We start from the raw sequence: 288,358 nt of genomic DNA, 5'->3' as shown, positions 1-288,358 counted from the left end.
GATGGGCAGAGCATCGCCCCCTGGTGGGCGTGCCGGGTGGATCCCAGTCAGGCGCATGCGGGAGTCTGTCTGACTGTCTCTCTCTGTTTCCAGCTTCAGAAAAAACGCAAAAAAAAAAAAAAAAGAAAACTGGAGGCAGACAACACCAAGCCTAGATTCAACCAACTCTACAAACAAAACACCCAAACAGACAATGAGAAGACAAAAAAGTGCAATCAAATGAAACCACAAGAGAAACCTTCAGGAGATGAACTGAGTGATATGGAAATAATCAAACTTCCAGATGCAGAGTTCAAAAAAAGGATTGTAAGGATGCTTAGGGATCTTAAAACAACAATGGATGGTCACTATGAACACCTAAATAAATAGCAAGTATAAAAAAGAATCAGTCGGTGATGACAAATACAATATCAGAAATAAAGACCACAATGGAAGGAATTAAAACCAGGATAAATAGAACTGCGGATCGAATCAGCAAATTGGAGGACAACTGGAATGAAGGCAAGAAAGCAGAGAAGAAAAGAGAAAAGAGACTCAAAAAGTCTGAGGAAACCCTCAGAGAGCTCTGTGACAACATGAAGAGAAATAACATCCGCATCATAGGGGTTCCTGAAGAAGAAGAAGAAAAGGAACAAGGAATAGAGATTTTGTTCAATCATACCATAGCTGAAAACTTCCATAAATTAATGCAGGAGAAACTCTCACAAGTTCAAGAAGCACAGAGGACTCCATTAAAAAGAAACCCAAAGAAACCTACACCAAGACAAATCATAATTAAAATACCAAAGCTAAGCAATAAAGAGAAAATATTAAAAGTTACAAAAGAAAAAAAAGATATCACCTAAAAAGGAGCCCCCATAAGGATGACATCTGACTGACTTCTCAACAGAAACACTTGAGGCCAGAAGGGAATGGGGAAAAATATTCAAAGTAATGCAGAACAAGAACCTACAACCAAGACTACTTTATCCAGCAAGGCTATTATTTAAAATCTAAGGAGAAATAAAAAGCTTCCCAGACAAAAAACAACTCAAGGAATTCATTACAACCAAACCAATGCTGCAGGAAATGTTAAGGGGCCTGTTGTAAACAGATCAAAGTGGGAAAAGAATATAGCAAAAAAGGAATACACCTTTAAAGAAGAAAATGGCAATAAACAACTGCATATCAATAATGACCTTAAATGTAAATGGATTAAATGATCCAATCAAAAGACATAGGGTAGCTGTGTGGATAAGAAAACAGGACCCATACATATGCTGTCTACAAGAGACATACCTTAGAACAAAAGATACACATAGATTGAAGGTAAAAGGATGGAAAAAAACATTTCATGCAAACGGAAATGAAAAAAAGCTGGGGTAGCAATACTTATATCAGACAAATTGTACTTTAAAACAAAGGATATAGTAAGAGATAAAGAAGGCCACTACATAATGATAAAAGGAGTAATCCAACAGGAAGATATAACTATTATAAATATCTATGCACCTAATATAGGAGCACCCAAATACATAAAGCAGACTTTGATGGATTTAAAGGGCAAAATCAACAACAATACTATAATAGTAGGGGATTTCAATACCCCACTAACATCACTAGATAGATCCTCAAGAAAGAAAATTAACAAAGAAACAGCAGACTTATTGGAAACACTAGATCAACTCGATTTGATAGATATCTTCAGAACCTTTCACCCTAAAGCAGCAGAATATACATTCTTTTCAAGTGCTCATGGTACATTCTCTAGGATAGACCACATGTTAGGGCACAAAAGTGGTCTCAGCAAATTTAAGAAGATTGAAATCTTGCTTTCTCTGATCACAACGGCATGAAACTAGAAATGAACCACAACAGAAAAGCTCAAAAATTCGCAAACACATGGAAACTAAATAGCAGGTTGTTAAATAATGAATGGATTAAGAATGAGATCAAGGAAGAAATAAATAAATTCCTAGAAACAAATGACAATGAGCATACAACAACTCAAAATTTATGGGACACAGCAAAAGCAGTACTGAGAGGAAAGTTCATAGCACTACAGGCACACTTTAAGAAGCTAGAAAAAGCTCAAATAAACAACTTAACCCGGCATCTAAAAGAACTAGAAAAAGAACAGCAAGTAAAGCCCAAATGTAGTAGAAGGAAGGAAATAATAAAGATCAGAGCAGAAATAAATGACATAGAGACTAAAGAAACAATACAGAGGATCAATGAAAATAGGAGCTGGTTCTTTGAAAAGGCAAACAAGATTGATGAACCTTTAACTAGAATCACCAAAAAAAAGAGAAAGAGGACTCAAATAAATAAAATTCAAAATGAGAGTGGAGAAATAACTGACACAACAGAAATACAAAATATTGTAAGAAAATACTATGAAGAACTGTATGCCAAAAAACTAGACAACCTAGATGAAATGGACAAATTCCTTGAAACATACAATCTTCCAAAAATCAATCTGGAAGAATCAGAAAACCTAAACAGACCGATTACACCAAAACAGGCATATAGATCAATGGAACAGAACAGAGAACCCAGAAATAAACCCACAGCTCTATGGACAACTGATATTTGACAAAGGAGGTAAGGAAATACAATGGAGTAAAGACAGCCTCTTTAACAAATGGTGTTGGGAAAATTGGACAGCTACCTGCAAAAAAATGAAACTAGAGCACCAACTTACACCACTCACAAAAATAAACTCAAAATGGATAAAACACTTAAATGTAGGCCGTGAAACCATAAGCATCTTAGAAGAAAACATAGGCAGTAAGCTCTCCGACATCTCTCGGAGCAATATATTTGATGATTTATCTCCATGGGGAAGTGAAATAAAAGATGGATAAACAAATGGGACTATATCAAACTAAAAAGCTTTTGCACAGCTAAAGACAACAAGAACAGAATAAAAAGACAAACTACACAATGGGAGAACATATTTGACAATACGTCTGATAAGGGGTTAATAACCAAAATTTATAAAGAACTTGTAAATCTCAACACCAGGAAGACAAACAATCCAATCAAAAAATGGGAAAAAGAAATGAATAGACACCTCTCCAAAGAGGACATACAGATGGCCAATAGGCATATAAAAAAATGCTCAACATCACTAATCATTAGAGAAATGCAAATTAAAACGATAATGAGATATCATCTCACACCAGCCAGAATGGCGCTCATCAACAAAACAACACAGAATAAGTGCTGGTGAAGATTTGGAGAAAAGGGAACCCTCCTGCACTGCTGGTGGGAATGCAGACTGGTGCAGCCACTGTGGAAAACAGTATGGAGATTCCTCAAAAAACTGAAAATCGAACTGCCTTTTGACCCAGCTATCCCACTTTTAGGAATATACCCCAAGAACACCATAGAACAGCTCCAAAAGGAGAAATGCACCCCCATGTTTGTGGCAGCATTGTTCACAATAGCAAAGATCTGAAAATAGCCCAAGTGTCCATCAGAGGACGAGTGGATTAAAAAGCTTTGGTACATATATACTATGGAATACTACTCAGCCATAAGAAATGATGACATCGGATCATTTACAATAACATGGATGGACCTTGATAACATTATATGGAGTGAAATAAGTAAATCAGAAAAAACTAAGAACTATATGAATCCATACATAGATGGGACATAAAAATGAGACTCAGAGACATGAACAAGAATGTGATGGCAATGGGGGAGGGGAGATGGGGTGAGGAAGGAGAGAAGGAGTGGGGGAGGGGTGGGGCACAAAGAAAACCAGATAGAAGGTGACAGAAGATAATTTGACTTTGAGGGAGGGGTATATAACACAATGAAATGTCAAAATAATCTGTAGATGTTTTCTCTCAACATATGTACCCTGATTTATCAATGTCACTGCATTAAAATTAATAATAAAAGAAAAGAATAAATGAAAATTTAACATGGCATTATTAGCAAGGGAAACACTTAACAGGGACAATGAGATTAGAGAACATGTGATTTTATGTTACATGCGTTACTTACATTTTGAAACTGAAAAATGCAAAATAAACACATTACACTGAATACTGTATACACAGTAATCACATGTAATTGTAGTATTAGCACTCACAATCAATAAAAAAGCACGAAAACACTGGAAAGTAATGAAATTGTTTGGCTAGACATGAGGGATGGTGCTCACACAACAAGAAACAACGTTACACTGAGCAAGAGAACACGTGGGTCACCCTTTGTTTTAGCAAAATAAGCAGCAAGGTCATAAGGGCACGCTGATAAAATCTGAGGCAACTGATGAAAACCGAGACAAATTTTTCACCGAACAATCTACAAAAATTGAAACCAACGATAACCAATGTCAACAAAAACTGAAGTAGTTTATAGCTTAGGCAAATTGCATTGGATCCCAACTATGTAAGGTTGGAAAATGCAGAATTATATATTTCATACTTGTAAGATCGGTGGATAATGGGGGATGGTCACGTGGGAAACTCAGACCCGCGAACTTTGGCTAGGACTACCCACAACCAAGCGTGCCAAAGGAGGCTTCACAGGAACCATTTGGATAAAGCAACCATCTGCCAGCCAGTGAGATTTCACCACGTCATTTGGATAAAGCAACCATCTGCCAGCCAGTGAGATTTCACCACGTCATGTTAGCTCGACTTCCCTAGAGGGACCCCTTTAAATATCTCCCACGCAGTTTAATCCTTGCAACTTCCCTGACCTCCATCTTTCCTCGGGGCCAGGGAACCTTGCGGGGCGGGATGCGTGCTCTGTACTCAATAAAGCCTTTTGTTATTCCACACTTTGTGGCTCCGAGCCCCATTCCTTCCTTCTCGGCAGGGAAAAATACCTTACAATACTGTCCTTCAAATCTGTGGGAGAACAAGGTGTCCCATAATAGGAGTTTACTGCATTAAGCTTTGTTGCAATCCATAAAGACTAGTCAACTAATACTGGGGGGGTGGGGGGTGGAAATAACTTTAGGGGGAAATGTGTAAAAATGTTGCATGCAGAAGCAATTTGATGTTTCACAAATTCTGTGTGTAATTTATGGCTTGGATGATAAACCTACTAATAATTTTTGCTTGATTTTCTTAACATGTCCTAGGGCCCATGAAAGATTAGAATAAAATTACTATGGAAGCCTGAAATTAAACAAATGTATTCATGGAATTACAGAGCCTTTGGTTTTGTTTTTCTTCTTTTTTTCAAGTATGGAACTGGGTTATAATATTTTTCCGGCACACATGCTTAATTCCACTTCTTTGATGGGTAATTTTCACCTCAAAAACATCAAAGGATGTTCCCAACCCATCTAAAAATAGAAAATTTGTAACCTATGTTTTCAGAGATTTTGAAATATAAGCCACATCCAGCTGTAGGAGCAATGTGGGAATGGATCAATCACAGTTTAAAAATCAACCTAGGCTGACAGTCTCTAGCCAAGAAATATATAGATTGGATTCCATCATCCCACTGGTATCATGAGCTATTAAAAGGAAGTGTTTCTCGCCTGAACTGTGGTGGTGCAGTGGATAAAGCGTCGACCTGGAAATGCTGAGGTCACCGGTTTGAAACCCTGGGCTTGCCTGGTCAAGGTACATATGGGAGTTGATGCTTCCAGCTCCTCCCCCCCTTCTCTCTCTCTCTCTCTCTCTCTCTCTCTCTCTCTCTCTCTCTCTCTCTCTCTCCCTCTCCTCTCTAAAATGAATAAATAAATAAATAATTTTTTTAAAAAAAAGAAAGTGTCTCCCTGGCTGCAGAGTAAGTATATCAGTTCCCCATTTCCTCTCATTTCTGGAAACTTCTCAGAAATGGAAACACACAAAGGGAGAAAATGTAATGAATGTGCCCCCTTGGTGAACGTGAAGGAGAATTTCGGCAGTGGGAAGCTATGTGAGTTCTTTGTAAATTCTTGAAACTTCTCTCCCAGCATCATATTCTTTTAACAAACTCAAAACAAAAAATAAAAAAGGCTTATCTCAGGTTTGTCTTTTATGACAGCAGTGGGAGAGGATTAATAAATGTTATGAGATTTCCTGAAGAATAAAAGTGCTTCTCAGAGTGAATAAAAGTAGTTTTAGTGGATACAAATACCATTTTCATCAACATCAGTTTTGATTTCCTCTAAGATGAGTGCAGAGATAAAGGAGGCCACCAGAGTGACTAGTTGACTGTTTTTGTAGCAGACCTCAACATGAGTGGCAGGCAGTTCAAGGAGCCAGTTTTCAGTAATGGCTAATGTAACTTCTCCAGCTTGATGCTCCCTATTTCTAGTCTTTTCCCTTCTAACCAATTTGATGCTTAACAAGCAAGTCTGGAAAAGCTTGCTGCAAACAGCCACATATATTCTATGCATAGAGTTTGGAGCAGAGAGGTTTTTTGAACCTCGGGTCCACCTAGTGGTTATCTCTGTGCCTCGGGATGCTTGGACCAACATTCCCATCTTTCCTGAGGCTCTGTTGTCAGATAGAATAGGGCTTACTAGTTGATTCTAGCTGATTTGATTTGAGCCTGTGGTCTCCGAAGAAGAACCCTTGGAGTTCTTTTCTTCTTTTCTTTATGATTTATAATAGTATTATTAAAATCTACCTGAGATGCTTTCTGCCTAAATGAGCCTTTTGTTTTCTCATTTCGGTGTGTAGCTGCAGCTGGTTCAAGATTGTCTGTATTCCCTGCTTTATAATATTTACTAGCATGCATCATTCAAACTTCTGCATATACCTTCCCAGGACATTTTCAAGTGCATATTTCATTTACCCAGGGATTATTCCCAGTTATGTACAGCTCAATAGGAAGATCTGCTGGAGTGTGACTGAGGTTGGTCTTAGGGCAGAAAGCCTGTTATGTAATGCATCCTTGAAGCTCCAGCACATGCTATTTTATTGCTTATCTGTCTCTTCCTTAATCATTCTTGATATTGAGATGTCTGGATTCATTAACCTTGTTCCCACTGAGGAACAAGGCATTGAATACACCAGAAATCAGAGGCATTTTTATACACCAACAATGAACAGTCAGAAAGAGAAATTAAGGAAACAATTCCCTTCACAATTACAATCAAAAAAATAAAGTACCTAGGAGTAAACTAAACCAAGGAGACTAAAGACTTGTATTTGGAAAATACAATTTTGGAAATTACAAAGCATTGATAAAAGAAATCAAGGAAGATACAAACAAGTGAAAGCATATACCGTGCTCATGGTTAGGAAGAATAAACATCATTAAAATGTCTATATTACCCAAAGCAATCTATAAATTCAATGCAATACCAATAAAAATACCAATGACATACTTCAAAGATATAGAACACATATTCCAAAAATTTATATGGAACCAAAAAAGAACACAAATAGCCTCAGCAATCTTAAAAAAGAAGAATAAAGTGGGAGGTATCACACTTCCTGATATCAAGTTATATTACAAGGCCATTGTACTCAAAACAGCCTGGTACTGGCATAAGAACAGGCATATAGATCAATGGAACAGAACCGAGAACCCAGAAATAAACCCACAGTTCTATGGACAACTGATATTTGACAAAGGAGGTAAGGAAATACAATGGAGTAAAGACAGCCTCTTTAACAAATGGTGTTGGGAAAATTGGACAGTTACCTGCAAAGAAATGAAACTAGATCACCAACTTACACCACTCACAAAAATAAACTCAAAATGGATAAAAGACTTAAATGTAGGCTGTGAAACCATAAGCATCTTAGAAGAAAACATAGGCAGTAAGCTCTCGAACATCTCTCGGAGCAATATATTTGCTGATTTATCTCCATGGGGAAGTGAAATAAAAGACAGGATAAACAAATGGGACTATATCAAACTAAAAAGCTTTTGCACAGCTAAAGACAACAAGAACAGAATAAAAAGACAAACTACACAATGGGAGAACATATTTGACAATACGTCTGATAAGGGGTTAATAACCAAAATTTATAAAGAACTTGTAAATCTCAACACCAGGAAGACAAACAATCCAATCAAAAAATGGGAAAAAGAGATGAATAGACACTTCTCCAAAGAGGAGATACAGATGGCCAATAGGCATATGAAAAAATGCTCAACATCACTAATCATTAGAGAAATGCAAATTAAAACCACAATGAGATATCACCTCACACCAGCCAGAATGGCGCTCATCAACAAAACAACACAGAATAAGTGCTGGTGAAGATTTGGAGAAAAGGGAACCCTCCTGCACTGCTGGTGGGAATGCAGACTGGTGCAGCCACTGTGGAAAACAGTATGGAGATTCCTCAAAAAACTGAAAATCGAACTGCCTTTTGACCCAGCTATCCCACTTTTAGGAATATACCCCAAGGACACCATAGAACGGCTCCAAAAGGAGAAATGCACCCCCATGTTTGTGGCAGCATTGTTCACAATAGCGAAGATCTGGAAACAGCCCAAGTGTCCGTCAGAGGACGAGTGGATTAAAAAGCTTTGGTATATATATATACTATGGAATACTACTCAGCCATAAGAAATGATGACATCAAATCATTTACAATAACATGGATGGACCTTGATAACATTATATGGAGTGAAATAAGTAAATCAGAAAAAAAAAACTAAGAACTATATGAATCCATACATAGAAGGGACATAAAAATGAGACTCAGAGACATGAACAAGAATGTGATGGCAACAAGGGTGGGGTGTGGGGGGAGGGGGGAAGGAGCAAAGAAGGAGAGAGGGGTTGGGGGAGGGGAGGAGCACAAAGAAAACCAGATAGAAGGTGATAGAAGACAATTTAACTTTGGGGGAGGGGTATACAGCACAATCAAATCAAATGTCAAAATAATCAGGAGATGTTTTCTCTCAACATATGTACCCTGATTTATCAATGTCACCGCATTAAATTTAATAAATAAATTTAAAAAAAAGAAATACCTTAACCATGTACACAGACAACTGATTAGTAATAGAATGAAGTCTTTAGTCAAATTCTTCATTCACTTTTGAACCACAGCACAATAAAACAATCTCAAAGTATAATAAAACCAAATAACTTTGTAATATTTTATCATGCTTACTCCATACAAATGTATAAGCCTATGAGGTGCATATTATTGTCAGTAAAGAGGATACAGAGTGAGTTAATTAGTTTCCCTCTCAGTCCCATTATGCATAGGAAGTTATTAAATAGACCCTTAAATACTGTGTGGACTTGTATGTGTGCTAATCTACACAGATAAACTCTTTGACTTGAATCCTAAGGTAATTCTAATCATCCATGTACTTGGATACTTCTATGGATAGAGCACCCCACAATGAAGCTGACAGCTTTAATGAATATCTAACATAGGTTGGTGGTACTTGTCAAAACTTCTCGACTGAAGGCAGAGGGATGCTTGGTGCCTTCATTGTGGAGGTATTTCCCAGAAGTCTGGAAAGAAGATCAGGGATATTGACTTTGGGTTTTTAATTTATTCTGGACAGGATAAAGGCAAATCTTGAACTCTTATTTCTCTTTGAATTTCCTCCAGTCTTAATGGAATATTCAGACTTGAGATTCAAAAAGACATAGGTCTACTAGTGCCCTCTGGGCACTCCAGCAGAAATTTTCTGACTGATTTCCCAAGTCTATAATTACCTCCAGAAGGACAGATGATATCCTCTTCCTGACTTGAATACAGTCCAGGCAAAGCATTTAGAAAGAACATAATCCCATTCTTGAAGTTTTAAGTGGTCAAAATTACATGCAAGACATGCGTCCAAGTTAGTTTGGCCTATCTTTTCATTCATTCTCCATTTACTAAATCATTCATTCAGTTGGCTGATCAGCAAATATCTATATATACTAGGAGCTGCTTTATCTGCAATAGGAGATATAAAGAATAATGGGCAACCTTCATTTAAGTGGGAGAATTATAAACATACATGCAAGGCCATATATGAGCACAGACACTGCTATTGATTCAGTCAATGGAGAGACCACTGTGTATAGAGCAGTCAAAGAAACTTCAACTGAAAAAAATAAGTGATAGCAAGGCTCAGTTGGACAGTTGATTAATATGTGAATACAGAGAAAAACAGCAGACACACAAGAGTGGAAGAGCACCAAGGCCTGGATGCATGGCCGACTCCACTGCAGGGATCCTCATATGGGCGTACTGGAGGACATCATTGGTGTGTTGGAATGGAACTGGAAATCCTTGAATGCCAGTTAGGCCTTAATCTTTCAAGTAACAAGGAAGTTCTAAATGTTCTTAAGTAATATAATTATAATACCTTTGAACTGAAAATGCCTTTAGATATCTAAGTCATAGTTTTGAAAAAATTAATACAAAAATGATCGCTGGTTACATGGGGGACAGAGAGCCTAAGGAGGTAAGAGACAGGTGACAATTTAGAGCATTGATTTCAGAAGTTGAAAGGAGCAGTCTCGTACAGGAGAAATTAGAAAGAGTTGACAGGCTTTAGTGATTGATCAGTCACAAAATATAAAAAAGAAAGAGTCTAAGATAGCTCAAAGGCTTCAACCATAGGTGAACACACAATGTTGGTACTAATTCTGTGGGGAGAAGGGAGTGTGGATAAAGATGTTAATGTTAAGTTCAGCTGAGGTGAGCAGGATATCCAAGTGCATTTCCACTAAGTGGTTGGAGTTTTATGACCGGAATTCAGAAGTGTTCAAAGCTAGGGATGTGGATTTGGAAGTCATTTGTGTAGAGGATTCTGCCAACATTGAAATTATGGCCTGAGAATAGGCACAATTCTGACAAACCACAGATATTGTGGCTCTTTTATGTGGACACATCAGGAAAACCATTCTCTATTGTTTTTGTTATCCCAAGAGAGAGAGCAGTAGGCAAAGTATATTCCACAATGAGTACAATTCTTTGGAAATCACAATAAATATGATAAACTCAATATGTATAATGTAGGAGAGTAAGGCTGATTCTTATTTGTCTTTGCATTCCCTGTGGCTTGCAAACAGTAAGTGGCCCCCAAAATACTTGATGATTAAATTAAAAATTAAAGCTAGCTTTTAAGATAATTAATATACCTTGAAAGAGCACTGGGAAAGGTTAACAATGTTCAATTTGTATTCTAAGCACCTTTTCTTGAGAATATAGTAAAAAGCCCACAGAAGTTGGAAAGACTGGTTGTTGTTTTTTAACAAAAGGAATGAAAAAGATAAGAATTCTTTCTGGCCTGACCTGTGGTGGCGCAGTGGATAAAGCATTTGACCTGGAATGCTGAGGTTGCCGGTTCGAGACCCTGGGCTTGCCTGGTCAAGGCACATGTGGGAGTTGGTGCTTCCTGCTCCTCCCCCTTCTCTCTCTCTCTGTCTCTCTCCTCTCTAAAATGAATAAATAAAGTCTTAAAATAAATTTAAAAAGACCTGTGGTGGCGCAGTGGATAAAGCGTTGACCTGGAAATGCTGAGGTTGCCGGTTTGAAACCCTGGGCTTGCCTGGTCAAGGCTCATATGGGAGTTGATGCTTCCTGGTCCTCTCTCTCTGTCTCTCTCTCTCTCTCCTCTCTCTCCCTCTCTCTCTCCTTTCTAAAATGAATAAATAAAATAAAAATAAATAAAAAAAATTAAAAAAAATAATAAATTTTTTTAAAAAAAAGAATTCTTTCTGTTGTACCTTAAATAGTCATTAGTTTTTGGAACAAAAAGTCACTTTTTTTTCTTAAGTGAGAAGTGGGGTGGCAGGGAAACAGACTCCCACCTGCTCCCCGATCAGGATCCACCCAGCAAGCCCCCTACAAGATAATGCTCTGCCCATCTAGGGCTGTTGCTCCTTTGCTTGGCTACTGAGCTATTTTAGTGCCTGAGGCAAAGACATGGAGCTATCCTCAGCATCCGGGGCTAACTTGTTCCAACCAAGCCAAGGCTGCAGGAGAAGAGAGAGCTAAAGAAAGAGGAAAGAGGGATAGGGGGAGGAGTGGAGAAGCAAATGGTTGCTTCTCCTATTTGCCCTGACCAGGAATCAAATCTGGGACTTCCACATGCCGAGCTGACACTCTACCACTGAGACAACTGGGTAGGGCCTAAATAGTCACTCCTGAATTATTATTGTCATTGTAAATCTTCCAGGGCAGTTCTTAAAGCTATGCCATAAAATTTAGCATCTGGCTATGTATTTTTTATTTTTGTCCTCTAAATCATAGAGTCAAATTTTTAGAACTGGAAAAACTTTAGTGCTTATTTATTTTCAGTGGTAAACAATTCAGAATAATAAAAGCTATTGACATCTACAGGTCTTATCTCCAATGTCTATCACTCAACTGCAGACTGCACATTCATAAAGTTTATATTCTTTGCTTGTATGAAGTCCTCCATGTTAGTTGTTCAATATATGATATTTAACAAGTACTTGTTGACTTACATGCTAGTCTGCCAAATAAGCCCTAACCATAAAGACACACACATATCATACACTATAAGTTGCTCAAAATAGCGGTTAGAAAGTCTTTTTTTTTTTTTTTTTGGCATTAATTAAATCATAGAAAAACACTGGTGTCAGTGAAGGTTCTGGGCTTTATGGAGAACAAGGTAGTAAAGTAAATAATATCTTTCATGAGAACTCATCTGAAAGTGTTGCCAAGATTAAAAAGTTAATAGTAAGTAATTAGATTTGCACTAAATAGTTGCTGGAATATTTTTCTCACCTATGCTCATTTACTATTTTTATATTTTAATTTACCAGTGTCTATACAGAAACCTACCTATAGATTACTCTAGAAGTCAAGATGTAGGGAAAGCCTCAACAAAATGTCTCAATCCCTGTGCAGCTGTCACACAAGGGCTGTGGAAACCACGAGGAAGCCTTGGATGCACCCTTTAGTAATTTTGCTCCTACCCAGAAGGAGTGCAAAGACCAGCAGGAGTGGCAGGTGAGTGGTTTCTTCCATGGACACTCGGTCAAAACAGCAAAGCCAGTGCTGCTCTCACGCACAAGGCCAGGCTTCTCTTATCTCCCATGAAGGAGAGTATCAGACAAAATGAAAGCCAGCTTCACAGAATAAACCAGGGGTCCCCAAACTTTTTACACAGGGGGCCAGTTCACTGTCCCTCAGACCATTGGAGGGCCAGACTATAAAAAAAACTATGAACAAATCCCTATGCGCAGTCCACATATCTTATTTTAAAGTAAAAAAGCAAAATGGGAACAAATACAATATTTAAAATAAAGAACAAGTAAATTTAAATCAACAAACTGACCAGTATTTCAATGGGAACTATGGGCCTGCTTTTGGCTAATGAGATGGTCAATGTGCTCCTCTCACTGGCCACCACCAATGAAAGAGGTGCCCTTTCTGGAAGTGTGGTGGGGCCGGATAAATAGCCTCAGGGGGCTGCATATGGCCCACGGGCAATAGTTTGGGGACCCCTGGAATAAACATTATGTTGTTGCCCTTTGGATTATATTGAACATACACACATACACACACACACACACACACACAAGGCTCAGAGGGCATGAAAGTTCCTCAGGAATGACATGTAAATTTCATAAGCACAACTTCAAACAAAGCTTCCACAGGGGTTTTATATTAGACTGCAGAATCCTGTAAGGTGACAGCAGTTTGCCCTGCCTGGTGTTCATTCCACAGTGCTGCTCTGCCCTGCTGTGGACACACTGAGAAGTGCAGGGGAAAGTCATGCCCAGAACCTACAATCTGCTGACTCAGATGCCTTCACTCACAGAAAAAGGTGAAGCACAGATAAAAACAGAGGCTTTTCTTTTAATAGGAAATCCATATTAAATATTTATATATTCTGAGTATAATGTTACTAGTTGCAAAAGGATAAGCTAAAAATGACTTAGAGGGCAAGTGATTTGCAAATATCAAATGGTTTTTAACTCATCCACTTGTATAGTTGAACTTAATGTTCCTACATACATATCTTCTAATTTTCCAAGGTGTAATGTTGTTGACTGATGTAGAAAACATAGTGTGGGTTTAAATAGAAAAAGCAAGGATAACAATAATAATTAACATTAATTGAACAATTATTGTATGTCATGCACCAGGCAAATAAATATTAATTCATTTAATCTTCCCAACAAAGCCATGAGAAAAATAGTAGCTCATTATGCTTTTCAAAGTGGTTTTACATAAGCATTTTCTGTTGCTCCTTACAGAGTGCTCCAAGGGAGACAGGAAACCTCACAGCACATAAGACACCTTGAAGACCTTGACGTGAGAAGGAAAGACCCAGACCAACCCTCAAGTAAGAATCACAATCCATGTCCAGGCATCCTAGCTCCCAAGACAGCATATATTTTCCTTATAAAAAGATGTTGATTTACACCCTAAAGAAAAATCCTTTACCAGAGTAATCTTAAGAAATGTTTATCAAAACTGAATAAGCAGAAAGTATGAAAACATCTGACAATAACATTTTCTTCTCTAATATTAACATTGAAATAAAAGGATGCTGACTAAATTACAAAAATAATAATGCATAATTATTTATTGCATTGTATATTAAGCAGGCTTGATTTAAGGTAACTTATTTATTAACATTAAGTCCCTTTTGAAGGAAAGCCCAAAATGAACTTGAACTTTCCCCCCAATTTTACCCCATTAATCTGATCTACTCAATTAAATCCTGGTCCTAAAATCTACACCTCTGCCCTAGCCAGATAACTTGGTTGATTAGAGCATTGTTCTGAAGTGCAGAGGTTGCTGGTTTGATCTCTAGCCAGGGTACATACAGGAACAGGTGTTCCTGTCTCTCTCTCAGCCTCTCCTTTCTTCTCTCTAAAAATTAATAAAAATAAACTTTAAAATCTATACCTCCATATGAGACTTCCCACACGGCTAATATAGATTGGTCTTGCCAAGCTGTTTATCCACTTTCTGCCTGGTTTTTGTTTGTTTTGTTGCAGGAAAATGACCCTAAAGGGAGGAGATGCTCAGACAACTTAACTAATGAAGGAAGGGACATTTATTAGTAGCCAGCAGAGCAGGTGGGGTTAGTAGCACCAAAGCACAAGCTCCCCAAATTAGATTTTCTTACAGGTTATACAGAATCTAAGCAATGGGCATGTGGTTTCTTTGTTTAAGGTTTCCCAGGACTCAAGGAGAGAGGCAGGGGAGTTTCGGTGGGGTCAGCAAGGGGGAAGGGGTTTCGGGATCACTGGTCATAGCTACATACAGAACCTGCTTTTCTTGCTTTGTGCTGCAAGCGGCTCTAAGCAACCATTTAGAGAACTATGGATTGTAGTTAATTTATCACTGGCTGACTCAGTTATCCCTGCTGGATCCTTTCCCTTGTATTCTTCTGGTTTCTCCCCTCGCAAAGCAGGAGGAAGGCTTGCTCCCTCCTCAGTTTTTGTTCTTGTTCTGTTGCTTTGGTTTGGTTTTGCTTTGGGTTGCTTTTGGGCTAACAGTGACCATAAGATTTGTGGCCTTCAGTCTTGTAGTGAATTGTATTTGAAAGCTGCATTCTATGTTTAGCTTGATTTCCCCAGCAAACTCCTCAAAATTAAGACATTTTATGCTTTCAAAATTTAAATTTCCAACTTCAGACTGACTCTGCTCATGGGACAGTTCACAGCCATAACCAAGAACTAACAAATGCAAGAACAAGGATCAGATTAACCTTGGCTTGACAGCACAGGGCTTCAAACTAATAAGTGAATTACAAGGTGTATTTACAAGTTAATTGTATGGAAATTGTGATAGGTTTTTCCATTTTAAAGTTAATACTAATGGCATTTTTAAAAATTTTAAGAGAGCAATTTTTGTTACAAGGTTGTTAATCATTAGACTCCCTGCAAGATGGGCCCCTGTGCTGGCTTTGACCCTTCATGTGGCTCATCCCTCTGCATGGGGCATGGAGCAAGGTGGCCACAGGGCACAGGGGCATGCCCACCCAGAGTCTGCTTCTTTCTACTGGTACTTGGGCTCCCTGAGTCACCAGGACTGGAGATGTCAGTGTTCTTCGCGGGGAGATGGAGGAGTGTGGTTGTGAGAGCCAGAGTATGGGCACCCCATGCACTGCCCCAGGGAGAAAAAGGAAAGAAGATGGTGGCCTATGGACCTGGAGCTAGGTTGGGGGGCAGCTCTCCCTGCAGTGCTACATTCTAGGGAAATCCTCTTAAAGTCTGAAAAATTCAAATCTCGTCTTCCAGGTCATTACGAAGGTATATCAGCCAGAAGGGAAGCCAAAACAGAATATTTTATGCAAATGTTTGTTAGCTAAATTTTTTTTAACTAAAAAAGCATACAAACAAAGCTTGGCAAAACACAGAATCAGACAACATACATTAGAAGCACCAATAATAGCCTGACCAGGTGGTGGCACAGTGTATAGAGCAGTGGTCCCCAACCCCCGGGCTGTGGACTGGTACCGGTCTGTGGGCCATTTGGTACAGGTCCACAGAGAAAGAATAAATAACTTACATTATTTCCATTTTATTTATATTTAAGTTTGAATGATGTTTTATTTTTTTTAATGACCAGATTCCCTCTGTTACATTCGTCTAAGACTCACTCTTAACGCTTGTCTCAGTCACGTGATATATTTATCCGTCCCACCCTAAAGGCCAGTCCATGAAAATATTTTCTGACATTAAACCGGTTCGTGGCCCAAAAAAGGTTGGGGACCACTGGTATAGAGCATTAGCCTTGGATGCTAAGGATCTAGGTTTGAAACCCCAAGGTCACCGGCTTGAGCATGAGACTATAGACATGGCCCCATGGTTCCTGGCTTGAGCCCAAGGTGCTAGCTTGAGCCTAGGTCACTGGCTTGAGCAAGGGATCACTGGCTCAGCTGGAGCCCTCACCCCCATCAAGGAACATATGAGAAAGCAATCAATGAGTAAATAAAGTGCTACAATGAAGAATTGATGGTTCTCATCTCCCTCCCTTCCTCTCTGTCCCCCCATTCTCTCTCTCTCTCTTTTCATATGTACACAAGAAAAAAAAGAAGCACCAATAATAGCTAATAGTATATAGAAATATGTTCAACATGGAGAAAATACAGTACAGATCAGCCAGTAAGATAATCTTCTGCCTATCAGATGCACAGTAATCTTTTTCCTCAGATTACCTCTTTATATTTTTATTGAATTTATTGGGGTGACACTGGTTAACATAATTATACAGGTTTCAGGTGCCCAATTCTACAACACATCTGTGTACACTGTATTGTGTGTTCACCTCCCCAAGTCAAGTCTTCATCCATCACCATTTATTGCCCCTATACCCTTCTCTGCTCCCCACCCCCAGATTATTAAAATATTGACCAAATGCAGTATTAGAGTGAAAATGCCACACACACAATGGGAAATAGTATTTGCAAGTGAGTTTTTGTAGTCAGGGAGAGAGATTGGGCTCAACTATGAATAATACAACAAGGAAAAGTGAGAATTTATAGCCGTGATGGTGGGGATATTTTGGGAGGTGTTGGTGATTAGAAAATTACTTCAAGAGAAAATATCAGGGTTAATGACACTAAGTTAATAAGTTCTGATAACCCACTACCATCAGACCAGCCAACATCAGGGTTAAGAGGGGATTCTGAATACAGGGACCCTTCAGGGTTCTTACTGAAGGCAGGGCAGAATGATCAGACTTCACCTAGGGGATGGTAGAGAATGAGGAGAATGTGCCCAAATATTCAGGGTGAATAGAAACAGATGGAGAGAGACTCTGGCTAAACCCAGACTTAGCGGGATTCGTGCTAAAGTCAGTACCGAGTTGAGAAGAGCGTCCCAATGAGCCTGACCAAGTGTGACCATGGAGGGATTCTTTCTCTTAGTCTGAGAAAAGACTAAGATTCCTAAAAGTCTTGCATTCTAAGATAAGCATTGAATAACAGGAGCATCCTGGGTCTCTTTATCAAAACAGGAGCACTTTTTAAAATCAAAACTGACCAAAATGAAATTGAATTAGGATTGCTGATTGCCATATAGTGAGCTACCAGTAGTTTGTTCTCTCAATTTAGTGAGTCAGTACTTCTGAAAGCTAGGCTCCCTTGCAAACAATGCAAGGGAGAATCAAAAGCAAACAAACAAACAAAAAACCACTTTCCTTCTTGCCAAAATTCATCTCTGAAGTTTTTTCTAATATGCCTGCCTAATATTCTAGAATATACAACTTCCTGCCCAAGAGCTGGTCCATGCTTATTGAACAGGAAGCCATGTCTATTCCCTAAGGAAAAGTAACACATCGGAAGACTAAGTGGTAGGAATCTCAAGATAAATGTATTTGTTAAGTGGTCAGATATCACAGGGTGGTGTGCTTTCTGTAACCAGTGGGAGAAGCACAGGAGCACACACACGTGGCAGTGTTACTACTAAAATGACTGGCAAAGCTACTAAGGCAGAGCAAGCAATACATAGGGGGACAGTGACATTCTCTTGTCCCCAGACTGCTACATATACCCTAAGAAAAGGAGAGAGACCATGAACATGGCCAGCTGGCTAGGTGTGTGACCTCCAGTGAGCCTCAGGGATATGGGCTGGTCCTGCCCTCCTGCCTTCCTGAGGGTTTCCCCCCTAGTTAGTCTCTCACTTATACCTCAGAAGATGCTACATTTCTCAGCTTCTTCCTGCAGAAAAGTAGAGATTAACAACTCCTTATTATATTTGTGAATTTTTAAATGTGTTGCCTAAGTGAAATTTAATGAGTCCCCAAAATGCATGACTAACATTTCAAAATAGTACTCACCAAAAGTATAATTGTACTATGTAACTTGCTGACTAGAACTTCTATTGTATTCTGCTCTTGGAAAAAAAAATACACCTCTGAAAAATTAACACTCCACTACCAACCATGATTAAAATAAGGCCTTCTTTGCGATATCTGAGTAGCATCACTCTTCGTTTCTAAGGGAGGGCCATGCTCCAAATTCCCAATGGAAGCGGACAGTCTCTGACCTGTTTAGGCATTCTGGGAACTGAAGCACTGCAAGGCCTCCAGGGATGACCCCTACCTGCAGTCTGGCAAAGCGTAGAAAGGGAAGATGACTAGACAGTGGGAAGGCAGCCAATCCCCGGAAAGGCCTCTGAGATAACAAGAAAGATGTGTTCTGAAGGCACAGACACACCCCTGCTTCCAAGATTAGGGCTGGAGTAAGCATGGGGCACAGCATTGGCAAATCATACTCCTGTAAGAGGGGACAGGCATTCTGTTTTGCACCTCACTACAGAAAACATCACAACAAAAAGCAAAGATACACAGCAGGATGAGATGCTGGACTATCAGGAGTTCTGGCTCCTTCTCCAAGACTGAGCCCGAGCAGGTAGAGAAAGAAAACTCGGAGATCCTTGATGAAAAATTGCTTGAACTGGTGCGTGTCAGGTATGGTGGCTTTGGCTGGAAAGGAAGCAGTACAGCAGGAGAGGACAAAACAAAGGGGAAATATTAGAATTCCAGTTTTGCTTCTCCTGCCTCTGTCTTTGGACAAATAATGTCCCCTGCCATGCCTGAAGTGACTCACATCCACTGGTGTGCTAGAGCTGTCATAGTAACCAATTATTACATTTTCAGGAATCTTGTCAGCCAGTTTTAAATATAGCTATTATGAAAAATTATAGAAAATTAACAATTAATAAGTCAACACTCATATTTATAGCAGTATTATTCACAACAGCCAAAAGGTTGAAGCAACCCAAGTGTCCATCAACAGACGTATGATGAACAAAATGTGGTATGTACACACAAGGGAATATTATTCAGCCTTTAAAAGTAAGGGAATTTTTCCCTGGCCAGTTGGCTCAGTGGTAGAGCATCAGCCTGGCGTGCAGGAGTCCTGGGCTCAATTCCCAGCCAGGGCACACAGGAGAAGTGCCCATCCGCTTCTCCACCCCTCCCCCTCTCCTTCCTCTCTGTCTCTCTCTTCCCCTCCCACAGCCAATGCTCCATTGGATCAAAGTTGGCCTGGGCGCTGAGGATGGCTCTGTGGCCTCTGCCTCAGGCACTAGAAAGGCTCTGATTGCAACAGAGCAGCGCCCCAGATGGGCAGAGCTTCGCCCCCTGGTGGGCATGCCGGGTGGATCCCGGTCGGGTGCATGCGGGAGTCTGTCTGACTGCCTCCCCGTTTCCAACTTCAGAAAAATACAAAAAAAAAAAAAAAGTAAGGGAATTTTGACACATGCTACAACATGAATAAACCTTGAGGAAATTATGCTAAGTGAAATAAGTCATCCTGACTGGTGGTGGTGCAGTGGATAAAGCGTTGACCTGGAATGCTGAGGTGGCTGGTTTGAAACCCTGGGCTTGCCTGATCAAGGCACATATGGGAGTTTATACTTCCTGCTCCCCTGCCCCCACTTCTCTCTCTCTCTCTCTCTCTCTCTCTCTCTCTCTCTCTCTTTCTCTCTCTCTCTCCTCTAAAGTGAATAAATAAAACCTTTTTTGAAAAATTTTTTTAAAAAGAAATGTCAGACACAAAAGGACAAATACAATATGATTTCACTTACTTGAGGTACCTAGTTAAACTCATAGACACTAAAAGTAGAACGATGTTGCCATGGGTTGGTGGTAGGAGTAATAGGGAGTGGTTCCATAGGTACACAGGGGTCCTCGGGTTATGACACAGTTCCATTCCTACAACAGTGACGTAACCCAAATTTGGTGTAAGTTGAAACAGACCCTAGCGTAAGTCACTTACCTATCCTAACACAGCATAATCTAGAACATAAAAACACAACTAAGCCACAGAAAAAGGAAAAGGACATAAATATACTGTACTGTACAGTGTACTGTAGTAACAGAAAAAATAACAAAAAATGAATGTAAAAAAAATCCTTACCTTTATTCCTGTGGTTGGCTTGCATACTGGAAGGGGCATTGCAAGGTGGGAGAGTGGCCTATTGGGAGAAGGAAGCAGGGGAGACAGGAAAACCTGCAGAAGGTGTTGGAGATATGGGGTCAGGTGAATCAGGATTGCCTAAGGAACATGCAGGAGACGCTGGAGATGATTCTACCTGTACTACAGGTGTTTCATCATGAGAAGCAGCTGATGTAGAGGGTACAGGATCTATTGCAGGCCTCTCTACCTTCTTAAAGAATTGCTGCAGGCTAGTCTGGAAGGTTGATAACTTCTCTTCCAAAACCTGCCTATAGCATTGCAGGGCATCCATAACAGCTCTGTGCCAGGGGTCCCCAAACTTTTTACAGTGAGCCAGTTCACTGTCCCTCAGACCATTGGAGGGCCGCCGCATACAGTGCTCCTCTCACTGACCACCAATGAAAGAGATGCCCCTTCCAGAAGTGCGGCGGGGGGCCGGATAATAGACCTTACTGAATCTGTCTGTCATCACTGGGGTCCTCAGCCTAAAATTTTGCCCACCCATCCTCTACCATAAAAAAATCTTTTGCCAAACCTTTGGTAGTGTTGGGAAAACAGGTGTTTTAGACTTACTAGTTTGCACTTTACCTGATTGGTGCATGAGCACAGGGCAGCACCTCATATGTATAGTTTATGTAAGGCTTCAGGTGCTTGCCCCCAGGGCCGCAGATTGTATATATATTGCAGATTCCCTGCTGCCATTGGGAGGAGCCATTTTTTGCTACTGTTTGCCAGAGAAGGGGTTTCCCCCCGCTGCCCCAGCTTGTTCTGCTTGTGAATCCTGAGAGAGTGAGAAGTTTTCCCTGCCTGGTTGTTCATTCACTGTTACAAGACTCTAATAAATGGAATGGCCCACCATCATCAGGCTCCACAGTTCCCTTACCGTCTGCCCGAATCCAGTGTGAACCTGCATGGCCATGGCCACCAGCCTTACAGGTAGTAAATCCCTTGGGTTCTGGGGTTTCTGTCTCTTCCTCTTCAATCAGTAGCTTCTCCTGCTGAATGAGGTCCTCAGCAGACAACTCCTCTCCATGTGATCCCAGTAGCTCTGTGACATCCATCATGATGGCTTTCCTCTTCTTCAAAGCAATATCATCTAGTGCTTTGAAGACTCTGACTTTGATTTAAGAGCTATGATCAGGGCCAAAAAGTCACCAAACAAAGCAAATGGAACATTTGAGCTTTTAACAATTCAAAATGAGGTAGGTAAGTGTCCTGGCGGACCCCAGCTCCCTCACTCATAGACCGCGTTACTATGGGTTCTTCCACCACACAACTGAACTATATATAAATATTTCTCCCACCTAGTGGGTAAGTATGATGCTAACAGCATCATAGTCATGTCTCCGTCTTTTAAATTTTTTTAAAATTTTTTATTTTTTTTACAGAGACAGAGAGAATCAGAGAGAGGGATAGATAGGGACAGACAGACAGGAATGGAGAGAGATGAGAAGCATCAATTATCAGTTTTTCATTGCGACACCTTAGTTGTTCATTGATTGCTTTCTCATATGTGCCTTGACCGCGGGCCTTCAGCAAACCGAGTAACCCCTTGCTGGAGCCAGCAACCTTGGGTCCAAGGTGGTGAGCTTTTTGGTGAAACCAGATGAGCCTTTGCTCATGCTGGCGACCTCAGGGTCTCGAACCTGGGTCCTCTGCATCCCAGTCTGACGCTCTATCCACTGCGCAATCACCTGGTCAGGCTTTTAAATTTTTTATGGGAGTGAGCATCATAAACTCAGAATGTATGCTGAGATAGTTTTAGCTTTGCAAGGAAAAAATTCTGGGCTTTGGTGACACAACAGTGTGAAGATGTCTAACAATACTAAACTGTAACCACTTAAAAACAATGAAAATGATAAATTGTATGCCATGTGTACTTAATCACAACTAGAAGTAATATATATATATATATGTTTTTTAAAATCAAAGGCAAATACAGTCTCAATTTCCTAGCTTTGACAATATATAATAATTATGTAAGATATTACCTTCACTGGGTGAAGGGTACGCAGAACCTCCCTGTGTTATTTTGCAACTTCTTGTGAATTTATAAATTTTTTTACTTTTTTAAAACAATACTCAAAAGTTATCCCTTCCTAATTATTTTACTACAGTTTAAAATTATCTGTATTCAGAAGCACTTGTACAGTGGAAACACTGTATATTGTGTGCTGCACACCGCCTCTCAAACATCTATCAATACATTCACTGGCAGTCCGACATCAGCCCTGGTGGCAGTATTTATACCACGAAATTCAGCAAATGCTACAAACAAGGGCTCCCCACTAACAGCCCCCAGCAGGTTGCTCAGCCTTTGCCAGCAGCCTGTGGCCCAGGTGTCCTCAGGATTAAAATTAGATGATCTCTAAACCTGTGCTTGTGAGAGGATGACACAAATAAGTGGGGACTAACTGACCAGGAGCAGTAACTTAAAAACTTCAGTTTCTAAGAGTGTACTGCTAGGCTGTTTCCCTCTAAAGGATAGTTAATGTGTGTGTCAACTTGGCTGAGCTAAGGGAGGCCCAGACAGCTGGTAAAACATACTTCTGGGTGCACACGTGAGGCTGTTGTTGGAAGAGATGAACATTGAATTAGTAGACTGAGAAAAGAGGGTCTACCCTCATGGACATGGACGGGTATCACCCAGTCTGTTTTGAAGGCCTGAATAGAATAAAAAGGTGGAAGAAGGGACATTTCTCTCTCTTCCAGAGCTGGGATGTTCACCTTCTCTTGCCTTTCTTTGAATATCAAACATCAGAGCTCCTGGTTCTCCAGCCTTCAAACTAGGACCCTCACCTGTGCCCTGGTTCTCAGGCCTTCACAACTCAGACTGAGTTATACACCAGCTTTCTGGCTCTCTAGCTTACAGATGGCAGATCATGGGACTTCCCGGTATCCATACCATGGTGAGTCAATCCCTATTCTGTATCTATATCTATCTGTCTATACTGTTTTCTATTGGCTTTGTTTCGCTTGAGAACTATGACTAATACAGAGGTAGAAAGAAAAGATCTGACCTGTAGGGTTGCTTTGAGAGGTGAGTGGTAAGTGAATGTGGATTTTCTTGACTGTGGGTTTTCTCATGATTGGAATTCTCTCCCTACAGTCACCCACTCCCCATCTCCTGATCATTGAAGCGGGGTGGGGATCTGGCTTCCCCTCTTTTGCTCTTGAGGTGGAGATATCTCTTTTCTAACTTGTGCCTCTGAGGGCTGGAGAACACCTTACACTTTTTTTTTAATTAATTAATTTATTTTTTTATTTAGAAAGAGAGGGAGGAAGAGAAACAGAGAGAGAGAAGCATCAATTCATTGTCCCTGCAGACCATTTCTTAACCCCTTCTCAGTTAAATATCATTCATTCTAGCTTGCTTATTAGCCAGAACATATAGCTACAGACCTGGGGCCACATTCTACAAACTCCTCTACCAATTTTAAAGACAAATCAAAATATTGACCTCTGTATTTACTCTGTTTTATTTTCTCAATTTGTCCAAAACTCAGGCAAAGAAGAGAGATGCTATTTATTAGGGGTCTTCTTGGAGACTTCAATACAAGGTAATTCAAGTATTCCCAAGAGAAATGCTATTCACTAGGATTTCAAAAGAGTAAATAACAAAAGCTATTGTACAATCCTTATCACAGCAAATAACTGAATCATGAAGACACACAATGTCTTGATCTTTAGTAGGATTCAATCTCCATTAAGCAAACATGAGCATACACTGATATCAATCTTCTTTTCCTAAATTCACCTGTAGACACATTCGGTGGTAATACAAATTACAAAACATATACAGTTGACACTTGAACATGAGTTTGAACTGTGCAATTCTGCTTATAATATGCAGATTTTTTTAATAAACACTGTAAAAGTATTTTTCTTATGATTTTCTTAATATTTTTCTCTAGCTTATTTCATTGTAAAAATACAGTATATAATACATATAATATACAAAATATATGTTAAATGATTGTATACGTTATTGGTAAAGCTTCCAGTCAACAGTAAGCTATTAGTAATTAAGTTTAGGGGAGTCAAAAATTATACACAGATCGTTGACTACAGGGAACCTCCTAACACTTCCACCCTCGCCCTATCTCCCCATTGTTCAATGGTCGACTGTATTGCATGTGGAACTTGCTTGATTATTTCCAACAGGAAGAGAATTCATTCGTCTTCTGCCTAACAGTATTTAATAGCAAACAAATAATTGAATGAGGCATTTCCTAAACTTCAGAAATGAAAATCAAAGCAATTCTTTATTATAGCAGATATAAAATTAAAATTCACAGCATTAACAAAAATCCAGAGAAAGACTTATTAAATGGAATCTAATTTATTTTCTTTAATAACAAAAATATGTTCCATAAAAAGTTTTATTAAATAACAAAATGCTGTCTAGCAAAAGCCTAATGTGCTCCTATGCTTTGTGGCCAAATAAAGTATCTAAAGTGATATGATAAAAACACAATTTAAAAAGGATAAATTGTTGCTCTCAAGAGTAAGATTCTTATCAATCTTATAGCTAGTGACAACCTTTGGGCTGTTCGATTTTAAGGAGACGCCGAAGCTGTTTATAGCGGGACAAATACATCCTGTAAGGGGGAAACAAGAGAAAGCATAGAGATGGGACACATATTGTAATACATCATCACAAAAACTGGGAGGAAGTGGTTATCATTTACCAATTATTTCTGGGGTTTTTTTGTTTTCTTTTGTTCTTAAAGTGGGAGGAGAGGAGATAGACTCCCACATGCACCCTGACCAGGATCCACATGGCAACTCCCATCTGGGGCCAATGCTCAAATCAACCAAGCTATCCTCAGTACCTGAGGCTGACGCTCCAACCAGCCAAGCCACTGGCTGTGAGAGGAGAAGAGGGAGAGGGAGAGGAAGAGAAGCAGATGGTTGTTTCTCTTGTGTGCCCTGACCAGGATTGATCCCAGACATCTGCACATCAGGCCAAGATTCTATCCACTGAGCCAACTGGCCAGGGCCCCAATTATTTCTGTTTTAAAATGGAGACAGTAAGCCTGACCAGGCAGTGGTGCAGTAGATAGAGCATCATCCTGGGACTCTGAAGACACAGGTTCAAAACTCCAAGGTTACCGACTTGAGCATGGGTTCACCAGCTTGAGTGTGAGATCATAGACATGACCCCATGGTCTCAGCCCAAAGGTCAGTGGCTTGAAGCCTAAGGTCGCTGGCTTGAGCAAGGGGTCACTAGCTCAGCTGAAGCCCCCCCAGTCAAGGCACATATGAGGAAACAATCAATGAACAACTAAGGTGCTGCAACTACAAGTTGATGTTTCTCATCTCTCTCCCTTTCTGTCTGTCTGTCTCTCTCTCTCTCAAAATAGATAAATAAATAAATACAGTAAAAAGATAAGTATTTGCCAAGGTTAGTGGGGAGGGATGGGTGGGACAGCAGAGCATAAAGGATTTGTAAAACTATTTTCTATAATATTATAAAGGTAGGTACATGTTATGATACATTTGTCCAATCCCATAGAATGTACAGCACCAACAGTGAACCCAATGGCCCTTAGATGATATATGTCAGTGTAGGTTCACTGACTGTGACAAATGTACTGCTCTAGTTTTGATAGTGGGAGCAGGAGATATATAGAACTCTTACTTTCTATTCAGTTTTGCTGTGAACCTAAAACTGCTCCAAAAAAATTAAGTGTTTAAAATATCAAATAGAAATGTAAGGAACCCAGAATAGCCAAGACAATCTTGTAAAAGAATGTTGGAGGACTCACACTTCCTAGTTTCAAAACTTATTACAAAGCTACAGTAATCAAGACAGTGTGGCACTGGCATAAGGATAGATTCATGGAATAGAATTGAGAGTCTAGAAATAAATCGTCACATTTACAGTCAGTTGATTTTTGATGTGGATGCCAAGACAATTAACTGGGGAGAGAATAGTCTTTTCAACAAATCGTACTGGAACAACTGAATAGATATATATAAGACAAGCTGGACTTCACACCATATACAAAAACTTTAAGTGGGTCAAAGACTACATGTAAGAGCTAAAAATATAAAACTCAGAAGAAAAAACACGTTTAAGACATGACTTTTATTAGGCAATGATTTCTTAAGCATGACACCAAAAATACATATAATCAACAAAGGAAATGTAAATTGGACATGATTAAAATAAATTTTTTTGGCCTTGGCCAGATAGCTCTGTTGGTTGGAGTATCAGTCTGAAGTGCAGAGTTGCCAGTTCGATCCCCAGTCAGGGCACACACAGGAATAGATCAGTATTCCCATCTATCTCTCTCTCTCCCCCTTCCTCTCTAACTAAAATCAATAAATAAAATTTTTAAAATAAATAAAACTTAAATTAATTTTTTATACATCAAAGGGCACCATGCAGAAAGGGAAAGATAACTCAAAGAATGAGAAAATTTATGTAATTAATGTGTAATAAGAGTCTAGTATCCAGAACATATAAAAAACTCTTACAAGTCAATAATTAAAAGACAATTCAATTTTTAAAATGGGCAAATGATCTGAGTACACAGTTATTAAAAGAAGACATATAAATGGTCAATAAGCACATGAAAAGATGCTCAACTTCAGGCAAATACAAATCAAAACCATGAGATGCCACTTCATACCCACTAGAGTGCCTGTAATCAGAAAGGCAGTGTTGGTGAGGATGTAGAGAAGCTGGAGCCCTAACGCACTGCTGACTGGAAAATCACTCAGCCACTTTGGAAAATAATTTAGCAGTTTCTAAAATGGTTACACATAGACTAACCATATGACCAACTGAGTAACCCTATAAGCAATTCTACTTCTAGGTACATACCTAAGAGAAATTAAAACATATAGCTACACAAAAACGTGTCCACAAATGCTCATAGCAGCATTGCTCATAATGTTCAAATGTGGAAATAACCCAAATGTCCATCAACTGATGAATGGGTAAACAAAATATGGCATATCCAAACAATAGAATATTATATAGCAGTGGTCCCCAACCCCTGGGCCACGGACCGGTACCGGTCCCTAGGTCATTTGGTACCAGTCCACAGAGAAAGAATAAATAACTTACATTATTTCTGTTTTATTTATATTTAAGTCTGAACAATGTCTTATTTTTAAAAAAATGACCAGATCCCCTCTGTTACATCCATCTAAGACTCACTCCTAACACTTGTCTCGGTCACGTGATACATTTATCCGTCCCACCCTAAAGACCGGTCCGTGAAAATATTTTCTGACATTAAACCGGTCCGTGGCCCAAAAAAGATTGGGGACCACTGTTATATAGCAATTAAAAGGAGTGAAATACAGCAACAACTTGTATACTAAATTTCTTTCTTTCTTTTTTTTTTTTTTTTTTTTTTGAGAGAGAGAGACAAAGACAGACAGGAAGGAAGAGAAATGAGAAACATCAACTCATAGTTGCAGCACTTGAGTTGTTTACTGATTGCTACTCATACATGCCTTGACTGGGGCAGGGGGAGGCTCCAGCTGAGCCACTGACTCCTTTCTTAAGCCAGCAACTTTGGGGTCATGTCTATGATCCCATGCTCAAGCCAGCAACCCTGCACTCAAGCTGATGATGACCCTGCGCTCAAGCTGGTGAGCACGCACTCAAGCTGGTGACACTACGCTCAAGCTGGTGAGTGCCTGCCCAAGCCTGTGACCTTGGGGTTTAGAACCTGAGTCCTCAGTGTCCCACGTTGATGCTCTACCCACTGTACTACCACCTGGTCAAGCATACAACTTGTATGCTGAATTTAAAAAGGCAGTCAGAAAAACTATGCTGTATGATTTCATTTAGTTGAAAGGTCCACAATAGGTAAATCCATACAGGGAAAATAGATTAATAGTTGTCAGGGCTGAGAGATCTATATGTTTTGGGCAAATAGGGAGTGACTGTTAACAGGAAAATTGCAGACATTCTTACACTTCACTTTATCCTAAGTACTTCAGCATGTATCCCCTAAAAATAAGAATATTCTCCTATAAAATCACAACACAATTACCCACCTAAGGAAATTAACAATTTAATAATATAATCTAATATGTCCCAGAAATGTCTTTTATAGCTGTTTCTAAATCCAAGTGCCAATCATTACAAACACATTGTATTAAGTCTCTTTAGAATCTTTTAATCTAGAAGTTCTCACACCTTTTTGTAGTGGTTGTTTATGATGCTGGTATAGTGTGGTATTGATATTTTTCATGACAATAACATTTTAAAAGAGTACAGCCCAGCTTTTTATAAAATGTTCACATTCTGGATTTGAGGATTTTTTTTATCTGATTGTCTCCTCATTATCAGATTCAGATTAAACATTTCTGGCAAGAATAATACCTAGATGGTGTTTTGTACTTCTTACTATTTTTTGTTCACATATTTAACATGCTGTCAGATTTCTTCATTGTAAATATACATTTCCAGTTTTGTAATTAGTGATATTTTGAGACTGTGTCCCCCAAAACTTTTCACCCAGTGGTGTTAGCATGCATTGATCATCCTTCCCTGAATCAGTTATTTATCGTGAGTTGCAAGATGGTTTTTCATTTGATTATTTCTTCTACACTTACTAGCTGACACTTTTGTTTTAAACAAGAAATGCCTTTTGCTTCTCTTCTTTTCTCCTTCCCTCTCTCTCTCCCCTCCCCCTCATCAATATAGACTCACAGATTTATTTGTCCATGTATTATGACTATTGTTATTCTTATGTTCAAATTATCTCAAATTTGTTCACATGGATCCCCTTCAGTCCAATTCCTGGGTCCTTTTGACATGACTTCATCAGTCTTTGAGCACTCCCACTGCCTGGCTCTTTCCATGCTCACCTTCTGTTTCCCTGCACACACCTGGAATCAGCCATTTCTTCAAGGAAACTTTTAGTTGTGAATGGTATTTAAAAACTAAGACTGAGTGTTCCGTAAGCCTTTACAGTGAACAAAGCTAGAATTTTTTTTTTTTTTATCATCCGAGTATACTACGAATTCTCAACTCCATGGGTTCTTTCTCATCTTTCCCTGTTGCATGTCTTTATCTACATTTTCCCATAGTGAAAATTTAGATTCCCATTCACACCAATATCTTTATTCATTTGCTCTACGCTACAGTAACACAAAAAAAATTAAAGTTTTGAAAATAGAACTACCTTATGACCCAGCAAGTTTTGGGTATATACCCCCAAAACTCAGAAACATTGATACGTAAAGACACATGCAGCCCCATGTTCATTGCAGCATTGTTCACAGTGGCCAGACATGGAAACAACCAAAAAGCCCGTCAATAGATGACTGGATAAAGAAGATGTGGCACATATACACTATGGAATACTACTCAGCCATAAGAAATGATGACATCGGATCATTTACAGCAAAATGGTTGGATCTTGATAACATTATATGAAGTGAAATAAGTAAATCAGAAAAAATCAGGAACTGCATTATTCCATACGTAGGTGGACATAAAAGTGAAACTATGAGACATTGATAAGAGTGTGGTGGTTATGGGGGGGGGAGGGGAGAGAGGGAGAGGGAAAGGGGGAGGGGGAGGGGCACAAAGAAAACTAGATAGAAGGTGACAGAGGACAATCTGACTTTGGGTGATGGGTATGCAACATAATTGAACAAGATAACCTGGACTTGTTATCTTTGAATATATGTATCCTGATTTATTGATGTCGCCCCATTAAAAAAATAAAATTATTTTTAAAAAAATTAAAGTTTTAACACCAATAAACCCATGAAATAGTGTTGAGGATTCCTTTGTAGCTGTCTTTGTTCTTAGAATTTATCCTGTTACAGATGTAGAGTCCATGTGCAGTGTTCTGAAGTAACTTGAATTATGATATCTTTGTGTTTATGTTTTTAATATTTACACATACTGTAGTTGTTTCCATTTGGTTCTCTTTGCATTTGACTTTAGCCTCCACTTTTTAACCTTTTTATTTATTTTTAGCTCATTAACTTGTGGGTGTTTCCCGCCTTTCCCTATCCTGTCAATAGTAGAAAATGCTAGCTTTGCCTGGTAACTTCTCAATAACATCCAAGGGTGGGCCCAATATGTTATTTGGGATCTCTTGGAATATTCTGATATGTTATTGCAGAGAAAGAAATGCAAGAGGCGCATGGAAGGGAGAGGATTGGGCACGAGAGTTCCCATTTCCTTTGAAAGATTGAGGCACAAAAATCACGGCAGTGTGAGGACTGAAGAGAGGGTTTGCCAGCAACCAGAGTCCAGGAGCAGGCAGCTCCACAGGGTGGGAATCGGGGTGGTCTGAGTCAGCCAAATTTCCCAATATAGCTCAATCCAAATAGTGACTACCAGTCTTTCCTCATCAATATCCTAACTTTCTCATAAGAAAATAGACAAACTATGGATTGAACTAATAAAACTTGGCAACATTGACGATCAAATGTGCCAGACTTAAAACTGTTCAAATTCTTCAGCTACAAGAGCTTATGTCTTGAAAAAACCTCATTAACTTTTATAGCATAGTCACAGAGAGCCCTTAAGTTTCTTTTTCTTTCTTTTTTTTTAGTGAGAGGAGGGGAGGCAGAGACAGACACGCATGTCCCTGGACGGAGACGCACCTGGCAAGTCCACTAGGGGGCGATGCTCTGCCCATCTGGGGCCCTTGCTTCTTTGCAACCGGAGCCATTTTTTTTAGCACCTGAGGCAAAGGCCATGGAGCCATCCTCAGCACCCAGGGCCAACTCGCTCTAATCAAGTCATGGCTGCAGGAGGGGAGGAGAAAAGAGAGAGAAGCAAGAGGGGGAGGGGGTTGGCACTTCTCCTATGTGCCCTGACTGGGAATCGAACCCAGGACATCCACATGCTGGGCAACTCTCTACCACTGAGCCAACCAGCCAGGATCCTTAAGTTTCAATTGATAACTTAAACTAATAACTTAGAACTCTTAGCTTGTGGTTCTTTCTTTTAGGTGTTCATGACAACACCTCCACAGTCCTTGAGTTCTGCCTGCCCTTCATACCACCTATGGAGGTGACACTTGGAAGCCCAAAGGCTTGACTGCATTTGGTTTCAGTACATGTGATCTATAGAATGACTTAATTAGCTATTTTGCTACTATTTACCATGGGCTGTGATAACCAGTTCCTCGCTGTTAGCTGGCCTCTCCTTGCCTTTATCCCAAACCAGGCCAAATAACTAAATCTCAACTCTCCAGGATCCTGCCACCACCACCATTCCCTGAGGATCCACTACCTACAGCATTCCTGGTAAAACTTTCTCCAGCAGTAAACTTCTTGAAACAATATTTAATGGGTAGCTCCCAGATTAACTGAGAAAACAGGGAAGAATAAAGAGAAGCTACGCAAATAATACTCAGCCAAATATAGAACCAAAGAGCTGTCTGTTAGGGCACCACTGCCACTGCCACTGCAACTGAACACAGGAACTGCAGCTTGCTGTTGTCACCCCTGGTATTCAATACAGGATCCAACACTTGGCAACACAGATACTGTTGAGCCTGCCAACTGGGTGCTGCTGCCACTGACACCAGAAAGAAATCTCCACTGTCCTTGTTTCTTTGTGTCATTAGTTTCAAATTCAAAATCCCAGATGAGTGCATCTGATCGGCAGAGTCTAGGACAAGGACCTACATCCCAGCTGGCAGAGGAGCTGGAATATCAGGTGTCTGTTCACTTCAACTTTTTTGGGGGAAGCAAGGCATCCCTCAAATACCAACAGGGTTCAGATGCTGAATATCAATAATTACAAGGGTCCTTTACACATATAGTGCTCTGGGCAAACACCACAGGTTGTAGACGATGTACACAGTACTGTTTGGTTTTAGTAATACTATATTTAACACATATAGCACAGTGCCTATCTCATAGCAGGCACTAAATAAATAGCAATTGCTATTTACACTATTATAAAGCTATCATAATTACTATCATAATCATGGTCATTATTATAACAAAATGTCCACCTACAGGGATCAATGAGTAAAGATTAAATGAGATAACAAAAGTCCCAGGTACACTGTAGAAACCAATGACAAAGAGGGCTAGACAGCCCCTCCTGATACCATGATCCTATATAAGACCCTCCAGAAATGAGGACCCCAGGATGGAAGGGGGAAACCCTAAACTGACAAAAATTAAGAATCTTCACCCTGATGGATCAGAGATTCAAAACAGAAAATAAGTTAATAGAATATCCAAAAGAGGTATACTTCTTGCAGACTTAATTATAGGTTGGTATTTACACACATCACAACTTTTTCCAGGTGCACTATACCAGTCAAGCAAGGTGCCTGTACAACGCTTCAGAGGCCCGGCCACAACCACTGTCTGAGTTCTTTACATATTGGCTACTATGGATACCAGATTGCCTCACCAGTGAAAACTGGTCCACCATGCATAGACTGTTCTGCAGTTTGTAAGGTGATCTGACCCCCAATTTATGCCTTAGGGGTCCTTGTCTCCTCTCAGGAAGTAAAAGTCACACAGGAACAGAAGCAACTAGTCTTAAGTGGCAGGGGGAGAGAAAGTAGCTGAGTCAACATAATGGTTGTGGGGTAAACTGTTTAGTAGCTGCACCTTCCTCCCATTCTAGCATCCATGACCCTTTGCAATGTGACCTTTCTGCTTCTCCCATTCATAACTGAGTTCTATTTCCCCAAACTCTTGAGTTTAGACCAGCCTTTTAACTTGCTTTCACCAACAGCATGTGGAGGAAGTGATACTGAGTTCTGAAGCCTAGGCCTACAGGGCCCTTACAATATCTGTCTTAGCCTCTCGATATACTGCCCCGAGAACATCAAACTATGGAGAAGCTTGGGGTTAAAGACAACATGGAAGGAGGCCAAGCCATCCCAGTTGTCCCAGCTGAATCCATTCCATCCAACCTACTCCATCCAGTCCAGGCAAGGTAAGCAAAACTGCCAACCAACACACAAAATCGTAAGAAAGAACACATGGTAATTGTTTAAAGCTAAGTTTGGGATTGTTGATTAGTGTGAGCACCATGTAAGCTGGTCTAGTGTAAAGGAGAATGAAGGTCCACACAGAGGAGAATCAAAGGGCCTCAGGTGACTGCCAATGCCAATTATGAAACTTCTGAGTGGTGTCCTCTCCGACCCTCTGACCTTCAGCAAAAATCAAGCAAAAGCAGCAGACTTCCCACTCAGTCCACAGAATTGAGAAACAATCCTTGACTTGTCTTTCTCTTGCTCCCATGTTTTACCTACTGGCAAACCCTGCAAACTTTACCTTAAAATACATGCAGAATCTGATCTCTTTCATCAATTTTATCACTCATACTGGTCCAGGCTACCATCATCTCTCACATGGGTTATAAATGGCCTCCTAACAAGTCTTTTTGGAATGACTAAAATATTGTGTATCTTGATTGTGATGTTGGATATATGACTATGTAAATTTGTCAAAATTTATTGAGCTGTTCAGTTTTATTTTTTATTATTATTTTTTTTGACAGAGAGAGGACAGATAGGGACAGACAGGAAGAGAGAGAGATGAGAGGCATCAATTCTTCGCTAAAGTACCTTAGTTGTTCATTGATTGCTTTCTCTTATGTGCCTTAACTGGGGGGCTATAACAGAGCGAGTGACCCCTGGTTCAATCCAGCAACCATGGGGCCATGTCTATGATCCCACTCAAGCCAGTAACTCTGTGCTTAAACTGGTGAGATCATGCTCAAGCTGGTGACCTCAGGTTTTGAAACTGGGTCCTCTGTGTCCTAGTCTGAAGTTCTATCCACTGTGCCACCACCTGCTCAGGTGAGCTGTACAATTTTAAAAGGTGGATTTTACTCTAAATTATAAATCAATGACCTTGAACTATTTAAAAAGTAACCACCTAGGTAGCTCAGTTGGTTAGAAATTGTCCCGATATGCCAACGTTTTGGGTTCGATCTCACTCAGGGCACATATAAGAATCAATGAATGCAGAAATAAGTGGAACAAGAAATCGGTTTCTTTCTCTCTCTGAAATAAGAAAATTTTAGAATTAAAATTTAAAAAAAAAAAAGTATCCACGCAAGCTTTCAGGTCATTTTTAAAGTACAATGCATCCATGTTAAACCAACTGCATTTTTTCCTAGGACACGTGCAAAACAATCTTCAGTATGAAACAAAGAGAAGAACCCAGCTGTAGAAATATTGGCATTTACTCTAAACAAATGCATATACAAGTCTATTTCAGAATTTATAGAACCAGCTATACTTGTAATAAATTCCGTCAAGGAGAAAACTTAATGAGCTATTGTAGGAAAAAATCTCTTTATTAAATGATCCTGTATATCACAGAAAGTAATTCAAGAAGCAATTTCTATCATCAGCTGGTGCTCATATTTTTGCTTTACAGATGAATGGACTGATTGATATGCAGAGGACTGGTATCACCTGTTGGCATACTTGCAGTACATATTTGAAAAAGGCTTAATTACTTTTTGTTCTCTTTAACTAAAACCTATGCCATAAAAAAAAGGGTTGTTAAAAATTCAATTGCGCCTGATCAGGTGGTGGCACAGTGGATGGAGCATCGGACTGGGATGCAGAGGACCTGGGTTCGAGACCCTGTGGTCGCCAGCATGAGTGCAGGTTCATCTGGTTTGAGGGGAAAGCCCACCAGCTTGAACCCAAGGTCGCTGGCTCCAGCAAGGGGTTACTTGGTCTACTGAAGGCCCGCGGTCAAGGCACATGTGAGAGAGCAATCGCGGTCAAGGCACATGTGAGAGAGCAATCAATGAACAACTAAGGTGTTGCAACGCGCAATGAAAAACTGATGATTGATGCTTCTCATCTCTCTCCATTCCTGTCTGTCCCTGTCTATCCCTCTCTCTGACTCACTCTCTGTCTCTGTAAAAAATAAAAATAAATAAATAAAAATTAAAAAAAGATATACCTTTAAAAATTCAATTGCTTATTTTGTAAGTCATAATGAGTAGCAAAAAGTATATTAAAGTCAGAATGATGGAGCATCAGCAGAGTGCAGCACAGGAGCTTTAGTTGGAATTAAAGTCGCAGCCACTACTATATATTATTCACAGAAAATAGTGGTCAAGTATCTCCTTGTCTTGAGTCAGTACTGGAAGAGTGAACACAGCCGTACTGTGACTATGGGAGCAGTCTTTATCAGTACTCAGGTCAAGTCTAAGAGTGCCTGGCTGCTTTTCCATACTTGTGAATACCGTCCAGCAATGATGGAGCAGAGGCTGCAACTTGTCTCCCCAAATCTACTCCACTTTCATTCCCTTCTAAGGAGGTAAGGTACTCAGCTTCTCACAGCTTAAGGTGGCAAATGATGTGTTATGGGACCTTTTGAAGAGCCCCTTCAAAAAAGACATAATTCTCAATTCCTGGTCAGGGCACACAGAAGCAGCCATCTGCTTCCCTCCCTCTGCCTCTCCCCCTTCTCTCCCAATGTCAGTGGCTCAATTGGTTCAAGTGTGGCCCCAGGTGCTGAGGACAGCTTGGTTGGTCCAAGCATCAGCCTCAGTGCTAAAAATAGCTCAGTACTAGAGCACTGGCCCTAGGTGGGGTTGCTGGGTAGATCCCAGTCAGGGCGCATGGGGGAGTCTGCCTCACTATATCCCCTCTTCTCACCTTAAAGAAAAAAAGACATTTTCTGGCATTTTTCTTTCCACTTTCTCTTGGGAGGAAATGTGTTGTGTCTCTCAGTTCTGTGAGCAGCTCTAGGAAATACATTGAACCTGAGGAGGGTGGGTCTTAGAAATCTCTGATTTATAGCCAGTTGGTCAAAAGCACTGGTAACAACCTGGACTTGTATCTGGCAAGGGGAGCCAGGAGTCTTGGAGCACTGCACCTTAACCCGTGGAATCGACGCTATGTCTGGGTAGACAGGTCAGAACTAAGCTGAACTGTAAGACATCCCAGCTGGTGTCTGGAGAGGAACTCGGTGCTGTGTGGGAACCCCACCCTTCACTTACTGAAAGTTGTCTCAGAATCATTTTACACAGAAAAGTCACAGATACAACCAGCAAGACAAATTAGCAGTTGTCTTCCTGATTTATTAGCACTGGTTTGACAAAATTAGTGAGAAATATGCCTAAAGAAAGCTGACTCAACCCTGTTAGCACATAATACAAACGCTTCTCTCATTACATTCTTTTTTTTTTTTTTTTTGAGAGCACGAATGCAGTCCCCCACTACCACAAACTATGCAGTCGAGTTTCCCACATTTGGGGAAATCGCAGGGGTCAGCACATCCGAAGTGCAATGGATAAGCCTCGCCCTGGGAAAACCACCTTCGTGATCATGGTATCTCCCCTGCCAAGTAAGTATTCTCATTACATTCTTTACAGTGGAGAAAACCTCTCCAAACTCTTCCTCAGAACTTCCCCCACTTAAAAAAAGTCATAAAAGTAAGTAAAGCCATAAAAGTATTAGGGAGAAAAACTATAATTAAAAAAAAAAATCCTCCCGAGGTAGGAAAGGCCTTTTAAAATATGATATAAGTTGATTAGGAAAAAAAATTTTTTAATAAAATATAAAATAAAAATTGATACATTAATTATACAAATATTTTAAACACTGTAAAAGTAAAAAATAATTTTCAAAATTATTTTTTGGGGGGAAATTATTTATAAGACATAAATGGCCAATTTCCCTAATCTCCTCAAAATATTTTTAAATCACTAACAAAATTAAAAATTAAGAAGAGAAACAATTTTCAATGACAGGTGTCAAACCCTTCAGAAAGGCTAGGGTACTTGGTAACACTGAAAATAGTTCGTTGTCAGTCTACATAAGAACTCAGCCCCTGAGGCTCCCTCCTTGATTCCACGTAGCCAGATTCATGCACAACTTCAATGTGTTTGCTAGCGTGCACATACACATTCAAATCAACGAGTTTTCACTTTGAAGTTAATTCTAATAGGTTTTCAAGTCTCTATAATAAATATTCAGCCAGAGTTTAGATAATGAAATACCAATATATGGCTTCACATGGTCATCAAAATTCTGTGACAAGTCTACTTTCATCCTTTCTAAATTATCCCAACAGTCCTGGGGAAACAAGTGACAAAAATCTGGTTCTAAACCCGAACCGACATTTTCTGAATCAATCAAACCACATATTCCTTGTTCTTAGAAAATAAAAGAATTGGATTTGAAAATTTTCTCCTGGGCAAAAAGGGTATTTCAAAGCTAAAGCTAAATATATGAAATTTTGAAAGTTGTCTTCAAAAACCAGTCACACCATTATAACAGTGAATATAAGTTAAGTCCTCCTTGGAGAGAAATAACCAAAAAACCTCCCAAATTATGATCACCACCTTCATACATCCCAACATATTTATTTTTAAAATAATTCAAATACAGAATTCAGAACATGCAACAATGTCTTTTATTATGCATGGGTTTTAGAAATTATTCCCTTAATCTCTCCATACACAGGCAAAAATAAAGTGTACTGTTTAACATAGTAGAACCTGCAAAACTGATCATTGCCTACAGCAGGGAAAATTATCCCCCAGACCTGCTTAACCAGGAGGCCAGTTCATCTGCCGACCCCCAAGAACATGAAGATGAACGTGATAGACAGACTGCCCGCCGTCGGAGCCCTCGTTGACCACCATCCGGTACCCCCTCTTCAGGCCCAGGTCAGCAGCACATTTCTTGCCAACAATCATTAAATGCCCAAGAAGCTGTCAAAGAGGAATAAAAGTTTCTTAAATTCAAGCAATTTACAACTTTCTATCATTAAATAATGAACTACCAAGCTGAAACAGTAAATTAAAAAACTGCCAGGTGAAAACATACTTCTTTGGGCAAAGATTTGGAAACTCTTTTAATCCTAATACAATATAACTTACAATAAAAAAAACCCAGTAAGATCAAATACATATTTATTACTCTTTCAATAAAAGAATTAGAAACATAAATCTATTGCTCACTTGAAACAATTTTTAAATTAAACTGCAAATGGCATTTAAGTGTTCTTAATAAAGCAAGACATCCTGCTTGCTTGTTATGGGGCAGCGTATCAGTCAGGATAGATTTGGTTATGCTGTGGTAACAAACTACCCCTAAACCTGGTTGAAAACAAAGAAATATTTCTTGTGTTCACTACATGTTCATCACAAGTTGACCAGGCTCTATTTCTATATTTTTTTCATTTTGAAATCCAGGCTGAAGCAGCAGTCGAATAATCGTAGTGATAGAGGAAAAAGAGGACATGGCAAACCAAGTGCTACCGTTTAAAGTTTCCACTCAAAAAACATACATCATTTCTGCTTGCATTCACTGGCCAAATAAAGTCATATTGTTGTAATGTAACCAGCGAGTTCCACAAAGACACCAAGTCCAGATGAATTTTTGAGGAGTTTATTAATTAGCTAACTAGCTACACAGGGCACAATCCCAAATCATGTAGCTCAGAATATAGCTCTGAGGCTGGTTATATAGACATGATCACATACTGGCTGGGGGGAAAAGGAGGGGAGCAAGGTACTAAAGTCATTCACTGATAAGCTTGCAACATTTATCTATAGGATCTATTAAAAGGAAAAACATTCTTACATATTAAGACCACAAGATAACATAGCAGTGCTAGAAGTTTACCATACCAACACAGTAGCAGCAAATGTTTTACATATCAAAGACATTCCCAAATCTTCTAGGGTTTACAACCTATCCCTGTTGCCACAATAGTGGGAAATGAAATGTTTAGCTTAAAATAAAGTGAGAACCTAAATGAAATTACCTTTGCTAAGAGTGTTAGGGCTAGCTTACTAGGAAACCTAATAAACTAGTCCTTCCTTGCTTAGTTCACAAGTTTTTATACATATAAAGGATTTCAAAAGGGATGATTATTACAAAGCATATAAAATGTTACAGAATGCAGGTTTTTCAAGCAAGGGGAGTGATCTCGTGATCCCTTTGTCTAGACCAGCGGTTCTCAACCTGTGGGTTGCGACCCCGGCAGGGGTCAAACGACCAAAACACAGGGGTCGCCTAAAACCATCGGAAAATACATATTTCCGATGGCTTTAGCCGCTGAGAAGCCACGCTACCATCTGCAGCAGCACTATTCAGCTTGAACACCGCGCGTTCCAAACTGAATGCCTGCGGTCATGCGCAGACGTGACTGCATCATCCGTAGGGGGTCTAAGGGGTGGGGGAACGCTCCACAGTCCATAGCAGCGCATTATGTGTGTCCGGCGCTTGCTGACGTCATCAGTGGGTGGGTGCAGCAAGCGCCGGAGGACAGAAGCCTAGGAGGCGGAGAGCCAGGAGAGCCAAGAGAGCCTGCGAGACAGCCTGCTGGTGTAAAAAAGGTTAATAATGTAAAAACAGTACACACACCATACACACAATACTGTGTAAGTGTAAGGTGCTTTGTGTGTAATCATTACACAGTACACAAAGCAGCTTACACTTACACAAAGCACCATACATTTACAGTGTGAACTACATTGGTCTTACACTATAAGAGACCACTATAAGATGTAGTTCACACTGTTCCCCAATGTATAATTATCTCCCATATCTCCCACTATTTTCCCATATTCTGAATGAGGAAACTGCTGAAATCAATGGTTTCCAGCATTGAATCCGCCCATTGATTTCATTGGGAGTGCGGAGAATTTTGTGGAAGAGAGCTCCCGAGAATCTCGGGTTACCACACAATCCGCTGCAGCCTCCTTTTGATTTCAATGAGAGGCAGAGAAATGACAGTTTCCGACACATTTCTTCCTCTCCTATTCAAGTCAATGGGAGGCCGCAGCGGATTCTGCTCAAATATAGAGCATGTTGCTTAATTTTTTTCACGCTAGAACTTTTCCTAGAGCAGAAAAATTCCAAAGGTGGAATCCGCCACCCCCAATAGACTGAAAGAGGCCTCACACCGAGGAATCTGCTGTGCAGATTCTGCAGTTTAAAAGATCTGCCTCCTATAGAAGTTTATTGGGGGCGGCGGATAGGTAAGGAGGTCCATTAGTAACAAATATTTCTCAATATATAATTAAATATTGTTTTTGTGATTAATCACTATGTTTAAATTATGTTTGATTTGTAGCAATGAGAATACATAATGCATATCAGGTATTTACATTCCGAATCATAACTGTAGCAAAATTACAGTTATGAAGTAGCCACCAAAATTATTTTTTGGTTTGAGGTCACCGCAACATGAGGAACTGTATTGCAGGGTCACGGCATTAGAAAGGTTGAGAACCACTGGTCTAGGCTCTAACATACGTCACTCTCAGGACTCCAGGAGGGGAGGAAGAGTTAGGATCAGCGTAAGAATTTTTAATTAAGATATGTAAACATTGTCTCCTAAAGGATCTTAAGGAAGGGGAACAAGAAGTTTCAGATAAGCTTATCTTCTTGATTTTTCTTCTTCAGAAAGGAGGGGTAAGGGGGCCTGACTCTTCCTTTTAAAATACAGTGTGTCCGTAAAGTTATGGTGCACTTTTGATCAGTCACAGGAAAGCAACAAAAGACAATAGAAATGTGAAATCTACACCAAATAAAAGGAAAACTCTCCCAGTTTCATACCTATTCAGTGCAGTTCGATGTGGGCTCACACACAGATTTTTTAGGGCTCCTTAGGTAGCTATCCCGTATAGCCTCTACAGACTCGTCACTGACAGATGGCCTACCAGAACGGGGTTTCTCCACCAAACTGCCGGTTTCCTTCAACTGCTTATCCTACCAAGGAATGTTATTCCTATGTGGTGGCGCTTCCTTATAAATGCGCCGATAGTCACGTTACACTTTGGTCAAGGATTCGAATTTAGCGAGCCACAGAACACACTGAACTTTCCTCTGTACCATCCACATCTCGACTGGCATCGCTGTGGGCTGCTCCGCTGTATACATGATGTTACGTCATCATCTGCGCATGCGCACACGCTGCCACATCATCCTACAGAAACTGGGAGGGTTTTCCTTTTATTTAGTGCAGATTTCACATTTCTATCGTCTTTTGTTGCTTTCCTGTGACCGGTTAAAAGTGCACCTTGACTATACAGACACACTGTACTAATAACGTTAACAAGTTTTGCAATTTCTTGGCACCTTATCACAGTATCACCAGTCCTGACTGACATCAATGAGGCAGCAAGTATAATGCACCTCTAAAGAACAGTGAATATTTAAAAGCAATTATACACTCTACCACAGAGGGTTAGGAAACAATTTTAATTGAGGTCTGTACCTTCTGGCAAAACCAAATAATTATTTTTCTTTCCTTTAACAGTATTAATAAAAGAAGAGTTCATTAACCCCTCCTAGCTGATATGCTATTTCTTTGTTGAAGAAAAATGAGTCTCATCAACTAATCCTTATGAAGAATGCTTTCTGCTTAAGACTGCGATAATGCATGTTAACTAGAATTATTGTGATCATTTCATAATAAATACATCTCTCAAATCATTATGTTGTATACCTTAAACTAATATAATGTCAATTATATCTCATTATTTAAAATTCAAAATATTTATACATTGTATTTAAGCCCTAATGATTTAGTTTTCCTAAGTAATGACCTTAGTAAGATGAAAATATAACATCAGTTTAAGGTTAAAATTTAGTCTCCCAATTTAAAAAGCAAGAAAATAAAAATTGTGCTAGTAAATTTACTTACACTTTCGTCATCATCTTCTGCTACAGAAATCTGGGATATATGCTTCTTGGGTATCACCAGAAAATGTGTTGGTGCTTGAGGGGAAATGTCATGGAAAGCAAGACACTAAGGAGGAGAGGGGAGAAATCAAAGTTTAGTATATCATTTAGTAAACTAAACTTAATTCATTCACAATAACCCCATGGGAGACACTGTATAGTAAAATGCTAGGAAATCAGTACTGTACCCAATACATGTAGTTTCCTGATACTTATCATGAATTTACAGTCTAATGAGAAGACTCACTTTAAACAAAAATATAACCAAAGAACCTACATGGTACAAAGAGAAAGTAAAGGGTGAAATACATGATTATCAGAGGAAAACCTGATTTAGATTGGGTGATCAGGGCCAACCATTTTGAGGCAGCAACATTTAAAGTGAGATCCAAAGCATGAGTACAAATTACATAGGCAAATCCTTTTCTACCTTTCCCGTTTGATCTCATATAACTCTTCCAGCTCAAGTTACACTGTCCATCTCTGTCTAGCCTCTGGGCTTTTTCAAGTGCAGTTTCCTCCACTACAATGATCCTCTCTCCCCTTAACCCCAACTTCGGCCAACCTAAACGGCTCTTCATTCCTCAGCTCCCAGTATAGCTCCCAGAAGATATCCAAGGATATCTTCTCTGATTCCCCTCTCCACCTAGGCCAGGAGCTCTTGGCTGTGTAATTTCCAGGTTTATTCCTTTACTGCAGTGATCAGTTTTTTAATTACATACTTGTAATTACATAAATACCTATTTCTTCCCATTGTACTAAACAATTTAAGAAATATATCTATTCTTTTTTGTAGAAATGAAGAGGATAAGTAGCATGTATACTAAGAAATACAGAATGTTTTTGTATCTCTTGTTCCCTACTGAAGGTGTAAGCTACTTAGAACCTATCTTGCTTACCTATGTCAGTGATTCTGCTGGGTATTCCATACCAAATGCTGATTCATTTAGATTGCCTCATGCTGCTGTACAGTTGGGACTATGGTGGCTCAAAAGTCAGTATTTAACGATCACTTATAAAAACCAACTGAAAATATTTCAAAAGAAATGTGTACTCTCCAAAACAGTTCAAAAAGAACTTCCCCAACTAGTAACAAATATATTTAAAGTTATCCTCGAGGAAGCTAATTATATTTTAGCTTAACATTTTGAATGTAAGAACACTCCTAACAGCATGAAGTGGAATGTCTTCCTTATATTTCATAGTTCTTAATTTCACAAAGGTTACAGAATCATGTAAAATCATCCAACCTTTCTGCCAATCTTTTTATCTGAGATCCAAACCCATAAATACTACGGCCCACTAAATATTTCACCCAAGATGTCTGAAAGTCGCATCAATTCGGCCCTTCTAAACTGAACTTCACTTATGGTGAAGCCATCAAGAACTACGATTCTAGTCTCTTGGCATAAAAGTGCTTTTTGACAAATATAAACGGGACCATTCTCCCCGGGAGGGGCACCCGGAAAGCCAATCCCGGAAGCGGGCCCACTGAGCTTCAAGTCCGCGACAAAGTAGGGGCTGGGGGTGGGGTGGAGTGGGGGCTGGGGCTGGGGGCGGGGAGGAGTGGGGGCTGGGGCTGGGGGCGGGGAGGAGTGGGGCCTGGGGAGGAGAGGGGGCTGGGGGCGGGGAGGAGAGGGCTCAGGGCCGGCCCCACACGCTCCCCAGCCCCAAGACTCCGGGGACCGCCCGTAGGCCGCCTGTGCGCGGGAGATCGCGGAGATTGAGCCGAGTCCGGGCGCGATCGGGTTTCGCCCAGTCAGGCAGAGCGCGGGCGAGATTGTGAGATTCCTGCCACAGCCGAGTTCCGAGGCAGCCGCGGGGCGGGCGGCGCCCACACCGAGGACCCAGCGCGCCCTGCACGCGCGCCCAGACCCCGCGAGGCGGCCCCGCGGGCGCCCGGCGGCCTGGCCCGGCCCGCGCCCGGGCTGATAAAGCGTAACCGGAGCGCCGGCACGCGCCGGCAGGCCGCTGGCTGGGGGCCCGAGGCAGAGGCCGCGCCGGGCGCCCGGTCCCGTCCTCGCGCGGCCCCGCGCCGCCGCCCGACCCTTCTCTTCTCTCCGCGGGACCCCCGGTCCAGGAATGGCCGCCCGCCTCCGCCCACGAACGAGGCAGCGCCCGGTGCCTACCTGGTCATCCTCAAAAATGATTTTGGCCGGGATTTCCTTGCGAATGATCTTCCCGAAGATCGTGTCGCCACCAGGCCGAGCGGCCTGAGCCCTGGCGATCTCCTCAGCCATCGCGGCTCCCCACCCGCACCTCCGCCAGGGGAGAAGCTCGGGAGCAGGGTGGGGCGGGGGAGTGGGCAGGGGGCGGGAAGCGCGCGGCCAAGCCTGCGCGGGACCGCTGCCCCGCTGCCGACCTGGTCCTGCGCCTGCGCACTGGCTACCTCCGCTGTCGGTGCGGCGGCCGCGTGGCAGCCGAAGGCGAGCGGCGGGGCGATACCCGACACGGGAAATGTTTTTGATTCCAGGCTCCTCCAAGGAGCAAGGAGCCGCACTGATGTCATTTTTCTTTATTCCTTTTTTGTCTCTCAGGGGCAGAAGTTACTGTTATAAGCCATTCTTCGCTTGCTTTATGGACCCTTGTAGGAAAAAGTGGATACTGTAACTGAAAAGATTTGTTAATCCAAGCAGTGCTGGCCATGTTTGCTGGGTGAGATACCGTGACACGTTAATTTCTTAGACACAGCTAAGAAATTTCTTGACTCCAGCACGTAAGATCTTGTATCATTTTTCCCCATCCCTCTAACAGTGATTCTCAACCGGGACTGCACATTAAAATCACTTGGGGAGATTTTAAAAAATCTCGCGAACCTGACATCAGTAGTGTATAAATGCCCCTACACTCCTACAAAGAATTTTTCCTGGCAGTAATCAACGATGTCAAATGCCCCACCTTAAAGGACCAGAATTTCCTTTACCCCACATCTTCCTCCATACCTTTGCTCCTATTTTAGAGTTTTCTGTATCTTGTGTCCACATTCTCATCTTTCTGTTTTTGAGCCCATTCCTCTCTTGTGAAAATCACTAAGGACCTCTCCTTACAAAATCCGATAGCTAATTCCAGTTCTCATCATACTAGACCTCTTGGCATCATGGGTCACTGTTGACCATTCTCTCTTAGCAATAGTCCACTCACCAACGTCTGGATCCTATTTCTCTGTCCTTCACAGGGATTCTGTTCTTGGCCCTCTTTTCTAGCTAACAATCTCCAAGTGTCCTTATTAAGAAAAATTAACTATACCTCCCGGACTATCCTATATGATTATATTTTACCACTTTATCTCTGCGAAAATACCTTTAGCAGCCCCCTTTGATATCAAAAGTGTCCCATTTGTTACTTTTGCTATCAAAGACACTACTGGGACAATTGGTGAAATCTAAATAATGCCTATAAATTATATAGTAGTTTTGAAAGGCATGTTAATTTCCTCACGTATCCACAGCAAAACGATCAAAATCAGTTGATCTGTGCTGGGGCTCTATAACTTAGGTTTCTAACATGTTTCTAGGTGGTGCAGTTACTGCTGGCCCTGGAACTATAATTTGAGAAACACTGATGTAAGAGAATGCCTTTTTCATGGGAAACAACTCACTGAAGTATTTAGGAGAATAGGGGTATCATGTTGGCAACTCTCAAACAGTAAAGAGATACAAAACTAAGAACATTTGGGGAATCTGAGTGAAAGGTATATGCAAATTGTATCTATTACTGCAACTTTTCTGTAAGTCTGAAATAGTCAAAAAGTTAAAAAAAATACATATATACTGGTTTAGTTAATAAATAATATGGTCACCTTTTATTAAGTCTGGGACTTTATCATCTACAGAGCAATGACTCCCCAGTGTTTAGCACCTGACCTACCTCCCTTCTTAATTCCAGATTGGTCTATGGTACATATTACTGCCCACTCACCACCTCCATTTGGGTTTCTACTTGGCACTTCAAATTTATTTCTGCTTTCTCTACAACAAACAATGGAGTGAAAAGCCTCTTCCTGTGGCATTTTTATATCTGCTATAACATCATTCACTGCATTGCTCAAGCCAAAAGTCTTGAAATCATCCTTAACTCTTCTGTCTGTACTTTCAGCACATTTCATAAATCTAATCACTTCTCACCTCTACCCAATCACCCTAATCCAAGCTACTATTGTATAGATGACCATGTCCTAATCTCTGGAGCCCATAATTTTGTTACTTTTTACATGGTAAAGGGGACTTGCTGATGTAAATCAGTTAAGGATCTTGAGGTAGAGAGATTCCTGGATTTTCCATGTGGGGCCCATATAATCACAGGGCCCTTTATAAGTTTCAAAGGAACACAGGAGAGTGACAGAGAAGGAGATATGATCATGGAAGCAGGGGCAAGAGTATAAGATTGAAGGTGCTATACTATGGCTTTGAAGATGGAAAAGGCAACAATCAGATGGTATTCTGGAAGTCAAGTCCAAATTGGGTTTCACTGAGCTAAAATTATGGTGTCATTACAGGGGCTACATTCCTTCCAGATGCTCTAGGGGAGAATGGTTCCCTTACCTTGTCCAGCTTCTAGAGGCCGCCTGCATTCTTTGGCTTGGGCCCTCTTCCTCCATCTTCAAAGCCAGAAGTATAGTATCTTCAGACCGCTCCATAATTCTGCCTCCTTCTTCCATTTATAAGGTTCCTTGTGATTTTCTTGGGCCCACCAGACAATCCAGGATAATTATCCCATCTCAAAAACCCTTTTTAAAAAAAAAATTTTTTTAATTGATTTTAGAGGAAAGGAGAGTGAAAGAGAGACAGGAAGCTCTGGCCGGTTGGCTCAGCGGTAGAGCGTCAGCCTAGCGTGCGGAGGACCCGGGTTTGATTCCGGGCACACAGGAGAAGCGCCCATTTGCTTCTCCACCCCTCCGCCGCGCCTTCCTCTCTGTCTCTCTCTTCCCCTCCCGCAGCCAAGGCTCCATTGGAGCAAAGATGGCCCGGGCGCTGGGGATGGCTCTGTGGCCTCTGCCTCAGGCGCTAGAGTGGCTCTGGTCGCAACATGGCGACGCCCAGGATGGGCAGAGCATCGCCCCATGGTGGGCCTGCCAGGTGGATCCCGGTCGGGCGCATGCAGGAGTCTGTCTGACTGTCTCTCCCTGTTTCCAGCTTCAGAAAAATGCAAAAAAAAAAAAAAAAAAAAAAAGAGAGAGAGAGACAGGAACATCAATCTAGTCCTGTATGTTCCCTGAACTTCTGGATTATGCTCTAGCCAACTGAATTATCTGGCCAGGGCTCAAAAATTCTTAACTTAATCACATCTGCAAAGTCCCCTTTGTCATATAAGGTAGCATATTCAGAAGTTCCTAGGATTTTGGAGGTCATTATTCTGCCTCCCACATAGCTCCATGAACTTACATGATGAACATGTTGGAATTTCCTGTTCAGTTCTGGGCTCCCACACTGTCAGATACCAACAAACCAGAACAAATTCCAGAACAACCAGAATAGTCACCCCATTTATGGAAAAGCTGAAGGGACCATAGAGATTTCTCTAAGAGAAGAGAAACTTCAGGACTGAACTGATTTGAGCATGATGGGAACTGTATTTTCAAATATTGGCTGATTAGGGATTTTGGTTAACTGAATACAGGCCTCCAGAAATTATAACAATGAATTATAAACTTTCACAAAATTGGGTAATGATCCTAAACTGTAAATGAAAATAAGCATCTTTTTATCATTCATTAGCAATCAGAAGACTCAGCAATGCAATGCCACAAGATCATCTAATTTATTGTTCCTGGATAAAAGAAAATACCTAGTATATTTGGTTTAATTGCTTGATTGGATTACACACTCTTCTGCAAACCTAATCATTTTAATTTAAAAAAGCAGAGTAGACTCAAAATTGTCACAGGGATATAAAGTACAGCATAGGGAATATAGTCAATAATGTAATAAGTGTGGCGCCATGAGCGGACTAGACTTACCAGGTGATCACATGGTAAATTATGTGTCTAACCACTATGCTGTATACCTGAGATTAATATAAAATAATGTTGAATGTCAACTGTAATTGACAAGTTAATTTTTTTAATTAAAAAAGCAAAGTCGACAAACCTTGCTATTTTCATGATGACTTTCACATGATGTAAATCACAAAGAAGGAAAAGGGTCTTGGAGATCCATCAATTAAAATCTTTTCATTATTAATAAAAAGTCGGGGGGAAAAAAGTCGGTTTTACCTAAAAGTTAATATGAAAGGCTGTGGGGGTACAGAAGGCAACCAATGCTTATGCAATGGGAACAAGGTTGAGATTTTTCTTGATGTTTGAAAGCTCGTAAGTTAAAATGTACTTAAAGCTTTATGATTTTCTTTGATCGTGATGCTGCTTCTAAACTATTTCGGACCTCTTGAGTAGCAAAACCAAGGAGTAAGGCAAGTTGAGCAGGCTGGATGTGTAGAGGGCAAGACTAGGCTTTCAGGTCATGCATAGGGATTTGTATCCCAGACCTCCTTTTACTCGCCCTGTGGTCTTAAGCAAGTAAATCAGAACTTACGCAAAGCACTTTTGGGAGTCAGCGTTCCAATCAATGTCCGCTACAGTTGTTATGGCTTGGCTCTTACTTATTCACTTTTTTTTTTTTTTTTTTAATTTTTATTTTTTTTCATTTTTCTGAAGCTGGAAACGGGGAGAGACAGTCAGACAGACTCCCGCATGCGCCCGACCGGGATCCACCCGGCACGCCCACCAGGGGCGACGCTCTGCCCACCAGGGGGCGATGCTCTGCCCATCCTGGGCGTCGCCATGTTGCGACCAGAGCCACTCTAGCGCCTGAGGTAGAGACCACAGAGCCATCCTCAGCGTGCGTGCGCGGGCCATCTTTGCTCCAATGGAGCCTTGGCTGCGGGAGGGGAAGAGACAGAGAGGAAAGCGCGGCGGAGGGGTGGAGAAGCAAATGGGCGCTTCTCCTGTGTGCCCTGGCCGGGAATCGAACCCGGGTCCTCCGCACGCTAGGCCGACGCCCTACCGCTGAGCCAACCGGCCAGGGCTACTTATTCACTTTTGCAAGAAGACAGTCGCAACTGGAAAATGTTAAAATAAGGGTTCTTTAACAAAAAAGTTCAACCCCGAAACAGGAGGTAGTGAATAATGTATAGATGCGGAAGTCACCCATTAAAGGTCAAACCACTCTCCGCCACCAGAGGTTGCAGCATAAAAACCCGGAAGTGCCTCTGCCCCTAACTAACATAGCGGCCAAATGGTTTCCGTTCTCCTCTCCCCAGTAATTGGCCTCCGTGGCTTCTCGCGGTTTTACAAGAAGGTGCCGGCTTAGCAAAACGCCTTTCTCTCCCCCTCACGCGGAAGGCGGTACTACGAAAGAGATACTGTTTGGTGATTGGTTGGGGCGCGTTAGGAACGCGATTACTGGCGTTGGCCTGCGCACGCCAGGCCGTGATTGGTTGCCTAGAGGCGGGGCGACTTGTCCACTGGAGAGGTAACCGTCATGATGAGAAGAGACATGGGTCAGGCTGCCAAGGTGACAGGGCCTGGGAGGTGTTGGATGCGATGCGGCCTATGGATGGTGTCTGAGTGCCGTAGCTGGGGTTCAGGCACTCCGCAGAGGATGTGGGTGGTAGAGGGTTTGTGCTGGTGTGAGGGAGGGAGGGAGGCCGCAGTGGCTCCTAGTTCTTAGTCTACCGGGGTGCCGAGCGTGTTCGTGTTGCAAGACATGAATTCTGCCCGCGGCTCATCCTCCCTCCGAGCATTTGTGTGAGGGCCCCGTTTCCCGTCCTTGGCACTGTGAACGAGTCCCCAAGGCAGTCCTGTGTTCCAGCCGTCCGGTTAGGGGGGAAGTGGATTCTTGTGACTGAGCAGTACATGGGGCTCTGGGGACTAAGGGAACCGGCTCGCGGCAAATTCACTTACCAAAAATAACCACGACACAGAACAGAGACCCAAGTGCTGCCGAGTCACAACCCTGAGGACCTGGTAGCCGGTTCATTTCTCGTCAACTGACGCACGTTCCTGGCCGGTGCACAATTATTAGCGACGAGTTATCTAACCTTAACTATCAGCATAGCCAGTTGGGACCTGTCCCTGTCACTCTGAAACACAGGCATGGAAAGGAGAAAGTGGCCAGTTACAATATGAGAAAAAGCTATGCTTATGGTCAATGACAGGGACCGCCAAGCAATGCCTTTCTCTGCAGACCGTGGGATTCTCAGTAGCTTTGATATACGTCATAGCATCAATAGAAACAATGGTAAAAGGTTAGTCATTCAAATAATATGATAGTCTATAATAGTTAATAGTACCTGACAGCCAACATGTAGCCATACTATCTAGGCATAGTGGGTGGATGCAACAATAAACAGACCACTTTTGCCTTCATACAGAAGTCTAGCAGGTTGACAGTTACTTAATTAGAATTGTATTAAGTACCTTGAGTTGAAAATATAGTGTGTTTTGTGTTCATATAAGTGGGATTTAGCTATCTGGAAAGAAGCAAAAAGACAAAACAAAAAAACCACCTCTCATAGAAGTTTAAGTTAGGTTTGAGACCTGAAGTTTGGTTGTAAATTAGCTAGGAGAAGAGAGAAAAAGACCATTTCAGAAAAAGGAAGTAGCATAGGGAAAGTGCTTGAAAAAATGGGAAGTTGCTTGGAAAACTTGAATACAGATAAAAGGACTCATTACCAAAAACTACTTTTAGCCAGGCTCACTATGTATATAGCAGGGGTCCCCAAACTAGGGCCCGCAGGCTGCATGCGGCCCCCTGAGGCCATTTATCCTGTCCCCTGCATGCGGCCCCCTGAGGCCATTTATCCTGTCCTTCTGGAAGGGGCACTTCTTTCATTGGTGGTCAGTGTGAGGAGCATAGTTCCCATTGAAATACTGGTCAGTTTGTTGATTTAAATTTACTTGTTCTTTATTTTAAATATTGTATTTGTTCCCGTTTTGTTTTTTTATTTTAAAATAAGGAATGTGCAGTGTGCATAGGGATTGGTTCATAGTTTTTTTTATAGTCCGGCCCTCCAACGGTCTGAGGGACAGTGAACTGGCCCCCTGTGTAAAAAGTTTGGGGACCCCTGATGTATAGAGTACACCTATACTATGTGTGTATTCAATGTACAAAAGTAACCTTTGATGAAGTAAGGCACAGCAAATAAGGAATTATCATACGGTGTAGTAAGTACCCATCGCTGGGAATATACTCAGGAGGGGCATATTACTCAGACTTAGAAGGAATAGGTAAATAATGACTACAGTGAAATCTAATACAGAAATTATACCTTACATCCTTAAAATTAACTCATTATGTGTTATAGAATTGAGTACCTGAAACCTGTATTACTGTGTTAACTAGTGTCACCGTAATACTTCATTTTTCAAAAAAAAATTGAGATAAATATCTGAGTAACTTATCCAAGCTTACAGTAAGTGGCAAAGTCAGATTCAACTTGATCTCACTCTAAAGAATACATTTTGTATATACACTGCCTAAATTTGCCTTATTACTATAAGTAAAGGGGGAAGAAAAGACAATCTATGACTTAGCTTTCTGCTTTTTTTTATTTTTTTAAGTGAGATGAAGGGAGCTAGAGAGACAGACACCCACATGTGTCCCACCTGGCAACCCCCATCTGGGGCCAATGCTTGAATCAACCTAGCTATACTCAGTACCCAGGGCTGACACTCAAACCAGTTGAGCCACTGGCTGCTATAGGGGAAGAGAGAGAGAGAAGGGGGAGAGGGAAGGGAAGAGAAGCAGATGGTCGCTTTTTGTGTATTCCATGCCCGGGGATTGAACCCAAGATGTCTGCATGCCGGGCCAATGCTTTATCCACTGAGCCAGCTGACCAGGGCTGGTTCTTGCTTGTTAATAGAAGTTTATTACAAGTCTTATTAGCTCTGATAGCTCCAAGACAGTAATGATGACCTCATCTTAACTTGATTAAATCTGCAAAGAACCTATTTCCAAAAGATCACATATGCAGGTACTAGGGATTAGGACTTTGGTATTGGTACTGGGGATTAGGACTTTAACATGTCTTGGGGGGGACACAATTCAAGCCATGACAGTATAAATATACCACACATTTTATTTATCCATTCATGAGTTGATGAACATTTGGTTTGTTTCTACTTTTTGACACTATTATGAATAATACTACTATGGACATTCATGTATAAGTTTTTGTGTAAATTCATGTTTTCATTTTCTTGAGTATATACTTAGGAATGTAATTTCTGGGTCATATGATAATTCTACATATAACTTTTGATCAACTGCCAAACTGTTTTCCAAAGCATCTATACCATATTACATTCCTACCAATAATGTGTAAGTTTCAACATTTCCACATCCTTCCCAACATTCATTTTTTACTATCTTTTTGACTATACTCCTCCTACTGGAGTGAAGTAGTATAACTGAAATTTAAATTTGAATTTCTCAAATGGCAGATTGTATTAAGCATTTTATGGCTTTAATAGCCATTTGTCTATCTTTGGAGAAATATCTATTCAAATCCTTAGCCACCTGACTTGTGGTGGCACAGTGAATAAAGCGTTAACCTGGAATGTTGAGGTTGCTGGTTCAAAACCCTAGCCTTGCCTGGTCAAGGCACATACAAGAAACAACTACTACGAGTTGATGCCTCCCACTCATCTACACTCCTTTCTATCTCTCCTTTCCCTAAATCAATAAATAACCCCCCCCCAAAAAAAAAAGCAATCACAAAAAACAAATCCTTTGCCTATTTAAAAAAATTGTTATTGAGTTGTAAAAGTTCTTTGTATGTTCTAGATAACTAGCCCCTTATCAAATATATGATTTGCAAATACTGTATTCCCATTCTGTGGAATGTCTTTTCTCTTTTTTGATACTATCCTTTTCCTTTCTATTTTCATTTATTTTCTTCTTTTTCTAAGTGAGAGGAGGGGAAATAGAGAGACAGACTCCTGCATGTGTCCGGACCAGGATCCACCTGGCAGCCCCCATCTGGGGCCAATGCTCTGCCTATTGGAGTCATGCTCTCAACTTAGCTATTTTTAGCACCTGAGGTGAAGCCTCCACAGAGCCATCCTTAGCGCCCAGCGCCAATGCACTGGAACCATTTGAGAGCCATAGCTGCAAAAGGGGAAGAGAGAGACAAAGAGGGGAGAGAGAGGGGTAGAGAAGCAGATGATTGCTTCTCCTGTGTGTCCTGACTGGAATTGAACCCAGGACAATCATATGCTGGGCCAATGCTCTACCATTGAGCCAACCTGCCAGAGCCCCCTCTCTCTTTTTAAAATAAAAATTTTAATAATAATAAAGGTGATAAATGTGTAAAGATTAAGAAATAGTAGTAAAGAGAGACAAATATACTATTATGGAAAATGATTTGACTTTGGGTGGTGGGTACACAACACAGTCAACAGTTCAAGTGCTATAGAAATGTTTACCTGAAACCTATGCATTCATTGATCAATGTCATCTCATTAAGTTTAATTTTCTCAATAAAATTATTAAGAAAAATAATTTTAAGGGAAAAAAGGAGTTGGCCAGTTATTTCTGCATCCTGATACTATGTTACTGTAGAGCCCATGCAGTCCCTTAGCTTATATGCCTAAGGAAACCCAGACTCATGCCAGCTGATGGAGGAGGAGGAGGAGCAGGAGGTGGTGACATTTGCCTTACAGACATAAATTGCCCAGTTTATGTCACCAATCATTGATACTTTCTACTCAAAGAGTTTTCTGAGAAAGCTTATTTCAAGTTCACAGGAAGCTCTGAACAAGATCAGATGTGAAATCTGATCCTGTAAACTCAACTCTGGGAAAGAGCTACACACTAATCTCATTCCAAATTGATAAGACTAAACCCTCACTATTGTGGATACTGGAATTGGAATGACCAAAGCTGATTTGATCAATAATCTAGGTACTGTTGCCAAGTCTGGGACCAAAGTGTTCATGGAAACACTGCCAGCTGGTGCAGTTATTTCTATGATTGATCAGTTTGGTGTCAGGTTTTCCTTGGCCTATTGGTTGCTGAAAAAGTAACCATGATTACCAAATGTAACAGTGATGAGCCTAGGAGTCTTCTGCTGAAGGATCGATCACAGTTAGGACTGATACAGGGGAACCCATTGATCATGAAATAGAGGTTATCATGTATTTGAAAGAAGACCAGACTGAATAGGGGGAAGAGAGAGAGATATAGGAGATTGTGGCAAAACTCGATTTTTTTGGCTACCCCATTACTTTCTTTGTGGAGAAGGAACATGATAAAGAACTTAGTGATGATGAGGGTGAAGGAAAAGAGAAGAAAAGGAGTCCAATGACAAACCCGCAATCAGAGATGTTGGTTTTGATGAAGAGGAAGAAGAAAAGTATGGTGGCAAGAAGATGATCAAGAAGTACAACAATGAGGAAAAACCACCTGACCAGTGGTGGTGCAGTGAATATACGTCGACCATAGATGCTGAGATCCCAAATTTGAAACCCTGAGGTCACTGGCTTGAGCGCAGGTTCATCCACCTTGAGTGTAGGATCATAGACATGATCCCATGGTCACTGGCTTGAGCAAGGAGTCACTGGCTCAGCTGTAGTCCCCCTGTCAAGGCACATATGAGAAGCAATCAGTGAACAAGTAAAGTGCCGCAACTACATGTTGATACTTCCCATCTCTCTTTCTTCCCCCCTTCCTCACTTCCCCTTTCTCACGTACAAACACAAAAGAACTGGGAAAAAAAAGTCAATTAGGACCAGAAATACTGAATATTATTAATGAAACATGGGAAATTGTACAAGAGCTTGACTAATGACTGGGAGGATCACTTGACAATGGAACATTTTTCAGTTAAAGGACAATTGGAAGTGAGAACCCTTCCTTTTGTCCCAAGATGTGCTCTCTTTGTCCTATTTGAAAATAGTATAAAGAAAAGAACATTAAGTTGTATGTTCACAGTTTATATCATGGATAACTGTAAGGAGCTAATCCCTGAATATCTCGATTGCATTAGAAGTGTGGTGGACTCTGAGAATCTTCCTTTAAATATTTCCTGGGAGGTGTTACAACAAAGCAAAATTTAGAAAGCTATCAGAGGCTCTGGCCAGTTGGCTCAGTGGTAGAACATTGACCTGGCATGTGAAAGTCCTGGTTTTGATTCCTGATCAGGGTACACAGGAGAAGTGACTGTGACCATCTTTTTCTCTACCCCTTCCTCTCCCCGCTTTCTCTCTCTTTCCCTCCTGCAGCCATGACTCCGATTGATTCGAGCACATCAGCCCCTGGTGCTGAAGATGACTCTGTGGAGCCTCCACCTCAGGCGCTAAAAATGGCTCAATTGTGAATATTGGCCCCAGATGGGGTTGCTGGGTTGATCTCGATCTGGGCTCATGTGGGAGTGTGTCTCACTGTCTCCCCTCCTCTCACTTAAAAATAAAATAGTTATCAGAAAGAACTTAAAAACTGCTTAGAACTCTTCATTTAACTGACAGAATATAAAGAGAAGTACAAAAAGTTTTATGAGCAGTTCTTTAAAAATACTAAACTTGGAATACATGGAGACTCTCAAAATTGGAAGAAGCTTTCAGAGCTATTAAAATACTATGCACATCTGCTTATGACAGTGGTTCTCAAAGTGTGTGCCAGGGCACACTGGTGCGCCCTAGAAGATTTCCAGGTGTGCCGTATGGTATTCCAGAGAAATATGTGCCTGTTGAGGACCAAAACACCAACAGGGTTTTTGGAGTTTAGATTTTTGGGGGACAGAGGTGTGGGGAATTGGTTGTAAGCTGACAGTCTGCCCAACCCCTCACCTCACTTGCCTGATTAAGTTGCAAAAGACTGTTAAGCTGTGGTGCTGGATTGTTTACACTACCTTCCATGTTCCCCAGAAAGACTGGAGGCAAGTTTCTTCTATCCTCTGTTTGGTGTAAAGTTAAGATGATATGTATGGTGGGGGTTTTCTGCACTCAACACAAGTAGGAGTAAAAAGAGAGGAATTCTTCAATGTATTGACAAGGAAATGAGAGTTTGCCTTTCAAATATATGCCTAAACATTGAAGAAATCACTAGGACACATCAGGCTCATGTTTCTCATAAACACAAGAATGAAAAAACTTAACACATTTGTGCTGGGACCTGCCGAATTTACTAAATCTTACTAAGAATGTATCTATATATATAAAAAGATAACTTTTTTGTCATTTTTTAATTTTAACCCCTTTTTTATGAATTCTAAAAAGCATAACTCAAAAAATATAACATAAAAATGTTTTTTAATGTCAGAATAAATTGAATTTTGTTGTATTTATTTTGCCTGATTACCATAAAAGCACTCTTGGACTTTATATTTTTTTCTTTAATATTTGACTTATTATATTTCTCAGATATTTGTATCATATATAGTGCGCCTACAATTATTTGTAGAATTTTAAATGCGCCCTGACTTCAAAAAGTTTGAGAAACACTGGCTTATGATGATGAGATGGTTTCCTTCCAGGACTATTGCACAAGAATGAAAGAGAACCAGAAAGACATCTATTACATCACAGGTGAGACTAAGGACCAGTACCTAACTTGGCCTTCCTAGAGCATCTTCAGAAGCACAACCTAGAAGTGAGCTATATCAGTGTTTTCCCCCCAGTGGTATCAACATCATTGTGGTTAACTCCTTCTGGGACTGCAGGAAAATTCTGGCAGACCAGCACTGGTCGGTGGACTGGAGGGGTAGGGGTGAAAAACACTGATATGTGATTGAACCTATTGATGAACATGGAGAGAAAGACTTTTGTGTGAGTCACCAAAGAGGGTTTGGAACTTCTAGAAGTTCAGGTAAAGGAAAAAAACAAGTTTGAAAACTTCTGCAAAAGTATGAAGAACATCTTGGAGAAAAAGGAAAAGATGATAGTGTCAAGCCAATTGGTGGCATCACCAGACTGCATTGTCACAAGCACCTGCTGTTGAAAAGCACACTATGGAAAGAATCATAAAGGCTCAGGCCTGAGAGAAAGCTCAACAATGGGTTACATGGCAGCAAGGAAACACCTGGAGACAAACTCCAACCATTGCAACATCAAGATCTTAAGGCAGAAATCAGGCTGACAACGATGACAAGTCTGTGAAGTCCTGCTTTATGAGACTATGCTGTTGTCTGGCTTCAATCTGGAAGATCCTCAGACACATGATGACAGAATATACAAGATGATCAAACTTCATCTTGGTGTTGATGAAGATGACCGCATTGCTAATGACAGCAGTGTTGTAACTGAGGAGATGCTGCCCTTCAAAGGAGATGATGCTGTGTCACGCATGGAGGACATAGACTAAGCTCACTTGAAGAATTACCTGTACACATGTTCAATACTTTTAAAAAATGTTTTTAATTTAATTTATTGGGGGAAACACTGATTAACATAATTATACAGGTTTCAGAAGCCCAATTCTACAACACATCTCTGCAGGCGTCCCCAAACTACGGCCCGCGGGCCGCATGCGGCCCCCTGAGGCCATTTATCCAGCCTCCCACTGCACTTCCAGAAGGGGTACCTCTTTCATTGGTGGTCAGTGAGAGGAGCACTGTATGTGGTGGCCCTCCAACAGTCTGAGGGACAGTGAACTATAGGTCAAATCTTCATCCGTCACCATTTTTCGCCCTATACCCTCTTCCTCCACCCCCACCCCACAACTGCTGTTGTACATGTCTGGGAGGGGTTTTTTTAGTCCTTTTTTTTTTTTGTCTCTCTCTCTCTCTTTTTTTTTATTTTTTTTTTTACAGGAACAGAGAGAGGGGTAGCTAGGAACAGACAGACAGGAACGGAGAGAGATGAGAAGCATCTATCATCAGTTTTTCGTTGGGACACCTTAGTTGTTCATTGATTGCTTTTTCATATGTGCCTTGACCCAGGGGCTTCAGCAGACCGAGTAACCCCTTGCTCGAGCCAGCGACCTTGGGTCCAAGCTGGTGAGGGTTTTTTTTTTTGTTTTTTTTGGGGGGAGGGGGGTTGCTCAAGCCAGATGAGCCCGAGCTCAAGCTGGCCTCGGGGTCTCAAACCTGGGTCCTCTGCATCCCAGTCCGATGCTCTATCCACTGCGCCACCGCCTGGACAGGCTTTTTGTCTCTTTTATATCCCTCCAACTCCCCCTACACCACCCCAATAGCTGTTAGCCTACTCTCCATCTATGAATCTGTCTCTATTTTGCATGTTAGTTCATTTTGTTCATTAGATTCTACATATGATTGAAATTGTATGGCACTTGTCTTTCTCTGACTGGCTTATTTTCACTTAGCATAATGCTCTCCAGGTCCATCCATTTTGTTGTGAAAGGTAAGATTTTCTTTTTTATGGCCTTGTAGTATTCCATTGTTAAATGTACCACAGCTTTTTTATCTACTCATTGACTGGTAGGCACTTGGGCTATTTCCTTTATTCCCTCTGATAATATATATTCAGGGATTTTTTTTCTTTATTTTTAATAGCATTTTAAAAATCTATATGGCATGACAATAACTACTTACAGGAAAGATAAGGTTTCTTTCTGCTTCTAAGTGTATAATACTGTGATACTTTAGGTACTAAAGCAGAGTTTTTCAAGTTTCATGCTGGTGTATTTCAACCGAAAGAGGTTATGTTTATTGTGAGATGTGTATAACAAACTCTATGTGAGTTTGTTAACTGTGGTCTAAAGTGTTTATTTCTCAAGAGAATTTCTTAGTAGACCAAATCTTTTGTCACTGAAGTGTTCTGAGATACAATGTACATGGTTAAAACAACTTTCATTCCTAGGATCTACTTCTTAAATCTTTTATCCCCTGTAGTTATCAACTACATCTATGGCCTCTAGAAATTAGTATGTTAAGCTGAGCCAACTTGATGAGAGTGACTACCCATATGACTTATTTTTCCAAAGAAAAATATTATTTAGAGTAGCAAAATTATAAGCAGACTTAGCTATGTTGTAAAGCCGTTAGAAAGTAACTTAGAGCAGATTTTGTGAATGGAAATACACTTCTCAGGTCACATTCTGCTTTTAAAAGGTTATGACAGCCTGACCTGTGGTGGCGCAGTGAATGGGGCATCGACCTGGAAATGCTGAGGTCACTGGTTCAAAGCCCTGGGCTTGCCTGGTCAAGGCACATGTGGGAGCTGATGCTTCCAGCTCCTCCCTCCTTCTCTTTCTCTGTCTCTCCTCTCTAAAAATGAATAAATAAAATAAAATAAAATTTATAAAAAGGTTATGACAAATACAGATGAATTAAAGTCTTGAAGAAATAGTGGTGCACAAATACCAGTATGTGTCTACTTCTTGCTACATATGCCTGATTCCTACTCCCAGAAATAATAGCTTTTAGTCATTTTAACTATTTCTTTTGATATTTGTTTACCTTCATGTTTCTAAACAAGCTTAAACTGCTATTTATTTATTTTCTTTTTGGAGATAGTAATTGTTGACTAAACTATGGAGGTTGAGAACTAAACTCCCCCTTACTCTCTGTTCCTCTCAATATAAATTTTTTTTTTTTTTTTGTATTTTTCTGAAGCTGGAAACGGGGAGAGACAGTCAGACAGACTCCCGCATACACCCGACCGGGATCCACCCAGCACGCCCACCAGGGGCTACGCTCTGCCCACCAGGGGGCGATACTCTGCCCCTCCCAGGCGTCGCTCTGCCGCGACCAGAGCCACTCTAGCGCCTGGGGCAGAGGCCAAGGAGCCATCCCCAGCGCCGGGGCCATCTTTGCTCCAATGGAGCCTTGGCTGCGGGAGGGGAAGAGAGAGACAGAGAGGAAGGAGGGGGAGGTGGAGAAGCAAATGGGCGCTTCTCCTGTGTGCCCTGGCCGAGGATCGAACCCGGGTCCCCCGCACGCCAGGCCGACGCTCTACCGCTGAGCTAACCGGCCAGGGCTCAATATAAAATTTTGATGGATCAGTTTTCATTTCTGATATCATTTGACAATAAAACTTACCCACACCTTAGCTCTCTAATATAAATATATAATTACATTACCTTTAATATCTGACACTTAGTTCTTCTTGAAATTATTAACTTCTTTGTTTTATCATTGGTTAGTTTCCTACATATCTATTCCCAAACTGAACAAAACTAAAGTCTACCAGTTTTATTTTTTCCCTAGTAACATCTTTTCTGGGGTAATTCAGGTTTTCTCTGTAGTCCAAACTAGTTGCTTCCTTGGCTGGTGGCACAAATGCTGAGCTGTATTTGTCCTTTACCATCATCTCTGCCTCTCCTGTGTTGGACCACCTTTTTCCTGATTCCTATGCTTTTTTCTTTGTGCTTCATCCCTTGATTTGGTGGAGCACATGTAGTGGAACACATATAGTGTTCCAAGAAAAGATGTATGACATGTAATAAGAGACTGCGTTTCTGAAAAGGTCTATTTGCCATTGTAGTTAGGTGATAATTTTTATGTATGGTGTTCAGAGCTGGACATTTTTTTTCAAAACTTGAAGATATTATATGGCTCTGGTCGGTTTGCCCAGTGGATAGAGTGTTGGCCCGGCATTCATATGTCCCAGGTTGAATTCCCAGTCAGGACACACAAGAGAAGCGACTATTAATTTTTTTTTTTTTTTTGTATTTTTCTGAAGCTGGAAACAGGGAGAGACAGTCAGACAGACTCCCGCATGCGCCCGACCAGGATCCACCGGGCACGCCCACCAGGGGCGACGCTCTGCCCCTCCGGGGCACCGCTCCCCCACGACCAGAGCCACTCCAGCACCTGGGGCAGAGGCCAAGGAGCCATCCCCAGCGCCTGGGCCATCTTTGCTCCAATGGAGCCTTGGCTGCGGGAGGGGAAGAGAGAGACAGAGAGGAAGGAGGGGGGGGGTGGAGAAGCAAATGGGCACCTCTCCCATGTGCCCTGGCCGGGAATCGAACCCGGGTCCCCCTCACGCCAGGCCGACGCTCTACCGCTGAGCCAACCAGCCAGAGCAGAAGCGACTATTTGCTTCTCTTCCCCTCCCTCTCCTCATTCTCTCTCTCTTCCTCTCCTGCAGCCAGTGGCTTGATTGGTTTGAGTGTCCATCCCCAGCGCTGAGGAGAGCTCCGTTGATCCAAGCTCATTAGCCTCAGTTACTAAAAATAGCTCCGTTGATTTGAGCATCAGCCCCAGACAGGAGCTGTTGAGTGGCTTCCCCGTCGGGACGCATGCAGGAGTCTGTCTCACTGTCTCCCTTCCTCTCACTTAAAAAATAAAATAAAATAAAAAATATATAGTATTGTCTTCTCACAGTGATGCTATTTGGAAGTCACATACCATTCTGATTTTCTACCCTTTATATGTGAACTGTTGCTCTCTCAAATTTTTCTTTTTATTCGCCTTGTGCTGAATGTACATCATAATGAGCTGTGGTAAGGGTTTCATGTTGGGCACTTGGTGGAGCACTTTCAATCTAGTAACTCATGCAACTTACTTGGTGAAATTTTCTTTATTTATTCTTTCTTTTAATTTGTTTTCTCTTGTTGGAGCCATCTAGACCAATCCCTTAATTTTCTGATCTCTTCTCTCCTCAGTTTCTTTCTCAGTTTTATTCTACTTTCTGGGTAGTGTTTCTCAATGTAATCTTTGTTCTCATTCATTTGACATCCCAGAGCTCTTGGGAGTTTTCTGAATGTTCCTTTTCTAATTTAACTTCTTTTTGTTGTTATTCTATGTTTGCAGTAACTTAGGAGTTAATTGTAGTTCTTTGGTTTTTGTTTTATTTGTATGTTTTCTGTTACTCATTTCTTGTTTCTGTTTTGCCTTTGAAGTTGTAGTTTTTCTAAAATATTTAAAATAGTGCCTAGCACACAAGATATACTCAATAAATGTTAGATATTATTTTCTAGTGAATGGACTGGAGGAGAAGAGGGGAGGGTGACAGAGTGACAAATCTTTGTAAGTAGTCTAAGAGGGAGATGGGGAACATCTGAACTTAAATAGTTTGGTGGTTTGGAGACTAGACAAAAGATTAGCCATCCTGAGGTTTCCATGTGAAAAGTAAAGTAGATTTAAAGGTGACCTTGAGATTGCTGCCCTGAGAAATTCCATGTCTTCTATAACTGAAATTGAGAAGACAGGAGAAATTTAACATTGGGGAAATAATATTGAGTACTTTTTTGGACTTGAGAAGTGTGAGGTGGCTTTAGCCTGTCACTAAAGCCTCTTCACAGTCTGTCTCCTACCAAAGTACCAGGCTCTTTTCTCTCCATTTGCGGGGGGGGGGGGCACAGTCTTAGAAGATTCAGAAGTCTCAGCATTCTACTTACCTTTTGAGTATTCATAATTGAACTTGCCTAAATTACCTGAAACATTTTTCTGGGCTCTCTTAAGATATAGTAAGTTCATGAGTTTGTGTATATACGCATCTCACTTTAAGAACAGACAAAGGCCTCAACATGTTAAGAAAAATGGTAATAATACTTACTAGACTGGTAAAGTTGCTTACTTTAGCAGACTGGTTTTGGCAGGGGGGTTATTGGTTTTTTAACTATCCTTGTATTGTTTTGTTTCAAATAACTTTGTGTTATTTTTGTAAATAAAGTTATTTTTTTAATTTAAAGATAATAATCAGTGTAAAGGTATTTTGGGAAACCCCAGTTTTCATCAATGACTTTGAAAACTAGTCTAAGAGACAAACAAAAATAATAATTGTTTAAATCTTGTAATTACGTAAAATGTAACTTTTTTTGACATCTGAGTTCTGATTTTCTTGATAGGTTTTACAGCTCTTTAAAACATTGCACAGAACCAGACAACAAGTTTTTAAAAATGATACCAGAGCATTAGAAGGTAAGTTTATTTTTTTTTCACTTTGGAACAAGTCCATTCTTCAGGTGGCTGCTAATATATCCAAGAGACCCTGAATAGTCAAGACTTGTCATAGGGAATGACCTTCACTATTTCTTCCCTAATGTTATATGTTATAATTTTTTGAAGAGTATATACTTAAAGTCATTTCTCTATTTTATAATCAAATTTTCACACTCTTTAGGACCAAGTGCTACCATATTGTTAATGCCTTGTGTCATTTTAGAAGTGACAGCAACTATGAAGGAGAATCTATCCCAAAGAGTTCCAAATTCAGTATTTCACTGTTTTAGGTGGTTCCTATCTTATCTGGAAGTCAAGAGCTTTAAAGCTTAGTTCTGTGTTGGTCATGTTCAGTTCCAATCCTCATTCATACATTTCTAAACTTCTTTAACCTAGGTAAAGTGTCTCCACTATCCCTAGGAATTCAAGTGTTTGTTATTCACCAAAAATAACTTCTTGAATATTAAAGTATATTATATTGTACTTTACACAAATTTCTCATTTAATTCATATAACAGCCCTGTGATGTAGTTGCTATTATAATTTTTATTTTTTCAGATAAGAAACTAACAAAATATAAAAGGATTTGCCCCACATTATATTTAGTAAGAAGTAGAGTTAGGATTCAGCCTAAACAGTCTAGCTCTAAAATGCAAAGTCTTAACCACCTTACATATTGAAATTATAAGCATAGAAGGAAGATTTTATGATTATTCTCAATCAGAATAGCATACTTTTGTTGCTCTAATTGTTTTTTTTAAGATTTTATTTATTGATTTTATAGAGGAGGGGGTGGACAAGAAGTAGTTGCTTCACTCACTCTAGCTGTTCCTTGGTTGCTTGTCATATGTACCCTGACTGGGCAAACCCAGGGTTTCGAATTGGCAACCTCATCATTCCAGTTCAGCGCTCTAGCCACTGTACCACCGCCGGCCAGGCACTGTAAATGTTTTTAAGTGCGATAATTATAAGAACAGCTTATATTGTATATTTACTAAGCACTTACATGGATCATTCCATTAAATGCTCACAGCAACACAATAAGGCAGTTTGTCAGATTAAACTGAATTATGCTGTTATAATGATGCCAAAGATTTAGTGGTGTGTGTGAAGAAAAGTTTTATTTATCACTCACTTTACATATCAGCCAAGGCACTTAATTAAGGCTGTGTATCTTTAATTTATGTATGTATGTGTGGTTTAATGTGTTTGTATGTATTACTACTAAGTTTACCATCTTAAAAACATTTTTATTTAAATTTTTATATTTTTAGGAACAAAGCATTGCATTGGATTTATTAGAATCTAATAGGTAAAGGTACACAAATGAAATTGGATAAAAGGCAGGAAACAGCCTGACCAAGATGGAGGCACAGTGGATAGAGCATTGGCCTGGGATGCTGAGGACCCAGGTTCAAAACCCCAAGGTTGCTGAGTTGAACGTGGGCTCACCAGCTTAAGCATGGGATCGCCGCCTTCATCAACTTGAGCGTGGGATTATAGACATGACCCCATGGTCACTGGCTTGAGCCCAAAGGTCATTGGCTTGAAACCCAAGGTTACTGGCTTGAGCAAGGGATCACTGGCTCAGCTGGAACTCCCCAGTCAAGGCACGTATGAGAAAGCAATCAATGAACAACTAAAGTGCCACAACTCTGAGTTGATGCTTCTCATTTCTCTCCCTTCCTATCTGTCTGTTCCTATCTGTCCCTCCCCCTAAAATAAATAAAAGGCAGGAAACAAAAATATAGTGCTAAAGGTTTATACTGTATTAGGTTTAATTACAAATTTGCCAGCCTGTCAAAAGCTCCCCAAGAGACTTCTTTAATAAGTTCCTTATTTTTATACTTTGTTTTACATGGGACAAAACTATTTTCTCTACTAGAGAAGTAGTCGTTCATAATGAATAATATGTAAATTATTGGGACAGGAATTTTAAATTAGAAAAGCAAATAACTGTGTACTTTTCTTTCTGTAGCAGCCAGAATAAAGATAAATGAAGAATTCAAAAGTAATAAAAGTGAAGCTTCTCCTAAGAAAATAGAAGAGGTACAGTAATTGAATTTTTCAAATATAATAACGCTCTTCTTTTGTTTTTTTGGGTTTCTTTTAATTGAGTTTATTGGTGTGACACTGGGTAAATAGTAAAACTCCTGTAAATTTTCATAGCAACTAGAGGAAATGATGAAAATAGAGGTGTTATATGAAATAAAAACCTTGATCATTAAAGCGCTATAGATAACCCTTACTTATTTGGTATGGCTCACCTCATCCGGGTCATGTGCCTACACCCATAAGGCAGCAGGTTGCCTGGTGAAATGAACATGGATATAGTCATGGTTAAAACAAGAGCAGTTGAATCAATAGCAACACCCACAGCAATGCTGTCTTCACTTTAGGCAAATGACTGAAGCTAAAGAGAATGAGTGCTATAATAAGTTAGAACTACAGAGGAAATGTCTACTCATTTAGGTCAACTAGACAGATTTTTTTTTCTAATTCATATGTTGGCAGTGTTAGTTAACCAGCCACAATTATAAACTACTTTTAGTTTGCTTCTATATTTGCATTTTAGTCACTTATTCTAATTGAAGACAGTCTACTGACATTAGTTTGTGAGCTCCCTAGTACTTCCAGTGAATGTTTATTAAAAAATACACAATGATTTGTTCCCTGTATAAAATCATGCTGTGTATATACCCTATCGCAGTTCTGAGCTTCCTAAATTTTCCTGAATCTGACCTTGTATAAATATAGGGAAAGGACCCATAGGAAGAAAATGAAGAAGGGAAAATTATTTGCAGAGGTATTTATGATTCCAAGAGTCAGTTTGGTAAAATGGAAGGTATAAATTAGAGAAATTCTTCCATGTTTAATAGAATTTCTACATGATAAAGAAATTGGGGGGCCCTGGCTTGGTAGCTCAGTTGGTTAGAAGGCCATCCTACATGCCAAGGTTGCAGGTTCAGTCCCTCATCAGAGCACATACAACAATCAACTGCTGATGGCATGAATAAGTAGAACGAAAAAATCAATTTACCTCTCCCTCCCCATCTCTCCCTCTCCTTCACTACCCCTTCCTCTCTCTTTCTCTAAAATCAATAACTTAACATTTTTAATAAGATAATGCTTTGTTATAAATGCTTTTCTATATATCAAAAAATGCTATTTTTGAAATAGTAACTACACTGCTCACAAAAATTAGGGTATATTTTATTGCTTCACATTCATTTTGAAATATCCCCTAATTTTTGTGAGCAGTATATTTGTAATAATCAAGCTATTGAGACAATGAAATAGGTTAAATATTTCTATCCCATAAAATAAAGAAAAAGGGAAAGTTTTCTTTTTTTTTTTTTTTGAGGCTAAATAGCATGTTATTAAACAATGAATAGGTTAACAATGAGATCAAGGAAGAAATAAAAAATTACCTGGACAAATGAAAATGAACACACAACAACCCAAAATCTATGAGACACTGAAAGCAGTCCTGGGAGCAAAGTTCATAGCATTACAGGCCTACCTCAGAAAGCAATAAAAAGCTCAAATAAATAATCTCACCCTACACCTAAAAGAACTAGAAAAAGAACAACAAATTAAGCCCAGAGTAAGTAGAAGGAAGGAAATCATAACAATCAGAATAGAAGTAAATGGCATAGAGACTAAAAGCAATACAGAATATCAATGAAACTAAGAGCTGGTTCTTAGAAAAGGTAAACAAGATTGATAAACCTTTAACCAGACTCATCAAGAAAAAAAGAGAGGACCCAAATAAACAAAATCAGCAGTGACAGAGAGGAAGTAACAACCAGTATCACAGAAATACAAAGGATTGTAAGAAAATACTATAAACAACTATTTTCCAACAAGTTGGACAACCTGGGCAAAATTGATATAGTTGTAGAAACATACAATCTTCCGAAACTGAATCAGGAAGAATAAGAAAACCTGAGGAGACCTATTACAACTAATGAAGTCAAAGCAGTAATAAAACTTGTGTTTAAAACCTGAGGACAAACCCTACTATTGATGACTTTCAATTATCACAAGCAGTCAGGGAAGCCATCAAAAGACTTCCAGTACAAAAGCTACAAGTGTGTAGCCTTGGCTGACAGACACTGTAAGTAGACACTTTTATAATACCTGTAGGCATTATAGATAAGAACATTTAAAGAATTTTCTTAAAATAAAAACAAAAGATGAAGATTTAGTGAAACTGCAATAATTATTTTTATCCACGTGTTAATAACTTATTTTCCTTAAACATTCTTAAACAGAGATAGTAACTAGAAACTAATTTAATATTTAAATCCTTGTTTTATAAGGTTTTAGCTTACAGAAAAAACTAGATACCAAAATAGCATCTGTATCCATGTTATAATAAGTCCACAATGTTTAGTAGGGAAACAATGGTGGAAATTTAAAACACCCCATTAAGTTGATGTGTTCATATAAGCAAAGACAGTTATTGATATCTAAGATGTGATTTAGTTACAAAGTTTAAGAAAAGAGTAGGTAAAACCTCAGTTTTCACACTAGTTATAGATATATCTTACTTAATACTCAGTTTCACAGGCTCGGATGATCCACTGATGTTGACAGGGAACTGTTCTTCAAAGTGCCCCAGGATGGAAGAGCTGAAGGAAATCTGGATAGCCTGCACTCCGCTGGGTTCGATGAGGCCTTCCATGGGACTAAAAACAAAGCAGGCACCCATAGCCGAAGTGGGAGGGCTCACGTTGAAGAGGGTATCAATGCTGCCTTTGTTGGATAGTATTGTCTCGTAACAATGTACAGATCCGATAAAAACTTTTCCAATATCCAGTAATTCAAAGTTGAAGTGAATCTTTGGTCCCATTCCTTCCCCTTTGACTCGGAGGGGCAGACGAATTTCTCGGCCTCTGTACCCCATCTCCTTCTCTCTGCACAAACTGTCTTCTCCTTCAGCACTCTGCCATCTTGACTGCTTCTCCTCTCCTCCATGTGGACTTTCTCTCCCCTCCTCCAGCATGGGCTCCTCTGCCCCATTTTATAGTGTAGAAATCAAAAACCGGGAAAGTTTTCCCTTAAGCATATGACGGGAAACAGGAACTATACAGAAATTAAGATGATGTTATAATTAAGTCATGACTTGAATAGGAGTTAAAAGATGTACTGTAGGCCCTGGCCGGTTGGCTCAATGGTAGAGCGTCGGCCTGGCGTGCAGAAGTCCCGGGTTCAATTCCCGGCCAGGGCACACAGGAGAAGCGCCCATCTGCTTCTCCACCCCTGCCCCTCTCCTTCCTCTCTGTCTCTCTCTTCCCCTCCTGCAGCTGAGGCTCCATTGGAGCAAAGATGGCCCTGGCGCCGGGCGCTGGGCCTCTGCCCCAGGCGCTAGAGTGGCTCTGGTCGCAACAGAGCGACGCCCCCTGGTGGGCGTGCTGGGTGGATCCCGGTCGGGCGCATGCGGGAGTCTGTTTGACTGTCTCTCCCCGTTTCTAGCTTCAGAAAAATACAAAAAAAAAAAAAAAAAAAAAAAGCTGTACTGTATGGGAATTTATATTGTATGCTATTCAGTAGACTGATAACAATTCGGCAATTTTTAATTTTTGAAATCATGATTTAAAATCTTAAATTCTTTTTATATCAACTACACGAACAAAATGAACTACAGTCTCCCAAATTCATTTTACTTACTTTTAGAGTACTAATTTAACATTAAGCAATCTAGGAATTATATATTTGTTATATACAAATATATATTTTATACTTTCTATAACTGCATATATTAACTATTTAGTAGCTTTTGGATAATTACATTGTCCAATTATATATTAGAGAGTTCATTAGTCTTGGCACCAAAAGGAAACTTAAGCATCCTCTAGACCCACAGTTCTCAAACATTTTGGTCTCAAGACCCCTTTACATTCTTAAAAATTAGGACCCTGAAAAGTACTATTTATGTATTGTACCTAACAATATTTACCATATTAGATTGTAAAACTGAGAAATTTTAAATATGTATTGATTAAATCATTTAAAGATAATAAACCCATTACATCAGGGGTCCCCAAACTATGGCCCAAGGGCTGCATGCGGCCCCAAGGCCATTTATCCAGCCCCAACTGCACTTCCAGAAGGGGCACCTCTTTCATTGATTGTCAGTGAGAGGAGCATAGTTCCCATTGAAATACTGGTCAGTTTGTTGATTTAAATTTACATGTTCTTTATTTTAAATATTGTATTTGTTCCCATTTTGTTTTTTTACTTTAAAATAAGATATGTGCAGTGTGCACAGGGATTTGTTTATAGTTTTTTTTATAGTCCGGCCCTCCAATGGTCTGAGGAACAGTGAACTGGCCCCCTGTGTAAAAAGTTTGGGGACCCCTGCATTACATGTTAACAAATACATTACTTAAGAAAAATAACTGGATTTTCAAAATAATTTAGTGAGAAGAGTGACATTCTTTACTTTTTTTGCAAATCTCTCTCATGTCTGGCTTAATAGAAGTCAGCTAAATTCTATCTGCTTCCTCATTCAATATGATGTTTTTTAGGCTGAAGTATATGAGAAAATTCAGCCTCACACAAATAAGTAGTTGGATATATTATAAACTTTTCAAATAATTGAATACTCTTTGATATAGCAACAAGTGATAAATTTTCTTAAAGATTAGTTGCAATGTGGAATTCTGTTTCTGTTAGACCAATGGAGATATATATATATATATACTTTTTTTTTGCTCCAGGATTTATACTCGCCACCTGTTCATTCCCTCTGGTTTCCCAGAGAACAGGGAGAGGGAGGGAGAGAAAAGCAGATGGTCACTTCCCTTGTGTGCCCTGACTGGAATCGAACCCTGGGATGTCCATATGCCAGGCTAATGCTCTTATCCACTGAGCAAATGGGTCAGGGTGTAAAGGGTGTATTCTATTACTCTTCTGCTCAAAACCCCATGACTCCTTGACTCATTCAGTGCAAAATCTAAAGTTCTTACCTTCCATGACCTATAAGACTATATCATCTGACCCCTCTTAACTTCCCACCACACTTCACTCATTTTCCAAAAAGAAATCTATCAAATGCCCAAGTCTGAGTAATCACAGTTTGCCTGCCTGTCATTGGTTTATTGAAGTATAAATGCTATTTCATAGAGAAAGCTCTACTTCTGTTCACAACTCAAACAGTGCAGAGAGCTCTAGTATTAATGAAAATAATTTTGATGTCTTGGGTTGCCTGAAAACATCTCAGGATCCCCCAGGGGTCCACTGTGTTAAAAGTTGCTGTTCTAGTCCAGTTCTTCATTTTGTAAATAATGATGTCTGAAATTGAGAGTAGATTATTAACCCAAGGCCATACACTTCATGACAGAGCCAGAGTTGGTATCCAAGAATTCTGACTTCTAATCCAAGACTAATGTTTAGAACATCCAGCTCTATAAAAGAAAGATTAGCCCCCACAAAAACTGTACTTTAAATAAATTATAAAATATATATACAAAACAATACTCTAAATCTATTTTGGAATAAAATATAGAACAGATGGATAAAGTTAAAGGTGTGTGCCTGTCTGAGCCCTCTGTACACTTGGGATGGTTATAGAAAGTTAAAGGCAGCACTACATTTTCAAAAATAGTGCCTTCAGCCTTGGCCAGGTGGCTCAGTAAATAAAGCATTGCCCCAGCGCACGAGACGTTGTGGTTCAACCCCCACCAGTGCACATACAAGAAGCAATCAGTGAGTGCACAGCTAGGTGGAACAACTCAGTGGAACACGGAGTTGCTGCTTCTTTCTCCCTGCCCCCGCTTCTCTCCCTCCCTCTCTGTCTTTCAAATCAATGGGGAAAAAAAGTGCATTCATATGAACCCTTGAAAAAACACCTAAGAGGTTTATTCTATGTGTTTGGCTTTCTTAACAGCTAATAAAAATAGGTTCCGATGTGGAATTATTACTCAGAACTTCTGTTATACAAGGTATTCACACAGACCATAATACACTGAGTAAGTAAAAATATTTTCTTATTGCAATGTGTTTTAAAAATATTGAATAATTACAATGCTTTAATTGCTGACTACTAAAACAGCTTGATTTTGCCAGAAATTATAGTATATATTTTATACATTTGTAAAGCTAACATTTAAAAATGCTGAATTCTGAAACTTTGTTTTACCAGATATTTTCCTTTTTTTTTTTTTTTTTTTTTTTTTTAGCGAGAGAGACAGATGGGGACAGACAGGCCAGAAGGGAGAGAGATGAGAAGTATCAATTCTTCATTGCCGCTCCTTAGCTGTGGCTCCATAGTTGTTCATTGATTGCTTTCTCATATGTGCCTTGAGGGGGGGGGGGGCTATAGCAGAGCTAGTGACCCCTTGCTCAAGCCAACAACTTTGGGCTCAAGCCGGCGACCCTAAGGTCATGTCTGTGATCCTATGTTCAAGCCAGCAATCGCACACTCAAGCCAGATGAGCCTGCACTCGAGCCGGCAACCTCTGGAATTCTAGCCTGGGTTGTCTGCATCCCAATCCTATGCTCTATCCACTGTGCCACCGCCTGATCAGGCTTCCTTTTCTTTTTTAATTAAAAAAAAAAATCGTAATGGCTGCTTATGTTACAAAACTACACTTATAAAAACAGTGTGACTATTTTTATCATATTTATTTGGGGTTCTTAGTATTTCTAGTATCATTTGTCACCTACTTAGACTAAGTCTGTTTCTTTATCTTTTATTCTTTGCTTAGTTATTTTAATGCAGAAAAATTGGGATTATAGGAAATAAAAACAGAGAAGAAGATCCTTTATTATACCCCAAGTGTCCTGGCAGAATCTCATTTCACCTTATATTTTGTTTTATTTGTGTTTATTTGAGGACAACAATAACAACAACAACGAAAGAAAAATTAAACCATTTTTGAAAGGCTTTTTTATCTTTAAAGAATTGAAATATAACATGCAAACAGAAAAGTACCCGATTTATAACTGTACAGCCCAATGAATTTTCACAAAGTAAAATACTCATGTAACCAACATCCACATCAAGTTATATAATACGACCAGTATCCTCATGGCCTTATATACTCCCAGTCACCTCTTCCCCCAAGCATAACCACTGCCCTTTTTTTTTTTTGCCCTAACTTTTTAACACTATCAATTTTTAACTTAATAAAGTGTTTTAACTTTATATAAATGGAATCATATAGGATTACTATTTTGTCCAGCTTTCTTCTCTCTATATTTGTGAGAATCATCTATATTGTTGTGTATAGCAACATTTCTATGAATAGTGTTTGAATATACTATAGTTAATTCATTCTCTTGTTTGGTTAGGTTGTTCCTAATTTTGGACTATAATAAATAATGAGTCTGTGAACATTCTTCTATGTGCCTTTGGTTTAAAAAATGTGAACACACATACATATATAGTTCATTTTCTTGGGTATATGTATATCTAGCAGTGAATTATCCAGGTAAAAGGGATTATGTATTTAATTTAGCTTTAAGTAAATACTTCTAACCAGTTTTCCAAAGACACTTCCAACGGCAGTGTCTAAGAGTTTCAGTTGCTTTATAATCTCCCAACGCTTGGTTTGGTACTGGATGTCTCTTTAATTTTAGTCTTTCTGGTGGTTGTATAATGGAATCACATTGTGATTTTGATTTGCATTTCTCTGTTAACTAATGAAGTATTAGCATGTTTTCAGTTGTTTAATGGCCAGTTATTTTATGAAATGGCTGCTCAAGTTTTTTGCGCATTTTCTTAGCAATTATCTGCCTTTTTACTATTGATTTGAAAGAATTCTTTATATGTTCTGAATATAAATCATTTGTTGGATATATGTATGAAAGAAATCTACTTTGTGTCTTGCTTTTTCTTCTTGGTAATGTTATCTTTTGATGAGAAGCTCTTAATTTTAATGTAGTTCAATTTATCCATTTTTTCCCTCTGTGGTTAGTATAGTAAGTCCACAATGGCACCAATAGTTTCTGCAACTTTATGTGAAGCGACATATGATGAAACCAGTTTTTCTACAGTCTAATTGATACAAATAAGAGTTAAGATCCTAAGGCTTCTCATTAATGTTATACTGATATGAGATTGGAAAAAATGGCATTATTTCAGGACCTGTTGTACTTTTTGAGTCCTGTTTAAGTGTTATTAAAGCAAGGTCATAAAGAGATTTTCATATGCTTTCTTCCAAAAGTTTTATTGTTTGATATTTCCATTGGGTTGTTTGTATCAACTAGAGTTGATTTTTGTATGTGGTGTGAGATAGGGGTCAAGATTTACTTCTTTTACATGTGAAGAGTCAACTGATCTAGCATTTATTGAAAACACCATTCTTTCCCTACTGTACTGTAGCGTAACCGCGGTCCATCTACACCTATCCCCTGCCTCGGCATCCACCAATCTGTTCTCTTTGTCTATGGGTTCAGTTTTTGTTTTGTTTTTAGATTCCATATGTAAGTGAGATTATATAATATTTGTCTTTCTCTGTCTGACTTATTTCACTTAGCATAATATCCTCAAGGTTCATTCACACAGATTTCTTTATTTTGTACGGCTGAGTAATATTTCATTGTATGGGTGTGATATGCATACATGTGCACATAAAATACACACATTTTCTTCATTCATTTGATGGTGAGCACTTAAGTTGTTTCCATGTGTTGGCTGTTGTAAAAAATGATGCTGCAGTGACCATGGGGGTATAGATATCTTTTTGAGGTAGTGATTTCATTTTTTTTGGATAAATACTCACAAATGAAATTACTGGATCGTGTGGTAGTTCTGGATGAAATACCAATTTACATTCCCACCAGTGCTCCCCAGGATTTCCCTTTCTGCATCCTTGCAAACGGTTTTTATTCCTTGTCTTTTTTATAATAGCCACTCTAACAGGTTTGAGGTGCTATCTCATGGTTTTGATTCTCATTTCCGTGATTATTAGTTATGTTAAGCACCTATTGGCCTTTTGTATGTCTTCCTTGGAAAATGTCTATTCAGATCCTCTGCACATTTTTAATAGGATTGCTTGTTTTGTTTTGCTATTGAGTTTATGTAAATTCTTTATATATTCTGGATATTAGCCCCTTATCAAATATATGATTTGCAAATGTTTCTTTCTATCCTTTAGGTTGCTTTTTTTATTTTGTTGATTTCCTTTGCTCTACAGAAGCTTTTTAGTTTAATGTGGCATCACTTGTTATTTTTGCTTTTCTTGCATTTGTTTTTATTGTTAAATCCAAAAAAATATTGCCAAAACTGATTTTAAGGAGTTTACTGCTTATGTTTCCTTCTAGGAGTTTTGTTTTCAGGTCTTATGTTCAAGTCTTTAATTCATTTTGAGTTAATTATTTGTATGGTGTAAGATAGAGATCCATTTTCATTCTTTTGCATGTGATTCAATTTTCTCAACTATTTATTGAAGAAACTATCTTTTCCCAATTGCATATTCTTGGCTCCTTTATCATAAATTAATTGACTATATATACATGGATTTATTGTAAGACCTTCTATTCTGTTCCATTGATTGGTGTGTCTGTTTTTATGTTTCTGTTTTATACTGTTTTGATTGATACAGCTTTGTAATATACTTTCAAATGAGGAAATGTGATGTCTCTGGCTTTTTATTTTCCTCAAGGTTGTTTTGGTTATTTGGGGCCTTTTGGGGTTTCATACAAATTTTTATTTTTATTTTATTTTTATTTTTTTTATTTTTTTTGTATTTTTCTGAAGCTGGAAACGGGGAGAGACAGTCAGACAGACTCCCACATGCGCCCGACCGGGATCCACCCGGCACGCCCACCAGGGGCGACGCTCTGCCCCTCCGGGGCGTCGCTCTGTCGTGACCAGAGCCACTCTAGCACCTGGGGCAGAGGCCAAGGAGCCATCCCCAGCGCCCAGGTCATCTTTGCTCCAATGGAGCCTTGGCTGCCGGAGGGGAAGAGAGAGACAGAGAGGAAGGAGGGGGGGTGGAGAAGCAAATGGGCGCTTCTCCTATGTGCCCTGGCCGAGAATCGAACCCGGGTCCCCCGCACGCCAGGCCTACGCTCTACCGCTGAGCCAACCGGCCAGGGCCTGATACAAATTTTTAGATTGTTCTATTTCTGTGAAAAATGTTACTGGGATTTTGATAGGGATTGCACTGAATCTATAACTTGCTTTGTGTAGTGTAGAACTTTTAACAATATTAATTTTTCCAGTCCATGAGCACTGAATATCTTTTCATTTGTTTGTGTCTTCTTCAATTTCTTTCATTAATGTCTTATAGTTTTCTGTGTATTGATCTTTCAACTCCCTACTTAAAATTGTTCCTAGGTTTTTGCTCTTGATGAAGTTGTAAATAGGATTGTTGTCTTAATTTCTCTGATTGGTTATAAGTGTATAGAAACTCAAAGAAATTCTATATATTGATTTTTTTATCCTGCAACTGTACAGAATTCATTTAGTAGTTCTAACAGTGTCTTTAGAGCTTTCTATGTGTAATGTTATGTCATCTATAAATACAGTTCTACTTTTTCTGATTTGGATGCCTTTTCTTTTTCCTGTCTAATTGCTCTGGCTAGGACTTCAAATACTATGTTGAATAGAAATGGTGAGAGTGGGCATATTGTCTTGTTTCTTAAAAGAAAAGCTTTCAATTTCTCACCATTAAGTATGATATTAGCTGTGGGCTTGTTATAAAGCTATGGGTTTTAGTATGTTGAGATACGTTCCTTCCCCACGCTTTGTTGAGAGTTTTTATCATGAAAGAATTTGAATTTTGTCAAATACTTTTTCAGCATATATTGAGTTGATCCTATGATTTTTTTAATTTTTATTTTATTTTACTTTACTTAATAATTTTTTAGAGAGAGACAGGAACATCAAGCTGTTCCTGTATGTGCCCTGACCGAGAATCTAACCAAATCTGTGCTTCTAACCAAGCTACCTGGCCAGGGCATAATTTTTTCTTTTGATTGATTGATTGGTTGGTTGATTGATTTTGTTTTCTTAGAGAGAAAGAGGATGAGAGAGAGGGGGGAGGGAGAATGGAAGAATCCATTTGTTGTTTCACTGAGTCATGCATTCATTGGTTGCTTCCTGTCTGTGCCCTGTCCAGAGTCAAACCTTGTTGTTTCAGTAAAATGCTCTAACCTACTGAACAAACCAGCCAGGGCCTGATCTTATGATTTTTATCCTTCATTTTGTTAATGAGGTATATATATCACATTGATTGATATGTGGATGTTGAACCATTCTAGCATCTCTACTAAATAAATTAATTTCTTTAAAATTGTTGAATTTGATTTATTATTTTGTTGAGAATTTTTTGCATCTAAGTTCATCATGGATATTGGCCTATAACTTTTTTTTTTTTTTTTTTTAGTGTAGGGTATTTGTCTGATTTTGGAACTAATATAATGCTGGCTTCATAAAATGAGTTTGGAAGTATTTCCTCATGTTCTATTTTATTTATTTAAGATCTTGACCCAAATTTTGATTTGGGGCTATAGTTGAGGTTAAGCCTTTTTTTTTTTTAAGAAAATTATTTTTTTTACTTTAGTTTTTAATAATAGTTTACATTCAGTATTTTTCTTATTAGTTTTATGTGTACAGCATTGTGGTTAAACAGTCTTATACTTTACAAAGTGATCCCCCCTATCTTTCAAGTAACCATATGTCACCATACACAGTACACAGTTATTACAATATTATTGACTATATTCCCTATGCTGCACTTTACATCCCTGTGACTTTTTTGTAACTACCAATTTGTACTTAATCCCTTCACCTTTTCACCCAGTCCCTCAGCCCCCTCTGCTCTGGCAGCCATCAAGCTATTCTCTGTATCTTTGAGTCTATTTCTATTTTGTCTGTTTATTTCGTTCTGTAGATTCCACAATAAGTAAAATCATGCGGTATTTGTCTTTCTTTGATTTATTTCACTTAGTATAACAACCTTTAGGTCCATCCATGCTGTTGCAAATGGTAAGATTTTTTATTTTTATGATCAAGTAAGAAATTACTTCTTAATGATACATTTAACATGGCCATAGTAGATAAAAAGTTTCTTAGGGGCTTAAAGTATAAGAAAAAAACTAATGTTGTGGTACTTGATTATAATATATAGAGCCAGGGTTTATATTTATATTATATTATAATATAAAGTCAGGGTTTTATACCTAGAAAACAAAACTACAGTGAAAAATTGTATACTGCATGCAAATTGCCTGTGATATATTTGGCCTAATTAAAATGTTAGCAATTAATAAATATAGAAAATATTCATTGTAGGATATCATTTGATTCCAAAGATTATCTAATAAAGTGCATTGTACAATGGATGGAGTAGTGAAATTTGACAGGTTTTCTGGTTATTTACCACTCTTTAAATGTCCTTGTTTTGTTTCCAGAGTGAGTTCTAAATCCCCAGGATAGAATCTAGAAAATTCAGTTCTTCAGTTTCCTGTGCAATCAAGCACAAACATCTGACATGGGTGCAGCACATGTACCTGTATTCAAAATGAAATTGAGAAAAGAGGCTTGGCACAGAATCTCTTTTGCTGGCAGGAGTAGCATCAGTGGTTGCAGAATCGAATGACTGATCCAGAGTGACATTGGGGTGGTGGCAGGAGCAGATGTAGTAAGGAGCATCTGAAGTTTAGCAACTTGTGCTCCATGGGGGAAGAAATAGTCACAGTTTCTTCTAGTGCCTCATAGTAGCAGCAGTTTTGTATCAACAGGCCAGTTCTGTGGCATGGTGTTGGACACTGTTCCTAGAAGCTGAGCTGCAAGCCTGCCTAACTCTTGAGCCCTTACAACAATTCCATGTGTTAGACCAAATGAATGTCTTTTCAGCATAATGTGCCAGAGTCAGCTTGTTACTTTTAACTAAGAACAACTGAACTTGTTAGCAGAAGTAAAGTACTGGAAATTGCACAACCTAAAATGTGAATTTAGTTGAATTGGAGGCAGGGCAGGCAGGAGGGGACATGATTAGCATGGACCTGACCACTGTTACATAGTGATAAATGTAAGGGTAATGCCTCCCACTGCTTCTCGGAACATAGACCCCTACAGAAATAGGGGAAATACTCAGAATGTCAATGTGTGCTGATTATGTCTTTCTTTCTGCTTTCTGCAAAATATTGAAAAAGATGGTGAATGCAGATTAAGCTAGTTTGTCTGCAAAGCAAAGATGGAAGGAAGTACTGCTTTGCTAATAAGCATCACTATTCTGTCCACATCTGAAGTCTACTTGATTGAGAGTCCTATAATTTACAGTAGCAATTTTCAACCAGTTGCTGCAAGAATTTCTAAAATGTGCATTCCCTGACTATTAGGGGCACTACCTTCTTTTCCCTTAGACTGTCAGATAAGAAAATGACAGAAGCCAACACAACATAGCTGTTCTGTATGAATGAGTCAAAATTATACCTCTTTTTTTTCAGATCAGTAAAAAATATAGTATATTTTGTGCTGTGCCACAGAATTTTAGTCATTAGTTTATGTGTGCCATAAGATAAAAAAGCTTGAAAATTGCTGATTTAGATGTTTGCAGGGTTGAAATGCCAGTTGCTCCTATCTACTAAAACTAAAGCCAAAACAAGAAGGGGACTTCTGAGCTCTAACATGAAATAAAAATCAATGTCCCAAACCTTCTCTTTTGCCCAGAAAAGATCAGATATAGGATGCCTTTACTCACTGGAGCCTGTAGTTTTTCATTACCTTTAGAAGTGTCCAGTCGCTACGGTTAGGAGATGGACAGAACACAAAAGCGATTACCAAAGGGTGAAAATCTTCATGCTTTGAAACTGCGTTAAGATGTTTGCCTCTGGCTACTTGTACATAGCAATGACTGAGGAAAAAACAAATAGGAAGCTTAGAAAGTTTTGGAACGAATTATATTGGCAAGACACTCCCAGCCTGGCTATCACTCTTCAATTCTCAAGGCTATCCTTGTGCCCCTGAACTCATATCAACCAGAAGTGGACTGTGAAAACTTCAGAGCCTCAAAGAAGGGCGTCTTCCCCAATATCCCTACCTCTAGATAAGGAGGATCTTCCAGAGGACAGGACGAGGGGCTGTGAAGGACAGTGGACAAGAGAGGGTTTTTGGGTCTCCCAGAACATAGGATTTGGTGCTGCCAGATCGGCTGACTAGGGAATTAATTGCTTTGCCAAAAGCAAGACTTTGCTTTTCCTGTCCAGCAAATTTGTCCAGCAAATCCTAAATTTCCTAGAATTTAGGATTTGCTGTGGAATAGACTGCCATGTGTTTCCCATTTTCATTACTATATCCTGTTTATTCTTTACTGTAATCTGGTGGGTATCTACCATGTGAGCCACAGCTGTACCTAATGGAAAGGCTGGCACATCAGCCAGAGATCCTTGATTTGAATCTGGTTGAGAACATAGGGGTCAGGTAGTAAATGGATATACTCTATAATGGGAAGAAGGGCAAATGTTTGTGTATGTAGCTAAAAGGGTAGACTACTTGTACCTCTCCAGTATTCATTCTTTCTTACTAACTGAAAAATTACATTCAGGGTGCGATGTGCCAGGCAAACAACAAAAAAAAAGATTTCTCAGATCACCTGACATCTTTTTGGCCATTGGAAGCTGCTGTCTATTGTATGTTGCTTCCAAGAAGGCTGTTGTTTTCCTGTTAAAAAGGCATAGACCAAGCTTGCACTCTCTTTTTGCCCTTTTTCCTTGTCTCTTCCTGCTGGGAATGCATATGTGATGGCACAGAAATAGTGAAGACCACCACACATGATGGGGGGCAGGGCAGAACAGAAAGAAGAGAGGCTGGGTCCTTAATATATAGTACTGAAGGTCTTCAGTAGCCCAGAACCATCTTTATCTATATTTCTTGATATGGGAAAAATGAAATCTCTTACTCATTTAAACTATTATTTGTTGGACTTCTTGTTAATCTATCTGTCTTCTTATAGATTGTGAACTCTCTGAAGCTGAAGAGGTTTTTTTTTTTGAGCAAAATTGACATGTAACACTATATTAATTTCAGGTATACAATATACTGATTTGATACTTGTATGTATTATGAAATGATCACAATAAATCTAGTTTTAGTCCCTATACATGGCTACATTTTTTCTTATGATAACAACTTTTAAGACCTATTCTCTTAGCATCTTTTAATGTGCAACACAGTATTAAAAACTATAGTTACCATGTTCTACTGAAGAAACTGTTCTGTTCACTTCTGTATCTTCATTTCTTGATGTAATGTTCACTATAAGGTAGGCACATATATGTTTAATAAGTGGAAAAATGTACTGCCTTTGTTAATAACTTAATACCTAAACTATAATCTGGTAAAACCTCTAAAGGTTTGGTGAAGTGAGATATAAACAGTGGTTAAATATTACATATTTAACTGGTTTTTAGTTCAGTAAACAAGGTTTACCATCTGGCTAATAAGAACATTATTTTTAGTCACATGAGTTATTTTGTGTGTGTGTGTGTGTATTTTTCTGAAGCTGGAAACGGGGAGGCAGTCAGACTCCCGCATGCGCCCGACCGGGATCCACCTGCCATGCTCACCAGGGGGCGATGCTCTGCCCATCCGGGATGTCGCTCTGTTCGACCAGAGCCACTCTAGCGCCTGAGGCAGAGGCCACGGAGCCATCCCCAGCGTCCAGGCTATCTTTGCTCCAATAGAGCCTTGGCTGCGGGAGGGGAAGAGAGAGACAGAGAGGAAGGAGAGGGGGAGGGGTGGAGAAGCAGATGGGCGCTTCTCCTGTGTGCCCTGGCCGGGAATCGAACCCGGGACTACCACACGGTAGGCCAACGCTCTACCACTGAGCCAACCGGCCAGGGCCGAGTTATTTTTTTTATTAAGTGAGAATTTCTGTTTTCCTTCTAAATTGAATTACAAGTGATATCTTTTAAAAAAAACTTTGAAATGATTCAAGTTTACAGAAAAGATGCAAGAAAAGTTAAAGGTTATAGGAATTTCCTTTACCCAAATTCCACAAAGGGTAACATTTGCATTACCACCCTTCCTTGTTATTTTTTTCTGAACTTTCTTGAGAATAATTCTTCTTTTTCCCCTAATGAGCTTTTTCTTTTTTTTTCTTTAAATTATGACAGCCCACTTGGGTTTAGATCTGGAGAAATACTTTAGGGTATATTTTTAAAAAATACTTCAGTGTGTATTTCCTAAATTTACAAGGACATTTTCTTCTATAACCATAGTATAATTATTAGGATATTAATATTGTACAGTTTTGTTATTCAGATTTTTCCATTTGTCTTAACTGTAATTTATAACAGCAGAAAACAAATTTTCTCTCTGGTCTGCTATCCAATTGAAGATCACACAAGTGGCATTTATTTTATTTATTTACTTCTTTTAAGTCTTTCTTAATCTGGAGCAGTTCCTCGATCTTTCATCTTCATGACCATGATGTTTTTGAAAAGTATAGGCAAGTTATTTCATAGACCATGGTGTGAACATTTTTTATCTTGACAATTCACCTGACTTCAGATTTTCTGGAGTTAAAAACAGAGAAATCATGTATCTCCTCAAAATTTTATATCTTTAAAAATATTTTTTTTAATTTATTTTTAGAGAGAAAGAGGGGGGAAAAGTGAGAGGCATCAACTCATAGTAGTTGCTTCCTATATGTGCCTTGACCGGGCAAGGCTGGAATTTTGAACCAGCAACCTCAGCATTCCAAGTTGACACTGACACTTTATCAACCACGCCATCACAAGTCATGCAAAATTTTATATCTTAAGAGCTTTACCTCAGTTGACTCCAGCATATCTTACTTAGAAATCTACATTTATGCCTGACCAAATGGTGTTGCAGTGGGTAGAGCTTTGATCTGGAACTCTGAGGACACAGGTTCAAAAGCCCAAGGTCACCTGCTTAAGCGCAGGCTAACCAGCTTAAGTGTGGGATCATAGATAGAACGCCATGGTCACTGGCTTGAACCCAAGATCACTGGCTCGAGCAAGGGGTCCCTGGCTCAGCTGGAGCCTCTCCCTCCCCCCATCAAGGCACATATGAGAAAGCAATCAATAAACAATTAAGGTGCCTCAACTATGAGTTGATGCTTCTCATCTCTCTTCCTTTCTGCCTGTCTGTCCCTGTCTGTCTCTCTCTCTCAGTAAAAAAAGAAGAAAAAATCTACATTTATTATTGTTGTTTAACTATGTTTCTCAATAGGGCACAAATGGCATTTTGACTAGGATGGTTCTTCATTGCACCCAACTGACCCACACATCTCTGACTCCTGCCACTAAATTACTGTAGCATTCTTCAGTTGATATGACCACCTAAAACACCCCTACTGGAGAACCACTGTTGTGTAAAATTTAGAATTTTTAAATTAAGAAAGTCCTGCTTTTTACATAGTAAGTAGTATAAAAACACTTCCCAATTGATGATTTTATTTATCAATTACCTATAATCAGATGGCTGATAATGTGCATTAGCTGAATTCTGGTCAGTTATTTAATTAGTTATATATAATAAATAAATGATAGAGGATTAAGTTGGTCATACATGTTTTTTATATAATGTGAAATGAGAATCCTACTGTCTCCTTTAAAATCAAGGACTCCAGTCTGACCAGTGATAGCACAGTAGATAGAGCACTGGCCTGGGACACTGAGTTCCCAGGTTTGAAACACTGAGGTCACCAGCTTGCGCAAGGGCTCATCAGGCTCTAGCGCAGGCAGGGTCACCAGTGTGAGCACAGAGTCTCTGGCTTTAGTGTAGAATCATTGACATGATCCCTGGTCGCTACCTTGAGCCCAAAGGTCATTGGCTTGAAGCCCAAGGTTGCTGGCTTGAGCCCAAGGTCACACTGGCTTAAACAAGGGGTCACTGGCTCATCTTAGGCTTTCCCCGCCCCCCCCCCAGTCAAGGCACACATGAGAAGCAATCAATGAACAACCAAAGTGGCACAACTATGAATTGATGTTTCTCATCTCTCTCCTTTCCCCTCTCTCTATCTCTCTCTAAAAAAATGAAATAAAATCCAGGACCCCACCTTAGGAGTTAGCTGAAATAAAATACCCCTGAAAGATTTGCCTTAAAACTCCATGTTTTATTGTTATAAATTTTAAGGTGAATGAGTGTATGTATTTACATTTAATTTTAATGATGTTAATTATTACATTTATGGTTTTCTTTCAGAATTGGTCCCTAGGAAAGACCTTCTTATAGAAAATGTGCCATATTGTGATGCACCAACTCAGAAGCAATGAATTTTCTAGGACAAAAATCAAATCATTGTAATTTTTCATTTTAAAATATATAACTGTGACAAAAGTCCTGAAAATGCTGATATTTTTCTCTGAACTGGCATACTGAAAATGAGTGAATTAAAATGTAGTTTCATAGTTAAATTTCTTATTAAAAGAACATTGCTAAAAATGGCAGGCCATAGCTGAGTATTTCTAAAGAATAGTAGATAAGAAGACATTTCATTTACATTGAAAATTAAACTTTATAAAGTAAAATAAATGCTTTGGGAGTTATATTTACTTCTCTTTGACCTTGATGAGTATTTTGATCTTACCATAACTATTTGAAAATGCAGTATTTTGACAAGTTGATGGGTTTTCCACCCATGTGAAATGAAACTGTTAGATTAAAATTATTAGATTAAATTGATGTTTAGTCCGAAACACATTAAATTAATCAAAATATCACAGTGTGTGCCAACTTTCCACAGAAGGTGGCCTTTGTTTCCTAAAACACTGAAATGATTTCTGTAACTAACAAAAATATAGTTTCTTTTTAGAGGTAGAGAGTATCTCTGTGTACCTATAAAGACATTTTTTTAATCAGTTTTCTGAAGGTAGATGATAAAATATCAAAATCACCTTGAATCTCTGTGGAATAAAAAAAAAATCCTTATTTTTAAAAGAAATAGTTGCCCTCAGTCAAACTATATAATATAGCTTTAGTAGAATTTACAGTAGCCAAGGTATGGGAACAACCTAAGTGTCCATCATAAATGTGTGGATAATAAAGTAGTGGTACACACGCACAATGGATTATTGCTTGGCCATCAAAAAAAAAGAAGAAGAAGAAGCTTAACCATTCAATAACATGGATGGATCTAGAGGGTATTATGCTAAGTGAAATAAATCAGTCAGAGAAAGACAAGTACCATGTGATTTCACTTATGTGTGGAATCTAATGAACAAAATAAACAAAACTAATACAGATTTTTAGATACAGAGAACAAACTGGTAGTTACCAGAGGAGAGAAGGTTTTAGGGGACTGGATGAAAATGGTGAATGGATTAAGAAATGCAGATTGGTAGTTATTAAATAGTCATGGGGATATAAAGTACAGCATAGAGAATATAGTGAATAATATTGTAATAACTGTGTGCCAGGAGGGTGCTGGAAATATAGGGGAGTACTTTGTGATGTGTATATTTGTCTGACCACTGTGCTGTATACCTGAAACTAGTAGAAAACAATAGTTAATATAAACTCTAATAAAAAAAATAAAGATATGTATTCTTTTTCTTTTTTTTTAATTTTATTTATTCATTTTTAGAGAGGAGAGAGAGAGGGAGAGAGAGAAACAGAGAGAGAGAAGGGGGGAGGAGCTGGAAGCATCAACTCCCATATGTGCCTTGACCAGGCAAGCCCAGGGTTTCGAACCGGCAACCTCAGCATTTCCAGGTCGACGCTTTATCCACTGCGCCACCACAGGTCAGGCAAGATATGTATTCTTTAAAAAAAAAAAGAATCTGAATCCACACTATTAGAATCTTCCTTTTTCTTAATATATGAAGCCCTTTTGGAAGTCATATAACTCTTTTCCATTCTGTAGGAGAAAATACTGAAGTGTTTGCCTCAAACATATCCAGCTTTGAGTTCTATTCCCATCACTGTAAACTTGACACATTACTTAACACCTCTGAGTCTGTTTCCTCACTGAGACAATACAGATAATACTAAGTATTGGAATTGGTATAGTAAATCACAGCACCAAATATAAATACATCCTGGGTATTTAAAAATAGTGCTATTATGATAATGGCTTATTCGTTCAAAATAGTAGAGTCTTTTAAGAACCAAGCACTCTTTAGGACACAGAGAACACAGTCAACTTCATGGAATTCTAGTCTTTGGGGAGACTATAGCCTTCAGTGTTCAGGTTTAGTGGAGCTGGCAGGTATAGGCAGGTGTTTATTTCAAGGTCATGGGTTGTCCCCTTAGTTTCCCTAAGTTTCCTGACAAAGTGTTTAATAAGATCATGTAGTCCCAACCTCTCTTACCTTGTAACATCAAAATTAAATGATGGTGGTGTCATTCTCCTCAATAGAGAAATCTTCAGTAGGGAGAGGAACATGCAGCTGTCAGTGGAACAGCGGGTTAGTATTTTGGTATGCAGTGGTTCTCACTATTGCTTGTTTATGTTTAATGTTATAATGTTATAACGTTGAGGTTCTGCTTTGGAAAAAAACAGATTTTTAACATCTATACCATTTTCATAAATATAAAATATAAAAAAATAGATATTTTAACATCTGTACCATTTTCATAAATATAAAATGGGTTAATTATCTCCCTGAACCCGTTGGCTTAGTAGGATAATTGAGCCAAAGCTGTTTCCTCTCACTGAACATTAGAACACAGCTCAATCTGCTCTGCTTTTATTCTTCCAGAGTAGAAAGGTGTGCAAAGGGCTAGAACAGGGGTCCCCAAACTACAGCCCACGGGCCACATGCAGCCCCCTGAGGCCATTTATCCGCCCCCCCCCCCCCCGCACTTCTGGAAGGGGCTCTGAGAGGAGCATAGTTCCCATTGAAATACTGGTCAGTTTGTTGATTTAAATTTACTTGTTCTTTATTTTAAATATTATATTTGTTCCCGCTTTGTTTTTTTACTTTAAAATAAGATATATGCAGTGTGCATAAGGATTTGTTCATAGTTTTTTTTATAGTCCGGCCCTCCAACAGTCTGAGGGACAGTGAACTGATGCCCTGTGTAAAAAGTTTGGGGACCCTTGGGCTAGAAAGTGTACACCTCTGACAAGTAAGAAAAGCAGGAGTTTAAATGCACACTTTCCAGAAGGAGGCTTCACTCAAAAGCTGTGTATCACCTTTATCATATCTATCTTAAATCTAATCTTTTTTACATCAAAAGATTAATTAAAAATGAAATTCTATATCCCAGTCCTATCTGGACAATCATAATTTACCATATAGAAAAGGAAAATATAAATAAAATTAACATAATATTAAATTTTAAACAAACCATTTTTTATTCAAAGGTTCTGATCCTGAGGTTTGCTCACTTTTCATTAAAAAGGAAGATTAGTAGGATTTTGAGGGGGTTAAAGATAATCTAGCATCAACTGAGAGTTTCTCTTTATAATAATCAGAAATGCTAAAGTAGAATTCAAAAGGAATTTACATAGAGTATGTATCTCTACTACTTAAACTTGATGCCCTTGCTGCTTACAAACATTTCCCTATGCTATTATGTCTCCTTACTTTGGGGACCATTGGTCCAAACCAGCCTAAGAAAATAGAGTGAGTACTATTGCCTTTTAAAAGATCTGCAGAATTGGAGAGTTCACAATTTTATTCATAATTCTTTGCAGTGATTACTGAGGTGACCATATATCACAGTAAAACTCGAGTCCAACTTTATACTATTTTCCCAGCACAATCACTAATCATATTCCATTTCACACTCCAATGTGTCCAGATTTGGGATAATCTCACTATACTGTCACCAGGTTGATCACTCACCTGTCCATCATTTTCCGAGCACCTGCCCTGGACCTGGCTCTGAGAATGACTGGAAATACAAAGGTAAGTAAGGTATCTTCCAGCCCCCAGAGAACTCAGGAATGGAAGATGCGGGCAAGGAGGAGAAGGGAACCACTTAATGACAATACAAAATGATGAGTGTCACACGTGGGTCTGTGCCATATGCTGTTGGGATCACAGAGAAGAACAGATGAATCAAAGAACACCACAGGCTCCTCAGTGAAAAGAAGACCAGAATCAGATGTGAGAACAATGACCCAGCTCCACAGAGGCAGGTAGGTCTTCTCCCATTTAAAACAATGTATTAGTTTCTACCTGTTTAGGGAACTGGTGTGTTAAGGATGGAAGTAGGAAAAACAGTTTCTGATTCGTATTTCTTCAGTATCCTAAGAAAACCTTCCCTGCCACTGAATCTTGTAATATGTAGAGAACGATTAAAATGTTTGGAGGAAGGATATTCTCCACAATTTAATAGTTTTAAAACAAATAAGATCATATCACTTCTTGCTTAAAGCCCTTCATGAGTTGACCATTGCTCTCAGAATAAGCCCCTTCCCACAGCCCACAGCTCTGCCCCTTGTCTGCAGCCACAGCTCCTGCAGTTCCCACTCCAGCTCACTATGCTGTGGTCACCATGAGAAATGCCACGTTCTTTCCCACTGGAGCTCTTCTAGAACTTTGCTGTTCCCTCTGCCTGGAGCCTCTTCCTCCAGCACTTTAAAAGTCTGACTTATATAGAGGGAAAGTCCACGGAGAACAGCACCAGCACAGAGAGAAGTGATCAAAGCCAAGAGGCAGGAGAGATGATTCCTGCTGATGTCACAGAGTACCCGGGCTATCAGCTGCAGGGGCTATCAGCTGCAGGAGAATGGAGACCCTGCCTGCCTCACCCACTGCTGTGCCCTGGTGTCTGGAACTGGCCGGCATGCTGGGCGCTGGCCTTTTCCCTTCGGAACCACAACATTACTGTGGGGAGTTCCCGTAATAAAGTCCACGTACTACATCACTACGCACTTCACAAACTACAGGAGTCACACCCCAATTCTATGAAGGGGATGAAAAACAGTAAGTACCCAACACATCTTTCTGGAGCATCAAGTTTATTACAGATTTGAAGAGAAAAAATAATAAGAACCCCTACAAACATGGGAGCAAAGGAGAGCAGGGGAGGGGAGAAAGGCCCCAGGAAAACAGTCAAGTTTCATTCAGACAGGGCCGAAGAATGGACCTACAGTGAGGATGAACTTCTTGACCCCAGGGGACCTCCAGGTAATTGTCCAGACATAGCAGGTATTCTGGATAAAATGCCTCTGAAGGCCACAGAAATGCTGGATACTCTCCCACTGTGAACCCATGCAGAGAACTCTACAGCAGGTGCACTCTGCTTTCCACTGGACCAAGTCCTCACACCTTGCACACATGGCGAGTATTTCTGGCACTGCTCTCACCTGCAGCTGTGGGCATCCAGCCTCTGGCTCACCTCCTGCACCACATGGTGGTTCTCCTTGGAGTTCAGCATCTTCAAGTTCAGCATTTAAAATGCAGGGGGTGTTGCTTGACCTCACCAGCATCTTACACCATGGCCCTGCCTTGGCCATCCACATTTTTAACCATCACAGTGGCTTGGCTGTTCTCCTTTTGACATGTGAGCTCATAGTGGATGGCCCACAGCAAAGGCATCTTAAAAACAGCCTGAAGACCCTCCAAACCACCTGCTGCCAGGGCCACATTGGAGGACTGGGCTACGAGTGCCGGTCCTGGACTCCGGGCCCAGTCGGGGACCAGTGGACCCTCCTGGGGTACTAGAAGACTTTTGTATCTCCTTCCCTCATATGTGAACCTCTTTGGTTGAGGAAAGACTGATGGTGTCAGAGGAGGGGCAGGGCTTTACCCAGATAGTGAGGCCTTTCAACTTGCTTTTCCTTGTTTCCAGGAGAAGGAACATTCCTTTGACATTGTTATAAGTTTTTTCTGTTACAGCCTCTTGCATGTCCTGCTGCTGAAATCCCATGTTCATTTCTTCTGTTACCTGGGAATCTGTGTCCCCTGAGGCAGTGCACAGTAGGCCTCAGCTCCTCCTCCTGCCCGATGTTGCCCCCTGGGTCTTTCATGATGTCTTTAAGGGGTGCTCTTTGGCTGATGTTGAAAGTCATTAATATTTTTAGAAGTTCTTCACATTCTGGAGCTATAAGTCTGGTAGAAGAAAATACCCATTCAAAATCTGATTCTTCATTTCCCCAAAGTCCTGCCCCCAAACAGCAGGGTCCTCGTCACCATATTATAGAGAATTACCCCCAGGCTCCACACATCCGCCTTTGGACCCTCCATAGTCTTGAAGCTGCAAGATCTCTGGGGCCATGTAGAAGATGGGCCCACAGAAGGTGCTCAGTTTTTCGTCTGTAACTTCTGTACTGATACCAAAGTCTGTCACCTGGATGTTGTGCTCCCCGTCCATCAGTATGTTTTCTGGCTTCACGTCGGGTGTGCTGTGCCCCTGGTAGCAGTACTGCACCACTGACAGCAGTTACCAGAAGATGGGTAGGGCTTCCTCCTCGGTCCTGGGGCCATAGTCATACAGATAGTCAAATAAGTTCCCACCGCTGACATACTCCATGATGATGAATAACTTGTTCTGGATGGCAATCATCTCAATCAGTTTTGTGGTGTTGGGGTAATTTAAGCCTTTAAGAAGTGAACCACTAAAAGCCTCAGGGCAGACTCACCAACTATGACTTTCACAGCCACGTCTGTGCCCACCAGAATGTGCAGGCCAGCTTCCCCTTGGCAAAGCCCCCCTTGCTGTGGGTGCACAAGAAGACGTAGTTAGTTGCCAATAGGGCACTCCTTCCTGCCAGAGGTGGCTCCAAAGTCATTAGACATGGTGACTTCAAAATGAAAACAAGCCAACCAGTCCAAGTCTAAGAGTCAGAAACCAAGGCAATTAGTCCAAATGCAAAATCCAAAAGTAAAAAATCAAGCCTATGAGTCCAAATGCACAGGTCTCCACAAAGCTTCCTAGGCTATAAAAGACAAAATCGTCAGCCTAGCCAGGGCCTTATATACAGTGGTCTATAATCCATCACAGGGGTGCCTCATGAGGTCAGGGCAATCATGGACCATCAAGCAAGGCTGGGGATAACCCACAGTGGTTTTCTCATTGTTGGTCTCCTGACCTTTTTACTCTGGAAAAAAACATAAGTACCCCCAAAGAGCTTTCTGTTTATGTGGGATATTAAAGATTGATATTGACTTTACTAAAAATGAAAATCTAAGTTGCAATGATTTTAAATAAAATAAAAATGAAATGCCTGAACCTTGCCAGTGGTGCAATGGATAGATGGATCTTGCCAGTGGCGCATTGTACTGGAGTGCCAAGGTCACCTGTTTGAACACAGGGTCACTACTTCCAGCTCATTGTCGCCAGTTTGAGCTTGAGGTTGCTCATCCCAAAGTCACTGGCTCCATCCCAGACTCACTAGCTCGATCCCTGTGGCACTCTGGCTCCAGCCCCGCTCAGGGCACATATGAGAAGCAGTCAATGGCACAACTCAGTGGAACAATGAGTTGAAGCTATAGTGTTCCCTGTGACTAGCACAGTGCATACTGAGTAAATATTTGTTCGTGGGATTAATAGAACAGTTTGGAGGAACAAAAGAAAATATGGCCAATTACTTTTTTAATCAAAGTAATTCATAAAAAATCTTAACAAACATTCACATTCTTTGCTCACTCAACTTTTGGGGCAGATAAGCTAGGAGAGAGCAAGGCTGAAGTCTGGTCTCACTGTATGTGGGCATTTGTGAGGCGGAGGGAAGGCCAGCTGATGGGGGCCTTTCTGTGAACATTGAAGATGGCTCTTCCCTCCAGGACTTGTCAAAGGATGCAGTGGGTTTGGATCTGTAGTGAGGCTACAAGGTGTTTTTACACTTTGAATACCCATTTCCAGATTACACAAAGGACTTCTCGGTGACCGTGAGTTGGCCATGTAGGTTAATTTCTGTGTTATTTAAGTGAACCATCTCTGTGGAGAAAAGTGATGATGAGGTTTGTTCATTTACATTTGTGCAAACACTGAATTTCTGGATGAAAGGGTTTCTGCAGAGGTACAGAGGGTGAAGGCATAAGTAGGGTCAAATTCTACCCTTTTACGGAGGCAGAGAGGGAGCAGGCAGGCCCGAGGATGCTGAGGGGGGGGGCCTCTGGCTCATTTTATTTCAAACTTGTCTTTGAAGAAAGCTCCCTATTGTCAATACATTGAGAGTTTTAATCACATGTATGTTATTATTCTAGTAATTATTTTCATTTAACATTTCTCCCCAAAGTCTTATCCTAAGCATGACAGTCTCTGTTGCTGAGCTGATTGGGACCTAAATGGGATCATTTCACCCATTCTAGAGATATGTTGGCAAATTACACTGAGAGATTAGAACAAGGTCAGGAAACAGACCAGGTCCTTTATGACCAGGTAGTGGCACAGTGAATAGCACATAGGACTGGGCCATAGAGGACCCAGGTTCGAAACTCCAAGGTCACTGGCTTGAGCACAGGGTCACTGGCTTGAGCCTGGGATCATAAACATGACCCTATGGTCGCTGGCTTGAACCCAACGTCTATGGCTTGAGAAAGGGGTCACTTGCTCTGTTGTAGTCCCCCCCCATCAAGGCACTTATGAGAAAGCAATCAATGAACATCTAAGGTGCCGCAACAAAGAATTGATGCTTTTCATCTCTCTTTCTTCCTGTTTGTCTATTCCTCTCTCTGACTTTCTCTTTCTCAAAGAGAGAGAGAGAGAGAGAGAGAGAGAGAGAGCCTGACCAGGCAGTGGAACAGTGGATAGAGCATCGAACTGGGACGCAGAGGACCCAAGTTTGAAACCCCAAGGTCACCAGCTTGAGCACAGGGTCACTGCCTTGAGCCAAAGTCACTGGCTTGAGCAAGGGGTCACTCACTTGGCTGTAGTTCCCCAGTCAAGGCACATATGAGAAAGTGATCAATGAACGACTAAAGAGCCACAACAAAGAGCCCACAACAAAGATTTGACGCTTCTCATCTCTCTCCCTTCCTGTCTATCTGTCCCTCTCTCTGTCTCTCTTTCTGTCTCTCTTTCTCTCTCTGTTTTAAAAAAAAAAGACAGAGAAAGAAGAATTTCAACAAAAGCTGCCAGTCCATAAGTCAATTATATCCTTGTATAAAAAGTGTATTAATACCTTAAGAATAATACCAATAAAACAGAACATTTTTCTAGCATAGTGATATCTCTCAACAAGGTAAATATACAGGCTCAAAGACAGGACATTTAATGAAAAACTGTCAAGGCAAAAACCAAGCTAAAGAAAAAGGCAATCTTTTTTTTTTTCAATATGCTATATCAATTACTATACTTGTGATTGTGCTCAAATGAACATATAGCTTTTTTTAAAATTAAATTTATTGGGGTGACATTGGATAACAAAATTACATAGGTTTCCAGTGACAATGCCATCTGTATAGTGCATTGTGTGCCCACCACTCAAAGTCATGTCTTTTTCTGTCGCCACACATTTGGCCCTCTTTACCCTTTACTACATCCCCACCCCTCCCTCTGGTGACCACCACACTGTTGCCTGTGTCTATGCCTCTTTGTTGTTTTGTTTGTTCATTTGTTGCTTTCAGCTTTACATACCATATGTGAGTGAAACCCATATAGTTATCTTTTTATGTCTGACTCTTTTTGCTTAGCACGATACTCTCTAGATAGATCATGTTGTCGCAAGTGGCATTTCATCTCTCCTGTGGCTGAGTAGTATCCCATTGTGTATGTACCACATCTTCTTTATCCAGTCATTCCATGAAGGACACTCCAGTTCCTTCCTTCTTGGCCACTGTGCAGAATGCTGCAATTAACATAGCGGTGCATATACCTTTGAGAATAAATGCTTTCAAATTTGGGGGGCAGATACCCAGAAGAAAGGTTGCTGGGTCTTATGGTGACTCTATTTTTAAATTTCTGAGGAACCTCTATACTATTTCCCATAATGGCTCTACCAGTTTATGTTTCCACCATCAGAGAAAGAAGGTTTCTTTTTGTCTACAGCCTCTCCAACACTTGTTACTCCTTGTCTTGTTGACAATAGCCAATCTAACAGATGAGATGGTATCTCATTGCAGTTTTGATTTGCTTTTCCCTAGTACCTAGTGAAGTTGAGCATCTTGTCATACATCTGTTGGCCATTTGTATGTCTTCTTGAAATATGCCTGTTCAGTTCCCTGCTCATTTTTAAATGGGTTGTTTGTTTGGTGTTGAGTTTTGCAAGTTCTTTTTATATTTTTTTATATTAACCCCTTGTTGGAGCTGTTGTTTGCAAATATCTCCTTCCATTCAATTGGTTGCCTGTTTGTTTTGTTGGTTGTTTCTTTTGCTGTGCAGAGCTTATTAGTTTGGTATAGTATATAACTTATTAAAATGTTTCTCTTGACCCTGTATTTTGCTACTTTGGGCGCGAGGTAGGCAATAAATAATTTTATTACTTGTTCTCAGGTACAGGAAGGATTTGTTTGCTTTACTGTGCCTGGCTCTTCCTGAGAGGGGACTGAGCTCCCTGACCCTTTCAGGCATCCAGACAAATCCTGGGGAACTGCTCCTTCAGGTCTTGATGTCCTTTCTCTGTTCCTCATATCTCTTTGGTGTATGTTTAACTGCTTTACCTCTGAAATTTGTTCTTCCTCAGAAGATAGCAGGCCCCTTGCTGTTTGGAAGACATGCATAGTTCTTTTCAGGTCAAGCAGTATGGAGGTTCCTCAAAAAATTAAAAATAGAACCACCTCATAACCCACTTCTTCCACCTCTGGGTATCAAGCTGAGGAAACCCAAAACACTAATTTGAAAAGGTATATGCACTCCTATGTTCACTGCAACATTATTTATAATAGCCAAGATGTGGAATCAGTCCAAGTGTCTATCAGTAGATGAGTGGATAAAAATCTGTAGTACATATATGCAATGAAATATTACTTGCCATAAAAAAGAACCAAATCTTACCTCTTGCAGCAGTATGGATGGACCCAGAGGGTGTTCTGCTTAGTGAAATAAGCCAGCCAGACAAAGACAAATATCATATGATTTCACTTATACATAGACTCTAAAGAACAGAATAAACAAACAAACAAACAGAACAGAAACAAGCTCATAGATACAGAGAACCGACTGATGGTTGCCAGATGGCTTGGAGTTGTGGTCCTGGATGAAAAAGGTGAAGGGATTAAGAAGTATAAATTGGCATTCAGAAAGTAGTCACAGGGATGTAAAGTACAGCATAAGGGCCTGACCTGTGGTGGTGCAGTGGATAAAGCGTCGACCTGGAAATGCTGAGGTCGCCAGTTTGAAACCCTGGGCTTGCCTGGTCAAGGCACATATGGGAGTTGATGCTTCCAGCTCCTCCCCCCTTCTCTCTCTCTCTCTCTCTCTCCTTCTCCTCTCTAAAATGAATAAATAAAAAATAAATAAATAAATAAATAAAATAAAGTACAGCATAGGGAATATAGTCAATAACTATGTCTAGTACCAGAATTATTAGGGGATCCCTTCATAAATTATGTAAATGGTTAACCACAATGCTATACACCTGACACTGATATAAAATAATATTTGATGTCTGAGGGGCACACACACCATACAGTGTCCAGAGATGTGTTGTGGAATTGGGCTCCTGAAACCTGTATACCGTGTTTCACCATGTATAAGACGCACCCTTTTCCAAAAAATGTTGGGGTCTAAAAATTGAGTGTGTCTTATACAATAGTTGGAGATATTTTAAGAAGTGTAGCATTTCAAATGCCATAGATGGAACTGAGGACGAGGCAATATATAAAGACAGTGATTCGTCATCAGACACAGATGAGGACAAGCTAATGGATGCGAGTTTTAACAGTGATGAGGAGTTGTAGGAATTTTATGATGAATAAAACTTGAGTTCAATAACTTTATGTAGTACATTTATTTTCAAATTTCAGGCCACAAAATTAAGATACGTCTTACACATGGGATCTTCTTATACATGGGGAAATACGGTAATTTTGTAGTGTCACCCAAATAAATTCAATTAAAAAATAATATTGAATGTCGATTATAATTGAAAAACTAAAAAATAAAGTAAATATTGATAAGCCTGACCAGGCAGTGGCACAGTGGATAGAGCATCAGACTGGGACTCAGAGGACCCAGGTTCAAAACCCCGAGATCACCAGCTTAAGCGTGGGCTCATCTGGTTTGAGCAAGGCTCACCAGCTTGAGCACAAGGTCACTGGCTCGAGCAAGAGGTCACTCAATCTGCTGTAGCCCCACAGTCAAGGCACATATGAGAAATCAATCAATGAACAACTAAGGTGCCACAATGAAGAATTGATGCTTCTCATCACTCTTCCTTCCTGTCTGTCTGTCCCTCTCTGTCCCTCTCTCTGTCTCTTTGTCTCTGTCAAAATAAAAAATAGGGTCTACCATTAGATAAGTTGTGACACCACTACAGCAATCAAGATAATGACTATCATTCTTAAAAGTTTTGTTCTCCTGCTTTACAATCTTTCTCTTTTATCCCTTTCCTCATCCCCTGGCAACCAATGATTTGCCTTCTGTGTCTGTACAATAAATAAACACTCCCTAGGATTTATATAAATTCCATAATACACTGTATTCTCTTTTCTTGGTCTGATCTCTTTCACTCAGCCTGATATTCTGAAATATATCTAAGTTTTATGCAACCTGTATTCACAGTTTGTTTTTAGTGCTAAACAGTATCTATCCCTGTGCAGCAGTTTATTATCCATTCACATGTTGATGGACACCTGGATGTTTTTCAGTTTTTCTTATTACAAATAATGTTACTGTGAACATCTGTGCACATGCCTTTTTATGGTCTTGCTTTCATTTCTCTTGGATAACTTCCAAATTGTTTTCAAAGGAAGATGCAATTTGACAATCCTGCTAGCAGTGTAGAGAGTTTCAGTTGTTCACATCCTCACCAACACTTGGTATGCTCAATCCTTTTCATTTTAAATATTTATATGGTTGTGTATAAGTATTGCATTGTGGGTTTTATTTGCATTTCTCTAATCAGTAAGACTATTGAGAATCTTTGCACAGTTTTTTTTTTTAATAATTATTTTTTTAAAGGCTAAGTTGTTTTTGTTTGGTTTTTTTAATTTTTATTTATTCATTTTAGAGAGGAGAGAGAGAGAAGAGAGAGAGACAGGGGGGAGGAGCTGGAAGCATCAACTCTCATATGTGCCTTGACCAGGCAAGCCCAGGGTTTCAAACCGGCGACCTCAGCATTTCCAGGTCGACGCTTTATCCACTGCGCCACCACAGGTCAGGCCTCTTTGCACAGTTTTATAAACAGTCCCTTTTTAAATAAATCTCTCAAACTACTATGCCTTATGTGCATCATACATTTCCTGTTGTGACTCTCACTAAATCACTGCCCTAAGGGAACTTACTTTCCAGGAAGGAGAGACAAACAATAAACATAACTAAAATGTAAATTAGAAGATGATAGGTAATATGGAGAAATATATGGCAGAAGAGGGAGATAAAGACAGTAGGAAGAACAGAGTGTTGTAATTTTAAATACTGTGATCAGGGAAGATTTCACTCAGAAAGTGATTGTTGAGCATATATCTAAGGGAAAAGCTTTTGAAGTAGAGCAGCAAACTATAGTGGTGTCCTGAGACAGGTCATGCCTGCTGTGTTTGAGAAGAGCCACTGAGAGGAGCAAAGTGATTTTAAGATGAGTAGTAGAAGATGAAATCATAAAAATATATGGTAGAGGGAGGTGGAGAGTGGATGGAGTGGATGTCAGGTTATGTAAGCCAGTGTTTTTCAATTGCTGGTCTGTGGACTGGTCTGCCAGAAATTTAGTGCTAGTCTGCAAAAGAGTTAACCACCTTGACATTGTATGAAGCTTACAGACCCAATGATCTAAGTCAAATTTGTTTATTCTCAGGGTGATTTCTGCCTTGGTGGTCCCCGAAATAACTCTCTTATTTTCACTGGTCCCTAAGTGTAAAAAAGGATGAAAGCTCCTGATATAGGCTATTACAAGGACTGTAGTTTTTACGGTTAATGAAATGCAGAGCCATTAGATGGTTTGGAGAAGAGGAATGACATGATCTGATTTTCAAATTTTCAGTTTTAAAGATCACTCTGGCTACTGTGCTGAGAACATACTATGTGAACAAGGGTGAATGCACAATACCAATTAGAGGTCTCTTGCATTATTCTTTCTTTTTTTCTCTTGTAAGTGAGAGAGACAGTGAAAGAGATGAGAAGCATCAATTCCTAGTTGTGCACTTTTAGTTGTTCATTGATTGCTTACATTGCATACATGGCCTTGACCAGGGGGTGTGGGTGGGGGGCTCCAGCCAAGCCAGTGACCCCTTGCTCAAGCCAGCAACCTTGGACTCATGTCAGTGATCTTAGTCTTCAAGCCAGTGACTATAGTGTCAATGTTTATGATTCCACACTAAAGCCGGCAATCTGAGCTGGTTAGTTTACACTCCAGCCAGATGAGCCCACAGTCAAGCTGGCGACCTTGGGGTTTTGAACTTGGGTCCTCAGTGTCCCAGGTCAATGCTCTATCCCAGGGGTCAGGAGCCTATGGCTTGCGAGCCAGATGTGGCTCTTTTGATGGCTGCATCTGGCTCTCAGACAGATCTTTAATTAAAAAAATAATAACGTTTAAAATATACAACATTCTCATGTATTACAATCCATTCATTTTCTACTGTTCATGCTCATGCTCATAGTTGTGAGTGGCTGGAGCCAATCACAGCTGTCCTCCGGGACAACACCAAATTTTTATTGGATAATGCGTAATGTACACGGGTCATTGTGAAGTCAGGAAGTAAACTTCCCTCCTTTTAATCAAGTAGTCAGCTAGCTAATTGCAGAAACCCTTTTGACAAAGAAGATGGCTAAAAGAAAAAAAGATGAGGAGTATTGTACTTTTCAGCAGAAATGGACAGAGGAATTCACTTTTGTGGAGAGAGGAGGTTCCGCAGTGTGTCTAATATGCAATGATAAAATGGCATCGATGAAACGGTCAAATATAAAGCAGCACTTCGGCATACACCATACTACATTTGCATCGAAATATCCAGCGGGGCACAGCAGGAAGAAAGCATGTCAAGAGCTACTGTGCAAGCTAGTCAGCAGCAACTCCATATTTGGACCCAACAAGGTGACTGGAATTCAGCTAGCTTTGCTGGTGCTTTAGCAATTGTGAGAAACCAAAAGCCATTCACAGATGGGGAGTATGCCAAAACATTCAAGTTTAATGTTGCCAATGAACTTTTTGACGACTTTTCGGATAAAGACAAGATAATCAAACGAATAAAAGACATGCCTCTGTCAGCAAGAACTGTTCACGATTGTACCATCATGATAGCAAATCAAATTGAGGCAACACAAGTGAAAGACATAAATGCAGCACCATTCTTTTCCCTCGCTTTGGATGAGTCAACAGATGTAAGCCATTTATCCCAGTTCAGCGTGATTGCAAGGTATGCTGTTGGTGACACACTACATGAGGAAAGTCTTGCTGTTTTGCCTATGAAAGAGACAACAAGAGGGGAGGATTTATTCAAGTCTTTCATTGAGTTCACTAAAGAAAAAAATCTACTGATGGATAAACTTATTTCAGTGTGTACTGATGGTTCTCTGTGCATGGTGGGGAAAACAGAGTATTCGCAGCGCTTCTTCATGAACATAAAAAGAGACCCATCCTAAGTTTTCACTTCATCCTACCTCAGGAGGCACTTTGTGCTCAGATGAGTGGTGAGCAGCTTGGTGAGGTGATGTCACTGGTCATTCCGGTGGTCAACCTTATTGTTGCCCGAGTTTTAATGATCGCCAGTTTAAAACACTGCTGGAAGAAGTTGGGAATAATTGTCCTGTTCTGCTTCTGCACAGCAATGTGCGTTGGTTGTCAAGAGGAAAGGTACTCAGCCGTTTCGCGGCTTGTCTGAGTGAAATCCAAACTTTTCTTGAAATGAAAAACGTCGAGCATCCTGAGTTAGCTAACACTGAGTGGCTCCTGAAGTTCTACTATCTCGTGGACATGACTGAACATCTGAACCAGCTCAATGTGAAAATGCAAGGCATTGGAAATACAGTCTTATCCCTTCAACAAGCAATGTTTGCATTTGAAGACAAGTTGGAACTCTTCATTGCCAACATTGAAACAGGTCGTTTACTACACTTTGGAAAACTGGGAGAGTTTGAAGATGCATGCACAGCAAGTGACCCTGCTCAACATCTTGATCTCCAGCAGCTAGCGGGCTTCACATCTAATCTCCTGCAGTCATTCAAAGCGTGCTTTGGAGAATTTCGTGAGCGCACTCATCTTTTTAAGTTCATCACCCATCCACACAGTGTGCAGTGGACAGTACCAACCTGAGTTACATCCCCAGTATCTCTGTCAGAGATTTTGAGCTACAAGCTGCTGACCTGAAGGCCTCAGACATGTGGGTGAATAAGTTCAAGTCACTGAATGAAGATTTTGAAAGACTTGCATGACAGCAAGCAGAGTTGGTGAGCAAACACAAGTGGGGAGAAATGAAAAAACTTCAACCCACGGACCAGCTGATTGTCAAAACTTGGAACATGCTTCCGGTCACATACCACACACTGCAGCGTGTGAGTATTGCTGTACTGACAATGTTTGGCTCTACATATGCATGTGAGCAATCTTTCTCACATCTAAAGAGTGTTAAGACCAACTTATGATCATGTTTAACAGATGGAAGTCTTAACGCCTGCATGAAGCTTAACCTCACCATATATCAACCAGACTACAAAGCCATCAGCAAAACCATGAAGTCGCATTAATGGTAAGAAGTACTTTATTCATCATTAGTTAGCAACAGCATAACAACGTTATTAAAAAGAATTCAGAGACTTATTGTACTTTAAAAGTGTTAGTCTTACATAAAATGCACACATTTACTTGTAGTTAGTGTTGAACATATTGTATGGCTCTCACAGAATTACATTTTAAAATATGTAGTGTTCGTGGCTCTCTCAGCCAAAAAGGTTCCCGACCCCTGCTCTATCCACTGCATCACTACATGTTCAGGCACTTGAATTATTCTTGGTAAGAGATGGTAGTAGCTTAGACCAGAGTGGCAGCAGTGACAGTGTTGGGAAGTGGCAAGATTCTGGATATATTCTGATAGAGTTCATGGATTTATTGAATGATTCGATATGAAGTGAGACAAAAAGAAAGGACTCATATGATTCCCAAGTATTTGGGCCCCAGCAACTGGAAGGATATCATTGCTATCAATTGTGATGGTGAAAACAGAGTAGGTTTGTGAAGAAGATCAAGAGTTTAGCCTGAGGCCCATGTTGATTGAAAGGCCTAAAAGATGTCCAAGTGGAGATGTCTATTCAGATCTTCTGCCAATTTTTAAAGTAGATTTATTTTTGCCATTGAGTCATATGAATTCTTTATATATTTTTGTTATTAACCCCTTATCAGATATATGATTTGCAAATATTTTCTCCCATTCTGTAGGTTGCCTTTTCATTTTGTTGACAGTTTCCTTTGCTGTGCAATATTAATGAGTCTTTGTGTAGATAAATGCTTTCATTTCTCTTAGGTAATCACCTAGGAGTAGAAAGTCTGGTATATGGGGAGTATATGTTTAAGTTCTTAAGAAACTGCTGAGCAGTTTTCCAAAGTAGTTCTGCCATTTTACATCTTTGCTGACACTTGGTGTGGTCAGTCACTCTAATTTTAGGTATGTAGTAGCATCTCATACCAGTTTATTTCCAGTTTGAGTGCTTATTTATTAATGATGTTTGAGTGCTTATTTTCCATTTGTATTTCTTTTCTGATAAGGTAGAAAGAGATCTGAAAGCCAAAGCAATGTGTAACTACAGGCTAAACCTGAGATAACCCTGGAGGCAGTGAGGAACCTGAATGTAGAGCACTAATATCTGGGGACCCAGAGTTTTCTTCTCACATATCACAGGTATTGTAGGTATTTTTCCCCACCAAGGAAGAAGGAATGGCATAGCCACGAAGCGTGGAATAATAACAGCTTTATTCAGAGCGCTCCCTGGACGACGATGTTCTCTGGTCTGTGAGATGGGGGCCAGAGAAGTCGCATGGGGGGATCCGCGTGGGAGTAATTTATAGTGTCTTTAGGGTGGTCAGGTTAATATGACGTGGCAAAATGTCATTGGCTGACTGACAGTAGCTCTTTTACAAAGGATTCCTGGGAAGTTTCTTTTGGCACGCATGGGTGTGGGTGGTTCCAGCCAAAGTTCCCCAGTCTGGTTCCTCACGTGACCTTCCCCCATTGCCAACCGACCTCACAGGTATGTTGAAAGGACACAGGAGCCAGACTGAAGGGACTCTTACTGGTCAAGTTTGGGACAACATATGCATCAAAAATAAGAACTGCAATGGGCTAATACATTAAATAAAAAATAAAATATGCCATGTGTTTGTGCAGATACTCAGAGAAAGGGATAAAGGGGGAAGTTGTTAGCTTTTTTTTTTTTTTAGTAAAGACTTTCAACTTCTCCTTAGCTTTGAAATTTTTCAAGTAAAAGTTGGAGTAAATTGTAATGAAATCTCAGTCAACAATTATCTTAGTCCACATGTTGCCAGACTGAGAATTCTAGAAACTGATTCTTTTAGGAAAAAGGAAGAAGATTCTAAAATGTATCTGGTGATCTACTGTTACTACCTCAAGACACCAAGTATAAGAAATCTTACTCAATGAAATCTTAATCAATTTAGGATTCTTTTTCCCACCTGTCATCTTTTTCCTAATGTCAGCTGAATGCATCTTATTTAAATGATGTGAACTGAATTGCCCAAGGGTCAATCTCAAAGAGAGGTGACAAGATTCAGAGACAAGACAATCTAGCAGGAAAGACTAGCGAGGAAGTAGACAATTATGGTGTAATTAGTACTACATAGGGATTAAACAGAGTTTTAAGGATCTAAAAGTAATGTATTAGAATGTGGTTTGTAAACTATAATATATAAAGATGATGTGCTTTTATCTATTACAGATGTGTAACACATCTAACATCACTGTAAAAATATAAATTGGAAAGAAAGACACAGGACTCTGTGAGGCAGGAGAACTGAGGGAATGAAGTTTTCTGCCACCACCTGCTCTGTGTAGCTTTTCTTCCTCCTCTTATCTTTCACTCAGATGGAAGAGCTGCTATTTTAAGTCAGGTTTCCAGAACGCAGACTGTGGGATAGAGATTTGCGTGCAGGAGTTGAACTTAGGGTGTGTGTTCCAGAATGAAACCTGTGAGGGGAGCGAGACTGAGCAGAGGGAGTGCGGGCCTGCAGCACAGCCAGAGGGGCTTGGAGCTGCACGGCCTTCAGAACTGGGCCTCACTGAGGCAACGGGTGGCCTTTGTTCCCCGGCATCAGCAGTCATTGAGGGCAGGCTGAGCCCACAGAAGGGGCATAACTTCAGTGAGGCAACTGTATCCAGTGGATGACTCCTGGAAGGGGCAGTAGCAGTGGGCCTTCAGCAGCTGGCACTCCGGGGCTGGGAAGAGAACAAATATCTCCTTCCAAAGGGATAGCTGGGTAGTGCACAAAATCCACTTCATCAAGTAAGCTTTTCCTGGTCAGCTCAAACTACTCGAGCAGGAAAAGTGTAACTACGATACAATTGTGTTTCTCTTCTGGTAAGTATCCCAAGGACAGTTTATTACCTAGTCAGACCAAAAGAAGAGAGCAAACCCATTAGAAAAGAGCTAACTATGAGTTGAGATTCAAAGTGGGTTAATGAATCTGGTCATTCATTCATTTAATAAATGTCTATCTAGCATTAGCAGGTGGAAAGTCCACCAAAGAGGGAGCAGGAGACTGGAGCCTAATCACAGCTCTGTCCCTGAAAATGGGGTCTTGGAGCAAAGCATTTATCATCCCTGGACTTCTGTATAATGAAAAGATGATATATTGGAAATATTTTACTTATGCAAAATAGAAATTCCCATTAGCTAGCTTGAGAGAAAGGGAATTGGTTTGAAGAATAAGTCTGTGTGTCACAGACCCAGCTGATTGGAGCTGGGCTGCAGGGACAGACAGGATGCTGTCAGCAGCGGACTGCCCTCCCCCAAGCTCTGAACTAGCTTTACTACTACTGCAGTCACTCACTCTGTTTCTCAGTTCATGTGAGGAAAGGAACTGCAAACAGTAGCTCCTAAATTTTCATCTCTACTCAAGAGAGCACCACTCTCAGGCTAAAATCCCATGGTCCAAATTCCAAATTTTCTGACATTGATTTGAATGAAGGGAATAATCTCTGATTCAAACAACTGTGTGTAGGTGAGGAAGTCACTGGGGCAGGAGGAACAGTCCCAGAAAAGATTTAGAGGGATGCTCACAGGTAGCTGTTATTTGATTAAGCAACTACATAAGTAAAATTTGATTCACTTTTCAATAAATAAAAATAAAAATTATGATAGTTAATTAAAATACATACATGACAAATGGAAATTTGACAATTATGTGAGGGAGGCTAAAGTCTAAACCCTCAGGAAAATGCAGTGACAACTTCACTTTTCTGTGTAGATCTACAACAAACTGACAGTGTTTCCCAGAGGTGACATGTCAAGGAGTGCACAAAGGACATTTTCACAAGAGGAGGATGCTGAGGTTTAACCACTTGTCCTACAAATGGTTTTTCCTTATTTGTCATTGTTATATGGCTTAGACAAATTTCTGGTGTTCACTTACAATGAAGGTCATAATCTATAACCGGAGCGTTGCTGTTGTACGGATTTGTGAAGTGATGGGCAGAAACAGGCCTTTGACAGAGAGTGAGGATACGGTCGTTTTTACTTTAAGTGGAGGGCACAGCTCATCTGCACAAGAGCAGGGAACACAGCCGGGTTTCCAGTCCTATGGGCACATTTTCCTGATCTTCAGGTACCCCCAAAGGTGTCACGCTGCCAGAGTAATGGCCTGACTGGCACAGTGATCCGGCCAGGCCCTTCAGGAAGTCCGTTTCCTCTCATCTCAGGGAACTTGATCATGAATCCTTCCAAACCTTTCTGGAGGCTCTTAACACATGACTGCCTGGGCCAAATCACTGGAGAAGTCATGAGCGGTCCCCAAGCAGACAGACCACGGGTCTGCCTCCAGCCGAGTCCTGTGCCAGCCGAGTCCTGTGATGTGAGGAAATAGAGACATGCATACTCACTCAGTAATTTGGTGACAACCTAAAGCAGGACTTGGCAAACTATGGCCATCAGGCCAAATCCAGCCTTCCACCTGTTTTTACAACCATGTTCATTTATTTCAGTGTCGTCTGTGGTTACTTTCTTCTTATTTTTTAAGTTTTACCTTTGCTTTAAAAAATTTTTTTATTGATAGATTTTTAGAGAGAGAAAGGAGGAGAGAAAGAGAAACACTGATTTGTTGTTCTACTTATTTATGCATTCATTAGTTGATTCTTATAGGTGCCCTGACTGGGGATCAAACCTGCAAACTTCATGGATTGGGCCGCTGCTCCAACCTGCTGAGACTCTGGCTGATACAGCAACATACTGTAGCATACTGTAGCAAAAGTGAGTAATTGTGATAGAAACTGTATGAGCCTAAAATATTTACCATCTCATTTTTTACATTCAAGTTTACCAGCCCCTAGTCTAGAGACAAATTAATTTTCTTTTACTATCTAATTGGCAATCTGGAGCATTCCAAATTAGCCACATAATTATATATAATTCTACTTTTAAAGACTTATGTTTTCTGGCCTGACCAGGCAGTGGTGCAGTGAATAGAGAGTCAGACTGGGATGTGGAGGACCCAGGTTCAAGACCCTGAGGTTGCCAGCTCGAGCGTGGGCTCATTGGTTTGAGCAAGGTTCACCAGCTTGAGCCCAAGGTTGCTGGCTCAAGCAAGGAGTCACTCAGTCTGCTGTAGCCCCCCGGTCAAGGCACATATGATAAATCAATCAATGAACAACTAAGGAACTGCAACAAAGAATTGATGTCTCTCGTCTCTCTCCCTTCCTGTCTGTCTGTCCCTATCTGTCCCTCTCTCTGACTCTCTGTCTCTGCCACACACAAAAAAAGACTTATGTTTTCTGAATGTGCCTTCTCATCTAGGCTTATATTTAGAAAAGATGTTCTTTTCAATAAATGGAGTGGGTGAATAGGATATCAATACAAAAAATAATCTTGGCCCATATCGCACATCATACTAAGAAAATCCATTTTGAATGTCATGTAGATCTAAACATAAAAAACAACAAAGCTTTTAGAGGAAAATATGAAAAAGTATGTTCATGACTCTAGGGTAGGCAAATATTTCTTAACTAGGACACAAAATATCACTAACCATAAAGGAAAAAAATGATTACTGGGCTACAGTAAACTTAAGACCACATTGTCAAAAACACATTAAGAAGAGGGTTGGAAACTACAGTAGAAGAAGGTATTTGCAATACATGTATCTAATTTATATCCAGAATATGTAAAGAGTTACTCCAAATCAATACAAGGACTTACATTAGAAAAAATGGGCATAAGACTTGAATGGATATTTCTAAAAGGGGATATCTAATTAGCCAATAAACCTGTGAAAAAGGTGCTCAACTACATTATTTATCATGGGAATGGAAAATAAAAGCACAAGGCAATATGACTACATGCCCAATAAAATGACTGAAATGTAAATGACAGATAATACCAAGAGTTGGCAAGGGGCCTGACCTGTGGTGGCGCAGTGGATAAAGCGTTAACCTGGAAATGCTGAGGTCGCCGGTTTGAAACCCTGGGCTTGCCTGGTCAAGGCACATATGGGAGTTGATGCTTCCAGCTCCTCCCCCCTTATCTCTCTCCTCTCTCTCCCTCTCTGTCTCTCTCTCTCTCCCTCTCCTCTCTAAAAATGAATAAAATAAAAAGAGTTGGCAAGGGTATGTAGTGTCAGGAATGCAAATTGGTACAACTCTGGAAATCTGTTTGGCAGTCTACTGCAGCTGGACATATGCATAGCCAATGACCCAGAAGTTGAATTCTGAAGCTATGTTTATCAAAAGACATGTGCAAAATGGTGACAGCATTACTATTTGTATTAGCTCAAACTGGAAAAAAGCGATGAGGGACTAGTAATGTTCTATATTTTGAGCCAAGTGAATTTTGCACAATGTTTGTTTTGTGAAAGTTTATTGAGCTTACATACTTGCAATTTGTATGCCTTCGTGTGTGTATGTATATTGTGCTATAATACAAATTTTTATTTAAAAAGAATGCAATTTATATTATATTAATCTCCTGCAATCTTGGCATAGTGACTTGAACACAACATTACATCATTAAGTAGTAAGCCCACAATTCTGTTATACTGTAAAATTTAAAAATCATCAATTACCATTTAATTAAGTTTGGTACTAGGAAGCTCCTTGATAGCAGCTTATATTTAAATCCACTTTTGTTGCTTATTCTGAACATATCACAGTATCCCTTTCAGATGAAGATAATTCTGACCCTTTACGCTAAAAATAAAGTCTGATCATTCTTCCAGGAAATGTAGCCCTTTATTATTTTCCTCCACAATAGTGAACAAATAAGACTGAAAGTGCAATTCAGTGATATAGGCTATTAACTATTGTACTCAGAACTGGAGTGGCTGTAACATCGTTCACAAAAACATCATTTTGTGGCTTCAATACATACACAACGCAAGAAAAGGGAAGTTGTAGGTTTTAGGTTTGGGTCCAGGGCTCTTTTAAATCTGGAGCTCCTTTAAAACTCAAATTCCGCTCACCCAACTTCCCACTAGGGCAGCTTCTTTAGTAAGCATCTCCCTCACCCAACGTTCCCCTCCCCTTAAGCAACTCCCCCACCCTGGGAAGATTCTGAGAAATGCCCTTGGGACAAGGCCATGATGAGGGGCCTGAGGGTTGAGAAAGTCTGTAACCACAGCCACAAACAAGGGAATGCTAATCTAGGCATAACCCCATGCCAGCAAATGCCTGCACTAATCCCTATATCTGATGCTTTCTCCTACAGCTTGAGGCCAGCACCCTTTGCTGGTCTCAGCCCACCTACATCCAGAGGATTGTAAAATAAACTTTCCTTTTGGCACATACTAGCCTCATGTTTTTGGTTCGGCTTGTGGTTTCTGCCTTTTATTCTGGTGCTGAAACCCCAGAGATCTGTGTTGCTGGAAACAAGTCAAGGGTCTAACCGTGACCCTGGGAAAGGTGAGGTTTTGTTACCTGGGGAACGGTGAGCAGCAGTAGCTCATCTCAGGTTCACCATCCCCCCCATCCTGCCTTCCTTACCCATGGATTTGAGGGACTAGTTCCCCCAACCCTATGGCCATGCCTCCTGAACCCAGCAAGAGGGAAGCTCCCTTCCCCTGCATGGAGACGAACTGAAAACCAGACACCAGGATTTTCTACCACCCTCTCATTTAGCCTGGCCACATCCACACTGGACAACAATCACATTCAGGTGAATCTAGCGGCTCTATAATTGGGAACTTTCCAATCCCTCCTGCAGCTCTCATTCCATTGTCCAGGACAGTCCATTCCAAAAATCCAACGTTGGTCAGAAGGGTATCCCAGGCATTTGCCTCTGGCTGGACTGCCCTATGGGGACGCCTGGAAAACAGCCAGCCTCCAGTTCTGGTGAGCCTAAGACAATGAGGACGCCTACCTAATGCTCATCACACCATCCAGGACAGTCTGTCCCCTCCGTGGAGACCACTATGATCCCCCATTATACAGATGGGGAACTCTCAATCAGCCATCCCCAAGACAACACCTCTAGGCTGTGTCCTGAAGAACCTCTAAACCCTTGGTTTAGCTCAAGACTTCAGGCCAAAGTGCCTTATTTTTTACTGCAACACCACTTGGCCTCAGTATGAACTGGACAGTTTGTCCAAATGGCCTGAAAATGGCACTTTCTATTTTAATATCCTGACTGACCTTAGTAAGTTCCGCTGGCGAAACAAAGTGGTCCGAAGTCTCCTGTGTCCTGACCTTTTTTGCACTCAGATCACGACCCTGTCTCTGTGACTTCTGCTCTCCTTCCCAAATTTCTCTAGTACTTAACATAAATTTCATCTCCCAATCAGCACTCTACATCAGGCGCAAGCTGCAAAAGCTGGAAAACAGCCCTCAAACTCCCCAATAAGAGGTCCTGGCCTTCAAGGTCTTTAACAATAGGAGCAAAGAAGCCCCAAAACAAAAACTAGCTCAATATCAAATGCTAGCTTCTGCCATCAAAGGCCCACATCCCAGAGCACTAAGGATGGTCCAAAAAGCAAAACTCATCCTATTAATACCTCACCAGATGCTTGCTTTAAGTGCAGCAATGATGGCCACTGGGCCAGCAAGTGTCCTAATCCAGGCCAGCCCCCAAAGCCTTGCCCCCTTTGCAATGGGCCCCATTGAAAATTAGACTGTAATCAGACCTCTCTAGGTAAAACCCAATCCCTTCCTAGGCTGGCTGACCCTTCCTTTCTGGAGCTGATAGGCCTGGCCGCTGAGGACTGATGGCGCCTGAGGGTGGACACCCCGATGATCACATCTTCTGAGTCTCAGGAAAACTTGATAGTGGCAGGTAGGCCACTTTCTTTCCTTATAAACACCAGAGCAGCCTACACTGCCGTACCGCAGGACAAAGGGCCCCTTGACAGGCCGGGGTCTCTGTTGTGGGGATTGATGGCCAAGTTTCCCAACCCATGTCGACCACACTCCTACAATGCACACTGGGATCCCTCCCTTTCACACATGCCTTTTTTACTTCTCCCTGCCTGTCCTACCCTATTACTGGGGGGTGGAGAGCACTTTTAGAGTCCAAGCGGTGGCTCAGCAGCCCATCCCTTCCTCCTTTCTTCAGTCATCCTGGAAGGCTGCCAAGGACAAATAAAACATCTCCCTAAAATATGACTACCCACATATGCATTATCCAATAAAAATTTGTTGTTGTCCCGGAGGACAGCTGTGATTGGCTTCAGCCACCCGCACCATGAACATGAGCGGGTAGGAAATGAATGGATTATAATACATGAGAATGTTTTATATTTTTAACTTTACTATTTTTTTTTATTAAAGATGTGTCTGCGAGCCAGATGCAGCCATCAAAAGAGCCACATCTGGCTCGTGAGCCATAGGTTCCCGACCTCTGATTTAAACCATCCTGAATGTTTACTTTGGGTCTCTAAGTTTGGAAGGCCATTGTGCAGGGCTCACCTGAGCTTGTCAGGTTTAGTTCTTGGCCTGGCCTCGCCACAGGCTTCCACCTCCATCATCTGAGTGGCACAGCCTCGGGTAGCTCCTCAGGTCACCAGGAAGGCCTTTTATTTCCTATTAGATAAGAGGGCCACTTATTTGACACTCTAAATTTTCAAAACTATTGTTTCCTTCCTCCATTTCAATTATTGAGGTCCACAGTATTCCCTCCAACCCACTGATTACCCACTCTCTCCTTTGTTGTCTAAGAAATCACCCCATTACCCACCCCTTCCTCAGTATTCCCAGCTGACCAACCCCCATCCTAGGATGAGATAAGAGATCAAAAAACCTCACTCTTAGACAATCAACAATTCTTTCCTCCCACAGCCTTTCTGACTTAATATCTCACAAAACTACACAAACTCTCCGTCCCTCCTGAATTCAAGCCTTTCCCTTCACCAAACTATCAAAGCCAAATCCCTCCCCCTAGAAGTCACATCCAACAAGATGAATTAGTAGCTCTCACCAGAGCACACATCCTAGCCCAGAGATATGAAATTAACATATGCACAGACTCCAAATGCACCTTTAACATCTTACACTCACATGACAGTTTAAAAATGCTCACTCCTAACTCTCCCCCCAATAAAAGACTTCATTGCTCTATGTACTCTCCTACTACCTCAAGTCCCCTTATGCTTCACCAGAGCCTCAAGAAACACTATTGTTGGCCATCTGCCAAAAACAGCATGCAACTTTACTATTACTCTGCAATTTCTGACCACGCATTGGTCTCAACGAATAGACTACCAGGTCTCTCCTGAGGCAAATGGCCACTTCCTTTAACCAGTCCAGTTTTCCTCCTTTCCTACATTACAAGCCTCTTCTTTTAATTGCTCTTATCCCTCCCTCTCCCTTTTCCCCTGGATCACCTCCCACGCCAGTGTTCCCTCTCATTTTCACTGCACCTGATGAGCAACTATGCATCTCTCTCCACTTATCAGGGCTGCAATAGTGTCTGCATTATCAGTCTGGACAGCAGAACCCCAAGAAAAGAGCACACCTCCCTATCCTCTTTCTCACCTCTTCTCAATTCATCTCTCTCCCTGCCAAGCACAACGGAATATTCTTCCTCTGTGGTGAAGATGCCTACTTTTGCCCTCCTCCTAACTGGACAGGAACCTGTACTTTAACATACCTCTCTCCCAATGTTGATGTAGCCCCCAACAACTAGCCCTACCCATTCCAGTGATCCAGTAACTCTGGCATAGGAGGGCTGTGTAGCCCATCCCTCTCTTAGGAACTTCAGAGCTTGGGACAGATATAGGAGGACTAGCCACAGCTCTACAATACTTCAAAACCCTGTCAGAAGATCTACAAGAAAGCCTAGATAACATTGCAAAATAAACTCTCTCACAGCTTTGGCCTTACAAAACAGGCAAAGATTGGATCTCCTCATAGCCACAAAAAGGGGACTTTGCCTCTTCCTAGAAGAGGAATGCTACTTCTATGTCAATCAGTCATGCCTAGTTAGAGATACAGCTCATAAGCTAACTGAAAAGGCATTAAGATAAGAGAACATCAATCCAACATCTAGACACTTGGTTAAACAAGATCAGTTGATATACATAGCTACTTCCTCTCATAGGTACTATACTATATTCTTCCTCATATTTGCTCTAATTTTCGAACCATGTCTTGTACTCCTCCTTTCTTCTTTCCTCCAAGACCACCTAAGGGCATTTGCAAACCTCTGTTGGAGAGATTGTTACTTCAAGCCACCACTCCATACCAGGCTCTAACCCAAACCTCAGAAGATTGCTATCAACAACCAGCCAACTCCCATTCTTCCCCTTGCCCATAAATACTTCACTGACCCTAACCAGCAGGAAGTAGCTATGGAAGAAAAGACCTTCACCCCTTTTTCTTAAACAATAAAAGGCTGGCATGTTAGGTTTAGGTTCAGGGCTCCTTCAAATCCAGAGCCCCTTTAAAACTCAAATTCTCCTCACTCAACTTCCCACTAGGGCAACTTCTTCAGTAAGCATCTCCTTCGCCCAATCTCTGTCCTCAAGCAATTCCCCCCACCCTGGCAAGATTCTGAGAAATGTTCTTGGGACAAGGCCATGATGAGGGACCTGAGGGTTGAGAAAGGAAGACAATTTGTAAACAAGACCACAAACCATGATATGCAAATCTAGGTGTGTCCAGATGCAGGCAACCTTATGCCAGCAAATGCCTGTAGTAACTCCTAAATCTAACGCCTCTCCTGCAGCTCTGGGCTGACACCCTTTGCTGGTCTCAGCCTGCTTACATCCAGGCACTTTTAAAATAAACTTTCCTTTTGGAACACAGTGGCCTCAGTTCAACCCACGGTTTCTGCCTTTCAGTGGGTTGCCACAGCAACTGAAATGTTGTTATCTACTGGAATAAGTTTTGATTATTTCTGCTTATGATAACTCTAATTCCTGTATATTTTATTTCTATATAGCTGAGTAATGGTTGATACAGGAATTACTTAGAAGTATTGAATTTCTATAAATGTGAGCTGTCATACACTTGTATTTAATTATGTCATTCATTTTAGGAATAATCCCATTTTAAAAGTACTTTTGACATTATTCTCAGAAAATACATTTCCAAGCAAACAACACATATTTCCATCTGTAACAGCATATTTAGCTAATGTAACTCTATGTCACCTTCATAGAATACCATTATTTTAAATATGGAAAATGAGGTAGAATGACAGAAGGTGATATATTATTTAAGATGACAAAGCAAATCAAGGCAGAACTACTACTGGAATTTCACTTAGGATGAGCCATTCACAAAGTAGTATTTTTGTGAAATGTTTGCTATGGCCTCATCACTACAGCACAGTTCTCCACTAACTGTGCTTTGTGTATTTGACTCTAATCTCCCAATTTACACACACTTGTTTGTGTATCTCCAAAGTCAGAATTTTCTCAGGAGTACCTCACCTGAGATGAACTGTTCTGCTTGTCCATTCTGTCACTCAGTATGTTAGTTAGGGTTCTCCAGGGAAACGGGACAAAAACATATGAATATTTACATTTGTTATAGGAACTAGCTCATGCTGTTCATGGAGGCCAGGGAAGTCCACAATCTGCTGTGTCAACGCTGGAGAACCAGGAAGCCCCGTGGTGTAATTCAGCCCTAGTCTGAAGGCTGGGAGTGTGGGTGGAGGATATGACAGTGTCAGTTCTGGTCTAGATGCCCAAGAACTGAAAGCACCAATGTCTAGGGGCAAAAGATGGACGTGCCAGCTCACACAGAAAGCTGATTCTTCTTTCTCCCACCTTTCTGTTGTATTCAGGCCCTCGGTGGATTAGGTCAGTGTTTTTCAACTGCCAGTCTAAGGACTGGTACTGGTCCAATGAAATTTCCAGTGGACTGGGGGTTGAAAAATCACTGGCTTAGATGATGCCTATTAGTAAGGGAGATGAACACAAATAGTTCATCTACAATAATAACCCATTTTAGGGGAGCTTTTGTTTTATATAGAAAACTGCATTTCTTAATTTGATTTATATTGATCATAAGGAAGCTGAGTGTTTGTCAGATCGATGGAAAGTCAGCTTTCCAAGTTGACCTCTGTGCCCTTGAGATATCCACCCCCAGCATTCACCCTGCAGACACGCACCCGATTCTAGGAGGAGAAGTCCATGCCACAGGTATAATAAGGAAAGCAAAGAAGGAAGCAGTCCTGATGGTCATTGACACTCAATTCTGGCTTGAAGATGCTCCAGACTAGATGGAAATAGAGGAAAGAAAGAATCATGTTTTACAGTCAATTGAGTTCCATTTAGAACTAGAAAGGAAGAAGAAATAATGTCCTATTTTAAGTAAATGAATAGGATGACAATGAGTCAATTAAATTAGCTAAAAATAAAGTGCTGGGAAGGAGAGAAAATAATTTATTTTAAGAAAATGGATGGAGGACAAGATTTTATTCCCCTAGCTAGGAAACCAGTCAGTGCATAGTGTACCTTTTGGGGGAAAGGCCTGAAGACTTGAATCTAGGATGAATCTGGAAGCCTGGCAGCAAGCAAAGTGAGAACAAAGGCTGGGTGAGTGACGGGACGAAGGTAGAAAATGATGTCATCGTCTTGTCTCTGTGTGAGGAGATCACTGGAAACAGTACTAAGAGGTTGAGGTGCCATACTCATGCCAGTACACTTCACTCTGCTAGAGAAGCCTGCTGAGGTAGAACAGCTAGGCAAGCGGGGACAGTGAGTTAGCTGAGGCCAGACCAGGTTGCAGGACACTCGTCTGCAATGCGCACACACTGGAAATGTGCAGTGATGTGCAAGTCCTCCATTCATTTCATTCATTTTACATTTCATTTATCAATAGCTCTGGTTCCTTTGGTTCAGTGTCATTATCAAATAGTGCAAATAATAACTAACCTATTAAGAACTTAAAATGTACCAGTTACTGTTGTTAAGTAGTTAAAATGTGTCCATTTCAAGTAGGGACAATTATTCCTCCTTTACAGATGAAGAAACTGCAGCACAGAGAGGTTAGATAACCTGATGCTGCACACAAAGCTGACGGACAACCAGGCCATCTAAAGGGTTCTCATCTACTGGGCATCCTCTGTCTCGGGCCTCAGGGACTTTTGGACTGCTAAGAACTGAACTCCTTACTAATTTTATTTGTGTGTTCGTGAAAAATTTGTTTTATTTTTTCATTATAAGATTCTATCTCTATACTGAAATTAGATTAAGTGGGAACTTTTTTGTCTACACAGAAATCTCTTTTTTTTTTTTTAGGTGAGAGCAGGAGAGATAATAAGGCAGACTCCATCCAGTATGCACCCCAACCAGGATCAATCCAGCAACCCCATCTGGGGCCAGTGCTTGTGTACAAGCTATTTTTAGCACCTGAGTGCTGATGCACTTCAGCAAAGCTATCCTCAGTGCCCAGGGCCACACTCAAACAAATCAAGCCACTGGCTATGGGAGGAGAAGAGGGAAAGAAGGAGGAGAGGGAAGAAGGGAGAAGCAGATGGTCCCTTCTCCTGTGTGCTCTGACCGGGAATTGAACCCAGGATGTCCATATGCTGGGTAGATGTCTATCCACTGAGCCACCGGCCAGGGCCTACACAGAGATATTAAAGTAGAAAAAACATTGCTACTGTTCCTTATGAGTTTAAACAATTTCTAGGAGAACTCATGCATGTGAGCATTATGTAACGATGAGTCAGAGCTGTTTGAAAGGTTTAGGGGGTGATATACTATAAATATTGCTAATTGTCTTATCACTAAAATGATAACTTTACACAATATTTACTGTAAATATTCTTCTGGTAGAGTTTAGTTATTTAAATTGTTTCTGACTTTATGTATACATTCAAATCAACAGTAACTTGCCATGTTCATTTCAATACACATACTAACACTTAACAGTAAAATGTTAAATTTACACAATTCACCTATGGAAAACAACTTATGGGAAATAGGAAAAAAGAGGGGTGCAAATAGAAGAAAAACAAGAGAAAATAATTCATTTTTGCAAGTAAGCAGAAACAATTTCCTTTCTACTTTAGAAACTGTAGAAGTCAGAGGATATTCTGTTAGGTATGAAGCTTCTCTATCCTGGAATAGAAGTAGTCCATGAAAGCTTCATTCTCTGAAAAAAGAGAGTAGCTATTCTAGGATTGTTTGCAGTTAGCTGGTTGTGTTTTTGTTTCCATTGTTAGTGTGCTCACACAAGAGAATATTACACTGTGGGGTCCCATTTCTCACCTCTTTTTTTTTTTTTTTTTTTGTACTTTGTGTATCTATCCAGTGCGGTGCTTTGCATAATGAGGGGTGTAAATGCATGTCAGTTTGGCTGGGTGTGATGGTTAATTTTTATGTGTCAACTTGACTAGGCTAAAGGATGCCCAGATAACTGGTTAAACATTATTTCTGGGTGTGACTGTGAGGGCATCACCAGAAGAGATTAGCGTTTGAATCAGTAGACAGTAATGTTGTTCTAATCATTCTTTAGCCTGTGGTATAGAATTTTCATCCTCCATCAGCCTTACAAGCATGCTATTCTTTCTACTGTCTTTAATAAAAATTTAAAAAAAACTCCTTTTGACATGCTTTCCCCTCCATATACTGTACAATGTCTTTGCGGTTAAACTCCTTAAAAGCCATAAGTTAATTCTGTCTCCAGTTTTCCCCTTAACTCTCTCCTGAACCTACTCCAGTATGACTTTTGCCCATACCACTCCACCAAAATAGTGCTTGTTGAGGCCATCAAGTGACCTCGTATTGATTATTCCAGTCCTCAGATCTCCTGTCACCTGACCAGCAACATTTTATGATATTGATCAGTGTCTCATCCTCAATGTGCTTTTTCCACTTGGCTTCCCATATGCTACACTCTTGATTTTCCTGCCTCCTCCCAGTCTCTGACTGACATGGCCTCCTCTCTCTAGCCTCTTAGTGTTGGGGGCCCCAGGCTTAGTCCTGGGCCCTCCCTGCTTTTCTATCCACATTTACTGCCTTAACGATCTCTTCTGTTCTCGGGGCTGTAAATGTAACTTCCAATTTGACAATTCCCAAAGGCAATTTCTTCTTCTCAGATCTCCCTTTTGAGTTCCTGGTACATATCCACCTGCACATTCAACATCGCCACTTGTATATCTAATAGGAATCTCAAAACCTACACATCTAACTGAGTTTCCTAGCTTACTTTTGAACCTGCAGCCTTCCCCCTCTTGGCATCTGGGACGTTCCTGACAACTCCATCCTTCTATCTTCAGGTCAAAATCCTAGTGTTAGCTTTGAGTACTCTCTGTCACATCCAGTTTATTGGGAAATCTTTTTTGGCTCTCCTTTCAAATATTACCAGAATCTAATTACTCACCACCTCCTCAGTTACTCCCCTGGTCTGAGTCAGTGTCCTCTCTCACCTGCACCAACCCAGTACCTTCCTCACTATCTTTCTCCCTGTAACCTAAACCCCATAGTTAGTGGCCAGAGTAAACTTTAAAATGTCATTTGTGTATTCAAAATCCTCCAGTAATTTCTTATTCTGCTCAGAGTAAAAGCCAAAACTCTTACAGTAGGCCGAGGGTCCTACTTGACTTAGCATGCATTATCTATTTGACTGTAATGTCTACTCTCTTCATTCTTTGGCCTCCTTGCTGTTACTCTGTCACCCCAGGCACACTCTGGGGTAAGACTTTGCTCTGGCCCTGTGCTCTCTGCCTGAAATGTTCTTTTCCTTAGCTATCTTCTCTTCCCTAGTGATGGAAGCTTCTCAATGAGACTTGAGCTAGCCACCCATTTACTACAACAGCTGCGCCCACGCCTGCATGTGCACACGCACACACATGCAGGCACACACCACCAGCACTTCTGATTATCCTTAACCTGCTCTATGGCTCCTTTCTTCTGCAGTCATCACCTGTTAATACATATTCTATGTATTTATTATATGTCATTTATTGTCTGTCTCCCCATTGAAATGTAAGCTCCTAAGGGCAAAGATCTTTGTTTTGTTCACTGATGTGTATGTGTGTGTTTTTTCTCTGATAAAACCAAATGAGAGTTTTAAGTCTTGCAATGGGTGACTGTCCTCCACTTTCTGGTGTGGAACGAGGCCCATGGCCACCACTGGATCTGTTTGTATTCACTAATTGAGCCGCCAGTTAGGCATCTCTTAGGACAAGTGTTTGAACTATGTTCATGAATTCATACTGAGTGGGAAACTGGTTAAAAGAAAAGTGGTATATGCAGCTCCTGGAAGAAGTCTGGCATGATCTCAAGGAATGAAGCCTGAAACGAGCTATACACTCAGCAATGAGGCCTGCGATTTCCAGGGTTTGGGGTATGGCACACTGCCTCTGACCCAGCCTCCCTACCAGCTCTATCACCAGTGGGAACGTGTCAGGGCAGGATAATACTAAAAGACCCCTCAAATTATGTAACACCTCTGGCCCCACACAGCCCCCCAAGTGGGATTTGTCAAGACAACAAAACACAAGGAAGGAGAAATGATTTCTCTACCGATTTTATAAGACAAAGGTGAGTGCTAGAAGCCTGGGCACAGTGGTGGTGGTGACAGTGAAGTGCACTGACTAGCCGCAGAGAATAGGGTGACCACAGCAGGAGCCAAAGCAGAAGGTCTTGCAATGGGTCATGCCGAAGCAGCAGGGCACACCAAATTAGCCCCTGTGTAGAGTGACAGTATCTGGGGGGAGGCAGCCCCAGCACAGGCAGCAGCCTGGGGGCAAGGAAAAGTGGTCCCAGTGAAGCAGCAGTGGGGGTGTGGTGGGATGGTGTGTGGAGCAGCGGCCAGGTGGAGCATGAGGCAGCAGTTCACCATGCTGTAATGCCAGTGTTGGGCAGCAGCCCCCTTGGAGTCTGGAGGGTGTCCCTGAGCCAGACAGAACCCAGATGACATGACAACCTCCAAAATCCCCAGAGCTATGTCTGTAAGAAAGAACCACAGAAGAGGTCTAAGGTTTTAGTTGTTATGTGCGTGAGAGCTTTAAAACTAGTAGAATTTGGGCAATGGCCAGTTGGCTCAGCAGTAGAGTGTCAGCCCAGCGTGTGGAAGTCCCAAGTTCGATTCCTGGGCACACAGTAGAAGCGCCCATCTGCTTCTCCATCCTTCCCTCTCCTTCCTCTCTGTCTCTCTCTTCCCCTCCCACAGCCAAGGCTCCATTGGAGCAAAGTTGGCCCGGGCGCTAAGGACGGCTCCATGGCCTGTGCCTTAGGCTCTGGAATGGCTCCCGCAGCAACAGAGCAACATCCCAGATGGGCAGAGCATCGCCTCCTGGTGGGCATGCCAGGTGGATCCTGGATGGGCGCATGTGGGAATCTGTCTGACTGCCTCCCCGCTTCTAACTAAGGAAAAAAAAATTAGTGGAATTTGGTTCTCAATATTAATGTGACTTTTTTGTAACTCAGAAGCCAGTGAATTCTAGTGATATTCAGAATTACACACTTCTATATAACTGTCCTAAAAGAAATTCTATCACATGCAGAAGCAAAGCTTCTGAAATTTTTCTGAGAAACAAAAAGCTAATTCTGAAGGTGATTGAATTACAAGGTAAATTGAATATATAATTCCACAGGGTGTCTTTTGTTCAAATTAGGGCATTGATTGTGAAGAAGAGAGGCTTTGAAAAATCAATATGGAGCCCTGGCTGGAGAGCTTGGTTGGTTAGAGCATCATCCCAAAGTAGAAAGGTTGTGGGTTCAATCCCTGGTTGGAGAACATACAGGAATGTTCCTGTCTCTCCCTCTCTCCCTCCCTTCTTCTTTCTCTAAAATCAATGAATTAAAAAATTTAAAAAGAAATTGGTATGGGGACTCTATGGGAAGATTTAAATGAAGCATGTCCTTGACCTTCACATTCCACAAGCCTTCTTTGCCATCAGAAGCAGCCGTTCCTTCCTGTTTGAAGTCAGTCTCCCCTTGCCAGATGAACCTGAGAGGATACAGTTCAGGGCCTATCCTCCCACCTCTTCTTGTTTCTTGACCTAAAATCACACTTAAATCTGGCAGGCCTCACAAGGTCAGTTATAAAATGACCTATGAGAGCCTGACTGGTGATGGCACAGTGAATAAAGCATCGACCTGGAATGCGGAGGTCACCAGTTTGAAACCCCGGGCTTGCCCAGTAAAGACACAAACGAGAAGCAACTGCTACAAGTTTATGCCTCCCGCTCCTCCCTCTGTCTTTCTCTCTCTCTCTAAAATCAATAAATAAAATCTTTAAAAAATTTTTTTTTTAATTTTATATATTGATTTTACAGAGAGAGGAGGGGAAAGAATGAGAAGTATCAAGTCATTGTTGCTTTACTTTAGTTGTTCATTGACTGCTCATTGTATGTGCCTTAACTGGGCAAGCCCAGAGTTTTGAACCGGCAACCTCAGCATTCCAAGTCAGTGCTTTATTCACTGTGCCACCACAGGTCAGGCTAAATAAAATCTTTTAAAAAAATAAAGTGACCTATGAGGAGGAACCAAATGCACTAAAAGAACAGCAAGGTTTTGCTAGTTTCAGTTGATAAAAACACCTGGGGTGTTTGGGATCCTGAGAGTGTCAGCGCAGAGTAGGAAGAGTGGAAAGTAAGATCAGGTTAAATTTATTGATATGGGCACAAAGCAGAAATTCTGGTTCCCGTATGTTAGGTCAAGAAACCAAGAGTGGCTTTACCGGTTATCCTGGTTATTCACTGAAACCTGGAACCAAAAGATGGTAAGATCCTGAGGTGCCAAGGACCATGTGGCAGTACTTAACTGCCAAAGACAAGGTGGGTATGGTTAATGCAACGGACATCAGAGCCAAAGTAATACTCAGAACAAGTAGATCCATAGAAGTCTTTGGTGTTGGCTAATTGCACCTGGGGTCCCTAGGTCTGAATTAGATAGACAATCTACTAAAGTTTCAATTTAATATAGTAATTTAGTGTCATTTATATTTAGTATAATTTAAATAAGCTGGAAAATTTAGTTCTGATGAGCAGAAATCTGACTTGAATCACACCATGGCGAGTCTTGGCCCTGGAACAATTCCTAGCCTGAGTCAATTCAAGACCCACAGCCACTTTAATAAAGGGAGATCAAGTTCCCCAGAGAAACAACTTTGATACACAGCCAAAAATATAGTCTGTATATCTTCCTCATAACCACTCAAAGAGACCTATAGTCATTTTATCAGGGTGCTGTGCATAGGGGAAGATGAAATAACCGACCTTTGTGGAGATTATGGGACACTGAACTAATTCCTAGAGGACAGAAACATCACCATAGTCCACCAGCCAGAGCAGGGGCTTATGAAGGTCACATTCTTCAGTTCACACACTGTGGTGATTTCTGCAGTTCTGACATGAATGGTTGGAATAGACACACTCTGTGGCTGGCAATATCCCTAAACTGGTCTCCTGACTCTTGGAATAAAGATTATTATAGAATAAAAGGCCAAATGGAAGTCACCACAAGCTCATCTCTGCTTACCAAATCAACACTCTTAATTGGTTTGCTTCGCTGATCAAATCCTGACTGATGCAGTTCCTCAGCCCATTTTAAAGCTCACCTGGGGGTGATACTATGATTCTGGCTACATACAGTTAGAGAGAAATATGAAATAAAGAAGAAGGGTGACTTGGTCATTTCAACAGCTGACCAATCAAGAAGGGTACTATTGCCATCAGTAATATTCATGGTAATTTCAAAGACGATCCCTTTATAAGATGTGGTCTTGTAAAGAAGTAGGACTTTATAGTTATGAAATCCAGCTCTTATATTTGCTAGCTCATGACTCAATGTGAGGTTAATACATTTGTTTTATAAAACTAAAATTGAACATTACTTTAGAGAATTTAATTTTATTTTGGATTGTTATATTTTAGTCTCCATTGGTAACTTTCTTTACCAAGTACACAAGTGAAAAGTTCTGTTTATTTGGGAGATTGAAATGTGGTGGCTTTCAAATACACTATTGTTCACCAATTTCTGGAATTATAGAATTGAAGTTGGTACACAGAAATTTGGAAAAGAAAATTTTAGGATTAACAATGGCAGCTACTATTTTACTGATATTATATCAAATGAATGGATGAGTGGGATATTTGTTAGGGGTACATAAACAACTTCATGGTTAATAAACATATTAGTCATGGCTTTCCTTATCTGTCCAACCTATAGCACCATGTAAGGAATCTTCTCATAGGCTATAAACATATAACAGCCTTGGATCCTGGTGGTTTTCTAGTTTCCATGAAATTTTGGCTTCAGTCTTTGGTTTCTGTGAGATTTAAGTCCTTTATTTGAGTTCCCTCTGCCCTCTGCCCTTGACCCTCTGGCCTCCTCCTCCTTGACCCTCCCCTCCACCTCCTCCTCTCGCTTTCTTTTCCCTTCTCCCTCTCTGTCCCTCTTCCCTCTCCACCTGTGTGCATGCCCTGAGGAAACAAGTTCATTAAATAATGTTGGGAACAAGGGGATACATATATTATCAAATAATTGTGATTTGTCTCAAAAATCTTTTTTCTTTCATTTAATATTTACTAAGCAGTGGCCCTGGCCATATAGCTCAGTTAGTTGGAGTAACCTCCCAATGCGCCAAGGTTGTGTATTCCATACCTTATCGGGTCACATAGAGGAGTCAACCAGTGAACGCATGGAGGGAGGTGGAATGATGGGTCTTTCTTTCTCTCTCTCTCTTTCTCTCTCTCTCTCTCTCTCATTCCCATTTCCTCTTTCTCTCTCTCTCTAAAATCAAAAATTAAAAAATACTTACTAAACATTAATACCCTATAAAATTTCCTACTGTATCCTATAATTTAATTTATTGTATAGTTGGTTTTTAGTAATGTAAGAAAACTTTGAGCTCTGGCTGAAAGTTTTCTTTCTTAAAGGAAAGAGAGAAAACTATAACAGACATTGATATACACAGACCTAGATTTAACACATTTTCATTTTACCATATTTCCTTTGACTATGCCTTCTCTTCTTTTAAAAAATAACCCCCTCCCTCTGGCGTGTGGAAGTCCTGGGTTCGATTCCCGGTCAGGGCGCACAGGAGAAGCGCCCATCTGCTTCTCCACCCTTTCCCCTCTCCTTTCTATCTCTCTCTTCCCCTCCTGCAGCCAAGGCTCCAAGGTTGGCCCAGGTGCTGAGAATGGCTCCATGGCCTCCACCTCAGGAGCTAGAATGGTTCTGGTTACAATGGGGCGATGCCCCAGATGGGCAGAGCATCGCCCCCTAGTAGGCATGCCAGGTGGATCCTAGTCAGGCGCATGCGGGAGTCTCTCTGACTGCCTCCCCGCTTCTAACTTCGGGGGGGGGGAGAAATAAAACCTTTCAGATAGCATTTATAAGCATGCAATTGATTTTTGTGTAATGATATAGTCCCCAGGGATACTGCCAAATATCTGATTTGTCCTAATGACTATGCTTTTGCCTTCTTTTAATTCCTTAACATTTATTTTCTTTGCTTATTGCCCCGATTAAGGCTTCCTATACAATATTCATTGGCAAGCAGTCAGGGTAGGCCTCTTGCCTTATTCTTGCCTTCATAGGAAAATCTGCTAATGTCTCACTTCTAATAATGATGTTTGTTGGATTCCTGTATCAGTTATTAACCAGTTCAAAAACAGTAACCAGCCTGACCTGTGGTGGCGCAGTGGATACAGTGTCGACCTGGAACACTGAGATCTTCGGTTCAAAACCCTGGCTTGCCTGGTCAAGGCACATGTGGGAGTTGATGCTTCCTGCTCCTCCCCCTTCTCTCTCTCTCTCTCTCTCTCTCTCTCTCTCTCTCTCTCTTTCCCCCTCTAAAATAAATGAATAAAATCTTTTTAAAAAATGCTCTGGCAATTAAAAAAAAACAAAAACAAAAAAACCAGTGACCACGTTAGGTATATCAGAGGGAAGTTAACACAGGGAACTATAGTAATTACAAAATTTTTGAAAAGACCAAGAAGCAAAAGGGTAAAAATAATTACTTCTGCTCACTTGGCCAGGAAATCCAGCATACCCTTGTTAAGTGTGTTAGAAACTCTTCTGTTGTTTACAAATCAGATAAGGAATTCAACTTACTGGACTTTTGAGTTGCATTTCTTTTATTACGATTCAAGCCAAGTCTTTTTATACGTCTGTTTGTTTGTTTGTTTGTTTGTTTGTTTGTTTGTTTTTTAAGAGAGACAGAAACATCGAGCTGCTCCTGTATGCGCCCTGGCTGGGGAATCAAACCAGTAACCACCACGCCAGGACAACGCTCCAGCCAACCGAGCTATTGGCCAGGATTTTATTTATTGATTGAATTTTAGAGAGACAGAGAGAGGAAAGGAGAGAGGGGAGGGGGAAGGGAAGCGTTCATCTGTTGTTCCATTCAGTCGTGCTGCTTCCTGTTTGTGCCCTGACCAGGATCAAACCTACACAACCTTGTTGTTTCCAGACGGCGCTCTTAACCTACCAAGGCCTAATCTTTTCAGATGTTTTTATATATTAAAAACCATTGGTATTTTTCTCTCTGCAAACTGTCAGTTCACATCCTGTGGCCATTTTCCCATAGAATTGGCCATTTTCCCATAGAATTGTTGGGGGTTTTTCTTTTGTTTATGATTGCAAGATTTTCCCCAGATTACCATGTGCCTTTTTACTTTTTATGGGTTTTTTGGGGAGGAAAGAGGGCTTCAGGAATTTTCGGTTTTATATGTAATAAATTTATCAATTTTTTTTTACAGTGTCTGGGATTGTTGGTCACGCTTAGAAAAGTCTTCCCTGCTTCAAGATTTTAAATAAATATTCTTCCATGCTTTCTTATGGTATTTTTATAGTTTACTTTTTTTTTTAATATAGTTTACTTTTTTTACATTCAAGATTTTCATACACTTAGATTTTATTTTGGTGTGGGGTTTTAGGTAGATAGAGATTAAATGTATTCCCCCTCTGCCCATCTGATAGCTGCCAGTTATTGTAATTCACTAATTGCTTAATCCACAAGACTTGTGCTGTCTTTGTCATAATACTAAATTCCATCATATGTTGCAACAATGTCTGCACTTTCTATTCTGTTCCACTGACTTTCTGTATGTTCAGATGGCAATATCACATTATTCTAATTCTTTATAAAAATGTTTGTCTTGTAGAGAAAGGTCACACTCATTACTCCTTTATTTTGTAATTTCCCCAACTATTCTTATTTTTCCATGTAAACCTTAAAATAAACTTATCTAGTTCCCCAATGAAACCTGTTTGGGGGGTGTAGGGGGATCACCTTATTTCAAGCCAACAACTTTGATCATCATTATTTCTTGTATCTCATTCTTTTTCACTTCAATTTTCTTTTCATTAAAAAGTTCCAGGAAGGTCTGTGGGAGGCAGACTCCCTTCACCCCCTTCCTTGAGAGGTCTTTATTCCTTTTACTTGTGAACAGTAGTTTCACTTGCTATAGAATTCTATTCTGTCAGTTTCTTTTCTTCAGCACTTTGAAAGTACCGTTTTTTTGCCTTTTTTTTTTTTTTTTCAGGGACGGGGAGAGAGTCAGAGATAGGGACAGAAAGACAGGAACGGAGAGAGATGAGAAGTATCAGTTTTTCGTTGCGACACCTTAGTTGTTCATTGATTGCTTTCTCATATGTGCCTTGACCGTGGGCCTTCAGCAGACCGAGTAACCCCTTGCTCGAGCCAGCGACCTTGGGTCCAAGCTGGTGAGCTTTTTTTTTTTTTTTTTGCTCAAGCCAGATGAACCCACGCTCAAGCTGGCGACCTCGGGGTCTCAAACCTGGGTCCTCCGCATCCCAGTCCGACGCTCTATTCACTGTGCCACCGCCTGGTCAGGCATTCTTTTGCTTTCTGTTGTCAGTGGAATTGTACTTCCAAGTTACATTTCAGCTTTTTCTTTTTATCTGAGGTATCAACTTTTCTCAAAGTTGCCATAAGCATTTTCCTTTAATATAATAGTTTATATGTAGTATCACTCTGGTGTGTCTGGATGTGGATTTATTTTTACTTATCTGATCTCCCTCAGGTCTTCTCTGAATTGGGAGTTTATTTTACTCATCATTTCTGGAAAATTCTCAGCCATTATATTTTTATACATAGCCTGTTCTGTATGTCCTCTATTCTCTCTAAAACTCCTTTAGACTCTGTTAAGCTTTTCAGTCTGCCTTTCATGTCTCTTAACCTCCCAATATGATTTGTCCATCCTTCATGATCTATTCTGAATATTTTTCTCTGCTCCATCATCCACTTCACTATTTTTGTCTTTATATTTGTGTATAATCAGTATTTTAATAACTTTAATAATTTCATTGAAGTTTTCAAACCAAATGATTGTTTCATTTCTAGAAGTTATGTATTTCCTTTATAGCAGTGGTCCCCAACCTTTTTTGGGCCACAGACCGGTTTAATGTTAGAAAATATTTTCACAGACCGGCCTTTAGGGTGGGACGAATAAATGCATAAAATAAAATTATGCGACTGGCATAAAAACTGTGGTATTTTTAAATATAATTGTCAAACTTACGAGACAAGCGTTAAGAGTGAGTCTTAGACGAATGTAACAGAGGGAATCTGCTCATTTTCTAAAACATCGTTCAGACTTAAATATAAATAAAACAAAAATAATGTAAGTTATTTATTCTTTCTCTGCGGACCGGTACCAAATGGCCCATGGATCGGAACCGGTCCGCGGCCCTGGGGGGTTGGGTACCACTGCTTTATAGTGCATGTGTGGACAAAGAGAGAGAGAAACAGACAGACAGACAGGAAGGGAGAGAGATGAGCAGCATCAACTTGTAGTTGCATCACTTTACTTGTTCATTGACTGCTTTCTCATATGTGCTTTGACCAGGGGAGAGTGTCTCCAGCCAAACCAATGATCCCTTGCTCAAGCCAGCAACCTTGAGCTCAACAAGCCAGTGACCATGGGATCATATCTATGATGCTACAGTCAAGCCAGATGTGGCAACCTCGAGTTTTGAACCTGGGTCTTCAGTGTCCCAGAGCAATGATCTATCCACTGTGCCACCATGGTTAGGCCAAGTTATGTATAGTTTTAAATCAAAATTGCCTGTTCTATTTCATATGTATTATCCTGTAGTTTTGGTTCCTGTTTTATCTAATTTTTTTTCTTTAAAATTTCTTTATTATTATTATTATTAATTTTTTCAAAATTAATTTTCTTTTTATTTTAATCTTCAAAATAACTTGAAAGATAATTATTTTGCAAAAAAAAGTTTTTATAACTAAGTCTGAGGTTGCTTATCCTCCTTTTTATTGGGTTTTGTATTCTAATCTCATATTTTGACATGTTTATTTGTGTCTTGAGTGAGTTTGTCATTTTTTATTGTGAACCTTGAGGGTATAATTCATTGTTGAAGCAGCGTCCCTTTAGAGCAGTTTTGGGTTAGCTACTGCCAGGCACCCTGGGTGTTTTTCATTGGGATCCAGCACCAGTTTTAATATTAATGTCTCAGCTGGGAGCTCCCTCACCATAGGGGTAGAACAAATTCAGATTCCACATCTGAGAGAGGCTTAGCATCAGGTTTTGTTTTTCAGTGGGAGTGTAGGGATCTATCTCTATGCCAGAGTCCTGCTCAGTGCAAGCTTCCAGAACTCTTCTGTGATTTGATGGCGTTTTTCTATCCAGAGGAGAAATTCTTTCACAGGTCATTGCTTTTTATCAGAAGTATTAGTTCCATATCTCTGCTTTGAAAGGTCCTAGGCTGTATGCTATGCTCTCCTGTGATTATTAAATCCCAGTCCCCAGCTTATTGGGTCAGCATTTGTATTTAGTAGCCTGCCTTGGTATCAGTTGAGATCACAAAGCAAGTGACCTAGACTCTTATTTACTATGTCCTCTTTAGAATAAATTTACCTTTTATTTCTGGCATCCATAAATTTTTTTTCTTACAAGCTTTGTCACAGATTTTATATATTTTTAGATGCTTTCAGCAACGTTTTTCTGAATTTTAAGAATTCATGTTATAAATTTTTATTATGTTTTGTCTTAGGTCAGAATCTAAACTACTTTTCCATTCTACTCCTTTATTCATAAACATGGCAGTATCAGGTTTCTCTTCCCAACATTCCTTTGTATGTTTATTTTGCCTGTTCACCTCTCAAACTGTACATCTAATTTCTACTGACCATTTCATTTTGGGACTTTGTAAAAGATATCAAGAAAGTGCATTTATATATTGAGTTGTAATTGAGCATAACTCTTAACTTTCTGCAAATAACTCTTTTTTATAGATTATTTTCTCTCTCTCTCTATTTATTGATTTTTAGAGAGAGGAGAGAGAGAGCGAAAGAGGGGGAAGAAGTGGGAAGCATTAACTTGTAGTAGTTACTTCCTGTATGTGCCTTGAACAGGCAAGCCCAGGGTTTTGAATTGGTGACCTTAGCGTTCCAAGTTGACGCTTTATCCACTGCGCCACCACAGGTCAGTCTTTGCAGGTCTTACTCAGAATTTAAGTGAGATTCTTTAAAAGTAAACATCCCATATCATAAGATCATCACAAAACAAGTGACCTAGACCTGTAATCTCATTTTATACCTTCTAGTTTATAAAATTTTGAATTGCAAGTCCCTGGTTTTAATAGAATCATGGTAACAATATTATCTATTATATTATCTGACTTTCCTTAAATATCAAAGGGCTTATGGTAAATTTATCCTAAAGTTAGTTCTATAAAAGTGGATGCCCATGTCGACAATTTTGTACACATTCTTATGTCATAAATGGATAATATATACCATAATGTGATTCATTTTTGCCTTTATTGTCAGGAACATAAAATCTAAACCAGTGTTATTGACAATGAAAAAAAGTTCTGGTGCACGCTACATAATTTCTACCCCACGAATGTCCTTCATTTATTTTACGTTTCTCCCAAGATTATAAAATTATGGTCTAAACCCTGGCCATTTGGCTCAGTGGTAGAACGTCAACCCTGCATGTGAATGTCCCAGGTTCAATTCCTAGTGAGGAAACACAGGAGAAGTGACCATTTGACTTTCCATTCTCCTCATCCCCCTTCTCTCTCTCTTTCTCTCTTCTCCTCCTACAGCCATGGCTCAATTGGTACCAGCATATTGGTCCCAAGTGCTGAAGATGGCTCTGTGGAGCCTTCTGTCTCCGGCACTAAAAATAGCTCAGTTGTGAGCATCAGCCCCAGATGGGCAGAGCATCACTGGTAGAGGGCTTGCCAGGTGGATCCTGGTTGGGGTGTATGTCAGAGTCTGGCTCTCTGTCTCCCTCCTCTCACTTAAAAAAAGAAAGAAAAAGAAAAAGAAAGAAAGAGAAAAAAGGAAAGAAGAAAGAAAGAGAGAGGAAGAAAGAAAGAAAGAAAGAAAGAAAGAAAGAAAGAAAGAAAGAAAGAAAGAAAGAAAGAAAATTATTGTCTATTTTTGCATGGTGCTTTGTTTATCACCTGTGATAATAATTCATTAAACACTGTCTTCTTATGTATTTTCTTAAATTTCTTTATTCCATACTTTAGCTCTCAATTTATATATTTTTTCTTTCTATCCTGTGTGCTTTCTTTTCTCTACTAATATCACCAGTATTTTTTTAGATTTTGTCATATGCTGCACATGATCTAACGTTGCTAATATCACCATCACTTTGCATAGAAATCAACAATTTATAGCACCCTTTTACTCTTGATTTTTTTCTTTTAAATTTAGAGAGAGTCACGAAGAGAGAGAGAGAGAGGAACATTAAGATGTTCCTGTGTGTGCCCTGACTGGGGATCAAACTGGGAACCTCTGCACTCCTGGTTGATCCTCCAACCCAACTGAGCTATCTGGCCCAGGCTTAGTTTTTTATTTACTGGTTGATTTTTAGAGAGACAGAAGAAAGGACAGCAAGGACAGGGGGAAGGAAAGCACTCATTCGCCATTCATTGTTTGCTTCCCGTGTGTGCCCTGAGCAGGGATAGAACCTGCAACCTTTCCGCTTTGGGATGATGCTCTAACTGACTGAGCTAATCAGCCAGGTCTGAATTCCTCTTCAAAATATTTTCTCTAATCTCAGAAAATGAACTGTCTTTTCCCTTAACAGCCTCAGCCCCATTGCCTGTGCACCCCTGATCACCTCGGGCCACCTTTCATCATTCACCTCTTCTCCTTTACCTGCAGTCTCTTCATATCCACAACACACTGAACACCATTACAATACCTGCATCTTCTTCAAGAATCTCCTCAAATGTCCCCTTCTCAGTGAAATCAACCTTGACCACCACCCCTTTAAAATTTTGACCCCTCTCTGCTTCCTAATCCTATCCCTCACTTTTCTCTTTAGCATTAATCTTCAATACATATACATATATAAAGAATCATATACCACTTATCTCCCTACTTAACATACAGTATAGGTACTCCATAAACTTTTTTTTTTTTAAGTTGGAAACGGGGAGGCAGTCAGACAGACTCCCACATGCGCCCGACCGGGATCCACCTGGCACGCCCGCCAGGGGGCGATGCTCTTCCCATCTGGGGCATCACTCTGTTGCAACCAGAGCCATTCTAGCGCCTAAGGCACAGGCCACAGAGCCATCCTCCGTGCCCAGGCCAACTTTGCTCCAATGGAGCCTTGGCTGCGGGAGGGGAAGAGAGAGACAGAGAGGAAGGAGAGGGGGAGGGGTGGAGAAGCAGACGGGCGCTTCTCCTGTGTGCCCTGGACGGGAATTGAACCCGGGACTCCTGCACACCAGGCTGACGCTCTACCACTGAGCCAACCAGCCAGGGCTTGCTTTTTTTTTTCATAAACTTTAGTTGAATGAATAAATAATATTATTGCTTTGCATTTATCCTATGTAAGGAAAGCATGATATTTTATTAGATATTTAATTTGGTTTGATAACTTCCCATTTATACATCACACAACTATTATTACTTCTTAACATGCATTCATTTCATTTAAGTTATTATCTCCGCAGTGGAATGTAAAGGATAAGCGGTGGCTGTGGGAAAATGTTCAGAAACAGAGTTGAATTCTGGATTTTTTTTCTTCTGCTTTAATACTACCTTCTTCTAAGTGGTAATAGTTGTGGTAAATGAGCAAAAATGAGTCCCTTTATACTTCTTCCTTATTATACTTAGGGTAAGTTGTCTTCTGAAACTAAAAGTTGAGGCCCTGGCCAGTTTGTTCAGCAGATAGAGCATTGGCCCAGTGCACGGACGGCCAGGGTTCAATCCCCAGAGTGGCACACATGAGAAATGACAATCTGCTTCTCTCCCCCTCTCTCTCCCTTCCCTTCTAGCAGCCGGTGGCTCAACTGGTCGACCATTAGCCTCAGGCACTGAGGATAGCTCAGTTAATTTGAGCATCGGCCCCAGACGGGGGTTGCCAGATGGATCCCAGTCGGGGTGCATGCAGGAGTCTATCTCCCCTCCTCTCACTTAAGAAAAAGAAAATAATTAATAGTTGAGAATTGAGAATTCATTGTTTATATATTCTTTTTAGAAAAATCTATATATATTTGCAAAAAAGTTATTAATTTCTAAAATTTTGTGACTCATTTCTTGCTATTAGCTTTCTTCTCTTTTGAGTTTTCACTGAAGCCCTAATGGAACAAATGGCTCCATTTGTGCAGCAAACTGATACAGATCAGATGAGCAAGCAGAGTCTATCTCATACAGGGTCCGTTTCACGGATGTGCGACCTCTGTCATCATGCAGGGTCCTACGCGCAGAAGGAACTAAACTTGGCTTAATGTTCTGCTGTTACTGTCTTGATAGTCTGAATAATTTTTTTAACAAGATGCTCCACATTTTAATTTTTCACAAGGCAGCACAAATTATACAGCCAATCCTAACCTCAGACCTCGATCATATTAGAGCAAAGATTGTTGGTGAAATGGAGAGGTTCTGATGCCAATAAAAAGGTAAAGTTCCTTAGAAATTGTTTGTGTTTGGGGTCTAGCCTAGGAGGCTTATAATCTCCATCCATGAGAAAGAAGACTTTTATCTGGGGCCAGTTATTCTGAAGTGTCTAAGCTGGAGTTCTTGCTACCCAGGCTCATATCTGCAGTGTGTACTTTTAAACAATGAAAGCCAGAAAACAATGGAGCTATTCAATATGCTGACTAAAATGGCTTTCACTTTAGAATCCAAAAAACTCCCACTGTTTTGAGTGGAAGTCTTGAAATTGAAAGCACAAGAATGAAAAAGGTTATACCATACAAATACTAACAAAAGGAAGCTGATGTAGCTTTAATAATATCAAACTTTAGTACTGCTAGATATAGAGAAACACTTCATAATGATTAAAGGTCCCATTCCAATTCACCAGGGAGATATAAAAATTTAAATTTGTATGGATTTAGCATGACCCCTACATTTAAAAGGCTAAAATTGTGCCTTGGCCGGTTGGCTTAGTGGATAGAGTGTTGCATGGTGTGCAGACATCAGTTTGATCCTGGTCAGGGCACACAGAAAAAGCGACCATCAGCTTCTCTTCCCCTCCCTTACCCCCTTTTCTCTCTCTCCCCCTCCTGCAGCCAGTAGCTTCGTTGTATCAACCCAGATGGGGGTTGCCAGGTGGATCCCGATCAGGGCGCATGCAAGAATCTGCCTCTCTATCTTGCCTCCTCTCACTTAAATAAAAAGAAAGATAAATAATTTTAAAATGGCTAAAATTGACATAACCACAAGTAGAATTAGACAAAATCACAGTCATAGTGAGTGATACGAAGTCACTTCAATTTCAATATTGCTATAATGAACAAACTTAAAAACAACAGAAAAAAAGTAAAGAAAATCTAAATAATATGATTAGTAGGCTTGACTTAATGAACATATGGAGAACACTAGGCTCACACCTGCAGAAAACACATTTATTTCAAGCACACAAAAACATCTTAAAAAATTGGCCTGACCAGGAAGTGGCACATTGGATAGAGAGCATCAGACTGGGATGCAGAGAACCCAGGTTTGAAATCCTGAGGTCATGAGCTTGAGGGTGAACTCACTAGCTTGAGCACAGGGTTACTGGCTTGAGTGTGGGATTATAGTAGACATGACCCCATGGTCGCTGGCTGGAGCCTTAAGATCGCTGGCCTGAAGCCCAAGGTTGCTGGCTTGAGCAAGAGATCACTTGCTTTGCTGTAGCCCCCTGGTCAAGGCACATATGAGAAAGCAATCAATGAACAAATAAGGAACCACAACAAAGAATTGATGCTTCTCATCTCTGTCACTCTTCATGTCTGTCTGTCCCTATCTGTCCCTCTCTCTTTCTCTGTCTCTGTCACACACAAAAAAAATCTTCAAAAATGGAAAAAGGAGTGATTCTGGTGTCTAAAGCCCCAGAGGAGTAAGGCCAAGATGTCTGTTAACCAGAAGTGAATGCGGTGGCCACAGATTACCATGATCCCAAAAGCTAGAGAGGCTACTGAGGAGTTGACTCCCAGCCTGGAGAGGTTAGGTCACAGCGGCAAGACTAACTGTCCCCAAAACCTGAAAATAAGCAAATCACTCTGATTAGTGGTTTGGATTCCTTAAGAAAAAGGAAACTCTGGATAGTTTTTCTACCAAAAAAACTAACAAAAGTAAATGTCTCTTTTTTTTTTAATTTAGAGATTAAAATGGGGGGGGGGGTAGAGGGAGGAGCAGGAAGCATCAACTTATAGTAGTTGCTTCTAGTATGTACCTTGATTGGGCAAGCCCAGGGTTTCAAACTGGCGACCTCAGCACTCCAGGTCGACATCTTATCCACTGTGCCACCACAGGTCAGGTATGAATGTCTATTCTTTATGGCTAAAGGTAGGGACTAAAAATTATGGGAACAGGAGCCATAATAAGGATAGCAGGAGCTATTCCTATAGTATACAGAGAAAGTGTAAAAGAAAAGCCAAGATATTACAGCCAGCCTGTCTAGAACGTATTTTGCTGTTTCTGTGGACCAAACCTACAGGCAAACAAATAGGCTAATGCGAAACCAATGGTGGAATGAGAAAATTATGGAACAGGAAAGAAAGGACAAGGATTATGCCAGTTCTCAACCCCAAACAGTCTTGAACTTGCTGGATACCAGAGCTTGCAGTAGTTATTTCTGAGGATTTTGTATGTTTGTTTGTTTTCTAGTTTGTTTATTTCTGCTCTGTACTGTGCTTACTGTTCTTTAGTCAGTCTCCAGGATTGATATGGCTGTTCCAGGGACTGGGCATCCTAATTGGGTTTATTCCCTGTAACCATTGTGGCTGACTTCTGTAACAATTAGCCAGATTCGTGGTCAAGAACACCTGCTCTTGCCAAGATAGTATGTTAAAACAATATGTTATACCAAGAAGGAAAATAATATTAGTTTTCTTTTACAAGATTAATATTCTTGCACATCGCTATCTCCTTGTCCAACAGTCCTGAAACTGGTAAAAGTCCACTGTGTTTTGGTTACTATGGACAACTGAGGCTTAAACAGGGGAGTAACTATCATTATTCTCATAGTGCACCGGTTCCTAATTTTGCTGCATATTCGAATCACCTTGAGGGATTTTTTAAACTTTTTAATTTAATTAATTAATTTATTTATTTTTCTGTGACAGAGACAGAGAGAGAGACAGATAGAAACAAACAGGAAGGGAGAGAGATGAGAAGCATCAATTCTTTGTTGTACTACCTTAGTTGTTCATTGATTGCTTTCTCATCTGTACCTTGACCTGGGGGGGGGGGCTGTAGCAGAGAGAGTGACCCCTTGCTCAAGCCAGAGACGTTGGGCTCAAGCTAGTGACTTTAGGCTTCAAGCCAGTGACCTTGGGCTCAAACCAGTGACCATGGGATCATGTCTATGATCCCATGCTCAAGCCAGCAACCCCGAGCTCAAGCTGGTGAACCCACGCTCAAGCCGATGAACCCACACTGAAGTCACATATCTCGGGGTTTCGAACCCTGGTCTTCTGAGCTTCCCAGTCTGATGCTCTATCTACTGCGCCACCACCTAGTCACGCTGGAAAGATTTTTTTTAATTCCAAAACTAGATGAACTTTTATTTTTATCTAAGCTGTCTCTTTCCTTCCTGTTCCAATTTTTGTTAAAAGTAACTTCTCTTTAACATCAGAACATTTACATGTTACATCAGACAGGCATGTAACATGTCAGAACAGTTACATGTAACATGTCAGAACAGACATTTACATGTAATATCAGAACAGACATTTACATGTTAACCACAAACCTGACTTTTATTTTGCTCTATTCTACCAGCTAAATAAATTCAATATTGCATACTTTGTCCTTTTGCGATAGTTTCCCCATTTACCTCTCAGTTGACAGAAAGTGAATCCACAGTTAGTTCAAGAAGAACTAATGGGTATTTTATTCCCTGAATTCTCCCATATTCAGATTTGTACTTATATTACTTTTATTCCTGAAAAACAATTTAATGGGAATAAAATTCTTGAATCACATTTTCTATCCTTAAGGATTTTGAGTTCTTTGAGGACATTATTTTACTGACCTCCAATCAGGACTATGGAGAAATATGAAACCTAAACTGTGACAAAATTTTGCCTGACAAATCAAAGTTTTCTTTATCTTTGATGCTCATTAATTTTCTTGCTATGATATGTTTCATATTGGTTGGTTCATACTAGAGTCAAATTACATTTTATCTGGAGAAAAAGTTTTATTAATTTATGTCTTTAAATACTTAAAATGATCCTTTGTGGAGGGAATGGTTTATATCTTTGAGGACACTAATTATATAAATGTTGGATCAACTTTCTCATACCCTTAATGTGATTAAGAGTTATCTGTAGATAACCTAAAGCAAGCATCATTTTAAGTGGAAAATATTAGAAACATTCCATTTAAAAACAAAAATGAGACAAAGATTCCTCTGTCACATTTTTCCTTTTCTTTTTTTTTTACCTAGTAAGAGGAGGGAAGGCAGAGAGACAGATGCCTGCATGCACCCCAACCAGGATCCACCCAGCAAGCCCACTAGGGGGTAGTGCACTGCCCATTGGGGGTGTTGCTCATTGCTCAACAACTAAGCTCTTCTTAGTGCCTGAGGCAGAGGCCATGGAGTCATCCTCAACACCCCGGGGGCCGACTCACTCCAGTGGAGCCATAACTGCAGGAAGGGGAGAGAGAGAGGGAGAGAGAGGTGAGAGCGTGAGGGGTGGAGAAGCAGGTGGGGGCTTCTCCTCTGTGCCCCAGCCAGTAATCGAACCTGGGACATCTGCACGCCAGGTCGACGCTTTACCACTGAGCCAACTGGCCAGGGCAGCATCTTTTTTTTTATTGAATCTTACATTGGAGGTCTTAACCAGTGATAGGCATAAGGTTTGGTAAAAAGGGAATTAAACAGTCATTATTTGTAGTTGATACTGCTTAAAAGAAAAACTAACATAATCTACAAACTAACAAAATGTCCAATGTAAGACAAAAGTCAGTTGCATTCCTATATACCAGCACCAAATAGCTAGAAAACATAATTAGAGAAAAGAAACTGACCCTGGCAGTGGCTCAGTGGTTAGAACATCAACCCAGCATATGCATGTCCCAGGTTCAATTCCCTATCAGGGCACACAGAAGAAGTGACTATCTGCTTCTCACCCTGTCCCTCCCCCCGCCCCTCTCCCCATTCTCTCCCTCTTGCCCTCCCGCAGCCAGTGGCTCGATTCAAGCATGGCCCTTGTTAGATTCAGGGAGTACTGGGGCTGCCAAAGAGTGTAACTATTGAAGGAACAGTAAGTGCTGATATGGCTCCTGTGAGGCTGAGAACAAAGAAGGTCAGAGACCCTTATCAGAAGTTTATGTTTGAAATTCGCCACTAAGCTAAAATCGGCCCCTGTTGCTATGCCGGCCCCTGTTGCTATGCTGCGTGTGACCTCCCTAGCCAATAGCTAAACTGTCACATCTGCTTCTGTCCTATGCTTGCTCACTTAGGATATATAAGGGCCTGACTGTAAGCTCCAGGCGCAGCTCCCATTTGCAGCTCCTTGTGGGCACGGTGTCTCCGGACATCTCGGGAGTTCGCCCCTGCGCAGGTTAAACTGGCCAATAAAGTAACATCTTAACTCCTGAAAGTCTCCGACATTTGTTCTCATACCCGGTGGATGCTACAGCCCTGGGCTCTGAAAATAGCTTGGTTGGCCCAAATGCATCAGCCTTAGGTGCTAGAAATAGCTCAGTATTTGAGCATCGATTGGCCCAAGATGAGATTGCTGGGTGGATCCCAGTGGTGGTGCATGTGGAAGTCTGTCTATCTCCCCTCCTCTCATTTAAAAAAAAAAGAAAAAATATTAAAAATAATATTAGAGAATATCAAGCTTCTAGGAATAAATTACACAGGAGACATTCAAATCTTTATTTATTTTTTAAGACTTCTTTAAAATAAAGTTTCAAACTTTGTTAAAATATTAATTATACTGGCCTTGGCCAGTTGGCTCATTGGTAGACCGTCGGCTTGGTGTGCGGAAGTCCCGGGTTCGATTCCTGGCCAGGGCACACAGGAGAAGCGCCCATCTGCTTCTCCACCCCTCCTCCTCTCCTTCCTCTCTGTCTCTCTCTTCCCCTCCCGCAGCTGAGGCTCCATTGGAGCAAAAGATGCCCGGGCACTGGGGATGGCTCCTTGGCCTCTGCCCCAGGCGCTAGAGTGGCTCTGGTCGCGACAGAGCGATGCCCTGGATGGGCAGAGCATCGCCCCCTGGTGGGTGTGCCGGGTAGATCCCGATGTGGGAGTCTGTCTGACTGCCTCCCCATTTCCAGCTTTAGAAAAATACAAAAAAGAAAAAAGAAAAAAAGAAAATAAAAAAAAAGCAAAAAATTTATATATATTAATTATAACAACTATGCCACCCTGATGTAAGATGTTAATAACAAGGGAAGCTCGGAGTAGGAGATGAAGGTGTATATATATATATATGTGTGTGTGTGTGTGTGTGTGTGTGTGTGTGTGTGTGTGTATATGGTGTCTGGTAACTCTCTGTACTTTGCACTCAATCTCTTTGTAAACCTAAAACTATTTTTAAAAGTCCATTAATTAAAAAATATATATACTTAGTGGTAGAGGGTCAGCCCAACATGTGGATGTCCTGGGTTCAATTCCCAGTCAGGGCACACAGGAGAAGCAACCATCTGCTTTTCCACCCTTCTCCTATCCCTTCCTTATCTCTCTCTTCTCCTCCCACAGCTATGGCTCAGTTGGAACAAATTGACTCCTGGTGCTGAGGATGGCTCTATGACCTTGCCTCAGGCACTAAAATAGCTCGGTTGCTGAGCAACAGAGCAACAGCCTCAGATGGACAGAGTGGGGTTGCCTGGTGATCCTGGTCGGAATGCATGTGGGAGTCTGTCTCTCTGCCTCCCTGCTTCTCATTTAAGAAAAAAAATGTACTTAAAAATGTATAAAAATATAATAAAACTATAATTATATAAAAACAAAGTAAAGATATAGGGAACAATTCTTTGGCTATTTATCATTATTAACAAATACATGATTTATTTTAATATTTTGTATATCTGTCTTATTGTTTTACAATTTATCAGTTTAAGGAATATGAAATTAGAGTTGAAATTATTTCTTGGTGGGCAAAAGAATATGTTGGGAAAGCCTTGTTGGAGCAAAAAACTGTAATTAACTCCTTTAGTCCTTTTTACTTTTTGAAACCAATAAATTGCTATAGAGATCATTCTTTTTACTAAGGTAATTATTTTCAATAAAATTTAGATCTTTCCTCATTTAAGAGATTCTTTGACCAGTCGAATGGTCAAAATGTTAAGTTTCTCCTCCCCAAATTAGTTCATTTCTTTCTCTTTTAAGACATCAGCCTCTTCTAAGAGTGTCTTATAATTTTTCTCTTTACATTTAACCTAGAGTAGAATATGCAGCTCTATATTTGAGAACAGGAGAAAAATAAAAAAATAAAAAAATAATCTAAAACAATACATGAATAGCAGAATAAGTCTTGAAATTGACATTGCTCATTGAATCTCATGTGTGTGCAATTATTATTCATAAGAAGATAACCCTAGTTAATAAAAAAGAACTGTTCAGGTTAATGAAAAAATTAACCAGAAAGAAGTAAACCTCTATAATACTGATGATGTATTAAAAGCAAACAGATGAGCATGAAATAATCATGTGGGTACTATAATTTCATTTCAAGTTGCACATACTGCCTGTCCTTTATGAATGAATGTTACATGGAGCTTCTCAAAAAAGTAATTGAAGCAAGAATATTGAAGTTCAAAGGTTATGTATGATACATTAATGGTATGCCCATATATATAAACTTTATTCTTATTATTTTTTTTCATTTTATAGAGAAGACAGAGAGTGAGAGGAGAGAGAGAGAGAGAGAGAGAGAAAGAGAAGGGGAAAGGAGCAGGAAACATTAACTCCCATATGTGCCTTGACCAGGCAAGCCTAGGGTTTTGAACCAGCAACCTCAGCTTTCCAGGTCAATGCTTGATCCACTGCGCCAACACAGGTCAGGCAAGCTTTATTCTTAAGTCAACATCATCACTGCATTTTGTCTTTCTGCCTATTTATTGTCATCTTCTAAATAAAGCCAAACCCCTTAGCATGACTGAGGCTCTTTCTGCAGGTCTGCATCATTTCCTCTTCATGCTCATGCGTGCCCTTCTCCAACCCTGCACTCACTCTCTAGTTCCCTAAGGGCACCAATCACACTCTCATATCTCTCTGATTCTTACATCTTGTTCAATGTCCCAAAATCTCATTTTTTCATATATTTTTGGATAATTCCTCTTAAGCACCTGCTCTTTTAGGAATCTTTTCTGGATCCCTGCAGGCTGAGTTTGAATATCCTCCACTAGAACTATCTCTGTGATAATACTTAGCAAACTGTGCCCAACTTCCCCTTCACACTAGAGTAACGCTGGAGCCGGAAGCTGAGGAGGCAGCTCCTTAATTCAGCAGTTTCTTGACTACAGCTATGCAGTCTTGTGGCCGCAGGGTAGAGGCCAAAGAATAAAACACTCATCCCAAGGCCAGGCTGCCCTGAGAACAAGGTAAGACCAGATTTGTATTCAAAATGGGGGTCAGAGCAAAGAAAAAGCAAGAAGTTGTGGGCACAAGAGGCAGAGCCTGGGAAGACTTAGAGGCATGTCAGAAATGCACAGAGTGTTGGAATCCGGAACAGTCCTGTGCTCGTTTTCCTTGTCTTGTACCATTCTCCATCCCATTCCAGCAGCCTAAGCGCCTACTTCATCAGTAAATCCCCACTGCCTGCCATATAGTAGGTAGATAGTAGATATCTGTTGAACTGAATTGAGGCTCAATAACCATACTTTAAGACCATTCTTTAAAACCACTTGCAAAAAACATTTTTTTTAGAAAACCTTCCATCATTCCCACTAAAAAGGATTCTGTTCTTAGAGATATTCGTTGTATAGTTTTTCTTTTCCTTTTTTTTTTTTTTTTTTTTTTGGTATCTTTCAATTTCTTTCAATATTCCACCATTTTTATACATGTTTGGATGTGTCTTATTTATTCTGAGTGTATTCACCTAGGGCAAGATCCCTGTCTGAACCATCTTTAAAGATCCCAGGAGGCCTGACCTGTGGTGGCACAGTAGATAAAGCGTCAACCTGGAAACACTGAGGTTGCAGGTTCAAAACCCTGGCTTGCCTAGTCAAGGCACATATGGGAGTTGATGCTTCCTGCTCCTCCCCCTTCTCTCTCTCATTCTCTCTCTCTCCCCCCCCTAAAATGAATAAATAAATAAATTTTTAAAAAATTTAAAAAAAAAAAGATCCCAGGAGGGGTGTCACAGATTTTGTGTGTCTTTCTGGGGCCGCTGTGCATCGCTCCTGTCTCCCACCAGTTCTGGTTTGCTTTAGTCCCACTTGCATAAGGGAGACATCGACTTAGAAAGAAAAAACAAGCTTTTGTAGAGTCCAAAAACCTAATCTAATGTCTTCAAAGGAAAAGCAAAGGAAATAAATATATAACGCTCTACTAAAGTTACTAAAAACTAATGTGTATTCTTTTGTGCAAGATAAGTTTTTGTTTTAATTTAGCTATCATGGTTCCTAGTATTACTTTACTTTGGCTATGTCGCTCTGATTTGTGGTATGTTGTGGAATTTGAAATTGGAAACACATGTACTACTTGTATCCTGGTTCTCTGACTGAAGTGTGACTCACTATAACTAAATGATGGTAAACAAAACAAAAGAGAACCCTCTGGTTTGTAAGTGCCAGTGATGTGTGCACATGTATGTTCTCATACATCTATAATTATCTATTTATCACCTACTTATATTTATTTTGTAATTAACAAAGAGTAAAGGAGAATTTATTGAAATATTTATTTAGAAGTCTAGTATTGATCTGTCCAATACCATAGCTACTATGTACCATAGCCACTGATAGCTACATGTCACTATTGAGCTCTTGAAACATGGCTATCTTAAATTCAGACATGTGCTATAAGGAGAAAAAATATATAAACAAATTTGAGACTTAGTAAAAAATATATATCAATATATTTTGATATTGATTGCATGTTGAAATGACAATATTTTGATAATTGAGTCAAGTGAAATATATCATTAAAATTAGTTTTGTATATTTATTTTTACTTTTTCACATGTGGCTAGTAGAAAATTTTAAATTACATATGTGGCATGCATTATATTGCTGTAGGATAGGAGTGGTCTAGTATATGCTATACTTAAGTTACTTTTGCTTTAAAAATATTGCAAAAAAGTTGTGAAAAACATTCTGCACTAATAATGGAGATGAACTAATGATACTCTACTGTGCTGCAGGCACTGAGATTTTACATTTTATTTCATTCTCCCCAAATCTAATTATATATGTACTGATACTATTTTAAGATAAGTAGACTGGGGCTCAAGGAGGTTAAGAAATTTCCTACAAATCCATGATGAGACAGCTCGCAATCTGCAAACAAACTCATATCAACCTGGCTCTAGAGATCATTCTAATTTTATTGGAGAACACTGCCTTTCCTTTTCGGAGACTGGCACCGTTTGTGACCATACATTCTACCACCCACAATTGTGAGGTCTCACTAGTCTGTTACTTCAAATTAAGGTCTTGTTTTCCTCTTTACTCAAAAGAAAATATAGGTTCCTTACATATCAGAAATTTCAATCTTTTCCCCTGGTACTCCACCCATGTAATCATAAATGGCCCAGGATTGTTTATTAATGTCTGAGAATGGAGTCTTTGTCTTTGTGGATTGACAAGAATGGAAACTCAAATACACTCTTGAGGCTGGAGGGCCACTCACAGCCTGTCTAGAGAAGGGTTAACTCAGTGACAGTGGTTGTGTTAATTTTCTATTGCCGTGAAACAAATAACCATTAGTGGCTTAAAACAACACCCACTTATTAGCTTCCATTATCTGTAGGTCAGAAGTCCAGGACGGTGTGGCTGACTTCTCTGCTCACAGTGCCACATGGCTGACATCGAGGTGCCTGGAAGTCTAAGCTGTCATCTGGAGACTGGGAGAAAAATCTACCTCCAAGTGCATTTTTGTTGTTGGCAGAATTCAGTTTCGTGTGGGTCCATTTCCTTGCTGGCTGTCAGCCAAGGGGCCACTCTCTGCTTGTAGAGACCAGCTGTATTCCTTGTCATGTGTCCCATCCCCCATCTTCAAGCCAGCAATGGCACAGCAAACCCTTTCCATGCTTTGAATTTCTCTGACTTCTTTTTTTTTTTTTTTTTGCCAGAGCCATAGAAAATTCTGCTTTCAAGGGCTCATATAACGAGATCAGGCCCACTCAGATAACTTATTGTTAAGGTCAACTATGACATATAACGTAACAACCAATGGGATGAGATCTCATCCTATTCACAGGTTCCAGGGATTAGGGCATGGGATATTGGGGGGAGGAGGGGACATTTCAGCAATCTGTTCACAACAGTCCCGAGGATTAGGGCATGCACACCACCACAATGACAGTGACAGAAAGCAAGGTATCAAAATCTTTCCGGAAAATTAACTGAGCCGGTCATGGGGACAAAAGCAGAAGCCGACTCACTGTTGAGCAGTGACACTAACTAGAGGAGGAATGGAGGATGGGATGTGAAGAATTCTATTTTCCCATCTTCCCTCTCTTTCCACTTTGCCTCTGATTTTTACTCATCAAGAGCTTTCTTTGTGAAAGTGATGTGTAGATCTCGATGCTGGGAGTGAGGGTAGCATTTCTGTCTCACCTGCTTCAATGGCATTGATCTCCAGGCACTCTTGAGGTACATGGTAGCCTCCGTCTTTTCTCTTGCTGGAGTCCTGGTAACCATGGCAATGGAAGTCCTGCTGATGCCTGCAGATGATTTCCTAACACGACACTCAGGTCATTTCTGCTGGTTTCTCTGGGCCTAGAGGTTTCCTTAAGGTGCAGGGAGGAGCACCTTCCCCTTGCCTGCGGCCCAGTGCAGACTCCGCTCCTCTTTCTTACCTGCCTTTTGGACTCTTCCTTTACCCCCTCTGTGTGCCACTGTTGGGCAGATAAAATATACTATGCTCACCTTGTTAAAGATGGCACTGCCCACGTGGAAGCCCGTCGCCCAGGTGATAATATTAGTTGCCCTTCTTGCTTGGGATGGGTGTGATTATGTTAATGTGTGTTGGGAGAGGGCTGTGGGCAGGCAGGATTCTTGTAGCCTGGAGCTTGGTTTTAGGACTAAGCCTTTCCCACCCTTTTTGATGTGGGGTGGACTTTGTATCAGAGACTTCCCTATTTTGTATATTGGATTAAAGGTTTGAATCTATACTATAAAGTGGGGCAGACCAGGAGCTTGCTCTCTGGGTTCCTGAGACTAGCATTAGAGAAGAGAACAGAGAGGAGAGCAGAAAAAGGCCATGTGGAGGAAGCCAGAAGAAGCAGCCAAGATGGTAAAGTGCTGAGTGAGAAGCCAATTTGTGCAGAGTTTGTACAGGTAGAAGGAAGGAGATGGGGAACAGAGGTGAATAAGTCTGGTGAGCTAGAAACCTTTGATTCTAGGAAACTCGAATAAGTCAGTAGCTTTGTGAGCACTGAATGAGTGGGTTTTAGAGCCCAGTGTGTGTTTTTATTTGCCCGCCAGGTGCAAGCTAGGATTAAAGCTAATGGCCCACCAGTTCTTGGCTTCGTTGTTTCATTACCATCTGTCCGAATCCAATGGGAACCTGCATGGGCCAGGCAGCTGTGATGGTGGCTGTGGATATGGCTTTACAGCCACTCTCCAATACTCAGCTCAAAATCCATTGTGGCTTTTGGTCTCCCTGGGAACTCACCTTTAATGGGTCAGTTACTGAACCTTTGCTCACCAAACTTGTAGACCCTACAGTGCCACTTCCCTTCTCTCTTTATTGCCATTTATATGGCCAGTAGTCACTGCTATCATAGCCATTCACATGCAGGTTCCCATTAGATTCAGACAGATGGTAAAGAAACAGTGGAGCCAAAAAATGGTGGGCCATTCCTTTATTCAAGACTCTACCAGCCAACAAGCAACACGTGTAGGAAAAGCTCTTCCCTTTCACTCAGAGCTCACAAAGCTACTGACACATTCTCTGGTTCCACAACCAGGAGAATCTTCTCCAATTTTTCCTAGAATCAAATGCCCCACCAGTCTCAGCAGAGCTTGTAAAAGCTTCTCATTGCTGGTTGCCCATATGCCAACATGGCTTCTTACTCTGCAAAACTGGCTTCTCTCTCTTTCCTTGCCATCTTGGCTTCTCCCTCAGCACTCTGCATCCTTTTTGCTCTCACTCTTCAAAAATGGCTTCCTTCCTCTTCTCTCCTTTCAAAACTTTTCTGGCATCAAAACCTCTCCTCTAGGAACATTAGTATAACAATGGCCCTTCCCAAGCAGGAAGGTAATTAGCAATTTCACAGATCACATACCTGGCGCTGCCCAGCGCCATTTTTAACAATAAAAGTGAGCAAACTCAAATAACACAAATTTTACAAACTCATTTGCTCAACACCACTGTTGTTTACTTGGGAGGTTTCTTATGGCTGACTCATATTTTTTAATTTAAACAAATGTTGAAAGGAAACTTTCATCACTATCACATGTGGAAAATATAAATTACCTGCCACAAAAAGTGTTAAACGTTTTAAAAAATGAAATTCTTAGTAGCTAGTAGTGGTCTCTAACCTGACATAGCAGAGTGATTCTCAAAGGTTCTGGTTGTCCCCAGAGCATTTTTATTACGATTCCTAACTCTTTTTCTGTTTGTTGTTTGTTAGTTTTATCGCTGAGGGCTACAATTCCATCGCATCACAGGCTGTGTGTGGAAGCTAGGCAAGCTGCATGCACCTCCTGTCACACCTCTCCCCATCCTTGCCCCACCTCAGCTCTTTGTCAGTGTGGCACCTAAAGCCGCATCTCACACCACCTGAGGTGCAATCCACAGTTGAGAAAACACTGATCAACTCCCTTCTTCCCAGAGAACCACTTCAAATTCCTCTCCAAGACATTTCTTCTGACAGGTACAAATCCCCTCCACTGCATTCATCAGGCTGCGGTGTCTAATTACTCAAATGTTTCTGTGTGACAAAGCTCGTGCTTCACATGACGTTTTCCCACAGCACTTGGTATGCTACTTGGCAAACAGCAGGCATTCAATGAATACTTGTGATTTGATAAGCAGTAGGGTCAGTTCTGGGTAAAGGTGTAAAGCAAGGTTTGACTTAGGCTCCTCCTCCTCCCTTTGGCTGCTTCAGCTACAGAAAGGGCTATGGACTATAATTCTCCTCTGAGTTGGTCATTTTCTCCTTTGTAGATACGTCCCATGTGTTTCCTGATTTTTCTTAAGCTTTCCAGATCATTCTGCATGTGCTATATGTTTCATTATCTTGTTGAGTAATTAGCTAGGATAGTTGCTTTTTGCCACTAGATTTTACAGTTGTTTCACATGCCTTGTAAATTATTTTTTTGTATTTCCTGTCACACTGAAGATAGCCTATGTATACATAGTAGATGATAAATAGATATTTGTTGTAGAAATAGATGAATACATGTTGTATTTTTTGTATCTTGGAGTTGTCCCTATAATATTCTTCAGGAAAAAATACGAAATCTCCAAACTGTAAGGTCAGTGGATAATAGGGGATGGTCATGTGGGGAACTCAGGCCCTCCCAGAAACTTAGGCTAGGACCGCCCACAACCAAGTGTGCCAAAAGAAACTTCCCAGGAGCCCTTTGGAAAAGAGTGACACCTCCGTCAGCCAGTGAGGTTTCACTACATCATATTAGCTCGCCCACACTAGGGACCCTTTAAATATCCCTCATGCAGTTTAATCCTTGCGACTTCCTTGGCCTCCATATTTTTTCGGGGCCAGGGAACCTCGTGGGGCGGAATGCATGCTCTGTACTCAATAAAGCCTTTTATTATTCCACACTTCGTGGCTCCAGCCCCTCCCTTCCTTCGCGGAGGGGAAAATACCTTACACAAACTATTCATATAACATTTGTATTTTTTGTGTCTTGGAGTTGTCCCTGTAATATCTTCAGGAAAAAATATGAAATCTCCAAACTATTCATATAACATTAGTCAAGGGGAGTTGCTGAGTTTTTTGAGTATAGAAATACTTTGGTATTAACTCAGAATAATAAAAATGAAACCTTCTGCCTTTCTTCTTTCTTTTGGCCCACTTGGCCAATTTATTTATTTATTTGTTTGTTTATTCACCTATTTATTTATTTGTATTTTAAAATAATTTTATATTTTTCAATTATAGTTGACATACAATATTTTATTAGTTTCAGGTGTTCAACATAGTGATTAGACATTTATGTAACTTATAAAGAGGTCACCCACCTGACATCATACATTATTTCAATAGTATTTCCTATATCCCTTATGCTATACTTTTACAGCCCTGTGACTGTTTTTATAACTGGCAATTTGCATATATTACTCCCTTCCCCTTTTTCACCCATCTGCCAATACCCTGCCATTTGGCAACCGTCAGTTTGTTCTCTGTATGTATGAGATTGTTTTGTTTATTCATTTACTTTTTTAGATTTTACAAATAAGTTAAATCATACAACATTTATCTTTCTCTGTCTGACTTATTTCGTTAGCATAATAACTTAAGGTTCATCCATGTTGTCCCAGATGGCAGGATTTCACTCTTTTTACAGCTAAATAATATTCCATTGTACCACATCTTCTTTATCCAATCATCCATCGATGGATACTTAGCTTGCATCCATATCTTAACTATTATAAATAATGTTGTATTGTTGGCCCTGCCTGGTTGGCTCATTGGTAAAGCATTGGCCCAGCGTGTGGAAGTCCAGAGTTCGATTCCTGGGCAGGGCACAGAGAAGTGCCTATCTGCTTTTAAACCTTCCCCTTCTCCTTTCTCTCTTTCTCTCTCTCTTCCCCTCCTGCAGCCAGGCTCCATTGGAGCAAAGTTGGCCCCCGGCGCTGAGGATGGCTCCATGGCTTCCACCTCAGGTGCTAGAATGTTTCCAGTTGCAATGGAGCAACACCCCAAATGGGCAGAGCATCAGCCCCTAGAAGGCATGCCAGGTGGATCCCAGTCAGGTGCATGTGGGAGTCTATCTCTCTGCCTCCCTTCTTCTCACTTCAGAAGAATACAATAAACAAACAAACAAACAAATAATATTGCATTGAACATAGGGATGCCTATGTTTTTTTTATTATTATTATATTATTATTTTTATCAAAGGAGAGGCAGGGAGGCTGAGAGACAGACTCCCTCATGCGCCCCAACTAGGATCCACCTGGCAACCCCTATCTGGGGCCTAATGGGTCTGCCCATTTTAGGTCATTGCTCTGTTGCTTGGGCCAACTTGCTCTAACCAATCAAGCCATGGATGCAGGAGAGGAAGAGAAAAAAAGAGAAGAAAGAGGGGTAAGGTGTTGAGAAGTATATGGTCACTTCTCCTGTGTGCCCTGACCTGGAACCAAGGACATCCATACCCTGGGCTGATGCTCTACCACTGAACCAACTGGCCAGGGCCTAGCCTTTGTTTTGAAGTCTATTCTGTCTGATATAAATATTACCAACCCAGCTTTTTTACATTTTTATTTTAATAAATATCTTATTCTATCCCTTTACTTTAATTTGTGTGTGTCTTTTGATTTAAAGTGGGTCTCTTGTAGGCAGCATAGGTAAGAGTCTCGTTCATTCTTATTCATACAGCCATGCTATGTCTTTTGATTGGAACATTTAAGTTATTTACATTTATATTTAAAGTAATTATTGATAGGTATACAGTTACTGCCATCTTTTTTTTTCTTTTTTTTTTTGTATTTTTTTTTAAGTTGGAAACAGGGAGGCAATCAGACAGACTCCCGCATGCGCCTGACCAGGATCCACCCAGCATGCCCACCAGGGGGCGATGCTCTGCCCATCTGGGGTGTCGCTCTGCCGCAATCAGAGCCATTCTAGCGCCTGAGGCAGAGGCCACAGAGCCATCCTAAGTGCCCAGGCCAACTTTGCTCCAATGGAGCCTTGGCTGCTGGAGGGGAAGAGAGAGACAGAGAGGAAGGAGAGGGGGAGGGGGGAGAAGCAGATGGGCGCTTCTCCTGTGTGCCCTGGCCGGGAATCGAACCCAGGACTTCCGCACGCCAGGCCAACGCTCTACCACTGAGCCAACCGGCCAGGGCCACTGCCATCTTATTCATATTTTTGGTCTCTTCCTCTTTCTTGTCCTTTTAACATTTCTGGTAGTACTGGTTTGGTGGTGATGGACTTCTTTAGCTTTCTCTTATCTAGGAAGCAATTTATCTGTCCTTTGATTCTAAATGATAGCCTTGCTGGGCAGAGCCTTGCTTGTAGGTCCTTGCTTATCATCACTTTGAACATTTCATGCCAATCCCTTCTGGCCTGCAAAGTTTCTGTTGAGAAATCAGCTGATAGCCTTACGGGAGCTTTCTTGAAGGTAACTAATTACTTTTCTCTTGCTTCTTTTAAGATTCTCTTTGTTTTTATTGTTTGACATTTTAATTATGACGTGTCTTAGTGTGGGTGAGTTCATCTTATTTGGGATTCTCTATGCTTTCTGGGCTTGTGTATCTATTTCCTTCAGGTTAGAGAAGTTTTCCATTGTTATTTCTTCAAAGAGTTTTTCAATTCCTGGCTTTCTTCCTTCTGGTACCCCTATAATGCAAATGTTGGTGTGCTTGATGTTGTTCCAGATGTCCCCTACATTATCCTCACTTCTAAAATATTCTTTCTTCTTTTTGCTCTTCTGATTGGTACCTTGTCTTCCAAATCACTGTTTCAGTTCTCTCCATCATCTATTCTACTATTAATTCCCTCTAAGATATTCTTCATTTCAGTTATTGTATTCTTTTTTTCTGACCAGTCCTTTTTTTATATTTTCTATCTCCATTTTTATGTTGCCTATCCCTTTGTTAAAGTTCTCACTAAGTTCATCTACTTTGCCCTTAAGTTCATTGAGCATCTGTATAACCAGTGTTTTGAACTTTGATCTGGTAAATTGTCTCCATTTTGTCTGTCCTTTTTTCTAAAGGTTTGTTCTATTCTTTCATTTAGGATGTGTTTGTCTCCTCATTTTGGCTGTCTCCCTGTTTTTGTTGCTGTATTTCCTGGTCTTGGTAGAGTGGCACTTGGCAAATTTAGATGTTCCTTTCAAGGTGCAATTTAAATCTCTATAGCATTATGCAGAACTAATGGTTCTTTCTCCATACCCTAAGCACTTTATATATTTCTAGTTAGTGTGACCATATAATTTACCATCCAAACCTGGACATATTGAGAATGAGAGGGGCCACAAATAACCATTAAGCCAGGACAAGAGGTGTTCCTGATAGAACCGGGAAGTATGGTCATACTACTTTGAATGTAATTATTTATTAACAATATGTTTCTTGTCATTCAACTGTAAAGCTATTCTATATTTGGGCCTTATTTCTCTTAGTTTCCTTCGTTGCATAGAATTGTGCCTAGTACATAGTGGTGGTAGAAGAAATGTTAGTGCCACTTTAAAAATATTCAGTTAATTGCATATCATACTATCTTTTTTTATATATATACATTTTTTTTTATTATAGAGAGGAGAGAGAGAGAGAGAGAGAGAGAGAAGGGGGGAGGAGCAGGAAGCATCAACTCCCATATGTGCCTTGACTAGGCAAGCCCAGGGCTTTGAACTGGCAACCTCAGCGTTTCCAGGTTGACGCTTTATCCACTGCGCCACCACAGGTCAGGCTATCATACTATCTTGATGTAGAACTGAAATCATCCCATTTGTGGCCTATTATGAGCCATTTTCTCAGTATTACAAATACGGGCAATGAGCATAATTATATGCTTATGTAATGATAATAGCTAGTATTTGCCAGCACTTACCATGTGCCAGGCCCAGAAATAAGAACTTTGCTTGAGTTGTCTCATTGATTTCTCCTAACAATTCTTGGAGAAAAGTACTATTATGGTCTCATTAAATTAGAAGAAAAGACAGGTTTAGAAACATTAAAACTTTGCTCAGGATCACTCAGCTAATTATCCAGTAGAGTTTGAACTCCAGACTCTGACTCCATATACCATCTCTCCTATATGTGACAAATAGCTGATAACAAATTTTATAAAGTAGTTTTAAAAAGTTTAATAGCATACACTTAGGAAAAAATTCATTTGCTTTAAAATTTCTGAAGGAAAATTTTTTTAAGTAAAAGATGGGAAAATCAGACTATGTGGCAGCTACATGAACTCAAGAGTAGTGACAGCAGTTGGTTAGATCCACACACTGCTTATTGTTGTCCTTGGTGTTAATGTTTCATTATTTGTTACAATACAAATATGCCATGATATTTTTGTTGAGATAATTTTGTTTTTGGACTGGTAAGTATGCAAAACAGTTTCTATTGTACTGTAACAGTTGCCATTTAGTTTTAGTAGTATTTTCAGTATATATTTTATGAAGTGTCTCTTCTTTTTTTAAAAATTTTATTTATTAATTTTTTTAGAGAGAGGAGAGAGAAAGAGAGAGAAGGGAGGAGAGGAGCAGGAAGTACTAAGTCATAGTTGCTTCTCATACGTGCCTTGACCAGGAAAGCCTGGGGTTTTTTTTTTTGTTGGTTTTTTTTTTGTATTTTTCTGAAGCTGGAAACGGGGAGGCAGTCAGACAGACTCCCGCATGCGCCCGACCGGGATCCACCCGGCATGCCCACCAGGGGGCAATGCTCTGCCCATCTGGGGCATTGCTCTGTTGCAACCAGGGCCATTCTAGCGCCTGAGGCAGAGGCCATGGAGCCATCCTCAGCTTCCGGGCCAACCTTGCTCTGATGGAGCCCTGGCTGCAGGAGGGGAAGAGAGAGACAGAGAGGAAGGAGAGGGGGAGGGGTGGAGAAGCAGATGGGTGCTTCTCCTGTGTGCCCTGGCCGGGAATCGAACCCAGGACTCCTGCATGCCAGGCCGATGCTCTACCACTGAGCCAACCGGCCAGGGAAGCCTGAGGTTTTGAACAGGCGACCTCATTATTCCTGGTTGATGCTTTATCCACTGTGCCACCACAGGTCAGACAAAGTGTCCACTTTCTGTGTAGGTATTCAATCACATATATGTTATAAAAAATATGAAAAATCTGAAAATAAATGTTTACATAATGAATATTAATGTTTATGAATAAATGATAGGAAATATTACTACTTTAGGCATTCACATAAGATGACTGCATTTGTAATTTAAAGGAAGGATTACAAACACATATATCAGGTTCAGAATTTTCTGTTTTGTTTGTCCTAGGAAATTTTTACAATATGCCTTTGAGTTTTACACCAGAAGGTTTCCTCTAGTTCATCACATTATTTCTATTCAGTGAAATAGAATACCAGGATATCATTGATTAGAAAAACTGCATTAAAAATCAAGTTATCACTGTACTCAGGATAACTAGAAATCAAAATGCTTATGTTATGATGTAGATAAGGCTGTTATGGTAAACTGATAGAAATTGAAACCAAGAGAAAATTTAAAATAAAAAAAAATTGGTCATTTTTTTGTGTGTCACAGAGACAGAAGAGACAGAGAGAGGGAAAGACAGACTGGAAAGGAGAAATATGCGAAGCATCAGTTCTTCACTGTGGTTCTTTAGTTGTTCATTGATTGCTTTCTCATATGTGCCTTGATGGGGTGGGGGGCTACTGCAGAGTGAGTGACTCCTTGCTCAAGCCAGCAACCTTGGGCTTCAAGCCAGCGACCTTTGGGCTCAAGCCAGCAACCACGGGGTCATGTCTATGACCCCACGCTCAAGACAGCGACATTGTGCTCAAGCTGATGAGCCCGTGCTCAAGCCAGCAACCTTGGGTTTTCAAACCTGGGTCCTCTGTGTCCCAGTCTGATGCTCTATCCACTGCGCCACTGACTGGTCAGACTGGTCATTTTATTTGTTGCTTTGAACTTTTTATTATCTTGAGGGACTTAAATTTTTTTTTCATTTACTCTAGGCCAGTGGTTGGAAAACTGCAGATCGCGAGCCACATGCGGCTCTTTAGCCCCTTGAATGTGGCTCTTCCACAAAATACTACATGTGGGCCCGTAGGTATGCGCGGGGGTGTTGGTCTGTCGGGGCCACGGGAGAAGCAGGAGGGGGGGCGGGAGGCACTCACGATTCACCTACCAGTTGAGTGAGCCAGTCAGTCAGCAGTCTCATTGTGTGTGGAGTGAAAGAAGATGTAGTGTCGAGGATTGAGAAAGCTATGTTGAGATGGTTTGGACATATAGAGAGGATGAACGAAAGGAGATAGACGAAACAAATATACGAGTGTGGATGGGAGAGTTGGAAGGGGTCGACCTCAGCAAACGTACCTCAATCAGATTGAGGACGTTTTTAGCAAAGGCCAGTTTAGGAGTACCCTAATTAAGTTAATAACAATGTACCTACCTATATAGTTTAAGTTTAAAAAATTTGGCTCTCAAAAGAAATTTCAACCGTTGTACTGTTGATATTTGGCTCTGTTGACTAGTGAGTTTGCCAACCACTACTCTAGGCACTTGGCATATATTAGCTGAACAAAACCAAAAAAAATCTCTCTCTTGGGGAAGACAGACATTAAATGATAAACATACAAAATTTTTAACAGAAGACTTGCAAGGTTAGAAGAGTCATAGGACGAAAAGAAAAGGCAAGGATTGAGAGTTGGGGTTTGGACACTTGCAATTTTCTACAGGGTGGTCAGGCTGAGCATTGCTGTTAAGGTGAGGTATGTGCAGAGTTAAAAGAGGTGAAGGTGGACATTAAAGAAGAAGGTTTTGGCAGAGGAATGGTTCTGGCAAAGGCCCTAAGTAGCAGTCTGTCTGCAGTATTCCAGCAACAATAAGTGGTTGGAGCTGAAGTCAGAAAGAAAGGGAAAAGGCAAAGCCAAGGGCTTAGTAAGTCACTGTAAAGACCCTAGCTTTTTCAAGGAATGAAATAGCCATTGGAGGATTTTGAATAGATGAGGCAGGAGCTGACTTTTCTTGTACAAGGATATTCTCCTTGTTGTTTTTACAACAGACTGATTTAATGATGGGCAGGGAGACCATTTAGTAGGCTATTGAAAGCCAGAGAAGATGGAAGTAATACAAGGTGAAAAGCGGTTTCACCTGATTCTCATTTATAGTATTTTTAAGGTGCAACCAACAACAAGTTTGCTTGACAGACTGGAGGTGAAAATGAGAGAACTAGAGGAGCCAGGAATGATTGCAGCTTTTTCCACCTGAGCAACTAGCCAAGACTCTAGCATGGTCTTAAGTTGCTTTTTGTGCAAGGGAGAACTCTAAACTTAGAGGAAAGAGAAACTACCTGACCTGTGGCGGTGCAGTGGATAAAGCGTCCACCTGGAACGCTGAGGTCACTGGTTCAAATTTCCGGGCTTGCCAGGTTAAGGCATGGAAACGAAGCAAGTACTATGAGTGGAGGTTTCCTGCTTCTCCCCCCTTTCTCACTCCCACTCTCTTTCTCTCTCTCCAAAACTCAATAAAGTCTTGAGAGAGAGAGAGAAAGAACACTAACGTTGCACTAACATAACCAATCAAGATGGGGAAGATGTACATTACTACATTACAAGTATTGTCAAGTGCTGGATGCTAAAGAGGGGCCCACCTGTGTGTTTCCGATTTCGGGGGTATATGAAATGCACAGGTAAAGGAGTCTCAGAGATCCAGAAAACAACTAGTTTCACATATTTCAAACGCCAGGTGGATGGATGGTCTTGGCTGAAGGCCAGTTAATGACGGAGTCAACGACTCTGCTGTTACATGAAAAAAAAAAAAAAAAGCAGTTGTCTGATCATATCAGGCATCTCTCAATCGCCACCAAGTGACAGACAACCAGCCATAAAGCTCAGCACCAGCCTCGATCGCCAGGGAGCCTGCGGCTCCTCTTCAAGGGTAGTGACGGACCCTCCGCGCGGTTCGAAGAGGGGCGCGAGCCGCCGCCGCCGCCCGCCGGAGGGTGGGGAGGGCACTCCCGCGCGCTCCCAGCCAGCCGCGGTCACTATCTTCTGGTACTTTCCCGTGAGCGCTCCAACCCGCGGGGTCACACTCCGCTGGCCTAGAAGGGGGTTTCCTAGCCTGCGCTGTTCGGACCTGCGGCGAGTGCCGGCAGAGTCCAAGCCCCGGGCCCGCAGGGGTCGGGACCGGCGGGTAGGGAGCGGGGCTAGTGCGGCGGCGCTGCGCGGCTCCCGGAGCGCGCCCGCCTCTCGCCCCGCCCTCGCCCCGCCCGTGCGCGAGCCTGAGCGGGGTGGGCTGGGCCAGGAAGCGGCGAGCGCGACGGGGAGCGCAGCTGCGGGCGTGGGGGCGGTAGGAGCCGCGGAGCCGGCGGGGATAGCGGCTGCGGCTGGAGCGGGCAGCCGAGACAAAGAAGACGGTGAGTGCGGCGCCTTCTCCGGTTGCCCTCCGACCCCTACTCCTCGCGGTCGCGGCCCGCTGGGCTGGGACCCGAAGCCCCGAATCCCTGCCGCCGAGGGCCCCGGGGGGAGCGCGGCCCGGCCCTGCCTCCCGCGCGCTGCGGGCTGCGAGCTGAGCCTGCGGCTCCGTTTTCGGGTCTGGGTGAGACCCTGGGCGCGGACCTGCCTCTGCGTTTCTTCCGTTGCCTGTGAGGAATGGTTCTGTGCCCAGTTCAGAATCCACGGCCGGCAGGCGGCTGAGGGAGCCAGCGCCGCCGCTGCGAGAGGCAGAGGGAGACTCCCTCCCCCAACTTCGTGGGTCTGGAAGTGGGAGGGCGGCGTGGGCCTGGGTCCTCCAGGTGAGGGCTGGGCGCGGCGGGGCGAGGCGGGCACCTCTCGCCCGGTCCCCGACGCTCGCCACGGCGTCTGGCGCGTTCCGCCCGCGGTCTCGCGGCGGTTCTGCTGGCCCGGGGCGCCGCGACCCCTCCCCAGAAGAGCTTGGGCTACTCGTACAGGTTGTTTTACCCGCATTTGCTGCCGTAGTTGTGATTTCTGGTAACGGGTGTGGTAGGTAGCGGTTCGCTAATGCCGCTGTAGTAACTGAAAAGGGGTCTCAGTGGGCTGACTCACCGTGTGCACGAAACATCGTTGGGATTCCTCCTTAGCTATTATTTTAAATGATAAGCTTTTGTAGGGGAATTTGATGCTAATGGTCGTTTTCCAGAATTTACGCGTTTTGTTAAAGTGCTTGGCAAAGAGTAGATGCCGAATAAAATATGTAAATGGATGAATCTTGAAAAATCAGACAAAGCTGATCTTAGATAAAGTTTAGGTACATACTCTTTTGATTCTAAGGGGAAAAAAAATCTCAAGTAAAACGTAGTTTCTTTGCTTGTTTTTTATTTTTACCCAACATATACATACTGTTGATGAGTAATCAGTTATTATTGACCAATATATTACGGACGTAGAAAATATTTAAAACGTGGAATTTTTCATCTTGAGGAAAGTTGGTAGACATTTTAAGTTTCCTAAAAATAAGCCTTATTTTTAATTTTCTTTAAAGAGAATGGAGAAGATCAAAGGTGCTTGCATTTTTTTTTTTTTTTGAGAACCAACTTTCAATTTCATTATGAATAAAGAATTTCATGTGCTCTTAAGGGACCGTGGTATGATCTCGTATTGCTTTTTGAACAATGGAGAACTCTAAATTTAGTGTAGGGGGAACTAATGTTGCAATAATATAATTAAACCTCACCATTTACTCAACAGATACTCATTAAGCGCTTATTATATACTCACACCAATGTTGGAGGCTGAGTTTTAGGGGCAAACAAAGCCCACAATTGTTTTTTTGAACTTGAGTGTATAGTTTTTTCCTTGTTATCGATGTTGCAAGTGAGCACTGTCTTGTATCCCAGTGCCTACTTGAAGTTGGAAAGATGGCAAGGAAAGCTGCAGGAAGTGTAAACAGACTGTTAAAAGGTAACTATGGGGCTGAGGTAATTGGGTTACATTTTCATATTGTCAGTTTAGTAATCTCTTGACAATTTAAAATAAAAGGTGAAAAAGTTTTAACAAACTAATATTTTTGTTCTCTCTCCCATTTTAGATGATTTTGGTATAGTGTGTTTGTTGCAGGTCTGGTTCTGTTTTCTGTAAATAATCTTTGCTGTGGAACATTTTCTATTTTTAAAAATATCCAAGGAGAAACAGTAGATTTTTTTAAAATAAGAAGTGTTTTTGTTTTTAATTTAATTTTTTTTTTTTTTTGTATTTTTCTGAAGCTGGAAACGGGGAGAGACAGTCAGACAGACTCCCGCATGCGCCCGACTGGGATCCACCCAGCACGCCCACCAGGGGGCTATGCTCTGCTCACCAGGGGTCGATGCTCTGCCCCTCTGGGGCTTCGCTCTGTTGCGACCAGAGCCACTCCAGCGCCTGGGGCAGAGGCCAAGGAGCCATCCCCAGCGCCCGGGCCATCTTTGCTCCAATGGAACTTTGGCTGCAGGAGGGAAGAGAGAGACAGAGAGGAAGGAGAGGGGGAGGGGTGGAGAAGCAGATGGGCGCTTCTCTTGTGTGCCCTGGCCGGAATTGAACCCGGGACTTCTGCACGCCGGGCCGACGCTCTACCACTGAGCAAACCGGCCAGGGCCAAATAAGAAATGTTTTTAAATAAAGCACCTTTTCAGAAATTTTATTTTGACTTTATTCACCATGTACAAGTAATATAGCATTGACTTGATAGTGCTAAACAGGGAAGGATTTAGTAATTTGTGGTTCCATATTTGAAGTCTCCCTAGTATTACAAGTGTGATAAAAAGAAGATGGGACTTGCAGTATTGTGTTTATTAATTCTGAACATACATGATTTAAAAAAAAATAATTATTTGGCCTCTTCAGAAGTCCAAATTAATGTGCTCCAAAGTTAGTCCTAATCATGACAAAATAATGTAGATTAATAATTTTTTTACAGATAGCTTTTGAATTTAAAATGTATCCTTTTGACTTACCAATGTTTATAAGGTAGTGTGTACATTCAAGTAGAACTTTCAGATCTTTAGACTTTTAGCTTTTTATAGTTCCTAGGAATAATAATAATAATAATAAGGGAAGAAATACCTCAATTTTTAGTAGTAGAGAGTTGTGATAGCTTTTCTTTAAACGTACATTTTTTATAGAGTTATTTGACAATATACTTCTGATAGTCTGGTGTTGATGAGAGATCTCACAATAAGTGATAATTGTGATGATGAAGAACAGTATCTCTCTTTAAAAAATCATGAAAATTAGGCCCTGGCCGGTTGGCTCAGCAGTAGAGCGTCGGCCTGGCGTGTGGGGGATCCGGATTCGATTCTAGGCCAGGGCACATAGGAGAAGAGCCCATTTGATTCTCCACCCCCACCCCCTCCTCCCCCTCCTTCCTCTCTGTCTCTCTCTTCCCCTCCTGCAGCCAAGGCTCCATTGGAGCAAAGATGGCCTGGGCGCTGGGGATGGCTCCTTGGCCTCTGCCCCAGGCGCTAGAGTGGCTCTGGTCACGGCAGAGTGACGCCCCGGAGGGGCAGAGCATCGCTCCTGGTGGGCGTGCCAGGTGGATCCCGGTCGGGCGCATGCGGGAGTCTGTCTGACTGTCTCTCCCCGTTTCCAGCTTCAGAAAAATCAAAAAAAAAAAAAAAAAAAAAAAAAAAAAATCATGAAAATTAAGCCCTGGCCGGTTACCTCGGCTGGTTGGAGCATTGTCCCTGTGCATGGAGGTTGTTGGTTTAATTCCCCATTATGGCACATACAGGAGCAGCTCGGTCTTCCTGTCTCTCTCTCTCTCTATCCTTGCCGCTCCGAAATATGTATACATAAAATAAAAAGAACAATATAAGCAAGCTGTGATACAGTGAATAAAAAATACTTGACATATTTTATTTGGATAAGAACTTCATTAGAGTTCTTGACAGTCAACAGCATTGGCACATGCTAAAATAGTTTTTCCAAGATGCTAGAACCCATGATGACTAATTTTTTGTATCTTGAAAAAAATACTGAAAGTGTTTTCACAGTATTCCTACCTTGGAATAGTTCATAATGTTTTGAAGCTAAATAAATTTTAGGACCCTCCTATTTTTTAATTGTTTGAATATTTGAAATGTTGGTTCTTCATCAGGGTGTGTGTATATTTGGGGGAGAGGGGCTCCTTTTTGTAAGGCCCTTTAGAACAATGTAGAAAGTGTTTCTTTTATCAGGTGTGATCAATAAAGTGGTTAAGTGATGCTGATGGGGCACATTGCAGCTGTGCCCTTATTTGCCTGTATAGATTGTGAGAGAGCATCAGTTAGCATTTATAGAAAACATTTCCAAGTGCTCTATAACTCACTTCTCACATTTATTCTCTAATATAGATAGCTATTGCCTTTTTTTTTTTTTTTTATCCAGAAAGTGTATAGGTTTCTCATCTGTTTTCGGATGAGTCAGTAACTTTGTTAAGGCTTTGTAGGATTTTTCTCACAATTACAAATGCATATTGATTTTGATCTGTTACAATGTTCTTTATATATATATATACATACATATATATAGTTGAGATTTTATTCATTTTAGAGAGAGGAGAGAGAGAGAGAGAGAAGGGGGGGGAAGAGCAGGAAGCATCAACTCCTGTATATGCCTTGACCAGGCAAGCCCAGGGTTTCCAACAGTGACCTCAGTGTTGTAGGTCGGTGCTTTTATTGTTCCAATGTTCTTAATGTCAGTTCTCATGAAAGAAATATTTTAACATTTTTTTGAATGTTGAGTTTCAGTAATGTTTTAGATCTCTCTCAGAGGGGGCATTATGGGTTATGTGCATTCTTGAGAGAAACTGCATGAAACGTGCTTATCTTTAATACTTACTAGTGAGCTGAGGACATTTATTCTGATTTTTCCATATTACTTGGGACAACTTGGAATTTGACTTATTAATAATTAACTTTATGTGTCCTGCTTCCTCAGTTCAAAGCTTAAGTATACTTGAACCGTTCTTTAATACTGTACTAGCAAATAATGAGCAGGGTAGGATTTAGCTGAAACTGCCATGGGGTCCTATCCAAAGGGACCTGGAAGCCAAAGACTTGGTAATAAATTGTCTTTATCCTGACTCTAAAATATTTGTAAGTGTATTTTAGTCAAAATGGATTATGGTAAAACAAACTCCCTGTTTTTCCTAGAAAACATTAGATAGCTCCATGTTAAACTTAGGTGACTTTGAAAATGACCAAATGATGAGACTATTTCTGTTTTGTGGTTTACCCTCTTAGAAATTCATGTTAAGGTTTCTTATGTCTTTATGATTGAATATTTGTAAGCATCTGTACTAAAACAAAACCCACTTTTATTTAATTTAATCTATTATCACATTTTGTTTAATAAAGCAAAAATGAATTTATTATATATTCAGCATTGTATATATTTTGTACCTGGTATGTAGTGGGAACGCCTGGATATTTGAGGAAGTGGTGTGTTGTTCAATTGACTGGACTTGATACAAGTTTAGGCAGTTAATGACTTTCTCTCACCATATTTTGGAACCCTCCCTGTAGATTAAATCTTTCCTCAAGCTCTTAGCAAGATTAGATAGCCTTTCTAGTTATTTTTATTTTATTTATTTATTTAATTAATTTTTACAGAGACAGAGAGAGAGTCAAAGAGAGGGATAGATAGGGACAGACAGACAGGAACAGGGAGAGATGAGAAGCATCAGTCATCAGGAGTCGGGAACCTATGGCTTGGGAGCCAGATGTGGCTCTTTTGATGGCTGCATCTGGCTCACAGACAAATCTTTAATTAAAAAAATAACGTTAAAAATATAAAACATTCTCATGTATTACAATCCATTCATTTCCTACTGCTCATGTTCATGGTTGTGGATGGCTGGAGCTAATCACAGCTGTCCTCCGGGACAACATGAAATTTTTATTGGATAAAGCCTAATGTACATGGGTCGTTGTATGGCTCTCACGGAATTACATTTAAAAATATGTGGCATTTATGGCTCTCTCAGCCAAAAAGGTTCCCGACCCCTGCCTTAGTTGTTCATTGATTGCTTTCTCATATGTGCCAGTGACCTTGGGTCCAAGCTGGTGAGCTTTGATCAAACCAGATAAGCCCGCGTTCAAGCTGGCGACCTCAGGGTCTCGAACCTGGGTTCTCTGCATCCCAGTCTGATGCTCTATCCACTGCACCACCGCCTGGTCAGGCTCTAATTACTTTTAGGTAATAAAAAGTGTTCTGATTGCTTGTCAATATTAGCCTTATTTTAGTCCTTAGAAGATACAGTTCAGTATAATAATAAGTGTTCAAATTCTTACACAATTTAGAACTTTTCTTTCCTAGCTCAGAACTGATTCAGGCCTAGGAAGTCTGCTTTGGAGGAAGATTCTTAGGCTTCTCTTTTTTTGTTGTTCTTTGCTCCTCCACTTCAGTATGCCATCCTTACCTGTCTAGGGTCCAGCTCAGTGGGGAAAGGTATGGTTTTAACATGGCTCATGCTGTTGTAATCTGGCATGGGTGCCTTCAGTTGGTCAGGTGTTCAAAGCTGACTCTTTTCCCAGGAGTACTGGAAATGGTTTTCTTGGGGACTCAATGTCTAGAAACCTCTAGCACCAATTCCTGTGAAATCATTGTTCTGTTCCAGTCCAGCCTTCTAGTTTTCCTCCTCTGCAGGCTTACTCAGGGAGGGGTTTTGCTTTAGTCCTTAAGGTAGTTCTTGAGCATTTTAACCAGACCTGGCTGTACTTCATTAAGGTTGTTTAATACTACGTGGTTCAAATGTTTTACCAGGGCCTCATCTCTCATCTCATCTGATTTTCTAGCTCATTCTGTCCAGTACCCTCACTGGAATAGTACTTCTGTGTCTGGGGCTATGATTCATTGCTGCTACCACCTTTTTGTTGTCCCATAGTCCACTGTTATGATTTCTCCATGCACACACCCTCAGTTCCCTGGCTGTGCTTCTCCTTCCATTGTAGTCTTCTGGAAACCTTCAGTTCACCGTCTAGTCTGGCCTGCACCTGGCACAGTGTGCCTTGAGACCATGCTGACCTGGTCTCCTTTTAAATTCATGACACTGACTTCAGGAGGGCCTTTTCTGCTGCCCATGGTCACTCTCCCACTCCCCTGAATGACTGCTTTACACCTCTCTCCTCAGCACTACTTTTCTCTTCTTCATTTTTAGCTGGTGTCCATGTTTCCTGTGTATTAAAAATGAAAGCAATCAGAAGAAAACCTTTGCATGTCTCCTTGCACCTGCACACATACTCTGCATTTCCTTTTGTGCTGTGACCATTGCCTTCGCTCTTACCCTTGATTCTTAAGTTTCCTTTTCTTGGCAGGGACTTTGCATTGCTTTAGTGTTTCCCACCTCACCTGCCTGCTAGCCAGCCAGTGTGTGACATCATCAGTGTTTCCCATTTCTACTGAAATATTTTATATGCTGAACTATTGCCCATCTTTAAAAACAACAACGAAAATCTCCCTAACACCACATCTTTCTTCAGCCTCCTCTCTCTAAAAGAATGATTTTAATCCCCAGTACTCCCAGTCTCTTTTGGATCCCCTACAGTCAAGTTTATTCTTTTCTACTCCACTAGACCTGCTCCTACTGAGATTACTAATGACTTCCTTGGTAATAAATTCCCTAGTCCCCAGTCCTAATCTCACTGAAAGTAGCAGCAACAGCAGAATTTGATGTGGTCGATAATTTCTCTTCTTCAAAACCTTTCTTCTTTGCTTCTGAGGTATTTCGATTATCAGTTTCTTTTGCTGATTCCTTTTTGTTGCCCCAACTTTTAAAACACAAGGCTGTGTCCCAGAGCTCCACCTTTAGACTGCTTCTCTATTTATATGTATTCTGTGAACTCACCCTGTCTATTCTCGAGCTGGAATTATTATATATTTCAAACTAAAAATGTTATTTTTAGTCTGGTTCTCTTTCCCACTTCCAGACTTATATATGTAACTGCCTAGTCAACATTTCCAATTAGCCATCCTGTCAAAACTGAACTACTCATCCTCCTCTCTCCCTCTCCCATCCCAGCATTCCTTCTCCAGTCTTTGTTGTAACGTTAAATGTGGGCTGCATCTTTCACTTGCTCTGGCTGAAATTTCATAGACATTCTCTTCCTATACTCCATATCTAGTTCAGAATAATAAAGCATGAAAGTATGATCTTTATCTACCTTCCACTCTACCTTGAGAATAAATGTAACCACAACTTGCTGTCTTCAGCTGCTGCTGCCCTCCCTTGTCTGTGTTATTTTAGGCATCTCCTTTCTAGTTTCTCTGCTGCTTTTGCTTTTTCCTGTTCTCACACAGAAACCAGGATTATCCTTTTGAAATGAAAGCCCGATTATTTTACTCCTATGTTCAGAACACTTCAGTGGCTTTCCATGTCATTTAGAATAAAAGCCAGACTATAAGAGTGTGGACATGCCTTCTGTCATCTGTCTCTCCTGCCTCTTGCACTACATGTCTTCCTGGTTCCTTCTTCACCTGCTCCTCTCCAGGTACATAGGTTTCTGAAGTTTCTTAAACCTGCCAAACACAGCCTTGTTCTCACATCCTTAGTGGAAGTACTTTGTTTAATACACTGCACAATCTCCAGTATTCATAACAGTGGCTGGCACATGGAGGGTCTCACATCTGCTGACTAAATGGCTCTCCTCTTGTTATTCATGTCTTTGATAACAGCTTATATGTATGTATGTTTCTGTAACTAAAAGTGTTTCACCAAACCATAAATTCTCATAAGAATTAGATAAAGACAAATCTTTATTATATGCGGCTTAAGTGTCTGTTTGTCGCCGATAGCTTATTGGTTGCTTGTGTAACTGTACTATCCAATGGGGTGAAGTTGCCACGGCTGAATGCAAATTGAGCGGGTCAGGGGGAAGGTGAACATTTGTTTGCATTGGCAATCATCTGTTTTACATAAAAACTACGTTTTAACATAATTTCTTTTAAGAATGCCTCCTAGAAAATACAGCACTGAAGAGGCGAGAAAAGGAGCTAAAGCTGCACAAAAACGGCTTTCTCGACAAAAAGAAACCACTGAGCAGAGATAAGACAAGGCTTGCTTCAGTCGCAGAGCAAACGCGTCTTTCTCGGCAAAATGAGACTGATGAGCATAGAGAAACAAGGCTTGCCTCAGTTGCAAGACAAAAAACCTGTCTCGACAAAATGAGTCCCTTGAACAAAAGCAGGAGAGAAATGCAAAAAAAACGACAGAGTAATGCTGACTGAAACGCAAAAAGGATTAAAACATATTTAAATCACCTTTATTTATTGAGCTAGCGGTGGCTCTTAAGAAATGTACCGCCAGTGGTTTCCTTCATTGCACTCTACTTTAAGCAATTAAGCAAGTAGAAGGGGGAAACCCCGTGGGGCACTAAGCAAAGGGGCGTCCTCACCGCCTGCCCTGGGTAATTCAGTTTGAATTAGCAGACACCTTTGCACAAATCATTTTAATTACAATTTATAATATCTAGAACAGCGGTCATTTCGTATGACTGCCGGGCTATCTAGTGTAGATGTAAGAGGATAAGTTTCACATCCATTTTTGTATATGGAAAGTAAAAATACACAAGAAAACTAAGGGTCAGAGGAGGTAGGAAAGGGACAGAGAGAGGCAAGCAAGGTAAACAGAATAAAGAAAACCAAAGTCTGATTTGGAAGTAGGGTGATAACATTCAAAAATAAAATCAGTTCTTGGCTTGTCCCATGTTTTAGGCTGTTTCTGAGTTCTGAGTGCTGCTGATTTACATGGACTTAGTGAGTTGGACTATATTATTTGTATATTTCTTTTATAAGGAATATGGGCTCCATTGAGATTGGGAGCCAAAGCTTAGTTCCTGTTCTATTTCCTTCCCTTCCCTTTTTTTTTTTTTTTGCAAGAGAGAGACAGACAGACAGATGGGAAGGGGGAGAGATGAGAAGCATCAGCTCATTCTTGCGACACTCTAGTTCATTGATTGCTTTTCATGTGTGCCTTGACCAGAGAGGTCAAACTGAGCTAGTGACCCCATGCTCAAGCCAGCGACCTTTGGGCTATGATCCCACACTCAGGCTGGCGACCTGTGCTCAAGCTGGTGACTCAGGGTCTCAAACGTGGAACCTCAATGTCTCAGGTCCAGGCTCTATCCACTGTGCCACTGCCAGTCAGGTGCTGTTCTAGTTCTTAACTAGAAATAGAAAAGCCGTTACTATTACTAAGAAAGTAATTTACCTGACTATATTCTAGCATTTCTTATTTTTTTGGTGAAAAGCTCAAATGGAAGTTTCATTGTTTTTAGGGAGGAATTTTCGGTGTACAAAAATTTGTTAATATGCCTTGTCCTCTCAGTACTGTACTGTTTAACTGTACTGTTTACTCCCCTCCTCAAAAATTGCAGGGGCATTCTTTGTATTTCTCTGGTAAGCGAGCATCTAGCTACATCATTGTATACAATTCTGTGGAGTATAATATTATATGCCTATAAATATTTGTGCTCTTAAGTGAAAAATGCTTGAATATATTTAAGTGTTTTTTTTTAAACTGCAGTTAACTGATACTTAGGTGGGAAATGAGAGTGCAAGGGAAATTAATTAAATGTAAACTCAGCATTTTATTCTGCTGAGACAAGATTTTTTTAAACTTTTTTTTCTAAGCTATAGGTTTCATTTCCTGTTGGTTGATTTTAAAAAAAACCTTTAAATAAATTGTTGAAATAGGTGGTTTAGTAGTTCCTGAATGAATAGATAATTATTTATGTGTAAGCATAAATTTTTCTCTATGAACCAGTATAAACATTTCCCTATTTTTGTTCATTATACAGTAATTTATGACTTGGTTGACTTGTGTTATAGACTTTTCATGTAGCCTTAATGTGGACTTAATTTTCGTGGCCATAGAGGTGTGGATATGTATGTGTTTATATACACATATATAACTTTATATGTTTGTTTATGTATATGTAACTTTTAAGAGATATGTGTATCTTTATCGTTTTTTGGATGCAAATATAATTTAAAGTTGCATATGCTTTCTGTTTTACTTTAGCTCCTAAGCAATATTGATGTTAGATTTATTATTTATTTTTCTTTCACATTAAAATATAAAATTAAAATATAAAAAATTTGCATTAAAAACATCAATTATAATTTTTTAAAAGTTTATACACAGTGTTTAGTCATTTTGGATGAGACACTACTAATGTTTGCCTGTGGTTTTGAATTAATCTATTTTGTAGATTAATTAGGTCATCTTCATTAGAATTTGACATTGACCTACCTGAATTCATGTTAGCATTTCATATTTGAAATACCATTCTTGGATTAATAAAATTTTTATTTCTGAGCTGACGTACAGTCCTACTATTAAGTTTATTTTAGCTATATCCATAATTTGAGACCTACCATACCTACCATGTTTTAACTTTGTAATGTTCTGGATAGATTGTGAAGCAACCAAAATTATCCTTTTGAGGGAAAAGGGAATACAATTAATTGGCTGTGACCTAAGTCTCATAAGGGGTCATTAAAATAATGCATTAAAGTATGTGCATTTATCAAACTACTCTTCCCAATTCACTGAGAATAAAAAAAAACAACCTAGAATCACCCAGAAAATACAAATTCACAGTCTTTCTGATGTGGCCTTGACAACTCTGTGGACTGCCTCTACCTTTGTGCATTACTCCTAGCCACAAGCACCTCAGTTTCTCACACATGCCATGCTTGCTCTTGCCTTATGGTTTTTAGAGACAAGTTGTTTCTGTTCCCTCAGGTCTTTGCAAGTTTGGTCCCTTATCTTTAAGATCTCAGCTTAAATATTACCTCATTTCTTAACCACTCAGTTTAAGATAGCCACTATCACTGTTTTACTTTCTTCGTAGCATTTGTCGGTCCTTGAAATTATGTATTTTTTATTTCTTTGTTGTGTCCCCAAATACGTAGATTATAATAGATCTCCTGTCTTGTTCCCTGCTTTCCACATGACCTGAACAATACTTGGCACCAAATAAGTGTGAAAAAAGTGATGAGTGAATGAAACAAGGTACCAGTCTCATCTAGTATTTCTTGTGAATGAATTTTAGTGTGCTTATTTTATATATATATTTTAAGATACTGATTTTAGAGAGAGGATAGAAAGAAAGACGAGAGCAGAGGTAGCAGGAAGCATCAGCTCTTAATAGTACAGTAGTTGCTTCTTGTTTGTGCCTTGACTGGGCAGCCTGGGGTTTTGAACTGGCGACTGCAGTCCAGGTCGGTGCTTGATCCACTGCACCACAGGCCAGGTGTGTACTGATACATTTAAGTGTAAAAGTGTATTCCTTCTAACCCACGAAAATAGGAAACTGGATCATTCGGACAAAAGCCCGTCAAAGCCTGTTTTGAAAAAATAGAGACAATTGGGGAACTGCTGTGAATCTTAGATCAGAGTATTGAGTGGAACAGGTGGTGTTGGAGCTCATGAGCTGGCTCTGGATCTCCCTGCAACTCTGTGTTCAGTGATATCATATTGGCATCTTGCAGCTGGCCATAGTGGGACTGTTGACAACATGGGAATCAGCAGAAGATATAAATCAGGGCCTTTGTTCCAGAGAGGTGGTTGTTAAATACACTATTAATTAGCAGACCCCTGGGAGGAACCATATGAAATTGTTTCTATAGGCAGAAAATCTTGAATATGGGCAATTTCTTATGGTTTAACGTAGTCGACTTACTTATTTTGGGTTAATGATCATTTCTTCATGGGAGTTGATGAATTATCTCAGTGTTTTCTTTACCTTGTTTTTTCAAAGTTGCAGTCACTTCACATCTGATAATTCTAAAGTCATTTAATGTGTAAAAATCGGCTATTTATATATGTTTGTGTGTTCACTGCTTAACTGTACACTTAATTGTTTAACTAGTTCTTTCCAAAGAAGGCACAGAGGACTTTAAGATGCCTCTGAGGATGTTCTTGACGTTGTTACTGATTGTTAAGTCTATTGAAAGGTGTTCCTTTTCTGGTGAAGAAAGAACTAATTCAATTTGAGTCATATATTATTAGATATATAGATATATCTATATGTACATTTTTTTTTCCTTTTTAAGTGAGAGGAGGGAAGGTAGAGAGATGGATTTCTGCATGTGCTCTGACCAGTACACCCAGCCAAACCCCCACCTGGGGCCGATGCTCAAATCAACTGAGCTATTTTTAGTACCTGAGGTTGACATGCTCAGACCAACCAACCTATCCTCAGTGCCCGGGGCTAACATTCAAACCAGTGGAGCCATTGGATGCTATAGGGAAGAGAGAGAAAAGGGAAAAGGGAGAGGGAGAGAAGCTGATGGTCACTTCTCTGTGTGCCTTGACCAGGAATTAAACCTGAGATGTCTGCATGGCCACGGCGATGCTCTATCCACTGAGCCAACTGGCCAGGGCCAGATAGTTTTTTTCATTTTCAGAGATTTCTTTACATAAATACACCTGAGTTCAGTTCTTTGGTTTTTCCTGGCATTTTTATTTTCTTTTTTTACACATTAATATCCTCTAAGTCAGTGTTTCCCAACCTTTTTTGTGCCATGCCCCACCTTAACCTTTCTAAAATTTTTATGTCCCCCCCTATGTAACATACATAATTTTTAACATTAAAAAATTGATTTGTTCACTTAATAAACATAAATGATAGGTTCTAGGAAGAAATCACTATGAAATTGTTAACAAAACACAGTAAGTAAAATTTCAAAACATATAATGAAAAACAGAAATTTAAATTCCAAATAATTTTAATACAGATTTTTCTATATTAATTTATTATTTTAATTTAGTGTGAGTGATCCTTGCGCTTGATGCTTGCTGCACAGAGATTTTATATTAGGTTCCAATTTGGTTAGCTTTAGTCTCAAGTCTCCACGTTGTGTTATATCCAGCCGATTCTTTTTTTTACCAGTAAATCATTTACAGCACTAAATCCACATTCAGCTAAAAATGAAGATGGAAATGGTAGCAATAGTTTTCTTGCACATTTGATTGAATTTGGGTATTTGATTTCTGTTTCCTCACAAAGCCATGCCATCGCTCCTTTGATATTAAATAAAGCTTTAACTGACTCATCATTTTGCAATTCTGCGAGTTATTCTTGATACTGCATATTTGATATATCAGACAAATCCACTAACATTGGCTGCATCATCCATGTTGGGAAATCAATCTGTTTTAAATCAGAAAATCTTTCTTTTAAATCAGCCGATAGAATATTCAAATGATTGACAATAACAAGTAAAGCGGTATCAGTTACTTCACATTTTTGGAGCCAATGAAACTGTTTAAAGTTTTTGTTGTTAATATGTTTCTGACATAACTCAATATTGGTAATGAAACCAAATATCTTTGCTTTTGCATCGACAAGAGTTTTATTTGTTCCTTGAAGTTGCTTATTTAATATATTTAGTTTTTCAAAGATATCGGCTAAATAACTCACAAATGCTTTACCATCTATTGTTAACAGATACTTCATTTCAGGTTTGTCGCTTAAAAAATCACTAAGAGATTCAAACAGTTCCATAAATCTTTTCAAACAGTTTCCTTTAGATAGCCATCTTACTTCAGTATGAAGTAAAAGTCTCACATGGTCTTCATTTTGTTCTTCACAAAATAGCTTGAAAAGACGCTCACATTTGGCACTAGCTTTAATAGCATTAACACACTTTATTACTGTATGTAATACTTCATTCAGAACAGGCGAGATGTTTTTAGCTACCAAGTTTTCCCTATGAATAACACAATGCACAAGAATCATTTCTGGATTCGCATCTTTCATCAATTTTAAGCAGCCATTTTTCTTGCCCATCATATTGGGAGCACCATCTGCAGCACAAAATGTTCTATTTTTCATTGGTATATCATTGACATCTAAGTAGTTTTTTAGCTTATTATATATATCTTTGGAGGTAGTGGTGCTTTCTAATCTTTTACAGAACAACATTTCTTCAGCAAAATGTCCTTTATCAATATATCTTACGTAAGTTATCAATACTGCCTCACTGTCTCTCAAAGTTGATTCATCCATTTGCAAGGAGAATTTTCTTGTTTTCAGCTTTTCAATAAGTTGTTTTTCAATATCCTCACTCATTTCTTCTATTCTTCTGCTAACAGTATTGTCACTGAGTGGCATAGCTTTTACATCTTTGTCATCTTTTTCAAGAACCGTTTTAAGAAATGCTGATATTGACGGTTTTATTAAATTCTCTCCTATAGTGTGATTTTCTCCAGTTTTAGTAATGAATAAAGAAATTTGATAACTAGCCTCAAGAACATGATTATTAGTTGAAGTATGAGCAGTAAATAGACTTTAATGTTGTTCTTTTTTCAAAATTTTTCTTTAAAGTTTTAAAGTAACTCAAATCTGAATTAATATGAGCACTATGTTTCGCCTTCAAATGCGCCTCAAGACGACCTCGTTTCATTGATTTGTTGGTCAAGCATTGCTGGCATAAAAGACAAAAAGGAATCCGCTCATCGTGAACAGCGGGTATGAACCCAAATTTTAAATATTCCTCAGAATATTGAGGAGTTTTTTTCTTGCTTGCCCCACTCATTTTACTATGGGCTATAAGAAATAAAAATAAGATCAATTAAAAACTAATATTAAAATATATTCAATGTGACATAAACGTATACTAAAAATTCATATTTATTTAAATGTATATAACACATTTACTACACTACCACCGCAAATCAAAAGGTATCTATATTTTTTCCACTTGACAAAATTTTCTGGAAAGTTATGCTTCTAAAATTAAAATTGTCGTGCATGCACTATTATAGCCCCAATAATATTTATAAAATATTAGTGCTTTCTAGCCCCGATGCAAGTACTTAATAAAGAGTTTAATATAGATAAAAATAAAATCAAATACCAATTATATCTATACAATATATATGTATATTTATTAAATCAACGAGATTTAACAACAGTTTTGACTGACACTTATTTCAAATTAACACCAACTGAATGATGTGAAACACTACAGAAGTTGCAATGGGCCAGTTAGGTGAGAATAACTGCATCGTTTAGCGAGTTTTTAAAACATCCGGGGTTCCCCGTGGCAGACAGCACACTCCGCGGTGAACCCAGGACGAAGTTTACTTGATGACGCCAATCACCCAGTTGATATTTTGGTCTCGTCAAACGAAATTATACTTAATAATTATTTACCGCAACTATTTAAGAATTGCATTTTTTGTTAAATTTGACACCGATATCTAGCATTGCATTTAAATGGCCTGGGGCAAAAGAGTTAAAGTCGTGTCGAGTCCATTTTCAAATTGCCCCCCTTAACTATCGAATTGCCCCCCTGTGGGGCGTGGGCCCCACGTTGGGAAACACCGCTCTAAGTAGTTTACTCTTTCTGATCATTTACTCTGTGCTCTGTGAAGTCTTCTATTAATCATTGTCTCTAAGTCTGAAATGATTTTGACTCTTGAAATTTCAGTAGTTTTCCCTACTGTATTTTCTATGATTGCCTAGACATCCCAGGGTATTGCCCACTTCTACCTCCTCCCGGTTCTATAAAGATATGTACCATTCTCCTATCTGAGGAAATTAATTGTTCAAAAATTGAACTTGATTGGTTCAGGTGATTTCTTTTACTTTTTTTTTTTTTTTTTTGTATTTTTCTGAAGCTGGAAATGGGGAGGCAGTCAGACAGACTCCCGCATGCGCCAGACCGGGATCCACCCGGCACGCCCACCAGGGGGCGATGCTCTGCCCATCCGGGGCATCGCTCTGTCGCGATCAGAGCCACTCTAGCGCCTGGGGCAGAGGCCAAGGAGCCATCCCCAGCGCCCGGGCCATCTTTTGCTCCAATGGAGCCTCAGCTGCGGGAGGGGAAGAGAGAGACAGAGAGGAAGGAGAGGGGGAGGGGTGGAGTAGCAGATGGGTGCCTCTCCTGTGTGCCCTGGCTGGGAATCAAACCCGGGACTTCCGCACACCAGGCCGACGCTCTACCACTGAGCCAACCGGACAGGGCCTCCCTTACATTTTTTAAGCAATATTTGCATTTGTTAACTGAATAAGTATATTTGAACTGATATTGAATTAAAATATAGTACCTAGATTTCTTATGCTTTAACTCCTCTAGTTCTGTCTCTAATGCACAAGGATTGGGTAAAAAATAGCTTGTGTTAAATGCAGAAAATCAGAAAATCACATATGCTAAAGAAAAAAGCATCCATAATCCTACTACCCTAAGATAACCACTGCTAATGTTTTGATGAATGTCCTTCCAGAAAAATCAATAAATAAGTGTTTTTTCACAAAAGATCTTAGCACACATACTACTGTGTAATATCTCATTTTAGCAAATATTGTGATCTTAAGAGCATTGCTTTTTATTACTTTACTTTGAAAGGATCTTACTAGAAAGTGAAAATTTTGTTGGACAGAGGGTAAAGCTGTCAGTAAAGTTGTGATTAAAAACAATGATGTTTATGGAGGGTAGAATGTGGCAAGTCACCTCGAGACAAGAAGTACTTCAGCAGTAATTTTTTCTTAAGAGCGCTTTTACCATTGCACAATAGCCTGATTGTAGTATACCAGCTAAGGAGAACAGTGCATGACTCTGTGTACAGTAGAAATATTTTAATAATAGCTCCAGGGTAAGATAAGGGGTTGTAGACAAGTTTGTATTTTTTGGTCTGCCTCAAGTCATACTGATGCCTTAATATTAAAATAATTTTGTAAGAAAAATGTGTTTTATTGAAGACCTTCATCTATCCAAATTATGACACTTTTATTAGATATTGCCATCCTTTTTCTATGTCAAATGAGTGGAGGTGCTCTTGAAAAAAGAAAATTTTAGTATAAGAGTTCTCATATTTATTTTTATTTCATGAATGTGTAAATTCTTGTGAAAGAGTCCAGACTGCATCCTTTGGAAATCAGTCCCAATCTTGTCAAGTAGTTGTTTGGGTCTTAGAGTTTTTAAAGTTAATCAAGGGTCCTTTAAGGGTTGTATAATTGAAATGACTTTCCTGTTACCACAGTGGAATCCATTAGTAGGGTAGAGTAGATGGCTCATTTCTTGCCTTATTTTGATTGTTCTTGACCTTGTCTTGTGCTGCGTTAATTTACTGTTTGCTCGCAGCCTCTGCAGTCTTTATCTCTTCTGAGTATCTAAAGTTGCCATTTCTCTACCCTGCATTGGTACTTCCTAGATGGTGCAGATATTGCTGAACACATTTCCCATGTGGTAAAGAAGAATAAAAAGCAATGTAGTTGATGTGGCCTTTCTAAGAGATATAGGCAGTTATTGTCCAGAGTGGAGACTGGCAGTCAGTTCCTAAATAAATGTCTCACCTAGTGATTCCTCATGTGATTTTTAGGCAGAGAGGCAGACTCCCCATATGCACCCCGCCCGGATCCACCTTGCAAGCCCCCTACTGAGTGATGCTTTGCCCATCTGGGGCCATTACTCAGCACACCTCACCCAAGGTGAGGCCATTGAGCCATTCTCAGCACCCCAGGCCCCGTTGCTCTAATCAATCAAGCCATGGCTGCTGGTGGGGTAAGAGACAGAGACAAGAGATGGGGGCGGGAGGAGGGGAAGGGGGACTGGGAGAAGCAGATGATCGCTTCTCCTATGTGCCCTGACCAGGAATCAAATCTGGGACTTCCACACACCAGACCAATACTCTACCACAGAGCCAGCTGGCCAGAGCTCCTCATGTGTTGGTAAATGGATATGCATGTGTCTTGTGCCTCTGCTTTTTGGAAGGTAAAGTGAATCTTGATGTAAATTCAAGGAAAGTATTTCGAATTATTTCATATATTTTGCTGTTTTAAAAAATTGATATTAGGCCTGACCTGTGGTGGCGCAGTGGATAAAGCGTTGACCTGGAAATGCTAAGGTCGCCGGTTCGAAACCCTGGGCTTGCCTGGTCAAGGCACATATGGGAGTTGATGCTTCCAGCTCCTCCCCCCTTCTCTCTCTCCTCTTTCTCCCTTTCTGTCTGTCTCTCTCTCTCCTCTCTAAAAATGAATAAATAAAATAAAAAATAAAAAAAGAAAATAGTTATAAAAAATTGATATTAAAAATTTCATTTCAGAGGGAATTTTTAGCCTCCCATTTTTGTATTTATTTTGTGAATAATGGTATTTTCTTTGCAAATGGTACATACACACAAAGGAAGCTTAGAACTTAGTCACACAGTAAGTGGAAGAACTGGTAATCTTTGAATATTTTAGTGAGCTTGGGAAGTAGCAGGAAAAATAGGATCTTTGAAATCAGGCAAACCGCAGTTTGATCTCTCACTTGGCCACATATCTGCTGTACAGCAAGCCCTGACTTTTGGTGATTTTTATTTTCTTTTGAGGTAAGAGGCTTGTTAGGAATAAATGAGGCACACATGAAGCTCTTGGTTTGTAGCAAGTGTTAATAAATGTCTCGTTTTCTTTCTACTCCATATTGTAGGACATTTCACTTGAAAATGAATTTCAGTCAGGAAACTGGAAATATATAAATATATAAGCAGGTGAACTCATATTTGTAATGTCCTTTACTCTGCTTGTCTGATGAGGAGAGTGGCTCTTGAGACTGTTTAATGTATTTTGATGCCAAGACAAGTTTTAAAGCTGAAGTAGAACTAAGGATGAGTTAATTACTACTGACCAGAATGATAAAAAAGTAACTAATTTTTGTGTTTTCTAAGAAATTGAAGCACTTGTGTATAATAAAACAATTGGATATATAAATATGTCTGTTTTAAAGGCTAAGAATTACAAAAGAAAAATATGACTAAAATATGAGGAAAGTGTTCAACTCAAATAAGGCTTCTCTTATCAGATTTAACATTTACTAAGTGGTGCTAATTCACCTGAGTACTCTGAGTCAGGTACTAAATAAATTGCTGGACAGAGTATAAATCCATAGAACCCGTTTGAAAAGCCGTTTGGCATATATCAAAGCGTAGTGAGTAGTATTTCTGCCTTGAGAATACCTATCCATACCCTAAGCCCGATTTCCACCCTCCACCTTTTTTGAGAGATTATTATTATTATTTATTTATTTTTGCATTTTTCTGAAGCTGGAAACAGGGAGAGACAGTCAGACTGATTTCTGCATGCGCCAGACCGGGATCCACCCAGCACGCCCACCATGGGGCGATGCTCTGCCCACCAGGGGGCAATGCTCTGCCCATCCTGGGCGTCGCCATGTTGCAACCAGAGCCACTCAAGCGCCTGAGGCAGAGGCCACAGAGCCATCCCCAGCGTCCGGGCCATCTTTGCTCCAATGGAGCCTTGGCTGCGGGAGGGGAAGAGAGAGAGAGGAAGGCGTGGCGGAGGGGTGGAGAAGTAAATGTGCGCTTCTCCTGTGTGCCCTGGCCGGGAATCGAAGATTATTATTTTTTTTAATGACAGCTTTTAGGTAATTCATGTGATGTTGTGATTTATCATAAGAAATTACATATATTGTCTTTATCCCTGTTTCTGATACAGAGCTCCTTAAAACCATTGGAATTTCCTAAGTGGTTAGAGTAAAAAATTGTTGTTTGTTAATATATTGTTTTTTTGTTTTGTTTTGTATTTTTCTGAAGCTGGAAATGGGGAGAGACAGTCAGACAGACTCCCGCATGCGCCCGACCGGGATCTACCTGGCACACCCACCAGGGGCGATGCTCTGCCCACCAGGGGGCGGTGCTCTGTCCCGACCAGAGCCACTCTAGCGCCTGGGGCAGAGGCCAAGGAGCCATCCCCAGTGCCCGGGCCATCTTTGCTTCAATGGAGCCTTGGCTGCCGGAGGGGAAGAGAGAGACAGAGAGGAAGGGGGAGTGGAGAAGCAAATGGGCGCTTCTCCTATGTGCCCTGGCCTGAACCGAGCCCTGGTCCCCCGCACGCCAGGCCGACACTCTACCACTGAGCCAACCGGCCAGGGCCAATATATTGGTTTTTGAAAAGCACCAGTGGATGGGAGCTGGTTGCGCGTTGAATCAACCTTGTGATTAGGAGGCTGAAGGTTGACTTACTTGCCAGTTGTCAATGCTTTGATGGACTCACAGCTTTGTAATGAAGCCTTCATAAAAACCTGAAGGACAGGGTTTGGAGAGCTGGCTTGGGTGATTTCCTGGAGGTACTGGGAAAGCATGGAAGAACTGTCTCTTTCTCCATTCTTGCTCTGTGCACCTCTTTTACCTAGCTGTGCCTGAGTTACATCATTTTATAATAAACTAATAATTGAGTTAAGTAAGATGTTTCTTAGAGTTTTCTTATGTGCTTTAGCAAATTAATCCAGCCAGAGGGGAGGACATCGTGGGAACTCAGGAATCAGAGATAACCTGGATTTATGATTGGCCTTTGAAAGGGAAGTGAGGTAGTCTTGTAAATCCCCCTTAACCTGTGGGATCTGGCACTATCTAAATAGATAGTGTCAGAATTAAGATGAATTATAGGACACCCAGAGAATCCCCCATATTGGAATTATTGTCAAAATCGTAATTCACATATCTAAAACATGTCAGTTGTGCAACAGTTACCATTATCTAGTTTTAGAATATTTTCATTACCCCCAAAATAGATCAGCAGTCATTCCACATTTCTCTCTCCTCCCACCCTCCGCCCTGGCAACCACTAATCTATTTTCTGTCTTTCTGGTTTGCCTCTTGCGCATTTTATATAAATGGGGTCATATATTATGTGGCCTTTTGTGAGTGGCTTTTTTCACTTAGCATAATGTTTTGAGGTTCATCTTTGTTGTAGTAGGGTAGGTATCAGCACTTCATTCTCTGTTGTGGCTGAATATTGTTCAGTTGTATGAATATAACACATTTTACTTACCCATTCATCAGTTTATGGATATTTGGTTTGTTTCCACATTTTGGCTATTAAGAATAGTGCTGCTGCCCTGGCTGGATAGCTCAGTTGGTTAGAGCATCGTCCGGAAGCACAGAGATTGCAGGTTAGATCTCTGGTCAGGCACATACAGGAACAGATTGATGTTCCGGTCTCTTCCTTCTCTCTCCTTCTCTTTCTAAAATCAATAAATAATAATAATGAAAAAAATAGTGCTGCTGTAAATTCATGTACAACTTTGTTTGGATGCATGTTTTAATTTATCTTAGGTATATATATCTGTAAGTGGATCTGCTATACTGTCTTACAAAGTGGCTGGACCATTTTACATTTCAACCCGCAGTACAGGGAGTACGTGGCCTTTTGTAATCAGCATTTTTCACTTAGCATGTTTTCAGGGTTTATCCATATCGTAGCATGTATTAATACTCATTCTATTTTTTTTTTTTTTTGTATTTTTCCGAAGTTGGAAACGGGGAGGCAGTCAGACTCCTGCATGCGCCCGACCAGGATCCACCCGGCATGCCCACCAGGGGGCGATGCTCTGCCGCAATCAGAGCCATTCTAGCGCCTGAGGCAGAGGCCACAGAGCCTTCCTCAGTGCTTGGGCAAACTTTGCTCCATTGGAGCCTTGGCTGCGGGAGGGGAAGAGAGAGACAGAGAGGAAGGAGAAGGGGAGGGATGGAGAAGCAGATGGGCGCTTCTCCTGTGTGCCCTGGCTGGGAATTGAACCCTGGACTCCTGCACGCCAGGCTGACGCTCTACCACTGAGCCAACCAGCCAGGGCCTTCATTCTTTTTAATAACTGAATAATATTTGGTTATATGAATATACCATGCTATGTTTATCCTTAAAAAAAGCTTTCTGTCCAAAAACAGTGAAGCATTATTTGTATTAAAGAACAATTTAAATTTTTAAATTTTTCAGTAAAGAGGAATTATTAGATTAGGTGTTTCAGTATGTAATATCTATTAGTAATTTGTTATGGAGTGTTTTCAGGAGAAAGTTGGTCTCAGTGCTAAAGTAGGGTACAAAATAGTATATGTATAATTGTTACTCCAGTATATGTGGTTTTGGGGGGGGGTGAGTGTCAACTTTTAAAAACATCCTTTTTTTCATACTTTTCACAACAAATATTTTATAATTAGAGCCGGAGTCAGAGGACCATCACTGGACTAATATATAGAAAACATTAAGACCACAGCTGAGAGGACAGGAAACTGAAGTGGGGAACAAGTCATTGGATACTGAATCTGGTGCCCTGACTTGTTTGTAACGACCCTTCCAACACAAAGCCAAAATCCTATTTTGATTGGGTAATGGATTATAGTGATCATGATTATAACATTTAGCTTCATATGACTTTTTTCACTTTCCTAATTAAATGGAAGCTGTATTAATTTTCTAGGGCTGCCACAATGAAATGCCATAAGCAGGAACTTATTCTCACAGTTTTGTAGGCTAGAAATCCAAGTCAGGGCATGCTCCCCTTGAAACCGGTAAGGGAATAAATTATTCTTTGCCTCTTCCTAGCTGCTGGTGGTTTGTTGGCAATCTTAGGTGTTCTCATTTCTAGTTGTGCAGCTGGTTAACTCCAGTCTCTGCCTTCATTGTCACTTGGAGTTCTGTTTGTCTTTTTTTTTTTTTTTAATTGATTTTAGTGAGGAAGTGAGAGAGGTAGAGAGACAGAAAAATTGATCTACTCTTGTATGTGCCCTGACTGGGGTCGAACTGGCAACCTCTGTGTTTCGAGTCGATGCTCTAACCAATTGAGCTAATTGTCTAGGATGAGTTCTGTTTGTCTTTATGTCTTCACATGGCTGACTTTTTACAAGGACGCCAATTATATTGGATTAGAGGCCCACTCCACTCCATTTTAACCTCTTTTTAACTGATTATATTTGTAACAATTCTTATTTCCAATAAGGTCACATTCAGAGGTTCTAAGGTTCAGACTTCAACATATCTTTTTAGTGGGTTATGAAGACAAAAGGGACACAATTCAAACCATAACAGGCTTTCTAGTTTTAAGTTGCTTCCCTGTTCTAGCCTTCTGTATGTGTAGTAGTATTTTGGAAATTTGTGTGGAAAGATGAATAATGCTTTAAAAGTTTATTTTTAAAGACTTATAAAAGTTTTTTCTAAAAAAGCTATCCTCTTAAGATTAGGAAAAGACACCATAAAAAAAATTTTCTCTATGGGGTGTAAAGATTATCCCATCTCTGGGACATAAAAGTGAAACTAAGAGACATTGATAAGAATGTGGTGGTGGGGGGGAGGGGGAGGGAAAGGGGGAGGGGGAGGGGCACAAAGAAAACTAGATAGAAGGTGACAGAGGACAATCTGACTTTGGGTGATGAGTATGCAACATAAGTGAACGATAAGAGAACCTGGAGTTGTTATCTTTGAATATATGTATCCTGATTTATTGATGTCGCCCCATTAAAAATAAAATTATTAAAAAAAAACTATCTCATCTCCCTGAATAAAATCAAATTTAAAAGTGTAGCATATTTATTAAAACTGTTTTAATGAAAATAAAATATAGTTTAAGTGTTGTAAAAGTATAGAGGTTTGTAAAGCCAGGAGCTACGGCCAGGGCCACCATCAGAGCAGCCTGGTCCATGCAGGTTCGCATTGGATTCGGACAGTCGGCAAAGAAACAGCGGAGCCAAAAACTGGTGGGCCATAGTCTTTAATTCTAGCTTTGCACCCGGCGGGCAAGTAAAAATACACACTGGGCTCCAAAACCCAGTCACATTCAGTGCTCACAAAGCTACTGACTTATCCGAGTTTCCTAGAATCAAAGGTTTCTAGCTCACCAGACTTATTCACCTCTGTTCCCCATCTCCTTTCCTTATCCCAGATACAAACTCTACACAAACTGGCATCTCACTCAGCACTCCGCCATCTTGGCTGCTTCTCCTGGCCTCCTCCACGTGGCCTTACTCTGCTCTCCTCTGCTCTCTCTTCTAATCTCAGGAACCAAGAGCCCAAACTCCGGTTTTGCCCCCACTTTATACTGTAGCTTCACAACCTCTAATCCAATATACAAAGTAGGGAAGTCTCTAATACAAAGTCACTTCTCTGAGGCATGATTGGATTGTACCACCCCTCATCAAAAAGGGTGGGAAAGGCTTAATCCCAAAACCAAGCCTCATGCTACAACAATTCTCAACACACATTAATATCACCTGGGCAACGGCCTCTTTAACAAAGTGAGCATAATACATTTTATCTGCCCAACAAGGTTATAAATAGTGAGTTAAAGATGACAGAGACTAAGTTTTAGACATTTTTATGTGCTTTTTACAAGAATCACACTATGAGGATAGATACCTTACTTTTTTTTTTTGCATTTTTGTTTTCACTCGTGCAAAGTAGCTTCCTTCCAGAGCAGTTTAACCTCAACATAAAATCGAATATGATAGCAGAGAAGACAGAGTTTTTATTTAGTCCCATTGTTCTCAGTGATTTATCTTTCTGTACCCATGGCCACTGTAATTCTGTAAATCATTGGGAAACCTTTTTAAATTCCTTGTTTTTTCTTTTTCCTCCTGGTGAAATCAGAAACCAAATGTTTGTTAGTTTACTTAGTCTTTTAAAAAATACTACATCCTCAATAAGCCTTATTGATACCACTTTCCCCTTTGAGAAATCAGCATTCTATCTGAATGGAACACAAATTGGCATCTGGGTTTCTTTCTGGCTTTCGTACAGGGTCAAATGAGGAAATTCTTTGCTTTCAATCTGATTGAAAATAATTTTTTTTTCTTTAGAAAATTTATTAATATAAAAAATGTAGGCTTTGGCTGGGTTGCTTAGTTGGTTAGAATGTTGTCCTGACTTGCCGAGGTTGGGGGTTTGATCTCTAGTCAGCTCAAGTACAAGAGTCAATCAACGACAGCATGAATAAGTGGCACAACAAATTGATCTCTCTCTCCCTTCTCTCATTTGCTTCCCTTCTCTTCCCCCATCCTCTTTTTCTAAAAATCAGTAAATTACCATATTTTTCACTCCATAAAATGAATCCCCCCCTCTTCCCAAAGTGGAGGGTAAATGCCCGTGCATCTTATGGAGTGAATGTTCTTTTTTTTTTCTTTTTTCTTTTTTTTAGCTACTGCAGGTTCCTGGACAACTAGAAGAGTATTTGAACATTAAAGTCTCTTCTCATGTGTTAATAACAGTGCTAATGGTTGTTAATGCTGCTATTGAGTTTACATTGCTGAAATATTACTGTGGTATATTTTATTAAATATTTTAACACACCATTTGGTTCAGAATATTTTTTTTCATATTTTTCTCCTGAAAACCCTAGGTGCATCTAATGGTCAGGTGCATCTTACGGATCTAAAAATACAGAAAAAAAAAAGAAAAATATAATGTATTTATCTTAAATTGAGTAATTCCTCTGATTTCTTTGTAAAACAGGCAGTTAAATCTTGCATTTTAGGAAGTTGCACTTATTTTTAGGGTGGCCTAGGGTAATGTGCTATAATATCTGAAGAATTAAGTATTGTAGTGGTTCAAAGTTTGTGTGTCTGGTGCTTTGTAAGACAAAACTAAAAAATATCAGAGTTTGGAGTAGGAAAGGCTTATTGATCTGAAGATGCTAACTGATAAGATGGCGGACCTAATCCTCAAATCCATTTTAAGAAAGTACAGAGTTCAGGCTTCTATTGGATCAGGAAGGGGGAACTGGGATGGACTCTTTTTGCAAAACTCAAGCGACAAGCAGAATTCCTTTAATGATTAGCATGTATATATGCAAGACAAAGCAAGAGCTACTCTCCTGAAGACCATGGGAAGGAAGCAGGCTTGAACAAGATGGAGCCAGAGAGACTGAGCATTTCTTATGTTATAATAGAACCTTAGAATTCATTTGGATTGTAGATATTGTCTAGTCCCATGTTCTATCAAATGTAGGAATTTTTTAGTGTTCCTGGTCTTTAAAATCTCTAGTAACTACGAATTCACCGCTTTCTCTAGACAACTCACTGTCTTTAGGGGGAGCATTTATACATTTTAGATGGTTTTTCTTTTCTTTTTTTTTTTTTTTTAAAGAAGAAGAAGGAAGAGAGATGGGAAAGATATGGGAAGCTTGAACTTGTAGTTGCAGCACTTTAGTTGTTCATTGATTGCTTCTCATAAGTGCCTTGACCAGGGGGCTCCAGCTGAGCCAACAACCTTTGGACTCAAGCCAGAGACCTTGGGGTCATGTTGATGATCCCGTGTTCAAGCCAGCCACCTCCAGGTTTCAAACTTGGGTCCTCAGCATCCTAGGTTGACGCGCTCTCCACTGCACCACCACCGGTCAGGCTGGTGTTTCTTTTTTTAAACTAAAAATTGCCTTTCTGGAACTTTTACCTAGTGATTTTGGTCTCACCCTCTATGACAGTCTGCAGTAAGCCTGCTTCGCATTCACATTCTTGTATTCTAAGTCCTGCGCCTGTTTGAATTCTGTCATACCTTTCCCTCTGCTTTTTGCTAGGCTAGATCTCTCCAGTTTCCTTAACTTTTGCTTATGTGACAATTTTCAGGCATGATTTTTCTGCTTTCCCTTCTCTGGATGAATCCTAGTTTATTAATGTCTCAAGATATAGTACTCAAAATGGGATACCATTTTCCTGAATTTTTGAATCTGAAACTCAGGGCCTAAGATTGCCCCATGATTCAGAGGTGCAGCCAGGAGTAAGGATAGCTGGAGACTGTGTGTGTGTGTGTGTGTGTGTGTCTGTGTGTGTGTGTGTAAGGGGGATGGTGAGTTGGAAAGCAAAGAGGTAATGCCACTAAAAGGGGAATAAGATACCATTTAAAAGGATGAAGAACTAAATAGAGGGATGAAACCATGTCAACACAATAAATTAAGATTAAAAATTAAAAAAATATAAAAAAACCTATTTATTGGTCATTTTAATAAAAGAACCAAGTAGAGGGAAAATCTTGGAAATGTTTCAGTTATAAATTAGGATGACTTATCTACACTGGGGCATATTGACATAGAAGGAGAAATGGCTATAATATGTTATTGCATTGTGAAAACATGCATAATCTGGAACTCTCACGAAGACAAGTGGTCACTCTAGTCATAATGTACTTTTTTCACTAATAATGTAATAAAATAGTATTAGTTTTTAGACCATGTGCCAAGTATTGTACTAAGTAAATGCTTTATATATCTTACTACATTCTTACAATATTCTGTGAGATAGATAGCATTGTGTTCATTTATCTTTGATGAAAGAAACCAAATCTCAGGGAGGTAAAATATCTTGCCTGCAATTCTCCATGGCAGTCAGAATCAGAAAGAATAAAATAGGCTAATCTTAGTGCCACAGTCACATAACTTTGACCATAAACAAATTCAAGTAAATTCTTAAACACTACATTGTACTGCAGTTACTATGAGAATATGTATTTAAGAATGTTCTCTTAATATATATTAAGAAAATTATTATCACAGTGTTACATCATATATTAAACTCTATTCCCCTTTAGATAGCCATACTTCTGAAGGCTACTTTGTGCCATACCATGTTCTAGGGCTTTTACATGTATTAACCTAATTTAAATTTACAATGACCTTATGAATTATTTCCATTTTACAATTTAGGAAAGTGAGGTGTAATGAATAATGTCTAACGTCAACACATCTAATGAGTGTTTTCTTGACTCCTATCCCTATCCTGTGCTGCCTCCTCTAGCCCATTTTCTTTGTGTGGACATGTGTTTTCATTACTCTTGGGACTGGGTTTGTTTGGGTTCCTGATAATGATTTAAAGTTTATGTGCCTCACTTTTGAAAGACCAAAACTCAAAACATCACGGTTTGGAGCAAGGAAAGGTTTATTGATCGAGAAGTTGCCACCCGAGACTGGGAGCCCTAGTAATTTCTCAAATCTGTTTTAGGAAAGCAGAGTTCAGGCTCCTTTTGGGTAAGGGGCAGGGGAAATGGGGGGCAGTCAGCAGAACAGCTTTCTATCACTAGAGATTGTAGAACTTTATTTTATTTTTTAAAGATTTTACTTAATGATTTTAGGGAGAGGATAGGAGAGAGAAAGGCAGGGGGAGGAGCTGGAAGCATCAACTGGTGGAAGTTGCTTCTCATATGTTCCTTGACTGGCAAACCTGCAGTTTTGAACTAGCAACCTCAGCATTCCAGGTCAGTCAATGCCTTATCCATCACACCCATCAGGTGAGATTGTAGAATTTTACATAAATGGATTCTACATTATATACAGTGTGTCCATAAAGTCATGGTGCACTTTTGACCGGTCACAGGAAAGCAACAAAAGACGATAGCAATGTGAAATCTGCACCAAATAAAAGGAAAACCCTCCCAGTTTCTGTAGGATGATGTGGCAGCATGTGCGCATGCACAGATGATGATGTAACACCATGTATACAGCGGAGCAGCCCACAGCCATGCCAGTCGAGATGTGGACGGTACAGAGGAAAGTTAAGTGTGTTCTGTGGCTCGCTAAATTCAAATCCTTGACCAAAGTGCAACGTGAATATTGGTGCATTTATAACGAAGCGCCACCACATAGGAATAACATTCCTCGGTGGGATAAGCAGTTGAAGGAAACTGGCAGTTTGGTGGAGAAACCCTGTTCTGGTAGGCCATCAGTCAGTGACGAGTCTATAGAGGCTATACGGGGTAGCTACCTAAGGAGCCCTAAAAAATCTGTGTGTGAGCCCCCATCGAACTGCACTGAATAGGTATGAAACTGGGAGAGTTTTCCTTTTATTTGGTGCAGATTTCACATTTCTATCATCTTTTGTTGCTTTCCTATGACTGGTCAAAAGTGCACCATGACTTTATGGACACATTGTACTTGGTGTGGCTTCTTAGAAAAATTATTTTGAGATTCAACCATGTTGATAAACATATAGTAGTTCATTATTTTTTTATTGCAAGTTGCAATACACCAAGTGACTATACAATAATCCCCTGACTGTGTTTTCACTATCTGCAGGGTTTTTTTTGTTGGTTTTTTTTTTGCATTTTTCTGAAGCTGGAAACAGGGAGAGACAGTCAGACAGACGCCCGCATGCGCCCGACCGGGATCCACCCGGCACGCCCACCATGGGGCGAAGCTCTGCCCACCAGGGGGCGATGCTCTGCCCATCCTGGGCATCACCATGTTGCGACCAGAGCCACTCTAGCGCCTGAGGCAGAGGCCACAGAGCCATCCCCAGCGCCCGGGCCATCTTTGCTCCAATGGAGCCTTGGCTGCGGGAGGGGAAGAGAGAGAGAGGAAGGCGCGGCGGAGGGGTGGAGAAGCAAATCTGCGCTTCTCCTATGTGCCCTAGCCAGGAATCGAACCCGGGTCCTCCGCACGCTAGGCCGACGCTCTACCGCTGAGCCAACTGGCCAGGGCCTATCTGCAGTTTTTTAGTCACGTTTGGTCATGGTCCGAAAATATTAAGTGAACAATTCCAGCAATAAGCAAATCATACGTCTAAAATTGAGCTCCACTGGTCTGTGGTGGCTCAGTGGATAGAATGTTGACCTGGAACGCTGAGATTGCTGGTTCAAAACCCTGGGCTTGCCCAGTCAAGGCACATATGGCAAGCAGTGATCAACTAAAGTGAAGCAGCTATGAGTTGATAGTTCTTGCTCCCCCCTCTCTCTGTAAAATCAAGAAATAAAATAAAGTTAAAATAATATTTAACTCCATTTTAAGTATGATGAAACTTGTGCTGTCCCACTTTGTCCTGGGGACGTGAATCATCCCTTTGTCCACAGTATCCACACTATGTGTGCTACCCATCACTTTAGTAGCACATTGACTGTTACAGTATTGCAGTGCTTGTGTTCAGGTCACTGTTATTTTACTTAGTGCCACAGTTACATAACTTTTATTACAGTATATTGATATAATTGTTCTATTTTAATATGTATTATCCCCCATAGATAATGACTACTGAACCAATCTTTACTGATTTACTTGTTGATGGACAGTGAGTTGTTTTATTGTTAGTTACTATTGTTAATTGCTTACTGTGCCTATTTTATGTTAAACCTTGTCATAGGTATGTATGTATAGGAAAAGGCATGGATTATATAGGGTTCACTACTGTCTGGTTTCAAGCATCCACTGAGGGTCTTGGAAGGTGTCCCCCATGGATAAGGGAAGGTTAGTGTACTATCTTTTATTGATTCACCTGTTGATAGTTGGGTTGTATCCAGTTTTTGGTAACTACAGATAAAGCTGCTATAAACAGTTTCATTTCTCTTCCGTAAATACCTAGGAATGGATTGGCTGGGTTGTATGGTAAGTATATGTTTAAATTTGTTTTTTTAAACTGCCAACCTGTATTCTAAAGTGGTTTTACTATTTCACATTCTCACCAGCAACATAAGAAAGAGAACTCCAATTGCTCCATATCCTTGCTAACACTTGTATTTCCCTAGTGGGCATATTTTCATATGCTTATTTGCTGCTGTGTATCATTGGTGAGGAGTATATTCAGATCACTTGTCCCTGTTTTAAATTGGGTTTTCCATTACTGAGTTTTGAGAATTCTTTGTATATTTGGATATCAGTTCATTTTCAGATCATGTGATTTGCATATATTTTCTTCTAGTATGTGGCTTTCATTCTGTTAACACAGTAGATGTTAGTTAGCAATTTTGATGAAATCCTATTTATCACTTTGGTCTTTTATGTATCATGCTTTTGTGTTGTATCTAAGAAACCTTTGTCTAAGCCAAGGCTAAAAATATCTTCCCCTGTGTTTTCTTCATGAATTTTTATGGTTTTAGGTTTTACTTTTAGGTTTGTGGTCCATTTGGGGTTAATTTTTGTGTTCGTTACAAGGTAGAAGCTATCTACTCATTTCAGCTGCATTTGTTCAAAGACTGTCCTTTGCCCACTGACTTGTCTTTGCACCTTTGTGGAGAATCATTTGACCAAATACAGCCAGGAATATTGAATCCGCTGCTGTTTGAACCTAATGCATCTCTCCATTTATTTGCCGCCTTTGTACATTAAGTGACAATTTATTTCTAATTATGTCATTTTCTGATGACACCGTAAGTAACTTTTAAATTTTAGTTTAATTGTTCTTTGAACAATCGTTTTACACAGTTTTTGAGCATTGGTCTTATAAATCCTGTAAACTTCCTAAACTCACTTATTAGTTGTAGTCTTCCTGCTTTTCTAACTTCATTTTTAGATTAAGCATAGTGCCCTGGTTCATTTTGAGATTAAATTTGAAGAAATATGTAAGTTTATAAAACATAGTGCATCAGCACCTTGCCAGGAGTAATGTGTGGCATCACCATTTTGTCTTTTTTTTTGATGAAATACACTCCTCATAAAATGGAACCTTGACATGTCAAGCTATTTTATCAACTTTATTTAAATAGTTGAATTTATAGGCAGTTTTAGGAAAGTAATTAATTCTGAGATTGCTGTGCTTATCTTTTATTTTTATGGTTCTAAGAATCCATTTGAATGATGTGTTTTAGAAAACAAGCCGCCTTGGAGATGATGGGAGGATGTGGGCAGTGTCTGATAGGTCCTCTAGGATGAGAGACTGGGCACTGGTTACTTAGCTCATTGTGTGTACTGAGAGTTCTAGGAAGCAGTGGATTAAGGATTATTAATTCAACTTGGACATAACAGATTTTGGACCTCTTTGTTGATTGTGTTAAATGCTTATATGTTTATTTGAGGCTTGTAAATGAAATACATCTTAGGTTAAAAACAGGTGAAGTCACACAGCTAGTCATGTGTAAAATTAGAGCTCAAACCCAGGGCCTGCTGTTATCTCCATGCTGTGTTGTATCCTCAAGGCAAAAAACATGCTTGACTTTGATAGTAAGAAACGTTACCTGTGAGCCGTTATGAATAAATAGCAGAGTTTGTAAGCTCAAATGCCAAGAGGGCCAGGCAGATAACAGAACCAGGTCATGTAGGAGAGAGTGATGACATCTGTGGAGCACTGCAGAGCCATATCCCATCGGAAGGGTTAGCTGCTCATCAGCTCCAGTAGATCATTACCATGTGTGAGTGTGAGCCCCGTGTTGCCCAATCTCCTGATTTTTTCCCTAGAGATGTCAGAAATCATGACTTTTTTGTTGTTTTTTGATACATAAATGTAGGCAGCTTTTTTTTTTTTTAACACACTGCGTAGGCCAGCTTTGTGTGGGTCCACTAAACAAGCATGTGTTGGATTCTGCCCAGTGGGCAATCTTTGGTACATGTTGAACCTGGTATACTGTGGACACTATAATAAATTTATATGATGAGAACAGGGTGGTAACTGTAGTAAGAACTGTACATTATGACCTTTGAAATACGGATTGCTTAGTTTGAAAGTGGTGCTTAGTGAACCTGGTGTTTAAGTTCAGTTTTCATATGAATCAGTTAATTATAGATGGGGGAGGGGGAAATTTCTCCCTGCAATTTTTGGCCTTCTAATTGTGCGCTTTTTTTTTTTGCAGATAGGGCCAGTTGTGTGTGGATTTTTGAGTGACACTTCAACCCAAGTGAGAAGAAACCTTCAAGGAACAACTGCTGACAGTGAGTCTGCAGTCATCTCTAGGTATAATATGGACTGTTTCAACCCAGAGAGAGCTGAGTGGGTGAGTATTGACAAGGAGTGGTGAGTCTGAATATCCTCACTGATTCTTAGATTCTCTCCTTAAAAAGAGACTATTCCTCCTCCATTCTTAGCATTTACTGTTTAGTAAATCGACTTTTATATGAGAATGGCAGCAATCCGTTTTAAGAGAATTCTTTGTCCCTAACAGCATGTTTCCTGTATAATTGCAGTTTCACTTTCTTCTTCAGTTAGAAACACCCCTTCCTTTGCCTCTGTGTTTCACTTCCTTATTTCTTTTACCCATCAAATCATATGATCCTCCAGGGCCTGTCTTCCTTGAACATTCAGACAATACTGAAGTTACCAGTTATCCACTCTGATCTTCATTATGGTAGTTCTCATTGCCTTTGGAAGTGATGGTTTTAGGAATGGGCATGAGACCCAGGTTTAGTCAATGGAAAATAAAAGAGAAGTCTGAAGGAGGCTTCTGGGAAAGGATTTTTCACTTTTGAGAAAGAAGAGATGGTTCCTCTTCTCCCTAGAGATTGATTTTTCTGATTTTAACATCTGTAACTGCTGTATTTATCTTGGTTAGTAGCCTGAAGGTGATGCCTTTCCATAAAGAGGGCAGAGGCAAGAGAATTGCAGAGACTAGAACTGGAATGCCATTTAGTAAAACTTCCCTAATTGTGCATTTCTTGTTATGTGAGAAAATGTCCTTATTGTTTAAGCAGTTTTGTCCTTCGATGCTCTGTTCCTTGTGTGGAAAATATCCTGATTCATCTGTTTCTCCCCTTTCTGATTACCCACTGTCTTTTCGTGTCTCTTGCATTTCTACTTATGTTCTGTGCTGTATGGTAATGTATGTTTGTGTATGTTGCCTTTGTAGCACATTATACAGTTTGTGAAGTAATGGGCTATGTTTATATCCTTATTGTTCTTTTTTTTTTTTTCATTATACAGAGGGGAGAGAGAGTGAGAGAGAGAGAGAGAGAGAGAGAGAGAGAGAAGGGGAGAGGAACAGGAAGCATCAACTCCCATATGTACCTTGACCAGGCAAGCCCAGGGTTTCGAACCGGCAACCTCAGCGTTTCCAGGTTGACACTTTATCCACTGCGCCACCACAGGTCAGGCTTTTTTTTTTTATTATTTATTCATTATAGAGAGGGGAGAGAGAGTGAGAGATTTTTTTTTTTATTATTCATTTTTAGAGAGGGGAGAGAGAGAGACAGAGAAGGAGAGAGAGAGAGAGAAGGGGGGAGGAGCTGGAAGCATCAACTCCCATATGTGCCTTGACCAGGCAAGCCCAGGGTTTCGAACCGGCAACCTCAGCATTTCCAGGTCAACACTTTATCTACTGCGCCACCACAGGTCAGGCCTTATTGTTCTAACACTAGTACTTTCTTAATAAACCCACCAGTGTACATATACTGAATTGAATTATTTGAACAGTATTTGAAAACCGTTCATATACTTGAATAATTACGATTTTTTCTTCAATTCACATTCTTTTCTTTAACTGCATTGGTTCCCTCTAGGTTAATGAATGTAGTTTGGCTTTTGGTTTAAGATGACTAGTGTGTAACCCATTTTCAAGTGGTTAGTTCTACTTTGAAAATGTTGCTTGAATTTAAGCTTTTGTGTTTGTTCAACTTTACAGTGAAAATCAGCTCCTGTCCTTTGTATCTTGAGTATTGGCTTTCAATCTAATAAATTTACATTCTTCCCTATTGTAAAAACAATAGTTTACCTTCTATTTTCTGTGTTAATTATAGGAACGAGGGACATGAATAGGAAGAAGCATGATCAGGATTAATTTGTATGTTTGGCTTTGGAATGTTTGCTTACAGAAACCTCCCTAAAGTGTGCATCTCTGCTTTGTTCTTCAGACCTGTGTGTGTGGCGTGGTTGGGACGAGAGACTCGGACAGGACTTTTGCTGGTGTCTGGCGAGAGGGGTATTGAGTTACAGGATGGATGATATATAGTTGCTTGTATTTCAAACCTCTGTGAAACAAAACCTTTTTTTTAAATTTAAGACATCCATGTTCTGTCCTATCTTTTCTTTAAGTTGTGCTATTATAATTTTGAAAAAGTAGGATACGAGCCTCTTTTTCTTCCTGAAAAATCTATGGTGTCTTTTTTTCCTGTTAATCATAATCTGTGAATCATAAACCTGCATTGTAATCTGGTAGCATATTTTGAATCCTTCAAAAAGTGATTCATGTTCGAGGGAGGATTTAGTTTAGATTTGGTTTATTTTGAGAGAGAGAAAAAAGCATCAACTCATTGTGTCGTTTATTTGTGCCATTGACTGTTTTTCATATGTGCCCTGACTGGAGCTCAAACCAATGACCTCAGGGTCGAGTCCTGACCAGGGATCAAGCTGGTGATCCCGGGGTCGATCTGGTGACCCCAGGATCAGCAGCTCTGTAGTAGAGTTGGTGAGTCTGGGCTGAAACTGGTGACCTTTGTGTTCTGGGGTGACACACTATCCACTGTGCCACCAACCAGGGCTCTTCTTTTTTTTTTTTTTCCTTTATGGGTTGTGCTTAAAATCTGGTGGAAGAACTTTAAGAAGATGGAGAGTTGTATGATTGTTTGATTCATCAGTTTTAATTCTGTAATACCATTAGTTAGTCATATGAAAGGTTAAAATCACTAAGATCAGCTTTAATGAGTTTTTTTTAATAAAAATTATGAAGAGAGTGTAGAATGGAGCACTGTCTTAACCCAAGGCCATCGTGGCAAGAATGTGATCTAAGCCAGATTAATTAGAATGATCTTAGGACATTTGCTAGAAATGCTGGGATAAAGGCACTAATTTTTTTCCGCCTAATTTTAGCCTGAAAATGTACACTCATTAAATTCTGGCAGCCATCTTCTGGCTCAAAAGGAAAGCTATTGAATAAGAAGCCAACACAGGAGGAGTAGTGCAGAGGAAAACCACCTCCCTAGTTCTCTCAGTCAAGCTGCTGGATCAAGTCTTCCCCCAAGATAGTATATACCTCTAGACTTTTCAGTTACATGAGCAAATAAATTCATTATTTAATCCAGAGTTGGGAAGGTGGGAGGTAGGGGAGGTGGCAGAGGGTATGGAGGGGATAAATGTGATGGATGAAGACTTGATTTGGGGGGATGAACTCACAGTGCCGTTTATAGAGATGTGTTATACAATTGGGCACCTGATGCCTGTATAATTGTATTGACTAGTGTCACCCCAATAAATTCAATAAAGAAAAAAAAATATAAGCTTTCTAGACAAAAAAAAATAAAGGAGTTTGTCACCACCAAACCAGTATTACAATGAATGTTAATAGGTCTTTTTTAAGAAGAAGAAAAAAGATCAAAAGTATGAATAATAAAATTTCAAAAACTGTATATCAGTAGTTACTATAAATGCAAATGAATTAAATGCTCCAATCAAAAGACATAGGGTAACTGAGTAGAATAACAAGACAAGACCCATACATATGCTGCCTACAAGAGACTCACTTCAGATTCAAAGACACACACAGACTGAAATAAAGGAATGGAAAAAGATATTCCATGCAGATGGAAACGAAACATAAAAGAGCTGGGGTAGCAGTACTTATACCAGACAAAACAGGCTTTAAAACAAAGTCTATACAACAAAATAAAAAGGAGGACCCGGCAATTTCACTTTTGGGTATTTTTCCAAAGAAACCAAAAACAGTAAATTTAAAAGACAAATATATCCATATGTTTATTGCAGCATTATTTATAATAGCCAAAATATGGAAACCTTAGATGGTTGGATAAAGATGTGGTACAACGGAATATTACTGAGCTGTAAAAAGAGTGAAAATTTGCTATTTGCAACAACATGGATGAACCTAAAGCTGTTATGCTAATGAAATAAGACAGAGAAAGCTAACTACCATATAATTTCATTTACACCTGGACTCTAAAAAACAGAATAAACCAATAAATAAATTCATAAATACAGAGAACTAATGGTAGCCAGATGGGAGGATGGGAGGATGGATGGGTTGTGGAATGGGTGAAAAATGGGAAGAGATTAAGATGTGCAAATTGCTGGTTATGAAAGGTCACAGAGCTGTAAAGTACAGCACAGGGGACATGTATTATTTTATTAATAATAACTATGTATGGTGTCAGATGGGTGCTAGACTTATTGGGTGATCACTTTGTAAGTTACATAAATGTCTAATCACTGTTGTACACCTGAAACTAATATAATACTTTATGTCAAGTGTAATTAAAAAATAAATTATTTTTAAAAACAAAAATAAAATGCAGAGGTAGAATGGGATTCTATTCAAACATTGCCTGTGAGAGGCTTTGAGTGTGTCCTATCCTTACTTGTAATAGCTATAAGGTAGGAGCTTGGGAAATTTTCAGGAAATATAATTGGCATTAGTTCTTCAATTTAGCAGTATGATTCCAAATATCTGTTTTTATCTATAGCTAGGAACTATTTTATAAGTCCAGTAATTTCATAGTATAAGGGAATGGAAACAAATTTGGTTAATAGTCCTGATTGGAAGTATCTGGAAATAATTGCCACATTGAGGGGCTATGCTGTGCTTATGTAAATAGAATTGGTGGCCTTAATGTTGGTCCCAGTCAGCAGCCAGTCACAGTACAGATGATAATCCTCACCACAACAGCATTGTGGCAATTGCTGTACATCCTCACTGGAAAGACCATGTTTTCCGTGAAGAAATCATGAAAATAGCCCTTCTATAGTTTTGACTTGGGACTATTTTCTGTGCAGCTGAGAACATGCTCTGCTTGTTGAGCTATGTGGTCAGATGATGTGCTTTTATAAAGGAACCCATTTCTTTTTTGAGAAATAGTAATACTTAAGATATCTATTTTTATTTATTACCATTAAATAATGGTTTTGAAAACCTTTAATATAGGATGACCTCACTTAACGTCATAGATAGGTTATTGGAAAATGTGGCTAAACGAACCAGTGTATAATGAAACCAGTTTTACCACAGAATTGATACAAACAAGAGTTGTCAGATGTATTATCACAAAAACATCAGCAGACTTCTAAATAAAGACCCAAAACACTTCAAATAGTAAGCATTGAAATAAATGTAAGCTATACATACATTTAAGAAGGACTAATAAAAACAAGTAACATCATTATTTTTCAACCTGCTTTTAGTTCAGGATCATGGGTGGCCAGAGTCTCCTGGAAGCTCAGGGTGCACGGTGGGAACCCACCCTGGGCGGGCTGCCTTTCCATGGTAGGGTGCGTCACTCCCTCACGCAGACTGGGACAGTGTAACATGCACGTTCCCCTCACAAGCACATCTTCCACGTGGAGGAAACCTGCAGGCGCACAGGGGAATGTGCCAACTCCACTTAGACCTAGAGACAGTGGCTTTGGCCAGAAATCTGTTTTTTGGGGTTTGTTTTTTTTTAAACTCATTCATGATACGAAATGATGTTGAATGAAACTACGTTATTCGAGGACCTACTGCACATGTTCACCGAAAACTGCTATATTACAGGGAACAATATTAAATGAAATGTCTTGATCTTAGGTGGATATGGAAAATTTCCACCCAAGACCATATTCCCGTGGTTACCTCGCTTTTTCTGTAGTTCTCTTTAAAAATGATTGACCCATAAAACTCACTAAAAATTCAGTGTTGTCTGTATCTTTTGGGGTTTTAATTCTACACAAGAAAGAGTAGATACTGTTATATATTGACCACTACTTGTATGCCTAATTACTTACATTCTTAGAAATTCTAAGTTATAGTTATATTTCTCTGATTTCCTCAGATATTTCAAGCAGTTACTAAAGCAGATTTACCAGTAAAGCAAACAAATCTCCCTTAAAACTTAAGTAATTCTTAAAAATAATAAATTAAACTTACAAATTTAGCATATCAAATTTTTTTGCCTTTCACATATCTTAAGTAGAGCCTAAAATACCATTATAATAAGTTTAATAGCATGAAAGAATTAATACTTTAAGTTTTGGTTCACTTCATCATTTCTATATTGATTCTGTGTTTTCTGAGAATTAGAGTTTTATCTACACAAAAGGAAACAATTACTGTTTTAGGCCAGCTGAGGTAATTTGGTTAAATCATGACTGTGATGCTGATGTGAGCAAAGCAATTTGAGTCAAAACTATAGAATAAGAATGGATTTGGGGCAGAGAAACTTAAGACTTAGAGAGGGGTAGGAGCAAGATGTGCCTGCCAACACAGAGCTGGCCATTGATTCTTTTTTTAGGTTCAGGTTTTAGCTTGTCATTTAACAGGAGTTTGAGCTCTTTCCTCTCGGTTGGTGCATTATCTTAGGAGATTTAGAAAACCCCTGTCAAAATTTTAAATGCCTGTTCAAACTTAAATGTACAAACCCTTTGATCCATCGGTTTTACTTTTTGGAATTTATCCTACAGATAAAGTCAGTAGGTTTGGGTTTACTTCTTCATATTCCGCATGTGTGAATATTCAAGATTATTCTTTGTAGTATGTTTGTACAATAGTAAAAAAATTAGGAACAAGTCAGCTTTACATCTATTTGAAACTATATACCGCATTTTTCACTCCATAAGACGTACTTTTTTTCACCCCAAAAGTGGAGTGGAAAATGCCCGTGCATCTCATGGAGCAAAAGGTATGGTATTTTATTAAATATTTTAACCCACCATTTGGTTCAGAATATTTTTTTTCTTATTTTTCTCCTTAAAATCCTAACTGTCTTATGGAGCGAAAAATACGGTGGTTATATGATAAAAAATAGCCTTTAAAGATTGAGGGGAGGCAGTTTTTATTTTATTTTAGTTTTAATTCAGTGAGAGGAGGGGAGGCAGAGATAGACTCCCGCATGCACCCCGACCAAGATTCACCTGGCAAGCCCAGTAGGGGGAGATCCTCTGCCCATCTGGGGCATTGCTCTTTGCTTAACAACGGAGTTCTTCATAGCGCCTGAGGCAGAGGCCAAAGAACCATCCTCAGTGCCTGGGGCCAACTTGCTTCAATTGAGCCATGGCTGCAGGAAGGGGGGGTGGGGAGAAGTGAGAGCGGAAGGGGTGGAGAAACAGATGGATGCCTCTCCTGTGTGCCCTGATCAGAAAGCGAACCTGGGACATCTACACGCTGGGCTGATGCTCTACCACAGAGCCAACCAGCCAGGACCAGGAGTCAGTTTTTAAAAGTTAGAGGATATTAACCTGATTCCCAAGATATAAAGTTATGTGAAAAAGGGTTCTGCAAGTGTTGGTGTTTGGGAAGGGTGAGGGTTTGATACTCACTGAGTTTTGAGAAAAGATAATGAAATCCTTTATGTCCTTTTCCATAGACCTTCATTTCAAAGACTCATTTTAGTAAGAATTGGTTGAGCAGCTGCTGCCATGGCAACAGGCCTGGGAGAAAAGAATTAGCATTATTTCAGAAGTCAGGGTGGGGCCCTGCTCTCATGTGAGATGAGAATGAAACTGATAAAAATATAAAGCCATCAGTAGAAATAAGACCAGTACTTGGCAGAGTGAGTGTTGAAATTTTTCACACCATATTTTATTTAAAAAGTCCAAAAGCTTTAATAAGGTGTTTACTCAATAAGAGTAGTTACATTATATTCTTCTTCAGTGTAAAAAGTCTAAGCACTCTTGGATAATATCTAAAATGTAATTGTTGGCCTGTTCTTGGTGAAGTCTAGACATTTTCAAAACACATACTACTAACTTTGTCAGGTTTTTAAGAGAAGTTTTTAAGTTTTAATTATTTTAAAAAATAAGTGCTGATCATAGTTTTCATGTAAATTTCTCATGATTATTGGACTCTTTAGATGCCCTCAAATAATCAAATATGTTTAACAAACTTTTTCAACACCAACATGACTGTGTAATCCATCATTAAAACAATTTAATACCCTTATTGTTAGATATTTGGATTGTGTGTGGAATTTTCCTTCCTATGTGGCAATAAAACATTTTTGTGCATATAAGTATTTTGCTTTCTTTTTTTACCTTTTAAAATTATTTTTTTATTTAGTGAAAGAGACAAAGAGGGGGGCAAACTAGAAGAGAGATGAGAAACACCAACTCATTGTTGAGGCACTTTAGTTGTTCATTGATTGCTTCCTCATATGTGCCTTGACGAATGTGTGGGGTCCTTCAGCTGAGCCAGTGACACCTTGCTCAAGCCAGCGACCTTGGGCTTCAAGCCAGCAATGTATGGGGTCATGTCTATGATTCCACGCTCAAGACGTCAACCCTGCGCTCAAGCTGATGGGCCCACGCTCAATCTGGAGACCTCAGATTTTTTTTTTTTTTTTTTGTACCTTTCCAAAGCTGGAAACGGGAAGAGACAGTCAGACAGACTCCCGCATGCACCCAACCGGGATCCACCCAGCACGCCCACCAGGGGGCGACGCTCTGCCCCTCCGGGGCGTCGCTCTGTTGCGACCAGAGCCACTCTAGCGCCTGGGGCAGAGGCCAAGGAGCCATCCCCAGCGCCCGGGCCATCTTTGCTCCAATGGAGCCTCAGCTGCGGGAGGGGAAGAGAGAGACAGAGAGGAAGGAGAGGGGGAGGGGTGGAGAAGCAGATGGGCGCTTCTCCTGTGTGCCCTGGCCAGGAATCGAACCCGGGACTTCTGCAAGCCAGGCCGACGCTCTACCACTGAGCCAACCGGCCAGGGCCTGGAGACCTCAGATTTTGAACCTGGGTCTTAAGCATCCCAGGTTGATGCTCTATCCTCTGCGTCACTGCCTTGTCAGGCTAGGTATTCTGCTTTCTTCTGGGTTACCCAGCATTACTTCTGGGTACTTTCAAATATGTTCTAAAAGTGCTACCAATTTACACAGTATTCTTAATTTTTCTAGAATAAGTTTTAGTCTTACATCTTATTTGACTCTTTGAGCCCTTAAATCTTGACCCCTTTTGTCATTAATTCTGGAGAAATTCTGTTTCTTGAAATGTTTATTTTTCTCTTGAAATATTTTATTTATTCCCTCCTTTTGGACCTCCTATTACCTGATGTTTCTGTTTATTTTTCATACTTACTGTTCTCACATGATTCATTCTCGTGGATTCTTGTGTGACTTCATAGCACTTAATCTCTCCGGTTGGTTCCTTGGTGTACATTCTTTTTTAGACCAGTTCAGTAATTCTGCTTCAAAAGATGTGAGAGGGTCAGTGTGTTGTCTTTGTTTTACAATAGTTTTATGTTCCAGATGTCTCTGTTTTGGTTACTATGCTAATGATCCCTTGGGAAGGGGATATTAGCCACTTAATCAAATACTGTAATGTGTATTAGGGAGTGGCCAACAGCCAGATCTTGGTTTGTGTCAGTCCAGGTGAGTTTAAAGAGGGAGGGCCTGATTCAGTCTCAAATTAGCCACCTGGCACTGCTGAGTTGCTGTTGAAGTTCTTCTCTTGGCTGCTGCTGCCTCAGGCAACTTCTGATCAGGGTTTGGTTTTTAAACTCTTAGAAATAAGTAATACTTATTCGAAGAGGTAGTTTCCTTAGATTGTAATTCACTACTAGCTCTTGGTGTTTTTGCAGGGTGAAGGGCTGGGAAGAGTGAATGTCAACTGGGTAGCTAGGCAGTTTGTACCTGTTTTTCTGAGCTTCTTCCTAAGGTCTTTTGTGCTGTCCTGATTTTGTCCTGCCGACTACATCCAGGCTGAAGGGAGAGGAAAGGACAGAATCTGTGCATGATCACAGCTATCTGCCTTTTAGCTCCTTCCTCTGCTGCCCTTTTCTCCGGGCCTGCAGGTTCCAGTCTCTCCTCAGTTCCTGTTTTATTATTTTATTCCTGGAATCCAGATTTACTTACCCCCTCCCCCTGCCCTAATCATCTTGATAGGAATTGGATGACCTCAATTGAGCCAATATAGTTATACAAAGATTCCCTTAGAGTACATCAAATTTTTAATCAAAATGTATAGCCATACAAAATATATGCAAACTATGAAAACAAACTACCTCAAACCTTAGTGGCTTAAAACAACTATTATCCTGTTATCTCGATTTTGAAGGTCAGGATTTCAGCAAGTCTTGGCAGTTCTCTCCTGCATGTGGCATCAGCAGATGCCATTGATCGTATTCAGAGAGCAGGTAGGCTAGAATAGAGGCTACTCGTGTGCCTGTACATGTAGTCTTTCCAACATGGTAGTCTTAGGGTAGTTGGACTTCTGAGCAGGAAGTTCAGGGCTTGTTATGCTCACTTCAGTTCCAAAACATACCGTCAGCCTCATTCTGTTGGGCAAGGAAGTCACTAAAGCTACCTGAATTCAGTGTAGGAATTCGTCTCTCTTTTGGAGGAATAACCAAGAATTTGTGGCCATTTTTAATGTATTGGAATTTTGTGTTGCTGATTTTAGGAGAATGTTATTAGAGGCTTGGCTCAGGAAATTTTTTCCTTATTTTCTCCCATTTAAAGGGAATTCTCTGGAATAGAGGGAACTTACGTATTTCTTTTTCAGCTTATCTTAAGGATACTTTTTCCTTCAGCAGTGGTTCTCAGCCAGGGGCAGTGGGTACACTCCTCCCAGGGGGCATTTGCAAGTTGCCTGGAGACAGTTTTAGTTGTCAATAACTAACTGGTGAGTGGGGTGCTATTTGCATTTACCAGGTAGGGACCAGGGATGCTGCTAAATATTCTACAATGAACAGGATGGTCTCCCCATAAGAATTTCTTGGCCCAGAAAGTTGATAGCGCAGAGCTAGAGAAACGACTCTGCTTTACAGTAATCCTGGATAGTTGGCATAATCCTCCTAAGAGAGAACTTCATTCCTTCGAGGTTACATAGACTAATGTCGCCTAATAAGTGGTAGCATATAGTTTTGAACAGAGGTCTTTCAGTGCTAAGTTTCATGTATTCCATAGTACTTATTTTTAATTCATTAAACTTCATTTTTTGCAAATACTGGCATATCAGGTGTTATCAGGATCTGTCTCATGGAGCTTACAGAAATCATCATGCCATAAATAATTATAATTTAAGGTAGCATTGAACTAGATGTTAAAAAAGAATATAGAGAAAATGGTCTGTCTCCAAGTTTCTTAATGTATCTGAGCTGTGGTTTCCTCATTTCCAAAATAAGGATTGTGAAAATTAAATGAGACAGTGTTTGTGAGAGTACGTGGTATAATGTGTGACTAGCAGGTAAATTCCCCCTCCCCTCCTCGTATAGGAGTTTACAGTTTAGTTGGACCTTTTTAAAATAATCTAGAGAAATTTTTATCACACACACACATCACACAAAAATAGAGTAGAGAATATTGAATTTCTCATTTCACCCACTATAATTTTTTATGGATCAGAAACAGTTCTTGTTCTTTGGTAACTGATTAGTATTTTCTGTTTCTGAAATCATTATAACATTGTTATCAAAGCTTTTTATTACTTCACGCTTTCCTTTGAGTATGACAATGAAGATCCTGTTTTAAACTGCATCAGACCCCACCCCAGACCTTTTGTAAAAAGCATATATAATCACTGAGGGTTGAAATGGTAGCCAGATTAATTGCTTTCAGTTCCTCAAGAGCTAAGTGGTCTCAGCTAGTTCTGTTTTCACATATCCTGCCTCCATAGACACAGTGCGATGTGACTGCTGGAAGTCTGGGTGACTGTTGTTTCAGTGGCACTTCAAGTTTTCCAGTAGAATGCCCTGTCTAGCACCATGAATATTCATAAGAACATCTGGACTGTGTAATAGAAGGGAGGCAGAGCCCCCATCCTGTTGGACGATGTAGTTGTGGAGAGACTTCATAGTTATAGGAAAAATCATTCCATCAGCATGTCTGAATAGGAAATTCTTGTCTTCTTTGCAAAAAAAAAAAAAAAAAAAAAGAGAATGATTGAAAACTCAGTATATGATATAGCATAAAAACATTAACTGGTGTTGATTTTTTTTTTATATATGTTCAGTTGGAGAATGGTAGCCTTTGTTGTGACAAATGCAAACATTCAGGACTCATTTTCCACCTTTTCATTGAGCCTTATACAACTTAACAGCTATTGTTTAAATAATGGACACTGTCTTATCTGCCTTAGGGGCTGAAGCAGGTGTAAATATATAGTAATATTTCCTCTTCAGCAGCTTAATGAATATGCCTGGAACTGTGGACTGCATACATTCCTAGCTCTCCTTGTCAGTCCTGGAACCCAAAATGAATGACCTCTTTAGAAAAATGAAATAGGTCACCCCACAGAAGGTGCATACTGTGTAGTTATATTAACTTAGTGAGTAGTAACTTTTAAAAATATTCTATTCTATTTGAGCAACTCTATAAGGCCAGTAGTCACCGCCATCATGGCCATACTCATGCAGGTTCTCATTAGATTCAGACAGATGGTAAAGAAACAATGGAGCCAAAAAATGGTGGGCCATTCCTTTATTCAAATCTCATACCGGTTGTTGAGCAAACACAGAGGGAAAAGCACTTCACTTTCACTCAGAGCTCACAAAGCTACTGACACATTCTCCAGTTCCAGAGCCAGGACTATCTTCTCCAGGTTTTCCTAGAATCAAAGGCCGGACCAGTCTCAGCAGAGCTTTCAAGAGCCCTCACCTCTGTTCCCCATCTCCTTTTCTCTGCTCTCACTTTGCAGAAAATGACTTCTCTCTCCCTGCCATCTTGGCTTCTTTTTCTTTTTCTCCTCTGTAAAGCCAGGGGCCAAAGCCACTGTCACTACAGCAGCCTGGCCCATGCAGGTTCGCATTGGATTCAGACAGTCGGTAAAGAAACAATGGAGCCAAAAACTGATGGGCTGTCATCTTTAATTCTAGCTTGCACCCGGCAGGCAAGTAAAAACACACACTGGGCTCCAAAACCACTCACATTCAGTGCTCACAAAGCTACTGACTTATCCAAGTTTTCTAGAATCAAAGGTTTCTAGCTCACCAGACTTATTCACCTCTGTTCCCCATCTCCTTCCTTATCCCAGATACAAACTCTGCACAAACTCTCTTCTCACTCAACACTCCGCCATCTTGGTTGCTTCTCCTGGCCACATGGCTTATTTCTGCTCTCCTCTCTGCTCTGCTCCTCTAAAGATAATCTCAGGAACCAAGAGCACAAGCTCCTATTCTGCCCCTATTTTATAGTGTAGAAATCCAAACCTTTAATCCAATATACAAAATAGGGAAGTCTCTAATACAAAGTCACTTATCTGAGGCATGATTGGATTGTACCACCCCACATCAAAAAGGGTGGGAAAGGCTTAATCCCAAAACCAAGCCCCAGGCTACAAGGATTCTCAACACACATTAATATCACCTGGACAACGGCCTCACGTGGGCAGCACCATCTTTAACAAAGTGAGCATAATACATTTTATCTGCCCAACATCCTCCTTCCTCTCCTTTTTAAAACTTTTCTGGAGTGAAAACCTCTCCTCCAGCATTATTAGCATAACAGTGGCCCTTCCCAATGCAGGAAGGTGATTAGCAATTTCACAGATCACATACCTGGCGCTGCCCAGCACCATTTTTAACAATAAAAGTGAGCAAACTCAGCCCTGGCTGGTTGGCTCAGTGGTAGAACGTCGGCCTGGCGTGTGGAAGTCCCGGGTTTGATTCCCAGCCAGGGCACACAGGAGAGGCGCCCATCTGCTTCTCCACCCCTCCCCCTCTCCTTCCTCTCTGTCTCTCTCTTCCCCTCCCCCAGCCAAGGTTCCATTGGAGCAAAAGATGGCCTGGGCGCTGGGGATGGCTCCAGGGCCTCTGCCCCAGGCGCTAGAGTGGCTCTGGTTGTAACAGAACGATGCCCTGGATGGGCGGAGCATCGCCCTCTGCTGGGCGTGCCAGGTGAATCCCGGTGGGGCGCATGCGGGAGTCTGTCTGACTGTCTCTCCCCCTTTCCAGCTTCAGAAAAATACAAAAAAAAAAAAGAAAAGTGAGCAAACTCAAAAACCACAAATTTTACAGATTCATTTGCCTACAAATTCCCTGTTGATCATTGTATTCCCAGAGCCAAGTCCATAGTAACTTCTCAGCCATATCTCAAATATATATGTATATACATACATACATCTATGGTAAAATCTTGCATTTAAAATATATTCTGAAGTTTGTTTTTGTTATCCAGTTAAAAGGTAGTATTAGAGAGGGTTATTGATTATAGTGCCTGATATAATTTTCAAAAAGAAATACAAAAAAGGAAGCTACATGTGTATGTACTTATTAATTTTCTCACTGATACACTACATTTAAGTTTAATGTAGGCCTGACCTGTGGTGGCACAGTGGATAAAGCTTCGACCTAGAACCATTGAGGTCGCCAGTTCAAAACCCTGCACTTGTCTGGTCAAGGTACATATAGGAGTTGATGCTTCCTGCTCCTCCCCCCCTTTCTCTCTCTCCCCCCCCTCCTCTCTGAAATGAATAAATAAATAAAAATGAAAAGAAATAAGTTTAATGTAGCAGTCCTTGCCCATTGGCTCAGGGGATAGAGCATCGGCCTTGCATCCAGACCCCTCTATCTCTCCCCTTGCCCCTCGCCCCTCACCTTCTCCCCCTTTCTCTTCTTTTTCTCCCACAGCCAGTGGCTCAGTTAGTTCAAGTGTCAGCCTCAGGCGCTGAGTATAACTTTGTTGATTCAAGCATCAGCCCCAGATAGGGGCTGCCGGGTGGATCTGGATCTGAGTCGGGGTGCATGCAGGAGTCTGTCTCTCCCTTCATCCCCCTTAAAAGAAAAGTTTAATATAGCAATGGAGAACTCTCTTTTCAGTTGATAGTATGATATTTCATGTATTTATATTTTCTTTGTGTTTTTGTTCTATGTTGTTCTCAACTTATTTGACTATTGTGTTTGAGATTATCATACTATATTATAACCTATTTTAAAACATTTTTATGTTTACATATAAACAGCCAACACTATTTATAGAAATATACTAAATTTTATTCTGGGGCTGGAAGATAAATGGTAATGGTGAAGTATTTTTCCCCTGCTATTTTCTCTAAATAACTAAAAAGGGCAATAGCTTTTAACTACGAACTGGAATTTCACATATTCTTTTACCTTTTTCATTAACAGTTGTCACAGCCCTGACTGGTTCATAGTCAAGTCTGTTAATACTTTCAAAGCCTTTTAACTGCCTCACAGGCGGTGGTGCAGTGGATAGAATGTCAGACTGGGACGTGGACCCAGGTTCGAAACCCCGAGGTCACAGGCTTGAGTGCAGGCTCACCAGCTTGAGCGAGGCGTCGCTGGCTTGCAAGGGGTCACTCACTCTGCTGTATCTCTCCCCCCTCGCCCCCAGTATCGCCCCCCCCCCAGTCAGTGCTCATGTGAGAAAGCAGTCAGTGAATAACTAAGGTGCCGCAACAAAGAATTGATGTTTCTCATCTCTGTCACATTGATGCTTCCTGTCACACACACATACAAAAAGCCTTTTAACTCTTCCATATTGTCTACTCTGTTGGTCTGCTATGCAGATCATAACTTTATCTTTTCCTATAAATTCCAAATTAACTTTTCTTTTAAAATTTTTTTCTTTTTCTTTTATTTAGAAATTTAATTTAATGGGGTGATATTGATCAGTGTGGTCCAGTTAATTTGTCACAGGTATTATTATTGTTTAATTTACTAATGATGAGAAATATATAAGTAAAATGCAAGATTTTTTGTTTGTGCTCATCATTTCCATTTGGAACTTAAGATATTGTTTGCATATGTAATTGTTAGAGCCAGAGTTTTTTCTCTAGGTATTAATAGTCTCACAAGAAAATCTTTGAACCATTTTAAACTTAAAGGACATTTTGTGTCAGGTAGTAGAGCCTGTCAGTATTGTTTAATGTTTGACTTGAGAGAAAGACTTGATAACCTAAAGACAGAAGTCATCTCTTACCTTCTGCCAGATATGATATTTGGTGCTTTGATAATACAGTTTGGTGGTAATTTTTGTGGCACTGTTGGGGAGGAGAAATTTCGAACAACTAAAACTCTTTAAATAATATGGCATATGTTAGTCAAATAAGTTTGTAAATATGATATATAGGTTTGCTCGCTTATAGTTTGCATTGGGTGTGGGGGACAGGCTGTAAGCAGGCAGGGTCGTTATACCCTAAGGTGACTTTGTATCAGAGACTTCCTTGTTTGTATATTGGATTAAAGGTTTTGATTTCTACACTATAAAATGGGGCAGACCAGGAGCTTGTGCTCTCTTGGTTCCTGAGATTTAGCATTAGAGAGGATAGAGAAAGGCCACGTGGAGGAGAGGAGAAGCAGCCAAGATGGCTGACTGCTGAAGGAGAAGCCAGTTTGTGCAGAGAGAAGGAGTTGGGGAACAGAGGTGAATAAGGCTGGTGAGGTACAAACCTTTGATTCTAGGAAACTCGGATAAGTCAGTGGCTTTGGGAGCCCTGAATGGAAAGGAAAGTGTTTTCCCACTGTGTGTATTTCTTGCCCGCGTGGTGTAAGCTAGGATTAAAACTAATGGCCCACCAGTTCTTGACTCTGTTATTTCATTATAGTCTGTCCAAATCAAATGCAAACCTGCACGGGCCAGGCAGCTGTGATGGAGGCCGCGGCCTCCATCCTTACAGCATACTTCTGTTATAGCAAATTAATCTTGTAAAAGTTTCTCCCAGCCAAAAAATTAGTGACAGCTAAAGGTACCTGTAAAGCCAGAAGCCACGGCCAGGGCCACCATCACAGCCGCCCGGCCCATGCAGGTTCACATTGGATTCGGACAGTCGGTAAAGAAACAACGGAGCCAAAAACTGATGGGCTGTCATCTTTAATCCTAGCTTGCACCCGGCGGGCAAGTAAAAACACACACTGGGCTCCAAGGCCCACTCACATTCAGTGCTCACAAAGCCATTGACTTATCCGAGTTTCCTAGAATCAAAGGTTTCTAGCTCACCAGCTTTATTCTCCTCAGTTCCCCATCTCCTTCCTTATCCCAGATACAAACTCTGCAAAAACTGGCATCTCACTCAGCACTCCGCCATCTTTGCTGCTTTTCCTGGCCTCCTCCACGTGGCCTCCTTCCACTGCTGGCTCTACTCTCTGTTCTCTCATGCTAATCTCAGGAACCAAGAGCCCAAGCTCTCGTTCGCCCCCATTTTATAGTGTAGCTTCACAACCTCTAATCCAATATACAAAACAGGGAATTCTCTAATACAGACACTTCTCTGAGGCATGATTGGATTGTACCGCCCCACATCAAAAAAGGGTGGGAAAGGCTTAATCCCAAAACCAAGCCCCAGGCTACAAGGATTCTGCCTGCCCAGAGACACACATTAATATCACCTGGACAACGGCCTCCACGTGGGCAGTGCCACTTTAACAAAGTGAGCATAATACATATTATCTGCCCAACAGTACCTCATTTGTTTGGGGAAAATATCAAGTTGACAAAAAGTCCTGGAGCAGTTGTCACTAAGCAGGTAGTAATCAAATGTAAATCACAGTGATCATTTTCCTCTCTGGGGATGCATCTGAAACACAGTATCAAAGCCAGTGTCCGCTCTGCCTGGCTCCACACCCAGCTCAATGGTTGCAGTTTGTATTTAGTTGACTTTCACATCCCCAAGAGATTGATAGGGGAGATCCAGCCCTGACTGAGAAGCATGAATTACACATGCTTCTCATTCTTTAAGCCTTTAATTACTTCTCCTCATCTTTTCTTTTGCAAAACAGACTTGGCAGCCAATTCAGTCAGTAACTAGGTATTGAGCAAGCATTCCCTTCTAAAAGTTTAATCCTTTGATACCCAGGGCCTTCCAAACTAAGAAGAGAAAACCTGACTAAATGCAATTTATTGTATGAATGCTTTATTATTATTTTTTATAATTACATCTGATAGCTGAACTAAATTAGAATTATTTTCAGCTATCCATTTAAAGTCATCTATAATATATTCTATATTTTAGAATATAGATTCTCCCAGCCAAAAAATTATATTCTCCCAGCCAAAAAATTAGTGACAGCTAAAGGTACCTCATTTGTTTGGGGAAAATATCAAGTTAACAAAAAGTTCTGGAGAATATATAATAGATTCTATATTTTTAATCTTACTATATGGATAGATATAAATTTATACATATATACATTTATATTTGCTTTTGAGGAAAATATGCCATTACTGTCAAAGTGTTGGTCAAGTAAGTTTGTAAATATGATATATAGGTTTGCTCGCTTATAGTTTGCATTGGTTGTGGGGTACTGCTGTAAGCAGGCAGGGTCCTTATAGCCTAAGGCTTAGTTTTAAGACTAAGCTTTTCCCTACACTCTTAACTGTTTGCATGGTGGGGGTGGTGCACTCTCATGAAGAATCCCATTATGCCTCAGATAAGTGACTTTGTATCAGAGACTTCCTTGTTTGTATATTGGATTAAAGGTTTGGATTTCTACACTATAATGGAGAACAAAGAAAGGCAGAGGAGAGGAGAAGCAGCCAAAATGGCTGAGTGCTGAAGGAGAAGCCAGTTTGTGCAGAGAAGGAGATGGGGAACAGAGGTGAATAAGGCTGGTGAGGTAGAAATCTTTGATTCCAGGAAACTCGTGGTAAGTCAGTGGCTTTAGGAGCCCTGAATGAAAAGGGAAGTATTTTCCCACTTTGTGTATTTGTTGCCCGCCAGGTTCAAGCTAGGATTAAAAGTAATGGCCCACCAGTTCTTGGCTCCATTGTGTCATTACCGTCTGTCCGAATCAAATTCGAACCTGCCTGGGCCCGGCAGCTGTGATGATGGCCATGGCTACTGGCCTTACACAAAGGGATTAATTTAATTGGCTTGAATAAGTTTTATTTTTACTGTACCTTACACTTTTCCTATTTCACTTTCCCTTTTAACATAAATTATAAACAGATTTATGTATTTTTGTATGTGTGCTACTCCCATCTAAGAAAGGGAGACTGACTATAATAATAATTTTTGTCCATTTGCACAAATGAGCATCAAGGAAGCTTGTTTTTGCTCACTTCTCTGGGTGGAGAGAAAAAATACCCTATAATAATGATGATGATCATAGTAACAAAGTATTAATGTTTATTTAAACTTGGGTGCCAAGCACTATTCTAAGCAATTTAAGATTGCTTATTTAATCCTCATGTAAACCTTTGAAGTAGATACAGTTATAAACTTCATTTTATAGAACAGCAAAGTGTGACACCCAGAGGTGAAGTAGTCTGCTCAAGATCTTATAGCTAGTGAGTGGGAATACCAGGATTCAAGCTTAGGCTGACTAGTGCAGTCTGTGTTCTAAACTGCTACTCATACTGTCTCTGCAAGCTTGCACCTACATAGCAATGTACAGTATAAATGTGTACTCTCCATGTGGTATGAGAATCTAAGACAAGGAATTAAATTAAAACTTAGCTTGAATTTGTGAACTTTACTTTGTGGGTGTCTGAGCATTAGTAAATGCAAATTGCTTATTGGGGATTCTTCCTCAACAAGGGAGCACTGGACTTTTACAGGAGAAACAACCTCTCAATCAAGGTGAAATTATCATAAGAAACTTACAAAGAAACAGTTTAGCATGAGTGAGAGCAGACAATCCAGTAAAGCTAATTAGAAGACTAAGAATTGATTTAGCAGAGTAATCAGAAAAACACTAGAAATTAAGTCTATTTAAAGTGGTTACCCTGACCAGGCAGTGGCGCAGTGGATAGAGTGTCAACCTGGGACACAGAGGACCCAGGTTTGAAACCCCGAGGTCGCTGGCTTGAGCCTAAAGGTCGCTGACTTGAGGAGGCTCAAGCTGTAGCTCCCCCAGCCAAAGCACATATGAGAAAGCAATCAATGAACAACTGAGGAGCCACAACAAAGAATTGATGCTTCTCATCTTTCTCCCTTCCTATCTGTCCCTCTCTCTTTTTCTCTCTGAGACACACACACACACACACCCAAGCAATGAACAACTAAGGTGTTCCAACGAATAACTGATGCTTTTCATCTCTTTCCCTTCCTGCCTGTCTGTGTCTCTCTCTCTCCTCTTGCTAATAAATGAATGAAGTGTCTAAATGAAAACGACTTAAGACACCAAAGTAAGTAAATTTGTAAAAGAACCAAACAGAATTTATTAAGGTGAAAATTATGATTATTGAAATAAAAGTCAATAGTTAGGGGAAAATGTTGATAGCGAAAGTTAAATAGAGTAGAAACTAGTGAAAGAATCCTAAATAAATAGAAATGAATCTGAAACTAGAGAGTCAGTGAAACCGGAGTCAAATTTAAAGACAACCTTCCAAGCGTCCATATATAAAGAAGTTTACAGTTAAGAACAAAAATTAGATTGATAGTTAGCTTCTCAGCAGACGAAGTAGAGGTCAGAATAACATCTGCAAAGGACTGGAAATAAAGTACTGTCAACAGGAATTCTATACTTAGTTGAACTGTCATGCAAGAATAAGGCCAAAATCTAGGCATGTGCTAATAGTGTATCTAAATGAAGGATACATGGGAGATTTCCATTCTATTTTAGCAACTCTTCTGTAAGTAAATTATTTTAAAATTAATATAAAACCCCCACAGTTTTAAGAGAAACAAACAGAAACTACTTGCAAGTGACTACTAAAAAGTGTATACTATTGGAAAAACTCTTAAAGTATATACTTTATAATGAAGGAAGTTGAACTTTAAAGGGAGATTTGAGAAGTAGGAAACAATGGTGATCAAAGAAGTTGTTAAATGTGGATAAATATTAATCATCAACATCACTGTACACTTACATCTACTGAGCAGAAATATTTTATTACAGCAACATAGTGATATATAGGTACTAATATTTTTCTGGCCATCATTCTCCAGTTTGAAAGAACTCATCTATAGTCTTCGCACAATGAATGAAAAAAGCCCAAACCAAGTTACATTTCATGAAATTTGAAAATTTTAAGAGTAAAGAGAAAACCTTTAAACCTTTCAGAGAAGAGAGAAACACATCACCTACAAAGTAGAGAACTTTAGAATGTCACCAGGCTTGTCAGGAGCAACTATGGAAGGTAGTAGACTAACAATACCTTTCAAATCCTGAAGAAAAGATCTTTAACTTGTATTCTGTATTCAACCAAATGATCAGATGGCAAATGCAAGGATTTAATTTTTTTCCTTCCAGGTATCCTTTCTAAGACACTACTGGAGTATATCATTTTAGAAAATAAACTGAAGATGATGAAAAAAGAAATGACAGTTCTAAGAAACAGGGCATCAGTGTAGGGAAGGAACCGAGGGCACATGTCTAGAGAGCAGTGAGTCAGGATTGAAGCAAGAGGCCAGATGATTCTGTGAAGAAACTAAAAAGATTTGAAGAAGTACACCTATGGATATGTTCAAGTATTTGGAAATTGTAAGTCTTTAATAGATCTAATTAAAGTGTTTTACAGTTCTGATATAGGTTGATAGGAAAACTGAGGTAATACAAATCTCTTTTTTTTTTTCCCCAGAGAGAGAGCAAGAAAGAGACAGAAAGGGAGAGAAAGGGAGTGATACAGTTGCTTTCACTTTAGTTGTACATTGATTGCGTCTTTATATGCCTTGACCAGAGCTGAGACAATGACTTTTGGGCTCAAGCTGGCGAGCTTTGGGATCATGTGGACGATCCTTTGATCAAGCCAGTAACCTTTAGGTTTCAAACTGACAACCTCAGCGTTTCGGGTCCATGCTTTATCCACTGTGTCACCACCAGTTAGTCTCAGCAATTATTAACCTCAAGGAAAACATAAGATATTTAAGAAAGGATAATTAATTCTAGTATGTTACTTGTATCAGCAATGACAATAAACATTGAATATTGATTCAACCAAAAATTATACTTATCTAGTAGCGATGATGATGATGATGAGGGTAGGAGGTTATGTTGACATGGAGATATAGTCTCATCTATTTTAATAAGTCAGTTTATCTAAAAATTGATAACTTCAGAAATAGCAATAAGCATTATTTATAGTAGCCAAGATATGGAAACAACCCAACTCTCCTTTGATCGATGATTGGATAAAGAAGCTGTGGTACATGTATATAGTGGAATACTAAGCCATAAAAAGATGAAATATTGCCATTTGCAATAATGTGAGTAGACTGGAAGAATATTATGCTAAATGAAATAACTCAGATGGAAAAGGACAAGAACTACACTGCTCACAAAAATTAGGGGATACAGCTGATGCTCCAGTACTTTCAGCCTTTTGTATAGTGCATTTTCACCAATGAAATAAAAGTTGGGTTTGCATCTCATTTGCATAATCAAACAACTGTCTTTGTCTTGTCGTTTCCTTTTCTTTTCTTTTTTTTTTTTTTGTATTTTTCTGAAGCTGGAAACGGGGAGAGACAGTCAGACAGACTCCCGCATGCGCCCGACCGGGATCCACCCGGCATGCCCACCAGGGGCGACGCTCTGCCCACCAGGGGGTGATGCTCTGCCGTGACCCGAGCCACTCCAGCCATCCCCAGCGCCCGGGCCATCTTTGCTCCAATGGAGCCTTGGCTGCGGGAGGGGAAGAGAGAGACAGAGAGGAAGGAGGGGGGGTGGAGAAGCAAATGGGCGCTTCTCCTATGTGCCCTGGCCAGGAATCGAACCCGGGTCCCCCGCACGCCAGGCCGACGCTCTACCGCTGAGCCAACTGGCCAGGGACTCATTTGCTTTTCTGATGTCCTTGTTTAATAAAAAAAATCAAATCCTTTTTTTAATAGTTTCATATTAATTTTTAAATATCCCCTAATTTTTGTGAGCAGTATATGATTTTACTCATATTTGGAATACAGAAGAAAAAGCAACAAACCATCAAAGAAAACACAAAAGAAGCCAACTCATAGGTACAGACAGCAGATTTGTGGTTACCAGAAGGGTAAAGGGGTGGGAGGGGAGGATAAAGAGGGTAAAGGGGTCAAGTACAGGGTGACAGAAAGACTAGACTTTGGTGGTGAGCACACAATAGAGTATACAGATGTCATATTATGAAGTTGTATACCTAAAGTTTTTATGTTATTAACCAGTGTTATCCTAATACATTTAATTAAAAAAAAAAAGAAAAGAAAAGCCCTGGCCGGTTGGTTCAGTGGTAGAGCATCAGCCTGGCATGTGAAAGTCCTGGGTTTGATTTCCAGTCAAGGCGTACACAGGAGAATCTTTTCCACCTCTCCCCCTCTCCACTTCTCTTTCTCTCTCTCTTCCTCTCTCATAGCCATGGCTCAAATGGTTTGAGCAAGTTGGCCCTGGGTGCTGAGGATGGCGCCATGTCCTCCCCTCAGGCACTAAAATAGCTCAGTTGCCCACACAATGGAGCATGTCCCCAGATGGGCAGAGCATCACCCTGTAGGGGGCTTGCCTGGTGGATCCCGGTCCGGGCGCATGCAGGCAACTGTCTACCTCCCTGCCTCTCATTTAATTAAAAAAAAAAAAAAGTTGAAACTGGGTTATAAAAGGAGAATAAAAGAAATAATAGCAGGCACATTACTTAAAATATCAAAAGAAACATCTTGGCAAGTTAATTACCAACTTAACAGATGAAGAGGGCTATTTTTGCTGTTTTTTTTTTTACAGTGACAGAGAGTCAGAGAGAGGGATAGACAAGGACAGACAGACAGGAACGGAGAGAGATGAGAAGCATCAATCATCAGTTTTTCGTCGCGACACCTTAGTTGTTCATTGATCGTTTTCTCATATATGCCTTGACCACAGGCCTTCAGCAGGTGGAGTAACCCCTTGCTTGAGCCAGCAACCTTGGGTCCAAGCTGGTGAGCTTTGCTCAAACCAGATGAGCCCACGCTCAAGCTGGCGACCTTGAGGTCTCGAACCTGGGTCCTCCGCATCCCAGTCCGACGCTTTATCCACTGCACCACCGCCTGGTCAGGCGAGATTTGCCATTTTTAATAGCTTTCTATTACTTATTGTATATGTGCTTGTATAATTTTAAATAAGAGAGGAGTTGTTTAAAAGGACTTGTAAGAAAGTATTTGGCAGGATGGTTTTGTTCAGAGAACTGCAAATAGTAGGATTTAATTTGTATATGTATTAGTAAACAGTGTATGGTGGTGCCACCAAGACAGCTGACATAGAAACTTAGGGAAGAGACAGTGAATTCAGTTCTGCAAATACTGTGTGTAAGATTACTGGGAGAGCATGTGAGATGTTCATTAGCAGGTGGATATAAAGGTCTACCTAGACTCAGGAGAAAAGTTCAGAGTGGTGATATAGATTTCAGTTCATCAAGTAGTATATCAAGAACCTACTGTGTTGGACCTGTGGTGGCGCAGTGGATAAAGTGTCGACCTAGAATGCTGAGGTCGCCCGTTCAAAACCCTGCACTTGTCTGGTCAAGGCACATATGGGAGTTGATGCTTCCTGCTCCTCCCCCCTTTCTCTCTCTCTCTCTCTCTCCCTCTCACTCACTCTCTCTCCTCTCTAAAATGAATAAATAAAATAAATTTTTTTTAAAAAAAACCTACTGTATGTCACGTATCACATCATTATTTATAACTAGGCAGATAAAAAAGGGTTTAAGGAGAGTGGATAAAGAGATTGAAAAGGGAGAAACTGCAAGAAAGGAAGAAAGAAAGTAGCAGGAAAGGAAAAGGAGGAAGATTATTAAAGAAAGGGAAAGATAAAGCATGGCAGTCATACTTATACAAGGAGTAGTCAAGAATGGGAGAGTAGTTTTCTTGTTATTTTCCTTGTGTGCTTATACTGAAAACTCAAGTATGAGCAAATATAAAATATTCTCTCTAATATCCCCACCATAATGATATGTGCATGTTTTATTTATTTATTTATTTATTTATTTATTTATTTATTTATTTAAGTGAGAGGAGGGGAGATAGACTCCCCCATGCACCCTGACCAGTATCACCTGACAACCCATCTGGGGCCGATGCTCAAGTACCAAGCTATCTTTAGCTCCTGAGGCCGACACACTCAGACCAGCTGAGCTATCAGCACCTGAGGCCTGCTCTCGAACCTGTTGAGCTGTGGGAGGGGAAGAGGGAGAGAACGGGGAGAGGGAGAGGGAGAGAAGATGATGGTTGCCTCTTCTGTGTGCCCTGACCAAGAATCGAACCTGGGACATCCATATGCTGGACCAATGCTCTTGTCCACTGAGCCACCGGCCAGGGCCTCTTTTGTTTTTAAATACTTGAGATTTAATAAAAAAGGAAGAGGAAGATATCAAAAAGAAAAAGCCTGAGTAGACTATAAACATTTCCTACCTGTACCTATAAACTGTTAATGTCCCAGTTAGTTTATAAAAGTAAATCTAAATGAAACTGCGTGGGATGATAGGTTTATGATCTTTTTTTTTTTTGTATTTTTCTGAAGCTGGAAACGGGGAGGCAGTCAGACAGATTCCCACATGAGCCTGACTGGGATCCACCCAGCACGCCCACCAGAGGGCGATGCTCTGCCCATCCGGGGCATCGCTCTGTTGCGACCAGAGCGACTCTAGCGCCTGAGGCAGAGGCCATCTTTGCTCCAATGGAGCCTTGGCTGCGGGAGGGGAAGAGAAAGACAGAGGAAGGAGAGGGGGAGGGGTGGAGAAGCAAATGGGCGCTTCTCCTGTGTGCCCTGGCCGGGAATCAAACCCGGGACTTTTGCACGCCAGGCCGACGCTCTACCACTGAGCCAACTGGCCAGGGCCAGGTTTATAATCTTGAGATAGAGAAAGAAAACCTTAAGTAAGATAAATCCCTAATCTGTGATGAAAGTTGACATTTGATTACCATACATAGGACTTTAGCTTCTATATGAAAGTTATGAACAGAGTTAAAAAACAAAAGTGATGCAACAAATTACATGTAAAACTGTACACTGAAAAATGACAAAATACTGGATGTGACATGCATGTTGATGGATTAGAGCAGTCTCCAAATAATTGTTAGAATAAATGCTAAATGCAATCCTATCCTAATCACAGGAGACCTTTTTATTTTGGGGGGGCAGAAATTGGCAAAATGATTTCAGAATGTATATGAAAATGCAAAGGACCCAAACAATCCAAACCAGTCTTGAATAATCTGGAAGACTTATCATGCCAACTTCAAGTCTTAGTGTGAAACTACAGTAGTCAAGACAGTGTGATACTGGCATAGGCACAGGACAGACCAAATACACAGCCCAGGAATGGACCCAGACTTACACAGCCATTTGATTATTTATTTACTTTTGATTTGGTTATTTATTTACTTTTAAGAGAGGAGGCAGAGAAGGGAGGTAGTGTGTGGCGGGGAAAGCATCAACACGTAGTTGCTTCTCACATGTGCCTTTACCAGGCAAGCCGGGGACTTTGAACCAGCGACCTCAGTATTTCAGGGTGACGCTTTACCCACTGTGCCACCACAGGTCAGGCCATTTGATTTTCTTTTTTCTTTTTGCGAGAGAGAGGGAGGGACAGACGTGGACAGACATGAAGGGAGAGAGATGAGAAGCTTCGTTGCAGCACCTTAGTTGTTCATTGATTGCTTTCTTAAGACCATTTGATTTTTAATAATAAAAGTACCAAATCAGTTCAGTAGATAAAAGATAGCCTTCAACACAGTAACTGGAACTACTGGATATACATGTCAATAAAGTAACCTTTGACCTTTACATCACCAAAAATATTCAAATACTAAAAAATGGATTGTAGCCCTAAAAGTAAAAGCTAGAAGTTCTTGAGAAAGAAATAGGAGATCTTTATATTTTGTAGATAGGCAAAATTTTCTTAAAATACAAAAAGCACAAATATAAAAGATAAAATTGATAAACTAGACTTCATCACATTAGAAAACCAAAACTCTTTAAAAGATACTATTAAAAAAAGGAAAAACAAATACCAGGGGAAAAAACTACAATGCATATAATGGACAAAAAGGGCTGTATCTAGAATATATAAAGAACACAGCTGAATAAAACAGCTAAATTAAAAATAAGCAAAAGATGGGAATATACTTAACCGAAAAGTATATATGGTCAACAAGCATATGAACCGACTAAATAGCATTAGTTATCAGGAAAGAGAAAATTAAAACCACAGCGAAATAATACTTCATAATTGCTAGGAAAACTAAAATTGAAAAGACTGGTGATACCAAGTTTTGGTAGGATGTGGAACAACTGTTGGCACAACATCAAAATGGCATACAACTGCTCTGGAAACTGGTGCAGTTTCTTATAAAGTTAAAATTATAGCTATAGTATGACCTAGCAATTCTCCTAAATATTTACTTAGGAGAAATGAAAATTTCTGTTCATACAAACACTCGTGCATGGAAGTTTATACCAGCTTTATTTGTAAGAGCCACTAAGTTGGGAAGACAGTAAATACCCATCAGCAGATGAATGGTTAAACAAATTGTATTGTATCTATACAGTGGAAATCTACTTAACAACAAAAGAATGAACTAATACAGGCAGGACAGATCTCCAAAACATATTGAATGAAAGAAGCCAGATTTTTTTAAAAGTACATGATATACAATCACATTTACGTGAAATTATAGGAAAGACAAAACTATTATCAGTTATTTTACACAGAAGAAAACAATTACCCCATTTATTTTAATAGTACATGTACCCCTATATGTACATTCTGTAAATGAATTCAGGGAGAAATGTTGCATTTGAACTTGGATTAGCCACAGAAAAATAGATCTATGATAAGTATATAGTTTGAAAGCTGTTCATAAAATGGTTTTTTTTCCCCCTCCAATAGGATTTTGTGCAAATCAATATCAAAGAACCATTTTAACTAGATTGGAATAGACTGAATGCTAATGGAGCTATGAATAAGCTTTATTGATAATTCAAACTTGGTTGTTGATGAGTAATTTTTGTATTTCTGGCAGAAACCTCTTCCCTCATCCCCAACTGCAGTAATTTTACGAAGTCTTGCACAGTCTCTAGCAAGAATGTTTGTTTTTACTTGGTTCTGTATTTTACACTTCTAGCTCTGATCTTCATTACTTTACTATTATTGACTGGAAACTGTTAGTATTTGCTTCTTTTACTTGTATTGTTTCATTTAAATTGATATTAACAAATATATAGAAAATTGCATAGAATGGTGATTTTCAACTGGTGTCCTACAAGAATTCTAAAAACATGCAATACCTAACTATTGTATTTAGTTGATAACAGCCTATACAACAATAACCATCCAGTGTGAATGAATTAAAATTGTACCTATATTTTTTTCAGATTGGCAAAATATATATTTTTTGGTATACTGCAGGATTTTAGTAATTAGTTTGTATGCCATGAGACGAAAAGGGTTGAAAATTGCTGGCATAAACCATAAGTATACTATTTAATAAATAATTGCAAAGTAAGTAGCTGTGTAACTACCACCAGGTCCAGAGGTGGAATATTGTCAGCATTCCAGGAGCCCTGACATATCCCTTCCTCTGCTTAGTCCCTGTCTGCAACGCCAGAGGTAGCCACTCTTTTTACTTTTATTATAATAATTTTCTTGGTTTACCTATGTGTGCACTTCTAAACAAAATTGTTTAGTTTAACTTGTTTTTGAGATTCATACAAGTGAAACCATTTCATGTATATTATTTTGTGCTTTGCTTCTTACCCTCAGTAACTTATCAGTGAAAGTTACCCAAAATGTTTCATGAAGCTACAGTTCAGTTCCATTCTTGTAGTATTCATTTGTATATTTTTGTAATATACCACAATTTATTTTTTTCATAATATTTTTTCTAGGTTTCTTAAAACTTTGCAGCTACTACAAATTATTTATTCTTGCTACTTCATTCTTTTCTTTGCTATTTTAATTTTTTTAAAAAGGCATATCATAATAAAAGCATATCACTATAACTCTTTATAATATATACAGTGCCTTCATGTAGTATGTCATCTAAGTTGGTTCTCATTTCAAGACCTGTGACATTGGCAGTGTAGCATTGCATTTTATAACTGGTGATAGAGCTTGTCATATGCCCAAGCTAAGTTTCTAAAAATTAATGAAGTCTAATAATTGCCACATCTTTTATTTCATAGTATAAATTCTAAGCTTTGATTCTGCTTTAAACAAACTGAGCATGCTTAATATCTCACCCGAATTCTTTTATGGTCAGCAACACAACTATCTGCACAGGTAAACAGCTGATATCTGCAGCATTTGATTTAGGTGCAGAAAGTGAGGAAGTAGCTGATGATGACTAGTATTTTTGACACAAGATACTACTACACTTTTTTACTCATGGTATTTAAAAATCAAGAGGGTGAGCTTTTAGTTCAAGGAAGCTCTGCCAGTCACTAAGTGGATTAATAACTCACTTCAAGCTTTTCTAGCTTTAACCAGGCAGTGGCACAGTGGATAGAGCATCAGAATGGAATGTGGAGGACCCAGGTTTGAAGCCCCAAGGCTCATCAGGCTTGAGTGTGGGCTCACCAGCTTGAGCGTGGGGTCGCTGGCTTGAGTGTGGGATCATAGACATGACCCCATGGTTGCTGGCTTGAGCCCAGGGTCACTGGCTTGAGCAAGGGGTCACTTGCTCTAGCTGCCTCACCCCAAGGCACATAAGCGAAAGCAATCAATGAACAACTAAGGAGACTAAGGATTCGTAACAAAGAATTGATGCGTCTCATCTCTCTCCCTTTCTATCTGTCTCTCTCTCTCTCTCTCTCTGTCACACACACCACACACAAAAAAGCTTTTCTAAAATCTGTGAGTTGGTGAAATACTCTCTGGTGCAGTAGATCAGTCTGCACTGCTGTTATTATGTGCGGAATGTGCTGAGCTGTGTGTAAAGCCAAGTTCACATGTTAATGTTGCAAAGTAACACTCCTTTTGTTATCTTAAGATTTAAAACAGTATAAAGTTTTCAGAATAGACATATTTTAAGTAGCTTTCAGCTGAAGTGAAAGTAACAGTATATTATTAGTGGCAGTGTTGAAATTTTTTGTGACAAATTCAATACTTCTCTAAAGGCATTTATATATAAATGTTTTAAGTATATACAGTTTTGAAAGAAAAATTCTGAAAAGGAAGTTTGTTTAGAAAAGCAAGAGTGGCCCTGGCTGGTTGGCTCAGCGGTAGAGTGTTGCCCAGCACGTGGAAGTCTGGAGTTTGATTTCCGGTCAGGACACACAAGAGAAGTAACCATCTACTTCTCCACTCCTCCTCCTCCTCTCTCTTTGTCTCTTCTCCTCCAGCAGCCATGACTCAAATGGTTTTAGCATGTTGGCTGAGACACTGAGGATGGCTCCATGGCCTCGCCTCAGGCACCAAAAATAGCTTGGTTGCCAAGCAACAGCAGTGACCCCAGATGGGCAGAGAATCACTGGGTAGGAGGCTTGATGGGTGGATTCCAGTCAGGTTGTGTGCAGGAGTCTGTCTCTGCCTCCCTACCTCTCATTTAAGAAAAAAAAGAAAAGCAAGAAGATGGAAAATGTATTGGTATGACATTCTAAGGCACGTCTAAAACATTTTAAGATTTGTATATTTACTTAATAAAAACCCATGGTTTTTATTGCAAGCATCCCCTTGGTTTGAATATATGCTGTGGCAGATCTATTTTCTAGGTGGAAATACTTAAGTAAAGCTGTATATCCTTTCTGCCTCATCTATGAAAATAGAAGCACAAATTATTGTACTTCAAACAGTTATTTTTACACTGAACATTATGAAAGGAAATAAGGCCCTGGCCGGGTAGCTCGGTTGGAGCATTGTCTCGATATACCAAGGTTGTGGGTTCCCTCCCTGGTCAGGGCACATACAAGATGCAACCAATGAATGCAGAAATAAGTGAAACAACAAATTGTGTTTTTATTATTATTTATTTATTTTTTTTACAGAGGCAGAGATAGACAGGGACAGACAGACAGGAACGGAGAGAGAGATGAGAAGCATCAATCATTAGTTTTTCGTTGTGCGTTGCGACTTCTTAGTTGTTCATTGATTGCTTTCTCACATGTGCCTTGACCGTGAGCCTTCAGCAGACCGAGCAACCCCTTGCTGGAGCCAGTGACCTTGGGTCCAAGCTGGTGAGCTCTTTGCTCAAGCCAGATGAGCCTGTGCTCAAGCTGGCGACCTCGGGGTCTCGAACCTGGGTCCTTCTGCATCCCAGTCCGACGCTCTATCCACTGCGCCACCACCTGGTCAGGCTGTGTTTTTCTCTTTCTCTTTCTCCCCTCTTTCTACCCTGCTTCTCCCCTCCCCCCCTCCTTCCCCTTTCTTTCTCTCTCTAAAATTAATACCTTAAAAAGAAAGGGGAAATACTATGAATGTCATTTTCATATAGTACATGGGTTGGGAAAATATATATATTTTAATTCTCAAAATAAAGAATGGCTTTAATTGGGATGGAAATTTGAATTTGGAGAAATGTGATATGGTAAAGTATTATGGATTATAAATTAGGGATCCATTTATTAATTTTAAGCATCAAACAAGGAATATATATATTTTGAAAAATATGTATCTTTCAATATAAAAATTAATATTTGAAGGTGGTTTCTGGCAAAGAAAAATTATAAATTAAAAGGAAATTGCCTATATCTACATGTAGATGAGAAAATATGATGGAATAAATTAAACAATATACTTTAAAACATCAGACTTCAAATAAATAGACTTTAAAACATGAGAATAACTCTATATCTGTATGTGTTACGGCAGTAATGAATATAAAGTAATTTCAGTTTCAGACAAAATTCTTATAGAATTGGTTAAAGGAGATTTCATTTCACAGTGAATTCTTAATGACCAAGGTCTTTGATTCAGGGTGGAATTAAACTTGTTAAATAGCAACAGTGAAATAATGTTCATGACATTGTCAGTTGAGCCCTTTGCTCTTATATTCTTGCAAGGAAGGAATACATAAAACATACTGCACTTTTAAGCTTACAAACTTTCACAGTATTTACCCAATAAAGTGGATAAAGCCAATTCCTTGTTTTGGAGTTTGGGTGAGATGAAGAATGTTCATTCCTGCTTGAAAATAAGTATCCCAGGTTCTGAATTTTAACTGGCAAGAATGTAAGTTTTCTTCCTTCTGATTTTACTCCTTGAACATATGTCATTGTCATTTAGTTAGAGAACTGGTCTGTTGGACTTTGTGGAATCAGAATCCCAGATTCATGTTTTATTACTACCTACGTTTGTGATATTGAGCATATATGTGCTTATCTTCACTGAAGATCTTCCTCTATACAAACAACTGTCATTCCTGTCTGACCAAGTTTAGTCATGGCTTTGGGGAAAGCAAAAATGAGGAATTGCATTTCACTTAGTGCTCAGGGTTCTCTGATCCTATAATATTATACATGTTATTGATTATAGTTGGTGTAGCTATAAATGAATGAGATCTCTTTCAAAAGTTGACAAATATATGAGCAAAAATATTAACTTTGAATAATTAAATTAATACATCTTTGGTCTTTTCAAGGATGGCTTCTTTATTTCCTGTATTTACTACCTTATTTTATTATTATTACTGTTATTATTTTACCTTTTTAAGTGAGAGCGAGGAGCTAGACATTCTCCCAAATGCACCCCTACCGGGAGCCACCCAACAACCCCTGTCTGGGGCCAGTGCTCAAATAAACTGAGCTATCCTCACAGCCTTGGGCAGAGACTCAAACCAGTCGAGCCTCTGGTTGCGAGAGGGGAAGCAGGAGAGGAGAGGGAAGCAGACAGTTGCTTCTTTCTCTTTCTTTCTCTCTCTCTCTCTCTCTCTCTCTCTCTCTCATTCTCTCTCTCTCTTTGATTTTATTTGTTAATTTTAGAGAGGAGAGAGAAAAAAGGGGGGAGAGCAGGAAGCATCAACTCCCATATGTGCCTTGGCCAGGCAAGCCTAGGGTTTCAAACTGGTGACCTCAGCACTCCAGGTTGGTGATTTATCCACTGTGACACCACAGGTCAGGCCATAGTCACTTCTCATGTGAGCCCTGATCAGGGATCAAACTCGGGATGTCCGCATGCTGGGCTGATACTCTTCACTGAGAGCCATCCAGGGCCCTGCCATATCTTTAAAAATTTAACATCTGGAATTCTTGCAGATACTTTCTGCACATGTGAACTCTGTTTCTCTCCTGTCACTCGGTTCTCAACTTATGGTAATCTGATTTCTATTCAGGCTACTTCACTAAAACTGCTGTAGCCAGGCCACCAAGTGTCATTTGGATGGATAGTTCTCAGTCTCCGCTGTCTCAGTGGCACTTAATGCTGTTACCAACGTCCTCCTTATACAGACTCCAGTGACTCTGCACTAGCTACTACTGTTCCTTCTCTTTCTGATAACACCCCATCCTCCTTTGCAGACTTCTCTTTTTTTCTACCCATCTTTTAAATGCTGCTGCTTCTTTTTGTCTTTTTGCTTCTCATGATACTGTTTTCCCTAGAATTTGGCATTCATTGGTTCAGTTATAATCTGCTGATGATTTCAGGAATTCTTGGCTTCATAGCATATATCCAGCTGTGTCCTGGACATTTTCACTTGAGGGTTGTAGTAGCCTGCAGATGATATAAGCCTGCGTCAGGCTGAAGAAGGACAACTGCTGCTTCACAAAACCAATCATCAGATGTACGGGTCAAACTGGTCTTAGGGATGACTGGAACTAGACTTCCTCCCTCTCTCTTGTTGCTGCTTATCAGCATTATAATCTCAGAACCTTCTTCTGCATGGAATTTGGAACATGGCTAAGGTCAGTGTTCAAGTCTAGAACTTGTCAGTCAAGAAGAAAAGATAGGTGTATCCTGTTCGCCTCCAGATAGGAGAGTGCCTCACATGGATTCTGATTGATGCAGCTTGGTTGTCCACCTCAGGATGTAAAGTGTTTTCACTGATGCTCATTCTGGTGGGGCGGGGGGGGGGGGGGGGCAGGGACCTAATGTTTCGATTCAGAGTGAAGCCTGACCTAATACCCCTTCATCTTTCATGCACAATTTTAATTTTAATGGAGAATATGATAATTTTGTCTGGAATTATTGAGTGTATTGTTATGCCAGTACTATATAGGTTGTTTTTGAGAACAAAGGACTCAGTTGAAGAAACTGATATAAAAATGATTGTTCTTTCTTTTTGGTATTAGAGACTATTGTATGGTATTCATGGTGTTCGAATTAGTGATTTAAAATAATTTATACTCTTTTTTTTTTTTTTTTTCTGAAGCTGGAAACGGGGAGAGACAGTCAGACAGACTCCCGCATGCGCCCGACCGGGATCCACCCGGCATGCCCACCAGGGGCGATGCTCTGCCCCTCCGGGGCTTCGCTCTGCCGCGACCAGAGCCACTCTAGCGCCTGGGGCAGAGGCCAAGGAGCCATCCCCAGCACCGGGGCCATCTTTGCTCCAATGGAGCCTTGGCTGCGGGAGGGGAAGAGAGAGACAGAGAAGAAGGAGAGGTGGGGGTGGAGAAGCAAATGGGCACTTCTCCTATGTGCTCTGGCCGGGAATCGAACCTGGGTCTCCCGCACACCAGGCCGACGCTCTACCGCTGAGCCAACCGGCCAGGGCAATATAATTTATACTCTTAATAGTCATCAAAGAGAATGCTTTGAGAAGCAGAGGTTCCCATATTTCACTGCCACTCATAACACCTGATTCTGCAAAAAGACATGAAAAAATTTAAATTTCAAGTTTTGTTCAAGTGTTTACTTTTGGGGGGAAATTTATTCTTAATTTTATCACAGATTTAAGAAGTAAAAGCTTCTAGGGATACATAAAGTAACTTCCTTTCTTTTACTTTTTTTTTCTAGACTACCTGAGTCAAGATAACGTACATATACCTTCCTGGTGGTTCAGAAACGAATCTCTGTAACAAGCAAAGAAAGGAAATATTCTGTCTTTTTCTTTATTACATTGCCAGTATAAGATACTTCCAGGAACAAAAACGGAGAAGTAGTAGAATTATTTTTACATCATCGGACATCCATTGTACCGAGGAGTGTGCTTTGTGAAGCTTCCCGAGTGGAGATTTGGAAACTTCCTTGGTGCTCTTTCACACTTTGGACTGTAAGCATGAGTGAATTCTGGTTATGTTTCAACTGCTGCATTGCAGAGCAGCCACAGCCCGTAAGTATGGGGTCAGTGCGGATGGCCTGGGTGTGCTCTGGGCATGCCCCTGGTGCCATGCTGAGCCCCTGTCTGGGCACCCAACCCACCGCAGGGCGGCTCTACGGAGTGTCACAGAGTAGTTCAGTGGAACTCTGGACATCTGGTTTAAAAAAGGGGGGGGATTTTTTTTTTTTTCCAGTAAATACTATCTGTCAAGAACTGTACTAGACCACTGTGCATGACTGAGAAGGTTGTGGTCTTTTACCACGTAGGTGGCTTCTGAGAAGGAGCAGGGAGACCACACCTGAGGTGAAACAGCCCAGTCGGCTTTGGAAAGGGTGGGAAGGTGACAGCCAGGCCAGAGGGCACTCACATTCTTGCAGTTTACCCTCTCATTTTTTTCACAGCAACCCTAGGAGGAAGATACCGTGATCATTTTTTTCAGTTAAAATAGATTTAGATTTTTTCCCAAAGTCACATTTAGATAGTAAGTGGTCTTGGCTGTCTTCTTGGTCCACACCCCACTTCTCTGTGCTTCCTGAACTCTGCACATATTGTTACTTCTGCCGCCTCAGCCTCTGGCCCTCTAACCTCCTATTTTCTGTGGGTTTAGATCAAAAGTCACCTCTACGGTCTTCCCCAGCTCTCTCCTGACTTACCTAGTACTCATCTGTGTTCCCAGCAGCCCTTTAGTTCACGTCTCTGTTATAGCATGGAACTTCCTGCATAGTGAATAATTGTTCTCCTGTCTCTTCCCACAACATTTTTAATTCTTCATTGGCCCTTACCATATTTACTTTATATCTAAAGGATCAAATCTAATACCTTGGAGAATCTATTATGTGCTGGCTGGCTGAATAAGTGATATTGTTTGTTTAGTTTGTTTGTAACACTGTAAAAGGCAGCATGAGATATAATCTTAAGGTCTTCTCAGGTCTTTTCCCAACTTTTCCTGGGTATGTACGGTCACTTTCCAGTTTTCCTTACATATGCAGTTGTTTTTGAATGTCCTCATCTGTTATGTCTAGTTACCAAAAGGAGGGGGAAAATGAAAAATGAAAGGTAGGGGATGGAGAAGAATAGATGCTGGCTTTTAAAATCCCCTGGAAGTCACTGCAGCCAAATGAAGAGTGGCTTGCAACAGTGTTGAGATGTGTACAGACAGTGCCTGCCTGCCTCTGTCTGCTCTTCTGTGATCAGAAGCAGATATTTTTGGAGGACCAGGTCCTTGTGCCCACTCTGGATACCATAAACTGTGTGCAAGGTGTGCGAGGAACACAGCAAGTGTCAGCTGATGGGTGACTGCTACTGTGCTAAGAACTGACACCGACTGAAATGAGCTAGTTTCCCTTCTGAGCCTTCCCTGGAAGTTGGCCTTGAACAGACTCCAGAGTTCTAAACTAGTTGCTGATTCTGCCCCTGTAGTGCTTGGGGTGGGATGCAGATCCTGGTACCACTTTTCTACCATCTTGTCGCTCACTGCTTTTATAATTTTGTTTATACATTTAGCTCCTTGATTGAAGTATGGAAGATTGGTTGATTTGTGTGGTATGAAGTAGGAGGGTTAACTATTCTTTTATGCTAATCAGCTATTTAAAGACAGTTCATTGACTAGCCAATATTTTTATTAGTGATTTGAAATGTCATCTTTGTTATGTACTGCCCTCTCATATATTTGAGTCCATTTCTGACATGAATTTTATTTTTTTTGGTCCATGTGTTTCCACTTGTACCATAGCCATACTGTTTGAATTGCTGCTTTTACTTAGTGTATTTTGCTGTTTCATAGACAAAATCTCTTTCATAGATGTTTTTCAGCTGTATTGATAATGTCTTATTTTTTAAGCTGGTCTGTTATACAGGCCCTTAATCTTTTCATGTTGTTCTTCACATGAGAGATTTCATAATGCATATTTTTATAGGTATTTCCTTTAGGATTGCATTAAATTTAAAGTTTAATTGGATGAGAATTGACATCTTTAAAATATCTCATTGAGAAACATGTCATGGCTTCATCTATATCAGGGGTCCCCAAACTGCGGCCCACGGGCCGCATGCGGCCCCCTGAGGCCATTTATCCAACCCCCGCCGCACTTCTGGAAGGGGCACCTCTTTCATTGGTGGTCAGTGAGAGGAGCATAGTTCCCATTGAAATACTGGTCAGTTTGTTGATTTAAATTTACTTGTTCTTTATTTTAAATATTGTATTTGTTCCCGTTTTGTTTTTTTTACTTTAAAATAAGATATGTGCAGTGTGCATAGGGATTTGTTCATAGTTTTTTTAATAGTCCGGCTCTCCAACGGTCTGAGGGACAGTGAACTGGCCCCCTGTGTAAAAAGTTTGGGGACCCCTGATCTATATAGACCTTTTCACATTCTTTTAGTGAAGCTTAAAATTTTTATTAACTTTTTCATAACTTTTAGATGTGCTGTAGATATTTTATGGATTTATATTACTATTCTGCATGAAATTTTGTCTTATTATATTTCCTAATTGGATTTAATATAAAGACACTAATAATTTTATACACTAATTTTTTATCTATACACCTTACTGAACACTTTATATTTTCTAAATATGTTCATATAGGGACATTATTTTCCTGATATATAAACCTTTTATTTTGTTTGGTATCTTACAGCACTAAGACCACCCGTATAATGTTGAATAATGTCAGTGAGGGTTGAGCATCCTTGCTGCTCCTGACTTTAAAGGGATAGGTTATAATTTACTGAAGCATAAAATGAATGTATATTTTAGTGATTGTGTGCTTACCTATACATTGTTATTGCGTATAACTTGCTACACCTATGATATTACCAAGGATTACATTTTCAACATTTTTTTCTTTTTATTTATTTATTTTTGTATTTTTCCTAAGTTAGAAGTGGGGAGCCTGTCAGACTCCCGCATGCGCCTGACTAGGATCCACCTGGCATGTCCACCAGGGGGTGGTGCTCTGCCCATCTGGGGCATTGCTCCGTAACTGCGGGAGCCTTTCTAGCACCTGAGGCAGAGGCCACGGAGCCATCCTCAGCGCCTGGGCCAACTTTGCTTCAATGGAGCCTTGGCTGCAGGAGGGGAAAAGAGAGACAGAGAGGAAAGAGGGGGGAAGGGTGGAGAAACAGATGGGCTCTTCTCCTGTTGCCCTGGCCAGGAATTAAACCCGAGACTTCCAGATGCCGGGCTGATGCTCTACTGCTGAGCCAACTGGCCAGGGCCCATTTTCAACCTTGTTTAAAGATGATGGAATACTTGAGTTCTGTTACCGTATTACTTTTAGTATACCTTGTAATTTTTTGTTGAAAGTCAGACATAATAATACTGGGCAAAGGAACTGAGGTAGACTGGCCTTTGTTATGAAGTTTTGTTTATCAGGATAGGGGTTAGGCCATGCTGTTTGCTGTAGCTATAGATGTCAGAATATAAAATTTCCTTCAGTGTCCTTGTTTTTGTCCTTGGGTTTCCCCAGCAACTTCTTAAATATTCCCCTGTTATATAGCAGCCCTGTATGGATGTGGTGGTAAGGTGGGGGGCAGCGGCAGCTTTATACACTGCTATGGTTAGGGTTCAGTCTCAGTGGGCCTCTGCCCCTGGGCTGTGATGTACACAAGTACGTCTTAGTTCTGTTTTGGTTTTTACTAGTAGTTCAAGTAAAAAGGCTAGAGGGGGCTGGAGTTGGGTTTTTCTCTTTCCCTATTTGGAAGGCTAGTGGGTGCTAGGGTTGGATAATTCTCTTCCCAAAGCTGATTGGTTTCTGGTAAAATCCCAGTTGATTAGGCTCTGGTAAAATAGTTTCTGTTGATGATAGGCTTTATTAAGAACAGAATGCTCGCCCTGGCCGGTTGGCTCAGCGGTAGAGCGTCGGCCTAGCATGCGGAGGACCCGGGTTCGATTCCCGGCCAGGGCACACAGGAGAAGCGCCCATTTGCTTCTCCACCCCTCCGCCGCGCTTTCCTCTCTGTCTCTCTCGTCCCCTCCCGCAGCCAAGGCTCCATTGGAGCAAAGATGGCCCGGGCGCTGGGGATGGCTCTGTGGCCTCTGCCCCAGGCGCTAGAGTGGCTCTGGTCGCAACATGGCGACGCCCAGGATGGGCAGAGCATCGCCCCCTGGTGGGCAGAGCGTCGCCCCTGGTGGGCGTGCCGGGTGGATCCCGGTCGGGCGCATGCGGGAGTCTGTCTGACTGTCTCTCCCTGTTTCCAGCTTCAGAAAAATGGAAAAAAAAAAAAAAAAAAAAGGAACAGAATGCTCTGGCTTATGTAAAAATGGCTGCTATTCTGCACTCTTTGCTGAAAAACACAAGGAGATTTTTCTCTGATCTGCCCTTTGAAAATAGTGGTAAGAGTTCCTGGAGTCAAACTCGCAGAAGTGTGTCAGTCCTCCAAGACTGGGCCCCCAGAGTTTTTAACTCTCAGACTTGTCTACACTAATCCTCCAGCAACTCATCAGTTACAGGTGAGGTTTTCCTTCTCTGGTCCTGGATACTCTGGAGATTTCTTCTCTGGTTAACTTGGGATTTTCTGTATCTGGCTGTCTCCAGTTTGGGGGGCCATGGTTCTTTCTGTGATCTCAGTTCTCGAATGGATCTAAGAAGAGTTGTTGGTTTTCGCTTTGTTCAAATTTTTCTTGTTGTGTGGATGGGAGTGACACTTTCCAGGCTCTTACATGCCAGACTACAAACCAGAAATCATATTGCCATGGGTTTTTTTTTAAGATTGAGTCTTTATTTCTGCTATTCATAATGTATATAACAAATTGAGTCCTATTCCAGAGTGTGATATATATATTGCTAAAATAGACCTAGATTAGAAATTTAAATATCAGGAGCATACAGCCATGGAATTATGAGATGTTGGAAATACATTTTCTCCTGCACAGAGGATATGCAACTTGAGTTTTTTGCACACATATAACATGTCAGTATTGTGTGACTGTTTAATAATACATATTTGAGTGAACTTGTCCACAGGAATTCCATGGGCATCTGATTTCTTAAGTCTTTCAGACCTGTTGAGAAATGTGACACAACACTTAACATTAGGGCCGTATGGTTACTGCAGTGGAAGAATAGCTTGTTTGCTAGCATGTGCTGGCTGCACTAATAGTTATATGTAGTTTACAGTCTACAAAAACATACCCTTGCCGTTCTGTTAGGGCGTATCAAAAGTGCCTTATCTGAAAGTTGCTTGGTCATCTCTAAAGCTGTCTGAAGTGTTTACTGAAGTAAGTGCCACATGCCACCTCTCCCACACAACCCTTCCTACCCCTGCTCTTGTACATTCTGTGTGTGAGAAAGGAACAGTCTGATATGGGGAAGAACATAGACTGCATTTTTCTGTGCAGTAGCATCAGAATCATACTTTTTCTTCCTACTCCTTCATTTTAGCACAGTACAATCAGAATATAATACAGTTCCCATTTTTTCTTCCTTTTTTATAAGGTGAGAGGCGGGTAGATAGAAAGACTTCTGCATGTGCCCCAAATGGTCCACCTGGCAACCCCTGTCTGGGGCTGACCCTCGAATCAACTGAGCCACTGGCTGTTGTAGGGGAAAAAGGAAAGAAAAATGAAAGGGAAAGGAGGAGAAGGGAGAAGCAGATGGTTGTCTCTCATGTGTGCCCCAACTGGGATCTAACTTGGAACGCTTGCATGCCAGGCCAGTGCTGACTTCTGGGAACCAACAGACCAGGGCCAGTTCTCGTTTTTTTGAGCCATGGTAATTCAAACCTTTTAAATTGATGGTAGTATAAATGCTATAGTTGCTGTTGCTAGATATAGCTAAGGTTGTAAATTTAAAATTAAGTAGTGCTTTGCAACTTAATTTTTAAAAATTTCAGAGACTTATGCATATATACTGGTGGGCTTCTTTTTCCCCCCAGCTCTATTGAGTAGTTGGTATACAAAAAATTGCACATACTTAACCCTTTAAGTAGTATGAACATTCGTGTATGTCCTTGTGCGTCCTGACCATCCAGAGTACAACTGTACAAAAAAATTTAATTTTTATTATTTTAATTTGTGTTTACATAGATTCAAGTGTCCCACCGAATATATCTCCCCCACCACCTTATTCCCCCTCGGCCTCCCATACCCCCTCCCCCCTAGTGCCTTCCCACCTTCCCTCCAGGATTTACTGTCCTGTTTTCTATAATGCTGTTATGTATATATAATTTCATTAATCTCTTTACCTTCTCTGATCCCATCTTCTCTTCTACTTTCCCTCTGGTCTCTTTGATCCCGCCTCTGCCTCTGTTCCGTTGCTCAGTTCACATTGTTCCTTGGATTCCTCAAATGAGTGAGGTCATATGGTATTTTTTTTTTCCTCTGGCGGCTTTCACTTAACTAATAGTTTCCAGGTCCATCCATGTTGTTGCAAAAGGTAAGATTTCCTTCTTCCTCACGGCCGCGTAGTATTTCATTGTGTATATGTACCACTGCTTTTTAATCCACTTGTCCACTGACGGACACTTGGGCTGTTTCCAGATTTTGGCTGTTGTAAATAATGCTGCCATAAACATGGGGGTGCATTTCTCCTTTTGAATCCGTGATTTGGTATTCATAGGATATATCCCTAAAAGTGGGATAGCTGGGTCGAAGGGCAGTTCGATTTTTAATTTTTTGAGGAATCTCCATACTGTTTTCCACAGTGGCTGTACCAGCCTGCATTCCAACCAGCAGTGCAGGAGGGTTCCCTTTTCTCCACATCCTCGCCAGCACTTATGTTATTTTGTTAAGAAGCGCCATTCTGACTGGTGTGATGTGGTATCTCATTGTGGTTTTAATTTGCATTTCTCTAATGATTAGTGATGTTGAACATTTTTTCATATGCCTATTGGCCATCTGTATGTCCTCTTTGGAGAAGTGTCTATTCATTTCTTTTGCCCATTTCTTGATTGGATTGTTTATCTTCCTGGTGTTGAGTTTTACAAGTTCTTTATAAATTTTGATTATTAACCCCTTATCAGACATATTAGCGAATATATTCTCCCATTGTGTGGGTTATCTTTTTATTTTGTTAATGGTGTCTTTTGTTGTACAAAAGCTTTTTAGTTTCATATAATTCCATTTGTTCATCCTGTTCTTTATTTCACTTGCTCGTGGAGATAAATCAGCAAAAATATTGCTATGAGAGATATCAGAGAGTTTACTGCCTATGTTTTCTTCCAAGATGTTTATGGTTTCACAACTTACATTTAAGTCTTTTATCCATTTTGAGTTTATCTTTGCGAATGGTGTAAGCTGGTGGTCTCATTTCACTTTTTTGCATGTACCTGTCCAATTTTCCCAACACCATTTGTTAAAGAGACTGTTTTTACTCCATTGTATGCTCTTATCTCCTTTGTCAAACATCAATTGTCCATAAAGGTATGGGTTTATTTCTGGGTTCTCTGTTCTGTTCCATTGATCTATACGCCTGTTCTTATGCCAGTACCAGGCTGTTTTGAGTACCATAGCCTTGTAGTATAGCTTGATATCAGGAAGTGAGATACCCTCCACTTTATTATTCTTTTTCAGGATTGCTGAGGCTATACAGGTTTTTTTTTTGGTTCCATGTAAATTTTTGGATATTTGGATATTTGTTCTATATCTTGAAGTATGTCATTGGTATTTTAGTAGGAACTGCATTGAATTTATAGATTGCTTTGGATAATATAGACATTTTAATGATGTTTATTCTTCCTATCCTTAAACATGGTATATGCTTCCATTAGTTTGTACCTTCTTTGATTTCCTTTATCAATGTTTTAGAATTTTCCAAGTACAAATCTTTAACCTCTTTGGTTGAATTTACTCCTAGGTATTTTATTTTTGTTGTTGCAATAGTGAAGGGGATTGTTTTCTTAATTTCCCTTTCAGAAAGTTCATTGTTGGTGTATAAAAATGCCACTGATTTTTAAATATTGATTATATATCCTGCCACCTTGCTGAATTCATTTATCAGGTCCAGTAGTTTTTTGACTGAGACTTTAGGGTTTTCTATGTACAATAGCATATCATCAGCAAATAATGATAATTTTACTTCTTTTCCAATTAGAGTGGTGAAAGGGGCACCCCTGCCTTGTTCCTGATCTTAGGGGATTTTTAAAAAAAAATTTTCCCATTGAGTATGATGTTGGCCATGAGTTTGTCATACATGGCCTTTATCATGTTGAAGTATGATCCCTGTATCCCCACCTTGTTGAGAGTTTTGATCATAAATGGATGTTGGATTTTATCAAATGCTTTTTCTGCATCTATTGATATCATCATATGATTTTTATCCTTTCTTTTATTTATGTGTTGAATCACATTGATTGATTTGCATATATTGTTTTTTTTTTTTTGTTTTTTTTTTCCATTTTTTTTCCATTTTTCTGAAGCTGGAAACAGGGAGAGACAGTCAGACAGACTCCCGCATGCACCCGACCAGGATCCACCCGGCACGCCCACCAGGGGGCGATGCTCTGCCCATCCTGGGCGTCGCCATGTTGCGACCAGAACCACTCTAGCGCCTGAGGCAGAGGCCACAGAGCCATCCTCAGCGTGCGCGCGCGGGCCATCTTTGCTCCAATGGAGCCTTGGCTGCGGGAGGGGAAGAGAGAGACAGAGAGGAAAGCTCGGCGGAGGGCTGGAGAAGCAAATGGGCGCTTCTCCTGTGTGCCCTGGCCGGGAATCAAACCCGGGTCCTCCGCACGCTAGGCCGACGCTCTACCGCTGAGCCAACCGGCCAGGGCCTGATTTGCAGATATTGTACCAGCCTTGTCTCCCTAGAATAAATCCCACCTTATCATGATGTATGATTTTTTTTCATGTATTGCTGGATCCGGCTTGCTAATATTTTGTTGAGAATTTTAGCATCTAAGTACATCAGGGATATTGGTCTATAGTGTTTTTTCTTTGTGTAGTATCTTTGCCTGGTTTAGGAATCAGTGTTATGCTTGCCTCATAAAAGGAGTTTGGAAGTCTTTCCTCCTCTTGAATTTTTTGAAATAGCTTGAGAAGGATAGGAGTTAGTGCTTCTTTGAATATTTGGTAAAATTCGCTGGTGAAGTCATCTGGCTTGCCCAGGACTTTTGTTTGTTGGGAGTTTTTTGATAACTGTTTCAGTCTTATTTGATGAAATCGGTCTGTTTAGGTTTTCTGATTTTTTATATTGATTTCTAAAATATATGTTTTGAGGAATTTGTCCATTTGCCTAGGTTGTCTAATTTTATGGCATACAGTTCTTCATAGTATTTTCTTACAGTCCTTTGTATTTCTGCTGTGTCAGCTGTTACGTCTCCTCTCTCATTTCTAATTTTATTTATTTGAGTCTTCTCTCTTTTTTTCCTTTGGTGAGTCTGGTTAAAGGTTCATCAATGTTGTTTACCTTTTCATAGAACCAGCTCTTGGTTTCATTGATCCTCTGTATTGTTTCTTTAGCCTCAATGTCATTTATTTCCGCTCTGATCTTTATTATTTCCTTCCTTCTATTTCCTCTGGGTTTTATTTGCTGTTCTTTTTCTAGTTCTTTTAGATGCAGAGTTAAATTGTTTATTTGAGCTTTTTCTAGCTTCTTAAGGTTTGCCTGTAGTGCTATGAACTTCCCTCTCAGGACTGCTTTTGCTGCGTCCCATAAATTTTGAGTTGTTGTATGTTCATTTTCATTTGTTTCAAGGAAATTTTTTATTTTTTTCTTGATTTCATTGTTAACTCATTTGTTATTTAATAACATGCTATTTAGTTTCCAAGTGTTTGATTGTTTTTTATTTTTTGTATTGCAGTTGATATCTAGTTTTATGCCATTGTGATCCAAGAAGATGCTTGATATGATTTCAATCTTCTTAAATTTGTTGAGACTCATTTTGTGTGTGGTCTATCCTAGCATAGCATGTGGTCTATCCTAGAGAATGTACCATGAGCACTTGAAAAGAATGTATATTCTGCTTTAGGATGAAAGGTTTTGAAGATATCTATTAAATCCAGTTGATCTAGTGTATCCTTTAAATCTGCTGTTTCTTTGTTAATTTTCTTTCTTGAGGATCTATCCACTGATGTTAGTGGAATATTAAAATCCTCTACTATTATAGTATTGCTGTTGATCTCGCCCTTTATGCCCATCAAAATCTGCTGTATGTATTTTGGTGCTCCTATATTAGGTGCATAGATATTTACAATGGTTATATCTTTCTGTTGGATTGCTCACTTTATCATTATGTAGTGACCTTCTTTATTCCTTACTATAGTCTTTGTTTTAAAGTCTATTTTTTCTAAGTATTGCTACCCCAGCTTTTTTTTCATTTCCATTTGCATGAAATATTTTTTCCATCCTTTTACTTTCATTCTGTGTGTATCTTTTATTTTGAGGTGGTTCTCTTGTAGACAGCATATGTATGGGTCCTATTTTCTTATCCATGCAGCTACCCTATGCCTTTTGATTGCAGCATTTAATCCATTTACATTTAAGGTTATTATTGATATGTAGTTGTTTATTGCCTTTTTATTCTTTAAATCTACCTTCCTTTTTTACTAGATTTTTCCTCCCTTGTTTTCTGTTTACAGCAGGCCTCTTAACATTTCTTGTAGCATTGGTTTGGTTGTAATGAATTCCTTTACTTTTTTTGTCTGGGAAGCTTTTTATTTTTCCTTCAATTTTAAATGATAGCCTTGCTGGATAGAGAAGTCTTGGTTGTAGGCTCTTGTTTTGCAGTACTTTGAATATTTCTTGCCATTCCCTTCTTGCCTCTGTTTCTGTTGAGAAGTCAGATGTCGTCCTTATAGGGGCTCCTCTCTAGGTAATAGACTGCTTTTCTCTTACAGCTTTTAGTATTCTTTCTTTATCTCTTAATTTTTGTATTTTAGTTATGATGTGCGTTGTGTTGGCCTTTTTGGGTTCATCTTTAATGGAACTCTGTGCTTTTTGAACTTGTGTGACTTTTTCCTTCATCAGTTTAGGGAAGTTTTCAGTTATGATTTCTTCAATCAGATTTTCTATTCCTTGTTCTTTCTTTTCTCTTTTAGGAACCCCTATGATGCAGGTGTTATTTCTCTTCATGTTGTCATAGAGCTCTCTTAGAGTTTCCTCAGACTTTTTGAGTCTCTTTTCTTTTTGCTGCTCTGCTTCCGTGCTTTTGTTTATCTTGTCCTCTAACTCTCTGATTTGATCCTCAGCTTCATCCATCCAGCTTTTAATTTCTTCCAGTGTTGTTTCAGTTCTGATATTGTACTTGTCGTTTCTGACTGACCCTTTTTTATTATTTCAATGTCCTGTTTTACTTGCTATCTCTTTATTTGGGTGCTCGTTATGTCCATCCATTGTTGCTCTAAGAGCTTTAAGCATACTAACAATCATTTTAAACTCTGCATCCAGTAATTTGGTTATTTCCAACTCATTTAAGCCCTTTTCTGGGGATTTCTCCTGATTCATTTGGGTTGCATTTCTCTGCCTTTCCATTTTGTCTGTGTATAAGAAGGGAGTGGCTACAGGAGTTCGATTGGTGTGGCCTCTGTGTTCCCTAGGTGTGGTCTTTCTGTAGGCTCGCCACCCCTTCTGCTGCCACCTTGAGCATTCGGGTATGGGCATTGCTGGCGCCAGCCCACTACCACTGTCACTGCAGTTTCCGCCTCGCCTCTGTGGGTGGGACTGTGTTCGCGTACCTAGGCTACAAGCCTTGGCCGGCCTCAGTCTTTGCCCCACCCCTGTGGGCTGGCCTGCGCACCTGCGCTCAGGTGTAGGTCTCAGCCGGTTCCCGGCTTTCGCCTTGCTCCTGCGGGTGGGTCTGCAGGTGGGGCCACTTTTGCTCACCCAGCCCACAGCCATGGTTGGACCACTTTCATGCGCCCCTTCCGCTACTGTGGCCGCCCTTGGCCTCTGCCCCTTCCGGGCAACTATGCTTGCACCCAGCCTCAGTCACGCTGGCCTTGGTTTTCGCTCCATGGGCAAGACTTTGCTCGTGCCCAGGCTGCAGCTGCGGGTCAGACTGCTTTCCTGCGCCCCTTTCGCCGCTGAGGCCGCCCTCAGCCTCCGCCCCCGCTGTGCGGGACTCCGCTCGCTCAGGCCTCAGCCGTGGCCAGCCTTGGCTTTTGCCCCCATGGGCAGGACTTCACTCATGCCTGGGCTGCAGCCGCGGCCAGGCCCCGGCTTCTGCCCCTGCTGACGGGACCACGCTTCCGCGTCCCACCGCCACTCGCCCTCTGGCGAACATTCAGCAGTGTGTTTGTGGGGGGGGGCGATGCAGCTCAGAATTTAGCATTCGATACTGTATCCCTGAAGGCTCCCTCCTGCTAAGCTACTCTGCTCTGAGTGCAGCAGGAGAGCTGCTTTTTGGCTGGTGACCTGCTTCCTTTTGCTGATATTATTGGTTCTAGGAAAAGTACTCACTTTAGATTTGGGGAGTGACTCAGCCCAGAGGTTAGGGTGGCTGTCCCTCAAAGTGTTTCTCCCTGTGGCTCCTAGATTATACTCTGTTCCTGCTACACCAGTCCTTTAATCTCTCTCCATCCCCTGGGGCCCTGGGTGAGTGGTTGTGAGAGAGGTTTTCTGTGCAGTCTCTTTAAGAAGAATCCTTGGTCTGAGAAATTCTCTCTTTCTCGCAAACAGTATCCTGCCTTGTTTTGTAGCTAAATACTGTCCGTATGTGTCTTCTAGGCTCTGGGACTATAGGCTGTGGCTTTGTTCCTGGGGCCCAGGACCCACCTCTCTCCGCTAAAGTCACTTCCCGCCATGTGAGTTTCTCCGGGCTGCCTTTGCTCCGGGGAGCTGGGCAGCCCTCTTCATGTCTCTGCTTTCCTACCAGTCTCAGTGTGGCTTCTTCAGTGTTCCTTGGTTAAAGAGGCCTCTTAGTTTAGTCCAAAGTTGGTTTTTCCAGATGATGGTTCTTAAAATTAAGTTGTAATCCACTTTGGTTCTGGTAGGTGGAAGTTGGTACATCTGCCTACTCCATCGCCATCTAGCCGCGCCCCAAATTTTTTATTTTAAAAATGTGTAAGGCAACATTAAAAAAAAGCAAATGTGAGGCCCTGGCCAGTTGGCTCAGTGGTAGAGCGTCAGCCTGGCGTGCAGAAGTCCCGGGTTTGACTCCCGGCCAGGGCACACAGGAGAAGCGCCCATTTGCTTCTCCACCCCTCCCCCTCTCCTTCCTCTCTGTCTCTCTCTTCCCCTCCCGCAGCCGAGGCTCCATTGGAGCAAAGATGGCCCGGGCGCTGGGGATGGCTCCTTGGCCTCTGCCCCAGGCGCTAGAGTGGCTCTGGTCGCGCTAGAGTGGCTCTGGTCGCGGCAGAGCGATGCCCCGGAGGGGCAGAGCATCGCCCCCTGGTGGGCAGAGCGTTGCCCCCTGGTGGGCGTGCCGGGTGGATCCCGGTTGGGTGCATGCTGGGGGGAGTCTTCTGATTGTCTCTCCCGGTTTCTAGCTTCAGAAAAATACAAAAAAAAAAAAAAAAAAAAAAGCAAATGTGTGTTCTTCTTATTCCATAAATTGGTTATCAAACATGATTTTAAGTTAATAAAACTGGAACTAATTTAATTTTTTGAAAAAAGCCTACTCCTGGGGTCAGTGAGCATGAAAAGAACTGCTCAAAGGGTTAATGTATAAAATTTGGTGAGTAGGGCATATATACACAGTCACGTTACCAACTACCACAATCAAGGGTAATAAACTTCTAAGGTATCCCCAAGAACAGTGAATGTTGGTTTGCACCACCCCTTTTCTATTCCTATTAAATACCTTCCCCATTTAGTATTTTGCCACATGGTACTGATAATTTGTAATGTTATTTGGCTCTGAAATGTATTACTTTAATTAGATGTATATGTACAGTCACCATAATTAATGCATACAGTAACACTGATATTTCTATAGTGGACCCCGGGTACTGATGAAATAACAGTGTGCAAAAGACATTGTTTCTGCCATCACGGTTTCACTCCAGTGACAGGGACACATAGTGAATAATTAAACGTGTGTGATGTCAGGTAATGATAGCTGCTCTGTGGAAGAGGAAAGCAGGAAAAGAAAACAGAGGGGAGATGCTGGGATTAAGGGTGTACAGTGATGGCCTCTCTAATTAAGGGAATGAGGCACAGATAGCTGTGGAAGGAGCCTTGTAGTCAGGAGTTGAGTGCTCAGTGGCCCTGGATGTACTGAGTTGTGTGTGTGAGAGGAGCCTGGCTAAGCCAAGGGAACAGTGACAAGGAAAGATGCAAAGATGTAGCTAAGAGCAAGATTGTGTATTGCTTTCCACGTGGTGAACACTTTTGATTTTATTCTTTGTGAAATGGGAGAGTATTGGTTGGTTTTGAGCAAAAACCCACCTGGAAAACATATCTTTTCCCCAATGGTTTGCAGGTTACTGAGTGCCCAGACAGAGGTCACAGTGGCTGACCATACTCGCCACTCTCCCTTCCTGCACTCAGTCAGTGAGTCCTGGTCAGCCTGGCGTGTGGTCAGGAGACAGGGATGCTAGAAGGCATAAGACATTCTTAAAAGCATCAAAGCCACTACTGCAGGCCTAGAGGACCAAGCAGCAATTCTCTGGCTTGCGGCTAGAGAGAACTTTAGCTGAGGATATTCCGTGATTTTAGGGAATTTAAATAAAATAGCTCGCTCAAGTGTGGTGCAGTTCCATAGGTACTATGTTGTGGTGACTTCAGATGGCAAAGATTTTATTTAGAACTTCAGTTTTCAGGAATCATATTCTCTACCAGGCATCCCCAAACTATGGCCTGCGGGCCGCAATTTGGCTCCCTAAGGCCATTTATCCAGCTCCCGCCGCACTTCCAGAAGGGGCAACTCTCTCATTGGTGGTCAGTGAGAGGAGCACTGTATATGGGAGCCCTCCAATGGTCTGAGGGACAGTGAACTGGCCCCCTGTGTAAAAAGTTTGGGGACCCCTGCTCTACACCCTAATGAGGTGTGTGAATATTGTAGAACTATGTCATCTTTCCCCCCTTTTCTAGGAATATAAATATGCATGTTCTTGATTTGTTGAATTTCACACAAAATCACATTATATAACCATAGTCATCTCAAAACACATACCAGATGAATTTATTTATTAGCGAGATAGAGGGACAGACAGGATGTGAGAGAGATGAGATGAGAAGCATTAATTTGCTGTTGCGGCACCTTAGTTGTTCATTGATTGCTTCTCATGTGTGCCATGACTGGGGGCCTCCAGGCAAGCTAGTGGCCCCTTGCTCAAGCCGGTGAACTCGCGGTTTCAAACCTGAGTCCTCAGCATCCCAGGCCGATGTTCCATTCACTGCACTACCGCCTGGTCAGGCCAGATGAATTTACTTAGTAAAATCAGAAATTATTTTTATCTGTTAAGAAATTAAAAATACCTCTACTTTTTTAGAAAGGCTTTATAGAGGACTGATTCAAATGTTTTAACTGTGTTGCCACACCTAGACATTTCTGAGACTATTTATACTCTGGGCCTGCCTGCCCTGCCCCAGGGGAGGCCACCGACTTTCTTCACAGATAGCTGCTTTGGGGCATGGTGCACAGTGTGCCCCGCATACTTAATATTTTGTGGAGAAAGTTGGAATTTGTCTATATTTGCTTGAAAACAAACCAGAAAGGCTCTCGGCATAAGGGTGCAGTGGAGGAGGGCTGGTGTTCCTGTCCCTCATTTTGTGCCCTGCCCCATCAGGAAGGGTTAGTAAGTTGGTGTCCATTGCATTTTGAATGAGTTCAAGTTGAGGAATGGGGAGAAAGAAGTAGAAAGCCATTTATTTTCAGAAACTAGAATGTTTTTATTATAAGTTTATAAATTTTAGAGAGGAAATATTTGCTTTAATGCTTTTCTTACATTGATTAACATTTGGATTGGTATATTACTGTATACCTCAAGATGAAGCCAGCCATTTCTTAGCAAGCCATGTGGTTGCTGCCATTTTAGTTACTTAAAATGTGACCTCAGCAAAAAGAATAATTCAGATGCTATACACCCACCTGTTAGTTCTAGTAGTGTCATTTTATCTGATCTTGTTCATCTTATTCCATTCCTTTTCACCTTTCCTGTATTATTTTGAAGCAAAATCTCAAACATTGTTTAATTTTATCAATAAATATGTCAATATTTATTCCTAAAAGATGATTCTTATTTATCATAACCAAAATACCATCATATACCAAAAATGTTAATTTATGTTTGCTTTACATATGAAGCAAATATTACTCAGATCAAGAAATGGGGCATGGCCAACCCCACAAAGCTTCATAGTGAGCCCTGCAGTTACACCGCAGCTTTAACTCCTGGAGCTACTGCCACCCTGGTTCTGTGTAATCACTTCCTTGTTGTATTTCATGACTTTATCATCTATATTCCTAAACAGTACAGTTTTATTTACCTGTTTTAACTTTAAATAAAAGGAGTTCTACTGGATTCCTTTTGTGTTTTCTTCTTTAATCCAATATTAAATTTATAAGGTTGAATTTTATTTTAATTTTTCTTGAGTATTTTGCATGACTACACCATGATGTATTTATCCATTATAGTTTTGAAAATCTGGGTTATTAGAGTACCATATTAACAGTATGGTACTGTTATGAGCAGTGCTCTTTGGTGCCTTTGTGTGTGTGCATTGCCTGGAGAACACAGCTTGAGTTCCTAGGGCATATACTGATGATGAGGTGGAATTACTGGCCCTAAAGTCTAAGGACAGTCACTTACAGAGCACATTGTTTTAAATTTGCTGTTACCAATTTACATTTCCACCAGCCATTTTAGTGTCCCAGCCATTGTTCCATATTTTCATCAATGTGTGTTATTTTCAGACTCTTAGATTTTTATCTGTCTGGGAGAAAAGTATGGCTTTTTTTTTTTTAATTTTTATTATAATGAGGTGACATCAATAAATCAGGGTACATATATTCAAAGAAAACATGTCCAGGTTATCTTGTCATTCAATTATGTTGCATACCCATCACCCAAAGTCATATTGTCCTTCGTCACCTTCTATCTAGTTTTCTTTGTGTCCCTCCCCCCCTTCTCTCCCTCCTTCAGGGGAAGGGGAGGGGACCCCCCCTCCCGTAACCACCACACTCTTGTCCATGTCTCTTAGTCCCATTTTTATGTCCCACCAATGTATGGAATCATGCAGTTCTTGTTTTTTTCTGATTTACTTTAGTTCACTCCGTATAATGTTATCCAGATCCACCATTTCATTGTAAATGATCCAATGTCATCATTTCTTATGGCTGAGTAGTATACCATAGTGCCACATCTTCTTTATCCAGTCTTCTATTTTTTTTTACAGTGATTAAAGCCTTTAAGCAAACTTTTGCCTATGCAGCAAGAATCCATAAAAGAGTAGTGTCCTTAACATGTTCACCAAGTCCAGGTTGGCACCAACACCATGCCAAATCCCTGCAAGTGCAACCCAACCCCAGTTCAGTCCGTTAGGAGCTGTCACAAGGAGCAGGAATCCAGGAAAAGTCTGCATGGCACTGGAATTATTGTCACAATTCTATACTTTGCAGCTCACGTCCAAGTCCCAATGACCACTGCTTCTAGCTGGTAATGATTCAGGTAGACTGGAAAAGCCATCTGCAGCATGTGTGAAGATGGAGCTTCTGTTCTCCTCTAAGTATGGCATCTTTTTGAGGTTTGACCTTGCATTACCCTGCATTTTAATATTGTTAAGAGTGAAAAGTAAACTGACTTTTTGGACTTTTGGGTTGGGAGTGTCAGGCAAATCAGAGATTTCTTGAAATAAAATTTTCTAGTTTAACTCTGCTACTCTTGTTCATTTCTTGATATACTAGCATGAGATAATTTCTTTCAGAGCACAGAAAAAGACATTTAGAAAAATTGAGACAGATTAAGTTAGGACATGATACTGTAGCAGCTTTCAGTTTTGTAGTTAGTTTCAAGTGTGGTTAAGCATTAATCTACTATTTACTGTTTCTAGTAACTATTGTAGAAATAAATGCAGTCATTAGCCACCAGGCATTCATGTCAGCCTGTATACTAAATATGGTAGAGCTTAATTGAAAAAAAAGAAGATGAAAAATGAAAACAGAAGTCTTATTATTTCCTTTCACATTGCAGCAGGTCATTTTGAGCACCCTTGGGTGAGCATATCCCACAGTACAGACCAGTGAACACAGAGCAAGTTAGAGCATGGAGCTCTGGAGTTACTGTGACACAAAGAATTACCACTAACGGAAAAGAAAAGAAACCCAGGGGAAAATTTTTTTTCTTTTTGGATAAATAGGGAAAAAACTGTATTTTGGTCAAATAACTAAAAAATATATAGGTGGCAAATAAACTCCAATTAAGTTCTTTTCTTTATGATCATTAAAAAATACTGTCTTATGTTCATAAAGACAATTTTTCACATCTAGGAGGTCATGAGTGAGCTTCTATTAACTGGCCGTTTAATGTGAAAAATGAAACATTTCTTAAAAGGTCTATTGGTTTGCAAGTCATCTGACCCCATCTGGGAGATTGTTATGTTTATTTAGAAAACAGTCTCTAATTACAAATTCTATCATTTGTGTAAGTGGTATGAAAGTATGCATCTTTTAATTAGGTGGTGAATCCTTCAAATGGATAAAAGAAAGGTGCTTCTAATATACCAGTAGCATCAAGTTTTGTTTTGTTTTGTTTTGTGGACACTTGGGTTTTATCAACCGAGGAACAGCAAGAATGAAGGGGAGTAAGACTTTATTTGTTTAGAGTTAGTGTCAGTTGGGTCCTGGTCTCACATGGCCTAGTATTACAAATAGGAAAGAAAGTAGTACTGTTAAGGAACTCAAACTGTATTTTAAAAATAAAAAAATCAGTACTAGGTAGGTAAAGTTTAGGTAATAAACTATTCATTGTTGTAGAAGAATAAAATGTTTATGTAAATTTTATGTATTCTGTGACTAAAGAGAAATTATAATTTAAATAACTTCAGGGACCTAATGGGATAGTGGTATTTTAATAATTATCTGGGACTGATTTTTATGGTATCTATGGTATAGTAAACATTTTCAGAAATACTTCTTAAGAATCTGGTCATCTGTGATATAAACACATGGTAAAAGCCATTCTGTTTTCATCTTTCTCTGCCTTAAACTTGTATAGAATGGGTAGATAATATTACGGATGACTTTTATTAGGTGGCCAAGATCTAATATCTCAGCTATATCTGATTCTAAGATCTCAGCTATATCTCCATAAGGACCATGTACTCTTAACGGTTGGCCTGGTTTCTTGTCACCTTTGTATAAGGTCTGCTGGAAAGTTCTGTCCATTTTTGTAATAAAACAAAATACAAATTTTTCTTACCGTCAATAAACTTTATTAAATAATATATTTCCACACCAATCCTATCTTCCGAATATAGTCCAAAATGGTTTGCTGAGCTGAATTAAGCCTTTCTGCGATCTCTGATGTTGTCAGAAAAGGATCTTGCTCCAACATGGTCTCAACAACATCGTCATCCATCAAAGATGGTCGCCCAGAACGTGGCTTACCAGAAAGGTCGAAATCACCTGTTTCGAATTTCTCGAACCATCTTCTGCATGTCCTATCAGAAACTGTACCTTCACCAAACACTTTCAATAAATTTCTACATGCTTCTGTAGCATTTCTTCCTTGTTGAAATTCGTATACAATGCAGTGGTGTAAATGAACTTTATCAGTAGCCATGGGTACACTATCGCTTCACACATAAGACTAACATGAATCAACTTTGTTTTAGTTAATTTGCTACGTCAGTATGTATACATTAAGTGATAAAAATAGAGAAGCACACATGTGCCAAATAAACATGTGCTTACGTGTCGAAACTTATGATAGAAACGGACAGAACTTTCCGGTAGACCTTATACATAATATAAATTCTTTTATTTTTTTTTTTAATTATTTCTGTTGCTTATGTTTCATTTGCTTTTGTAAATTGAGCTCTTAGTTCCTTGTAAAGCTGTTTCTTATGCTTATTTTATATTCCATTTTAGCAGTTGGGAAATTATTTGTTTTGTTTTTATTTGTGGTTTGTTTTCTATTTTCACTGTGAACTGAAAATTTTTATACAATCATAAAATGTAAGCTCTTAAAGGCATCTAAGCAAAATCTGTGTAGTCAAATGCATGTGTATACACACACACATGCAAATTTGGAAACTACATTAGAAAGTTACCTAATAACCTAAATTCAATACTAACCCTTTGAGTAGTACAAACATTTATGTACATCCTCACACAAAGGGATAACAAAAAACTCACTACTCAATGGACAAATGAACCAGTGGCAGAACCTTGGCATTTTAAGACTAGTTTTTTTCTACTTTGTGTTTCGGTACATTTACTCAAATGGAAATGACACCTATTGGATATAAAAGTGAAGTATAAGACAAAGTGTACAACACTAGTTTTGATGAGTTATGGTGAAACCGTTTTAACATTTTAAAAGGCTCTCCCTGCCACCAAATGTTAATTATTATCTCTCATTTTTAAAGACTTTAGTTCAAGTCTTCCATATATATAGACTTAATGATATGCATACCTATCATTTTAATTCTGCCCCCTCCCCCCGTTAACTCTGTTTTGGATGGTTTGGATTTTGGTTTATTCTTGGTCTTGGGTAACAGTTGTGTAATGTCCTCAATGAGATATTAACACACACAAACATGACTGTATGTCTCCGTTATGTACATATGGATATGTTAAACCTTCATTAAGATAGTGGAAAGTGTTAACTATGACTCTGGCTCACAGAATAAGTAAACAGAGCGTCCTCTAAGAAAAGCAGTTACTAGATGCTGTTTTCTTGCCTATCTTAAGAACAGGTAAAATTATAAAAAATGTAAGACAAATGTGCTTTCAGTAGTGATTAGCTATGAGAAATTGATCTCATATTGAGGATCCCAAAGTTAAGGGTGGTTATGAAAAACCACACAAGTTTTTACCTCTTATCTCTCTTCATGTGAGACCTCGTTTTCTGTGGGCTTTAGTGTTAATTCAGGTAAGGGTTTGCATTTCTGTGCCAATACTTACTGTTTGACTTTGAGTAGGTTAATGAAACCTTTGCAAATAAGAACAATGATAAGAAACATAGAAATAATAATCCTGTTTCATAGAATTCAGTATATTAAAGTTGATAATAGGTTAAGTATATCAAATAAGATAATTTGTGTAAAGTGCTTAGCTAGTACTGGACATATAGGAAATGCTCTTACTATGATGTTGAGTTGATAAATTACCATTTTATCTCTTTTTAAATAATGGTTTTGGGGCTGTATTTTGTTTTTATCTCCAGTTTTTTTTAAGTACCTTTATTTAAAATGAACAGGACCTTCATTCAGAACTTGAAGAGTAGACCTCTCGCCAGAGGTGTTTTGTTTTTGTTTTGTTTTGTTCTCAGTTACCAGGAAGAGAGACCCACTTGTCTAATTTAGGAGAGGATGTTGGACTGAGCACATATACAACCCTCTCCCTCCTAAAACCCTACTTTACATGACATTGAAGGAATTTTAAAAAAAAAGTGTAAGAAAAGATAAAACCCACAAAGAAAAAGAGAAGGAGGGGATAACCCTGGATGAGAGATTTTTTTTTTAATTGCCTGAAGAGGAGACCCTGACGAGAAGCAAGTATGTCCTCCCTCTTAGAATACCCGCAGTAAAGACTCCAGCCCTGGGCCAGCCTCACAGATCCTGCTCCAGAGAAGGGACTGGAGTGACCTGGTAATATCTGCAGTTGTGGGCTCCCCAAGGAACAAGTCAGCTTACATCTTAGCACCTTCCATCAAACCCACTATTCAGCATGCCTGATGCACATATGTAAGCCTCATTTGAGCAGTCCATGATCACTGTGTTACCAGTTCGAAGTCTGTGTGCCTGATGTTTTCCAAGGCCAAAATGCAAAACGTCAGAGTTTGGAGTAAGGAAAAGTTTATTGTCCAGGAAGACCCTAACTGAGAAGATGAGCCCTAGTGGTACCTCAGCTCCATCTTAAGGCAGTACAGAGTTCAGGCTTCTTTTATGACAAGGAAAGGGAATGTGGGAGGGGCTGTTTTTGGAAAACACAAGCCACAAGTGGAATTCCTCTAATAATTGGCGTGCCTATATTAAGGCAAAGCAGGAGCCTGAAGGCCATGGGAACACAAGCTTGAACAAGAAGGAGTCTGAGAGACTGAGCGGTTCACTGTTACAACCAGATATGAAGAAAACTAAAAGAAATTAACTGAATATAAGAACTTGGAGGAAACAGATAATAGGGATTGTAAAAGGACTAAAACAACATGAATATTCCTCAGATGATTAAGATATTGGAACACTGCCTGACTAGTGGTGGCTCAGTGGAGAGAGCAGTACTTGGGACATTGAGGCCCCAGGTTCAAAACCCTGAGTTCACTAGCTTGAGCATGGGATCATAGACATGATCCATGGTTTCTGGTTTGAGCCCAAAGATCACTGGCTTGAAGCCCAAGGTCTCTGGTTTAAGCAAGGGGTCACTGGTTCGGCTGGAGCCCCTCTGGTCAAGGCACGTATGAGAAGCAATCAATAAACAACTAAAATGCCACAACCACAAGCTGATGCTTCTCATCTCTCTCCCTTCCTGTGTCTTTGTCTCTTGCTAAAAGAAAAAAAAGATATTGGAATCATTAAACAAGAACAATGTGCATATAAAGGAGTAAGAGACAGAACTAATCAAGAAGACAGTGTTTGGCCTGACTGGTAGTGGTTCAGTTGATTGAGCATTGAGCTGGGACACTGAGGTCCCAGGTTTGAAACCCCAAAGTTGCCGGCTTGAGCACAGGCTCACCAGCTTGAGTTGGGGTCACCGGTTTGAGTGTGGGATCATCCACAGGACCCCATAGTCACTTTGTGTGAGTGTATGAGAGAGAGAGGGACAGATAGGAACAGACAGCCAGCAAGGGAGAGAGATGAGCAGCATCAATTCTTTGTTGAGGCACTTTAGTTGTTCATTGATTGCTTTCTCATATGTGTCTTGACGGGGGGCTACAGCAGACCAAGTGACCCCTTGCTCAAGCCAGTGACCCTGCACTCAGGCTGGTGAGTCCATGCTCAAGCTGGATGAGCCCACATTCAAGCCAGAGACCTCGGGACTTATAACCTGGGTCCTCTGCATCTCAGTCCGACACTCTATCCACTGTGCTGCCACCTGGTCAGGCCATAGTCACTGGCTTGATGCCCAAGGTCGTTGGCTCGGCTTGAGCCCCCTGGTCAAAGCAGCTATGAGAAGCAATCAATGAACAACTAAAGTGCCTCAACTACCAGTTGATGCTTCTCATCTCTCTCCCTTTCTTTCTCTCAAAAAAAAAAAAAAAAGAAGAAGAAGAAAGTGTTTGGAAATAATACAAGAGCTGAAGTTAAGAAGTCCAGTAGAGGTGCTGGAAGATAACAAGCCTAACCCGTGATGGGACAGTGGATCAAGTGTCGACCTGGAATGCTGAGGTCGCCAGTTCAAAACCCTGGGCTTGCCTGGTCAAGGTACACACAGAAAGCAACTACTGTATTTTCCATATATAAGAAGCTCCCATGTATAATAAGATGCACCTTAATTTTGGGGCCTGAAATTTAAAAAAGGAAATGTATTACATAAAGTTGTTGAACTCAAGTTTTATTCATCATAAAATTCATACTACTACTCATCACTGTCAAAACTCCCATCCATTAGCTTGTCCTCATCTGTATCTGATGACAAATCACTGTCTTCATATATTGCCTCATCCTCAGTTCCATCTATGGCATTTGGAATGCTACACTTCTATAAACACTGTATAAGACACACCCAGTTTTTAGACCTCAATTTTTTTGAAAAATGGTGTGTCTTATACATAGGGAAATACAGTACTATGAGTTGATGCTCCCGTGCCTTACTCCCTTTCTCTCTCTCTCTCTCCCTCCCTCTCTCCTCCCCCTCTCCCCTCTTATCTCCTCCCCTCCCCTCTCTTCTCTCTCTCCTCTCTCTCTAAAAAAAATACAAAATCAGACCCTTGCCGGTTGGCTCAGTTGTAGAGTGTCAGCCCAGCATGTGGAGGTCCCGGATTTGATTCCCAGCAAAGGCACACAGGAAAAGCACACATTTGCTTCTCCACCCTTCCCCCTCTCCTTTCTATTTCTCTCTTCCCCTCCCACAGCCAAGGCTCCATTGGAGCAAAGTTGGCCTGGGTGCTGAGGATGGCTCCATGGCCTCTGCCTTAGGCGCTAGAATGGCTCTGGTTGCAACAGAGCAATGCCCCAGATGGGCAGAGCATCGCCCCCTGGTGGGCATGCCAGGTGGATCCCAGGTGCATGCGGGAGTCTGTCTCTGCCTCCTTGCTTTTTACTTCAGAAAAAATACAAAATCAAATGTAAGAAATCTTCCAGTAAGTAAAGCAGAGAAATAGATAAATGGGAAATACAAGGGAAAAGTTAAGAAAATTAGGTGATCAACCCCAGGAGTTCAAAATCTGCCTAGTTTCACAAAGGAGCAAACAGAGCCATTGGAGCAGAATGCATTATTAAAGTTGCACCACAGGAGTGTTTTCTGAACTAAAAACAGCGTGAATTTCTTGGTTAAAGGCCTCTTTTGAATTAAAAAAAAAATCCATCCATAACATTTAGTAAACTTTAGACTATGTGGACTAGTCATTTAGCTATTTAACCTGTTGCACTGCAGGGTATTTGTAGACAGTATTGGGACAGCTAATGTTTCATATATAAACAAAAAGAAGCAATTTAACACAAGACACAGTACAAGAAAGGAAACTATAGAACACTGTTTAGCTCAATTGGGAATAATTTGATTTTTGTTTCTCTATTTTACATAGTAAATGCTTTGGGAGAGTTATATGACCATTTTGATAAGTAGAGATGATTATTTTAGAGTAACCGTCAGTGCAGTGGTGCGATGGAAAGAATGGGATGAGGAAGACTCAGACCTGCTGTAGTTGCTGAGAGACCTTGGCGAGTAATGTGATCTCCCTAGGTACACTGGTTTCCTGCTGCTGTCTTAACAGATCACCACAAGCTTAGTGGCTTTAAAGCAACACATTTATTGTCTTACAGTGCTAGAGGTCAGTAGTTCAGTATAGGTCTCCCTGTACTAAGATAAATGTAGGCCATTGTGTTACCTGAGATTTTCCCTGTGTAGGACGCAAGGCGCTGTAGCGGTCACCCTGCTCGCGTGGGTACACATCTGTGCGCAGACCGTCCCAGATGGGCCTGTGGGGACAGATCTCTAGTGAAATCTCTATCAATTATTAGAGAAGCTACTTTAGATTAGTTTTTTTAAAACTTATTTTGTACTTCAGTTTTCATACTTGTAATAAGTGACTTAAATGAGATACTAACTTTAAGTAAAGTGTGTCCGTAAAGTCATGGTGCACTTTTGACCAATCACAGGAAAGCAACAAAAGACAATAGCAATGTGAAATCTGCACCAAATAAAAGGAAAACCCTCCCAGTTTCTGTAGGATGATGTGGCAGCATGTGCGCATGTGCAGATGATGATGTAACACCATGTATACAGCGGAGCAGCCCACAGCCATGCCAGTCGAGATGTGGACGGTACAGAGGAAAGTTAAGTGTGTTCTGTGGCTCGCTAAATTCGAATCTGTGACCAAAGTGCAACGTGAATATTGGTGCATTTATAACGAAGCGCCACCACATAGGAATAACATTCCTCGGTGGGATAAGCAGTTGAAGGAAACCGGCAGTTTGGTGGAGAAACCCTGTTCTGGTAGGCCATCAGTCAGTGACGAGTCTATAGAGGCTATATGGGATAGCTACCTAAGGAACCCTAAAAAATCTGTGTGTGAGCCCACATCGAACTGCACTGAATAGGTATGAAACTGGGAGAGTTTTCCTTTTATTTGGTGCAGATTTCACATTTCTATCGTCTTTTATTGCTTTCCTGTGACTGGTCAAAAGTGCACCATGACTTTACGGACACACTGTAGAAGGGTATAAAGAACTACCTGTGTTTGCTTCAGGTTCTCACAGAGATGAGAACAGCTAGTTCCTTCAGTTTTGCTTTTAGCAGTTTTGCCCTTGAAAAGGCAAAAGCCCTTTCTTTTAAAAACAAATTTTGGGACTCCTGCAAACTTCTCATCTGTTACCAGCTATGAAATTTATACCACACGGCAAGAAGTTAGTTACCTACTAAACTCTAAAGGAACAGCACTGCACTGAATTGAATTTTAAATGCATTACCAGCAACCCACCTCTTTATAGATATTTTCAGCAAGAAATATCTTTCTTACCTTGATTTAGATAATTCCCTACTTGTAATTCTAGTTGGGTGTTTTGGTTTTTCTGTGGTAGTCTGAGGTGCGGCTCTCATTTTGTGTAGCAATAACTCCTTAAGGCAGGGGTCTCAAACTTGTGGTCTGCGGGCCGCATGCGGCCCGCTGAACAGTTTTGTGAGGCCCGCAGACTAATCCATGAAGTTCAAAATATTTTGGATAAAATTAAGTAAGCCCATGGATTAGTCTGCGGGCCGCACAAAATTGTTTGGCGGGCCGCGAGTTTGAGACCCCTGCCTTAAGGGGACCACTGCTGGCCTTTCAGTGACTGTGCCGAGTTCTGGAAGTCAGAGAGGAGAGTGACCATTGTTCCTAGAATGGAAGATATAGGACAATTGGGTGTACTGAAAAGGTTTCTTCTTTTCTGAAGTCTTGACCTAAATATGAGAACTTGGAATCCAAAGTAGGCTATTCAGTTATAGAAGAGCAGATTTATTTATTTATTTTGTATTTTTCTGAAGTGAGAAGGAGGTAGGCAGAGAGACAGACTCCTGCATGTGCCTGACTGGAATCCACCCAGCATGCCCACTAGGGGGCGATGCTCTGCCTTTCTTGGCCGCTGCTCCATTTCACCTGAGGCAGAGGCCATGGATCCATCCTTAGCACCTGGCCAACTTTGCTCCAGTGGAGCCTTGGCTGTGGGAGGGGAAGAGAGAGAGAGAGAGAAAGGAGAGGGGGGAAGGATGGAGAAGCCGATTGGCACTTCTCCTGTGTGCCCTGGCCAGGAATTGAACCTGGGACTTCCATACGCCAGGCTGACGCTCTACCACTGAGCTAACCAGCCAGGGCCTTGGCACATTGTACCGTAGTCATTGGCTATGTGTTGATTAATTAATAGGTAATAAAGTCCTCTGATGAGTCATTTCTTTTTATATATTTTAAAGTCATTGTAATAATGCCTTTTCCCCAGGTTGTTTTTTTTTTTTATGTCTAGTGATTTTTAAAAAAACTTTTCTTGCTCTGTTTAGATGATTTACTTATTGTTTGTAGAATGTGATATTGTAATTTATATATTACCTTCAAGTTGGGCCTGACTCAATAGTAAAGGGGTTCATGGAAACAGATGAGAGATAATGAATTTAGTAGCTCAGATGATGACTGGTACTTGTAAATACCAGTATATATATGACTTTTGTACAATCATCCCAGAATGCTTAGGATTTACCAGATCATCACTGGAATCAAGCCATGACTCAAACTTGAGGTATGTTGTAGAAAACTTGTCTGGGACCCCGAGGAAAGAAATGAAAATGGTGAGAAGTAGATCACACAAGAGCATATGGAGTTGAAGTTTACTTCACTATCTGCAGCCTGTGAAGTAAAGATTCAAACACTAGAATTTCTTTCCCAAATGCTGAAATAAACTTTCTTCTCCCCCTGCCCCCACCAATTTTATTAAGATATAATTGATATGTAACATTAGTTTCAGGTATACAGCATGATGATTTGATACTGTGAAATGATTAGCACAGTAAGTTTAGTTAACATCCTCACATAGTTAAATATTTTCTTTTGATGAGGACTTTTAAGATTTACTCTCTTAGCAACATTTAAATACATAATACAGTATTGTTAACTAGTCACCATGCTGTACATCACATCCCTAGGACTTAATTATCTTATAACCAGAGGTTTGTACCTTTTTTTTTTTTTTTTTTTTTTTCATTTTTCCGAAGCTGGAAACGGGGAGGCAGTCAGACAGACTCCCGCATGCACCCGACCGGGATCCACCCGGCATGCCCACCAGGGGGCGATGCTTTGCCCCTCTGGGGTGTCGCTCTGTTGCGTCGAGAGCCATTCTAGCGCCTGAGGCAGAGGCCACAGAGCCATCCCCAGCGCCGGGCCATCTTTGCTCCAATGGAGCCTCGCTGCGGGAGGGGAAGAGAGAGACAGAGAGAAAGGAGAGGGGGAGGGGTGGAGAAGCAAATGGGCGCCTCTCCTGTGTGCCCTGGCCGGGAATCGAACCCGGGACTCCTGCACGCCAGGCCAATGCTCTACCACTGAGCCAACCAGCCAGGGCCGGTTTGTACCTTTTGACCATCGTTCCCCTATTCCCAGCCTTTGGTACCACTGATCTGTTCAGTTTTTTACATTCTACACATAAGTGAGATCATACAGTATTGTGTGTGTGTGTTTGTGTGTGTCTTTCACTTGGCCACTTAGGGTCATCCATGTTGTCATAAATGGCAGGACTTTTTTTTTGTGGCTGATTAACATTTATATTATTGGTATATTAATATATCTATGGCACATTTTTGTTATCTTTTCATCATTGGACATTTAGGTTTTTCCTTTTTTTTTTTTTTTTTTTTACAGAGGCAGAGTTAGACAGGGACAGGCAGACAGGAATGGAGAGATGAGAAGCATCAATCATCAGTTTCTCGTTGCGTGTTGCGACTTCTTAGTTGTTCATTGATTGCTTTCTCACATGTGCCTTGACCGTGGGCCTTCAGCAGACCGAGCAACCACTTGCTGGAGCCAGCGACCTTGGGTCTAAGCCGGTGAGCTTCATGTTCAAACCAGATGAGCCCGCGCTTAAGCTGGCAACCTTGGGTTCTCGAACCTGGATCCAATGCTCTATCCACTGTGCCACCTCCCGGTCAGGCTAGGTTGTTTCTAAGTGTTGACTTTTTTATATGTGTGCTGCAGTGAGCATGAAGGTACACATCTCTTTAAAACAGTGATTTTATTTCCTTTGGATATGTACCCGGATTGCTGGATCATAATGATAATTCTGTCTTTAATTTTTGAGGAACCTCCTTATAGTTTTCCATAGCAACATTCCCACCAACAGTATTACAAGGGTTTCCTTTCCTAAACATCCTTGACAACACTGCTACCTCTTACCTTTTTTATGATAAGCATTCCTAACAGGTATGAGGTGATAGCTCATTGTGTTTTTAATTTACATTTCCCTGATGATTAGTGATATTTCATGTACCTGTTGGTCACCTGTATGTCTTCTTTGGAAAACTGTCTAGGCTCTGGCCATATAGCTCGGTTAGAACATTGTCCCAAAGCACAGAGGTTGCCATTTTGATCCTCAGTCAGGACCCAAACAAGAGCAGATCAGTGTTCCTGTCTCTTTCTCTCCTCCACCCTTCCTCTCTCTCTAAAATCAATAAATAAAATTTAATTTAAAAAAATGTCTATTCATTTCTTCTGCACATTTTGTAATTGGGTTGTTTGTTTTTTTGCTGCTGAGTTGTATGGATTCTTTTTATATTTAGATATCAACTGCTTACCAGATGTGATTGGCAAATATTTTCTCCCATTCCATAGGTTGCCTTTTCATTTTGTTGATAATTTACTTTGTTATGCAAATGTTTTTCATTTCATATAGGTCCACTTGTTCAGTTTTGCATTCGTTGCTTTTGCTTTGTTATCAAATGCAAAAGATTACTACCAAGGCTAATGTCAAGGTACTTACTTACCCCCTGTTTTCTTTTAATAAGAGTTTTATGGTTTCAGGCCTTACATTCATTTCTTTAGTCAATTTTAAGTTGATATTTGGCTATGTTGTAAAATAGGGGTCAGGTTTCATTCTTTTGTATGTGGCTGTCTAGTTTTCCTAAAACTGTTTACTGAAAAGACTATCATTCCCTGTTGTTCTTGGCTCGTTTGTAATAAATTAATTGACCGTATATGCATGAGATTATTTCCTGGCACTCTATTCCATTCCATTGATCTGTGTCTATTTTTATGCCACTACCATTCTGTTTTGATTATTGTAGCCTTGTAATATAGTGTGAAATTAGGAAGTGTGGTTCCAGATTTGTTCTTCTTTCTCGTGATTGCTTTGGCTGTTTAGGCTCTTTTGTGGTTCCATAGAAACTTTAGGATTGTTTTTTCTACTTCTGAAAAAAGCTTATTGGAATTTTGGTAGAGATTGCCTAGAATTTATAGATTGCTTTGGGCAATATGAACATTTTAACAATATTAAGTATTCTGATCCAGGAACAGGAAATATCTTTCTGTTTATGTGTGTGTGCTTCAGTTTTATTCTTCAATTTTAATTCATTTATTCTAACATCTCTTTTGTTGGAGTCTTTATGATTTTCTGTCATCTGCAAATAGTTTTTCTTCTTCCTTTTTAATTTGAATACCTTATATTTCTTTACCTGGCTAGGACTGCAGCAATATATTGAGTAAAAGAATGGGCATCCTGGTTCCTGATCTTAGAGGAAAAGCTTTAAGCTTTCTCCCGCTGAGTGTGGTTTTGTCACATGCTTTTATGATGTTGAGAGTTTTTATCATGAATAGATGTTGGATTTTATCAAGTGTTTTTTCTGCATTTATTGAGATCTTGTAATTTTATATTATTAATCAAATATACCATATTTTGTGATTGGTGAATGTTGAACCATCCTTGCATCCTTGATATCCCATTTGATTATAGTGTATTGTTGAAGTTGATTTTCTGATATTTTGTTGAGAACTTTTGCATCTATGTTCAAGAGTTATTGGCCTGTAGTTTTCTTTCCTTACTGGGTCCTTGTCTGATAATGCTAGCCTTATAAAATGAGTTTGGAAGTGTTCTCTTTTAGTTTTGGAACAGTTTGAGAACTGGTGGTATTTTTTTTTTTTTAAATAAATTTTTATTAATGGTAATGGGATGACATTAATAAATCAGGGTACATATATTCAAAGAAAACATGTCTAGGTTATTTTGTCATCAAATTATGTTGCAAACCCCTCGCCCAAAGTCAGATTGTCCTCCGTCACCCTCTATCTAGTTCTCTGTGCCCCTCCCCCTCCCCCTAACTCTCTCCCTCCCTCCCATGTCCTCCCTCCCCCCCCACCCTTGGTAACCACCACACTCTTGTCCATGTCTCTTAGTCTCATTTTTATGTTCCACCAATGTATGGAATCATGTAGTTCTTGTTTTTTTCTGATTTACTTATTTCACTCCGTATAATGTTATCAAGATCCCACCATTTTGCTGTAAATGATCTGATGTCATCATTTCTTATGGCTGAGTAGTATTCCATAGTGTATATGTGCCACATCTTCTTTATCCAGCCTTCTATTGAAGGGCTTTTTGGTTGTTTCCATGTCTTGGCCACTGTGAACAGTGCTGCAATGAACATGGGGCTACATGTGTCTTCACGTATCAATATTTCTGAGGTTTTGGGGTATATACCCAGTAGAGGGATTGCTGGGTCATAAGGTAGTTCTATTTGCAGTTTTTTGAGGAACCACCATACTTTCCTCCATAATGGTTGTACTACTTTACAGTCCCACCAACAGTGAATGAGGGTTCCTTTTTCTCCACAGCCTCTCCAACATTTGCTATTACCCGTCTTGTTGATAATAGCTAATCTAACAGGAGTGAGGTGGTATCTCATTGTAGTTTTGATTTGCATTTCTCTAATAACTAATGAAGCTGAGCATCTTTTCATATATCTGTTGGCCATTTGTATCTCTTCCTGGGAGAAGTGTCTGTTCATGTCCTCTTCCCATTTTTTTATTGGATTGTTTGTTTGTTTGTTGTTGAGTTTTATGAGTTCTTTGTAAATTTTGGATATTAGGCCCTTATCTGAGCTGTCGTTTCAAAATATCAGTTCCCATATAGTTGGCTGTCTGTTTATTTTGATATCAGTTTCTCTTGCTGAGCAAAAACTTTTAATTCTGATGTAGTCCCATTCATTTATCTTTGCCTTCACTTCTCTTGCCATTGGAGTCAAGTTCATAAAATGTTCTTTAAAACCCAGGTCCATGATTTTAGTACCTATGTCTTCTTCTATGTACTTTATTGTTTCAGGTCTTATATTTAGGTCTTTGATCCATCTTGAATTAATTTTAGTACACGGGGACAGGCTGTAGTCGAGTTTCATTCTTTTGCATGTGGCTTTCCAGTTTTCCCAACACCATTTGTTGAAGAGGCTTTCTTTTCTCCATTGTGTGTTGTTGGCCCCTTTATCAAAGATTATTTGACCATGTATATGGTTTTATTTCTGGGCTTTCTATTCTGTTCCATTGGTCTGAGTGTCTATTTTTCTGCCAATACCATGCTGTTTTGATTATCGTGGCCCTATAATATAAAGTCAGGTATTGTAATGCCTCCAGCTTCATTCTTTTTCCTTAGGATTGTTTTGGCTATTCGGGGTTTTTTATAGTTCCATATAAATCTGATGATTTTTTGTTCCATTTCTTTAAAAAATCTCATAGGGATTTTGATGGGAATTGCATTAAATTTGTATATTGCTTTGGGTGGTAATATGGCCATTTTGATTATATTTAGTCTTCCTATCCAAGAACAAGGAATATTTTTCCATCTCATTGTATCTTTTTCGATTTCCCTTAACAATGCTTTGTAATTTTCATTATATAGGTCCTTTACGTTCTTTGTTATGTTTATTCCTAGGTATTTTATTTTTTTTGTTGCAATCGTGAAGGGGATTATTTTTTTGAGTTCGTTTTCTAATATTTCATTGTTGGCATATAGAAAGGCTATGGACTTTTGTATGTTAATTTTGTATCCTGCGACCTTACTGTATTGGTTTATTGTTTCTAATAATCTTTTTGTGGAGTCCTTCGGGTTTTCGATGTATAGGATCATATCATCAGCAAAAAGTGATAGCTTTACTTCTTCTTTTCTGATATGGATGCCTTTTATTTCTTTGTCTTGTCTGATTGCTCTGGCCAGAACTTCTAGCACCACGTTGAATAAGAGTGGAGAGAGTGGACAACCCTGTCTTGTTCCTGATTTAAGGTAGAAAGTCCTCAGTTTTATGCCATTTAATAGGATGTTGGCTGATGGTTTATCATATATGGCCTTTATCATGTTGAGATATTTTCCTTCTATACCCATTTTGTTGAGAGTCTTAAACATAAAATTGTGTTGTATTTTATCAAAAGCCTTTTCTGCATCTATTGATAAGATCATGTGGTTTTTGTTCTTTGTTTTGTTGATATGGTGTATTACGTTAACCGTTTTGCGTATGTTGAACCATCCTTGAGATTCTGGGATGAATCCCACTTGACCATGATGTATTATTTTTTTAATATGTTGTTGTATTCGGTTTGCCAGTATTTTGTTTAGTATTTTAGCATCTGTATTCATTAGAGATATTGGTCTGTAGTTTTCTTTCTTTGTGCCATCCTTGCCAGGTTTTGGTATGAGGGTTATGTTGGCCTCATAAAATGTGTTTGGAAGTATTGCTTCTTCTTCAATTTTTTGGAAGACTTTGAGTAGAATAGGAACCAAGTCTTCTTTGAATGTTTGATAGAATTCACTAGTATAACCGTCTGGGCCTGGACTTTTATTTTTGGGGAGGTTTTTAATAGTTTTTTCTATTTCCTCCCTGCTGATTGGTCTGTTTAGGCTTTCTGCTTCTTCATGACTCAGTCTAGGAAGGTTGTATTGTTCTAGGAATTTATCCATTTCTTCTAGATTGTTGTATTTGGTGGCATATAATTTTTCATAGTATTCTACAATAATTCTTTGTATATCTATGATGTCTGTGGTGATCTCTCCTCTTTCATTTTGGATTTTATTTATTTGAGTCCTGTGTCTTTTTTCCTTGGTGAGTCTTGCCAAGGGTTTGTCAATTTTGTTGATCTTTTCAAAGAACCAGCTCCTTGTTTTATTGATTTTTTTCTATAGTTTTTCTGTTCTCTATTTCATTTATTTCTGCTCTGATTTTTATTATCTCCTTTCTTCGGCTGGTTTTGGGTTGTCTTTGTTCTTTTTCTAGTATTTTAAGGTGTGAAGTTAAGTGGTTTACTTCGGCTCTCTCTTGTTTGTTCATATAGGCCTGAAGTGATATGAACTTTCCTCTTATTACTGCTTTTGCTGCATCCCAGAGATTCTGATATGTCGTATTTTCATTTTCATTTGTCTGTATATATCTTTTGATCTCTGCGCTTATTTCTTCTTTGACCCATTCATTTTTTAGAAGTATGTTGTTTAGTTTCCACATTTCTGCGGGTTTTTCTCCCTCTTTTTTGCAGTTGAATTCTAGTTTCAAGGCTTTATGATCAGAAAATATGCTTGGTACAATTTCAATTTTTCTAAATTTGCTGATATTGTCTTTGTGGCCCAACATATGGTCAATTCTTGAGAATGTTCCATGTACACTAGAGAAAAATATATACTCTGTCGCTTTGGGATGAAGTGTCCTGTAGATGTCTACCATATCCAGGTGTTCTAGTATTTCGTTTAAGGCCACTATATCTTTATTGATTCTCTGTTTGGATGACCGATCTAGAGCCGTCAGCGGTGTATTGAGGTCTCCAAGTATGATTGTATTTTTGTTAGTTTTTGTTTTAAGGTCAATAAGTAGCTGTCTTATATATTTTGGTGCTCCTTGGTTTGGTGCATATATATTAAGGATTGTTATGTCTTCTTGATTCAGCTTCCCCTTAATCATTATGAAATGACCATTTTTGTCTCTGAGTACTTTTTCTGTCTTGTAGTCAGCATTATTAGATATGAGTATTGCTACGCCTGCTTTTTTTGGGGTGTTGTTTGCTTGGAGTATTGTTTTCCAGCCTTTCACTTTGAATTTGTTTTTATCCTTGTTGCTTAGATGTGTTTCTTGTAGGCAGCATATAGTTGGATTTTCTTTTTTAATCCATTCTGCTACTCTGTGTCTTTTTATTGGTAAGTTTAATCCATTTACATTTAGTGTAATTATTGACACTTGTGGGTTCCCTACTGCCATTTCATAAATTGCTTTCTGTTAGTTTTGTATCTAGTTTGATTCTTCTCTTTTGTTTTTCTATCATTTGTTTTTGTTTGTTTGTGTTCCATACTTCTTTCCTCTGTTGCTACCTTTTTTAAGTCAAGTGTTTTTGTGGTGGCTTTTTTAAGGGTCGTTACCATTAAGTAATGAAAAGGGTACCTACCATATTCATTGTAGTACCCTATCTTATAAGTATTTCTGCACTTCATCATCCTTTGCTACTGTTAATCTCCATCCTCTCCCCCCTTTTTTTCCTTTGTTGTCACAGTTTAAGTTTGGTTTTATTGTGTTCTTGGTGGAGCTGTTACTTGTGGTTTTGTTTTCTTTTGTTCTTTGAATCTGGTTGGAAAACCCCCTTTAGTATTTCCTGGAGTGGGAGCTTTCTGTTGATAAATTCTCTCATCTTTTCTGTATTTGTGAATGTTTTTATATCTCCTTCATACTTGAAGGATAGCTTTGATGGGTATAGTATTCTTGGCTGAAAGTTCCTCTTTCAGGGCTTTAAATATTGGGGTCCACTCTCTTCTAGCTTGTAGAGTTTCTGCTGAGAAATCTGATGATAATCTAATAGGCCTTCCTTTATATGTTGTACTCTTCTTTTCCCTGGCTGCCTTGAGAATTTTTTCTTTGTCATTGGTTTGTGTCATCTTTATTATGATGTGCCTTGGAGTGGGTTTGTTGGGGTTAAGAAAACTTGGTGTTCTGTTTGCTTCTTGAATTTGAGGCTTTAGTTCCTTCCACAGGCTTGGGAAGTTCTCGTCTATTATTTGTTTGAGTATATTCTCCATTCCATTTTCTTTCTCTTCTCCCTCTGATATACCTATTATTCTTATGTTATTCTTTCTGATGGAGTCAGACAATTCCTGTAGGGCTTTCTCGTTTTTTATTATTTTTGAGTCTCTTTCTTCTTCTCTCTGTTGTGCCTCAAGTTGTTTGTCTTCTATTTCACTAATCCTATCTTCAATCTGGGCTGTTCTGTTAGCTAAGCTTGTTACTTCGTTTTTCAGCTCGTGAATTGAGTTTTTCATTTCTGTTTGATTTGTTTTTATAGTTTCAATTTCCTTGGTAATATATTCTTTGTGTTCATTGAGTTGTTTTCTGATCTCCCTATATTGCCTTTCTGTGTTTTCTTGTATCTCTCTGAGTATTTTTAAGATTTCTATTTTAAATTCTCTGTCATTTAGCTCCAAGGCTTCCAATATGTTAAGTCTTTTCTCCATAGATTTTTCCACATCTATTTGTGTTACCTCTCTTTCTTTTGTATCCATAATATTCGATTTCCTCTTTCTTATCGGCATCTGAGGGTGGTCTTATTGATAGCACTAATTAGAATTAATAAAGAGTAAAAAGTAAAAAAAAAAAAAAAAAGGTAAAACACCCCACAAAAAAAAACCAGTAATAATTTATTATTTCCCCCTTTTTTTCTCTCTTCTCTTCCCCTCCTCTCCCCTCCTCAGGGAAATATCGTGCCTATAATGGAGGGCCTGATTTGGGGTGAAGAGTTCAAGGGGCAAAAAAAAGGAAGTAGGGGCCTACTAAATGCAAAAAAAAAAAAAAAAAGGAAGAAAATCTTAGACAAGCATAAGATGATTTGCTTGTAAGTGATAGTCAACTAAGAGATATAATGAGAGGGATAAGAGGGAACCAGAAAAAAGGACCAAAAAAGAATAATAAAGAAGAAAAAATAAAAATAATAAGTAAAAATCTGTTGTATTAAGTGGAGCGAAGACTAAATACAATGGAGACCTTGGGTTGGGAGGACCCAAAATGCCACAAAAATAAACAAACAAGAAAAAAGAAAAAAAAATAAAAACAAAAGCAAAAAAGAGAAATAAAGCCAAAAAAAAGCCTTGAGTCCCAAATTAACTTATTTGTTCGTGATTGAGGATTATATGGGATGAAAGTAAAATGAGAAAAGAAAAAACGAATAGAAAGGAAAAAATAAGAAAAAGAGAACAACGAAGGAAGAAATAAAATAGGAAGAGAAAAAAACAAAATAAAGCAAGACAAAAAAAAAACAAAAGAGGAGAGAGTGAGAGTTAAGTGTTTTGGAGTATAACCTTAAAGGAGGGTGAGGATGAAGAAGAAAAATAAAATGCAACACTCATGGGTAGTGTAGTTCAAGAAAGGGGAAGCATGAGATGGGCAGAGAATAGAAGGACCGAGGTGGAGGATATAAAGGCAAAAAGATAGAAGAAACAAACAACAACAACAAAAAAAAATTAGTGGATCAAGTTGTAAAGTCTGTGGGTTTTTCTTGATTTTGAGAGGTTAACTTCTTCCTTTTTCTTTTCTCTCCCTCTTCCTGGTCGGTGACTCTGTACCCCAGGCTCTGCCCCTGTGTCACTCTTAGGTAGGGATTTGCAGTTGATGGGATTCTATGGCAATGTCATATAATTGGCTTTAGTCTTGCTGGAAGTAAAGGCTTGTTGGCGTTTGCAGGGTCCAACGATGAGAGAGTTTTGCTTTCCTGGATTCTCTCTCCTAGTCCCCCCTTTCTGAATTAGCAGCCTGGTGATCCAGCTATAAGGCTGCAACTGCTTCTGCCTGGGGAGTAAGAGGCTCAAAGAGCTGGGAAATCCCCACTCTATCCCCACTCAGTGCAAGGCTTTGGGAAAGGCTCTGACAGTCAGGGCCTCCAGTGTAATCAGGCGGGGGTGGGAGTCAATTGTTGTCAAGGTGACTGTTCAGCGCCTATCATTTAGTTGGACCTCTCAACCCAGGCTTTCCACACTTTGTAGCCTGTTTTTGCAGGAAAGAAGAGGCACTAGTCTCTGCTTACGACTAGTGTAGTATAGACCTTATTATCTGCCAAGTCCTTCTTGTTAGCGTTTATCCCTGAATATGGAGGCTCTATCAATCAGAAGTTGCCCCCGCCCCTTTAGCGAGAGGCACTAAAAAATATCACGCCTCTTGTCTTGGATCGCTGAACTGAGAGAGATATTATCAAATAGAACTGAGGGTGCGCAGATTTCATGGGTTAAGCTAATTTCAGTGATTGGGTCGCAGCTGTGCTTCCGAAGGTATTTTAGGCTGCCTGCGCGCGCCCCTCCCCCAACGCTTGATTGTTAGCTTGAATGGCTGGCTGAGGTGCCCCGCCCACGGAGAGAATCTCCCAAGCCTCTCCCGCTCGCCCCGCTGCTGGCGGCTGGACCGCACCAGGCGCAGGATAATGGAGCCCCCTGGGTGTGCGGGCCAGCAGGGCGCCCTGGGTGCGTGGAATGCCCAAGGCACGCACGCGAATGGGGCGCTCCGGGCACCGGTGGCCGGCGACCCCCACTCGCAGTGTGCGGGCCGCTGGGAACGTCAGCGGTGCTCAACCGGACCGTGCGTGCGCGCGGCTGCTCGCGGTGGCGGCTCGCGGTTCCCAAGTATATGGGCTGACTCACCACAGGCGCACTTCCTTGCGGTTTGAAAGAACGTCCCTGTGGTAGATTCCTCCACACCCTCGTCTCTCAGATTCAAGTGATAACAGTCCTTTCGCTATCAGTTTGTGTGGAACTCTGGAATGCTCCGAGGATAAATTTTTCTGTTTCTAGTTGATAAATTTGTTGTGATTTAGGGGAGAGCTGTCGGACGCGCTGCTCACGGCGCCATTTCCGTGACGTCACTCGGTATTTTTTTTTTTTAAGTGAGAGGAGGGGAGATAGACTCCTCCATATGTGCCCCAAAGGGATCCACCCAGCAACCTCATTCAGGGTTGACGCTTGAGTCTACCAAGCTATTCTTAGCACCTGAGTCCAACACTCAGACCAGCTGAACCACTGGCTGCAGGAGGGGAAAGAGGAGAGTAGGGGGAGAAGGAGGGGTAGAGAAGCAGATGGTCACTTCTCTTGCGTGTCCTGACTGGGAATCGAACCTGGGACATCCATATACCAGGATGACACTCTATCCACTGAACAAACAGATCAAGACATTTCTTTTTATAAGGTGAGAATTTAGTAGTGAAGCCATCTGGATTTCTGTTTATTGAGAGATTTTTGGTTACTGATTAAATCTCATTATTCATTTGTCTTTTCAAGTTTTCTATTTTCTCATGATTCAGCCTTGGTATGCTGTATATTGCTAGGAATTTATTCATTTCTTATAGGTTGTCCAGTTTTTGGTGTATAATTGTTCATAGTAGACTCTTAACAATCCTTTGTATTTCTGTGGTATCAATTGTTATATCTCCTCTTTGATTTCTCATTTTATTTATTTGAGTCAGCTCTTAGTCTAGCTCAAGGTTTGTCTATTTTGTTTCTCATTTGAAAGTAGCTCTTTTTAGTCTATTTATTACTGCTCTATTCTTTGTTAATTTCTTTTTTACTATGGTATTAGTTTATTTTTTTAGTTCTTGAGGTATAGTTATGGTTTCTTGAGGTTTTCCTTTTCTTTAGTTCTTTTCTATTGTAGGCATTTTTTACTATGAACTTTTCCTTTAAATTGCTTTTGTTGCATTCCATAAGTTTTGGTATGTTTTATATGCATTTTCTTTTTTTATATATATAATTTTATTTTTTTAATGGGGTGACATCAATATTCATATGCATTTTCATTTGTCTCAAGATGTTTTTTAAATTTTCTTTTTATTTTTCATTGGTTGTTTAGTAGTATATTTTTAAGCTCCACATATTCGTGAATTATCTAGTTTTTTTGTAATTTATTTCTCCTTTCATACCATTGTGGTCAGAAAAGATGCTTGATAGGATTTCTGTCTTCTTAAATATATTAAGATTTATTTGTGGCCTAACGTATGATCTATCTTGGAGAATGTTCCATTTGCTCTTGAGGAGAATGTGTGTTCTGCTGCTATTGGATGGAATAGTCTATAGATGTCTGTTAAGTTTATGTGATCTAATGTCATTTAAGTCTGAAGTTTCCTTATTGAAGTTCTGTCTGAATGATGTTTTTGAAAGTACAGTATTGAAGTCCCTTACTAATACTGTATTGTTGTCTATTTCTCCCTTTAGATCTGTTAATACTTGCTTTTATATTTACATGCTTCATATTGGGTATGTAAATATTTACAAGCATTATATCCTTTTGTTAGGTTAACCCTTTTATTATTAATGACCTTATTTGTCTGTTATTACACTCTATGTCTTAAGGACTATTTTGTTTGATATATGTGTAGCTTCCCCTGCTTTCTTTTGGTTTCCATTTGCATGAAAATATCTTTTTTTTTTCAAGTGCAGTCTGTATGTATCCTCTAATTTTAGTGATTTTCTTATAGGCAGTATATAGTTGGGTCTTGTTTTTTTGTTTGTTTGTTTTGGTTTGGGGGTTTTGTGGTGTTTTTTTTGTTTTTTTGGGGTTTTTTTGTCTATTCAGCCACTCTGTCCTTGACTGCATAATTTAGTCCATTTACATTTAAAGTAATTATTGATAGGTGTGGATTTAATGGTTGCCATGTTGTATTTGCTTTTGGTTGTTTTATAATTCCTTGGTTCCCTTTTTGTTTACCTTTTCCTTTGTAATTTGACTGTTTTCTGTACTAGTGTACTTAGATTCCTTTCTCTTTTTCTGTGTCTATATAGGTTTTTTCTTTGTGGTTAGCGTGAAGCTTATATAAAACATTTAAAACAGTCTATTTTAAATTGGTGATAACATAAGTTGGAATGCATAATAAAGCATTACAGTTTACCCTTCTTCCCACATACTTTGTTTTTGATGTCACAGTTTACATCTGTGTACCTTGTGTATCCATTAGTAAATTATTGGAGTTATAGTAATTTTTACTACTTTTGTCTTTTAATTTTTAAACTAGATTTATAAATTTATAAGAATAAATCTATTGATTTACCCACCACTGTTACAGCATTAGAGTATCCTGAAATTATCTACTCTTATTTTTGCCTTTACTAGGGAGATTGATATGTTTATGTTTCCTATTACTAACTAGCATCTCTTAATTTCATCTTGAACTATTCCCTTTAACATTTTTGTACACCCTATTTGGAGGTGATGAATTCCTTCAGCTTTTGCTTGTCTGGGAAAGTCTTCCAAGTCTGAAGGACAGCTTTTCTGTTTATAGTATTCTTGGTTGGCAGGTTCCCCCTCCCTCCCTTTAACCCCTAGAATATATTATGCTACTCACTCCCTTTAGCCTGTAATGTGTCTGCTTAAAAATCTGCTGATACAGTCTTTTTGGTGGTTTTCCTTTATTTGTTTTTCTTTTGCTGATTTTAGGAGTCTTTCCTTGTCTTTAAGTTTTGTCATTTTAATTATAATGTGTCTCACTGTGGGCCTTTTATATTTATCTTATTTGGAACTGGGCTTCTGGGATCTGGACATGTTTCACCAGTGTTGGAAATTTTTCAGCCAATATTTTTTCAAATAAGCTTTCTGCCCTGGTCTCTCTGTTTTCTTTCTGATACCCCTATAATGTGATATTGGCCAGCTTGTTGTTGTCCCATAAGTCCCTTAAGCTAATCCCTTCATTGTTCAAGGACCAACTGTATTATTACAACTTTAGTTTTCCCTCCATTATAATTATTGAGTGGATAATAGGCAACTAGAAAGCGCTTATACACTTGGAATCACTGTTACAGCATCACTGGAAAGTTCCTATTTGTTTTCTAAATGCCTGCTACATAGTCATATTGTCGGTACTTGTTAAAAGTTATTTTGGAGGCACCCAAACTTTCTGGTTTTGGTGTCCTAAACACTTGAGTAATTTTTTTTATGGTACTCATAGGCCAAGAGAAATACTCTACAGATTTAACTAGTTTGGTACAAGCAACTGTGTTCTAACAACTTAGTCACCATTTAAAAAATAATACACATAAATTAAAAAAGAAAATTTTGTGTTCATAACTATAATTACTTATGGGATGTGTGTGGCTGTTAGGTATAATCAGAATAACTACCACCACCTTCTTTTCTAGTTCCATACTGGCTTTTGTACGACTCTTGGGTTTGGTTTTGTTTTTTTCTTTTTCTTTTGTAACAACCACTGAAAATTCTGCTTCACAAAGATATGCTTTTGAAGAGTGTGTTCTCTAATGTTGAAATCTGGAATTATTTCAAGTTAGTGGGTCACACAGTACCATACATATGTTGGTATCATTACATTTCCCTCAAATTGAAAATACTCTGTGGCATCTTTGAGTGTTTCCTGGGTGGGAATTGTGGGCCTATGTGATATAACTCACAGAAGGGGAATTCAGTTTTACAGCTCAGTGGGTTTTATCCAGGTCACAAAGTAGAGCCAGTAGAATATGTTTCTCTTTGATCTTTCTTTAGCTTAGGCCACATGAGAATAAGGGATGGCTGTCTTCTAGCCAAAACGAGCCACCTTTCCGCCCCTCCTCCAGGTGCTAGGCACGTTGATTCTTCGTTTACTCTCTGTCCATGTCTCGAGATACTTCTGCTGTGCCTTCCTGCTACCCGGGGGGTACCTGGGCTCCATTTGCTCCTTAATGGTATGTGTTTGCACACTAAGCAGCCCAGAGGACGTTGTGGTCTTAGGGGACGTTGTAACTTTCTGGTGTTTTTTTTTTGTTATTTTGTTTGTTTGTTTCTGAAGTGAGAAATGGAGGCAGAGAGAAAGATTCCCACATGTGCCCAACCGGGATCCACCCATCATGCCCACTAGAGGGCAGTGCCCATCTGGGACGTTGCTCCATTGTAACAAATCATTCTAGCGCCTGAGGCAGAGGCCATGGAGCTATCCTCAGCACCTGGGCCAGCTTTGCTCCAGTGGATCTTTGGCTGCGGGAGGGGAAGAGAGATAGAGAAGGAGAAGGGGAAGGGTGGAGAAGCAGATGGGCACTCTGTGTGTCCTGACCGGTAATCGAATCCAGGACTTTCACATGCTGGGCCGATGCTCTACCGCTGAGCCAACCTGCCAAGGCCGAGGAAGTTTTAACTTTTAAGTGATGGGGCAATCATTGTTTTTCTAGTAGCTGTACTCATTCATTATTCTAAATATGCGAGGGAGATAAACTGTTTATATCACTGCAAAATATGTGTTTGAAAAATTAAGTCCTAAAAGCTTGTTGGTAGATTGCTGTGAGCCAGATATGCTGTGGCCCTGGTGGCTTCATGTTTTGTGTCCTCTCTGTAGGAGCACACCTTCCGTTCAGTGGGCAGTTTAGACTTGGGGGAGATAGAACTTCTACTCTGGTGGGGGTGAGTGTAGGTACTCTGGGGGCACAGAGAAGGAGCACCTCCCCTGGACCACACGGTGTAGAGAAGACAGGCCTGAGGCAGACTGAGGAGCAATGGGAGAGTTTTCCAGGCAGAGGGCAGAGACAGGAGCGTATTTGGGGAACTGCGAGTCGAGTCGCAGATGACAGCTTAACATGCAGGGGAGGGAGTAGTAAAAGATGAGGTTGGAGCAATTAACAGGACGTCGTAGGCTGTGGCAGTTAAATTTATCACCAAGTTTTGGAAAGCCATTGAGAATTTTTAAATGGGTGAGTGACATGATCAGTTTTGTACTCTAGAAAGGTACATGTAGGCAACAGGGTGAGAAGGTTGTAAACATGGAAGCAGTTAAGTTAGGGGCCACTGGAGAGACGTAGGTGAAGGCGACAGGACTGACAGGCTGCGGGAGTGCCATGCGATGAGGAGGGTGAAGCGTAGATTCACAGGATGCGATGCTGACTTGATGAGCTAGTCTGAGGGAGGAGGAAGAGTGAGGGGCGGCTTGAAAACAGAGAAGTGTTCACCAAAACAGAATAAAGGGGAGGAATGGTTACAGAAAGAAGATTATGCGGCAGTTTTGGACATAGGAAATTTGAGTGTCCTCTCAACAGTCACATGGTGGTGTCCAATACACACTTGAATATATAGTCTAAAGCCCAGAAAAGAGAAAACAGATTTACTAGTCATCAGCATGGAGTTAATAAAGTGAAGATGGGCGAGGGAAGAAAACGGGACCCAGGACATCCTGGAGACATCAGCTTGTGCAAAAGAAACAAAAGCAGAGAAAGTCATGGGAAACCAGAGAAAGATTTATTGGAGGAATAACCACCAAATAAGCCTTTCTCTGAATTTTACATTCCAAGTTTTAAAAATATTTGCGTAGTAATTTTTAAATTTCACAGTAGTTGCCTTGATGGGCACTATTATACCCATAGGATACATTCTGCACTTTCCCCTGTCCTCGCTCTGTAGGAGCCAGAAGATTCGATCAGTGGACCCTTGTGCTCATGGTGACCCCTGATTAGGCTCTGCCCACATGGGAGTCTCCTCTCCCTGTGCAATGATTGGGTTCAGGAACTTGGACCAAGTAAGACAGTGTGGGTGAGAGGGGTTGATTAAAGACCAGGCATTGAACTTGGAGCCAGAGGAAATTCTGTGGAGACTCAAGGGGAACCTGCCTTTTTTTCAATAGAACTGTTCCTCTGCATGTCATTACATGCAGCTGGAAGGCCGAGAGTGCGGCAACTCTGCTGTGACCAGCCTGAGACTAGAGCTCACATGAGGAGGACGGCGGGCAGAGCTCAGAAGACGGGAGAAATGGAGTGGGAGCTCTGAAGACACTGAACACCTTGCCCCAGACCTTATGCTTTAAGGAGTGTTTTTCAACTACTAGCCTGCGGACTGGTCCGCAGAAATTCCGTGCTGGTCCGTGAATGAACCACCTGATGTATGAAGATTATAGACCCAGTAATCTTAATCAAATTCGCTTACACACATAGTGTGCTTTCTGCCTTAGCGGTCCCCAAAATAATTCTCCCATTTTCACCAGTCCCAAAGTGTAAAAAGGTTGAAAACCACTGGTTTAAGCCTCTTTTGTTGTTGTATTTGAGTGGTTTCATTTTCAAAGAAGGGACTTGTACTGCAACTGCATGAATGAATATATAAACCAACTTGATACTGGAGCTAGCTTTATGTTATTTGGTAACTCTGCAGTTTATTTAAAAAAAACTTTAAAGTATATCTTCTAACAGTTTAGGGAGAACTGGATGTGAGTAGAGAATTTTAGAATTGTAAGGCATTAGGAAGAATGATGAGGACAAGATTAAGTTCTGATAGAAATGGGACATGAAATTAAATGTTTATTTTTCATACTCGTGCCATACCATTTTTTCTAGTACACAATACATAAATTTGTATGTAAAAATTTAAGAGTAGGAGGAAAATAACTAAATTAACATGTCTGTTAAGAATCTTACTAGGAAAATTATCAAACATCCACAAAGGGAGGGTAGAGAACTGCCCGTCCCCAACCGGATGGAGGTAGCGCTAGCTTCGGTCATTATCAGTGGGCCCATCTTGTTTCACCGTCCAATCCCATTTGAGAATTTAAAGCACATCACATTTTATCCAGAAATGTTTCAGTGTATATCTCTTAAGATTTAAATAGCTTTAGTGAGGCATAATTATTAACATATAATAAATGGCACATTTAAAGTGTACAAATTGATAAGTTTAGACATGTGCATGAAGCTGTCACCACAATTGAGATACTGGGCATTTCCCTTCACCCCCAGTTTCCAGCTAGCGCTGTAATTTCTGCTCCTCAACCCTTTTGCTACCCCAGGCAGCCACCGACATGTTTCTGTCACTGTGCACTGGTTTGCATTTTCTATAAACGGAGTTAGTTACATGTACTGTGTGCCTGTTTGTGTCACCTCACTCAGCATTGTTGAGATCCATTTATATTGTGTACATATATCAATAGTTCGTGTAACACTCAGTTTTTAAATTTGCCCATTGTTCGCATGAGGATGCAGACATGTTCACACTTTTTAATTCCTCTCCTATTTGCATCTACTCCAGGTTTTTAGTCATGGGAGGAAGAGACATTTTCTCTAGCCACCCTCCACCCTAACACAACTATTCATTTTTGTGTGCCTTCAATTCCTGACTTGATGCAGAATAAGAGTTAGTATTTCAAAGATGGCAAGAATTATTAACACGGTTGACAGGCTCAATAAAGTTTCCTATGAAGAATAAAGTCTGTTTCCAGGAAAGTCAATGTTGCTGCTCCTGACAATAGCGTGATCACACAGAGCACCTCTTCCTGTTTTTGTCTGCAGAGGCGAGGCTGGAATTCCCCTCATTTGCCCATGATTAACTTTTGTCTCCCTCATATTCCTAACACAGCACACCAATAGTTTGCATGTGCGGGGGGAACAGCACATGTGCGTATTTAAACTCTTTAATTATACTTAGCATCTAGGTTTTTGATTCATTCAAAAAGGTTTAATAGAAGTCTAGGGATACCTCAGCCTGTCTGGGTCCTGTCCTTTCGACCTTCCTGTCACCTTGTAATGCTGATGACCCTTTATTTTTCTTTACATCCAGTCTTATCTCTTTATCTGGATCTGCCTCATCAGAAATTAAGCATAATCACCTTGTCCTCTTCAAGGGAAAACATTTGGTCTGACCTCGTTTCCTCTTCTCCCTTCAGTTCCTGCCACCTTCCTCTCCCTGTCTGGGTCAGACTTTTCTCCAGTGGCCTGTGTCTGCTCTCTGCGTCCCCGTCCTGGACACTGCTCAGCCCTCCGCGGTCCCCACCCCTGCTTTCCCTAACACGAGGGTGCACTGGCCCCTGCTGCACCCACGAGCAGGCTCAGCCCTCGCTCACCAAGCCTGCTTGTGGCTGTGTCGCTTTCTCCTTTCTGACACTTTCAATACTTGACTTCCTAACTTCAGGGTGTTCCTTTGGCCTCCTCCGATGGTTTACTTTCCCCCACCCAACCTTAACTTTGTTCCTCTGTGCACTTCCTGGGACGTCTCATTAACTCATTAACTCACAGCTTTATTATGCCGGTGGTTCTCAGTTCCTCACCTCCAGCTGAGCCTCTTTCAGAACCCTGTTTCCATCCACCCATCGGCCCTCTCGCCCTCTCCCTCTCGATAACTTCACTCGGATGTTTTCACTGATCCTTCCAGTTCAGTGTCTCAAACCCAGTCTCTTCCCTTCCTTGAGCCTGGTCGTCCTCCAGGATTCCTTAACCCAGTGAACTGTGCACGTGCTTCTCAGATCTGAAGTCTGCATTTCTCTTAATTCTGCCTTTTCCTCAGTTCCCAAGCGCAGCCAGCAACCACATGCTGGTGATGTATCCACTGAACACCTTGAATCTATCCTCTTCTTTCCAGCTCTGCTGTTAACTTTATAATAACTTCTTGTTTTGGCCCCTCCCACCACTGTCCACCTGCATCTGTCATGAGCAGCCTTTTAAAACCAATGGAGTATGGCCCTGCTTTGAGAGCTGTGCCCCCGCTTGCCTTCAGAGTAGAAGGACTGAAAGCTTCCACTCTTGCACCTTAAAATCAGAGTGTGGTAAGAGGGCATGAAGAGACCTTCCAATACCAAAGGGAATGTTTGACTCCCGACTCAGTAAAGTTCAAGTTTAAAAATACTGCTTTTAGCTGATCATTGGTGGTGCAGTGTATAAAGCATTGACTTGGAACAGTGAGATCACTGGTTCGAAACCTCAGGCTTGCCTGGTCAAGGCACATATGAGAAGCAACTACTACAAGTTGATGTTTCCAAGTCTTCCCCCCAGTTCTCTCTCCCGCTCCTCTCTCTAAAATCAATTAATAAAATGTTTTCAAAAACTACTATTTTCAGATTTATAAATTAATTACGGTATTTCCCCATGTCTAAGATGCAAACATTTTTGAAATTTGGGGTCTCAAAACTGGGTGCGTTTTATACAGTGGTTGTCACTTAAGAGGTATGACATTTTAAATGCTATAGATGGAACTGAGGATGAGGCAATATATGAAGACAGTGATGAGGAGTTGACTGAATTTTATGATGAATAAAACTTGAATTCAGTAACTTTATGTAATATATTTTTTTCAAGTTTTGGGCCCCAAAATTAAGGTGCGTCTTATACATGGTAGCATCGTATACATGAGGAAATACGATACCTAACCCAGTGAACTGTATCATAATCATGATGATACACATTGAAGTTGTCTGTCCTTAGCCTTTCCGTGTGAGCAGTCTCTTGAATCAGTTTGTCACCTGCTTTTGAAACATCCTTAATATTAAGAATGTTTATTATTTATGAATGTATATTGATACCCCTCTTTCACAAGTATATCCATTCACAGTCCCATCCATTCATTAATTCTTTCAAGAAAAATTTCAGGGTGAGATGGGTGGTGGCCCAACTACACCATGTTGACTCTCAGCATCTTCCTGCCATAACAGAGCAGTTAGAGTAAACTGCTAAATGAGAAGATGTGGCCGTGTGCAGCCTCCTGCTGAGCCCCAGCCCTACTTCCGAAGAAAGAGATTCTTCTATGTGCTCACAGGGAAGCGGGGATCAGGCTCCTGGTGCCTGGAAATGAATCTTATTCTTTGAAATACGCCTTTACAGGCTTGAGAAGATCCTCAGGCTGAGTTATGTGGTTCCTGTGCACATCAGGAAGGCTCTGGGAAGACAGCAGTCTAGCAGGCACCATTTGGGATTCTGATCTGCAGCAACAAAAGCTAGAGAACAGTAAACAGTATATACTGGCTTCTAAAATTAATGCATGAGCTTTTTGCTTTGTTGGCTTTGTAGAACCATGTGCTCATCCTGAGAAGCTGTCACTTCAGTCTGTCTTGATAAGTTTTCAGGATTTATCAGGCTCTTACCAACAGTTCAGGAGACATAGACATAAGTATTATGTTCAAAGGCAACGTAATCTACAGTTTCATACATAATTTGCCTTAGTTTTGAGGCACTGCAGTTCCAGGAGGACCCTGCTGAAAGGGAAGTAAAGAGAGTGGGCTGCGCATCCCAGTGTCTGGGAGTCCTGGAAACTGGCCCTGTCTTCATTACTGACAACTTGTAGCCAAAGCAAGGACAATACAGACTGTTGTCCTCAAATCACAATGTATTCTTTGCTAACAATAATGGTTACTGATGATAACTTTATGTTTGTCTCATTTTTTTTAAATAAATTTTTATTAATGGTAATGGGATGACATTAATAAATCAGGGTACATATATTCAAAGAAAACATGTCTAGGTTATTTTGTCATTAAATTATGTTGCATACCCCTCGCCCAAAGTCAGATTGTCCTCCGTCACCCTCTATCTAGTTCTCTGTGCCCCTCCCCCTCCCCCTAACTCTCTCCCTCCCTCCCTCCCATGTCCTCCCTCCCCCCACCCCTGGTAACCACCACACTCTTGTCCATGTCTCTTAGTCTCGTTTTTATGTTCCACCAATGTATGGAATCATGTAGTTCTTGTTTTTTCTGATTTACTTATTTCACTCCGTATAATGTTATCAAGATCCCACCATTTTGCTGTAAATGATCTGATGTCATCATTTCTTATGGCTGAGTAGTATTCCATAGTGTATATGTGCCACATCTTCTTTATCCAGTCTTCTATTGAAGGGCTTTTTGGTTGTTTCCATGTCTTGGCCACTGTGAACAGTGCTGCAATGAACATGGGGCTACATGTGTCTTTACGTATCAATGATTCTGAGGTTTTGGGGTATATACCCAGTAGAGGGATTGCTGGGTCATAAGGTAGTTCTATTTTCAGTTTTTTGAGGAACCACCATACTTTCCTCCATAATGGTTGTATTACTTTACATTCCCACCAACAGTGGATGAGAGTTCCCTTTTCTCCGCAGCCTCTCCAACATTTGCTATTACCTGTCTTGTTGATAATAGCTAATCTAACAGGGGTGAGGTGGTATCTCATTGTAGTTTTGATTTGCATTTCTCTAATAACTAATGAAGCTGAGCATCTTTTCATATATCTGTTGGCCATTTGTATCTCTTCCTGGGAGAAGTGTCTGTTCATGTCCTCTTCCCATTTTTTTATTGGATTGTTTGTTTGTTTGTTGTTGAGTTTTATGAGTTCTTTATAAATTTTGGATATTAGGCCCTTATCTGAGCTGTTGTTTGAAAATATCATTTCCCATTTAGTTGGCTGTCTGTTTATTTTGATATCAGTTTCTCTTGCTGAGCAAAAACTTTTAATTCTGATGTAGTCCCATTCATTTATCTTTGCCTTCACTTCTCTTGCCATTGGAGTCAAGTTCATAAAATGTTCTTTAAAACCCAGGTCCATGATTTTAGTACCTATGTCTTCTTCTATGTACTTTATTGTTTCAGGTCTTATATTTAGGTCTTTGATCCATTTTGAATTAATTTTAGTACACGGGGACAGGCTGTAGTCGAGTTTCATTCTTTTGCATGTGGCTTTCCAGTTTTCCCAACACCATTTGTTGAAGAGGCTTTCTTTTCTCCATTGTGTGTTGTTGACCCCTTTATCAAAGATTATTTGACCATATATATGTGGTTTTATTTCTGGGCTTTCTATTCTGTTCCATTGGTCTGAGTGTCTATTTTTCTGCCAATACCATGCTGTTTTGATTATCGTGGCCCTATAATATAGTTTAAAGTCAGGTATTGTAATGCCTCCAGCTTCATTCTTTTTCCTTAGGATTGTTTTGGCTATTCGGGGTTTTTTATAGTTCCATATAAATCTGATGATTTTTTGTTCCATTTCTTTAAAAAATCTCATAGGAATTTTGATGGGAATTGCATTAAATTTATATATTGCTTTGGGTAATATGGCCATTTTAATTATATTCTTCCTATCCAAGAACAAGGAATATTTTTCCATCTCATTGTGTCTTTTTCTATTTCTCTTAATAATGCCTTGTAGTTTTCGTTATATAGGTCCTTTACATTCTTTGTTATGTTTATTCCTAGGTATTTTATTTTTTTTGTTACAATTATGAAGGGGATTATTTTTTTGAGTTCGTTTTCTAATATTTCATTGTTGGCATATAGAAAGGCTATGGACTTTTGTATGTTAATTTTGTATCCTGCGACCTTACTGTATTGGTTTATTGTTTCTAATAATCTTTTTGTGGAGTCCTTCGGGTTTTCGATGTATAGGATCATATCATCAGCAAAAAGTGATACTTTTACTTCTTCTTTTCCGATATGGATGCCTTTTATTTCTTTGTCTTGTCTGATTGCTCTGGCCAGAACTTCTAGCACCACGTTAAATAAGAGTGGAGAGAGTGGACAACCCTGTCTTGTTCCTGATTTAAGGTAGAAAGTCCTCAGTTTTATGCCGTTTAATATGATGTTGGCTGACGGTTTATCATATATGGCCTTTATCATGTTGAGATATTTTCCTTCTATACCCATTTTGTTGAGAGTCTTAAACATAAAATTGTGTTGTATTTTATCAAAAGCCTTTTCTGCATCTATTGATAAGATCATGTGGTTTTTGTTCTTTGTTTAGTTGATATGGTGTATTACGTTAACCGTTTTACGTATGTTGAACCATCCTTGAGATTCTGGGATGAATCCCACTTGATCATGATGTGTTATTTTTTTAATATGTTGTTGTATTCGGTTTGCCAGTATTTTGTTTAGTATTTTAGCATCTGTATTCATTAGAGATATTGGTCTGTAGTTTTCTTTCTTTGTGCCATCCTTGCCAGGTTTTGGTATGAGGGTTATGTTGGCCTCATAAAATGTGTTTGGAAGTATTGCTTCTTCTTCAATTTTTTGGAAGACTTTGAGTAGAATAGGAACCAAGTCTTCTTTGAATGTTTGATAGAATTCACTAGTATAACCGTCTGGGCCTGGACTTTTATTTTTGGGGAGGTTTTTAATAGTTTTTTTCTATTTCCTCCCTGCTGATTGGTCTGTTTAGGCTTTCTGCTTCTTCATGACTCAGTCTAGGAAGGTTGTATTGTTCTAGGAATTTATCCATTTCTTCTAGATTGTTGTATTTGGTGGCATATAATTTTTCATAGTATTCTACAATAATTCTTTGTATATCTATGATGTCTGTGGTGATCTCTCCTCTTTCATTTTGGATTTTATTTATTTGAGTCCTGTGCCTTTTTTCCTTGGTGAGTCTTGCCAAGGGTTTGTCAATTTTATTGATCTTTTCAAAGAACCAGCTCTTTGTTTTATTGATTTTTTCTATAGTTTTTCTGTTCTCTATTTCATTTATTTCTGCTCTGATTTTTATTATCTCCTTTCTTCGGCTGGTTTTGGGTTGTCTTTGTTCTTTTTCTAGTATTTTAAGGTGTGAAGTTAAGTGGTTTACTTCGGCTCTCTCTTGTTTGTTCATATAGGCCTGAAGTGATATGAACTTTCCTCTTATTACTGCTTTTGCTGCATCCCAGAGATTCTGATATGTCGTATTTTCATTTTCATTTGTCTGTATATATCTTTTGATCTCTGCGCTTATTTCTTCTTTGACCCATTCATTTTTTAGAAGTATGTTGTTTAGTTTCCACATTTCTGCGGGTTTTTCCCCCTCTTTTTTGCAGTTGAATTCTAGTTTCAAGGCTTTATGATCAGAAAATATGCTTGGTACAATTTCAATTTTTCTAAATTTGCTGATATTGTCTTTGTGGCCCAACATATAGTCAATTTTTGAGAATGTTCCATGTACACTAGAGAAAAATGTGTACTCTGTCGCTTTGGGATGAAGTGTCCTGTAGATGTCTATCATATCCAGGTGTTCTAGTGTTTTGTGTAAGGCCACTATATCTTTATTGATTCTCTGTTTGGATGACCGATCTAGAGCTGTCAGCGGTGTATTGAGGTCTCCAAGTATGATTGTATTTTTGTTAGTTTTTGTTTTAAGGTCAATAAGTAGCTGTCTTATATATTTTGGTGCTCCTTGGTTTGGTGCATATATATTAAGGATTGTTATGTCTTCTTGATTCAACTTCCCCTTAATCATTATGAAATGACCATTTTTGTCTCTGAGTACTTTTTCTGTCTTGTAGTCAGCATTATTAGATATAAGTATTGCTACACCTGCTTTTTTTTGGGGTGTTGTTTGCTTGGAGTATTGTTTTCCAGCCTTTCACTTTGAATTTGTTTTTATCCTTGTTGCTTAGATGTGTTTCTTGTAGGCAGCATATAGTTGGATTTTCTTTTTTAATCCATTCTGCTACTCTGTGTCTTTTTATTGGTAAGTTTAATCCATTTACATTTAGTGTAATTATTGACACTTGTGGGTTCCCTACTGCCATTTCATAAATTGCTTTCTGTTAGTTTTGTATCTTGTTTGATTCTTCTCTTTTGTTTTTCTATCATTTGTTTTTGTTTGTTTGTGTTCCATACTTCTTTCCTCTGTTGCTACCTTTTTTAAGTCAAGTGTTTTTGTTGTGGTTTTTTCAAGGGTGGTTACCATTAAGTAATGAAAAGGGTACCTACCATATTCATTGTAGTACCCTATCTTATGAGTATTTCTGCACTTCATCGTCCTTTGCTACTGTTAATCTCCATCCTCTCCCCCCTTTTTTTTCTTTTGTTGTCACAGTTTAAGTTTGGTTTTATTGTGTTCTTGGTGGAGCTGTTACTTGTGGTTTTGTTTTCTTTTGTTCTTTGAATCTGGTTGGAAAACCCCCTTTAGTATTTCCTGGAGTGGGAGCTTTCTGCTGATAAATTCTCTCATCTTTTCTGTATTTGTGAATGTTTTTATATCTCCTTCGTACTTGAAGGATACCTTTGATGGGTATAGTATTCTTGGCTGAAAGTTCCTCTCTTTCAGGGCTTTAAATATTGGGGTCCTCTCTCTTCTAGCTTGTAGAGTTTCTGCTGAGAAATCTGATGATAATCTAATAGGCCTTCCTTTATATGTTGTACTCTTCTTTTCCCTGGCTGCCTTGAGAATTTTTTCTTTGTCATTGGTTTGTGTCATCTTTATTATGATGTGCCTTGGAGTGGGTTTGTTGGGGTTAAGAAAACTCGGTGTTCTGTTTGCTTCTTGAATTTGAGGCTTTAGTTCTTTCCACAGGCTTGGGAAGTTCTCGTCTATTATTTGTTTGAGTATATTCTCCATTCCATTTTCTTTCTCTTCTCCCTCTGATATACCTATTATTCTTATGTTATTCTTTCTCATGGAGTCAGACAATTCCTGTAGGGCTTTCTTGTTTTTTATTATTATTATTTTTTTTTTTTTTTTGTATTTTTCGGAAGCTGGAAATGGGGAGAGACAGTCAAACAGACTCCCGCATGCGCGCGACCGGGATCCACCCGGCACGCCCACCAGGGGGCAATACTCTGCCCCTCCGGGGCGTCACTCTGCCGCGACCAGAGCCACTCTAGCGCCTGGGGCAGAGGCCAAGGAGCTATCCCCAGCACCTGGGCCAGCTTTTTGCTCCAATGGAGCCTTGGCTGTGGGAGGGGAAGAGAGAGACAGAGAGGAAGTAGGGGGGGGTGGAGAAGCAAATGGGCGCTTCTCCTATGTGCCCTGGCCGGGAATCAAACCCGGGTCCCCCGCACGCCAGGCCGACGCTCTACCGCTGAACCAACCGGCCAGGGCCTCGTTTTTTATTATTTTTGAGTCTCTTTCTTCTTCTCTTTGTTGTGCCTCAAGTTGCTTGTCTTCTATTTCACTAATCCTATCTTCTATCTGGGCTGTTCTGTTAGCTAAGCTTGTTACCTCGTTTTTCAGCTCGTGAATTGAGTTTTTCATTTCTGTTTGATTTGTTTTTATAGTTTCAATTTCCTTGGTAATATATTCTTTGTGTTCATTGAGTTGTTTTCTGATCTCCCTATATTGCCTTTCTGTGTTTTCTTGTATATCTCTGAGTATTTTTAAGATTTCTATTTTAAATTCTCTGTCATTTAGCTCCAAGGCTTCCAATATGTTAAGTCTTTTCTCCATAGATTTTTCCACATCTATTTGTGTTACCTCTCTTTCTTTTGTATCCATAATATTCGATTTCCTCTTTCTTACTGGCATCGGAGAGTGGTCTTGTTGATAGCACTAATTAGAATTAATAAAGAGTAAAAAGTAAAAAAAAAAAAAGTAAAACACCCCACAAAAAAAAACAGTAATAATTTATTATTTTTCCCTTTTTTCTTCTCTTTCCCTCCTCTCCCCTCCTCAGGGAAATATCGTGATGACCTGTGAATTATATTATGCTAAATGGAACAAAACTGCCTATAATGGAGGGCCTGATTTGGGGTGAAGAGTTCAAGGGGCAAAAAAAAGGGAGTAGGGACCTACTAAATGCAAAAAAAAAAAAAAGAAGAAGAAAATCTTAGACAAGCATAAGATGATTTGCTTGTAAGTGACGGTCGACTAAGAGATATAATGAGAGGGATAAGAGGGAACCAGAAAAAAGGAGAAAAAAAAGAATAAAGATGAAAAAAATAAAAATAATAAGTAAAAATCTGCTGTATTAAGTGGAGCGAAGACTAAATACAATGGAGACCTTGGGTTGGGAGGAATGGTAGTGAGTTAAAAAGCAATGTAAAAAGTACCCAAATGCCACAAAAATAAACAAACAAACAAAAAAAAAAAACAAAAGCAGAAAAGAAAAATAAAACCAAAAAAAAACCTTGAGTCCCAAATTAACTAATTTGTTCGTGATTGAGGATTAAATGGGAGGAAAAGTAAAATGAGAATAGAAAAAACGAATAGAAAGGAAAAAATAAGAAAAAGAGAAAAACGAAGGAAGAAAAAAAAAAGGAAGAGAAAAAAACAAAATAAAGCAAAACAAAAAAAAAAAAAGGAGAGAGTGAGAGTTAAGTGTTTTAGAGTATAACCTTAAAGGAGGTTGAGGATGAAGAAAAGAAATAAAATGAAACACTCATGGGTAGTGTAGTTCAAGAAAAGGGAAGCATAAGATGGACAGAGAATAAAAGGACCGAGGTGGAGGAGATAGAAATAATAATAATAAAGGCAATAAGATAGAAGAAACAAACAACAACAAAAAAAAAAAATTAGTGGAACAAGTTGTAAAGTCTGTGGATTTTTCTTGATTTTGAGAGGTTAACTTCTTCCTTTTTCTTTTCTCTCCCTCTTCCTGGTCAGTGACTCTGTACCCCAGGCTCTGCCCCTGTGTCACTCTTAGGTAGAGATTTGCAGTTGATGGGATTCTATGGCAATGTCATATAATTGGCTTTAGTCTTGCTGGTAGTCAAGGCTTGTTGGCTTTTGCAGGGTCCAACGATGAGAGAGTTTGCTTTCCTGGAGTCTCTCTCCTAGTCCCCCCTTCCTGAAATAGCAGCCTGGTGATCCAGCTATAAGGCTGCTACTGCTTCTGCCTGGGGAGTAAGAGGCTCAAAGAGCTAGGAAATCCCCACTCTATCCCCACTCAGCGCAAGGCTTTGGGAAAGGCTCTGGCAGTCAGAGCCTCCAGTGTAATCAGGCAGGGCTGGGAGTCAATTGTTGTCAAGGTGACTGTTCAGCGCCTAGCATTCAGTTGGACCACTCAACCCAGGCTTTCCACACTTTGTACCCTGTTTTGGCTGGGAAGAAGAGGCACTAGTCTCTGCTTGCGACTAGTGTAGTATAGATCTTATTATCTGCCAAGTCCCTCTTGTTAGCGTTTATCCCTGAATATGGAGGCTCTATCAATCAGAGGTTGCCCCCGCCCCTTTAGCGAGAGGCACTAAAAAATATCATGCCTCTTGTCTTGGATCGCTGAACTGAGAGAGATCTTATCAATTAGAGCCCCGTGGGTGCGCAGATTTCATGGGTTAAGCTAATTTCAGTGATTGGGTCTGCAGCTGTGTTCCCGAAGGTATTTCAGGCTGCCTGCGCGCCCCTCCCCCAACGCTTGATTGTTAGCTTGAATGGCTGGGTGAGGTGCCCCGCCCACAGAGAGAATCTTCCAAGTAGGAAAGACTGCCCTGGCGCCTCTCCCGCTCGCCCCGCCGCTGGTGGCTGGGGTGCACCGGGCGCAGGATAATGGGCCACCCTGGGTGTGCAGGCCAGTAGGGCGCTCTGGGCGTGTGGTATGCCCAGGGCATGCACGCGAATGGGGTGCTCTGGGCACCGGTGGCTGGGGACTCTCACTCGCAGTGCGCGGGCCGCTGGGAACGCTAGCGGTGCTCGCTCTGCGACCGGACCGCGGCACCAGGCACGCGCTGACGGCTGCTTGCAGCGCTTAGGCTGCTGCTCCCTGAGTGTGGGCCGACTCACCACAGGCGCACTCCCTCCGCGGCTTGAATGAACGTCCCTGCAGTAGTTAGCTTCCTCCACACCCTCGTCTCTCAAATTCAAGTGATAACAGTCCTTTCGCTTTCAGTTAGTGTGGAACTCCGGAATGCTCCGAGGATAAATTTTTCTGTTTCTAGTTGATAAATTTGTTGTGATTTTGGGTAGATCTGTCGGACGTGCTGCTCACGGCGCCATTTTCGTGACGTCACTATTTGTCTCATTTTTTAAAAAAACAACAAAACTTAAATGGTGATTATACTAATATGGTGATGGCCAAAGCTAGAACAAATCATCTATTTTAAGTTCTAAACAATAACCTATTATTTTGCTTTACTAGTTTTTGTGCATATATTCTCTTGGGGGTTTTCTCATAAGAAGTAAGTGTGGTAGTCCAAGATTCAGGTATTTTTGTGTCCTCGGGAAATTTTTATTATTAGTATACATCCATCAGAATAAGATTTTTGTTAACAAGATCATTTTTAACATAATGTTCTCATACTTTAGAAAAGGCGTCGTCGGATTGACCGAAGTATGATTGGAGAGCCAACGAACTTTGTGCACACAGCTCACGTAGGCTCAGGAGACCTGTTCAGTGGAATGAATTCAGTAAGTATGTTGGTGGACATGCAGATAAGGCCTTTGGGGCATAGTTATGAAATCCATGTCACAGGTGTGTATGTGTTTTTAATGTTATACTGTGCTAGATGACTTTGTAGACATTTATTATAAATACATAATGACAGCATAGAAGAGGATAAAATGGACAAATGAGAAATTAATTGCACACCTGATTTGCCAAGTTAGGTGCTTATTTCTCTTTTAGGTGCTGAACTCTTTGTGGTACCTTTTCCTGAATACATTAAAGGATTTGGCAGGAAGCTAGGAAGAACCAGATGTAAAAAAAGAGACCTATTTGCTGTCTTTTACAGGGATTCCAGCAAATTTCACATTAGACTTTAAATTTAATCAGCTGAACTCTTTTATTGGTTGATTTTATCTAAGAGAAAAAGAGAGTGCAGTATAATGGAGCACTACCGAATGAGTTGTTTTTATTTTGTTTTTTTTTAAATCAGGGCTCTGCCTCACTTTTGCTCTGATATAGCCACTAAGTATGGAGAAGCCTCTTTAAGGTAAACAGATGTGTAAATGAGCCCTAAAGCGTTTCGAACTGGGAAGTCTGTAGGCTTTATAAACACAAAATTATCCCTTGTATACACTCACTCACTGGGCTGCATTAACAAAAGGCTTAAGAGAACAGAGGCTATTAAAATAGGTGAGTATCTTGGAAACAGCAAACAAGTCTGTCAGTTCAGTTACTGGGTGAGCAACGGGGTGTCACCTGCACCTTTGGTGACAGAAGCAGCTGGTTGGTTTTAAATCTGTAGGACAAGTGCTTTGATTCACTCTAGTGTAGAAGGGTCAGGTTGCTGTCAGTGTAATGCTGCATCCACATGACGTGAAAGACTACATGGGACCCGGTGACTGTTAGCACAGAGACGTATAATGCATGGTTTCAGACTTAATGTATGTGACGAATGTTAGCATCTTTCTTATCAACAAAATGTCCTCTCCAGTTCAGGTTTTTAAAAACTTGAACTATATAGGACAAATTAGATGTCTAGTAGATGGTATTTACGTTTCAAGTCTTGTTTCTGCACAGTTCAGAACTTCCTTTAAGATTCCTACCCGGCATTTTGTCCCTGTGGAAAGGCCTGTGATGGTGTGCGTGCGCACTGTAGGCAGAACCCAGACAGGCTCTTGCACGGCTCCCACATCTCACTCCCTGCGCAAGGCCACAGGCCCTCAGGGAGGCTTGCTAAAGCCTCCAGGAAGCCTTTTCTGCTTACTGAAGTAGAATTTTTATGAATTATTTTAGCTCTTTTAGAACTAAATAAGCTTTTCATAGTCATTGCTTATATTAGTTTGTTGCTGTCCTTAAAGCCATATATACAGGCCCTCAGCTCCGAATTCTTGTTAGACTGGTTATTGTGAAATCTATTCCCCAATTATTATGGATAGTTCTGATTTGTAGAAGCCTGATTTGCTGAGAAAATTCTGTTTTGTCCAGTAATAGTACAGATAAGACAAAACCACAAATAGACATGCTATTCATCCAAGGAAGTAAGTTGGTTTGTTTTAATAACTACACAGCTAGCATTAGGTCCCTGACTCAATGCATAGGAACCAGCCACGCCATGTTGGGTTATTGGCTAGTCTGATGACTTATGGTCTCTTCCCCTCAATGCACTGTGCTTTCCAAGACCACCTTCCATACTAAGTTCTTGCTATAAACGTTTTCTGTGACCCTTCTTATAGTTGAGTCCTACTGTGTTAATATACTATAGTGACCACAGTCACCCTATACAGTCAACCCACATCCTTTAGTTTGAAATTGAAGAATTTACTTTTGGAGGAAAAAGAATCTACATGGCATCCTGCAAAAATATATTATTTTTAAATAGACCTAAAATATCTACACTGCTCACAAAAATTAGGGGATACTTTATCGCTTCGTATTCATTTTGAAATATCCCCTAATTTTTGTGAAAAGTATATAAAAGCTGACTTATGGAAGGTGCTGGGACTCTTCACAGCTAGGCCTTCACCTCCTGTGGCTTGGTTTTCTATTGATAGTTGTCCTGCCCAGTTCTCACTCTCTCCAGACTGCTCCCCATCGCTGCGAGCGAGACAAGGGGTGACGACACTCAGCACGTCACAGCTTGTTTCAGCAGAGGGGGAAATACCCGATGTTTATACCTCTCAGTCTATTAGGAAATAAATAGCCTAGTACTGTGGTTAGGGGACAGATTGTGTTAAGCATTTTACCAATAAGAAGCTTGATACTTACAGAGGATAAAGAGTTCACCCAGAGTTGCCAGAGTAATAAATAAATCTGGACTAGAGTCCAAGTCTTTTGATGCTTAGACTCTCTTTAGTTTATCAGACTATTTTAAGAATATATCAAGTATGTAACTTTATCACATGGACTTGTAAAAATTATCTTTGGCTGGTTCAATTTTATTTAAACTTGTTTTTGTTTCTGACTCTATTTTAAGTAATTGAAGTGATCATATATGAGGTGTATGTAAATTAAGATACTTGAGGAACTGAAAGTAGATTTGTATACTTTTGACTTCTTTTGAAATGTTACTGAGTGCCTTGTGAATGACAAAAATAAATTTTTGTACTGGGGAAGTAGGCAATGTAGGGGGAGGGAGTTGTGGCAAGAAATTGCTTTCATTAGTAGCCTTACTATTTGCCTTCATAATTAGAAAAATTTAAGTCTTCAAAATTTTTATTCTAAAATTTTATGTCTTTAAAAATCTTACTTTTTTTTTTTCTATAAAAAGTGCCCTTCTGAAAAAAAGTAGCCAAAATGTTGAGGCAAGAAATCACTTAGTTGCATTGGTATTAGCTCCTGACTCTGTGCTGTTCTTGTCTGGTGTAGGTTAGCTCCATCCAGAACCAGATGCAGTCCAAGGGCGGTTACGGGGGAGCCATGTCCGCTGGGGTGCAGATGCAGCTGGTGGACACAAAGGCGGGATAGCCCCTCAGTAAGTACCTCCAGCTCAGGTGGGCCACGCCCTCCCGCCGAGGCGCAGCTGTCCTTAAGTCTTGACCCTTGAACAACAGGGATTTGAACTGTGGGGGGCCGCTGTGCCAGAATTGTTTTCACTAAATACTTTAAACGTATTTTCTCTTTGTTATGACTTAGTAACATGTTCTTTTCTCTAGCTAACTTTATTGCAAGAATACAGTACCTATAGGGTGGAGCGAAAGGAGGCTTACAGTTGTGTGTACAGGAACCATCCGAACAACTGTATACCTCCTTTTGCTGCCCACTCTGTAATAATACACAGAACATGCATCTGGCAGCTGTTACCGCTAAGGCTTCTGGTTCACAGCGGGCTGGTAGTGAAGTTTTGAAGGAGTCAAAGTTATACACAACTTTTCAACTGTGTGGGGGTGTGGGGAGTGTAGAGGTCAGTGTTCCCAACCCTACTTTGTTCAAGGGTCAGCTGTATTTTGTCCTTTTTTAAAAAATTGTGAACAAAAGGCAAAAATATTTTACCTGGCTGTTTCATGTGAGAGTCCTGGGCATTCCTGCAGTTTGAGTATTGGCTTTTGATTGCTCTTTTTCCTTGGGAAGAACTTTAGAGAATTAAGATGTCTGCTCCGGAGGCTTTGACTGAGATTCTAGTGACAAGATGGCACTTTTGTGTCCTTTAAGCAAGAGTGAAAGTATTAATTTGGGTATTGATACTGTGCAGGATTCCATGTGTAGTGAAATAATTTTATATTTAACACTATGCTCTTGATAAATCTTTATCAGTTTTTAAAACTGATGAACCCCTAGAGTGTAAAAATAATTTGGATTTTTCTTTTGGTTTTGTAGGTCATTATGAATGTGTTTTCTCTTTTCATTATTCTTTAATATTTTTTGTCACGATTGCTTTTCTTTTCTTTTCTTTTCAATTACAAAAAAAGAAGTATGATGGCGTCTTATCCATGCTGGTGTGAGTCCTCCAGTGAGACGCTCCTGTTCGCCAAGGAAGCTGCTGTGGACGCCTGCATTTCCTTCAGGGGCACATATGCCTTTGGACTCATCTTTAGATTGTGGCTTAAATTTCAATTTTTATCAACGTGGATCTGATCTTAGCATGATCTTTTTTGTGAATGCTAGCACTATTTTCCTTTTTTTTTTTCCATTTTAAACATTTCTCTTTCCACCTGCCTTATGATTTTATTGGTAACCAAGGACCTGCTATTATTTGTTAATTTGTCACCATTTATGTATATTTGGGAGGTGTGAGAACCACAAGCACAATGGTCATTTTTATTCAATAGAAACTTCAGCAGAGTAGATGTCTGCATGCTTTATGATGTGCTGCGTGCGGGGCCCACGGGCCAGTGAGAGTTGGTAGCTGTAGTGCCCAAACACCTTGTCCACACAAAGGAGACTGCAGCTTATTAGAAATGGGACTTTTTGGTCTGTTTAGTTAGAATTATAGTAACAGGAAGTTTGCATTACTAAGGCCTTCGTTCTGTTGTAAATGTTCACTATATTTATTTGAGTGCAAGGACCCCTGAGTGTAAGTGGGCTTGTCCTGTTGTGGGAATGCCCCCTCCCACAGGGAGTTGTTAGGAGTTGTTCATTTCTTTGAGCACTCACACTCTTCTACTTGTTTTGATTTTATGTTTAATGTTACGGTGTCCAGTAGCAGTTTGTTGAATTGTGGCCTCTCCTGCTAGCAGCAGACTTCGAGTCAGTGGCCTTCCTTCCTGGTCTGCCTACTTTGGGCGGTGGGGGTTGCCGTTGAACCAGTCCGCTGGTAACTGTGTAGATGTGGTGAGAAAATCTTTGTGTCAGTTCCAAAATATGTTTATTCTTCAAACTGCATTTCAGATATATCTCTAAGTGCTTCTTCTTCTCCATAATGGTGTGGCATTCAGCCAGTAAATAGTTTGCATTCTTATTAAAATGTAAACCCTTGACCAGTTCAGCCCTAGCTAACTACATGTGGTTGAGTTAACATTTCATGCAACAAAGGGGACTTCATTGACAACTAAGGAATGAGGTAATTGAAAGTGATCACTTTCTTTTTTAATTTCTTTCCCCTCATCTTACTCCCAAGTTCTTGTGAAAAGGAAACTGAATAAATACTAGTTCTTGCAGGCAGAACGGGAGAGCATTTCTCCCCAGTTCTCGGGGGTTTGGCTTATGTGGCACAGGACCGCACTCTCTCGAGCCTCCCCTGCTACACACACAGCCTTCCTCAGTGTCGGCCTCCAACAGAGGGTTTGTCAGGGAAAACCATTATGCTTAGTAGTAAAATCAGGCATTTTGCAGTTAAACTTGAATTCATCTGGTGTCTTAGTTCAATGTGTGGCTCTTACGTTCTGGAATTTACCAGAGAGCAGGGGGCACTGCCATGTGCCAGGTCTTAAAAAGATGGACTGGATTTTCTTGACTTTGTCAACATTGGTGCCATTTAGTCTACTTTGACTCTAAAAATGAGTACAATTTTGATACTTGTCATGTCACTCCTGGAACAACAATACAGGGAACCATGGTCCCTTTTTCCTGATTTGATTAGATTTTCCAGTTGCTGTCTGTTCTGCTTCTCATGGACCAAATACCTGGTGCGCTGGAGTGAGTCTCCATGCCAAGCCTGAGGCTGTGCCGCCAGCGTCTCCGTCACAGCTGCCACCTGCACAGGGGCACTTGCTGAGGAAGGTGCGGTAAATTCAAGAGGAAAATTACCGAAAAATCTAAGATGTTAACCTGACACAGATCTTTCAGAAGATGTGGAGATACTGTGAATGTGGAGGGGGGCAGCTTGCCAACGTTCATCGGTGGGACTGTAAATGCTGGGAGGTCATCTGGTTCCAATGTATCTCGCTTTAAAATTGAAGCTCATTAAATAAATAGAATAGACTCTTAGTACTGTGTTGAAATACATGCTGGTAACTCTTAAGCAAGGGAAGCTGAATGAAGGTTTAACTAGTGATCTGAATTCTGTTATCAGTGACCTGTATTCTATAAAGCAGGTGCTTAGTTGTGATCTAGGCGTGAGGTGGAGCCAATGAGCGTCCAGTGGGTAGACACTCCGGTGGGCCTTTAAACATAGAGAATATATTAGCTTTTCTTTTATTAAATTATAGCAGTTTCATTATAGAGAGCAATTTTGCCTTGATTTTGTTTAAAATGACTTCTCTCAGCACCCAAAAGATGAAATTGACATATTTTTATAATATAAGCTTACTTTTTTTTTTGTACATGGTGTTCATTCATGAATAAAGTGAGTTCAGTGTTTGCTTGTAGGTATTAAAAAAAGAAAGTACTGATTCAATAAATGTTTTCTTTCAATCCTGGATTGGTTTTTCCTTCAGTTTAGTTTTTTTCTTTCAAGGAATTACTTACCAAAATTAACTTAGAGCACCCTTTTAGCATTCTTATATTTTCAGTTGACTTGGGTCATGAAGAAATAATTTATCAATTTTCACTTTAAAAGAGTATTTAAGGCCCTGGCCGGTTGGCTCAGCGGTAGAGCGTCGGCCTAGCGTGCGGAGGACCCGGGTTCGATTCCCGGCCAGGGCACACAGGAGAAGCGCCCATTTGCTTCTCCACCCCTCCGCCGCGCCTTCCTCTCTGTCTCTCTCTTCCCCTCCCGCAGCCAAGGCTCCATTGGAGCAAAGATGGCCCGGGCGGCGCTAGAGTGGCTCTGGTCGCAACATGGTGACGCCCAGGATGGGCAGAGCATCGCCCCCTGGTGGGCAGAGCGTCGCCCCATGGTGGGCGTGCCGGGTGGATCCTGGTCGGGCGCATGCGGGAGTCTGTCTGACTGTCTCTCCCTGTTTCCAGCTTCAGAAATATAAAAATAAATAAATAAATAAATAAATAAATGAGTATTTAAATTTCTAAACTTGTAAACTTTAAATTTATAATTTAACAAATGACTAGTCAAAATGATCCTTAGATGTTTAGAAGTGGGACTTGTTATTTATTTATTTATTTATTTATTTTTCATTTCTAGAGAGGAGAGAGACAGAGGGAGAGAGAGAGACAGGGAGAGAGAAGAGAGAGAGACAGAGAGAGAAGGGGGGGAGGAGCAGGAAGCATTAACTCCCATATGTGCCTTGACTAGGCAAGCCTAGGGTTTCGAACTGGCGACCTCAGCATTTCCAGGTCGACGCTTTATCCACTGTGCCACCACAGGTCAGGCTGGACTTGTTATTTAAATATCCCTTTTCTCCAAATTTTCATTGCCTACCAACATCACAAATGATTTTAAACGAATTAATCAAATACCTCCTCAGTTTTCCATGCTGAAGCATTTTGTTCTCACAGTGTATATAGGATTTAAGTAAGTTTAAAGTTAAGAATTCTGTTTCTTAGCCATACTAGCCACATTTCAAGTGCTTAATAGCTTCATGTAGCTGACAGACATCATTAAAGACAGTTATGGAACATTTCCATCATCACAGAAAGTTTAGGCAGGTTCAAGTTCACTCTTAAAATAATTTAGGACAGTGGTTCCCCATCAAGGCAGTTTTGTCCTCAGGGAACATTTGATAGTGTCTGGAAATACTATCAACCAACTAGTGTTGGTTGTCATAACTTGAAGAAGAGGTGCTGACACCTGGTGGGGGTAGAAACCAGGGAGCTGCTCGTACCTGTGGCACACAGCACAGCCTCTGCGACAAAGGTTTAGCCAGCCCCAAGTGTCATAGTGGTAACACCTGAGAAACCCTTGTTTCAGAACAAAGAGAACCTATATACTCATCAAGTACATCCTGTTAGAGTGGTCATATGTTGAGACCAGGCCAGGAGGGTTTTGGCTGTGTCATGATAATTGCCAGATAATACTCTAAAATAGAAAAACTGATGAGAAAAATATTAGAAGAGTATTTCAAAATTTTATCATAATTTTTTACCTCATGGCCAAAGACGCTGAAAGGATATTGGGTTAAGGTAACGTTCTTTGTAAGTTAGTAAAACACTTGTTAGTCCTGATTAAGAAGGAAAGAGATACATGAAGAAACTACTATTTGTGTATCAGGAGCTCTGTTCTGGACAACACATGTTTTCCAGTGACTTGCATAAAATGTGGAAGAAGGGCTCATCAGGCAAGCACAAAAAGTAGGCCCCAAAATAGTGTCAGAGATAGTCTGGAATTTGCTGACACTGATGAAAACGCAAACATCTACACACTGATACAGACAAGAAGGGAAACCTATCCTTCTGGGCGGGCACACTGGAAAGCAAACAATTGAAATTGTTCACTGTCTCCCTGCAGATGATCCAGTCCAGCGGTTCTCAACCTGTGGGTTGCAACCCCGGTGGGGGTCACGACCCACAGGTTGAGAACCGCTGATCCAGTGAGAGAACCTCAACCATTTAATGATGCGTCTGAGGTTTTACATTTTGGCACTTTAGCCTTTAGATTTTCTGATGTTCCCAAGACTGCAGTTTTGTTTTTAAAGTGCTTTCTACCAGACACATGCAACCTCTGGGCTCCTTTTGATCTTTATCTACAATACATTTTAACCTTATCATCTTAAACATTTTCTACCTGGCTTGTCTTTGATGCTTAGAAGAAAAATACTTGTACTCGAAAAAGTTACTTCCTGAATAAGAAGATCCAGATGTTTGACCTGAGACCTCAGCAGTTGCTGAGAGTGGTGACCTTGATACTGAAGGAGGACGGTGTCAGTTCCACTGGAAGGTAAGAGCAGGAGAGTGAAGCTAGCATCTGGTTCAAAGCGCCCATTTTCTCTTGTAAATCCAAGTTCCAGACTTCACTAAAGCTTTCACAGCTCACCAACTCCCATGTGCTCAGTGGCTTTAGACAGATGGATAGCTGCCGTGGGCCCAGAACGGAGACCTAGGCACAGGTTTTTATTTTTGCTCTGTGAAGGAGCAGCAAATGAAATACTTCTTTAAAATCTTCAGAACTTCAGCCTGACCAGGTAGTGGCGCAGTGCATAGAGTGTCGGACTGGGACGCAGAGGACCCAGGTTCGAAACCCTGAGGTCTCCAGTTTAATCAATGAACAACTAAGGAGCCGCAATGAAGAATTGATAGTTCTCTCCCTTCCTGTCTTGTCTGCCCTCTCTGTCTGTCACAAAAATAAATAAATAAAAATAAAGATCTTCAGAGCTTCACCCTTAAGTTCTTCATTTCATGCATCTAAACATTCAACCTTTGAATGTGCCTTTCAAATATTTGGACTCAATCCTTTACCTCAGACCCTCATCCTGTGCCAGGAGCCCCCAGGGTTCATAGTGCACTCTCGCTATCAGGTGCACCATACTTGGTCAGTGTCAGAAAAACAGTTGAGTTGCTTTTTGGGTTTCTTTAAAAGTCATTCTCACTTTTCAGAAATAGCCTAAAGAGTAGGTAAGAAATCACTGCTTTTGGCCCTATCACTGGGCTCAGGGCTCCCTACTTGGGGGGGGGGTGTCTCTGCACTGAACTTCTCTCCAGTTTTCTATAATATCTATCAGCTTGTACCATGAAACATTTTCACAAATGTGTGTAGGTTTTGCTTTAAATTTTGCTGCTTGCACAGTGTGTTACTCTGTTCAGGTTACAACAAAGTATCCCAGACTGGGCAGCTTATAAACAGAAAGTTATTTTTCATGGTTTGAGGTGGCAGAAGTTCGAAATGTGGGTACCAGCATGGTTAGGTAAGGCCACAGACCTCACACCTCAGGGCAGAAGGGATGGGATAAGGCACCAGTCCCATCATGAGTGACACCCTCTTGGCTGAAGTACTTCCCAATACCATCTCCTTTGGGAATTAGGATTTCAAAATGAATTCTGGGGGATGGAAACATGTAGACTAGAGCACAAAGGATAGAAATGAGTGGGTCCCT

General features: G+C 40.2%; 3 protein-coding genes, 2 non-coding genes and 1 pseudogene across 7 annotated transcripts; 3 read left to right on the top strand and 3 right to left on the bottom strand.

Annotated features, from left to right (window-relative positions):
- Window positions 1-36,901: 36,901 nt before the first annotated feature.
- Window positions 36,902-37,061, bottom strand: LOC136336756 (U1 spliceosomal RNA). Its single transcript, XR_010731578.1, has one exon. It is a non-coding gene; the product is annotated as a U1 spliceosomal RNA (small nuclear RNA).
- Window positions 37,062-38,101: 1,040 nt separating this feature from the next.
- Window positions 38,102-44,782, bottom strand: HINT1 (histidine triad nucleotide binding protein 1). Its single transcript, XM_066272242.1, has 3 exons — window positions 44,540-44,782; window positions 42,373-42,477; window positions 38,102-38,425 (listed from the first exon to the last, which is right to left on the bottom strand). Exons 1-3 carry the CDS (start codon window positions 44,648-44,650, stop codon window positions 38,261-38,263), a joined length of 381 nt encoding a protein of 126 aa, XP_066128339.1. The 5' UTR covers window positions 44,651-44,782; the 3' UTR covers window positions 38,102-38,260.
- Window positions 44,783-49,662: 4,880 nt separating this feature from the next.
- On the top strand, window positions 49,663-84,232 carry LYRM7 (LYR motif containing 7). 2 transcript variants are annotated; one of them, XM_066272244.1, is made up of 6 exons: window positions 49,663-49,918; window positions 63,098-63,170; window positions 65,170-65,240; window positions 71,089-71,170; window positions 80,108-80,181; window positions 83,329-84,232. In XM_066272244.1, the coding sequence occupies exons 1-5, from the start codon at window positions 49,886-49,888 to the stop codon at window positions 80,155-80,157; spliced, it is 309 nt and encodes a 102-aa protein (XP_066128341.1). In that variant the 5' UTR covers window positions 49,663-49,885; the 3' UTR covers window positions 80,158-80,181; window positions 83,329-84,232. The 2 variants fall into 2 exon arrangements, with proteins under 2 accessions (XP_066128341.1, XP_066128340.1); XM_066272243.1 differs by lacking the exon at window positions 80,108-80,181 and having other exon boundaries at window positions 49,669-49,918.
- LOC136334001 (heat shock protein HSP 90-alpha-like) lies at window positions 50,555-57,929 on the top strand (annotated as a pseudogene).
- On the bottom strand, window positions 80,922-80,997 carry TRNAG-ACC (transfer RNA glycine (anticodon ACC)). The gene has a single exon. It is a non-coding gene; the product is annotated as a tRNA-Gly (tRNA).
- A 69,031-nt stretch (window positions 84,233-153,263) lies between the features above and the next one.
- CDC42SE2 (CDC42 small effector 2) lies at window positions 153,264-284,846 on the top strand. Of its 2 annotated transcripts, none has more exons than XM_066272231.1 (6): window positions 153,264-153,419; window positions 186,231-186,371; window positions 220,934-221,249; window positions 278,480-278,581; window positions 281,424-281,529; window positions 282,464-284,846. In XM_066272231.1, the coding sequence occupies exons 3-5, from the start codon at window positions 221,196-221,198 to the stop codon at window positions 281,520-281,522; spliced, it is 255 nt and encodes an 84-aa protein (XP_066128328.1). In that variant the 5' UTR covers window positions 153,264-153,419; window positions 186,231-186,371; window positions 220,934-221,195; the 3' UTR covers window positions 281,523-281,529; window positions 282,464-284,846. The 2 variants fall into 2 exon arrangements, with proteins under 2 accessions (XP_066128328.1, XP_066128329.1); XM_066272232.1 differs by having other exon boundaries at window positions 282,372-284,846.
- The last annotated feature ends 3,512 nt before the right edge of the window (window positions 284,847-288,358 follow it).

The sequence above is a fragment of the Saccopteryx bilineata genome, chromosome 4 (genome assembly GCF_036850765.1).
Source record: "Saccopteryx bilineata isolate mSacBil1 chromosome 4, mSacBil1_pri_phased_curated, whole genome shotgun sequence".
In the NCBI taxonomy this organism is placed as follows: domain Eukaryota; kingdom Metazoa; phylum Chordata; class Mammalia; order Chiroptera; family Emballonuridae; genus Saccopteryx; species Saccopteryx bilineata.
The sequence above is the reverse complement of the archived record's forward strand: the minus strand, read 5'-3'. Positions and strand labels throughout refer to the sequence as shown.

Bases quoted from the DNA above. Each gene is read 5' to 3' on its own strand.
- HINT1 (XM_066272242.1), bottom strand. From the start codon at position 44,650: ATGGCTGAGGAGATCGCCAGGGCTCAGGCCGCTCGGCCTGGTGGCGAC. The intron at 42,478-44,539 runs GTAGGCACCGGG...TCTCCTCCTTAG, and splicing joins TCATTTTTGAGGATGACCAG to TGTCTTGCTTTCCATGACAT. The intron at 38,426-42,372 runs GTAAGTAAATTT...CCTCTTTGACAG, and splicing joins CAGAAGATGATGACGAAAGT to CTTCTTGGGCATTTAATGAT.
- LYRM7 (XM_066272243.1), top strand. From the start codon at position 49,886: ATGATGAGAAGAGACATGGGTCAGGCTGCCAAG. The intron at 49,919-63,097 runs GTGACAGGGCCT...TTTTCTTGATAG, and splicing joins ACATGGGTCAGGCTGCCAAG to GTTTTACAGCTCTTTAAAAC. The intron at 63,171-65,169 runs GTAAGTTTATTT...TTCTTTCTGTAG, and splicing joins TGATACCAGAGCATTAGAAG to CAGCCAGAATAAAGATAAAT.
- CDC42SE2 (XM_066272231.1), top strand. From the start codon at position 221,196: ATGAGTGAATTCTGGTTATGTTTCAACTGCTGCATTGCAGAGCAGCCA. The intron at 221,250-278,479 runs GTAAGTATGGGG...CTCATACTTTAG, and splicing joins TTGCAGAGCAGCCACAGCCC to AAAAGGCGTCGTCGGATTGA. The intron at 278,582-281,423 runs GTAAGTATGTTG...TGTCTGGTGTAG, and splicing joins TGTTCAGTGGAATGAATTCA to GTTAGCTCCATCCAGAACCA.